The sequence below is a fragment of the Balaenoptera borealis genome (assembly GCF_965194805.1).
Source record: "Balaenoptera borealis genome assembly, chromosome: 16".
Taxonomy (NCBI): domain Eukaryota; kingdom Metazoa; phylum Chordata; class Mammalia; order Artiodactyla; family Balaenopteridae; genus Balaenoptera; species Balaenoptera borealis.
In genome coordinates this window covers 85,118,899-85,399,562 of record NC_138872.1, presented here as the reverse complement: position 1 = coordinate 85,399,562, position 280,664 = coordinate 85,118,899, and the positions used below count along the sequence as shown (strand labels likewise).

The 280,664-nt window shown below is 52.9% G+C and overlaps 7 protein-coding genes and 3 long non-coding RNA genes across 27 annotated transcripts in view; 4 read left to right on the top strand and 6 right to left on the bottom strand.

Moving 5' to 3' along the window:
* The window catches only part of LOC309613903, a 6,862-nt gene extending 4,215 nt beyond the window's left edge, over positions 1-2,647 (bottom strand). The window contains exon 1 of the long non-coding RNA XR_014235936.1: positions 825-2,647. This is a non-coding gene — a long non-coding RNA (uncharacterized lncRNA). The remainder of the gene's footprint in view (positions 1-824) is intronic.
* The window catches only part of FOXK1 (forkhead box K1), a gene marked incomplete at its 5' end in the record, with an annotated part of 60,344 nt that extends 181 nt beyond the window's left edge, over positions 1-60,163 (top strand). Inside the window, 9 exons of one of the 3 annotated variants that reach the window (XM_082361424.1) lie at positions 1-356; positions 44,432-44,617; positions 54,710-54,866; positions 55,319-55,465; positions 55,995-56,188; positions 57,446-57,612; positions 57,720-58,004; positions 58,846-59,070; positions 59,663-60,163. The exon at positions 1-356 is cut by the window's left edge and continues 180 nt beyond it. In XM_082361424.1, coding sequence (XP_082217550.1) covers positions 1-356; positions 44,432-44,617; positions 54,710-54,866; positions 55,319-55,465; positions 55,995-56,188; positions 57,446-57,612; positions 57,720-58,004; positions 58,846-59,070; positions 59,663-59,922 — 1,977 coding nt within the window. In that variant the 3' untranslated portion in view covers positions 59,923-60,163. Of the gene's footprint in view, positions 357-43,299; positions 43,440-44,431; positions 44,618-54,709; positions 54,867-55,318; positions 55,466-55,994; positions 56,189-57,445; positions 57,613-57,719; positions 58,005-58,845; positions 59,071-59,662 lie in introns of those variants that run through there. The other 2 variants (XM_082361426.1, XM_082361425.1) reach the window with 2 other exon arrangements.
* On the bottom strand, positions 36,369-43,369 carry LOC309613901. Its single transcript, XR_014235934.1, has 2 exons — positions 43,232-43,369; positions 36,369-37,060 (listed from the first exon to the last, which is right to left on the bottom strand). It is a non-coding gene; the product is annotated as an uncharacterized lncRNA (long non-coding RNA).
* Positions 45,249-47,636, bottom strand: LOC309613904. Its single transcript, XR_014235937.1, has 2 exons — positions 47,133-47,636; positions 45,249-46,471 (listed from the first exon to the last, which is right to left on the bottom strand). It is a non-coding gene; the product is annotated as an uncharacterized lncRNA (long non-coding RNA).
* Positions 60,164-69,793: 9,630 nt separating the features above from the next.
* On the top strand, positions 69,794-91,992 carry AP5Z1 (adaptor related protein complex 5 subunit zeta 1). Of its 9 annotated transcripts, XM_082361421.1 has the most exons (18): positions 69,805-71,612; positions 83,876-83,984; positions 84,689-84,826; positions 84,982-85,104; positions 85,394-85,535; positions 85,674-85,786; positions 86,177-86,345; positions 86,633-86,773; positions 86,962-86,999; positions 87,076-87,238; positions 87,705-87,883; positions 88,727-88,869; positions 89,227-89,367; positions 89,875-89,986; positions 90,247-90,344; positions 90,765-90,888; positions 90,968-91,182; positions 91,446-91,992. In XM_082361421.1, the coding sequence occupies exons 1-18, from the start codon at positions 71,419-71,421 to the stop codon at positions 91,714-91,716; spliced, it is 2,613 nt and encodes an 870-aa protein (XP_082217547.1). In that variant the 5' UTR covers positions 69,805-71,418; the 3' UTR covers positions 91,717-91,992. The 9 variants fall into 9 exon arrangements, with proteins under 9 accessions (XP_082217541.1, XP_082217543.1, XP_082217545.1 ...); XM_082361417.1 differs by having other exon boundaries at positions 69,799-71,612; positions 88,727-89,367; XM_082361419.1 differs by having other exon boundaries at positions 69,799-71,612; positions 86,962-87,238; positions 87,613-87,883; positions 89,203-89,367.
* Positions 91,993-92,172: 180 nt separating this feature from the next.
* Positions 92,173-95,031, top strand: LOC309613185 (uncharacterized protein; the record flags this gene model as incomplete). Its single annotated transcript, XM_082359729.1, has 5 exons — positions 92,173-92,219; positions 92,392-92,516; positions 92,821-92,958; positions 93,449-93,822; positions 94,104-95,031. The coding sequence occupies 5 exons, from the start codon at positions 92,173-92,175 to the stop codon at positions 94,926-94,928; spliced, it is 1,509 nt and encodes a 502-aa protein (XP_082215855.1). The 3' UTR covers positions 94,929-95,031.
* On the bottom strand, positions 94,904-152,198 carry RADIL (Rap associating with DIL domain; the record flags this gene model as incomplete). The annotated part of the gene is made up of 14 exons (XM_082361408.1): positions 94,904-95,244; positions 95,750-95,889; positions 96,281-96,420; positions 97,445-97,796; positions 97,939-98,111; positions 99,088-99,238; positions 103,994-104,166; positions 104,850-105,087; positions 105,747-105,859; positions 109,789-109,949; positions 115,780-115,817; positions 117,823-118,455; positions 119,485-119,732; positions 151,664-152,198. The coding sequence occupies 14 exons, from the start codon at positions 152,196-152,198 to the stop codon at positions 95,139-95,141; spliced, it is 3,201 nt and encodes a 1,066-aa protein (XP_082217534.1). The 3' UTR covers positions 94,904-95,138.
* PAPOLB (poly(A) polymerase beta) lies at positions 138,311-147,084 on the bottom strand. Its single transcript, XM_082360515.1, has one exon. The coding sequence runs from the start codon at positions 142,121-142,123 to the stop codon at positions 140,195-140,197; it is 1,929 nt and encodes a 642-aa protein (XP_082216641.1). The 5' UTR covers positions 142,124-147,084; the 3' UTR covers positions 138,311-140,194.
* On the bottom strand, positions 152,174-219,787 carry MMD2 (monocyte to macrophage differentiation associated 2). Of its 6 annotated transcripts, none has more exons than XM_082361430.1 (8): positions 219,630-219,787; positions 209,829-209,895; positions 186,706-186,787; positions 184,363-184,523; positions 180,636-180,710; positions 176,223-176,324; positions 175,334-175,403; positions 152,174-152,262 (listed from the first exon to the last, which is right to left on the bottom strand). In XM_082361430.1, the coding sequence occupies exons 1-8, from the start codon at positions 219,688-219,690 to the stop codon at positions 152,212-152,214; spliced, it is 669 nt and encodes a 222-aa protein (XP_082217556.1). In that variant the 5' UTR covers positions 219,691-219,787; the 3' UTR covers positions 152,174-152,211. The 6 variants fall into 6 exon arrangements, with proteins under 6 accessions (XP_082217556.1, XP_082217558.1, XP_082217553.1 ...); XM_082361432.1 differs by lacking the exon at positions 152,174-152,262 and adding an exon at positions 162,801-165,743; XM_082361427.1 differs by lacking the exon at positions 152,174-152,262 and adding an exon at positions 171,392-171,672.
* A 24,210-nt stretch (positions 219,788-243,997) lies between these two features.
* On the top strand, positions 243,998-274,165 carry WIPI2 (WD repeat domain, phosphoinositide interacting 2). Of its 3 annotated transcripts, XM_082360342.1 has the most exons (13): positions 243,998-244,261; positions 246,514-246,567; positions 250,428-250,510; positions 262,449-262,618; positions 263,995-264,091; positions 264,487-264,584; positions 264,985-265,077; positions 267,711-267,781; positions 269,846-269,953; positions 270,749-270,913; positions 271,746-271,853; positions 272,652-272,782; positions 273,540-274,165. In XM_082360342.1, exons 1-13 carry the CDS (start codon positions 244,188-244,190, stop codon positions 273,647-273,649), a joined length of 1,362 nt encoding a protein of 453 aa, XP_082216468.1. In that variant the 5' UTR covers positions 243,998-244,187; the 3' UTR covers positions 273,650-274,165. The 3 variants fall into 3 exon arrangements, with proteins under 3 accessions (XP_082216468.1, XP_082216469.1, XP_082216470.1); XM_082360343.1 differs by lacking the exon at positions 246,514-246,567 and having other exon boundaries at positions 243,999-244,261; XM_082360344.1 differs by lacking the exons at positions 243,998-244,261; positions 246,514-246,567; positions 250,428-250,510 and having other exon boundaries at positions 262,475-262,614.
* Positions 274,166-280,664: the final 6,499 nt, after the last annotated feature.

Sequence of the window (280,664 nt, the reverse complement as noted above, 5' to 3'; positions counted from 1 at the left end):
CCCCCTCCGCCGCCGCCGCCGGGCTCGATCGCCGGGGGCGCGGGGGGCGCGGCGGGCGAGGCCCTGGTGGCCGCGGCGGCCGCCTCGGTGCGCCGGAGCCCCGGGCCCGCGCTGGCGCGCCTGGAGGGCCGCGAGTTCGAGTTTCTCATGCGGCAGCCCAGCGTCACCATCGGCCGCAACTCGTCGCAGGGCTCGGTGGACCTGAGCATGGGCCTGTCTAGCTTCATCTCGCGGCGCCACCTGCAGCTCAGCTTCCAGGAGCCGCACTTCTACCTGCGCTGCCTCGGCAAGAACGGCGTCTTCGTGGACGGGGCCTTCCAGCGTCGCGGCGCGCCCGCCCTGCAGCTGCCCAAACAGTGAGTGCCGCGGCCCCCGCCCGGCCCGGGCCCCGGGTCACCCCCGCCCCCGCCCCGACCCCCGCCGGGCCTGGGCCCGAGATCAACCCGACTCCCGGGGACGGCCCCGGGAGCCCCGAGGACCGGGCCCCGAGGGTCGCCCTTGCCCCTCCCCCCACCTGGGCTTGGGGTGGCCCCCATCCCCGCCCGGCCAGGTTACAGAGTCGCCTCCTGACCCCTGCCCGCCTTGGGCCAGGAGCCACCCCAATCCCCGCCCGGCCTGGGCCCCGAGGGTCGCCCTTGCCCCTCCCCGCAGCAGCAGGGCTTGGGGTGGCCCCCATGCCCGACGGACCTGGACATGGGTCACTCCTGCCCCCTGCCCCCGCCCGGCCTGGGCCCCGAGGGTCGCCCTTGCCCCTCCCCGAGCTGGACTCTAGGGTCGCCCTCCCCCCGCCACCCTGTTTGGACCCGGGTCGCCGCCAAACGCACTCCGGAGAAGGGTTGGCGTCAGGCGGTGTCGCTCCGGGAGGTGCGGGGTCCCCGGGGGCAACGCCAGTGCCCCCGGCGGGCCCGAGCCCCCGGCCATAGGGGCCAGCTGTGAACTTGGGCCGGGAGGGGACGGCCGGAGAGTGGGCTGGGGTCGAGACAGGAAGTGCCCTCTCCTCAGTGACCTGAGGACGCAGGTCAGGGGTCGCCAGCGCTGGGGGCGTTCACCGAACAGCTGGGGCTCCTGGGCAGGAGGGGAAGAGGCCGGGCGGGGAGGCAGGGCAAGGAGAGGGGGACCCGGCGCACTTGGGGACAGGCCGCGGATGCCCCACGGTGCTTTAGCAACATCCTCGTGTTCCCTGGCTCTTCCGGTTCCCGGGGCAGCTGCTCTGCCCCAGGAGATCCTTGCTTTCCGGAGATCTTTTGATCAGGAGAAAGCCTGTTTGGTTACTCATGAGGTCTTTAGGCACTTTCTTTTTCTGTGTAGTAGTTGCTTCTAGCTCCTCGGCAGTGTTTATATTTCTCCAGCGTGCTTGTGTTCCAGAGTTGTCTCTGACTAATTACTCTCGCTTTTATAAGCACCCTGGGTCCAGGGAGTTTTTGCCGGGGTGATTGCCTGTTTCTGTAACCATCTCCCCTTTCGAGAGCATTTGGCACGTTTGGTTGTAAGTATTGTACTGAAATCAACGATGACTCACTGGTGCTCGGGGCGTGAGGGGGGGCCGTATACAGACTTTGTTTTCCGATCGTGGAAGGTGTGTGTGTGTTGCTGTAAAGTCAGGACTTGGTGAATGACAGAGTTGTTTTATCCCATGGCTACTGTTACTCTGTTCTGCCTTTTCTGTGACCTACACACTCTCTCCATTTCTGGGCCCTTAAATGCATTCTGGGGCCAGTCCCTCACGGTGAGAAAGTGACAGGTAAACAGCGCCTTCCCCTCCCTGCCCGGTGGCTCTTAGAGGCCCGTTCTGCTCAGGCCTCTTTTTATAATTCAGGTTTTGTAAGGGCGTCCATCCAGCAACCTTGTTTTCAGAGTTCCCTGCGTAGCTGTTGAGTGGGTGCAGCCCCGAAGAGGCCCCAGCTTACCGAGTCTCGAATGCACTAGTCTTTTCTCTAACTCAAGGGTAGGACATTTCAGCCCGAGGAGTCCTCAGATCACGTGCGAGTACCGAGTCCGTTGTTTATGAAACGTGGGTGGTGTTCATGCTGCCTTCCTAGCCCATGTAGCCAGCAGCCCAGATTGTCCCCTGCCCTCTGGCTGGGGCTTTGCCCACGGTGCGCGTCTGGCTGGGTTCAAGTTCAGCGGTGCTCTGACCAGCAGCCGCGCAGGCGGTGATGGAGAATTTACAGGAACAGGACAGACGTGCTGGCAGAGAAACAGCACGTGGATGTCCGTGTCTGCCCTCCCGGCAGAGGGCAGTTTGCTTCTGAAACCAACCACGGGTCAAAGCCCGTGGACAAACACGTTAGCAGTCTGAGTGGTTTTATGTTCTTTTTGTTTGAGAAAACTTAACCTGTAGGTGGTAGCATCTGTAGGACAGGCTGTTGGAAGCTGCTTTTTAGAATTAGATCAGGGTGCTTTGGCCCACCACGTGGAGAGTAATCAAGAAATGCTAATGAATTTAGAGGAAGGAAGTTGGATGTGTACGTTCTTGTCACCTCAAAATGGGAAATTCAGTGCTGACTTTCAAAGAACGGCAGCAGTTATTGTCTGTTTCCTCTCAGGCGTTGGTGCACAGTTTTGCCAGGAGTGTTTGAAGTTGTGAATTTCTCCACCATAAATTCAGACTTCTTATCCGCGTTGGAATTTTGTTGTCTGCATTTTGTGGCTACAGCTGCCTGAGACTTGGAGCTCTTCCTTGTGTTGTGGCGTCTCACCCTTTCCTGCCCTGTGATGCCGCATCCCCCCCTCCAACGCCCCCAGGGCACAGCTCCCTGGGCCATCCCTCCCTTTCCAGCCCCCACTCAGGGAAGCACGAGGTAGAGAGGAGCCCCAGAGTCCACTGACACTTGTGACTACAAGTAAGTTTTTCCAAAACTAAAATGAAATAATATTGAAATTACTGGTAGAGAAAAAATTCCGCGTGACACAACTTAGAGCTGACCTTGATCCATGAGCATGGGTGCACGCTGAGGGAGGTGCAGCGGGTCCTGGTGTAGCCCCTCCTGTGCGATTCTCTGGCCCTCGTTCCCCAGGGCTGGGCTGGGCTGGGCACATTTTATCTTTAAGTGGAGACAGCACAGGAGCTGGCTGGCAGTAGGTGTGCACAGAGGAGTTAGGTTTGTTGAATGAAAAATCCATGAGTGAATATGCAGCTTCCCCGGGGGAGAAGCAGTGTCACCAACTTAGTGGGTTTCCGAGGTGGGCGGTCAGCAGGCCTTTCTGGGTCTGTGGGGGGGACATGGTTCGTGTGTGTGACTGTAGGTCTTGATACCAGCAGATTTGGAGTTTGAATTAGATGTAATCTGTGAACTACAGGAAAAAGGCCCATGCACAGCCTTGTACCTGCTCTTCCTTTCTTTCTTCCGACTTTCTTTCCTGATACTGTTATAAAATAAGCATGGACTATATGAATAATTACAGTAAAAACTAGACTTCTGTTTGTGGTGGTTTCTGTGAGTGGTAAGATGTATGGGATTCTTTTCTTCTTTTTACTTTTCTTTGTGTCCCAAATTTTCTGGGAAGAGCATGGCTCTTTTTTTTCTTTTCAACACTTCTTATTACAGAAAGTTTCAAGCATAAAAACAGAGGAGTGAGTTCCACGTGCCCATCACCCAGCCTCTACAGCTACCATGTTGTGGCCAAGCTTGTTTCATCTTCGTCCCCCCGCCCTCTCTCCCCGAACCCCAGGTATTTGGAAGAAAATCACAAATGTCCTATCACTCCATCTGTAAATATTTCAGTAAAAGGTAAAGATTCCCTTTTTAAAACCTAACCACAATGTCCTTATCACACCTAGAAAATTAATAACAATTTCTTACTATCATCAAACTTCCAATGAGTGTGGATTTCCCTTACCATCTCATGAATTTTTTTTTTTTCTTTTCTTGCAGTGTGTTTGTTTAATCAGGAACCAAATCAGGTCCAGACACTATGATTGGTTGGCGTATCTCTTACATCTCTTTCAATCTATAGGCTTCATCTCACTCTTTTTTTTTCTTTTCTCAATGAAGAAACAGGGTCATTTGTCCCGTACACTTTCCCACGGTCTCTTTTTAAAGATTGGATTCCCGTGGTGTCCATTTACTGCATCCTCTCCCCTGTCGTTCCTGTAAATTGGTTGTCGGACGTGGAGGTTTGATCAGACTCGGGTTCGATGTGTTTTGCTGGAACTGCCGCACAGGCAGTGGTGTGTCGGTCTGTCAGGAAGCAGGCCCGTCTGTTTGTCCCCGTGGCAGCTTCTGATGGGCACTGCCTGCGTCTGTAAATCTATTATCACCTGCGCTCTTGTCACTCATTTTGGCTGCCAGCACACGTACCTCACCATGCTGACGCATTCTGCCCCCTGAAAGACATGTTTTGAGCGGCAGACGTTACGGATCACGGCCTCCGCACGCGCACTGTGATAAAAGGTAATTAACTGTAACCACCAAGGCGTTTTACTATATAAATAATTGTTTAGGCCCCATGAAAACATACAGGACGTAGTTTCTCGTTGCTGTTCCAACTGGTCACGTGAAGAACATCGAATTTGTAACTAACCATCTGACAGTAGTTCTCAGATGGAGATTATATTGAAATTCACTGGAAAACGCCCCAGACTTAGTGAGGACAGCAGGTGTCTGCCGGATGCCTCAGGGCCCAGCGTCCCCAGAAACAGCAACAGCGTGCCTTCTCTCCCCCACCCTCCTCACTGTGCCTCCCCAGTCTGCTGGGAGCTACGGGGTCCTTCCGTGACCCGATGCCTCCTTCCTGGGTGGTTGGTCCAGGAGTGGATCCGCGTGCTGAGCCGGGGGTGCACTTGGGGCAAGAGAGGGCATCAGATCAGTCTGTTGCCAGTGGCTGAAGATGTAGAGACTGAGATTGTGCCAGCTGTGTTTCCACGTGGAGAGGAGAGCGGAGATCAGGGGGCAGTGACGTGTGTGGGCGTGCTCGGAGCTGGGAGGGCCACAGAGCCAGCCGGTCATTCAGGCCTGACCCGGCAGGACCTGCGGGAGGGTGGTCCAGGGACTGGCGAGGAAGAGACTCAGCTGAAAGATCTTCTGATGGAAGAACGTTCTGATCTGGTGACGGGGTAGAAGAGACGGTTTGCGTCTGGAAGCTGGAGGGATGAAAACCACGCAGAATGAAGCTGGGGGGTCGGGGGTGCGGGGAACGCGCCGTGGAGGGAACGGAGCGTTCGACTTAGGCCGCCTCCGGATGGTGTGGTCAAAATACGAAATGCGGCATTTTCTCTAAATAAAAGCTGTCTTCTGCTTTTCTTGCTAGTTGGCGGTTATTGTGTGTCATGTGTATTTGTTCAAAGTTAGACTGTGTCTTGTTAAAGACTTCCTTTAAAAAGGTTTATATTTCACCAAGGAAGACATACAGATGGCCAGGGGGCACATGAAAATGTGCTCAACATCACTAATTATTAGAGGAATGCAAGTCAAAACTACAGTGAGGTATATCACCTCACGACAGTCAGAATGGTCATTATCAAAAAATCTACAAACAATAAATGCTGGAAAGGGTGTGGTGAAAAGGGAACCCTCCTGCATTGCTGGTGGGAATGTAAATTGATACAGCCACTATGGAGAACAGTATGGAGGTTCCTTAAAAAACTAAAAATAGAACTACCATAGGACCCAGCAATCCCTCTACTGGGCATATATATACCCTGAGAAAACCATAATTCAAAAAGAGTCATGTACCACAGTGTTCGTTGCAGCACTATTTACAACAGCCAGGACATGGAAGCAACCTAAGTGTCCATCGACAGATGAATGGGTAAAGAAGATGTGGCGCATATATACAATGGAATATTACTCAGCCATAAAAAGAAATGAAATTGAGTTATTTGTAGTCAGGTGGATGGACCTCGAGTCTGTCATACACAGAGAAGTAAGTCAGAAGGAGAAAAACAAATACTGTATGCTAACTCATATATATGGAATCTAAAAAAAAAAAAAAAAATGGTACTGATGAACCTAGTTGCAGGGCAGGAATAAAGAGGTCGCTATAGAGAATGGACTTGAGGACACTGAGTGGGAGGGCGAAGCTGGGGTGAAGTGAGAATAGCGTCGACATACATACACTACTGAATGTAAAATAGTTGGCTGGTGGGAAGCAGCCGCATAGCACAGGGAGATCAGCTCGGTGCTTTGTGATGACCTAGGGGGGTGGGATAGGGAGGATGGGAGGGAGGCTCGAGAGGGAGGGGGTATGGGGACATATGTATGCATATGGCTGATTCGCTTTGCTGTACAACAGAAACTAACACAGTATTGTGAAGCAATTATACTCCAATAAAGATCTATTAAATAAAAAAGAATTTTTTTAATTAAAAAAGTTTATAGGAGTGTGGCAAATTGGGAGCTAGTACATTGAGTCTATGTTCTAGTATTGAGTTCACATTGAGTTTTTTTGGCTTATCACCCATATAAGAAAGTTTCTGTAGTATTTAAAAAATCAGTCTGTGAGAAGGATGGTATTTATCGTGTAGTATGTGTTGAGTTTATAATAAGCTTATTAAAGCCTTTGTCATTGATGAAGGAATGGAATTGGTAGGTGCTAAAAGGGTATTGAGTAGAGTTTTAATGGTGTTCGTAGTACTTTGGAAAAAGACACAGCTATGTTTAAAATTATGTGCTGAAATGAAAGGAAAGCATTTGATTTGGAGATACAGTAATTTACTATTTGCTGTTTTTGCATCTTGTGAATGTCAGGAGATAAACTTGCTAAATTAATGACAACTCGAATTACAGTGATGCCTCATTTCCATAATTACCGTACATTTCAAGGATTTCATATTAAAATGAGAGGATTTTATAAAATGCTTTTACTTTGATTTCCTGGAAAATAGGCCCTTGCATTGTGACTTGTTAGGAGATTTTGTAGTTAACTTTCGTTGCTGCTATCGCTTTTCACGAGTTTCTGGTTTTCTGGTAAGGTGTTGCCAGTTGATCTAGAAAGAAAGAAAAATGTAATCTGCCTGTGTGCACGTGTTTCGTGACCGTGTGAAGGGAAGCCAGGGAGGCGTGCTGGGTGTTGTCCTGGGCTCTGCAGAGCGGCTGCGCGCTGGGCGTCCCGGCTGGTTTGGTGGTGACGGGCCGTGGCTGCACCCCTGAGGTGGACATCACAGGCTTTCTTTCCCTGGGTGCGATGGGGGTGAGCCAGTGCGGGGCTTGCCTCCCTGAGACCTGACGGTTCCAGCGCTAAATCCTGAGCTGCTTGCCAATATGCGGCTTCTCTCTCCTAAGAACGATTTTCGGTCTGGATATTTTGTCCATGACTTGGCTAAGAAGGAACTTTTGCCCTTAGTCACCCGTGATGTGTTTAACCATTTGTTTCCCCCGGTGTGTGTGTGTAGAGCTGAGCTCTGACCACCCTGCTGCCCACGGCTGCTGGCGCCCATCCCTTAGCAGAGGTCCCAGCGTTTCTGCAGGCCTTCCCTTCACCTGCCACCTGCGTTTCAAGGTGCGCGGCTGCCTCTGGGCAAAGGTGCCTCTGGACATCCCATTCCTCTGTTTAGTCCATCAACTCTCAGGGTCTGGGGCCCTCACACATTACGGGGGACCCCAGAGAGCTTTTGTTTATGTGGGATTTGTCTGTTACACTTACCGTATTCGAAATTAGAACTGAGAAATTAAAATCTATATATTTATTAATCTATTCAAAAATAGCAATAATAAGCCTCTCTCAAAAATAAGTTTTTATGAAAAAATAGCTCAGTCTATTTTTGTATTTCAAACAAAAGAAATTAGGATAAGGGGTATTCATTTTTTGGTAAAAGTCTTTCATGTCTGCCTTGATAGAAGACAGCTGAATTTTATAGCTGCCTCTGCTTTTAGTCTGTTGTGATACATTGTTTCAGTTAAGTACATGAAGAAAATCCAGCCTTACAGAAATATGTCGCTGGGAAAGGGAGGAGTGTTTTAGTAGCCGTTCAGGAAATTGTGGATGTTCTTTGACGCCTCTCGGGAACTGGACAGTAGTTTCTTAAACGTTACTCGCAGGATGGAATCTGAAACCTCATCAGTGGAGTTTTGGTGAAACTCTGTGAAATCCGTTGCTTTCTCATGCATTTTGAATAAATCTTTTACCCATGTGTGAATTTGTAACCTCTTGCGTTGGTCATTGAGAAAAATATTGATTGAATTGTGTAGATCTAATGTCCATATATACAAATGTTTTATCTTTGTTCGATTGGTAGTTAAATTGATCCCCTTGAGCCCAACAACTCATTTTTTTTTAATGTATTTATTTATTTGTTTATTTTTGGCTGTGTTGGGTCTTCATTGCTGTGTGCAGGCTTTCTCTAGTTTTGGCGAGCGGGGGCTACTCTTCGTTGTGGTGTGTGGGCTTCTCATTGCGGTGGCTTCTCTTGTTGCAGAGCATGGGCTCTAAGTGCGTGGGCTCAGTAGTTGTGGCTCGCAGGCTCTAGAGCACAGGCTCAGTAGTTTTGGCACCCGGGCTTAGCTGCTCCGTGGCATGTGAGATCTTCCCAGACCAGGGCTCGAACCCGTGTCCCCTGCACTGGCAGGCGGATTCTTAACCACTGCGCCACCAGGGAAGTCCCACAACTCATGTTTTCGAAAATAGAAATCTATGAAAGGATCAGGCTTTTGATATAATTTGATTTTTAAATTTGCTTTAAAAGTTGAGTGACAGTACATTTTGTAGAAATAAAGAAGTCATAATTTTGTCATTGGCCTTTATTAGCATCTGGTGGCATAATTTGGCTTAAATTTAGTATTTTTTGTATGTACAATCAATTCTTGATTATTTCAGGTGGAACCATCCAGCTTGTCAGTTATTTCTGTTATTTTCCCACAACCAAGTAGGGTGCTCTGGGGTTCCTGGGTGACACCCCTGCTTTTTCCCTTCAGCCGTGGGTGTGGACCCACCAGGAAACAGCGGAGTGAAGCGGGTGGACATGGAGTGACTCAGCCCTCAAGGGATGTCAGTGACAAAACGGGTTTTTGTGGACATTATTCCTTTTTTGGGGTTTTTCGTGTAACCTTTCTGAGCACGCTTGTGAAAAACTGGGCCCCCCTTTTGATGAACATAAACCTCATTCTGTCCCTTCCCAATCCGGTCTTTTTCTCTCTCTTTCTTCCTTCCTCCCAGTAACTCAGTATCACACATAGGATAAAACCCATTTCTCGTCTATGCTGAAAAAGCTTTGCCTTTTGTGACTTGTATCATGAAAACCAACGGGACTTGCTGTTTTCCAGGTGGACGGTTGTAACACCAAATGTGCTGAGATGCCTCCCTTGCCGCCCCCCACTTGCATTGCTCTGTTTCACAGATTGTGTTTGGTCAGGGAGCAGCATATAGGATTCAAAAAGTGATTGTATATCTTTCAGTTGGGATTTTGTGCCCATCGTCATGTAAGGTGGGTGGTGCTGATCTGATGTGGCGGGTGTACCTTTGCTGGGGAACCCGCAGCGCTGGGTTTCGGGGTGAGCTGCCGGGAGACCAGCCTCGGGAGCCGGGCATGAGTCACCGCAGACAAACGCATGTTCCCAGGGCCAGGCTGTTGTCTGTAGAAAGCCTGCCCAGAAATCCTCCCTCCCGAGTGTGGTTTGGATACAGCTTACTGAGGAAATTAAGGAGCCTCCTATGTGTTACCAGGAGGTCTTGGCTGGAACTTTCCTCAGTGAAAAATAATTTGTAAATTTAGTAACTTTTTGGAGCTGATTCTGAAAGGATGTTGGAATGAAATCCGATGATACTGATGGCAAAGCAGATGACAGAGCAGACAGGCTGGAGCCGTCGGGGCGGCACGAAAAGGAAGATCGCGCAGCAGAAGTCTGCGCTCCTCCACCTCCACCCGTGGGGACCTAAATATCTGGTCTGCTTGGCAGTTACGTCCCCGACGCAGGGAACAGTGACTCATCGCAGCCGGAGGGAAAGCACCTTCCCTCCAGAGTGCCCAGCTCCTTGATTGATTCCGTGTTGACCAGGAGCGCTTGCTGCCCTGTTAGCTCCTGGCCTGCAGCATGACTCGACTGATTGTTCCACTTTCTTAGCAATTCTGGTTTTCTCTGGCGTTGCGGCGTGAGCAGATTTTCCAGGCCTGCCCACCCTTGGTTGGCCGGGCAGGGATCTCCTGGAGTCTGGAACGGCCCGCAATGATAGAAGCGTCCAGCAGGGCAGCCCGGGTCCTGCGTGGCTGTTGACACTTGAAATGTGGCGAATGTGACCAAAGAACTGAATTTTTATTTTTATTTATTTATTTTTTTGGCTGCATCGCGCGGCATATGGGATCTTAGTTCCCTGACCAGGGATCAAACTGTGCCCCCGCTACAGTGGAAGCGCCAAGTCTTAACCGCTGGACCACCTGGGAAGTCCCTGAATTTTAATTTTTATTTCATTTTTCAGTTAATTTAAGTTAAACTGACTGCATGTGCCACAGCCCCCCGGTGTCCTTGGGGACGTGGTAGGTCCGTGGGTGCCCAGGCCCAGGGGTGCGGCTGCTGCCTCAGTTTACCCGCTCGGCTCCGAGGCACAAGTCTTGCTTTCTGCCGTGCGCTTCGAGGTGCAGGGATGGGAAGGCCTGGTCCAGGCCATGGGGTCAGGTTGTGTGCGGGGCAAGCGGCCCTTCCACAGAGGGGTCCCCTTCGCTGTCTGCACCCAGTCCGGATGGACGGGTTCTGTTTTTCCCTTCGTTGCCCTTGTTCTTGATGCCAGAGGAAGAAAGTGAGAGGGTTTGAGACACGACCGCTGTGAATGGCAGGTAAAGATGGAGACAGATTTGCAGTTTTGAGGGAAATTAAAAAAAAACCCTGGGCTTCCCTGGTGGCGCAGTGGTTGAGAATCTGCCTGCCAATGCAGGGGACACGGGTTCGAGCCCTGATCTGGGAAGATCCCACATGCCGCGGAGCAACTGGGCCCGTGAGCCACAATTACTGAGCCTGCGCGTCTGGAGCCTGTGCTCCGCAACAAGAGAGGCCGCCATAGTGAGAGGCCCGCGCACTGCGATGAAGAGTGGCCCCCGCTCGTCACAACTAGAGAGAGCCCTCGCACAGAAACGAAGACCCAACACAGCCATAAATAAATAAATTTAAAGTGGTGGAGGAGAAGATTAAACACATGTAACAAATTAAAAAAAAAAAATTAAAAAAAAAAAATCCTCTCCCTGGCCCTTCATAGCCCTGGGTTTACCGTGCGTGTTGGTTACGGATGGATCCCCTGTGAGTCCAACTCCCCAACGCTAGTGTTTACGTTTCTGTCCTTGCAGACTTTTAATTCCTTCACAGGCGGACGTGTGCCTGTCGCGTGTCCGCATGGACGCCTGCTCGCACCGGGTGGTGCTGCTCCGTGTGCCCACGCGGCGCCCGCGCGTCGAGCCCTCGGGACTTCCCGGGGTAGCCACCATCCTGCGAGAGCGCTGGTCCGCGTCTGTCCCCCTCGGGGAGCTGGAGTTTCCGTAGGGGTGGCGCTGCGTCCCCAGGGCCAGCACACACCTGGCCCTTGGGAGACACTAAACGTCGGCTGAGCGTTTACCCATGTACCTGACCTTGTGTGGCCTGCAGGCGGCTGGAAGGGTCCATTCCAACAGCTTGCTCACGGAAAGTCCAAAATAGGGGTTTCTGATCAGCGGTGGCGATGCCGGGAGCCGGGCCGGCACTGTCCAGTGTCATGTCCCCTCGTCCCCGCCCCCGGTCAGCTCAGCCTCTGGCGGCAGTGGTGTCCACACCAGGCTTGCCGGGAGGTTGTGCGGGGGCGTGTGATGGACTTGGGCCGCCCGGAGGAGACTGGAGCCGCTCCGTTGTAGCCAAACCCCCCAGGCTCCTGTTGGTCAGGTCTTCTCGGTGCACGGCCACACCCGCTCGTTGACCGGCTTCCGCGGCTCGATCCAGACTGGGACCGCAGGGCACAAAAGCCTAAGACGGTTTGCACAGCGAGCTCCACGTCCTGCACGGCCACCAGCGTCACAGCCAGCACCTTTGTGTGCCTGGTTCCCTTTACACGGAGCCCCCATGTTTCTTGTTACGCTGTATCCTGGGCGTTTTATGTATTTCTTTAGGGCATGGTTAATACGATGGGATCTTTTTTCCCTCTTTATTTTCTAAAGGGTCAGTGCTCACGGGCAGGAAAGAGGGGCCTCTTTTGCCTTCGTACCACAGAATGTATTTCCTCAGAACAAGGATGCTTCCATAACCACGGTCCTGGCAGTGAGTTCAGGAAACGTCACAGTAACTGTGACGCTTTATCACACCCTCAGCCCAGATGCCACTTCTGCCGGTTGTCTGGCGGCCTCCTGCGTGGTTTCCCGCGCCGTCCAGGCCGGGTCCAGGCTGGAGGCTGCGCTCAGGTGCCCATCACCTCAGCCCTGCTCGTGTCCACAGGAGTTATCTTATCGGATGCCTTTCAGTTTACCTTTCAGTTTAGGTTTGCCTAATTTGACAACATCCTGATCAGGTTCTGGTGAAGCATCTTTGGCTGAGATGCTGGGACGGGGCCGTGTGTCCTTTTGGGGGTGTCACCCAGGCACATGGGGCCTTCTCGATGGGGTCGTGTGGGCACATGCTTTAGGTGTTGTCAGGCTCCTCCACCAAACAGTTACGGTTTTTCCCCTTGTAATTTATAAGTAATTTTTGTGGTACTGGAATAAAATGTTAATTTCATATCCAGCCACACTCACCATTTCTAGTAACAGTTTTTAAATTCACTTTTCAGATGTGTTTTTCTAGGTCATAATCTTCATCTGCACATAATGATTATTTTGTCTCTTTCTTCCACTATTTCGTATCTCCTTCGCTTTTGTTGTCTTGTTCAGTTGGCTATAGCCTCCAAGTGTTGCTAAATAAATACCATGATGATGGGCTTCTTTCTCATTTCTAGCCTGACAAGGAGAGCTTACAAGCTGGTTCAGAGCAAATGGAGCTTTGCTGCTGAAATCCACTTTCTCTTTTTCCCCAGATTTCATTAGTTTTTTTTTTTTAATTGAAGTATAGTTGATTTACAATGTTCTGTTAGTTTCAGGTGTACAGTAAAGTGATTCAGTTATATATATATATATATATATATATATATACACACACACACACACACACATACATATACACACGTATATATATATATATATATTTTTTTTTCTTCAGAATCTTTCCCATTATTGGTTATTACAAGATACCAAATACAGTCCCCTGTGCTGTACAATAGGAGCTTGAAATCCGCTTTCTCAAGGCAGCCTTCCCGACGCTTCTCTGAGTGGGGTCCCACGGCAGCGCCCCCCCCCCCCCCAGCGCCCCAGGGTGGCGCCGTCTCATTGTTGTTGCTGGAGGGTTTGTAGTTAATGATCGTCTGGCACAGTCTGAGTGTCAGGGGAGCAGGACTGCTTTTCTGGTTCATTACTGTAACCCCGGTACCTACCAGTGTGTTTGCCACATAGTTGGCGGTTCATAAATTCTTGGCAAAATTAATAAACAAACAGTAGAAGTCTGAATGCAAAACTGAGCCGGCCAAAGAAAGTGGCCGAAGGTTATATAGTAGCTTAGCTTTTAAAAGACCTGACTGCCTACCTCCCAGCTGGGTGCCCTTGAACAGGTGACCTAACTCAAGCTCCCGTTTCCTCATCTGTACGATGGGCACGCTGCCCACTCCCTGGGTCCTGAGAACTGGAAGCAGCATGTTCACAGCCCTCGCCGCAGTGCCTGGCGCTAGACACACCCGGTGCAAGCCCCCACCGTTGTCATCGTCCCTGCTGTCCCTGTGACCAAGTAGGAGAGGGACTGTGTTTGCTTGGTGAGGCGTCTGGCGTCGGCAGTGAGATCTGGCTTGTTGCTGGGGAAGCCGTTGCCGTGCCTCAAGCTGGTCGTGCTGCGACGGACCGGCCCTGTGCTCTCTCACCAAGGCGCCAGTCACTAGCGGGGCTCTGTAGAGGGCGGCCTTCGTGCATGGGCTGTGGGACGGGCTCGGCTCCACCAGGATGCCTCCCGCCTGCTAAGGTTGTACGATCAGAGTGAATTAGGAGGGTGTGTGTTCTTGTGTTTCTCTGAGCTGCTTGTCCGGAGGATGGGATCTCAGAGCACAGGGGATTTTACCTTGAATCGGCTTGAGTAGCCTCTGCAGGGTGCGGGGACTGGCTCACACTTGGGCAGGACGCTGAGAGACAAGCAGGGCCGGGGCCTTGATCTCAAGCCAGCCTCGGATTCGCTGTCCGTCACCACGGTGTTTTGTCCACCGCCAGCTGGGATGCAGGGCATCTGGCAAAGGAAAAGCTGTGACTTGGAGATGGACGTCCAGAGCTGATGAAACAACTCACAGGTACTGCAAGGCAGTTAAAAAATACAGAAAAGTGTAGACGATAATGGAACGTGTCCTCCTTCACGTCCTGTCATATTTTTTTTAAATAAGAAAAAGGACACGTTACAGTTGACATTGGGGTCCTCTGAGTTCCCGAGACCCGTAGGAGTTTGATTCTAGGCCTTTCTCGTACCTTCCACACCCAGAGACGTCTGCGAGTGATGCTTCGTTCAGTTGTGTGTGTGGCCGGGGGGGTAATTTACACAAGTCGTGTCATACAGTCTACTTCGTTATACTGTGTGTTTTCCACGGCTCCAGAAAGACTGCTTCGTGGGTGAGACTGTCAGACACATAACTGACTGTGTCTTCGCAGCCCCACCGTCTGCCCACAGCCCTTCCCGGCCCTGTGGCCTCCTTCCCGGCCCTGTGGCCTCCTTCCCGGCCCGTGGCCTCCTTCCCGGCCCTGTGGCCTCCTTCCCGGCCCTGTGGCCTCCTTCCCGGCCCGTGGCCTCCTTCCCGGCCCGTGGCCTCCTTCCCGGCCCTGTGGCCTCCTTCCCGGCCCGTGGCCTCCTTCCCGGCCCGTGGCCTCCTTCCCGGCCCCGTGGCCTCCTTCCCGGCCCGTGGCCTCCTTCCCGGCCCCGTGGCCTCCTTCCCGGCCCGTGGCCTCCTTCCCGGCCCCGTGGCCTCCTTCCCGGCCCGTGGCCTCCTTCCCGGCCCCGTGGCCTCCTTCCCGGCCCCGTGGCCTCCTTCCCGGCCCCGTGGCCTCCTTCCCGGCCCCGTGGCCTCCTTCCCGGCATCCCTTCCCCTGTTCTCGCCGCTCTAGCGTCTCAGCCCCCGAGCGCCTGTGCACTCCCGGGCCTCCGACGGAGCATGCCTGCCCGCCCTTCGACCCGTTGGCTCCGGCTCCTGTCCCATCCCGGGGGCCCCGGGCTCACCCGCAGCCGCCTCCCCTGAGCTCCCGGCCGGATCTGGGGGCCCCTGGGCGTCTCCATGCTGGACCTGGACGGAACCCCTGCCCACACCCCAGCGGCCTTTAGGTTCCTGAGGTCTCTGGTTTCCTTTCCTCGTGAGCGCTCTGTGTAAGGCGCTGCGGGGATGGGTGTGCAGGGCGAGCGGGACACATTGCCTCCCCGCTCCCGGGAAGCAGGAGGGCGACACTGTGACCACGCAGAGCGAGTGACGGTGAGACTTTGGGGGATGCGGGCGCAGTGGGGAAGGCCCTGCAGAGGCGGGGGAGACGGTGGGTGGCAGGCCTTCCTGGGAAGCGACATCTTAACGGAGGTCTGAGTTACGAGCTGGTGACGGGAAGAGTCAGGGCAGAGGCTCGGGGGCCAGGGTCGGGGTGCTCTGATGGGGAAGCCAGAGATGGAGCGGACAGCCTCGGGGTCCCCCTGCAGGTTCAAAGGAGAGAAGTGATGTGGGCACCGCCAGGGCCACCCCGTGGGACGGACTGTGGGGGCCACGCTCAGGCACGGGGACCGGGGTGCTGGCTGCGGCCGTGGCAAAGGCTCATAACCCTGAAGGCCATTCGGGACATGGCCCGCGGGCTGGGTGACGGGCTGCCTCTGTGCGTGGGGGAGGATGGCCCCCGGAGCCCCCAGGGGCGGCCGGCGGCCTCCAGCTCAGGTCCTCAGCCTACACAGGTTTGTCCCACGTTGCCTGACCTTGTCGTGGGGTGGGAAGGAAGTGTACACACAATGTACGGAGCCCAGGAGACGGGTGGATTTTATTCATCTGAGCGTCAGTGCCAGAACATTGTTAGGAAGGGTTGTTTTATTCTGTGTGGTAAAGCTAAAAGCATCAGTAATAAACCACAGGATTTGGGGGAAGCCCCGGCCCGGGGACTGGGGCTCCATGAAATTCAGAGTGGTACCTGCTCTGCGGGAAGTCCCTCCAGGACTCTGGAAGTGTTTCCAGCTCATCTTTCGCGATGCAGCGCCTGTAGAATAGTCTGTGAAAACGAGGGAAACTACCGGACCCATGCCTCCACTTGCAGAAGGAAGTTTGTGAGAGCCACGTAAGATTAAGGTTACAGAGGCTGAAAACGCTGCCAGCCGCTGATACAGAAAGCCAGACATCGTAGAGAAATTGTGTGTTTTTTTGTTTAAGAGTAGCTGTCTGAATATTTGGAAAATCGGCTACTACTCACTTAATAAAATAACCTGGGAGGGAAGTACTCAGACAGTGGACGGTGCGGCTTCAGATCCTGCCCTTGCAGCCTTTCTGATGGCAGCAGCGCTGAGAGCGTCTCGCTCACAGGATTATGAGTAAACGTTCTCCCTGTTTCAGAGCCCGCGGGCTGAGATCCAGCCCACAGTGGGCTTGTCCAGATGTCACAGCAAAGGCTGGGGCGGTGGCTGGAAGCTTTGGTCGTCCCTCAGCCCGGGTTCTAGGCGCCCTTCCTTCTACGAGCCGGGCTGTGAGATGCGCGGCTCCCGGGCCGGTCATGGGAGGCGCGTGTGCGCCGTGGCCCAGCCACGGCCCCGGCAGCACGGGGGAGCCCGTCCCACCCTGGCCAGCTCCTCCCCGACTCCCCAGCCCCACGGAGACCTGGGCTCTGCCCACCGTTTCTGAGTGAAACCCGGAGGATTTGTCTCTAGCTGCTGAGCACCTTCTGTGTGCCGGGGTCTGTCCTCGGCCCCGGTCACCGTCTAAGAGGGACAGACACAGGGCCGGCCGCGTCCACCCGCAGGGGCGCTTCTTCCCGGGCCCTGAGATGGCGTGTCTCTCCAGCTCGCTGTCACACTGGGTTCCAGGAGCCCCTGGCCTGGTGCAGCGTCCTGGGGTGGGCAGGAAGGGCCGCGAGGAGCCGTGAGGATGGACCGTGAGACAGAACAGCTTCTCCCTCCTGTTTTATATGTTGTGCTAACTTGTAAGACTTTCCCTGATAGTATTTTGATTTATGAGCTTGTATCCGTGCAGCGAATTTAGTTTTTCTAAAGTAGATGGTTTTTGCTTTGTTTTTTAAATGCCCGTGAGATTTGCAGTGGTCATCGCTGGCGGTTATAAGCAGAGGGAGGGGCCTAGGTGTGACACTGAGGCCAGCGAGGAGGTTTCTTGGTGATGCAGCGAGAGATGGTCAGCCCGGCTCCGGACGGCGGGGGGGCGCGTCGCGGCAGCAAAGTCCCCGGCCTCCTCTGGGCCTCCTTCTCCTCAGCGGGCGTCCCGAGCTCTGCCTGCCCCTGAGACTTCGTGAGGCCCCCACCTCTCCCACGTCCCCGCCGCCGCGGGCCGGGCCACCCCGGGCCACTCGTCTCCCATGTCAGCCACTCTTCTAATCGTGGTAAAACATGCGTGGCATCAAATTGACCGTCTCCACCATTTCTACGTGTAAGTTCAGGGACATCCGGTACATTCACATTGTTGTGCAGCCGTCACCACCGTCCATCTGCAGAATTCCTCATCTCCCCAAACTGCAGCTCGGTCCCCACTGACCGCCGACGCCCCAGCCCGCTCCCCCAGCCCCTGGCACCCGCCCTCTGTGGGCCTGACCCCTCTCGCATCCCTGTTCGCCCTTCGCTTTCACGCTGCTGTCGGTCCGGGCGGATACAGCCGTTTAACTTAAGTGATTCTCACACATCCATCCCTGCTCAGTGCCCCCAGCGCCCCGTGCCTTCCCTGCCTGGAGCGCGTCCACCTTCTTCCGTGGGGTCACCCAGTGTCACTGCCTCGGGGCCGGGTTGGGGCACTCACTGTCTGCCGGCTGTGTTTCCCCAGGTGTTCCTGTAGTTTACAATTGTTTATTTCCTATATGATGTATTTGTGTGTCCTCCCCTCCCCACTTCCTGCCCCATTAACCTAGAAGGCCCTGAGGGTGAGGCCCTGCGTGGAAGTGTTTCTGCTGCGTTTCCTAAGGGCTTATCTGGGCCTTTTCCCTGCTGAACACGTGGCCCTCCCGTCAGCTCACCCGGAGGGGCGATGGGTGGGGAGGGTCTCAGGACTCGGGAACCACCCTTGGAATAGTCCTTGTCAGACAGGCCGCCCACCCAGATGCTGGCCGCCCCCCCAGATGCTGGCCGCCCCGGGAGTGCCCTGCCCTACCCCCCTCCCGTCCCCGTCCCCGTCCCCGTCCCCGTCCCGGGCTGGCGTCTCCCGTGCTCTCTGCTCCTGCATTGCTCATTGTTTATCATCTGCGAGTACTGGACCCCGCCCGATGAGACGTTCAGCCCATATTTGGGGATAATTAATTCTTCAAGTTTCTTACCTTCTGATACACCTCTAACGCGTAAGGGGTTGACCCACAGTTCTGACATTTGGGGGTTTGACGCCTGCGGTCATGCTTACCTTTCCTGAGCAGTTCTACCAGTTCCGTCAGTTAACTCCTTGTACTCTGCATCTTTTCACACTTCACCTTTTGTAACTTTCAGAATCGTAATTTCATTTTGTTCACTGTTATTTAAGCAGCCAAGGAAGTTTGAGGTATTTTTAACATGATAACTAAAAAAAAAGGGGTGGGAGGGGTAAAGATTTTAAAGTCAGTAACTTTTTAAAGGAGCAGACGAGGGTCTCTTTGGAGAACTCTTCTATCCACAGTGACTTTTTTTCCAGAGGATTCCATATGACTAACGTGGTAGTTAACAGAAAGTTAAAAGTCTTGAATTCTCAAGCTTTTTGGAGAGTTTACTTTATCAGCCCGCATTCTCTAATTTTCCTAAAAGTCAAAATTGTTCAGTGTTATTTCTTTCTGGAGGATTCAGTCTTTAAAAGAAAGCAAAAAAAAAAAAAAAAAAAGAAGAGTGCACTTTAGCTTTGATGTTACATATCTACGCGACCTTTATTTTTTCAAACTTTCTGGTGTCACATACACGCTTACAGAAAGTTTGGAAAATACAGAAATGTGGGACGGAGAAAAGCCGTGTACAGCTGCTCTTCACCGAGATGACCGCCGTGGCATTCAGCATGTTTTCCTCATGCCTGTTTCCTTTTAAAAGACCAGAGCAGGCGCTTTGCTGAAACTGCATATTTGCAATCCCTACTGCTGGGGGATCGGAATGCAATTAGCCAGGGGCTTTAAAGCACCTTTTTTATGTTAATGTCTGTGTAGCTGAGTAGGTTAGGATCCTGCCCTGAGTTGGGAGTCCCGGCAGGGTCTCGAATGCGGGCGGGCGGTGTGGCCACTGGACACTGACAGCTGTGGCCAGGCCGAGTCAGGGCAGGACCTGGCTTCTGTGATTCCCTCCCCACCCAGCTCCATCATCGTGGGCCCCAGTTTCTACCAACTGGATCAGATAATGCTCATGGTGACCAAAACCAATATGTGATTTCTAGTTTTTTCTGGATTGTCTTCAGCGTGGAGAAATGTGGAAGATAAAAGATGCATCTAGTTAGGGACTTATCACGGGGTGGCGTGGTGTTTGGAAGCGTGAGGGATTATTTCCCTTGCTGTAAGTGCCCTTGAGTCCTGTTTGACCCCGAGGTCAGGGTTGGTCCTTCCTTCGCCTGCCTGGGTACCACACCCCATACATCCTCTCCTTCCGTATGTGGCTCCCTCTCGAGGGGCCCACAGAGACGTCCCACTGTTCTGAGCACTTTTTGCAGGGTCTACAAAGAATTTTATTGAAACTGAACAAGTAACACAAGAGCTCGTTACTTGTTATAAGGTATAACTTAGCTGGTTTGTACCTTAACTGAACTCCATTGCATTTTCTTTGTAAAAGTGAACATTAAAACCTAAGGGTTTCCTGCCTTTGTCCCTGTGGAGAAGCGATGCTGCCTTCGTCCCCGATCCCAGGGCGATGATACTGGGCGGAGCGTCGGCCTCCAGCCTCGGGGACAGAAGACTGTGTGCCTGGTTTCCATCCAGTGCCCTGGCCCTGTGGAGGCGGGCGCTGCTCAGACACTAAGCGCCACTGGAGATCCGGGCCGGGGGCGGGCTGCGTCGCGAGGGTAGGCGTGTACCCCGGAACAGTGTCTGGCTCTGTTTTTATTCCAGAGAAAACCATTCTGACGAATGGGCCGTCAGGGATAAATTGATGGGTTTGAGGCTGCAGTTTACATAACAATTAAACCGGTTTGGTTTATCCCCACGCTGCTGAAAGCAGGCTTCTCCCTGCACAGTTATTCAGTGTTATCGATCTGTTTGATGACCCACTTCCCCCAAATGGATCGTTTCTTCTCCACGGTGCTAAAACACGTGCAGAGATGTGGGGATCTGCGGTAGCGAGCCGGTGGCTTTAAGAGCCCCCGTGGAGGGCCAGCTGTTTGCTGGGCGGGGGGGGGCGGGGTTGGTCCCTCCGCCTCCCCCGTCTGCTGCTTCACGCATGTGGAAGCATATTGTCCACAGCACTGTTTCCAGGTCTCCTCCCAGTTCTGAGCTGAGTTCAGGGAGAGCCAGGCCTCACCGCTTGGGCGGATACTGGGGATTAGCTGGGAGATGGGGCGGCCTTTTCTCCCGGCCCCCAGGATGGTAGGAATGCGCTCCGGGGAGGGCCCGAGTCCTCAGCCAGATACAGGCCTTTTCACATTCTGCCTGTGCTGGTAGCTGCTCGCTGGGCTCTGTCGTGTGCTTTCTCCAGGACAAACCCGGGGGTCTCTAAACAAGCCCCACTGCTTCGTAAACCGCAGCTGGTTACCGGAGAGGACCCTGTCTCCCTGAGGAAGCCCGGGCTAGCTTCCTGACTCCCTGATCCAGCCTCTGTGTTATCAGTGGCCTGCGGTCAGTCAGAGGGGGTCAAAGAGAAACACCACTCCCTTGGAAAAGGTTGAAAGGGTTAAAGTCTAACTTGACCTTAAATGATGGAAAGTAATTTTCTTGGTTTAGTGTGGAATACCGTGTGACAGAACGAGAACCGAGGTAGCGAAAGTATAGCAAATTGGTGTAGTAAAAACACGGACGTTTGCTCCAAGTGGTGTAAACTTCAACCTTCGTGTGATCTGGGAAGGAATTTTCTCCCGGATATTTGGTGAAGCCCTGGCTGCTGGGGGTGGCCCCCGGCCCCCGGCTTCCCCCCTCTTGGGGAGTTCGGGGAGGTGAGGGTGGCAGTGAAGCGCTGCTCCTGGCTGGTGACATGTGGCCTCCGGGTGAGCGCCGGGTGTCACCTGGAGCCTCGTCTGCGCTGTCGGGCCCCCGTGCAGCCCCCGGCCAGCCGCCCTCCGCCTCCGCCCCGCAGGGGTTGCCGGCTCAGGGGGCCCTTTGCTGGGCCCGTCGTCCTCTTTATTCTCTTGCGCAGCGTCCACCGCCTTGCTGCCGTGTCACAGGCCTCCTTGCCCAGGTCGCAGGCCCTGTCTCCTCGGAGGGTCCATCACTTTCATTCTCGGGGCCCATGCGGGGCCAGCACTGGTTTGTCAACAAGCGCTCGGTACCTGCGTTGGTGAGTGAAAGGCTGAGCGGACGCCCGGTGGACCAGACGGCCCTGCCCGGGCCTGGGGACCCGGCCACCGGGCAGGCCTCACCCGCGTCCTCCCCACCTGGAATACTTCTTGCTTTTGTGACAGCACGTGTGGCCTGCGAGGCATGAGAGGGCAAAGTTTCAGAATTGATCTTTGGTTAATTTTGCCACCATAGAGTTCAAGTTGCCCGTTAAACGGCCGTTGGCCCGAACGCTTGAGCAGTGAGACGACTCAGTGCGATGACAGCCCCTTGCCCGTGGGTGGGGACAGGGGACAGCAGGGGCGAGGGCCGGTGCTCCGGTCAGCGCTGCTCTGAAGCCCGGTGGCAGCACGGAAACGACTTTTTAAAATAAATTTCGTGGTGGTAGGTTGATTCAGCAGGAGTTTTTTATGGTTTTATTGTCAACTTTGTTTCACAAAATCCGGTTTCTTTGTTTCATCCTCTGAGGAGTTAGGAGGTCAGAGCTTGCACAGGAGCTGCCCTTTGCTCTCTGGGTGACTTGGTGACTTTGGAGGAGTGGCCTGTACCTCTTAGCCACGGTGTCCTGTCTGCAGAGCAGTGCAGATGCCGGCTTCCCTCTGAGATCACGGCCGCCTCAGTGAAGGTTCTGTTTAAAGGAAGTTTCCTGCCAGGACCCACACGTTGGCTTCAGGGACAGTGCATCCATCCGGGTTTTAATCGGTATTTGGATTAGGGGCGGAGTGCTGGGAATCTGTGTCGACAACTGTCTGATGCTTCCAGTGAAAACATCGCCGTGGCCCTCGTTTCTGGCACCGCAGGCTGCCTGGTGCTGGGCGTGGAGGGGGGCAGCACGCGGGGTCCAGGCCGGCTGCCCCGCGGCGAGAGGGGCCTGATCGGTCTGCGCGGCCGAGGCTGCTTTTAATAGAAGCTGAACTCGGAGCCTCTTCTCTCCCCCACATGGAGTTACACGTCTCAAGTTTCTCCCCCTTTGTGGTCTTCCATCTGTCACTGTAGTTACTTATTGCTGTCCTGTTCTCACTTCTCCTGTTCTGTGTCTGTCGTTCCTCCTTGGTGGTGATGTGTGTGTGCATCAGTGGATGTGACCGATGGGCGCTGGTTGGCCACTGCCCTCGCCCTTGGGGTGTATGGAGAGCAGGTCGTGATTCCTGGACCTCAGGGAGTTTCAGAGCTCAGAAGGGCCCTGGAGAACACAGAGCAGAGGCACCAAGACCCTGACCCATGAGTCGGTTACAGGTGGCAAAGCTGGGACTGGACCCCGCGTCTCCTGACCCTTAGTCACCATTGCTTTTTCTACTAAAACAGCCTGTTTCTTTGGGATGTTATGCTTAAGACAGTTTATTCTAGTTCAGTGTAAGAATCAGTGTGCTGGCATTTGTCCTGCAGGTACCACCAGAAACATGAGGACAGTGAGTTCCCACCCCTCTGCATAGGGCAGCTCTGGTAAAGCAGAGGTGAGGGCTGCTTGTGGTCTGTATTGTGATGTATCAGTCAGGGAGGCGAGGCTGTCGTAACAAATGTACCAGCGGCTCAAACACGGAGGAAGTAAGTCGCCAGCCCCTTCCAGGTGGTACAGGGAGGAGAGCGCCTTCCCAGGGGGCCGGAACAGGAGCGGGCACACTGCCCTCCTTGAAGCCTTGGCCCAGAGATGGTTTGTATCCCCCGCTGACATTTCCTTGGTGAGAACGAATGTTAGGGATGCACAGAACCACACGGGATGCTGGGAAATGTTTAGCTCTGTGCCCCGAGCAGCTCGCGGTCACTGTAGCGAGAGAGTGATGTGGATGTTGTGGGCGGGGGCCTTGGGTGAAGGGAGATGGGGCGCTCCCCGTGGACCTCAGGCAGCCTGGCACGTGGGAGGGTGGAAACGCATGCTCAATCCCAGGGCCAGTGGGGGACCCTTGGAGGTTTCGTAGTAAGCGAGTGATGCGATTAGCCCGTGTTTCAGGAACCCAAGTCAGCACCAGCCTGCAGACGGAGTGTAGTGAGGCGGGCACTTTGTGAGGAAAGACCCAAACACCAAACCCGTAGGAGAACCATGAGGGCGACGGTAACTGCGTGTATTTCCTGGCCCTTGGCTCGCGCCCTGTGCGCGTCACGCGCGCTGTCTCACCGTTATCGCCATGGCCCCACGAGGTAGGTGTGGTGTGTGTTCCCACGCTTGACGGAGGAAGGACCTTCCCGAGGCCACACAGCTCTGGATCACCAGGAAGCAAACGTTCAGATGTGCAGACCAGGAGTGCTGTGGCCGCAGGGAACAGGGGCCAGGCATCAGGGCTCAGGGCTGGAGGCTCGAGCTGGGCCTCAACGAGCTGATTTTGGTTAAGGTGGACTCAGGGTGTGCATGGGGCAGGGACCCAGGTGACAGGCCCACCGACCCCAGACATCGGGAATCAAGGTGTGCTTTTGGAGGGAGGTCAAGGTGGGCGGGACTAGAGCCGGAGGGCTGGTGCACAGAGGGGGGACAGTGGCAATGGGGGGGCTCTGGAATTCTTTCCCAGCGAGGCCGAAGCCAGGCACGTGGTTCTTAGATATTTGAGGTGGATTGTTTGTGCTTATTTGTTACTTGCCCTCATGCGTGAGACAGGCCAGGAGAGTGGGGACGAGGTCCGAGCCGGTGTTTGGCGTCTCGTGCGTGGTCCTGCGGGCTGCGGTGCCCGCTCGGGTCACTCCAGCATTTGGTGCCTGCTCATCAGTGTGGTTAGTTTATTTATTTGTTTATTTATTTTTGGCTGCGTTGGGTCTTCGTTGCTGCGCGCAGGCTTTCTCTAGTTGTGGTGAGTGGGGGCTACTCTTCGTGGTGGTGCATGGGCTTCTCATTGAGGTGGCTTCTCTTGTTGCAGAGCACAGGCTCTAGGCGTGCAGGCTTCGGTTGTTGTGGCACACAGGCTTAGTTGCTCCGTGGCATGTGGGATCTTCCCGGACCAGGGCTTGAACCCGTGTCCCCTGCATCGGCAGGCGGATTTTTTTTTTTTTTAATTTATTTTTGGCTGCGTTGGGTCTTTGTTGCTGTGTGCGGGCTTTCTCTAGTTGCGGTGAGCGGGGGCTACTCTTCGTTGCGATGTGCAGGCTTCTCATTGCGGTGGCTTCTCTTGTTGCGGAGCACAGGCTCTAGGGGCGCATGGGCTTCAGTAGCTGTGGCACACAGGCTCAGTAGTTGTGGCTCGCGGGCTCTAGAGCGCAGGCTCAGTAGTTGTAGCGCGTGGGCTTAGTTGCTCCGTGGCATGTGGGATCTTCCTGGACCAGGGCTCGAACCTGTGTCCCCTGCATTGGCAGGCAGATTCTTAACCACTGCGCCACCAGGGAAGTCCCAAGTGCGGTTACTTTAGACGGAAACGTGCGGGGTGCTGTGAGTTGTGTCTGCTTTGTGTGTAGTTTTGATCGCGCTGGTTTTGAATAATCCAGACTGAGGACTGAGCCGCCCTCTGGAGAGTGGGGCTGGCCTTCGCTAGGGCTTCCCAGCGCCACTCGCCCTGTGTGTACAGAGCAGCACCGCCCACAGCAGACGGGACAAGTTAAGGTCAGTCTGATCATTCACCGTCAAGGGATAAGCATTTCTAAGACACAGTGAAACCCATTTGTTCTGCCTTTCATACGTCCTTGGGAAAGAATACTGATAGTTGACAATCAAACTACCACTCTCTGTGAATTCTGGATTTATTCTTGTCATCTTGAAAATGGTCCTGTCTGCATTGGACTTAAATGTGCCAGCTCCCTGGCTTCTCATTTTACAGCTGGGGTTTTCTGTCCTCTCACCTTGCTAACCTGCTGCTCTCCTGGACGGCTGACAGATACTTAGTTCTGTTTATGCTTCTGAGTGCGTTCGAATCCATTTATGATTAAACACTGTTCAAACATTCAGGGTGAGATTTATTGACGCAGAGTAGGGCTGATGAGGATGGGGGGCGGAGGCTGTGCATCATTTCTCTCTGTTTATTTCCAGTTGACAAGAGATGGCATTTATTTTTAAATTGTGCTCATAGCTCTGTGACTTCTGCAGAACTACAAACAAGATTTCATTTTAAAATTATGGTAAAAAAAAAACAGACAATGGTCAGTACTTCTGAGGGGCAGGCCAACTCCCTGGCCCCCTTTGGCTGATAAACTTCACATCCAGGTTCATAATCAGATGACCAGGTAATTTATCCAAGTAAATTTGTGCCTTAATAAAAAAATTGGGGGGGCTTCCCTGGTGGCGCTGTGGTTAAGAATCCGCCTGCCAATGCAGGGGACATGGATTCGATCCCTGGTCCGGGAAGATCCCACATGCCGCGGAGCAACTAAGCCTGTGCGCCACAACTACTGAGCCCGCGCTCTAGAGCCTGAGAACCACAACTACTGAGCCAGCGCTCTAGAGCCTGAGAGCCACAACTACTGAAGCCCACATGCCACAACTACTGAGCCTGCGCTCTAGAGCCCATGAGCCACAGCTACTGAAGCCCACACGCCTAGAGCCCGTGTGCTCCACAACAAGAGGAGCCACTGCAGTGAGAAGCCCGCGCACCGCAACGAAGAGTAGCCCCCGCTCGCCGCAACTAGAGGAAGCCCGCGTGCAGCAACTAAGACCCAACGCAGCCAAAAATAAATTAAAAAAAAAAAAGCTTATAAAAAAATTCTTTTCCTACCCAATTAATTTGATAGTTGCTTACATTTTTAAATAGTCAACAGAGAAAGTTCATAACTGTTCATAACCTTTAACTGTGTAAACTTTAAATAGTGGGAAATGTTTTATATAATTAGTTCAGCACTGTTGCGTGCAGGGCCCTGAGCTGGCCCGGGGTCAGGGCTCCTGGAAAAGCCAAGGCGGGAGAAGAATCAGGAGACGTGCAGCCCACGCAGCTGCTCGTCCTAGGAAAGCCCACGAGAGGTCGGCTTCCTAAACAGGGTGCTGGGGGCCCTGTGCTCTGATGTCTCAGGCGTCGCTGAGATGGTGTTTTTGAGTGACTCCCGGACCTCATCCCAGGGACGGGACGGGGGGCGGTGGGGAGTCGTCTCTGCAGATTAATGGTATCCTCTACCCTCTTGCTCTTCTCACGTTCTGTTCTAATAAAAGTCGGGGTGCTGTTTGGTTTGTTTCGTCTCTAATGCACATCTTAAGTTCTGATGTAAGTACTTTTTGAGGAGGTGATTCACGGCCGCAGCTCAAGAGCTGCAGGTGTGCGGTCAGCGGGCTTCCTCGTCTTCTCACCGCAGCCTCCGTCCCACAGACCCGCCCAGGCGTCTCACCCGGCAGGGGCTCCGTTTCCCCGGAGAGAGCCGTGGGGAGCGTGTGTTCTCACCTGCCCTGCGGGAAGTCTGTGTGCCGCGGGGGCGCGCGCCGAAGTGCACGGGAAGCGCATGCGGGGGCGCGCACGCGGGGGGCGCATGCGGAAGTGCGCGCACGCGGGGGGCGCATGCGGAAGTGCAGGTGGAAGCGAGCGCACGCGGAAGCAGAACGCAGTCAGAAGCGCGGCAGGCAGCGATCATCAGGCTTCCCCCCGGCAGGGAGGGCAGCTTCTCTGGTCAGCTGAGTCTCCTGGCGGAAAATCCTCAGAGGGAGCTTAGCTGGGACTGTGCTGTGTGTCTGGGTGTTTCATCTCGAGGAGGGATCACAACTCACGGCTTCCGTCCGCTGGCAAAGTGTGTCTCAGGGCGAAGCCATGAGTGTCAGGCCCACGTGTGCCACGGGCCCGGCTCCCGGCTCCGGGGACGTCTGTGTGCCCTACCGGCCCCGCTCTGCCCGCGCACTGGCTGGGACGCGGGCCTCCTCCGGCCGGGGGCACGGGCTACGAAGCCTGACCTACGAGAAGCCGTCTGTTTACCAGCTTTTGACTTGAGCAGAGCCAAGTTCAGAATGAATGGACGGGATGATGTGAAATACTCTGGTGTTGTGAAACAGGAAACTGCCAGTTCTTTGTTTCTCGCTGTAACTGACCGATGGGATCCAGGTCGTGCCAAGTGGCTGAGCAGGGCATGTTATCAAGTTGGGAGTCTGGGGCGGCTCACAGATTCCACCAGCAAGAACGCTCACATCCACAGCCAGTTCCTCGAAGACGAGAAATGTAGGGAAAACAAGATGAGCGAAAGCAGTGCCTCCTCTAGCGGCTGGTCCCAGGGTGGGATTGCCAGACTTCAACCTAGACTCCACCGTCTGGAAGCTGTAATTAAGGGGCCAGAAATGAGGGCCGCAGGATAGGGTGTCTCTGCAGAGCTCCTGGGCCGCCGTGGTCCGTGTGCTAGCAGACTTCCCACATCCCGGTGGGCTGGGGGGCACTGGGCATGCGCTCAGTCAGAACGCACGGCCCAGTCTGTCCAGTTCCCGGGGGGAGGGAGAGGAAGGGAGCCCGCCGCGTCCTTGGAACGGGCACTCCAAGGGCAGGCAGGCCGGCTGTCCCTCCTCGTCCTGGACCCACGGGCTCCCATCAGGCGTGTGTGCACCTTCCGCAGCCCGTGAGCGGGAGCATGGGCATCTCCGTCTCAGAGGTTCGCAGCTGGCTGACAAAGGTGAGGAGGAAGGACACCTACGGGGTTTAATTTTATGTATTATTTGAAGCTGATTGCTTGATTTTTCTTTTTCTTTTTTAAAGTAAAAGTTAAAGCCCATAATTGGTTTACGTCTGATTTTCTTAGTGAAGCCCCTCTACAGCCAGAGGGGAGGTTTGCAGCGCATGGGACCCGCGTGCTGTGACCAGGCACCCTGGCCCAGAGGCGAGGCCCTGTGCCCACCCCTGACCCCTGTTGCCAGCTGGGCCTGGGCGGCCCCTTCCTCTCTCCTGGAATGCAGTTCCTCATCTATAAAAGCAAGTGCTTGGGGCTTCCCTGGTGGCGCAGTGGTTGAGAATCTGCCTGCCAGTGCAGGGGACACGGGTTCGAGCCCTGGTCCGGGAAGATCCCACATGCCGCGGAGCAACTAGGCCCGTGAGCCACAATTACTGAGCCTGCGCGTCTGGAGCCTGTTCTCCGCAACAAGAGAGGCCGCGATAATGAGAGGCCCACACACCGCGATGAAGAGTGGCCCCCACTTGCCGCAGCTAGAGAAAGCCCTCGCACAGAAACGAAGACCCAACACAGCCATAAATAAATAAATAAATAATTTTTTTAAAAAAAAGTGCTTGAGCCACGTGGCTAAGTACTGTTGATTCTAAAACGTTATTATGCCAATGCATTTGTAGTTATAGGATGTTAGTCCACGTTCCCTTGTAGAATAATTAAAATTCCTACAGGATATGAAGACCACAGCCCTTGAGTTGATCATGTGTTTTGTTCAGGTGTGTCAGGTTTTGTTTTGTTTTTTCTGTCGCAAACGCAATGGATTATTAAGCATCTTTACCTTCACCTTCTCTTCATGAATGTCTGCAGACACTGTTTTATGTGGGTGAACCAGCTGTAAGGTTTTTTATTCCTTCTACGTGATAACTCAGTTTTGAGATAAAGGGGAGTGAATGCCCCCCGCACGTGTTATATAGTCCAGGGTGGAGTGTGGGTTGCTGCCCAAGTGAGACCCCGTCGTTACGTGGCTTTCCACAGTGGGCTCCAGCTCCACAGGTGCACTTGTCACTTTGATAGGTTCACAGGAAGTTGTCAACACGTTCCGAGAGGTCCCCTTTATACCTCACCCGCTTCCCCCTACTAGTTAGAGCTTACGTGATTGTAGGACAGTATCAAAGCCAGGAAACTGACATTGGTACGAGGTGTGTGTGGTTCTGTGTCGTGTTACCGCACCTGTAGATCTGTGTGATCACCACCTCCCCCAAGACACATGGCTCTCACTCCACCACCCAGTTCTCCCTTGCGCTCGTCACACCTAACCGCCCCCCGCCCCGAAACCCCTGGCAGCCACGAATCTGTTCTCTGTCTCTGTGACTTTGTCATTTTGAGATGTGACATAAATGGGAGTTTGGCTTTTCCAAGCTCGGCATCATGCCTTCCATCCAGGCCGTGTGGGGCAGTAGTTCGTTCCTTTTTATTGCTGAGTAATCAGCATCCCACTGTGTGCGGTTCCACCTGTGTTTCCTGAGGGACACCGTGGCTGATCCCAGTGTCTGGCTCCTACAGATAAAGCTGCTTTGAACAGTCACGGGCAGGTTTAGAGTAGACGTAATTCTTCCTTTCTCTGGGATAAATGCCCAGGAGTGCAGTCGATCAGTTGCATCATCAGGGTATGTTTAGCTTAAGAAGCTGCTAACTCATCTCCCGCAGGGGCTGTGCCGTTTCCATTCCCAGCACCAGGGTAGGGGAGGCCCGGCTTCTCCGCATCCTCGCGGCATCCGGTGGTGTGGCTGCTTTCTATTTTAGCTACTCTTCTAGGTGCGTCGCCATCACTTTGCACTTCCCAACTGGCTGGTGGTGCTGCACGTCTGCCCGTGTGCTTATTTGCCATCTGGGTGTCCTCTGCAGTGAAGTGTCCCTTCGTATCTTTTGTCCACTTTCTAACTGAATTGTTTGTTTTTTCCTGTTGGGTTTTGAGAGTTCTTTACGCATTCTGGATGGTCCTTTGTGCAACGTGTGGTTTGACATTCCTTCTCCCAGCCGGAAGCTTGTCGTCATCCTCTGATGGGCTCTTTGTACAGCAAGAGTTTTAAGTGTTGACAAAGTCCAGTTTGATTTTTTTTTTCTTCTTTTATAGATCATGCTTTTGGTGTCACGTCTTCATCAAGCCCTAGGTGCCAATTTTTTTTTTTTTTGAAGTTTGAATTGTTTTCCTCCCATAGATAATATATCATTTCTCTCTGGCTGCTTTTAAGACATTTTCTTTGTCTTCAATTTTCAAAAGGTTGGTGTGGATTTCTTTGAGTTTATCCTGTTTGGGGTTCAATCATCTTCTTGAATCTGTAAGTTTACTTTATTGCCAAATTTGGGGAATTTTCAGCTATTTTTTTACCCCACCCAGTTTCTGTTCTCCTTCTGGGACTTGGATAACCTGAAGCTAGACCTTTTGTTGTAGGTCCCATGGGCCCCTGAGACACCAGTCATTTATTTCAGTCTCTTTTCTCTTTGTGGTTCAGGTTGGGTCATTTTTATTGTTCGAGCTTTGAGTTCACTGATTACTTTCTCTGTTTCTTTTCATCCTGTTTGAGTCTAGTCACTGAGTATTTGTTTCAGGTATTATATTTTTTTTAGTTCTGAAATTCCCTTTGGTTCCTCCTTATATCTTTTCTTTACTGAGATTTTCTATTTCTTATAATTGCTCATTGGAGTTTTTATAATGGCTGCTCTAAAGTCCTGGAAAGATAATTCTGACACCGGTATCATCCTGTGTTGCTGTCTGTTGACGCCTTTTCTCATTTTGTTTGAGATTTTCCTCATAATTGAAATCCGGACATTTGGGGTATAATCTTTGAAGACTTTGGACCTTATTTAAATCCAGTATGTTATTAGCACTCCTCTGACCCGGCCCTGGGAGAAGGGGGGACACCCCGTTATTTCCCACGTGGCTTCCCCTGACGCTGAGGGCGAGCGCAGGCGCACGTGTGTCGCCCCCACCCCTGCTGCCTGCTCTCTGCACTGGCCTGTGTGTCCCCGAGTCCTCAGTGGGAATGACACGTCTCCTAGCCCCTCCGTGGGCACAGCCTGTGTCCCCTGTCCTTGGTGTGGCTGGCATGTGTTCTCTGGTCCTCAGTGGGGGTGGTGTGAGCCCCCTGTCCTCGGTGGGGACATACTGTGTCCCCACCCGGGATGGGGAGGATGTGTGTCCCCGCCCTCCAGGGGGGATGGTGTGATTGGCAGGGGCTGGTCTCCACCGTGGGTTGGTGGCTGAGCCAGACCTCGTGAATCACCAGCCTCACTCGCCGTGGTGCCCTCTCATCCTGCCACCCATTTCAGTGCCCTTCCTCCCCGCCAACAGGATTAGACAAACCTACTGTAAACTGTTATAAGCTGTGTGACCTGTCTTCCCATTCAGGTAGGTCTTTTTTTGTCCTTTAATTAAGTTTTATAATTTTTCTCCATAAAGGTGCTGCGTATCTGAGACTTCCTTTTTACTCTGTTGTTATCATTGTTGCTTTCAGAGTTTTCCATTTAATGAACAGCTTTCTGCTGTGAAACTCCGGGTGCTGTTATTGCTGCCTTGAAGTAGGTCTCTGTCGAAATCTAGCTGTGCCTTATTATGAAGCCGCCCCAGATTAACACGGGGTCCTGGGCTCTGTGGAGGCCTTGCATTGTGTGTGCTGTCGAAGTGGATGGAAAATCCCACCAGAATTTCCCAGGAGGCGCCTGCAGCTTCATGGCCTCTGACAAGGGTGTAACCCTCTCCAGCAGCCTTGGTGAGACGGTGGCCTTACCTGGGACAACAGGCCTGTTTCCTTTGGGCAGGCGGTGGGCCTGCAGAGCGGCAGTCATTCATCTAAATCACATAAAGAAGGGACTTCCCTGCTGGCATAGTGGTTTAGAATCTGCCTGCTGGGCTTCCCTGATGGCGCAGTGGTTAAGAATCCACTGCCAGTGCAGAGGACACAGGTTTGAGCCCTGTTCTGGGAAGATCCCACATGCCGTGGAGCAACTGAGCCCGTGCACCACAACTACTGAGCCTGCGCTCTAGAGCCCGTGAGCCACAACTACTGAAGCCCACGCGCCTAGAGCCTGTGCTCCGCAACAAGAGAAGCCACCGCAATGAGAAGCCCGCGCACCACAACGAAGAGCAGCCCCCGCTTGCCACAGCTAGAGAAAGCCTGCGCGCAGCAACGAAGACCCAGCGCAGCCATAAATCAATAAATCAATAAATAAATCACATAAAGAATTTTCTTAAACTTTGAGAGTGAGAATAATGCCAGCCCCTGACCTGCGAGTCTCCACAGCTGGGGGCTCAGAGGCAGTTTTCCTGTCTCTCCGTCTCGCCTCTCCTGGCATATGACAGCCAGCAGGAGGCCTGGGCCCCGTCCTGGGAGGGAGCCGCCTGCGCGCCCCGAGGGAGGACGGAGGCCTGCTGTGCGTCGAGGTCGGAGGCGACCTCTCTGATCGAGGCCGCTAATGCCAGGAGGCCTGGTGAGGCACGGGAGGGAGCAGGGGGCATCGGAGAGGCTGGCGGGGCCCGAAGTCTGCATTGTCTCCCAAGAGCTGTGGGCGGTTTCTAAGCTGAGCAAGGACCCGGTTTGTTGTGGGGTTTCACCCAGTCTGTCCCGCTGGCCTGTGGAGAGTGGCGGGAGGGGTGGGAAGTGGCAGAAAGCCCTCGGGGCTGGCCTGTCACCCGGGAGCAGAGTCCACGGGGTGCGGGAGGGGACGTCAGAACTTTTGTTTGGTTATTGTTAATCTTCTCCTTGTAAAGTGTATGTGTCACGTTTCTTTTCATCAAGTGTATATTAGCGGACGGCACCATGAATATAGTTCATAAAGAAGTAAGCAAGTATGTGTAATTAGGTGGTGATGCCAAGACATTGTCCTGATGGGCGACGCGGGTAGAAAAGTTCAGTGATGAGAAGTCCTGACCCACGAGTGGGCTCGCGTGCTCTAGCCCAGCATCTGATGAACGTATGGGTTTTTGCACGGAATTTAATAGTATTTTAATTTTTAATTGTAGAAAAGCCACTGAATATTTAAATCTTCCCTGAGTTGGCCCTTAGAAAAAAGAAAAAAACTTGCTCCCCACCCGTAGACTACCACGGAGTCCTTGCCGGATGACTCTCCTTGGCTGGTGCATCCACGGCAAACGTAGGATCAGGTCTCTGCGTTGCGTGGTCTGTTTCCTCTTCCTCTGAGTAGTGACCCACGTTCAGCGTCATGAAAGGAATTGACTTTAAAAGGTGCGAGTACCGCAGCTCACCTTGGACTTTGCAGAGGAGATGGGTTGGATGCGCCCCTAGATTTCCACCGAAGGAGCACAGGAAAACTGGGGAACAACCGAAAAATAAGGAAGATGGTGAGAGCTGTCCCTTCCGTTTTCATTTCAGAATTAGACTTCTTAAACAGCAACGCAGCCCTTTCTCCTGCGGGAGCTGGGACCTGCGCGGACCCTCCCCAGGGGAACCGAGCTTAGCTGTGAGTGGCGTGGCCGCCCTGCCGCCTGCGCCCCCGTCCTGGCTGGCAGGGACCTCGTGGGAGAGGTGCCCTGGCTTAGGCCCTGGGCCTGGGGCTTGGTTGTGTCAGGGAGGTGTGCGTCCGAGTGAACATTTGATGTCGCCTCCGTTGCTGCCCGAAGACAAACCCCACGAGGTGGGGCTATGGTCTGTGTCCTCCATCCTTCCCAGTGTCCCTGCTGCAGGGACTGTCCAAGGTGTGTGGTTCTAGAAACCCTCGGAAGCTGTGCCCGGGTTCTCACTGTAGCCTCTGACGTTCGTTGGCGGTACTTCCGTAGTGAAGGGAGTGCTCTGTGAGTAGGTTTTCCCTGAAATCTTGGCCAGAGGACGTCTGGCGCCCCCAGTGGTGACCGTGCTGAGAGCAGGGCCACGGTGCTGGCCGTGGGCAGACTCAGTGGCGTGTGGGCAGCTGACGGCCTGGGGTTCGCTCATTACGGCACAGGAGGTTTTCAGGGGCCTCCCTCACAGACCTGATTTACAAGGAAGTTACGGAAACTTGACTGGCCTGCTTTGGGGGCTCCTGTCCCTCCTTGGCCACAGGCCCCTGACCCCAGCGCTCCGCTCTGGCACACCTCCGCTTCTCCTTTCTCCCTTTGGTTTGGGTCCAGAAGCCCCTTGTGCAGAGCTCTCTGTCGGGGTCTCTGCACGGCAGTCTCTGCGTGAAGAACCCCCCAGACGGTGCCATCCGGACGAGAGGTTCAGGTCCCAGCACCCCATTTGTCAGCGTCGTGATCCTGAATATAAAGCGTCCTCTTTCTACGCCCTGGTTCCCTCATAGTGGGCGGGGAGGGGTCTGTCTAAGGACAGAGCCGGGGCAGGACGTTGGGCTGCCCCACCCCAAAGTGACCGGTACCACACTGGCCTTCGGGCCCACATGCCGCCCGGTGCCCATACATCCTGCTCCTTGTCGCGGGGCAGGATCACCGCGGGGCAGCGCAAACAGCAAGGAATTCAGCTTCCAAGCAGATGCTGTTCAAAATCGTTGTCATTAGTTTTTAAGAAACTTAAGTGCCCTTGCACCTTCTGCTTCTCCATGTGTCGAGGCCCTTGGTGTGCTGGGTTCTCAGTCTGTGTGGGTGAGGGGGATGGTGCTGTAGCAGCCCCGCCCGGTGCCCAGCTGGGCAGAGGACGGCCCGTGGTTGGTTTATCCTTCAGTGGAGAGCTCTGGCTTATTTTCCTTTCTTAAGCCATACAGTTTTGTTTCATCCAAAACGTGTAAAGGACAGAGGAATCACGCGGCCGTGTGTTGAACACAGACTGCAGGTGGGCCGGGCTCTGGGCCCAGCTCACATCAAGGCTGCCTCCATTTCTCTGTCCCGCCGTTCCTGGCCCGGGGCTTCCATTTCAAGGCCATCTCCTTGCCCACGGTGGTTGCTGGCATGCCGGTCGTCACATTTCCACTCCAGGTGAGGAGTGGGGGGAAGGGACGATGGGCAGTAATACCCCCTCAGGCGGTGTCTGTCTGCTCTCCAAGGGCTTTCTGCGACTGTGTCACTTTCTATGAGTCACCCCCCGGCAGGGGACGCTGGGGATGTGGGCACCCAGGAAAAGGTGGGGGGGGTGGAAGTGGGTTTGGGGTGGTGCCTGCCCTCATGCACCCCTTCACCCCGCACCTGCCCCCCGCGGAACTCCGCTCACCAGCCTTCCCCTGGAGGCCCTGTGATCGGCTCCCCCCATGAAGCCCGGGTTCCTTTGGGTGTGGGAGCTGCCCTGGGGGAGCACCCCCAGCTCCCCGGCAGGGAGGCCCTTGGACCCCCGCCCCCGTTCTCCCCTCGCTGGAGCCCGTTGGGGAGGACAGAGGGAAGCTGTGTGTTGACATCAGCAGGGGCGGTGGGAGGAGGTCACTTCTCGCTGCTGGGCCGGAGGTGAGAGCCGGGGGGGCCGCCCTGGGAACGAGGGCGGGGCGGTGCGCTTCCATCCCACCCGGCCTCGACAGGCGGCAAGGTTTTCTCCACCTCTGTCTGACTGTGATACCTCCCTGGGCGCTTCGGCAGCTTTCACGGTTTCGGTTCTTCGGGGAAACGGGCTGGACGCCTCGTGCGGTGCTTGGGGGTGGGGGGTGGGGGGCAGGGGAGCCGCCCGCCCGCCCATGAGCCAGCCCTCCCTCCCCAGCCTCTGTGCAGGGCCACTCCGTCCGGTTTCCGAGTGTGCCTGTCGGATTTTCCAAATTAGGAAGGGGAGCCGAGCCGGGCTGGAAGCAGTCACACACGGTTCCTGTTGTGTTCCGACAAGTGGAACTTTTTTCTCTTCTTTTTCCTTAACAGCAAAGGCTGTTTGCTCTCTTTGGAGGTGGAGCTGCGGTTTTTGTTTGGGGTTCCCTCTCGAGCTTTGCTGCTGTCTCCGAGGCTGGTATTGAAAGGAAGGTCTTGGTTTGGGCGGTAATGCCTGGGTAGGAGGCTCATGGGTTTGCCTGCAACCGTCCACTCAGGAAGGACGCGCTCCCCCCGGCCCTCATGGTGGGCGGTGGCAGTGGTGGTGACCACACCTTTCTGGCAGTGCCTCCTGGGCTCTGCCTTCAGTTTCTGAAGCGTTTCCTTGGCCAAGTTCAACAGAATTGAACTCGGGCCTTGCCAGGACCCGGAAAATAAACGTGCAGAGCAGATTTCTGCTGTCTTCTTGTTTCTCCCCCCCATCCCCCAGTGCAACAGCCGCCCTGTCCTGGAGCCTTTTCTTTCTGCCCCTCAAATTTATAGGCGCTGTGATAGCACAGAGCCCTTTTCGTAATGTCCTTAAAATACACGTATTTAAATATATCTCAAGTGTCCAGAGAAAGGGAATATTCTGGTTAGTCGATATACTCAACCTGCTCAGTGCATGGTTTGCTGAGACATGTAATAAGTAATAGCCAGTGCTACTTTTAAATTATTATTATCATTACATTGTGTTGTATTATGTTATATGATTGAATTTCACGTTGATTAAGGTTTAGGCAGCAGACTCTCGATTTTGCAGATTGGGTAACTGGAAGTGTTAAGGCCCCAGCGGCTGACAGCCCCTGACCAGTCTCAGGTTCCTAATGTCACATCCGCATCTCTCACAGGAGGGGGCGGTCCCTGACCTGAGGAAGCCCGTCACTGCTGCTCTCTGGGTGGAATTTTTAAGTGTAAATGCGGTTATTATTTCGTGCTAGTCCTTGTTGCGTCACACCTGGCTCTTTCCTGGGTCTTCATGTTCGTGCTTAGACACCCCGTCCTCGGGAGGGAGAAGCTGCGTGTTATGTGGAGATAATCTGGGCATCTGACTTCAGATCAGGTTAGTGTTGGAATGGGCCAGTGTTGATCACTGCACAGACCACTGTAGTACCCCCCCCCAGCCCTCTTCAGTGGCACTTGACCTGGTGGCAGCCCGGCCGGCCGGGCTCTGCACGTGGAGTGTCTGCAGCCTGCAGGCGGTGGTCGGGCTGCCAGCAGACGCTCCCATTTGCACACGAGTCTCTCTCCGTAAAAACTGTGGACGTGGATTTGAGCGCTGAAATCAGCGGCCCCTGCCCTCCATGTGTGATGGAGGGATGCCAGCTGTCCTGTGATTCTCCGGCTGAGTGATTCTACGAAACACAGAGAAGGCATGTTGTCAGTGTCCTTGCAAGGTTAACCCAGGGTCAGAAAAGTCTGATCGTTTCCCTGTGGTCTGGCCTCTGGGTTTCGGCCGACACCCTCCGGGGTGCCTCCTCACCCATGTGGAAGGAATCGCTCTCCTGCCTCACACCCGCCTTTACCTCCCGATAGACTCTAAGTTACACAGAGACGCGGAGCGTGGTGAGCTCCCGGCCGTGTGCACCGGCATGTGTGTGCGCGGCATGGAGGGGACAGGCAGCGGCCGAGGGGACACTTCCCTCCGGGAGCCCGCGGTCTGGGAAGCCCGGCGGGGATGCGCAGGGGCCCTTGAGGCGGGCTCCGTACGGGGGGTGGCCTCTGGGGACAGAATCTTGAAGAAGGTGAGTCTGCTGGTACGCGGCCAGGCCCTGTGCTTGGTGGCAGCCCGTCGCCGTGTGCATCCCAGCGGCGGTGCCGTGTCTGGAGCTCCGTCCCTGGAGAGCCCGGCCCTGTGCCCACACTTGAGTCACCCAGTGCAGGGTGCCGCGCTCCAGCGCCCGCGCAGTCGGCAGTGACCCTTAAGGAGCCAGGACATTTGAAGTGGAATTCTGCTCTTTGTAGTTCCTCCATTCACCCAACTGGATCACCTTTGGTGTTTCTCAGGCAAATCTGGAAGGTATTTGCTTTTTCAGATATATTGGACTTTCTGCCCCATTTGATTTTCCAAACTGTAAAGCTTGGGAGCTCTACTTACACAGTCATTTTTTGTTTGCTTGTCTTAAACCTCCTGATGCTTCCCCACTGAGGGATAAGAGTGTCCCTGGGCAGATGGCTTGGGTTCTTCCCCAGGGTGCCTGACCCTGCGTGTGGCTCTGCTGGGACCCTCTGTGTCTGAGGTCCAGGCTGCGGGTAGCCTTGGTTCGAGGAGGAGGGACGAGGGCCTCGCAATACAGCAGCACTCGTCAGGTTTTTTGGAGTAGGATGACTTGAGGTTTTGCTGGTGTGTCTGGGACCCTGCGGAGCTGCTGCCTGGTCAGGGCGGTCTCGCCCCGCCTTCCCGGGGCCTGGGCTGTTTGCTTGTTCCCTCTTCCTGGCTGGAGCTTGTGTTTGGATCACGTGCTCACCCCTCGCCGGTCCGCACGGCTTCCCAGCACAGCAGTGAACTATGGCCTCTGCAGCCTCCAGCCTCCTCTGCTCGGTTCTGTTTTTGGGTTTTGTTTTTTAAAGATGTTCTAGCAAAATGTATTACGTTTTTAATAGAAATAGATATTTTAGGTTAAAAACACTTAAGATGATCAGAAACCTTTGATTTGGGGATTGTATATGTAAAAGCTTTTTCAAAACCATTTCCTGAACTGTCTTATTGTTCTTTGGAGTTCTTAACAAAACTCAGAGCCTCTGGTGTGCCAGCTGCAGACCTTCTGTAAACGAGGGTTGCTTGTTGGCCGGGGCCCACCCGGAAAAGCCGCCTGCTGGCCTAGAACATGCCGGCGGGGGAGGGCGGGGCCGCTGGCTGTCCGCTGGCCCCCACGCCTGACCATTTTTCCACTACTAGGCTGTGGTTATTTTCAAAATTTGAACGTACTGGTCATCAAATGTGTAACAGCTTTTCCCCCCTATTCTTGAGTCTTTCACTTCTTAAAGGGCACGGTTACAACATTTAAAAAACATTGTGAAAGACTCGAGGTCCCCGGGGATGTTTTCACTCCTCCTTCTGTCCTTGTCCTGCGAGAATGACCGAAGCCGGTGTCATCGGCCGCTTGCTGTGCTGGCCTCGCCTGCCCCAGGGCTCCTGCTGCACCAGGCCTGCCTGCCTGTCTGTCTCTGGTTTACCAGAGAGGGGCCTTAGATTCAGCCACTCGCCCCAGGTCCCCCACAGCGGCCCAGCGGCCCATTCTCAAACCAGGTCTGTCTGATTTCAAATCCCACGCCTTTAGCCGCAATGCTGGACCGTTTAGTCTCTGCGGTTTTCACTTGTCATTGTGTCATCAGCATTTTTAATGTTTCTCCATGGGCCCGTTTTAGTGAGTGCTTATTACCTGTTAGGTACCGTGTGAGCGTCTAACTACTTTGCTTATTTCATTTGATACTCACACGCGACCCCTACACAGTACACACCATAAATACCCCAGTTTTCCTGATGAGGAGAACAGATCAGATGCATTAAGAGACTTGCCCAGAGACAAACAGTCCTGGAAGGCATCCTTTCAAATGATACTCCTCCATGAATGTGGTTCATTCAGCTGTTCCTCACAGGGAGCTCTTTAGCTGCTTAGAATTAGAACGGAGGTTTGGTTTTTGTAACGAAGGTCAGGATAGCAAGGGAGGTGGATTTCTTTTGCGTATAACAGTCCCAATGTAATCTGATATGGCAGCTCCAGGCTCTTTCTGTTCTGTTGCTCTGTTACCCAGTGTCCGTTTTATGGCCCACCATGGCTGCTCCAGCTACTGCCATCGCACCCACGTTCTGGCCATAGGAAGGGAAGAAGTGAAGAAGACACTCTCTTCCTCTTAAGGGCACAAACCATCGCATCCCGCTAACCAGCACAGTCTCATGGTTGCCCAAGAGGCAGAGAAGCGTTGTCCTTAGTCGGGCAGCCGTGTGTCCAGCTGAAACGAGTTCAGTGTCGAAGCAGAAGAGGGTGCACGTCCAGGGGACTAGCCATCTCTATCATAGTCTGCCCTTTTCGGCCCCCCACGTGTTTGTGACCCTTCTTCTGACATAAAAACCACTCATCCCCGTCGTCAAGGGAGGCGGCCCAAGTCCCACCCGGTGACCGCATCGCGGAGGTCCAGGGTCTCTGTTACATGTGCGTGCCCGCATCGGGGCGCCCCGAGTGGTGGATCTGTGACACGCTGTGCCGAGGAGAAGCAGAGGAAGGCGGTCCCTGCTCCGTCTGGAAAAGGGAGGAGCGGGACGCACACTCACTGGTCAAGCCGCTCTGCTCTCAGAGGCCCTCTCCAGGGGGGCAGGTTCCGGGGGGCCTGCCCGGCTGCCCCCGTGTCTGCACGTGGAGGGCTCTGTGCCCGCCCGCCTCCCCGGCCTCCTCCGAGGTGCTCCGGAGACGACGCTGCCGTTCTTCCTGGCGGCGCCCCGGGCCGGGCAGGTTGGGGAGGGACGGTCATGCCTCCTCGCAGGCCAGGTTGGGGCTGCTCCGGCTCCGGCGTTGGCGCCGTCACATCTGCAGGTCAGATGCACAGCAAGGGTCTCTGGGGGCGGGTTTCACTCTTGAAAACTCTGCTCTGGTCTTTTCTGCCGTTGGGCTGGGGCCTCTCTGCCTGTCTCACCCGAGTCATGGCTCCTTTGAGGCCACTGAGGCTGCAGGCTCGGTGGCATCGTTCCCTGCCCCAGGCGCTGGTCCCCGTGGACCCCTGCAGCTTGTGGCATCCTGGGCACACAGGCTCCGCTCTCGGGTATCTCGGGGGACCGCTGGACCCGGCACAGGGAAGGTGACCAGATTTCTAGCCTGCAGCACTCGCGTCCTTGCCCTCTGACGAGGCAGCACCCTGTACTTCAAACCGTGTGACCGCCCTGGCGACTCCTGGCCAGCGGCAGTTCTGCGCCGGCCACGAAGCAGGGTCCCGGGCCGCCCTCCCCGTCACTGCCTGAGGAGGGGCGTCCTTTGCAGAGTGACTCTCATTCAGGTGTTAAACCTCCTGGCCTGAGCCCCCAAAGTTTTCTTGTATTTTCTTCGTCTTTTCCGGGAGATGTTTTCAAGCCTGTCACCCAGCCTTCCTTGTGAAGTTTTCTTTTGTGTCACATTTACTTGTCCGCGGTCCTTGTTTTTCCCTGGAGGTGCCTTTTGGGGCTGCAGTCCGTGGGTGGCCAAGGTGGTGCCCTCTCCCGTCCCAGAGATACAGGTGGTCCGTGTCCTCTCCGTGAGGACTGAATGATGACAGAGAAATTACTTTTCTTTTCTGACAACTTCCTGTTGGTAGGGCCAGTGGTGGGCTTCCTCCCTAAAGACGAGATGGGAGTGAAGGTGGGTGACAGCCCGAGTCCCTGAGGCTCATTAGTGGCCGAGCGGGGCCAGACCAGCCTTCACGCAGGGATCTCTGACCTGATGCTGAACAGGGCAGCTTCACGGGGAACCGAGGCAATACCAGTTTGGCCCAACATCCAGGAGGAACAGGTGGAACAGCTTGATTCCACCGCAGTGAGAAGCCCGTGCGCCGCAACGGAGACCCAGCGCAGCCAAAAATAAATAAGTTTATATGAAAAAATAAAAACAGCTCGATTGGGTGTGCCTCATACACTGCAGGAAGAACCCACTTGGATCGTCCAGGCCAGTGGTTTTCAGGAGACCCGGGGAATCGTGCAGCTGCTGCCACAGCCGACGGTTGGGCGTTTGCATCGCCTCCGAAGGAAGCCCCGTGCCCGTCTGCAGGACCCCCACCCCCGCCCCCCGCTGTGGCAGCCACCAGACCACTGTCGCCTCTGCAAAGCAGGGCGAGAGTTCTGTGCAGAACTCGCGGGCTTGCACGGAGCCTCCCTTGGGCTGGTGGGCGGTGGTTTCCAGCGCGCATGCCCACCTTCGGCAGGAACCCCGACGCACGGGCAGAGCGCGCTTGGGTCCAGCCTGAGCGCGGAGCGCCTTCGGGAGAGGAGCTCTGACTGCAGAACGCGCTCATTAAAGCTCCAGCTGGGGCCCTAAACCAGAACGAAAGTGTTCCAGGGAGAGAAGCAACAGTTGGCAGACTCGGCGGGCACCCTGGGAGGCATCTGGTTAAAATTAAGCAGCTTCCTGGTATTTTCTCCTCCTCCTCCCGGGTGGGAGATCAGCTGCCTCGGGATAATTTTTGGAAGAGTGAGTCAGGAGATGCTTTTGAAATAGCTCTTGCAGTAACTAATGTGAAAATGTTTATGGTTAAACCTTAATTGGAAAATCACCGTTCCAGTAGGAAACTGTCGTGGTGCTGTCAGTTATGGATGGCAGCAGATTTTGCCGTTGATGACATGCCCAAATCCCTGACCTGTAAAACGCTGTGCTTTGTTTCACTGAAACCCCAGTCCGTGTGCATGTACTGTCTGTCCAGCGTCTTGGAGTTGAACTGGAAAGCGTCTTGGAGGTGGTGTCTCCTGCTCAGAGCATCCAGGGCTGCAGAGGGGTTACGGCAGGTGGTCCCGCAGCAGAAGTCAGGCTGGGAAGCAGAGGGAAGGGGGCCTGACGATGCCCCCCTGGCATTTTGCCTCCTCAGCCCAGGGCCAGGCAGGCACTGGCCCCCGCCCAGAGCTCTTCTCTCCGGATCTCGTGCCTTTTCTCATCGTCACCCTAAACCCCATTTTCTAAGATTCCCCGCCTGTCTTGTGACCTCTGTCAGAGGCCAGAAGCCACAACCTCTTTCTAGTTGGTATTGACAGTTGTAGTTGTAACATGATCTCGAGGTTGTAGTCTGATCTCACGTTAACACAGGGACTTGCGCTATGCAGGAAGTCAGAACTCCACGCGCCTCGGGCGGGGAGTAACACGTAGCTTGTTTTGTTAATTTGCAGCAGTTGAAGGAAGAGACAAATGGTAAAGGGCCGTAGAAACTCTTTTTTAACTGTTTGTCAGCATTACTGCCTTCCTACCTAGCACTGGTGGAACAGGTGTGTGTGCCTGTGTGTGTGCGTGCGTGCATGTGTGTGTGTACACAGACACCCCTGCTGTTCATCCAGTCCTGTCCTTCACAGGTGGAGCTCACCTCAGTCGCTCTCTGCTCACCTGTGTGGAGCCCTCAGCCAGTTCCCAGGCTCGGGGACACCGGGCCCATCTCGGACTTGGTGGGGATGCATGTTGACTCTGACTTACAAAAGCTAACCAGCCTCTGGGTCTGGAGAGACCCTCGGCCTCAGAAGGCATCTTAGGCAAATGTGTGATGTCACTTTCTAGCCGAAATACTGACGGAGGAAATTTCCATTGGGTGGTGGGGAAACTAAAGAAAGTGGAAAGGACAGCAAACGTTTCTTTAACTGGCTTACAAGACGGAGATGGCAGGCGATTTTTAAGTAGCCTGGGGCGGCCCTGTAAGCAGAACCCTAGGGGTGATGTCGCCATTCCAGACCTCCCCACCCTCATCCCTAACGTTCTGGTGTTCAGGCTGAATTGCCCAGAGTCAAAACAGCATCAAACAGGAAAACAGCTTCTGTTGGAACAGTATCAAGATCGCTTTGTTCTGCTTTTAGATTGGGAAATACAAACCTGGTAGCCGTGGGTCCCAGTGTCCTAGTGCCTCACTGCCTGCCGCGGGGCTCTGCCTGGACAGCCACATGCCGCCGCTCTCTGCTTGGTGTCTCCGGAAGAATCTGTGCTGGCCAGTGAGGCCAGCTGGAGTTGCTGATTTTCTCTGTGAGATGCAGGCAGGGGCTCTCAGAGTAGACGCGTGTACTGCTGAGTCATTTCCTGAGAGGTGGGTCTCCCCGGCGGGAGGCTCGCGAGCACCCCTGTTGGATGCTGGGGTCCAGGTCACCACCTGCCATGTCCCAGCGCCTGTTCTTCAGTCTTGTTTCTTCAAAGTTGTTTTACTAAGAGAAAAGGGAATTGGATTGCAGCAGTGCTTGCTGTGTGGGTGGGAGGTGGGAGGTAATTGGCTACTTAGACAGTGAATTGAATTGAATTGAATTGACTGGACCAAATCTCAGGGACTTTTCGGTGTGCACCCTGTGTCTGCTAACCACGGTTAGCAACTTGCGGGTAACTGGTCAGTTTAGACATTAGAAGGTGTGCCTGACAAGTAACGCCCCGCTTTACAGGTCAGAGTGTGTGGGAGGGAGATGAGCTCTGGGCTCCTGTGCGCACACAGGGAGGGACTGGAGTCTGCAGTGGCCTGGGGCGGGCGGTCCCCTGCCAGTAGAGGAGGCGAGGCTCGGGGCTCGTGAGGCCAGAACGGACGGTGAAGGCAGCCGGTTCCCGGTTCCCTCGGGTTCCAGGCGCTTCCTCCGAGACCCCCGCCGGCGCCTCTGCAGGTGGCGCTGCCGCTTTTCCCAGGCAGCGCTCGCTTTCCATCTTCTGGGTGACGGGCATCTGTCGTTAAAACGCTGCCCTGGAGGTGACCGTGGCGTTTCGGTTTCCCAAGGAGCGTTCTCTGCGCGGTGCTAGATCCACGCGGCGAGCGTGGCAGACAGGAAGCCGGCAGGCCGGCTGGAGCCCGTGTGGGAGGGGACGCCAGGGGGCTTGTCCGGGCCGGAGGTCTTGCTGTCACACGCGTGGTGGGGGGAGCCCGGTGCCCTCGCCGGCCTGTCCCGAGGGAAGCGGAGGCGGCGCCGTTTGGGCGCAGGTTTGGGCACGTGTGCGCATGCGGCGTGGTCGGAGCGCGCACTGGCTGGTGACGGCGGGCGGCGTAGACGCGCCGGGACACCTGTCCCCCGCTGGACCTAACGTCGCGCTCCCCTCCCGTTACAGGTGCACCTTCCGCTTCCCCAGCACGGCCATAAAGATCCAGTTCACGTCGCTGTACCATCAGGAGGAGGCCCCGGCGTCCCCCCTCCGGCCGCTCTACCCGCAGATCTCCCCACTGAAGATCCACATCCCGGAGCCGGACCTCCGGAGCCTGGTCAGCCCCGTCCCCTCCCCGACTGGCACCATCAGGTGAGTGGCCTGGCCCCCCTCACGCGGTTGCCTCTGCAGAAGCCGGGGCCCTGTGCTTTAGAACGCGGCCGAGGAGGAGGAAAGTGATAGGGGTGTTCTGTGTTTCATACAACATCAAGTATGTTTCTGGAAAATTGCACATGGATGGAAATTTTGAAACTATTTTAAGTGCATCAAGGGACCTGAGGACTTAAATAAACTCTCTGGAGAATTCTTTTATAAAGTGAAGAATCACTACTTAGTCACTTTTCCAGTTTGAAATTTTATATACTAGGGTCTTTTAAAACAAGCTTAGGTATCAGTTTTTAAAGACAGTGAAACTGTTTAAAAGGAATATTTGTATACCAGGATTTGGTGGACCAGGTTTTTCTAAACTGTATTTGTAGGAATCCTGTGCGAAATTTTAGAAATTAATCTAGAGTTTGAAGAAAGGGAAGTCCTCGAACTTTCTCATCCTTGGTGTGTTATACAGAGAGGGTCCCTGGGGGAAGGTCTGAGGGTGAAGTGTGTAACCAGAGACTGGGAGGTGGCTGGTGAGCTGTCCCCTCTCAGGGGCACAAGTACTTTTGTGACAACAGGGGTCCTGTGCCTTCTTCCCCTTGTGTCATAAAACATGTTGACAGACATGGACTTGAGGATCAAGATTTAATAAACTTTAAAATAGTTTACCGCTTCATTAAGGACATTCTAAAACAAAGCTGCCCTTTTCCTTATTGGTATGTGCGGCCCTGGCGATGCCATGAGCACCAGTGCCTTCGGTGCCGGTGCCTCGGTTCCTGTCACGCACTGCGCTTGCCACCGCGGACTGGGCAGCGTCAAACGTCAGCCCGTGGAAGAGGCAGGGCGTGTCTCGGTGTCGCCACGAAGCCAGTTTCGGCCTCACACGCCCCCTGAAATGGTCTCGGGGCCCCGGGGTGCCTCTGGGAGCCACACTCCGAGAAGCGCTTCCCAGCAGAGCTCGAGCTCTGCGTCCCTGAGTCTTACCAGGTCTCTCCTCTGGCTGACCAGCCAGGCTCGTGGTCCCTGGTCTGGCACCTTTAAGGGTTACACTTAGAAGCCCAGATGGGTTAATCATGGCATCACCACTGGTTTCACTTGTGCCTTTTGTTTTCCTCCCATGATGTGTCGAGTCATCTGCACTGAGTTGCTTGGAGTCAATTTCCTCCCGAGCCAGTGAGCGGGCGGGCGCGTTTCTCTTATGGAGAGAAAGCTCAGGGACGGCTTTGAAATGTCACGGACCTGAATTCTGGTTCTGGCCGCATCTCCAGTTGGTGGGAGAACTGGGGGCAGGTCTCTGCAGCCTCCTCGGGCTTCGTTTTCTCCCTCAGTGAATCCCTCCAACATCGCAGACGTCTGGGACGCCAAGGGGAGCAGTGAGTGATGGAGACCCGCTGTATGCCAGGCCCTGCGCTCAGCCGCTGGACGTGTGTTATTTAGTCCTTAGGGATTTACGAGAGAGATTTTTTTCTTTAGTTCTTTTCAGGTTTCCAGCAATAGCTCTGTTCTCAAACCCGAAATTTAGCACGTCATCTCACTGTTCTTTGAGACATGTACCTTGAAAATAATCTAAAACATGAGGGCTCCACTGGAGTTAACGATGAAGTTGTGCTATGAAAATGCTCTTGCACTTACTTACATGTGTATAATTTATGCATAGATAAAAAATTTTGTGTAGTAAACTGAAGCAGGCACTTTGGAATACAGTCTGGCAGGTCCTCAAAATGTTAAAGGGTTACCTTAACCGCCCAGCAGCTCCCTGGATCGTGAGGTCTCCGTGGAAACTCATCCACAAGGGTTCATGGCAGTGTTATTCATAGCAGCCCCCAAAGTGGAAACAGCTCACGTGTCCATCAGCTGCTGAGTGGAGAGAAAATGTGTTACAGCCACGGGGTGGAGGGTTATTCCGGCATAAAAAGGGATGAAGTGCTGACACCTGGTACAACATGGATGGCCCTTGAAAACATGATGCAAAGTGAAAGCAACCAGTCCCCAGAGACCACACATTGTGTGATTCTGTTGATAGGAAATGTCCAGAATAGGCAAATCCTTAGAGAAAGAAAATAGGCTGCCAGGGGCTGGGGGGTTCAAGGGAGTGGGGCTGCTCGCTGTCAAGGAGTTTCTTTCTGGGGTGACGACAATATTGTGCAATGAGGTGATGGTCACACAACTCTGGATGCACTAAAAACCACTGAATTGTACGCTTGAAACGGGTGAATTGTGTAGTGTGTGAATTATAGCTCAGTGAAGCTGATAAAAAAGCTTGTATGCACTGACACCTTTATCCAGGAGCACCTCAGAGCAGCTGCAGGAGCAGTGGCCAAGTGTGGTTTACGTGCCGTTGGGAGCCAGACAGGCGTGTGGGCCTCGGAGCCCTTCCACGCCTGGTGAAACCAGAGCCCGCGGTCAGCCTTAGACTGGCGTGGGGCTGCTAATAATCAGTTCATAATCCAGCCACGTCGACGCTTTTTTTTTTTTTGCGACGCTTTTTAAGAAAGAAAAATGTTTTGGTTTGTACCTGGAGGTCTTCATAAAATAAATATAATTCCCAGTAACATTTTGAATAAAAACAGCGGCCAGCAGGTTGAGCTAGTGCAGCAGCTCCACGTGCTGCGGCCGCCTGTGTGTTAGGAGGCGCCGGCGGTTCTAAAGGGGCGTACATGGCGTCACCGAGCAGAATGAGGCGGGTGTCCCTGCGCAGTTCTGGGAAGTCGCAGCCATGTGACTGTGGAGACCCCGGGCCCGAGTGGGGCTTGGGGCGCCGGGCCGCCGGGGGCACCCGCCTCTGGTCTTCATCCGGTAGAACAGCTTTGCGGGGAAAGTAGTTAACTTTGAGACTGGCTCTTTCACTCTGGGCCTTTAAGTGTCACAGAAAAGGATTTCTGTTTACATCCGTTTATCTTGGCGCCGCGGAATCCGATTGCCCGCTGGAAACCTCAGAGGCCCTTGAGGTTTTGCTGCCCAGATCCTTTTCCGGCGCGCCCGGCGCAGGCGCGGGACCGGCGTGTTTACAAACAGCTGCCTCCCCCCACCCCGCCCGGGCACCCTCCCTGCGCCTGTCCGTCCCCCTACGCCCGCCCCCCCCCCGTGGCCCCCTCCACAATCCCCTCCGCAATCCCCGCCCCCGCGGTCCCCGCCCCGCCCCCGCGCCCCCCCCCCCCCGTAATCCCCGCCCCGCCCCCGCGACCCTCCCGCGGCCCCCACCGCCTCCGCCCCGCCCCTCCCCGCCGCGGTCCCCATTTGGAGCGTCTGAGCGCGCTGCCCGGTTGGCCCGCTCGCCTGGCGGCTCAGCTGCAGAGGCTCGCAGGCCTCGGCCTGGGTCGGCCTCCTCCGGCTCTGGGCCCGTCCTCTCGAGGTGTGGGGAGCGAGCGGCTGCACCTGTAGGAGCGGCCCCGCCCTGCTCTGCTGACCCGCCCCCCCTCCTTCCCCTGGTGGCCGGGCGGGGGCGGGGGCGGGTTCTGCGGGGGTTTTTTCCCTGCGCTGAAGTCCTCCACCCAGAAAATGAATGATCTCTCTTGTTAAGAAAAATGCTGAAATTCAACCAGAGGAAGGGAGCAGCACAGAAAGAGAGCAGCTAATTTATACTAAGAGTAAGCTTTCAGCAGCTATTTCTTGAGGAAGGCGTTTCTTAATTTTTGTAGTACAGAGATCAAAACCAAAAGTAATTTGTGTTGTGGAATTTGGCCAAGGTTAGCGGAACCCTGTAGGAAATAAAAATTAAGCAACCAGCCTCAGAACCTAAACCACTTTTAACCATGACCTTCCAGCCCACTCCTGCTTCACCGCTGCGCGAGATTCAGTCCTAACTCACTTCGCAGTGTTAAGTGTCTTTTGAGTTGGGAGGTTGTCGAGTTGGCTGTTGGAAGGTCTTTGTGTTTCTGGCAAACTTTGGATCCTTCCTTGAGAGTGATTTATTCTGTTGCGAAGTTTCCAGCTGCAGCGTTTCCTCAGTTCCCCCGAGTGACCCAGAGAGGAAGGTGCCTGCGCAGTGGGGAGCCCTGCCTGGCTGGTCTGGGAGACCCACCGTCAGTGGGCACCTGTGGCCCTCGCACCCCCCAGCCCCACTCACACCCACCTGGTCCCTTTCCCCATCTGAAAACTTGGGAGAAATAAAAATTGGTTCATCTGCACAGAAAGGTGCGGCCCTCCGTGTTCTTTATAGTTTTCCTTCTGCCTACATCCGTGCCAGGGTGTTTTTTGGCTTTAAATTGTTGAGAGGAGGTTGACTGGACTTGTGCTTTAGTCTCGTGTCCATTGGGGCGGCTGTTTCCCTGCTCTCGGGCACATCTTCGGGGGATGGGTGCCATGTAACGTGTTCTTGGGTGTGCCTTCTGGGCGAGGCCCAGCCTGGTGCCCTGCCGCCGAGAGCCCTTCCTGTCCAGATTGCGGCTCTGGGTTTCCGGAAGCAGGCAGAGCCTGGAGGAGGACTTGAGGGAAGCATGGGCCCCCCGCCCGGATCTGCCCTCTGCTCAGAGGGAGATGCACCTGGTACTTCTGGGTTCAGGCCGGTTCGCTCATTGTTCTCCCTGGGACAAGGTGTGTTTCATAAATGAGTTAACCTTTTAAAATAGTGCCCCAGGATTTCACAGCACTGAGTTTCTCTTAGCGAGCACAGGTGTTCTTAAGAGACTGGCCTCTCTTTCCCTTTATTTTCCCCGGGATTACAGAAATATTACAATATATGTGCACTCTACAAAACTGAAATGTTTCAGAAAATAAAAATCGTGCAGTGACATTCTTGGAGAGGAGTCCATGTTTGCAGGTGCGTCTTCTCTGAACATGCCCGAGAGCTTGTCTGATGGGTGTGAGTACTTGTGACCCCTCCCCAGAAAGGTCCTTTGAAGCTCAGAGTGTCCTGCAGCTTGTTTTTTCTCCTGTCCCTCTGTGTCTCGGGCTCCTTTCTGTGTCACTGCATCGCTCGTGGCTGCACAGTGGACTGTTTGACGTGTCCTGTACTTGGTTGACCAGTTCCCCACCGAGGGCCAGAGAGCTGTTTCCAGTTTCTTAGTCTCCTGGGTCTGAAATCGCCTCTCTGAAGTGTCTAAACGGTCTGTGCTGAGGCCATGGAACCCTCAGGTTTGATTATTTTGGTTAAAATACACTTGTTAGGGTCATGAGCCACAAGATTTTAAGAACAGTGATAAAAATAGAACTGTCTCTGACATACACGCCGGACCTGCGCGGTGGGCTGGGAGCTCAGTACGTCCGTTCACCTCCACAGTGGTCCTGTGCAGTGTTGCTGTGTGGTGTTGCCGTGTGGTGTCACAGCCTTGCCGTCCCCACTTTGCAGATGGGAGACTGAGGTGGTTCTCCAGCAGAGCGGGTAGAACGGCTGGGCTGCACGTTCAGCAGGTGCCCACAGGGAGAGAGGCGGTACTGATGTCATTCGTGTTTTTTAAAGGTTTATTCATATCAAAGTAATATGTGCACGTGATCTAAGAAAGCAGAAGATTCTGCAGGGCTGGTGATGATGAAACAGCCCCTGGCCATGCCCAGCCTGTCCTCACGCCCCTCGGCACCTACTCACCCTCTGGTGTCTCAGTTTCAGATCATCATACACTGACTTCCTGTGGGATAAAGGACTTGGCTTTTCCTCCCACCCCATCGGCCCAACGAGATTGCATCAGAAGTGTTGGTTAGTGGCCTCAGTGTGGCTGTGTGATGGCCGCACTGCTCAGCCTCTCCCCGGCCTGTGCTCCCAGCAGTTACAGCGGCCCCTTCTCTGTTTGGTTAGATCTCCTGGTACCTGGGAAGACTGGCACATCCTTCCCATTTACGTCATCACCTGGAACCCAGGCCTCCTCCCGCCTGGCCCCGAGGTGCGGGGGGCGCCTCTGACCCTGGGATCGTCTTCCACACCATCCTGGGTATCCCCTCTCTCCCAGCTCCCCAGTCTTCCCTTTCCTGATCTGCTCCTTCCTTTTATTGGACAACATCTTCTAGTCCTGGGGAAGGGGACAGGAAAGGTAAATTTTTTAATAAAAACTTCCACACCTGAAAATTATCATTATTCTCCATTCACACTAGGTAGATGGTTATCCTGGGTAGAGAGTTCTAGGTTGGAAACGTTTTTGCTCAGAATTGATGTCGCTTTCTACCTTCGAGTGTGTCTGTTAAGAAGTCTGATGCTCCTGTGATCCTGGCCCTTTTGTACACAGTGTGTCCCCCTGGGGGCGGAGGGTGGACTTGGGTCTCCGGCATCCGCAGCACCGGCCCCGTCTCAGCGGGGTGCCTAGGAGGGGGCTGGACATTTAATGGGACCCTTTGGATCTGAAGACTCAGTTCCTACATTTCTAGGAAGTTACCTTCTTATTTCTGTGACGTTCTCTCCCCCTGCGTACTCTTCTTCTTTTCCCACCTTGCTCTTCCTCTGTCCGTCCCTTTCTCTTTTCTGCGTTCTGCTTTTCTCAAGTTTCTCCTTCCACCCTTTATTGAACTTTTATTTCTCCTCTTTTTAAAAATTGTAAGAGCATTTCCTTGTTCTCCAGATGTCCTCTTAATTGTGTCCTACTGTTGTGAATACAGCCTCTTCACCTCTTTGGGGCTGTGATCCTGCTTTGTTTTGCTTTCTCCCCGGCAACCCCCCTCCCCGCTGTCTGGCGTCCTCCGCGAGCCCCTCCTCTGTGTGTTCCCCGTGTCCTGTCTGGCCCAGCTGCCCTCCATCCAGGCAAACGAGGCACAGGGCCAGGGTGGAGGGGCCACGCTGCCCCCGCACCTGGGCGGCCCACGTTCCCACCTCCATTTCAGATCCATTCCCACTTCCTTTTTTTTTTTAATTATAATTTTTTTCTGTTGAAAAGTCCTTCTACAGCTTGGAATCGATTTGAGGCAAATTGTGCCATAAGCAGATTTTCTTTAAGTGGCTGAAGCGCTTTATAAACAAGTAACACTGAAAGAAAATGTTTCTGGTGCGGGACCAGCAGGACTTCCTTCCCAGGAGGCTGGCTCGGGAGGGGCAGGACCCAGAGCCTCCCGCCTGCGCGCTTTGCTGAGGCCCAGGCGGAGCCGGACCGCCAGGCGTCTGAGCGGGGCAGCAAGGGCCACGCCGTGGGGACGGCAGGAGCCCGGACGAGGCTCAGCACGTCTCTGGGGACAGTGGCCTCTGGTCAGATCTGCTTTTCTCAGCTCAGGCTCTCACCCTCGTAGTGGGCCTGGGCGCTCTCTCTCCGTCAGGCTGCTGTGAATACAGGGTGCGGTGTGGTTCCAGGTGTGTCTTGAGCGATCACAGGAGTCATGTTCTGGGCCTGGACTGTCCCAGGGCCTGGCACGTTTGTCCTGGTGAGACGGTGGCCCAGATGCAGGGCAGCTGCTGGCGGGACCGGCCAGCCATGAGCCATCTCCACTCCTGACCCGAAGCCCTTCTTGCCTGAACGGAAATGTGACTTAGGAATTGTTTTTCCGTAAAAGGGGGGTTGGGGGGGGGGTCAGTGACTGATGTCCTAAAGTGCGTCTTCCACGTCGTTCCCACTTGCAACCTCAAGGTGGGAAGAACGGTGTTTATCACGTGAGGTCGGGTAGTTCCAGGCTGCTTGGCCTCTGCTGCTTTACCCCGTCCGCAAATCAGACTTCCCCCACCCCGGGCACTTGGGGGGCCCTGCAGCGGGCAGCTCTTTGCTGAAGCCTGGCGTCCCAGGGGGCCCGGCATTTCCTCTCCCCCGCCCCTCTAGAGAGGACGTGTGTGTTTATACTGTAGGAATCTTTCCTATTTTGCTGATCGTCAGGGACTTTGCAGAGGACTAGGAAACTCCCTCGGGGGACACTCAGTGTCTTGGTCGGTTTCCCCAGGGTGGGACACGCCCCCCAGACGCCCAGACCCCCCCGCCCCACACACACCCCCACGAGGCCCGCCTTTGACTTGCGTGTTCTCAGCCCAGAGACGTCCTGCTCACCTCCTTCCTCCTCTGCTCCTGCCCTCCGGACGTGTGACGCCAGGGCGGCGGGGTACCAGGCACAGCCCTCTGGGCCGAGGCCGGCCTGCAGTGACAGCTGAATGGGGTTTATTGAGGTCTGTGCGGCGGTGTGCACGAACGCACGTTCTCCAGGCCGGGCCTGCTGGGCCCTCGGCATCAGCGGTGCCCTGTCCCCGCGGACGCTTCCCCAGGAAGGGTTTGTCAGCACAAGCCTGCCACGTCGTAGAAAGTGGCGTGGAGGCTGCCCGGCCTCTCCTCCCGTTTGCGAGCCGGCCTTGCCAGCCCGCTGTTCATTATTTCCACTAGAAATCATTCTGTGGGGGATGACAGACTTTTCTCTGGGTTTTGCTTTTTGAGAGTTAGATATAAATTTCCTATGATCTTTTACAAAATATGGACTTGGGACAGACAGTGGATCCCCGGTGCCCAAGCCCAGAAGTCGCTGTCTGTCGTCTGCACTGGTCAGGGTGCCCCGTGGGTCACAGAGGTCAGATGTCAGCGAGGTTTTCCCAGATAAGCCCTGCACTGTCTGTTTCCACCAACCTGGACGTTTCCTGATCTGTCCTGAGGCCAGTGTGTTTCCGGGGGACGGTTCTCGCCCCCTGTGGTCAGAGCATGGGCCAGGCGTGGTGTTTCGGTTCACCTGTGTGCAAGTCCAGAAGGGGCGCTGAACGTGTCTGGGACTGGAGCTGGCGCACCGGCGCTTCCGTGCTGGCGCGTCCTGCAGCACCACGTCGTTGGAGGAAGCAGGGCAGAGAGGCTTCAGGAAGCCCCTCCCCCCAGCCCCCATCAGGGTTGCACCTTCATTGAGCCACTGTGTGCCATGGCATTTGGTTCCCGGATGGATGCATTTGGAAGACCTGACGCTGAGTGTGTGAGCATGTCACTAGTAAGACGCCTTCTCTCCCCTCCTGCCTTACTTTATAAGCTTGGGTTTTGTATGTTTCGTTCAAAATGAAATTCAGAAAGAGCTGCTTTTATTACTGCATCCTACCTTAACGGTTGTTGGTTAAAATTTCTATACTCACAGGACTTACTGTCTCCATGTTTGGGGAATCTAGTGGGGAGGAGAACAAGAATTCTCAAAAAAAAAAAAAAAAAAAAAGATTCCTTATAATTTCTACATAGATTGCAGATTCCTGACCAAAAAGGGGTAATTACCGACTGTAGCGGAATTCACCATTCATATCAACTGCCAGGTTCTTCCCAGTCTCAGTGTTTTATTTTTTCGTTCTTCCCTTCCCGTGTTTAGTAACTATCTCCTGAGCCCCTCCTTCAAAGCCACAGACGGCTGCCCCTTCGGAGGAGCTGGGCAGGGAAGCCAGTGATGGCAGCTCAGCCGGAGAGGAGGCGCTGCGTGTGCGTCCGGGAAAGTGGCACAAAGAGCTTTCACATGAGCTTGACTTGTGGGGATTTGGGGGGCGTCTTGTCATTTGGACAATGGCGGGACCGCCTGGGCGCGTTGGGAGAATGGAGGGCGACTTCCGGGGGTGCTGGTGGGTGCGGGCAGGCTGGCCTCAGCACTTACGGGGATAAGCGGAAGGAGGCCGGCAACCCCGGGCTCTCGGTCAGCTCTCAGCAGGGACACTTTTTACCTGGGTTTGGGACCCACTTTCAGAGCTTGTGTGGATTTTCTCGGAATACTTGTAACTTACGAGATCAAAATTGCGACATGGTTTGAAGACCGCAGCCCACCTTGTTAGCAGCGGGAACTGGGCCTCGCCCGTGGCTGGCGGGCCCCGCTGTGCCAGCTGCAGGGCAGCGGGGACAGACCGCAGACAGCTCGGGCCGTGCGGGCTGAGACCCGGAGTGGGAGCTCCGATGTTTCCCGCCCACGGATTGGCTTGCAGTTTCCAACCGGAGAGGAGCCCCCCCCCCCCCCCCCCGCCCCGGAACCCGTGGGCTGAGGCGGCGACCTTGACGGTGGGCGCCACAGGCCTGGGAACTGGTCTGGGAGGCGGGCACTGTGCTTCCCCGCGTCCTGGCCTCTCCTCGGGCGCCATCGTGTGGCCGTCACCCGCCCAAGTCCCCTGGCCGCCCTCGGTGCGGTGTCAGGACAGTGGGTGTGGGGCAGTGCCATGAGCTCCGGCCCCCCGCGCCGTCCGGGGGTCCGGACATCCTGTAGCACCGGGCCCGCCTCCTCGGCTCAGGGTCAGAACTCAGGACGTGTCCTTTCTCTCCGCAGTGTCCCCAACTCCTGCCCGGCCAGCCCCCGAGGGGCCGGGTCCTCCGGCTACCGCTTCGTCCAGAACGTGACCTCGGACCTGCAGCTGGCGGCGGAGTTCGCCGCGAAGGCCGCCTCGGAGCAGCAGGCCGACGCGTCCGGAGGCGACAGCCCCAAGGTCTCAGCCCTCGGCGCGTTGGCCGGTGCCCGGGCGTGGGGTGCCGGCGTCCCTGCCCCTCCCTCCCTCGCCCTCCCCTCGTCCCGTCCACGGGGGCGGGATGGCTCCGAGCATAATTACAGTCTCTGAGAAGAATGTCAGACTTCTGCCTTACAGCTTTGTCTTAGTTCGTTCCCATCTGACAACTGTTTTTAAATCAATTTGCAGAGGAGGTGAGAAATTTCAGAATTAAACTATGAATAAACCTAATTTTTACCCCCATGAGGGAGACACAGCTCTTCCTAGCTTAAACCACGTGGATTAAACAAGAGGAGGTCGTGGGGATTGGTTTTAGCGGAGACCCTGCAAATCCGCGCCCTCGTTGGAGGGTTTTCTCCATGAGCAGGTGGCCTGGCAGGGGGTCGGACCGGAAGCGTCTTTCCGGGCTAACCCCACACTGGCTGTGTCCTCAGGACGAGTCGAAGCCGCCGTACTCCTACGCACAACTGATCGTGCAGGCCATCTCCTCGGCGCAGGACCGGCAGCTGACGCTGAGCGGCATCTATGCGCACATCACGAAGCATTACCCGTACTACCGGACAGCCGACAAGGGCTGGCAGGTGCGGCGCGCCTGGGCCCCGACTTTACGAGCCCCGGGGGCTGGGGGCTCGTTCCCCGGACGGCCGCGCCGTGTCCAGAGTGAGCACCCCCTGGGGTCCGGAAACGTTCCCACGCTCGGTGCGCCGGCGTCTCCTGCGCCAACACGCTGTCCCTGCTCTTTCCAGACGGTTTCTTGTGTGGGTTCACAAGACCGTCGCCGGCCTTGGCCACAGCCAGCACGTCACAGCCGCTCAGGTCTCCTCCGTGGCCACTCTGTCCCGTTGGCTAGTTGGTTCAGTACGAGCTCTGAGCTGGGCGTCTCCCAGGCCAGGGCTTGTCCTTCTGTTTCGCTTCCTGTATAAGGGGTGGTCGTGAGCCTGTGCTGAGTTTTCACAAGAAAAACCACGGTGAAACCCCTGTCCTTCCCGAGTGAGCCACCCCCCGCCCCCGAGGAGACTTCTCCGGCCCAGACCCGGGGCCGTGGTCTCCCAGCTGCTGTGCTCAGGTCTGACCCACCGTGACCAGTGACTCTCTCTGCTTTGCCCACAGAATTCCATCCGCCACAACCTCTCTCTGAACCGCTACTTCATTAAGGTCCCTCGCTCCCAGGAGGAGCCCGGGAAGGGGTCCTTTTGGCGGATAGACCCCGCCTCCGAGGCCAAGCTCGTGGAGCAGGCGTTCCGGAAACGGAGGCAGCGGGGCGTCTCCTGCTTCCGCACCCCCTTCGGGCCGCTGTCGTCCAGGTAAGTCCCCGCCCCACCGCCCCCGGGGGCCGTGGCCACTCAAACCTCCTCACTGGTTTTTGGAGAGACCGGCTCAGGCCTGGCCAGCCCTGCGGTAGGCAGTGAGCAGGCACGGCAGCTGGTCCTCCACGTCGGTTCTCAGACGCTGGGCTGACGTGCAGTGGGAATGGGGGGAAATGGAGGAACAGAGGCGGACGAGGGCCCCCTCCTGCTCATCTGACTCGACCACCTCTTACAGGCCCTGTCTCCAAGGAAGGCCCCCTTCTGAGGCCCTGGAGGGTAGGACCCCAGCATGTCTTTGGGGGACACGGTTCAACCCCGTGACCAACACTGCTTGTCACGTGTAGACAAGCCTGCCGGCCAGCTGGGAATAGTGACTGGGCCTGCGCTGTGTGTCCAGCGCTGCCCAGGGAACCCCCGTAAAGAGTGTCCGTAAGGGGGCCCGTCCTCAAGGTCACACTGGTCGTTGGGAACCTGTTCTTGTGCTGGTAGAACTTGCATTGGGGCGGGTGGGGCTCGGGAAGGGAGCCCCCAGGCCAGGAGGAGAGCTCAGCCAAAGCTTGGTATGCGCCACGTCTCAGGGAGAGAAGGCAGGGGTGCCTGTGCTGGGGATGGAGGAGCAAAGCCGGATTAGACAGGCCCCGATGGGAGTTCGGACCCTCACGGTGAGAGTCAGGGCCGTCACAGACGCGAGGACTGGAGAGTGACCCGGTGGCTGCCAGGTTGAGCGTCAGACCAGTCAGATGAGGCGGCTAGGCCTGGGTCGGGGACGGTCTTGCTGTCCAGCCCATCCCGGCAATGCTCTGGGCAGGAGCTGGGCAAGGTGCTTGATTTTAGAGCCAGGCGAAGTGTTCTGTGGATTATTATCTGTGCGAGACAAAACGGCTGGGTTCCCAACATGTGCTTTGCTCTCCGGGTGTCAATTTGTCCAGGGGGAGGTTGGTGCCCATCCCAGCAAAGCTGCTGTTTATCACCCAGAAGCCCGAGCTGCTTTCCTGGGAGGCTGGCCCGGGCCTTCAGGAGGTAAACGCTCTGGATCGTGGCCTTCGCTGGGCCTTTAAATGCTGGGTGATGTTACGTGTACCAGGTGGAGTGCCAGGGTCGGAAGTCCCTCGCGAGGACAGAGAAGCATCAGGAAAAGTTGGGCAAAGGCAGCGTGTAGGGCACGGGTGTTGAGACGTCTCCCGTTCTGATAAGTGCCGTCTTCGTTTCTTGTCGTACGTACTCACTGCTGTGGTCCTGTCTCCCCCCTCCTAGGAGCGCCCCAGCTTCACCCACCCACCCCGGGCTCATGTCCCCGCGTTCCAGTGGCCTGCAGACTCCAGAGTGCCTGTCCCGGGAGGGCTCACCCATTCCGCATGACCCTGACTTTGGGGCAAAGTTAGCTTCTGTTCCCGAGTATCGGTATTCCCAAAGCGCACCCGGTAAGAAGGGTCTTGTCCTCTGGTCTGATGTGGCGGAACTCGGAGCCGCGCCCCACCCAGGAAGGGAGCACGCGGGGGTCTCCGCTGACCCGCGTCCTCCTCCGCAGGCTCTCCTGTCAGCGCCCAGCCGGTGATCATGGCCGTGCCGCCCCGACCGCCCAATCTGGTGGCCAAGCCCGTGGCCTACATGCCGGCTTCCCTAGTGACGGCCCAGCAGCCCTCGGGCCACGCCATCCACGTGGTGCAGCAGGCGCCCCCTGTCACCATGCTCAGGGTGGTCACCACCTCCGCCAGCTCTGCCAACGGATACATCCTCGCCAGCCAGGCCTCGGCGGGGGGCGCCCACGAAGCGGCGGGCACGGCCGTGCTGGACCTGGGCAGCGAGGCGAGAGGTAACGTCGCCAAGCGGTCCCTCGGCGGGGACGTGGGTCTCCAGAAGGTGGAGCCGTCAGCTTGGGCCAGGGGGGCTGCAGAGCCCAGGCGTGGGGCACAGGCTATTCTGGGCGACAGTGGCTCCCGGGCTGCGGCTGCTCCTCCCCACTCCTGTTCTTGGGGAAGCGCGTCCTATGAAGCAGCACTGATTATCCTCTGCAACGCTGTTCCCTGTGTGCAGCACCTCACATGCCCAGCGCCCCCAGCTGCCCCTGAACTAGGTACGGGGACTCAGATTGGAGTTGGAGGAAGAGTCCTGTAGAACCCCCAGCAGGGGTCCTTAGAAGGCATTCAAAGTAAAAAAACAAAGTCCTGAGTTAGAAATCTGGGTCCCGGAGAATTAATGAGGTAAATGTTGAAAATGCAACCAGTGCTGTCAGAGACCCTCGAGGGAACGCTTTTGCATGAAGCAGCCTCCTACTGAACGCTGATGGCTGATCTCAGCGGCTACGTCTTCTGTAATACCGTCCCAACGACACATGCGCTTTGGGAAAAGAAAACTAAGTTATGGCTGCTCCAAGTGCAAGTCCTTTCATTCCAAATAATACACTTTTTCTCTTAGATTAAACTTGCTTTGGTTAAAGTGCAAGGTATTTAAATTTTTTCCTAAAGCCCTATTGCTTGTTTTTCTCTTGTTTCAAAACATTCCATCACTGGAAGTTTTCTGTTGAGAACCAGGGTCTTTTCCCAGTGTCCCTGCTTCAGTGCCCCCCTCCCCACGTGGACAGGCTCAGGCTGAGACGCCTGTGAGTGCCACCGCGGGTGCCATGAATGTGGCTCTGACGCACCCTGTCCCCGCAGGCTTGGAAGAGAAGCCCACCATCGCGTTTGCCGCCATCCCTGCCGCCAGCCGAGTGATCCAGACGGTGGCCAGCCAGATGGCCCCAGGGGTCCCCGGACACACGGTCACCATCCTGCAGCCGGCCACACCAGTGACCATCGGGCAGCACCACCTTCCGGTCCGGGCCGTCACTCAGAACGGCAAGCACACCGTCCCCACGAGTAGTCTAGCCGGCAGCGCTTACGGTGAGGCCCTGCCCGGCGTCCACTTCCTGGCCTTAAGCTCTGGGGTCTGACCAGGGTCAGTGCAGCAAGAACATTTTCCCAGTTAATGCGGTCATCCATTCGGGGTATCGAGCACCTGCTATGTGCCAGGCACTGGGGTGCGATGCCAGGGTAGCCCCGAGGGAGCAGGCAAAATCCCCAGGTCACGGAGCTCATGCCCTGCTAGGGGGACAGAGGTCGGAGAGGGAAGTGAAACGGCACTGGCGCCCTGAGCGCCACGCAGGAGGGTGTGGGGAGGTCTCGGGGGAGAGAGCTCCATGGTGCGGGCAGGCCCTGCCGGAGGGGAGGCGGGAGCCAGCGGGCTGTCTAGAGGGACCCACAGCACACAAGCAGCGGCATGAGGAGGAGACAGGGACGGAGGCCCCTGGGGCGGGGAGTGGGCCGGGGTCCGGGAGGGGCTGGCGGCCAAGTGCTGCCGCTGGCTTTACCCAGAGGCGCCCGGCGTGCCAGGGAGCTGGGCCCCTACGTCCCTTGGCCCTCGTGTGGCCACGCAGGACAGACGAGCGCTGCTCCCAGCCGGCCTCCCAACGTGACTCTTTCTCCTCCGCCCTAGCCCTCGCCAGCCCCCTGCAGCTCCTCGCGGCTCAGGCTAGCTCGTCCACCCCGGTGGTGGTCACGCGTGTGCGCGAGGTGGGGCCTGAGGAGCCGGCAGCAGCGGCGGCCCCCAGCACCGCCGCCACCGCCCCCTCCGCTTCGCCCCCCGGGGAACCCGAGGTCAAGAGGTCCCGAGTGGAGGAGCCCCTGGGGACCGTGACCACGCAGGCCGGGGCGATTGCGGCTGCCGGCCCACAGGGCCCCGGGACCGGGGAGTGACGTCGCCCGCGTGGAGGTGGAGCGGGACACACGCCAGAAGGAGTTCCGGAGCTGGGCCGAGGCGGCCGACACCACCGCCGCTCGGGACCGAGATGAGGGGGCTCCACGCGGACCGCGCTCGGTGCCACACGGGCAGGACTTCTCCGTCCACGTGCACCCGGACACACGCATCCTCCCGGCATCTTGTCTCCTGCCCCCGCTCTGGTTTAAGACAAAAACCCATAAACATGTTCAGACAGCTGATTGTACGGTTCTGGGAATTCTTTGTTTTCGTTTCCTTCTCCCCCGGCAGCACCTTTTCTCCCCGTGCCTTTCGTCAAGGGCGTGGGGAGAAGGTTGTAGCTCAGCGTCTCCGGGAACACGTCCCGGCGGCCCCGACCCCGCACAGGAGCCAGGCTCCCAGAGCAGCCTTCGCCCCGAGGGCGAGACAGAGACGCAGCCTGGTGCGGACGGGCCTCCGAAGGAGAGCACGGGCCTGGGGATCCAGCCCTGTTTGCAAGAGATTGGAAAGAGGCGAGAGAAAGGCAGCACCGCCGGATTTCAGACTGTCCTATGGTTTCTTCTTCTAAAAGCGACATAGAAAGTATTGGCATTAATGGGACGGAGGGGAGGCGCCTGGTTTGGCTTTGGGCCCCAGGTGTTTCTGGTTTTGCTGAAACACAGAATTCAGGCTTCATCGTCAACCTGAGACAGACACAGAAGGGATCATCTGTTTTTGCGGTTTTCATCTGTAGACAGTTTAGCAGCTGTAGGTCTGGGCTTCTTACTGGCATTAATCCCACGGAGAGTAAACTTGCCGCCCTGTCTGTTAACTTCAAGAAAGACTGACGGCCTCCCGGACTGGTGTTCAAGGCAGAAAGCTGTTCACACGAAAGACCCACCTGAGCCAGCGGCCGCAGCGTCTGGCCTGCGTCCCGGCCACACGGGGGACACGCGGCCACTGGTCCTCGGGGGAAGGAGGTGGCCGCTCGACAGGAGGACTGTCACGTCGAGTGGCCCCCGTTTCCCTGTGGCTCTGATGGCCGGCTGCCACGCGGCCGCTCACCAGGCTTTATCACCAGGTTCCAGTGTCTTCACCGCCCGACAGCCTGCCTGGCATTTCCCATCGGAACCGTGTGTGCTGCCCGCAGCGCCAGAGGCCCTGGGCTCGGCCCGCAGCTCTCGCCGGCTCGGTGGGACCCCCTGCGCCCCCCGGAGACGTGAGCAGAGCAGGGGGAGCCTGCAGTCCTTCAGCTTCTCTGGGAGAACGTTCTCAGGAAATGTTAAGCACGTCTCTGTGAAAAGTGGCTTTAAACTTGGCCTGGCGCCCCGCGTCGGCCCTTCCGCACGAGCTCCGGGGGCCCCGGCGGAAACGGCTCCTCCCTTACGACGCGCCGTCCGCATCAGTGCCCCGACGGCAGCGCCGCCGCAGGGCCAGGCGTGGCCAGGTGCTCTCGCTGTCGCGGTTGTCCCCGCACGCCCGGCCCGGGAAACGCCTGGTCCGGCATCCGCGGCACTGAACCCCACGTGGGAAGGATTTCTCCTGTGACGCGGCCAAGACGGGGAGGGGGTGGCGCCTCGGCCCTGTTCCCGCCCGGTGGTGAGAGGCGCTCACGCCCCGCTGACGTTCTGTGTTGTGTCACGTGGACTGTCTTTGGCCTCGTCTGGTGTGTGTGGTCGAGTGTGAGAGCGGGTGAGGCCGAGGCGGTCGCCCCGACACCGGTGGCCTGGCCCCTGTGGGTCCTCGGCCAGGGCTCCGGGGCGGCCATCGCTTCCTTCCCCTTCGTTGCTGCTCGGTCCCGGGGCCGCGCAGGCCTCCCGCAGGGGCTTTTTGCTCACGGGCTGTCCTCGATGCCACAGGCTCGCCTCCTCGGGAGAGCTGGCGCCACCCACGGAGGACAGGTGCCCAGGACAGCTGAGGCCACAGGACGCCCTCAGCTCCGGGCCTCGCTGCCTGGTCTGGCCAGTCTGGCCCTGACCCTGCGCTTTCCTGACTCCTGAGGTTCTTTGGTTTCTGTCTGTTATCAGCGGCGACCCCACTGTTTATTCTGGCCGTGGTTCAGGGAGAAGGGAGTGGAGGGGGGTGACTGGAACCGGAAGGGAGACAGGACAGGGTGTCCTTCGGTGACATTCTGCCACGTGGAGAGCTTGTGCCTTTTTAGCTCCTTCTGGGAAGGAGAAGAAGGGACCCTGTGGAGCCCGTCCTCGGGGGACCTGCCACTCCAGGTTCACGGTATGCTTCCGGCTGGGCCTTTGGTCACCTGACCAGATGGCATGCGTGGCTCCCGCCAGCACTTGCCCTGGGGCTGGTAGCCAGGAGGCCCAGGAGTGGCCAGCTCCCCAAGGAAGACGCACGTGGCGGCCAGCAGGATCGCCGATGTCCTCAGATGGTTCCACACCCCCTCCCCCCGCCAAGCCCGCCCACGGGAGCAAGAGCGCCAGGCCAGAGTGACCAGGAGAACCCCCGCCCTCGGGGCCTGGCAGCCATGACCCGCTGCCGCCCGCAAGCATGGGTGTGGCACGCGGGCTGACCCAGCCGAGGCTGGGAAAATGAGCGCAAGTAAGTCGACCTGGCCTGATGCTCGCGTCACTGCAGCCTCAGGGCACCCAGGGGCTGGAATTCGCGCCAGGCGGGTGCGGCTCGGGGCAGGGCACTTGGGCCCCTGTTGTCACAGTGGCTCCCTCTCTATCCGGGTACCTGGGTCCACCTGTCCGGCTGTGCTGGACGAGTCATCGCCTTTACCAGTGCCAGATACAGGAAAACACGCTCTCTGCACAGGAAGGAAGTCACGAAAATCACTGCTCTTAAGCAGTTGAGCATCTCCCCCAAGACAGTTGGGTCCAGCGTCGGAAGTGGGAAGGGCTGCACCTAGGAGTTCATCAGCTGCCCCGGAGTGGACACCGAGGGTCCCTCGTCCACCATCTGCAGCTTTCTCTGCACGCGAAGCTCCCAGTCACACAGCGCTGTCGAGGGCAGAACCTGTGATCAGTGGTCAGTCTATCCAGCTTCACTTCTTAGGTCCGTAAAGGGTACACAGCCTGCATTTCCCGTGAGATCAGAGTCGTGCTTGTTGTGGGGGGGGGGGTCCTTAGGCCGGACGCCGTCGTCTCTGACTCGCTCGCTGCAGGGGGGCCCTCGGTCTCCCTCCCGGGGCCTGGTTGGTTCATGTTTGGGGCTTGCTGTTTGTGGGAGTTTGGTGAAAGTGGATTCCTGAGTTGCTAAACGCTCATCGGTGATTCTCAAGCTGGAAGGGAATGGGTTTGTGGGGGGCCCCCGGGCTGCCTGGCCCCTTTTCTGGACCTCACTGGCCCTGGCGAAGGACTAGTTCAAGGTCGCAGACATCGTTCAGCTAATGCGCTTACTTCCTCTAAAGGTAGCTCTGCGTGGACCATTCAGAGTGAGTTGTGCATCTCCTCGGGCGTGTTGTGAGATCTCTGTAGGCAGAAACCCCTTTCTTTGGCCGCTTGGAGTTCAGAAGGAGGAGAAAGACTGTTGTTTTTGGCTTTTTACTTTGGTCAGTTTCTTCCTTTATGCAGACAAAGAACAGACCAAATGTGAGAGCATGTTAGAGAAGAGAGGTTTGTTCGCGGGGCTTTTAGGGGTTAGACTTACGTACAGTTGATGCAGGGGAATGAGCTGTTTTTCTCCAGAAGCCTCAGGTTCTGCTCTGCCCTGGGATGGCTTCATCTGGGATGAGGGACTGTCGTGCCCCCGGGAACGGGCTTCGGGCGCCACGGACCATGCGGCCGCCCCTTGCTTCAGTGCCGAGTAAACAGTGCGTGGCTTGTTCTAGAATAAGTTACCCAAAATGATCATGAGGCTCTGCAAGTAGAAATGGCCAGAGTTGCTAAACCGAGGCCCCGTCCCCGCGTGGCTGACGGTGAAAGTGGCTTCTCCACGGCTGCTCGAAGCTGCCCTCGTGATACCTCTGCCGGAGACGATGGTGTTTAATAAAAGCACCATTTAAACTGTTCACACGTGCTGCTGTAAAGGTGGGAGGGCCCGAGAGGGAGGGAGGGAGGCCCGGGGCTGGGGTGCGGTGGGCACAGCAGTGGTTTCTCTGCGTGGTCCTCAGGTTGCTTCCCCGTGTTTTAGAAACTACTCTCATCTCACAGGTTCCTTTCTCGAGGCCTTGTTTCCCACGTTAGGGTTCAAAATGCTCAGGACACAGCTCTCGCCATTGCGTGTGTACCCGCCCTTCCTGCCGGGGCCCCGCTTCTCGCATTTTCTTTTACTACCAGAAGCTGCTCCCTCTGGGTCCAAGGGCGGCAGGTCTGGGCCCAACGCCTGCAGGTGTCCTCGGCCATCGGTAACCACGCGGCCCCTCGGGTGACCTTGTCCGACTGTGAGGGTCTCTGCGGAGAGCGGCCGCCCACTCTGTCCAGCCCCGGAGTCACAGCCGCTCTGCAGTGCGGGGTGTGTGACACACCACCAGCATTTCCTCCAAACGGAAATAGAAAACGGGCCGTCTGCCAAGTGTGTTTAGGGAAAGTAGTTTTGCTCTTACGCTGCAAAGAAAGGACGGTCACTTGCCGAGTTGTCAAAGGACGGTCACTTGCCGAGTTGTCGTGCCCCCAGCACCGCCGGGCTGTCGGGGGCGTCTCTGCGGAAGGCCTCCCAGCCGGGCTCAGGCCGCAGCTCAGCCCTGCCTCCACAGGGACGGTCCCCTCCTGCCATCAGACCGCGTCCTGCTGCACCACCGTCGCCCCCCCTCCCCCGCCTGCCCCGGGGACACAGGGCGACTCAGCAGAGGACAGAGGTTGGAAAGGTTCGTGCCTCTAGGTGTGCCGAGACCCCCGTGTCCCCATCACATCCGAGTGGGTGTCTGAGCAGCCGCTGTGGGAGGTCCGATCTGTCGGGGAAACTGTCCCTGTTCCCGCCCTGAGCAGCACGGTGACCCGGCCGCCCGCTGACGGGAGGCCTCCTGCGGACTGACCGCGGACCAGGAGCAGGGCGCTTGTGCTGTGTTTTCACGCGGGGCTGGAATGAAGAACTCTCCTTCGGGCGAGCGGGCCTCAGGATCCTCGGTGTCTTTTCCTTTCCCTAACGGTTTTCGCTGCTCAGTGTTTTAGAAGAGTGAAGGCAGCAGTCACTTTGTTTCTAGGCTTCTTTCTTTCTCTCCAGGGAGGAGCCCCACTCAGAGGATTTCATTCATTCCTTGTACCTGCTTATCATGCTGGTAGCGATTGGGAAGAGGTCGAGAGAAGACAAAGCAGACACGCTTCTCTACCTGGGCTGACGTGACAAAAGCTGGCTGTACGGGGCCCGCACCCCCGGCCGGATGAGCCAGGGTGTCTTCAGTTTATGCCTCCGGGTTTTAGTCTCCCTTGCGCTTCCAAGGGAGACGTGAGAGGTCTCCAAACTACTCTCGCCTTTTTGCCCAAACCCAGTTATTTTAAGAGTCAGGATAGAATTGGAAGAATTCTAGTTCATTATTCTTTATTTGAGAATCTTTTCCGGAATCGTTGGCTCATTTGATTCGTCCAGATATTTATTGGTGGTTTACTCTGTGTCAGAAACAGTAAAAAGTGCAGGGGAGGCCAGACCCGAGAGGGACATGGCCATTTAGACCTGCAACCCCCCCGGGGTTAACGTTCCAGTGGTCTGACACTTTAAAAAAGATTCTGTGCTTCCTGTGTAAAGGTTTTCTTACCCGCAGTAATAGGACTTGTTCCTCTGAGCTGTTGCCCAGAGCCACGAGGAGCGCTGTGACCTGTCCCCAAATTCTGAACGTATTGGCTGAGCTGGAAGGAGGCCTGTGACTCTGAAATGGATTTTTTGTGCATGAAGTTAACTGACCTAAAGGGGATTGAACTACACCTGTGGCCTCTTAGGATCTTAGCCTCTAAATTTCTGGGTTAACTGGTCCAAAAAATTTTTTTTAATAAGTAAAAAATAGGATTTAAAACGCCAACACTTTAAGTTTGGCCCTTACCTCCTCCCCTCCCAGCTTCCTTTCAGGAAGGGCTTTCTGAATACCTGGTAGCCCAGAACTGACCTGGCTCGATTTCTAGCTCAGGACGGGGATCCGGGAGGAAAGAAGAAAGTGTGTCCCTGCTCGTGGCTTACACTCAGACCCTGACCTTGGGCAGCTTGGCGCACGTGGGGGAGGGTTAAACCCAGCACGGATTGTTCCTTCTTATCTGACTGAGAATTCTCCTGTAAAGATCATTTGGGGGGGGCGGGTGCTGTTAGGGGCGTGTCTGTGTGTGAGTGGTTTTTTTGTTTTTTTAATGGTGGCTGTCTAGAGTATTTTTCACAATATGTTTAATCATCAGTGCTTTAAAAAGTGGTGGTATCCTGTAGAGTGAATTAGGTCCCAGAGCGCTGGATGGGAAGCTGAGGTCACGTCACGTGGCCGTGTTTCACCACCTGTGAGTGTGATGGGGCCTGTGGGACACCCAGGAGGGTCGGCACAAACCCCGTCACGGGGACGAGAGGACGGGGCGGGGCCCACCGCAGCTGGGCCGGCCTGCGTTTTCATTTCAAATGGGATACAGTATTTTTTTAATAAGGAGCCATACTTTTTTTTTTTTTTTAAAGTTTGAGATCTGAATGTGATTTCTAATTGTACCAGACGTTAATGTTTTAAAGCTATAACAAAGTTTAAAATTTCTACTTTTTGTTTCTCATTTATTTTAACTGTTCTTTTATCTATTAAATTGTTGTATGTGGATGGGGAAGTTTTGTTTCTCCTCTTAGCATTTGTTTCTATAACCAGAAATAAAATTATATATTAAAGAAACGACACCGGGCTCTGTGTGGTCTTGGGAGCGGCAGCTCCGCCCCCTTAGCTGCGGGGAAATCGCCGCCTGCTCTCTTCGTGGTGCTGCTGGATTGACAGTCACCGGAAGGGGGCGCTTGGGCGTTTGTGCCGCAGACTGGCTCTGACCCGGGGTTTGTCACAAATCCATCATCTTCAAGGTTCCCTCTGTTTGTGCGTGGGACTCATCCCCTCGTTCAGCTGATAACGTGCCTTTTTCAGATTTCACAGTGGTCCACGGTGCTAAGGTTTGAGCACTTCTCTTCCTCCCTCTGGTGCTCCATCACCGCTCCAGCTGAAGCCTTCATACAACAGTAACAGATTAATCACAGGTTAGGATTTTAGCTAGAGAGCAAGCAAGAGTGAGAATAATGAGTTTTAGGAGCTACATTGGCTAATTAGCATCTTTTTTTTTTTTTTTTTTTACAATTTCCTCATTTATTTATTTATTTATTTTTGGCTGCGTTGGGTCTTCGTTGCTGCACGCGGGCTTTCTCTAGTTGCGGCAAGCGGGGGGATACTCTTCGTTGCGGTGTGCAGGCTTCTCATTGTGGTGGCTTCTCGTTGTGGAGCACGGGCTCTAGGCGTGTGGGTTTCAGTAGTTGTGGCTTGTGGGCTCAGTATTTGTGGCTCACGGGCTCTAGAGCGCAGGTTCAGTAGTTGTGGCTCGCAGGCTTAGTTGCTCCGTGGCATGTGGGATCTTCCCGGACCAGGGCTCGAACCTGTGTCCCCTGCATTGGCAGGCGGATTCTTAACCACTGTGCTACCAGGGAAGTCCCTAATTAGCAGTTTTTTAACTAAGTTTTTTTTTTTAATTTATTTATTTATTTTATTTACGGCTGTGTTGGGTCTTTGTTTCTCTACGAGGGCTTTCTCTAGTTGTGGCAAGCGGGGGCCACTCTTCATCGCGGTGCGCGGGCCTCTCACTATCGCGGCCTCTCTTGTTGTGGAGCACAGGCTCCAGACGCGCAGGCTCAGTAGTTGTGGCTCACGGGCCCAGTTGCTCCGCGGCATGTGGGATCCTCCCAGACCAGGGCTCGAACCCGTGTCCCCTGCATTGGCAGGCAGATTCTCAACCACTGCGCCACCAGGGAAGCCCCGTTTAAGTTTTCTAAGTTTGTTTTTGATTAAGACAATCATTTCTCACTAGTAAGACCTTAAAATAGCATTTTACACAAATGTACATTTTGTAAGAAATAGTCAAGTATTACCCTTGGTAATATCACTTGGGGTGTGTGTGTGTGAGTGTGTGAGAGCACATAGTTCTCAATGAAAGCTAAGCTGCCCTATGAACCTGGGTGAGTACCAAAGACAAGTGAGTGCATATCCCCACCAAAAGCCAGCTTGTGCATCGCAGCTGAAATTTGGAAACAAAACAAATATTCCTCAAGAGTAGAATGGAGAAGTTGTGGTAAACTCATACAGTCACACACTGATTAGTACACGGCAGTAAGAGCTGCTGTCATCCTACAACACAGATGAGCCTCACGGCATCACTGTGAAGGCAAAATGCAGTACTGTGGGTTCCATTTGTATGAAGTGTAAAAGGAGGCAAACCTGATCTCTGGTGATGAGAGCGAGGCTAGCGGCTGCCTCTGGGGAGGGGAGTGGGTGTGGACTGTCGGGTACGGGGAGCCAGCGGGGAGGGGGAGGCGTCCTGAATCCTGAATCCTGGCCGTGGCCGCTCAGGTTTACAGCAGCGTGTGCTGGCGCCAGCTTGCGAGAGCTGCATGTCCAATTTTCAGGAATTCTGAGAGCTGTTCACCAAAGCCATTTTTTAAATTTTAGTTACATAAACTTAATAACGTGAAAAATTACATTAAGACCCAAGGTAATAAATACTCAATTCACAGCTTACTATTATTTTACTATTACCGAAGCTCTGGAGGTTGTTCGCGTGGATTGGGCCTGCGTGGTGAACAGACTGTCCAATGGGGCGCTGCTTGCCGTGTATCTGCTCCCAAGTGTCCAGTGACAGCACGTCGGCAGCTTGAAATCCGCCACTGTGGGAGTGTTCACACCACGGAAATGATCAAACACTACAAATCAGCCTCCCCACACCCGCAGCAGAGCCAGTTAGAGGTTTACCAGCATACCACTGAGTTTTAGAAATGTAAGACATCACTGAGTTCATTTAAGATTTGTGTGCTTTATATGTTTTACTTTAATAAACTTTTTGTGTGTGTGTGGCTGTGAAACTGGTATTTGAACTCCCTTCCAAGTCTCACATTTTGTAGGTCCAAAGGCAGTTACGTTCGGATTTGATTTGTAGGCCACGCTCAAGTAAACCAGCAAATTCCCACCAAAACCACGTGTCGTTATTACGCTACTGTCTGTCTGGTAGCTTCAGACCCAACTTTCTGTGCCGTTTCATGATTCCAGGGCTGGGCCTCTGCAAGCCCATCTCCGCTCTGCCGGCTCCTCCCAGCCCGGCGGCCTGACGCGGGGCCTGGGCGGGGCCCGGAAGGCCGGAGGCTGCTTCCCGTTCTCCGCGGCTTTCTTCAGCTCCAGGAAACGTCCTGGCAACAGCAGCTGACCGCGGTGGGTTGTCCCAGCCCATGGGGGCCTCCTCCCAGGTCAGTTTCAGCTCTGCGGGACCCCTCGTCCCGGCCCTAGGCTCTCACCACTCCACCCTCTTCCCCTTGTTCCCCGGGCATTAGGAGCAGCTGCCGCTCCGTGTGCCCCTTCCGTTCTTCCCCACCTGGTTGCAATTCTTTGTGTTGAATCTCCTAATGAGATACCTGCTTTCCATCTCCAGACGGGCCTCCGACGGACGCCAGGTGCACGGAGTCCGCGCTGCCCTCGCTCAGGCCTCCCTGCAGCACCTGGGACTCCCGCCTCGCCGGCCACTGCTCAGCAGGCAGCGGGCAGAGCGGCTGCCGGCGTTGACCTGGGGTCCAGGTGCTGGTTCCGAGCCCTCCTCCGCCTACACGTACGAGGGCCCTTAGCCAGTCCTTTAGCTTCAGCCAGCTCATCCTTCACATGGTAACAATAACGCTCCCTCAGGGTGAGACGGCCACGTTAGGTGAGATGGCCGAGGTACGGTGCTCAGCAGGCTTCCCAGGAGGACGGCCTGTAACCAGGCCAGTTCCCTTCCTCTTCACCCTGGGGCTCTTCGGGGCTCTCGGGGCGGGGGCGGTGGGGCGCCCGCCTCGCTCCATGCGCTCTCGGGGCAGATGCGTTCTCACCGCCTCACCCGCTCCCACTGGCTCCCGGCTCTTCACCCTCAGCACCAGTCACCCGCAACATCTCCACCTGGGCGCTGTAAGGGCATCTCACCGTCCGGAGGCCGGAATTCCAGCAGAAGAGTGCAGAGCCCGCCCCCGCTCCCACCCCTCCATTCTGGGTCTTCCCCACTGCTCATCCCTCCCAGGCCTCCCTGACCCTCCCTATCCAAAGAACATCCAACTTTCCCTCAACCCTCTTCTCTTACTCTGCTTTATGACCCTTTCAGAGCATTTCACTACTAGGCTTACGTGTGTGATTGTATATTTGATAATGATCGTTTTTGTTGGCTGTAAATTCCATGAGGGCAGGGACTTGGCCTCTCGCGGTCCCCATTCCCCAGAACCTAAAACACTACGCATACAGCACAGGGACTCAGGCAGTGCTTGTTCCTTGAATGAATGACTCCACAAACCTCCTCATCCTCTCCTGCCCCCAGGTCGAGTGAATGGCACCACCCCATAAGCAGAAACCTGCTGTTGCCCTTGTTTTTTCCCCGTTCTTCCTCTCACCCAAATCCATGTTACCAGGTGCTACAAATCCCCCCTGAACGGTTAGTGAATCAGCCTACGTCTCCATTCACGTGGCCCTTACCTAGCTCAGGGAACCTCCCTCCCTCTCCTGGACCAGCCCCTTCTCTCCACCCACCCACCCCACGGCCCCCCAGTCCATTCTCTACTCTCCTGCCAAACAGCAGGTTTCCCCTGAGGTGCACGTAAGCCACAGGAAGCAGGCCTTCGTGCTGCCTTCAGGACCCTCGCCTAGTCCTTCCCCTCCCACCCCTTGGTCTGACACCCTCTGGGCTCATCTTAGGCACCTGTCCCTCCCGAAGTATTCCTCCTGTTTTACGCTGTGACAGCATTTATCACGCTGGACTGTCACTGCCCAGAGGACCGCCCTGTGTCCCCGCGCAGTCTGCAGGCTGGAAATACCGTGGCCAACACACCTCTCAGAATTACTAGAAATTGACCTTCCCTCTCTGAGCATGTTGCCTTATCTGTAAAACGAGATACCGATAGTCTGTGATTATGGTGGGGATTGAATAAGATTTTTTAAAACAGCAGGTACAGCCTACGCTGAGTGCAAAATGAAATGGGAGCTTTAAAAAAGAACTTCTGAGAGCTGCAGCTGTTCCTTGCAAACTGCAGGACACAGACCCAGCCCACGACCGCAGTCTGTGTAGTATTTTTCAGGCCGCACTGAACACGGGACCTGCAGGCGGCGGAGCGGACTGTGTTCACGGAACAGAACCTAGAACTGGGGCGACGGGCTGAGGCCCAGCGGTGACAGGCCGCTCCTAGCGGCTCCCGGGCGCCCAGCGCCCGGAGCTGCACCGGGGTGCCGGGTACCATGGTTCCGGGGTGCGGAGGTTCCGGGGTCTCCAGGTCCCGGAATCCCGCGGTCCAAAGTGCCGGAACGCGACCCAAAGCCAGCCCTGACCGGCGGCCCTCGCGCTGCCGGTCCCGCCCCCGGCTGAGACGCTCCGTCAAAGCCCATTGGTCGGCGGCCTGTGCGCCCTGCTCACGTGATGCGCCACGGGACGCTGCACGTGACGCGACCCGGAAGCCGGCGTTGCTGCGGGTTTTTCTCCCGGAGTCGCCAGCGTGCGGAGTGTGAGGGCTGCTCTCCGGACTGCGGCGGCGGCGGCGGCGGCGGCGGCGGCGGCGGCGGCGGCGGCAGGATGTTCACGACGGGGGCGGAGAGTCTGCTCCTCCAGGCCAGGTGCGCCCGAGCTTTTCCCTTCGGTCACTTGGTGGTGGGTCTCAGAACCGGGCCCGCGCGCGGCGACTCGAAGGAGCCCCCTTTGAACCCACTTTAGAGACTGAGCTTGGGGAGGCCACGCGGGCCAGGCACGGGGTGAGGAGGTCCGAGGAGGGTCGAGCTGGTCCCCGGAGGAGGTGGCTCCTGAGAGCGCTCTGAAGGATGAGTGGAAATGAAGTGGGGTGGGACCCCGCTGATTGGCCAAAGGCTTGGCGGGTGCGGACCCCACGTCTGGCAGGAAGTGGGGTCCAGAGCTGTTAGTTGCTTCAGGGTCAAGAAAGCTACAAATACGCCTGAGAGCCTGTTTGAGCCATGGCGAGCCCTGTGCAAAGCCCATGAGTTCGATACCTTGCGAGGGCTTTGGGGAGGCATGGAGGATTTTGTTATATAGAAAGATCCGCTCTCTTGTGGATGCATTGGATGTATTGAGAAATTACCCAGCGTCTTAGGACCCCGAGCTGGCTCTGGACTCTCACTAAGTCGGTAGCCCTTTCCTCACCAACTAGCCACTCATGGGAGAAAGCAGATGTAAGCTCGGACTCAAACCCCATAGTCTATCAGACAGTGTAAGACTTGATGCTACTTTAAGAGAAGAAAATGCAGCCAGAACCATGGTTTAAAAAAAAAAAAAAACTGGATTCGGAGCTGGACCAGTTGGTGGGAAAGATTAGGCTGGTTGAGGCTCCTCTGATCTTAGGGAAGCAAGATCTTGAATGCATATTAGTTTCTGAAGGCTGTAAACAGGGTAAACGTTTGATATGGTTAGAGTAACCCTTGAAAGTCTGTAAAGCAAGTGTTTTGAGGATTTGTAGCACCGTCTCTCCACCAAGTCCAAAAAAGTCTGTATTTCTTTTAATCTTGGACGGATATTCCAATATTCAAGTTCCAGTATTCCAATTCAAGTTCACTTGAATTTACGAGAACTGTATTAAAGAAAAATAGATATCTTTTTTCAAAAATTGAAGTATAGTTGATTTATAATATTAGTTTCAGGTGTACAACATAGTGATTCAATATTTTTATATATTACACTCCACTTAAAATTATTCTAAAATATTGGCTATATTCCCTGTGCTATACAATATATCTGTAGCTTGTTTAATACATAGTTTGTACCTTTTAAACCCCTACGCCTATCTTGCCCCTCCCCAATTCCCACTCTCCACTGATAACCACTAGTATGTGCTCTATATCTATAAGTCTGTTTCTGTTTTGTTGTATTCATTAATTCCATTTTTTAGATTCTGCATTATAAATGATAACATACAGTATTTGTCTTTCTCTGTCTGACTCATTTCACTACACATAATATTGTCCAGGTTCATCCATGCTGTTGCAAATGGCAGAATTTCACTTTTTTTTTAATGGCTGAGTAATATTTCATTGTGTGTGTATATCTATATATAATCACGTCTTCTTTATCCATTCATCTGTTGATGGACACTTAGGTTGCTTCCATATCTTGGCTATTGTAAATAATGCTGTGAATATTGGGGTGCATGTACCTTTTCAAATTAGTGTTTTTGTTTTTCTTAGGTTATGTACCTGGGATTGGAGTTGCTGGATGGCATGGTAGTTTAATTTTTAGTGTTCTGAGGAACTTCACAGTTTTCCATAGTGACTGCACCAATTTACGTTCCCACCAGCAGTGAACTAGGGTTGTCTTTTCTCCACATTCTCACTGACATTTGTTATTGTGGTCTTTTTGATGATAGCCATTCTGACAGGTGTGAGGTGTTATCTCACTGTGGCTTTGATTTGTATTTCTCTGACAGTTAGCTTTGTTGAGCATCTCTTAATGTGCCTATTGGCCATCTGTATGTCTTCTCTGGAAAAATGTCTATTCAGGTCTTATGCCCATTTTTTAATTGAGTTTTTTTTTATATTGAGTTGTATGAGCTGTTTATATATTTTGGATATTAATCCCTTATCAGTCATATCACTTGAAAAAATTTTCTCCCATTCGGTAGGGTTCCTTTGCTATGCAAAAGCTTTTAAGTTTAATTAGGTCCTATTTGTTTATTTTTGCTTTTGCTTCCTTTGCCTTAGGAGACAGATCCAAAAAAAAATATTGCCGTGATTTATGTCAAAGACTGTTCTGCCTGTGTTTTCTTCTAGGAGTTTTATGGTTTCCCATCTTACATCTAGGTCTTTAATCCATTTTGAGTTTACTTTTATATGATGTTAGAGAATGTTCCAATTTCTTTCTTTTACATGTAGCTGTCCAGTTTTACCAGCACCACTTATTGAAGAGACTGTCTTTTCCTCATTGCGTGTGTGTATGTATGTATTCTTGCCTCCTTTGTCATAGATGAATTGACTGTAAGTGTGTGGGTTTATTTCTGGGCTCTCTTTTCTGTCCCATTGATCTATGTGTGTGTTTTTGTGCCAGTATCATACTGTTTTGATTACTGTAGTTTTGTAGTAGAGTATAGTCTGAAATCAGGGAACATGATACCTCTCTCCAGCTTTGTCCTTTTTTTTCAAGATTGCTTTGGCTATTCATGGTCTTTTGTAGTTCCATATAAATTTTAGGATTATTTGTTCTAGTTCTGTGAAAAATGTCATGGGTATTTTGATAGGGATTGCATTAAATCTGTAGATTGCTTTGGGTAGTATGGAGATTTTAACAATATTAATTCTTCCAATTCATGGACATAGGATATCTTTCCATTTCTTTGTATCATCTTCAGTTTCCTCTATCAGTGATTTATAGTTTTCAGAGTATAGGTCTTTCACCTCTTATGTTAAGCTTATTCCTAGGTATATTTTATTCTTTTTGACATGATTTTAACAGGATTGTTTTCTTGCTTTCTCTTTCTGATAGTTCTTTACTAACATATAGAAAAACAACAGGTTTCTGAATATTTATCTTGTATCCTGCAATTTTACCGAATTTATTTATTCTAATAGTTTTCTGGTGGAAACTTTAGGGTTTTCTATATATGGTATCATGTCATCTGCAAATAGTGACAGTTTTACTTCCCTTCCAAGGTTTATGCCTTTTATTTTTCTAGTCTGATTGCTGTGGCTAGGACTTGCAATAGTGTGTTAAATAGAAGTGGTGAGAGTGGGCATCCTTGTCTTGTTCCTGATATTAGAGGAAAAGCTTTTAGCTTTTCACTGTTGAGTATGATGTTAGCTGTGGGTTTGTCATAAATGGCCTTTATTATGTTGAGGGATGTTCCCTCTATACCAACTTTGATGAGAATTTTTATCATGAATGGATGTTGAACTTTGTCAAATTCTTTTTCTGCATATGTTGAGATGATCATGTGAATTTTATCCTTTCTTTTGTTAATGTGGTGTATTACACTGATTGATTCGCAGATATTGAACCATCCTTGTGACCCTGGAATAAATCCCACTTGATCATGGTGTATGATTTTTTTTTTTTTTTTTTGACTGTGCTGAACGGCTTGCAGGATCTTAGTTCCCTGACCAGGGATTAAGCCCTCGCCCTCAGCAGTGAAAGTGCAAAGTCCTAACAACTGGACCTCCAGGGAATTACCTATGATCTTTTTTTTTTAATTGTTGAATTTGGTTTGCTAATGTTCTGTTGAGGATTTTTGCGTCTATATTCATCAAATATATTGGCCTGTAATTTTCTTTTTTTTGTAGTGTCTTTGTCTTGTTTTGGTATCAAGGTAATTGTGGCCTCATAGAATGAATTTGGGAGTGTTCTGTCCTCTTCAATTATTTGGAATAGTTTGAAAAGGATGGGTATTATCTCTTCTTTATATGTCTGGTAGAATTCCCTCGTGAAGCTGTCCAGTCCTGGACTTTTGTTCACTGGGAGTTTTGTTTTTTGGTTTTTTTATAAATTTATTTATTTATTTTTGGCTGAGTTGGGTCTTCATCACTGTGCGCGGGCTCTCTCTAGTTGCGGTGAGCGGGGGCTACTCTTCGTTGTGGTGTGCGGGCTTCTCATTGTGGTGGCTTCTCTTGCTGCAGAGCACGGGCTCTAGGCGCGCGGGCTTCAGTAGTTGTGGCTCTCAGGCTCCAGAGTGCAGGCTCAGCAGTTGTGACACATGGGCTTAGTTGCTCCGCGGCATGTGGGATCTTCCCGGACCAGGGCTTGAACCTGTGTCCCCTGCATTGTCAGGCAGATTCTTAACCACTGTGCCACCAGGGAAGCCCAGGGAGATTTTTTAATTACTAATTTAATTTCACTACTAGTGATAGGTCTGTTCAGATTGTCTATTTCTTCTTGATTCAGTCTTGGACTTGTATGTCTCTAGAAATGTAGCAGTTTCTTCTGGATTGTCAAATTTGTTGGCATATAACTGTTGGTAGTATTTTCTTATGGTTTTTTGTATCTCTGTGATATCAGTTTTAATTTCTCCTCTTTCGTATCTTATTTTATTTGGATCCTCTTTTTTTTTTTATTGATCAGCCTGACTAAAGGCTTACCAATTTTATATTTTTAAAAAACAGCTCTCGGGGACTTCCCTGGTGGCGCAGTGGTTAAGAGTCCTCCTGCCAATGCAGGGGACACAGGTTCGAGCCCTGGTCCGGGAAGATCCCATATGCCACGGAGCAACTAAGCCCGTGTGCCACTACTGAGCCTGCGCTCTAGAGCCCACAAGCCACAACTACTGAGCCCGCATGCCACAACTACTGAAGCCCGTGCACCTAGAGCCTGTGCTCCGCAACAAGAGAAGCCACCGCAATGAGAAGCCCGCACACCACCACGAAGAGTAGCCATGGCTCACAGCAACTGGAGAAAGCCCGCATGCAGCAGTGAAGACCCAACACAGCCAAAAATAAATAAATAAAAATTTAAACAAACAAACAAACAAACCAGCTCTTGGTTTCATTGGTCCTTTCTATTGTTTTTTTTTTTTTTTGGTCTCTATTTTGTTTCTTCTCTGATCTTTATTATTTCCTTCCTTCTGCTGACTTTGGGCTTTGTTTCTTCTTCTTTTTCTAATTCCTTTAGATGGTAGGTAGTTAGGATGTTTGAGATTTTTCTTGTTTCTTGAGGTACGCCTGTATTGCTATAAACTTCCCTCTTAGAATTTTTTTTGCTGCATCCCATAGATTTGGGGATGTGGTGGTTTTTTTTTAATAACTTTTTATTTATTTATTTTTATTTATTTATTTTTGGCTGTGTTGGGTCTTCGTTTCTGTGCGAGGGCTTTCTCTAGTTGCGGCAAGTGGGGGCCACTCTTCATTGTGGTGCGCGGGCCTCTCACTATCGCGGCCTCTCTTGTTGCAGAGCACAGGCTCCAGACGTGCAGGCTCAGTAGTTGTGGCTCACGGGCCCAGTTGCTCCGTGGCATGTGGGATCTTCCCAGACCAGGGCTCAAACCCGTGTCCCCTGCATTGGCAGGCAGATTCTCAACCACTGCGCCACCAGGGAAGCCCGGGAATGTGTTTTTATTTTCATTTGTCTTGAGGTATTTTTATTTCCTCTTTGATTTCTTTTATTGACCCATTGGTTTTTAGTACCATGTTGTTGAGTCTCTACATGTTTGTGTTTACCCCATTTTTCTTCCTGTAATTGATTTCTAGTTTCGTATAGTTGTGGTCAGAAAAAATGCTGGATATAATTTCTATTCTCTTAAATTTGTTGAGACTTGTTTTGTGGTCTAGCATGTGATCTATCCTGGAGAACATTCCATGTGCACTTAAAAAGAATGTGTATTCTGCTGTTTTTGGATGGAATGTCCTGTAGATATTGATGCCCAGTTGAATTAAGTCCAACTGGTCTAATGTGTCATTTAAGACTACTGTTTCCTTACTGACTTTATGTCTGGGTGATCTGTCCATTGATGTAAGTGGGGTGTTAAAGTCCCCTATTATCTTTATCATTACATAATGCCCTTCTTTGGCTTTTGTTACAGACTTTGTTTTAAAGTCTACTTTGTCTAATATGAGTATTGCTGCCCCAGCTTTCTTGTTTCTATTTACATGAAATATCTTTTCCCATCCCCTTGCTTTCAGTCTGTGTGTGTCTTTAGTTCTGAAGTGATTCTCTTTTAAGCAGCATATAGATAGGTCTTGTTTTATTATCCAATCAGTCACCTTATGTCTTTTTTATTTTTTTATTTTTTTTGAGAGAACTGGGTGGGATTTTTATTTTTTAATTTTTTTTTACATGGATCATCATAGCATCTTTATTTATTTATTTTTTTTAACATCTTTATTGGAGTATAATTGCTTTACAATGGTGTGTTAGTTTCTGCTTTATAACAAAGTGAATCAGTTATACATGTACATATGTTCCCATATCTCTTCCCTCTTACCTTATGTCTTTTGATTGGAGTGTTTAGTCCATTGATATTTAAGGTGACTATTGATGGGTATGTACTTATTGCCATGTTGTTGCTTGTTTTCTAGTCGGTTTTTATAGTTCTTCTCCGTTCTTTTTCTTTCTTACCTTGAGGGTTTGTTTTTTTTCACATCTTTATTGGAGTATAATTGCTTCACAGTGTTGTGTCTGTGTACAACAAAGTGAATCAACCATGTGTATACATATATCCCCATATCCCTTCCCTCTTGAGCCTCCCTCCCACCCTCCCTATCCCACCCCTCTAGGTGGTCACAAAGCATCGAGTTGATCTCCCTGTTCTATTCAGCAGCTTCCCACTAGCCATTCATTTTACATTTGGTACTGTATATATGTCAGTGTTACTCTCTCACTTCATCCCAGTTTCCCCTTCCCCACAATGTCCTCAAGTCCGTTCCCTACATCTGCGTTTTTATTCCTGCCCTGCCACTAGGTTCATCATTAGTGCTTTTTTAGTTTCCATATATATGCGTTAGCATATGGTATTTGTTTTTCTCTTTCTGACTTACTTCACTCTGTATGACAGACTCTAGGTCCATCCACCTCACTACAAATAACTCAATTTCGTTTCTTTTTATGGCTGAGTAATATTCCATTGTATGTATGTGCCACATCTTCTTTATCCATTCATCTGTCGAGGGACACCTAGGTTGCTTCCATGTCCTGGCTATTGTAAACAGAGCTGCAATGAACATTTTGGTACATGACTCTTTGAATTATGGTTTTCTCAGGGTATATGCCCAGTAGTGGGATTGCTGGGTCGTATGGTAGTTCTATTTTTAGTTTTTTAAGGAACCTCCATACTGTTCTCCATAGTGGCTGTATCAATTTACATTCCCACCAACTGTGCAGGAGGAGGGTTCCCTTTTCTCCACACCCTCTCCAGGATTTATTGTTTCTAGATTTTTGATCATGGCCATTCTGACCAGTGTGAGGTGATACCTCATTGTGGTTTTGATTTGCATTTCTCTAATGATTAGTGATGTTGAGCATTCTTTTATGTATTTGTTGGCCATCTGTATGTCTTCTTTGGAAAAATGTCTTATTTAGGTCTTCTGCCCATTTTTGGATTGGGTTTGTTTTTTTTATATTGAGCTGCATGAGCTGCTTGTATATTTTGGAGATTAATCCTTTGTCAGTTGCTTCATTTGCAAATATTTTCTCCTATTCTGAGGGTTGCCTTTTTGTCTTGTTTATGGTTTCCTTTGCTGTGCAAAAGCTTTTATGTTTCATTAGGTTCCATTTGTTTATTTTTGTTTTTATTTCCATTATTCTAGGAGGTGGGTGAGAAAGGATATTGCTGTGATTTATGTCATAGGGTGTCCTGCCTATGTTTTCCTCTGAGAGTTTTATAGTGTCTGGCCTTACGTTTAGGTCTTTAATCCATTTTGAGTTTATTTTTGTTTATGGTGTTAGGGAGTGTTCTAATTTCATTCTTTTATATGTAGCTGTCCAGTTTTCCCAGCACCACTTATTGAAGAGGCTGTTTTTTCTCCTCTGTATATTCTTGCCTCCCTTGTCAAAGATAAGGTGACCATATGTGTGTGGGTTTATCTCTGGGCTTTCTGTCCTGTTCTACTGATCCGTATTTCTGTTTTTGTGCCAGTACCATACTGTCTTGATTACTGTAGCTTTGTAGTATAGTCTGAAGTCAGCGAGTCTGATTCCTCCAGCTCCGTTTTTCTTTCTCAAGATTGCTTTGGCTATTTGGGGTCTTTTGTGTTTCCATACAAATTGTAAAATTTCTTGTTCTAGTTCTGTGAAAAATCCCATTGGTAACTTGATAGGGATTGAGTTGAACCTGTAGATTGCTTTGGGTAGTATAGTCATTTTCACAATATCGATTTTGATTTGTGGTTACCATGGGGTTCATATATGGTGACCTTTGTACTAGTTTATTTAATTAGTTGACCCACAGCCTTTACTATATATTTGCCTTTACTGGTGGGACTTTTTCTTTTTCTGTAAATTCTTGTTCTAGCCTTTTCCACATAAAGGAGATCCTTTAACTCTTAGGGTCAGTGTAGTATTGATGAACTCTTTTAGTTTTTGCTTGTCTGAGAAGTTCTTTCTCTCTCCTTTAATTCTGAATGATAACATTGCTGGGTAGAGTATCCTAGATTGTAGGTTTTTCCTTTCAGCCCTTTAAATATATCTCACGACACTCCCTTCTGCTCTGAAAAGTTTCTGCAGAAAAATCCACTGATAGCCTTATCGGGGTTCCCTTGTATGTGATTGTTTTTCTCTTGCTGCCTTTAGAATTCCCTTTTTAACTTTTGCCATTTTTAAATTATGGTATGTCTTGGCATGGGTCTCTTTGGGTTCATCTTGTTTGGGGCTCTCTTTGCTTCCTGTACCTGGATATCTGTTTCCTTCTTTAGGCACAGGAAGTTTTCAGTCATAATTTCATCAGATACATTTTTGACTCTTTTCTTCTCCTGCTGGGACCCTTATATGTGAATGTTAGTACACTTGACGATGCCCTAGAGATGTCTTAAACTGTCCTCATTTTTTTTAATGTGTTTTTTCTTTTTTTTTAGTTTATTTTTTATTTATTTATTTTTGGTTGTGTTGGGTCTTTGTTGCTGCACACGGGCTTTCTCTAGTTGCGGCGAGCGGGGTCTACTCTTCGTTGTGGTGCGCGGGCTTCTCATTGCGGTGGCTTCTCTTGTTGCGGAGCACTGGTTCTAGGGGCGCGGGCTTCAGTGGTTGTAGCACGCAGGCTCAGTAGTTGTGGCTCGCGGGCTCTAGAGCGCAGGCTCAGTAATTGTGGCGCACAGGCTTAGTTGCTCTGTGGCATGTGGGATCTTCCCGGACCAGGGCTCGAACCCATGTCCACTGCATTGGCAGGCGGATTCTTAACCACTGCACCACCAGGAAAGCCCTAATGTGTTTTTCTTTTTGCTGTCCTGATTGGATGATTTCCATTATTCTGTCTTCCAGATCACTTGTGTGTTCTTCTGTATCACCTAGTCTGCTATTAATTCCTTCCAGTATGTTTTTCATTTCAATCATTGTATTCTTCTGCTCCAATTATTTTTTTATATGTTCTAGTTCTGTGTTAAAATTCTCACTGTTTATCTATTCTTTTTTTTGTTTTTAATATCAAAGGTGAGAAATTGTAGGTAAGCATGGATTTAGTCTCATTGCTCTTTTAAAAAAAAAGTTTTATTTATTTTGGCTGCGTTGTGTCTTTGTTGCTGTGTGCAGGCTTTCTCTAGTTGCGGCGAGTGGGGGCTACTCATCTTTGCGGCGCGTGGGCTTCTCATTGCAGTGGTTTCTCTTGTTGTGGAGCACAGGCTCTAGGCACGCGAACTTCAGTAGTTGTGGCAGGTGGGCTCAGTAGTTAATGGTTCGTGGGCTCTAGAGCACAGGCTCAGTAGCTGTGGCACACAGGCTTAGTTGCTCCATGGCATGTGGGATCTTCCCGGACCAGGGCTCGAACCTGTGTCCCCTGCATTGGCAGGTGGACCCATTTATTTGTTTGTTTATTTAATTTTTATTTATTTATCTATGGCTGCATTGGGTCTTCGTTGCTGCGCACAGGCTCTCTAGTTGCAGCAAGGGGAGCTACTCTTCGTTGCGGTGCACAGGCTTCTCTTTGCGGCGGCTTCTCTTGTGCAGCATGGGCTCTAGGCGCGTGGGCTTCAGTAGTTGTGGCACGCGGGCTCTAGAGCGCAGGCTCAGTAGTTGTGGCACACGGGCTTAGTTGCTCTGCTGCATGTGGGATCTTCCTGGACCAGGGCTCGAACCCGTGTCCCCTGCACTGGCAGGCGGATTCTTAACCACTGCGCCACCAGGGAAGTCCCATGTTTATCTATTCTTTTCCCTAGTTCAAGTAGCATTCTTATTACTAATGCTTTCAACTGTTTATCTGGTAAATTATTTCTCTCTGTTCCATTGGTTGTTTTTTTCCGTTTTTTTTTTTTTTTTTTTCTTGATCTTTCATTTGAAACAAATTCCTCTGTCTTCTCATTTTGCTTGGCTTTTTCTGTCTCTGTGAAATTAGGTGAGTCACCTGTCGTGGTCTCGAAGGGGTGTCCTCGTGTGGGAGCGTCCCTGTACAGTATGCATGTGCCCACCGGCTTTGCTGGGGGAGCAGGAGCTGCAGTGAGCAGGGGTCACATCCTCTTCCAGGGTGTGTTGGCAGCTGTCGCCTCGGTAGGAGGTGTGGCTGGAGACGTAAAGGGGCTGGAGCCAGAGCCAGGTGCGAGCTGGAGCTCCTCGTCTGTTCAGTGGCCATCACTGCCCTATCAGGGTGGGTCCCGATTTGCTGGAGCAGCTGTCCTGAGGGTCGAGTCCAAGCTGGTTCTGTTCCAAGTGTGCGCTCTCCCCGCTCCCAGCAGCGGCGTCTTTGCCCCCAAAGGGGAAGCAGTGCTGGAGCAAGAGGGGCTGGAGCAGGTGCTCAGCTCGGGCTGGGGCTGGGGCGCGTGCTGGGGTGATCGCGGGAAACCAGCCAGAGCCCCGGGCAGTTTCAGTCTGCTTCCTCTGCCTTATTTCAGGAGTAAGCAAGCCTGCGCCCATGCTTCACGAATGGAGTCGAGGTTTCTTACAGCCCTGCTGTTAGTCCCACTGGTTTTCAAACCAGCCAAGGGAACTCATCTTCCTGGTGTCGGACCCTGAGGCTGGGACCCCCAGTATGTGGTTCGAACCCCTTACCTCCCCAGTAAGGTCTCTGAGCCCGAGTACTCCCCTCCTCTTCTGTGTCCCCTACTAGGGGCGCAAGTCCCAACCGAGCGCTCCTCCTCCCCAAGTCCGTACGCATCTTTCTCACAGCCTTGGTTGCACGGGAGTGTTTCTGCCAGTCTCCAGTTTGTTTTCAGTGTGGACGTATTTTTTATGTGTTTGTGGTGGGAGGTGAGCTCTGCGTCCTACTCTGCCATCTTGATCTCCTCTCCCTGAAAACAGATTATCTTTAAGTGCTAGCATCTCACTCAGCATGCGACATGCTTAGCCTAGAGTTCTTGCCAGGGGACACGTAAGAACTGAGACCCACTCAGAACACCCAGCTCATCTTCTATTCAAGGTCATAAATGTATAGGCTGAAAGGCAGGAGGAATAGCCCTCACTATTTAATTCCTATTTCTCTGTCTTTCTGTCTCTGGTGGGTGGGAATTCCTCTCTGTTGGGATTTGAGGAAAGTTAATAACTATCAGTTGAGTCTTACTAGTTTTCACTATTTTTCTTTAATTAAGCCGGTGATTTTTGGTGGCACTTTAAAACAAATTACTAAAGTTTGGGAGTTAGGATTTGGAGTAAATTTTAGTTTCTCTCTGTATTTTTCAGAGATGGAAAGCAAGGCTGGGGAAGGTTATCAGAAGCATGACTTGTGAACTGCAGAATAGGTGAAGAAAGTGGGACTTGGGTAAGGGGTGGGGGAGCAGCAAGGCCAGGGGGGGGTTTCCTGAAGGACAAGACAGCTAAACAGAAGCTCAGAGTGTGTGACGCGTCAGCCAGCGAGGGAAGCAGTCAAGAGCGTTTCAGGCAGAGGGTCCGTGCCAGGGGCGGAAGCAGGAGAAACAGGACGAGACGGCCTTGTGAGCGTTGATAGCACCTGGGAGTTCGGGTCTGAAAGCAGTGGGGAGCTACTGAAGGGTGTAGGCAGACTGCCTTTTAGAAAGAATCCTGCGATTTGGAGAATACTTTGGAAGGGACTAATCTGGGGTACAGGTGAGGGGCACCACCGTTCTGGGAAAGAGTTTCAGTTATAATTGCGAGACGGGCTGGCAGCTTCTCTGTTAGTTGTCGCCCCGGTGAGAAGCAGACCTGGACCCGGCCTCTCAACTCTGTCTCCTCCTCCTCGTCCTACATGCGCCTTTGCTTGTGTTTGTAGGTGGCTGAATCCCACTCTGGCTGGATTAAGTGAAAAAATGGAAACGGGGGTGGGAGGCGAGGCGTGGTGGGGAAGCCATTGGGATTTGTCTGCCAGCCTTCAGGTAAGAACAGGAAACCCAAGCCGCCGCCCGGGACCCCCAGCCCACGTGGTTCTCGGACCTTCTCCTCAGCCCCACAGCCTGGGGACGTGCCGTCTCTCTCAGGTCAGAATTTCAGACCCCGAGCTCGAGCAGAGTGGACTTAGTGGTCTTCAGTCATGGCTTTTGGGGGCAGGGACACGCGGCGGGGGCCCACCTGTGTAGGAAGCCCTGCCAAGAGCCCCCCAGAAGCTCCCAGAGCGGTGACTTGTGGCCATGTTGCTTTTTCTTGCCTTTTGGGCTGGAGTAAGCCCAGAACCAGGCTTCCGTTCTGAGACTTGGTTCAGTATCTTACCTGTTATAAATGCTCAATAGATAAATTTTTAAATTAAGTATTAGAGTAATGTGTCATAATATTTGACCTTTCATTTTTAATTGTTGTTCCCAGAAGTTAAAGGTTCACTGAAGGAATCTTTTGAAAAGCAACTGGTTTCAGACTAAATCCCCCTTACTTTTGACTCCTAAACCAATCGGTTTGTGTTTCTGGTCCTGGAATAACAATCCGAATGCATGGAGGTTTGCTGTAGTAACTGCTGGAGTGAGGGTCCCCCGCCTGGCCGGTGGGGGGGCCAAGGACCCAGGTCAGGTACCCGGTCAGCGGGTTCGTCACAAGAGGCCTGGTGCTGCTGGAACCGCCTTCCTCCACGACACCTGGGTTGTCCTCTGCTCAGCAGGGACGGTCCCCAGCCCGAGAGCCGTCCTGTCACAGCTCAGGGCGGCATTTCCGGGTCCCTCGTCGCCGGGTTGCCGACGCTGTCGTCTTTGTTTAGGGAGATCAGGGACGAGGAGCTGGGGAAGCTCTGTACCCGGGTCTGTGCGCTGCTGCGGAAGGAGGACTGGGGTCCCGACGCCCTGGACGCCCTGCGGAGGCTCTTCCTCATCGTCTCGGCCACAAAATACAGCAGGAGGTGCGCGCACGTGTCCCTGGGGCATGGCGGGGCAGGGGGGCGCTGCCTGCCCCGGCCCATCCCCGAGGGGTGACGCGCCCCCTCCCCCCAGGCTGGAGAAGCCTTGCGTGGCGCTGCTGCAGACCACCCTCTGCTCGCCCACCTGCCCCGAGCAGCTCCAGCTCCTCTGCGCCGCTGTCCTGAGAGAGATGGCACCCTCCGACAGCCTGAGCCTCTCCTGCGACCACATCCAGAACACGCGGCAGCTGGGCCTCGTGGCCTCTGTGCTCTTGGCCCAGGTAACGTGACTGCCGCCACCCTGCCCTTGGTGGCCCTGGGGCCTCAGTGAACCAGCGGGCCACATGCTCCCCGTGGGGCGGGCGGGCTCGGCTGGGCCCCTGTCACCCAGCAGCCCTCGGCGCTGCCTGGGCGCCTCCCCCCTCCGCCCCCATCCCACGTGGGGGGATGAGCCAGGGCTGTGAGGCTGATTCAGGCCGCAGGGCCGGGGCTGCCCTTGTGACGTTCCGGACGCCTGACCCGGGTGGCGTTCGTGACGCGCAGGAACATGTTCTGCTGTGGGGTTTGCAGGGTGACCAGCAGCAGGTCAGGAGCTTGGGCCAGCGCGTCCTCAAGGTCCTGGAGAGCCGGCAGCCCGAGGGGCCCAGCCTGAGGCACCTCCTCCCTGTCGTGTCCAAGGTCACCAGCCTGGCCCCGGACGCCCTCCACGAAGGTCTGCACACACCCCGCCACCGGGGGCGAGGGGCCGCTGGGGCTGCTGCCGGTTCCTAGGAAGACCTGCGGCAGCCCAGGCAGCCCGAGCCTGCGGGACTTAACTCGGTTCCTACGGTGTCGCCCCCGCCCTGCACAGAGCAGACCAGGGCGCTCAGCAAGCGGCTGGGGGACTGGCTCCGCTACGCCAGCGTCCAGCAGGGGGTCGCCCACTCCTCCGGGGGCTTCTTCTCCACGCCCAGAGCCCGGCAGGTGAGGCTGGGGGACTCGGGGCTCCCTGTCCCCGGGCCGCCTCAGCCGGCCTGGCCTTCAGGCTGCCGCCCATGCCTCCTCCCGGTTCCAGAACGAGCGCTCTCTCCTCGCCCACTCGGGCGTGCGGGGGCGCTTTGGGTCACAGCCCCGAGCCTGTGACGCGCTCCGTGGGTTGAGGCCCGGAATACGCGGGCAGGGATCGTATTTGACCGAGGGCCGTGTTTTCAGCTCAAGTGCCTGCATTCACGCACCCGGGGGGGGGGGGGGGGCAGGGTGCCCGTGGTCCCGGAGGAGCGTGGACGGCCAGGGCAGTGGCTCGCGCCCCAGGCCGCGTGTTCTCGGCCCTTCCCGGGCCCTGCAGCGCCGGCTGACCTTCCTTGCCTCCTGCAGCTGGGCCCTGTCACCGAGGTGGACGGGGCAGTGGCCACGGACTTCTTCACCGTGCTGTCCACGGGCCAGCGCTTCACGGAGGACCAGTGGCTGAACGTGCAGGCCTTCTCCATGCTGCGGGCCTGGCTGCTGGACAGCGAGCCTGGGGCCTCCGGCGCCCCGGATGCAGGTAGGACGCAGGCAGGACGTGGTGGGCCCCTGGGCGACATTGGCTGAGCCCCGTGGTCTCCAGAAGGCCTTTCCCAGACGTGCTGAGAAGCCAGGTGTCAACAGGACCGTTCAGACAGCTTCTCCCAACTCCTCCTCTACAAGCCCACTAGCCATTAGACAGTCCGGGCTCATCCACACCACCGTGTCCCGTTGGGGTGGCAGCAGGCGGGACAGGGCGCAGCAGCCCTCCTCGCGCCCTGTGGATGGCCCTGCTCTGTCCTGCTGAGCCCTCGTTCTCCCTTCCAGACGACAAGTCGGAGCTGGAAGGCTCCACCCGGTCCGTGCTCTCGGCCACGTCCACCGCCAGCCACCTGCTGCCGCCCCAGGAGTGGCTGCGGGAGAAGGCCTTCGAGTACTGCCAGCGCCTGCTTGAGCAGAGTAACCGGCGTGAGTCCCGGGGCCACCCTGCCCGTCCGCGGCCCACGGCGCTCGGTCCCCACCTCGCGTCTGCGCTGGGGTCGCTCCCAGCTCTGGGCTGCCCGGCCTCTCCTCGAGCTTCCAGAACACAGGGCACCTTCTTGTTCGGCTGTTCTGATGGGGACGCAGAGACCAGGTGGCTTTCTTCCCTCCCCCAGGAGCCCTGAGGAAGGCAGACTCAGACCTGCAGAAAGCAGTGAGTGCCCGGCGGGCGGGCGCGCGCTCGTTCGCTCGCTCAGCTCCATCTGAGCTGCCTCCTCGGGTCCCCGCAGTGTCTGGTGGAGGCCGTGCTGGTGCTGGACGTGCTCTGCCGGCAGGACCCCTCCTTCCTCTACCGCACCCTCTCCTGCCTGAAGGCCCTGCACACGCGCCTGCGTGGGGACCCGGCCTGGGTGCGGGCGCTGCTGCCCGTGGCCCAGTTCTTCCTGCACCACGGTGAGCCTCCGTCCTCCCGTGGGAGCGGGCCCGCGCGCGGGGCGGGCGGCTTTCTCCTGCACGCTGCTCCCCTCCCTTCGTCCGTAGAGCAGCACTGCTCTGGTGAGCGGTGAGCACTTCGATGGTGGGAACTTTTAAATGGATTTAAGTAGCAAATGAAAACGTTACCAACTCTGTGTTGATCGTGAACACTCTTTGCCACGAGAGTTTCCTGGAAGGTGCCGTGAAACCAGCCCCTTCCAAGGAACGATCCCCGTCAGCGTAACCAGAGGGTGGCTCTGTGGCCAGAGACACCTGGGAAGAGCCGGATCCGGCTCAGCTGCCTCTTCCCGTGCTTGTGAAGGGCGGACACGTCTGCCTTTGGTGTCCCGCAGACACGTGTGGCCCTGGAGCCTTGGCCCGAGGCTCGGGGGGCCCCCGCCAGCACCCGAGGCGTTCTGCCCTGACGGAGCCCGCTGCCTTTCAGGGGAGGCGGCCGCAGTGGACGCAGAAGCCGTCTACCAGCACCTCTTCACCAGGATCCCCGCTGAACATTTCCACAGCCCGATGCTGGCCTTCGAGTTCGTCCAGTTCTGCAGGGACAGCCTGCCTCTGTTCGGCAGAAACCTTGGCGTTCTCAGGACAAGCTTCCCCAACCTCTTCAAGGCACGCTCGGTCATCCGTGAGCCAGAGCAGGGGCTTGGGGGCCTGGGGTGTGCAGGGCCCCTGGGGCAGTGTCCTGGCATGGGCTGGGGCGGGGCGCCCGTGCCTGTGCCCTCGGGAAGGCGAGGTCGGGCCTGGCTTGGTGGTTGAGCTCGCAGGATTGGTTCAGGTGAGCATCTCTTCACTGGGGGGCGTTGCCGGGTGTGTTCAGCCATTTGGCACCTTTGTCTTTGATGGGTTTTGGTTCTTTTTTATATATATTTGGCTGCGTTGGGTCTTCGTTGCTGTGCGCGGACTTTCTCTAGTTGCGGCGAGCAGGGGCTATTCTTTGTTGGGGTGCGCGGGCTTCTCATTGCGGTGGCTTCTCGTTGCGGAGCACAGCTCTAGGCATGTGGGCTTCAGTAGTTGTGGCACGCGGGCTCAGTAGTTGTGGTTCACAGGCTCTAAGTGCTGGCTCAGTAGTTGTGGCGCACGGGCTTAGTTGCTCCACGGCATGTGGGATCTTCCCAGACCAGGGCTCGAACCTGTGTCCCCTGCACTGGCAGGCGGATTCTCAACCACTGCGCCACCAGGGAAGCCCTGATGTGTCTTTTGTGATTGGCGTGTCACTGCGTGGCCTTTCTAAAATCAGAGACTTAGTTCTTTAATCAGGAAAATAAACGATGATAAATAGAAAGTGATTTGATGGTTGGTACAAAAGTGAGTGCAGAAGCAAAAAGAATAGGGGGGAAGAAAGTTGAAGGGCATATTTTCCAACTCGTGGGTCACAATGAAACAGGAGGAGGTGGCAGGGCTGGCGTCACGCCCTCTGGGCTCCCACTTGAGCTGCCCTGCTTGTCCCCGCAGTTCCTGGCTTGGAACAGCCCGCCCCTCACCTCCGACTTTGTGGCGCTCCTCCCGTCCCTGGTCGACGCAGGGACGGCCGTGGAGATGCTCCACCTGCTGCTGGACCTGCCTTGTCTGACCGCAGCCTTGGACCTGCAGCTCAGGTGGGCCCCTGTTCTGACCGTGTCTGCCCTGTCCCCGCCCCTCCTTGCCCCCGGCCGCTCCTGCTCTCTCCCAAGCAGAGCGTCTCTCTGCACCTCTTCGCCGCCCCCTGACGGCAGCCCCGGAGCCCAGCCTGTCTTTCACTCAGCCGTGCAGCCTCCCAGGCGCCCGGCCCCCAGGCCCTTTCGGGTCATCCTGCAGCTCCTGGCTGTGTCAGGGCACCGTGATGTTACGGTGACGTCCACTCTAGTCTCTCCCTGGCCAGTGGGTACCGCGAGGGCAGGGGCCGAGTCCAGCTTCGGCTGGCCTGGGCCAGAGCCCACATCCGAGCCCAGCCTCGGGAGTCTCTCTGCTCACAGGTCGCTGCAGGCCGCATCCGAGAGGCCGCCCTGGGACATCTCCATCAGGGCCCCCGGCTGCCTGGAGGCCCTCCGGGACTCGCAGGCCCAGGGTCTTTTCCAGCACCTGCTGCGTGCCCAGGCCAGCGGGACCGTGGAGAGGTAGGGCTCGCTGCCGGGCGTCCCCAGGCCCCACGCGGGACACGAGAGCTCCCTGAGGCCTTGAGGCTGGGCCCTGGCATCCGCCCCAGGCCTGGTGCCTTCTGACCTGGAGAGACAGCTCTGGTGACCCCCACCCAACAGGCGCTGGCCACGTGGCCAAGCGCTTCCTGGGCACCTGGCTTGCGGTCTGCTTGTTCAGTTTCCCGATCCCGTCCTTGTCTCCTTGTTGGGTAGGCGCTGTGCTGACTCCTTTCCACAGGTGGGGAAAGGGAGGCTTAGCACATCCTAGGGGCGGGAGGGCCAGGACTGGACCACGGCCTCCTGCCCCCAGCCGCACTCCCGTCCTCCGTGCGCCACGGGAGCAGGGCTGGCCGCGGAGGGAGCAGGCTGTGGATTAGGAGATGCGCAGGGTGGCCTCTGATGAGGGCAGAGCAGGCGCTCCCAGAGCCGGGTCCCTGGGCGGACGGGGACCAGGCGTGTGCTCAGGGCCGGGCCGTGTGTCCCCAGGTTGACGCCGCTCTACCGGCTGCTGCAGCCCCTGGCCGGCTGTGCCCGGGTGGTCCAGTGCGCCGAGGCCGTGCCCACCCTGCTCCGGGCGTTCTTCTCGGCGGTGACACAGGTGAGCCCGCTTCCTGGGGCCTCTGTCCCTGCAGCAGAGGGCCGGCCGGAGCCAGGACCCACAGGGCCCCAGCTTCCTCGGTGGCCCAGGGGCCGGTCCGTCACAGCAGACAGGGCTGCTCACACCAGCCCCGGCCCGGCTCCTGTGCCTCCCAGAACTGGGGCCGAGAGAAGCCCCCAGGGCAGCAGCCAGCCGGGTCCGGAGCAGAGGTGTTCCCTGGAGGTGGGACGCAGTCTCTCTCTCTCTCTCTCTTCCCCCAGATTGCTGACGGGGCCCTGGCCAGCCAGCTGGCACTGCTGCTCCTGGAGCGAAGTGACTCGCTTTACCAGGTTCCGGGGTACGAAGCCGGTGTGCACAGGTGGGTCCCTCGTGGCAGGCTTTGCCCCTCCTGTGGCTCCACGGCCCAGCCCTGGACGGGTTCGCTGACCCTGTGCTCTCCACCCCTCACGGCTACGGTTCCGCAGCTGCCACAGACCCCGCCGCAGCCTCGGCACTTCCTAGGCCACTGCACGGACCCCTCCCTGCCCACCCAAGCCCCTCTTCCATGGAGCCTTCCAGAGCATCTGTCCCCCTTGCTGAAGGCCCAGTTCACGCGGGCTCACCCTGCTCCAGCCCAGCCTCCTCCCCGGCGCGGCAAGAGGTTCCTGGCGGGGCCGGGACTGCCTTTACCTCCACCTGGTGCTTGGGGGCTTCCCGCCACCGCCCAGGTCTTCTCGGGATGGGCCGTGGGGCTCGGGTCGGTGCGGGGCGAGCACAGCCCGCGTGTCCTCTCTGGCAGGGTGCTGAGCTCCCAGTTCCCGGCCTTGTGCAAGCTGCATCCCCCGCTGGTGGTCGAGCATGCGAAGGAGCTGCTGGAGTTTGTGGGCGGCCCCCGTGGTGGCGGGCACGTGCTCACGTCCGTGGTAAGGCAGCCGCTGCCCCGCCCCGGCCCACGCCTGACGTGCGGCCTGTCACAGGGCTGAAGCGCTGTCCCCCACCCAGGTGTGGGCCATCGGCGAGTACCTGTCGGTGTCCTGGGACCGGCGGTGCACCGTGGAGCAGATCAACAACTTTTTCGAAGCCCTGGAGGCCCTGCTCTTTGAGGTCACCCAGTCGCGGCCCTCCACCACCCTTCCCAAGTGTCCTCCACAGGTCATCACCGTGCTCATGACCACACTGACCAAGCTGGCCTCCCGGAGCCAAGACCTGATTCCCAGGTACCAGTTCCCAGTGGGTAGAGGGAAAGCTACAGGCTTCCCGTTGGGAAGGGGAACGGCTTTGGAGGTTGTTCCGTCCCCCAGAGCCACACAGGCCTTCTGGTTGGATGCAGGTGGCGGGGGCTGTGTCAGCACCGCCGCCTCACCTCTCCCAGCTAAAACCGCGCTAGCTGGGTGCTCCTGGCAGCTGGTCCCTCCACGACGCCCCTGCCCTCGTGAGGGGTGCGCCTGCAGCTGACGGGCTGGGACTCCCTCGTCCCCAGGGTCTCCCTGCTCCTGTCAAAGATGAGGAGCCTGGCCCAGAGCCCAGCCACGGGCTCCATGCCCGGTGAGGAGGACGCGGGAGCCGTCCGCACGCGGGCCACCGAGCTGCTGAACCTGCTCAAGATGCCCAGCGTGGCCCAGTTCGTGTTCACGCCCAGCGTGGAGGTGTCCGAGCCCCGCTATCACCGTGACACCAACACGGCCCTGCCCCTGGTCCTGCGCACGGTCAGCCGGCTGGTGGAGAGGGAGGTGGGCCTCCTGCCAGGGTGAAGGGACCAGGTAGACGCCGGGCCGGGCTGCGGGTTGGGAGCCTGGTATTACCAGCCGTGGCTTCAGTGGTCAGGGAGGCTGTCAGTCTCAGCCTTTGGCCTCTGTCTTTATCTTAACCCCTTTCTCTCGTGACCACAGTGAGCTGTGTGGTGACACAGCACTGATTCTCGGCTTCAGCCCATCTTGGGACGGGGTGGAAGCTGCTTGGTTTGTGTCTTGCTGGTCCTTGTTTGGGGGCAAGAAGAGAGACGGCGAAAATAAATCTCCTTTGCAAAATGCCTGTGTGAACAAGGCGGGGTCTGTTCTGTTTCCCTCCACCCAGGAAGCAGGGAGCCCCGCAGCTGCTGCGGCGTCCGGGGGATGCAGTGCTGCTGGGCGGGGGGGGGGGGGGCCTTCCCCTGGGGCTGTTCCTTCCCACCTAGTCCCCACGTGTCAGGGCCGGGCCCCGTTCAGCCCATGTCCCAGATGGTCCAGAAACCACAGATCACTAACAAACACATGCAGTCAGAAAGGAAGCAGTGTCAACCTCCCCGAGGTGGCAGCTGCCACCGGGGAAAATGGGTTTGGTCAGTGACATTTTTTAGACCTTTTCCCGCTCCTGAGTAAGTTGAAGACGATAAGGCTGGGGCTCTGGGGCCCCTGCTGGGTGGGCTGGAGGTGCTGTCACCTTTGCAGACCTGCAGCCTCCTACGAGCAGGAGGAAGGGCAGGGCACCCAGCAGAGTGCTCCCAGTGACCACGATACCTGCCGCCAGAAGCCTTACTGGGAGCAAGTCCGGGTGCGCTTTGCTCTTACACTAAGTGGGGGAGACACATACCCCCTCCTGTCGAGCGCTTTCTACCGCTGTCCCGTTCAAGTCAGGCCCCGCCCCGCTTGTAAACCAGCCCCCAAGGCTGTGCCCCAGTTCCCCGGGCACCTGGCGGGGCTCGGCCACCAGGTGGTGCTGCTGCTCCGAAAGTCCCAGCCCGCCCGCTCCGCCGCGCCCCACGTCCAGGCCTGCTCCTAGCCACGCCCCCAGGCTCCGCCACGCCCCAACTCCGGCCCCGCTCCTGCCGTCCAGTGCCTCCGCCCCCGGCCGGTTTTGCCCCCCCCGGACGCCCTAAGAAACGCCCGCCGCCGCCGAGGAGGCTGATGGGGGCCGGGTGGGCGCCGCAGGGACGGACGCCTCTGGCCGGCGTCCCGGCCCCAGGATGCTTTCCGAGAAGCGACAGGTGGTGCGCGGAGCAGAGCCGTGGGGCACCGGTGCGGGGCGTGCCAAAGGACACCTGACCCTCCCGGGATGGGACCAACCCAGCCCTGCGAGCCCCTGCGACGCCCTTCGCCCGCACGCGCTGCTGGCCCGGCCCACCCGGCCCTCCGGACTTGGGTCCAGGGAGGCCAGGGTTGAGGATGTGACACCTAGAGAAAATGCTTTTTTTTCAATTTGCCAAGATGCCAATTAATGCTCAGCTTTCAGTTTTTTCACGTCGTTCGTTCAGATTTTGCAAGTTTGACTCTCAAACGTGCCTACGAACCAGTTTGAGAATACGGATTTTGAGGGGACTTTTTTACCCTGCTTCACACAGAGCCAAGGCCGCTCTAGAAACGTTCCCTTACCATTGTCTTTGCAGGGTAGACTTCTGTGGTGGCTGAAAGTCCAGTCCAACGACCCGAGTTCAAATCCGGCGGGGCCGGGCTGTCCCAGGCGTGTCAGCCGCAGCGGCAGAGCCGCCGGGGCCTCGGAGGCCGTGAGGACACGGGCAGGGCTGCGGCCCGGAGGATGGCGCGCGAGCAGGGCGCACTCACCTGGGCCGGGCGCCCACTGCAGCCGCGCCGAGGGCGGACGAGGGTGGCTGCTTCCAGAGGTGGGGTCAGGTCGGGTTGTCCTCACCGCATTCATGGCGCTGGCCGACTGATGTAGACAATGACAGTCCCCTTGTGCTCCACTTTCCTCGTCTGCAAAATGGGGATAATCACAGTGCCGACCTCAAAGGACGTCCCGGGAATGGTGTGTCCTTCCCTGCAGAGTGCTCAGAGGGCCCTCAGCACCCGCTCCCGCCAGCGAGAAGCGGAGCTCGGAGGTCCCCCCTCCCCGGGGCCCCAGCCCTTCCCTGCGCGGACTCTGCGGTACGCGGCGTCCCCCATCGCCATGCAACTCCGCGGGGGGCGGGGGTGGGGTGGTGCTCGGCAGGCCTCGGGTCAGCGGCCAGCCTCCCTGAACCTGTGCCCTCATTTCAGTTTAGGGCTTTCGGAATTTGGGGGGGTTCAACTGCACATTTTAACTGACTTTTTAAAGTATATTTCATCCAGCGTTTTGGGAACTGCTTCAGGGCAGGTGGAATCCGGACACCTGGTACCAAGCGCCCGCAGGGCCGGGCCCCCACCTGCACTCTCTTCTGCGCCCACAGCTGCCCGAGGCCCAGTGCCTGGGACACACCTTCCGGCCGCTGGTCCCTCCACGAGACCCCTTTCCACGTAAGGGGTGTATCTGCAGCTGCCTGGCCGGGACCCTCTCGTCCCCAGAGTCTCTGTTCCTGTCAAAGAGGAGGACCCCAGCCCAGAGCCCAGGGAGGCGGACACGACCGAACCTGCCGAAGTCACCCAGCCGGGAGGTGCCCGCGCCCGCTGCCACTGTGACACCAACACGGCCCTGCGCACGGTCAGCGGCTGGTGCAGGAGGCGCCTCCCACCAGGGTGAAGCAACGGCCACCAGGTGGACACCAGCCGGGCCGCAGACTGAGAGCCTGGGACCGGCCAGCCTGGTATTAGGGCCCAGCCGTGGCTTTAGCGACCAAAGAGGACATCAGGAGGGGTGTGAGTCCGGGGAAGGAAGCCTGGATACCCACAGTGGGTCAAGACTCTCACTTTATAACCTTCTGGGGGGTTCTAGACCCCTTCTTTGGGACCGTGCTGAGCATGGCATCACCGAGGGCGCAGCCCCCTCTGATGGGGGGCGGCTCTGGCCCTTTCCCTCGGCGGCTGGGGGCTGTCCGCGTCTCCCTCGCTGCTCCTTGTTTGCGGGCAGGGTGGAGGGCAGGCGAGGAGCGAGTCAAAGCCATCCCGGCACCCCAGCGCGCCCCGTGTCCCCCCCGGGCTCTCCCGCACTGTCAGGGAGGGAGCTGTTCCTCGGAGGGCGCCGCCCCACCTCCAGCATCCCCTCTAGGGGGCCAGCACGGTGCCCACCCAGACTCCACGCCCCGCCACCCTCTACAATACGAAAGATAGTTTATTGAATCTATACTTTAACATTCAAATTTTCAAACATAAAGGCTCTGTAACAAGCATCACAACTTAGTATTCTCTGTCATATCAATAAAATAAAGTGTACACTAGGGACTGCGGCTAGTGTCCTGTGGGTGACGCACCACACCGAACAGCCTGGCAGAAGGGGCCGTAACCTGGGAGCCGCAGGTGTAGGTGCCCGGGCCGCCCCTGCACGGCGCCTAGGGCGGGGGCGTGCGGAAGCGGATCTTCTTGGCCGTTTCCACGTCTGACTTGGCAACCAGAAACCGCACCTTCTTTCCCCCGTGTCGGATCAGATCCACGGCTCTGAAAGCAGAGAAGGGATGGGGACGGTGCAGAAGAGCCCTCCGGGTGAGAATTCACTGCCGGTCCGGCGGGCAGAGCCTCCTGGAGGTGCCGGGGGGGGGGGGGGGCGACCCCACCCCCCACCCCCCAGCCGTCACCCCAAGTGGACAGCTACAGTCAGTAACCCTGAGCCCCCCGAGCTGGGACGGAGCTCCGGGATCACGGAGCCTGCGCTCTCGCGGCCTGGTCCAGAGCCCGCCCCACCCCAAGGTGCCTGAGCCCCTGCGGGGACTGGCGTGTCATCGGAGGGCCAATGGGGGGAAGGGCGGGAGGTGGCCGTGGGGAGCCAGGCTGTGCCTCTGTTTACTCAGCTCCAACGTCCCAAGGGTGGACGTGGCCTCCCACAGGCTGAGGGGTGGGGGCCAGGGCGCGTGGGGGGCAGGGCACGGGGGGCAGGGCGCGTGGGGGGCAGGGCACGGGGGGCAGGGTGCGTGGGGGCAGGGCACGTGGGGGCAGGGCGCGGTACCTCAGGTAGTTGACGCCCACCAGGCTGCTGCCGTTCACCTCCAGGATGCGGTCTCCCAGCGACAGCCGCCCGTCGGACGCCGCGGGGCTCCCCGGGAGCAGGGTCTGGATGTAGAGCCCTGGGGCGCCCAGGGGTGTGTGCTGGGGGAGAAGCGGAAGCCTCAGGGCTCCGTGGGCCCCTCACACACAGGGGTCTCCAGGCGGGGCCACCTCCGCCCCTCCCCCGGCCTGGCCTGGTGGGGCTCACTGCGTGGTCATCAGTGTGTCTTCAAGGACAGCGCTGGACACCATCAGAGTCCCCGCAGGCCCAGGACAGACGCCCCGAGGCCTGAGGGTGCAGGCGGTGGAAGCAGCTGCTGCTCAGGCCCTTTCCCTTCCCACAAATCCCAGGAGACACCCCCACCAGCCCCTGGTCCCCAGGGCCGTGGGCCTCCGCCCGCCGCCTGCCTGTGACCACCCCAGCTGTGGGCCCGTCTCTGGGAAAGAGGAGGAGCCTGGGGGCCTGCAGGAAGCGGTGGGGCTGATCACTCACCATGCCATCGATCAGGCCCATGCCCAGCCCAGAGGGGCCTCGCTCTAGCTCCACCGCGAACACGTAGCAGAAGTCGTCCGTGCTGGAGCTGTGGCTGGAGGCGGCCAGAGGGGGCTCGGCCGCCGGGGCCGCACAGTCTCCTTGGCAGGCGAGAAAGGTGCAGCAGGGTAAGGTAAGGGGCCGGCGGCTCAGTCCTCTGTCCAGACTCTGCCCCGAGGGCCTGCGCCTGCCCAGGAGTCCGGACCCAGGGACATCCTGGCTTGGCTGCTCCAAAGGGACACGTGCTCACAAAGGTCCAGTAAGATGCCCGTCTGGGCAGAAGGGGAACAGCCAGACCCGGACCACCATCAGGGCGATGGGGGTCAGGGCACCCTGTGCTGCCCCGGGACATCGGCCCCTCTCAGAAGCCGGTTGCTTCCAGAAGGTTGAGAAGGAAGCTCTGCTTTCCCTCCCCCTGCCCTCTCCCACCACACTTCTCAGTGGTGACCCCACGTCTGTCCCTCCGAGTGTCGGCCCCTGCTCCCAGGGCCCCCTCCGGAGCTGGGGCTCTTTTCAGCTGGGCCCTGCTGCTCCCCACCCTGAGGGTCCTGCGCCCTCTCTGTCCGCACGAGGTCAGTCGTGGTGCCCTCCCAGGGCGCCACCCAGGTCGCTGAGAGGTGTCCTGCCTCAGGCCCAGCTCGGTCCCAGTGACCCCTGCCCTCAGGGCACCCTCTAAGCTCGGCAAGGGCACTGAGGACTCGCGGGGGCCGGGCGGGGCTGGAGGATGCTTGCCGTTCGTTGCCCTCCAGCCCGGCCAGCCCAGTGCCCACACTGCCCACAGGACGCCCAGGGCTCCGGCTCCCCCCTCCCCACGCCCCCCGCCCCGATCCCGCTGGCCTCGCATCGGCTCTGGGGCTCAACACACGTCATGGAGACATCCTTCCTCTCCCCCGGGCGGAGTGACTCTCCGGGTCCCCAGCTGCCCGGGCCTGAGCCACGCGGTGCCCTCCCCAGCTGCCCCAGGAGCCTGTCCTGTGTCCAGGGCGACAGGCGTTCGTGGGCAACTCTGACAGCCCGGGCTAGACGCGACACCAGGACCCCACAGGGGAAGGACCCCGAGGCAGCTGCCCAGGCGCCAGCAGGGCCAGGACTGGGGTGCGGGCGCGGGCCTGGCTCGGGGCTCACCTTCCAGGGCTGCGCACCTCGGGCCGCTCGGCCCGTTCCTCCTCCCTTCCGGAAGCGCTTCCCCGCAGGCACTGCTGGCTTCTGGCCAGTCGGGGACAGCGGGCTCCAGGTTGAGCGGGGTGCCGGGGGGCGTGAGCAGGCATGAGGGGTCCCCATGTGGGTCCCCGGCCTGGGGCCCCCCGCGGCTCACGCGGCCTGGCGGCCTTCCCAGAGGGCCCTGTGCCTGGGGGTCCCCCGCGGAAGGAGGAGGGTGCTCCGGGCCGGCCTCATGGGCTCCCCTGCTGGGGTCCCTGGAAGCCAGGGTGCAGCTCTGGTCCTCAGGGTGGCCCTCGGGGCTGGTGTGGTGCGGGCCCTGGGGGAGGGGGGACAGAACTCAGCACGGAGCAGCCCAACGTGCTGGGAGGACAGAGGGGGCCCCCAAGCCTCCGCGGCCTCGGGAGCACCGCCAACTCCCAGGGCCACGGGAGCCCCCGCTGCCGCGCCCACCCGGGTACCTGGAGACACTCTGGCCGGGCGGGCCTGCCCCGCAGGCTCCACAGGAAGTGGCGGATGTAGAGGAGGTGCCGGTGGAGGCCGTCGTCCAGGCAGTCGGCCTCCAGATCCACCTGGAAGCCCTCGCTCGGCAAAACGATGGGTGGGGGGTTTTCGTAGGACTCCAGGACCTCCTCTGCGGGGGCGAGGGCGGCGTGACCCCCGGCCTGGAGGCAGCTGCCCAGTCACCCTCCCCCCCGGCCTGATGCCGTGGGACCCCGGGGACACGGGAGGGGCCGCACAAGCCCGTACGGCGCTCTCACGCCTCCGGAGTCCCAGCGAGCACCCGGGATGAAGCCCCGGCGCCACCATACGGCACTTGGGCTCCACGCCCGCCCCGCCTGCGGCCCCCGGCTCCCCCGGGCCCACCGCACACCCACGCCTGGAGCCCAGCTCACTCGGCCCGGAGGCCGGCACCCCAGGCCGCCACCTGCTCCTGGCGGCCACGCTGCCTGCACCGCGCACGTGTCACCGGGCTGGGCACAGCCTGCCTACGTGCTGGCCTCCGCACGAGGACACACGCGCCTTCCAGACGGAGGGAAGACAGCAGCCCCCACCTCGCTCCCGGCGCCCAGCACAGAGCCCCCTCCCTCCGCGGAAGGCCTTGGACGTGAGCCAGTAAACGGGGCGGGGGACAGCGCCCAGGGTCCAAGCCCCAGGTGACCAGGCGTCGAAGCCCTACTTCTATCTGGATCTTCCCCCGTCCTTTACTTTCCGTTTTTGCTTGCGGTATAATGTACACACTGCTAATGAGGAGATACACGACTAACTCATAAAAAACCACACACACACGTACGTACGTCTGTCTCCACACGTGATACACACAGGGCGAGCGTCCTCAGCACCGTTTCCCGACGGGCTGTGCCATGGCGCCCGGTGTGGAGACCCTGCTCTCTTCCTGGTGGCCGTGCGCCCGGCGAGGCCCCGTGAGGGGCAGTGGGGACCTCTGACCTGAACCAAGAGCCTGGGGGCAAAGGGGAGCCTCCACCCTGGGCCGTCTTCCTCCTCGGGTGTCCTGCCCTGTCCCCCACCTGGGGACCCAGGGACCTGGGGGTCAAGGAGCCCACGAGCCACGCCCAAGTTCCGAGCTCCACCCGGAGGAGAGGCCTCACCTGACTTGAAGGCCGCGGGGCTGTCCTGGGCACCCGGCTCCCAGGCGCTCATGGGGCCCATGGCTGAGGCCAGCTGGTACTGGGTCAGCAGGCAGTGCAGCTGCGCGGGGCTCAGGGCAGGGAACGCGGCCCGCAGGTTCGCCCAGCTCATCTGCTGACAAGGAGGAGCTCCTGGTCAAAGGCCGGGGGCCCAGACCGCCCCCCCCCGGGAGGGCCTGCCTTCTGGGAGCTCCGGTGGGGGGCAGGGGCCCAGGGCTCCCCACGCCAGCACACGCTCCGCCCTGGGGCGTCCGAGCGGGACAGCGAGGTCAGCGAGGCCAAGGTCAAGGCCGGTGCAGAGGGCAGCTCACCCCATGCCTGTGGGCGTCCAGGCTGAGAGCCGGGTCAGGTGGCGGGGGGGCGTTCCCAGGAGAGGCCAGCAGGCACCGCGCCAGGTGCCCTGCCCACCGAGCAAGCCCGGGCACAGCACCTCGAGGGGCTGAGAAACGGGGGAAGACTACTGGGAGGTTAGGGGGCCGTGAAATAGGACCCCTGCCTCGTACCGTGTGCAAGAAATCAAGCAGGTCAAAGACCTGCACGAAGGCACAACTGTAGCATTAGGTGGCACACGAGACTGGCTTGGGAGCCGGGTGCAGGGACGGCGCCCTGGAAGAAGACAAACGGCAGCCGTAGGAGAAGGTGCACTCACGTCACTGAGTGAACCGTCTCCGTCCGTCTTGCTTCCTGGAACCCTTTCCTTCTGCTCTGGAGGAGCTCCCCAGGGAGGCCTGTGCCAGGGGGACGCTGGGGGCCTGGCGTGGGAGAGCGTCCTCAGGCCACTGTCCCCGCCATCAGGACCCCAGGCTGCAGTCAGCCTCGTAGGGAATTTGGGAGGCAGCTCCCGCATTCGCTCCTGAGAAGTCGGAAACCATCCTGACCGCTGACCTCCAGGACCCGAGCTGCTCTCCTTCTCTGGAAGCTCAGCGGCGTCTCTGCAATCCTGCGAGCGGGTCTCGGTGCAGGTCTGTTTCAGCCACTGTGCTTTTCACCCACCGGCTGCACCTGCAGTCTGGACACTCGGGTCGAGCGGGCTGGGAACTGTCTTGGTTTATCTTTACTCCCTGTTTGCTCTGCCCTCTCCGACCTCATGCTGCTCGGATGTGGAGCCTCACTTGACCGGTCCCTTAATTTCCTTCTTTCTTCCTTCCTCTCTGTTTCTCCCACGTTTGATTTTACTGCCCACATCAAGAGGCCTGGGCGGTGGTTATCGAGTATCTACACTGAAGGGACAGACAGCATCCTAAGCTACGTGGGGGAGGGGGGAGGAGCGGCCTCTTCCTGACACCGCCACCCCGAGCACATGCCAGCGCGGGACAGCCTCGTCTGCCCGGAGGTGGTTTTGACTTTCCTCCTAGAAGCCACGCTTCGCCACGTCTGTGCTCCTCCGAGGCTGCTGTCGGCGGGTTCCCCGACGGCGCTGAGCAGTCACCCAGCAAGAGCGAACACCCGTTCTTCCGTCTTGCTGGCTCTGCTTTCTGGGTGATTTCCCGGACTTTATCGTCCAACCCTGCTATTGAACTTTTCATCTCTGCTGTCGTAGTTTTAACTTCCAAGAATTCTCTTTGTTCTCTTATTTATAGCATCCTGTTATTATGTTATGGATACCATATCTTCCCTTATCTTTGAGGATACAAATGGTTTTTCAAGTAAGTTCCTTCTCCCTGAATGGTCCGTTTTGAGGGAGGCGAACTACGGCCTGAGGTCTCTTTGCCTCACTCCCTCCCTGCCTCCCTCCCCCTCTCCTGGCTGGGTGGCTGTGGAGGCCCAGTGTCAGCACCCTCCGTCCTGCCCTGGGCTGTCGCTGACCGCCAGCCCTGCCAAGCTGGCCGCCCTCTGCTTGGAGGGCACAGGCCCGGGCCTGGTGGGCGAGAGCGTGGGGCTCCAGCACGCGATGGGCGCTCTGCCGCCGGGATGCCCCCTCCTTCAGGATGAGATCCCGTGTCCCAGCCTGGAGACCCTCAGTCTTAAATGCTCTAGGAATAGACCCCAGTCTCCTGCCAGAGGAAGAAGTGGGCAGCCCCGAGCTGTGCAGGGAGAGGCGCAGCCGAGCGGCCAGTGCCACGCCGCTCCTTCCTTGCTGTGCGTTTTGTACTGAAGTACAAACACCACGGAAAACCACAGAAAACCAAGCAAACTCAAAGCACCCAGCTTGGTAACTTAGCGGTCCCCAACCTCTCTGGCACCAGGGACCGGTTTCGTGGAAGACAATTTTTCCACGGACTGGGCGTGGGGGGGGGGATGGTTTTGGGATGATTCAAGCGCATTACATTTATTGTGCACTTTATTTCTACTATTATTTCATGGTGATATATAAGGAAATACTTACACAACTCACCATAATGCAGAATCAGTGGGAGCCCTGAGCTTACTTTCACGTGCCACTCACTGATAGGGTTTTGATAGGAGTCTGCAAGCGGTTGATTTATGATGGTCTCTGTGCAGTCAAACCTCTCTGCTGACGATGATCTGCATCTGCAGCCGCTCCCCAGCGCTAGCAGCGCCACCTCAGATCATCAGGCGTCAGATTCTCGTAAGGAGCGCGAACCGAGATCCCTCGCACGCGCAGTTCACAGTAGGGTTCGCGCTCCTATGAGAATCTGATGCCGCCGCTGGTCTGACAGGAGGCGGAGCTCAGGTGGTAACGCGAGCAATGGGGAGCGGCTGTAAATACAGATGGAGCTTCACTCGCTCACCCACCGCTCACCTCCTGCTGTGCGGCCCGGGTGCTGTCAGGCCACAGACTGGTACTGGTCCGTGGCCTGGGGGTTGGGGACCCCTGTGGTAACTGTTCACCAGGGCGCACGCCTGTGCGCCAGGCCCAGGGCAAAAGCAGCGCGCACAGCAGCGCCCCAGGGGCGACCCCATCTCATCTTCCCCTCCGCAGGCGGACGCCCTGCCCAAGTCTGAGCTCCACGCAGTGGCTCGCGGCTGCCCGTGGTGGCCGTGGCTGCGGACGCCGTCACTGCCGTGTGGGGCTTCCTGGCTGCGCTCACGTCGGCTGGGACCTCACCTGGAGGCGGACAGGGCAGCCGGTCCCCTACGCGGTTCAAACACGGAGCAGCTCCCCAGGGCGTGGGAAGCAGAGTCCATGGGGCCACCCTGCAAACACGCTGGCCATCACCTGGGCGGGTTCCGTGTCGCTGCCAGGCAGGAAAGGGCCTGGGTTGCTTGGTCTCACTGATTACCTGTGACAACCATGTCACACAGCAGGTGAGGGAGGCGGGTGAGCTGGTGTCTTTGTTTCCTGCTGCTGTTCTAACAAATGACCATGAAGGTGGCAGTGAGATCAACATGAGCGCAGTCTTACAGTTCTGGGGGTCGGACGTCCAGCACAGGTCGTACGGGCTAAAATCAAGAGTTGCAGGGCTGTGTTCCTTCTGGCGGCTCCAGGGCAGGATCCGCTTCCCTGGGGTTGTAGGACTGAGGTCCCGTTCCTGTGCTGGCCTCCAGCCACGGGCCATTCCCAACTCCTGGAGGCCGCTGTACCCCTTGCCCTGTGGCCCCGTCCTCCACCTTCAGAGCCAACCCTCTGCTTCGTTCTTTCCTGTCTCTCTGACCCACTCTTCTGCTTCCCTCTTTTTTCTTTTATTGAAGTATAGTTGATTTACAACGTTCTGTTAGTTACTGGTATAAAGTGATTTTATATATATATGATCCTCCTTCAGATTCTTTTCCATTATGTTTTATCATGGGATATTGAATATAGTTCCCTGTGCTGTACAATAGGACCTTGTTGTTTACCTGTTTTATGTATAGTAGTTTGTATCTGTTAATCCCAAATTCCTAATTTATCTCTTCCCCACCCTTTCCCCTCTGGTAACCATAAGTTTGTTTTCTATGCCTGTGAGTCTGTTTCTGTTTTGTAAATAAATTCATTTGCTTCATACTTTTAGATTTCACACAGAAGTCATATCATATGGTATTTGTCTTTCTCTTTCTGACTTACTTCACTTAGTGTGACAATCTCTAGATCCATCCATATTGCTGCAAATGGCATTATTTCATTCTTTTTTATGGCTGAGTAATATTCCATTGCATATATGTACCACATCTTTCTTATCCATTCCTCTGTCGATGGACATTTAGGTTGCTTCCATGTCTTGGCTATTGAAAATAGTGCTGCTGTGAACACTGGGGTGCATATGTCTTTTTGAATTAGAGTTTTCTCTGGGTATGTGCCCAGGAGTGGGATTGCTGGATCATATGGTAGCTCTAGCTTTAGTTTTTTGAGGAATCTCCATACTCTTCTCCAGAGTGGCTGTACAGTTTACATCCCCACCAACAGTGTAGGAGGGTTCCCTTCTGTCCACGCCATCTCCAGCATTTCTTATTTGTAGGCTTTTTAATGATGGCCATTCCAACCAGTGTGAGGTGATACCTCACTGTAGTTTCAATTTGCATTTCTCTGATAATCAGCAATGTTGAGCATCTTTTCATGTGCCTTATGGCCATCTGTACGTCTTCTTTGGAGAAATGTCTGTTTAGGTCTTTTGCCCATTTTTTTATTGTGATATCGAGCTGTATGAGTTGTTTGTAGATTTTGGAAATTAAACTCTTGTTGGTCTCATCATTTGTAAATATCGTCCCAGTTTTAAGGACTCATGTGCTTAAATGGGGCCACCAGGTGCCCGGGGGTGACCTCCCCACATCAGCAGGGCCCCCTGTGGCCACAGCCGCAGGTCAGAGACTAGACACAGACATCCTGGGGCCGTTATCCTGCCTGCAGGTGGGAACAGCTGTGGACTAAGCCACTGCAAGCCCACTGAGCCCCTCCTGGTCTGCAAGCTGCTGACCCCAGGGTGACCACCCAGGGCGCCGCCCCATCCTAGCTGCGCCCACTGCCCCCCACCCTCTGCACCCCTCCCACCTGGACGAGCTGGGCACTGGGCGTGGCCAGCAGGTTGAGCGTGCAGGAAAGCTTCCGGAAGAAGCGCTCTCCAGCCTCGCCAAAGCCGGCACTCCTTGTCCACTCCAGGAGCTGCTGCAGGCGGGCGCAGGCCTGGACGCCTCTGGGCCAGTGGAAGCAACTCAGAGAGGGCCCTGGGAATGGAGGGAGGGAAGGAGGGTGATGTCGGGCAGCCCTCGCGGGGCAGGTATGCTGCCCGCCCGCCCGCCCCCCCCCGAGGGAGCCAGGCCCGGCTGGGCCCCAGCCCTGTCCTCCTCCCGCCCCCCCCCGGCCTCTGGACAGACGGAAGACCTTGCGTCAGTTTCTAAGACAACTACCTGCTTCCAGACCCCTCTCTGGGCACGGGTGGGTGGGTATGGAGGTGGGAGGTGAAGGTGGCGGGGCAGGGAGGGGCGGTGACGGCCACGCGACCCCAAGTGCAGAGGGCCGTGGTCCAGGCTTCGCACGTGCTGTGGGCTGGCCCCGCTCTCCCTGCCCCGCGCCCCAGCACTGCCTCGGCCCTGAGCGCTGGGCAGGGCGATGGAGGAGATCTGGGTGGCAGTGAGGCGGGGTCAAAGGCCACGGCACTTCCCTGAGCCTGCTGCCTCCTCGCTCACGGGGGCCCTAGGCCACGTGCGGATGAAATGAACCAGGAGAGGCCGGAGGGGCCCTGTGTAGACGCGGACGGGTGGCTCCCGCTCCCACGGGGACAGGCTCTGCCCCACGTCCTCCCCCCGCGGCACCCGCCCAGACCCCACGGAGCAGGACGGCTCAGCCCGCCGGCCTCCGGGAGGACATGCTCAGCGGCCCTGCGGGCTGTCCGCCCCCTGACCCTCACCCTTGTCCAGGAGCTGGTTGAAGAGCAGCGTGCCGGAGAAGAAGAAGAGGTAGGCCAGCACCTGGGCGGCGATCTCGGGGTGCACCTGCAGCGGCCGCAGGAGGTCCAGGGTGGCCTGGTAGACGGACACGACGCGGTGCAGCTCCTCGGGCAGCCGAGGGGCCGAGCACCAGCTCTCGCGGCACTCCAACTGGAAGGGGGGGCATTCCAGCAGGGCCGGGAGGCACACGTACAGGGACTGGGGCGAGAGGAAAACACCGGCTGCTGTGGGCAGGGGCCCCGGGCCTGACCCGTCCAGCTCTTGCCTCGGCCGGACCACGTGTGTCAGCGACCCACGTGTGAGCGCCGGGCTCCCCACCGGGAGCCGCGGGGGGGACGGGGGGCCAGTAAAGCTCCCAGCGAAGGCGCAGATGACACGGGCTGCAGGGGCTCCGGCAAAGGGGCCGGACGGCACCCAGAGGGCCCTGAGGGCAGGGGCTTCACCCTCTTCTTATTTTATCAGAAGGGTTTTACTGGACGGAGGGGAGCGGGTGAGCCGCCAAACAACGGCCCGCTGACCCAAGGACATGGCAGCACCCCGTGGTGCCCTGCTCGGCTCTGAGTCCCAAGACGTGGCCGCATGGCTGCCCCCACCAGCGTGCGGGACGGTGCGGGCAGGGGGGCCAGGGGCCACGGCAGCCGGCACCACCGCACAGCTGTCCCGCCGTCCGAGTCGCCTCCCCAGAGCAGCCGGCCCCGTCTCTCTCGCTCGCTGGCCCCGCGCTGGGGCAGAGGACTCGCTCGACGAGAGCAACAGCGGGTGAGGGGGGACAGGGCTCTAGGCCGGGGTCCGGGCGGGCAGAGGCGGCCGGGCCGGCACTCAGGTCCCCCGGGAGAACGCGCACGCAGAGGCCGTACCTTGGAGACGTAGTACACGCACTGCTGGAAGGCGTACAGGACAACCTCCTCCAGCACTGCCATGGCCTCCTCACTGGCCGTGAGGGTGCAGGAGAACAGGGACTCCTTCGAGCCTGCGGGGGGACGTGACGCCGTCACTGCAGGGCCGGGGGAGGCGGGACTCGGGCAGGAACCTTCTGGAACCACCGCGACTTCAAACCCCCACCTGACGCCTCCTGAGGGCTCCGCCCAGCACCCTCCTCTTGGGTTTGGAAAATGTGACAAACCAAAGCCATGGGGCCCCCGGGCCCAGAGGTCCCGGGGTGCTGGCTTAGGTGGCCAGGACCCCTGGCCCCGAGCTTCCAAACCCATGGACACGGACTCAATACCAAGCACAGCAGACACTCGCGTGCTAGCAGCTTGCGGATACGGTCAGGACCAAGTGCCCAGCGATGGCAGATCCTGGCCCACAGGTCACTTCTCACTTGGGACACAGGTCAAGGGACACCTGGCCAGAGGTCCTAAGGAGACCGTCACGACACTTTCCCAAGAAGCCCAGATGGCCCTCGTGCCCCGTTCCCCCCCACTAGCGCCCCCCAGGGAAGACGCTGCCGTGTCTCAGGCACAGAGCGGAGACCCCGGGCGCTCAGCACCTCGGGGGACGGGCACTCAGGACAACAGGCCGGGGGATGGGCCTCCCAGGCTGGGCAGCGGCCAGGGGGCTGCGGCTGCGGCTGGGACTGGGGGGTGTGAGCGACGCCAGGTGACTCCCTCCCCCTGGGTGGGGCTCATGTACGGCCAAGAGGCCAGGCTGGCCATGGGGTCCCCAAGACCAGAGGCCCAACAGGGAGGGGCCATCCTGAGGGGCCTTCCCGAACTCGGGAGGCATGAGGTGCCTGGTGCCAGCGGCCCCAGTGGTACTTGGGGAGGGACCAGACGGGACGCCCGCCTCCGTCCTTCGCTCGCTCAGCCCCTCGCTTCTCTTGACGAGGACGGAAGGCCGGCAGCAGGGCTTTCCTGCACTGCCCGTCCCGTGCGGCCTTTTGCTTAACGCACAGAGTGGGCCCCACGTCTGGGAACCTCCTTTCAGGGAGGGAGGGAGGCCGGGAATCGCCCTGAGCGCTAAGCTGGGCCTCCCAGGAGCACAGGGACGGGGCCGCCCGGCTACTGGGCCAACGGAAACGGCGTGCACGTCTGTCAGAGACCCGCCCTGCAGGCGCCAGGATGCCCCATCAAGGGCTCGGGGCTCACACCCCAGAACCCTCCCGACCAGGAAGCCAGAGGCCTGCGGGGCCTCCCCAGGGTCCTTCCCAGAGCCTGGCCTGCAGGGTCTCATTTGGGAGCCCGGCAGGGTCTGGCCGCTCCCTGTATCCTCCCTGGGCTTTGGGGGAGAAGCCAGTCGGGTGACTGGAGGGGCCGCAGGCTCTGACGGCACCAGCTTGTCTGAGAAGGCAGACCTACACCCCTCATGTGGGCCCGGGGGCTCGGGAGAGAGGGAGGAGGGGACGGACAGAGGGAGGAGGCTGGGGACCCACAGAACACAACCACGGGGCGGCTCCCAGCGGACGCTGCAGAAACCCCCTGAAACCCTCCTAGCCGCGGCGCAGGCTCTGCTGGGGTTCCCGACTCAGCTGACGCCCACACGCGCCTGTCAGAGGACCCGGGCCTCGTCCCCCCTCCCTCCCTCCCTCCCGAGGCCCCGGGACTGAGGACCGCCCCCTGGGACCCCACGTCTGCAGGCGCTGAGGCAGAGCCTCAAAGCCTTACGGGAGAATTTAAAATGAATAAAATAAACAGCCCCCCCTGATGGACTAATCTTTTATCTTCCCATGTGAATGGGCTTCCTGGCTAAGAGCTTCAGACAGAAAAGGTTGTTTGGGGAAGAAAAAGCTCCTTTTCCAGTTTTCAGGACATGACATCTCTGTTTTTAGAATTCTTCCCACAGATATTTCCTGCTGAAGGTCAGGAGGCCAAACACGCCAGCTCTGACCTTTCCTTCGCCCCCTGGTTGATGGTTTTTTCCTCTGAGCTCAACAGAGCCTGCACCGCCCCGGACATTGTTTCTGGGACGCTCAGGCCCTGCTGTGGCTTCCCCAGCCCTTGAGGTCCCCGGGGCGGGCAGAGGAGGGACTCCAGCCGTCCACATGCTCAGTCTCCCAACGTCGACTGGGCCACACGACATCTGGGCCTTGGACCAAGAATATCTTCCTAAGAGCAGAGCCCCCCAGCAGCTTTTTTCATGAAAATCAGCCTGACTCAGGGTCCCTGTGAAGGACACGCTAACCCCAGGCCTGCAGCCTCTCAACACAGCGTCTGAAATACGTCCAGACAAGGAGGGGCACCGGCGGGACTCGCCTGTGAGCACCGTGCCCGAAGTCGGGGTGACGGGGTGCCGTCTCCCGACCTGTGCCGGCCTCCTGGCTTCCGCAAGGAAGGACCAGCCGGAGGCCGGGTGCTCGCCAGCCGACGCCGCGTGCACAAGAGTCCCCTCCACTCAGAGCCCGCTGAGCGCTGCGGCCTCGGTCCTGGGCGGCTGGAGGCCCACCCCCCGAAAGGAGCTCAGCAGGGTCTGGGGAGGGAGGTGACAGGAAGCCTCGCAGGGAGAGGCAGCAGCTCTGCAGGCGCTGGGTTCCGGCAGCACCAAGCGCGGGGTGGGCCCGGGCTGCTGGGGCAGAGCGAGGCGGGCTGACGACCGAGACTCGGGAGGTGTAGTCCTCGCGTCCCGTTCGGGGGACAGGTGGGTGACCATCTGCCTCCAACCCAGGCTCGGTGACAGAGAGCAGCTGCCCCACCTTGGGCGTCTACTGGACGGTGTTCACAATGTCCGCCCCAGGGGGACAAGGGATGGAGCGACAGGCCAGCGGGCCTGCAACGAATGACCACTGGGACACGGAGGAGCCACTGCTTCTGCCACGTGTCCACGGAGGCCCAGACTCTCCGGCCCTGGGAGCCCAAGACAGTCCCCACCGCCCCTTCCCTGGGAAGTCGGGGGGAGAAAAGACTCAGAAACCACAACTGACGAGAGGAAGGTAGGCAGACCCCGTCTCCCCAGGTCTGGCCGGGACGTCCCAGGGCCTCGGCCCCACCAACCCGTCTCCGCAGCCGGCTCCCCGGTGGCCAACTGAGCGCAGAGTGGGACAGCCGGCCCCGGGCAGACCAGCCCCCTCGCCGGCGGCCACCACGAGCCCCTCCCCTAGGAACCTAGCCAGTCGGCATCAGGGGGACCAGGGCCTCAGGCTGACTGTGAGCCCGTGTCCCAGGAGACACGGCCGTGCCCGTCCTGCCGCCCGGCTTCCCCACGGCTCCCCGAGGCAGCCAGGCCCCCGGGGCGGGACCGCACACCCACTCGGGAACCCCTCAGCTCCGGCAAGGCCTGGACAGGATGGAGTGAAGCGGGCGGCTCTGTCCTCGCAGGGCAGAGCGAGGTCGCGCGGGGCGAAACGGAGCCCCTGGTCCCAGGCCGCCACACCTGGTCCTGCTGCACGCAGTGCCTTTGCTCCGTCCCACCTCAGTGCCAGGACCCGCCACGGCCCCATCAGACACACACCAGCTGACATCTCACACCCCCTCAGGGCCTGGCCGAACGCCACCTTCTCCATGAAGCCCTCCTAGACCGCCCCAGTCAGAGTCACTCTCTCACTGAGCGTTTTTCAGCGCTTTACGCTGCGTTGTATCAGCTCTACGAGGCACGTTTAGTGCCACTACGTTTTAGTCTCTGAAGTCAACACGCGTCACAAAGTCTTGTAACTCTCACAAGCAACGCGCCTCCTTTCTGCGATTGTGGTGCGTTCTGGAGGGGCTGGCGGCCAAGGGCTGACAGAATGCAGTGAGTGGCCTGTGTCTCCCGGGCCTCCCCAGGCGGAACACAGTGGGGCCGCGTGACATGACGGGGACGGAGAGCGCCGACGCGTCACGGACGAGAGGCACCGGGTTAGCCCGACCAGCAGGTCACCTCCCTCTCGGGGGACGCCCCCGACACACACCCACCTCTGCTCTGGGGGCCACCTCTCCCCTGGGACGGCCCGGGGACGCTCACCACCTGGGAGCAGCGGCACGGCCATACCTGTGGCGTCCAGCTCCTCCTCCAGGCTCTGCATGTAGAGTGGGCACTTCTGCTGGATAAAGTACAGAAGCTCGACCGAGTTGGACATCCAGAAGAGGATGTGCTGCAGGTCCGGAACCAGGCCCTCCATGGTGAAGCTGGCTGTGGAGAGGGGCTCCTGGCTGCCAAGACAGAGACCACGAGTCACGCCGAACCGCCGCTCTCCGTGCGTGAGAGCAGTGCACGCTCCAAAAAACCACCACGATTTGTCAGCCTGCCGGCGTCAGGCTGGGAACTGGATTCAGATCCATAACCTGTGAGAGGCACATCGCCTACGAACCCTCACGGGAAGGACCGCCAGAGGCCACGCTGGAAAAGGACTCTGGTAAATGGCTTCTTTTCACATCTTCTCTTTGAGAATCAGAGAACAGAGCGGTTATGACCGTTCGGACAAGCAACAGGAATTGCCCCTCGTACTCAAGAGTAAGAGAGACGGGGGGCGGGGGGGGGGGCGTCTTACGTTAGGAATGTAACTAACAGAGAAAACAAGCAGAGGCGCAACTGCTTGGGGTGGCGATCGGACAAGGGCAGTTAAGTGCTACCTCATCACGGCAGGAGGCGGAAGACGAGGGCGGAGGCAGGGATCGCGGGCGTTACTGGAAGACTCAGAGATACCTTAGAAAACCCACAGACGGCCCCACTCACGGAGGCTGCCTGGCCGTGTCTGAGGCAGGGGCCGGGCGGCGGGCAGAGGCGCTCGTGTCCCCCGGGGAGCGAGGCAGGAGGAGCTCCCAGGCGCCGGCACGGAGCTAGGCCCTTCCCGGCCCTCCAATCCCATCCCACCCTGGGGGACGGCCGCCTGGGGTAGAGGGCCCGTGGCACTCCCTTTCCAGGGGACATAGGGGCCGCCTGCCTCCGTCGATGGCAGCCTGCGAGGTCAGCTCCGCCCATCTCAATCCCCTCCTCCCGCGTCTCCTGGGCCCCAGCCGCCAGCATCCAGGATCTGGTGTCCAAGTCGCCCGCAATGTGACAGAAGCCACCGCGCCATCCTCACCAGCCTCCTGGGGAGGCCGAGGGGCGGGTGCGGCGAGCAGAGCTCCGGGCGATTCCTCCATCTGAAGGCCAGTCCGTGTCTCTCCGGCACGGTCCCTCATCCCGGCAGCAAGCCCGTCGGTGGGCTGTGCATTCTGAGAGCATCCTCGCACCGGAGGGTCCCTGACCACACCTGCCAGGCGCTCTGACAGGTGAGCAGAGATCCACTGACAAGCAAATCAAACCACCCAGAGGTAACTCGGTCTGTCTGGGGGTGACGCTGGGCTGTGCCTCTTACTGGTGGATTCCGGGGGGCAAGGCAGGTGTCTGCGGGCATCGTGCGAGGACGGTGCTGTCCCTAGGCGCTTCATCCTGCCTGGAGGGCTTGCCGGCGCCCGGAGCAGCTCAGGGACTCCGGCTGTCGCAGTGACCGTCGTGCCGGGGGTCCTGGCGATCAGGCCCACGGGAAAAGCCGAGGGGCATATCAGTGGCAGGGCTGGTGAGGAAGCGTCGGGAGGGCTGCAGCCTCAGCCTCCTCCGTGCCCCACGGGCCTCGGGCTCCCTTTCCCACGTTCTCCTTGCGCCTGAAGTTTGTTGTTCTCTCTGACGTAACTTCACTTTTGTCCACAGACAACATGACCTCCCTCTGTCCTGCTCCTGGGGAGGGAAGGGCTTCAGACGCATCTCCTTGTTTTCACTGCGTATCTTGTTCCTCTCGTCCGTTCTCCTCGCTGGTTGAATTACACACACACATGCACGCACGAAGAGCTTTATGTCGTCAAAAAAGGATGAATCTGCTCGTCCCAGCCTAGCTCCATTTTGTTTTCAACATTTATTGTCCTTCTCAATTCCGCCCAGAACTCAACGGGACAGACAGGCCTCCACGGAAAAACAATCCACCAGCTACTGCCAAGTGGAGCTTTGGTGTTGGGTCCCAGCGAGGTCAGCGCTGAGGACGCGCCACCGGCCAGCCCTGCCATACCGTGGGGCACAAACAAGGCGCAGCGGCCTGGCCCACCCATCCAGGCAAGCACCGAGTAGGGACGACGATTTCAGGGACATGACACCAAAGGCACAGGCAATAAAAACACAAGTAGACAAGTGGGGTCACATCAAACGGAAAGGCTTTGTGCAGCAAAGGAAACCATTAACAGAATAAGAAGGCAACCTATGGAATGGGAGAAAACACTTGCAAACCACATGTCAGATAAGGGGTGAATTTCCCAATACATATAAGGAACTCCTACAACTCAAAAGCCAAAAAAAAAAAAAAAAACCCAAAAAATACCAGACAAACCACTAATAACCCTATTAAAAATGCACTGAAGACTGGAATAGATATGTCTCCAAAGTAGACAGCCAGCCAGAGGAGCATGAAAAGGTCCTCAACATACCTAATCATCAGGGAAATGCAAGTCAAAATCACAAGGAGCTACCACCCCACACCTGTCAGAATGGCTTCATGAAAAAGACCAGAGTCAACAAGTATTGGTGAGGATGTGGAAGAATCAGAACCCGTATGCACTGCTGGTAGGAATGCAAACTGGTGCAGCCACTGTGTAAAACAGCATGGAGGTTCCTTAAAAAACTAAAAATAGAACTACCTTATGATCTGGCAATTCCACTTCTTGGTGTTTATCCAGAAGAATTGCAATCAGGATCTCCGGGAAATAGTAGCGCCCCAGTGTTCACTGCAGCACTAGTCATGATACCCAAGATGCAGACTCAAACTAAAGGTCTACTGACGGATGAACGAATAAAGAAAATCTGGTTTGCAACACAATGGAACATTATCCAGCATTAAATAAAGAAGGAAATCCTGCAAAATGCAACAACACGGATGAACCCTGAAGACATGACGCTCAGTGAAATAAGCCAATCACAGAAGGACACATACTGCGTGATTCCACTTACACGAGAGACCCAAAATAGTCAAACTCACAGAATCAGCGAGGAGAGTGGTGGTTACCAGGGGGCGGGGGCAGGAGGGCAGAAAAGAGAAGCTGCTCATCAATGAGCTTGAAGTCTCAATTATGCAGGGTGAGCAAGTACTAGAGACCTGCTGTACGACAGGGTACCTACAGGTAACGATACTGTACTGCACGCTTAAAAGTTTAAGAGCATAGCTTTCGTGTTAAGTGTTCTCACCACAGTAAAATAAATAAAAATAAACCAAATCAAGTCAATGACGTTCTGATATAAATTTTTAAAAAAATCATCTGGGGGACTTCCCTGGTGGTCCAGCGGTTAAAAGACTCTGCGCTTCCACGGCAGGGGGCGCAGATTCGATCCCTGGTCGGGGAACTGATCCCTCATGACGCGTGGTGCGGCCAAAATATTTTTAAAAATAAAAATAAAAATCATCTGGGACACCTGTACAAGAGAAATTATTGCTCTTCTATATTATGATTATTAATATATTATTATATGATTACTGAAAATAAAATTAAACACATTTTTGTTAGTAAATATAAAAATGAAAAACTTTCAAAAAACTTTCAAAACAATTCATGAGCCAAAGAAGAAATTAAGATAGAAATTATGCAAGGATAAGGAAATAATAAAGAGGTAAATGGAATAGAAATCAAAGAAAAAGTAAACAGAAACAACAAAATTGGTTCTTTTAAACAGATGATAACAGACAAATGCCTGGGAAGATAAATTAAAGGGGGTGGGGAGAGAAAAAATAGGAACACAACAGGAATTAAATAAGGCGATATCACTACAAATATATTAGAGACGAAAGAAGTCCTACGAGAATATAACGAACAATTTTATTCCAATAACTTTGAAAACACAGGCAACAGATAATTTCCTAGGAAAGCAAAACTTACCAAAATCAACACAAGAAGAAACAGAAAACTAAATAAGCCATAAACATGAAAGAAATGGAATCAGCAAACACAGGCACTGCGCAGACGCTTTTCTGGGCTGCTTCCAGGAAACCTCCGCGGCCCAGAGTCCTCACCTCAGACAAATCGACTCAGAGAACTGAAAGCAGAGAAGGCTGCCCAATTCATCTCTGTGAACCTTGCCATTAAAATCAGACAAGGACAATACAAAACAATAAGTGAATTCACAGGCCAATTTTACTCATGAATTCAGATGGGAAAATCCTAAAGTATCAACAAACCGCATCTTGCCTTGCTAATAACAAAATCAATAGGAGAGGTTCGATCCCGGGAATCCGATCACGGTTCAGAAAACCTCCTGATGTAGGACCCACACTCACATTCAAGGGGAAAATGTGTGACGATCACAGACGCGGAAAAAGCGTTCAGGAAGAGTTAACGGCCACCTACAATTTTAAAAGCAGCACACAAGACAGACCTGAAGCAAATGGGGCAAAATGTGAATCATGTTAAATTCAGGTGTGGGTTCAGGGGTAACTGATACATTCTGTACTCTTCTGTATTTTGAAAGTGATTCATAATTTAAAAAACGAAAGCATTCGCTGGGATGGACCCAGGGCTGTTTTCAGGCCCTAATGACACAAGGAGCTGCTGAAGGAGGGCCTGGTCCCTCCCATCTAAGGGCCAAGGCCCCAGCAGACAGGCGCCGGTGGGAGGATGCGCTCCGGAGGGCGAGGGCCGGCTGCTCCTGAGGGCTCCTCACCTCCAGGCCCGCCTCACCCTGGGGACGGGGCTGTCCCATCCGGGAGCAAAGCCGCAGGTGAGGCCAGCTCCCTCCCGCGGACTTCCCCTCCCGCGCGGAACCTGAAGGATGCAGGGCTCCTTCGAGCCGCCTAGGCCTCAGCTGGTCCCTCCGTGCCGGGCCAGCTGTAGGTTGTCTTCCGTGGGCCCCCCACCCCAGGGCCTGGCCTGTAACAGCGCCCCGCTACCCACTACCCTCGAGCAGGGTGGCAGCCAGCAGAGCACATCCGTGAGCCACGGGGACTCTGCTCAGCTCAGCCCGGCAGGAACTTCGCTGCTCAGACCCTGGCTCCCGTCTCCCGACTTCGGAAGGAGGGGATAATGATGCTTCCTCCCGACTCCCTCACAGCAGGGGTCCCCAATCCCCCCCCCCCGCCCCCCCGGGCCGCACAGCAGGAGGTGAGCGGCGGGCGGGCGAGCGAGCGAAGCTTCACCTGCCGCTTCCCATCGCGCTCATCACCACCTGAACCATTTCCCACTCCCCGCCCCGTCCGTGGAGAAACTGTCTTCCACGAAACCAGTCCCTGGTGCCGAAAAGGCTGGGGACCGCTGGCTTCCAGGACCACGGGCGGACGATACCCCACAGGCACGGACAGCACACACGTGCTTTATAAACGGAGTATCTTCTCCACGTGTCATCCTCACATAAACAGAAATGAGGCAAACCCCGTGGACCGCAGCATGACTTAAGGCCCCGCGAGCCCTTCGTCCACGACGGGCAGGGACCACAGGCAACCTCTGCTTGGGCTGTCACCACATGTGCGTGTTCCTTCAAGGGGACGGACAGCCGTGGCCTTCACGCCTTCACTGTGGCTAGGGGTCCGCAGCACAAACACAGGTGCCGCCGCCACCTTCTGCGAAGGCGGTTCTCCGTGGTGTCCGCTCAAGGGCGGGCGGGGGGTGTCCCAGGACACGCACGTCTTTACCGTTAATGCCAAATGGTTTCCTCAAGTCCCCCCAGCGGCGCGTAAGAGTAGAACCCGTACTTTCTATGAAAACCGACGTTGGACAGCGGAGACCCGCTGCCCCACCTCTACACCGGGAGGCGTCCATTTCCCCAAAGCAGCAGGTTCGCGTTAACACAGCAACTACGGGAGGGCAAGGAGAAGGCTTCCCGGAGGGTCGTGCCCACTCGTCTCACAGATGCTCTGGCGAGACCTCCCGACACAGAGCTGCCCGGGGTGGTGACTACAGATGTGGGAACAGCCACCCTGAGACAGAAAGACACAGAGCTGACCCCAGAGGCTGCAGGGTGAGGGGTGCTGGGTCTTGGCTCCTGGGGAACCAGTGGCCTGCTGGGCGGGTACAAAGATGGGGCCGTACTTACAGGTGTGCCTGTTTCTCGGCGAGTTCTTTGGTTTTCTCCTACAATCATAAAGGGAAAAAAAGCAAAGATGAGACAAGCAGGACAGCACGGGCAACGTGCAGCGAGGACGCCACTGACACAGGCTCTCGTCTACACGAAACATGGCGTCACTGCTCCGGGCGTCCCGTACTGGGCGATCCGCTCCAAGCTACACTGGGAAGACTGTTTTCCATTCGATCTGACCTCCTGGCATTCCGTTACCGCGTACCATCCACGCATTTCCTACAAGAGCACTACTTCACAGCCATCTCTCTCACGTAACAGCCGGCCATTTAGGGAGCAGTAAAGATGGGTCAAACGTGTGACAAATGTCAGAATGAACGTTCTAGCAACACTCTTATGGTTAAGCTTCATAGATGCACTTTTAAAAGTCAGCCCCAGTAACGCGGAGCAGATGCACGTGGGCTTGAGTGCGTACAAGTATGTTTAAACGTCCCCATAGGGACTCAGGTCTAGCCAACATTTTCTGTCCCTTTTAATCAAGAACTCATTCTTGCTTTAGTGACATTATCCGGCTAAGCCTGGTCCTAACTGCGACTCCCTCACGTGTTCTCTTAGAGGCTCACACTGGCCTGAGTTGACGAGACACGTGAACACAGGGGGATGGAGAGGAAGCTGCTGATGCCCAAGAAACAGACAGACAAATGAACCTCAAGGCTCTAGACAGACCAGAGCCGAGGCTTCTCACACCCCAGAGGGGAAGCCGTACGGGGGACACCCGGGCCCAGGACCTGGGGTGAGGGGGTCCCACCTCCACGAGCCTGTTTCCAAGCCTGCACGGGGGCGGGGGAGGGGGTCCGCAGGGCTGATCCCACGTGCATGGCGGGGGAGCCAGGGACGACGTTCGGGCTCGGGGGGATCCGGTTCTCTGCCCGGAGTCACCAGCACCCTCCTTGCCCCGGTGTTCTCAGCTGTGACGTGGGACACCACACCTACGTCGTCAGGGTGGTTGTGAGAATTAAGTCCAACAGCATCTGATTACTAGTAAGTGGCACAGAGCAGACTCGGAAAAGGACGGTGATTCGTGTGAAATTCAGAGCTTCTAAGCGTCAGGCCACTCGGCCCACACTGCACGGACTTCAGCTGCACAGAGGGGAAGCGACCACACACTCCAAATGCCACTCGGGACGCTGGGGGACGCGGCTCAGATACCCGCGATGCACACAGGTCGCTGGCACAAACGCTTGGATGTGGCAGGCCAGGACGGCTTTTGCTTTTAAAAAGTTTCAAACGTTTTAAGTGCGGACTTTAATCTGAGGAACCTATCCAGTGTCTCCACGGCCAACTGGTTTCCCTTTCCCACGTCTGCCTCAGGGTGAGCATGGCCGAGACTAAGGGGGTCTCTCTGAAGGACTGCGTGTAACTACCAGCCATCCTTTGGGTCCCCAGGGAGTCCAGCCCCTGGAGGGGCAGGAGAGGAAGGGGGGCTGCCCGCCGGGTGCTCTGGCCCCAGGGGACATCTGGCAGTGCCTGAAGCCGCTTCCGTGAGGGGTGAGGGGAGGGGTGCTGCCAGCCGGAAGGGGGAGGGGGGGGCCAGGGACGCTGCCCAACGTCCTGGGGTGCAGGGGTCGGCCCCCCAGCAAGGAATTCTGCCCGGACGTGCGTGGTGCCGCGGTCCAGAGACCGTCCTGGGGGAAGTTTCAATGTACAGCATCGACCGGTCCTGTGCCCCCCCTCTCCCTCCCACCCAACAAGGGCTCTGCAGTGGGGTGTCGGCAGGGGCTCGACCTGCTCCCAGCAGAAAGCGCGGGGCTCCCAGGACGCCTGGGTGCCGGCAGGGCTGCGCCGTGGGGAGGGACACAGGACCAGAGCTCACGAAGCCGAACCCTCAGCGGATACCCCAGCTCCCTCGGTGGCCCTGCCTATCCTGCCCGCCCGACGGCGACAAAGCCTGGTCTCGGTCACGGGGGAGCTCGCGCCCTCCACCCAGGCGGCCGCAGCTCCCACCCGCTCCTCTCCCGGCCGAGGCCACCGGCAGCAAACCGCCCCCGCCCCGCCACTGACCCAGACCGTCTCTCGGATCATCCTGGCCATCTTGAGCAGGAGCTGCCCGAAGGAGCCCGGCTCGAGGCGGGTGGCCGAGTGTTGAATGCAGAGGCAGAGGAGGAAGGCGGGGGTCAGCTTGTGGTCGTCGCCGCCCGGCTCGACCAGCGTCATGATCCGCTGCAGCAGCGCGTCCTCCGCGTCGGGCTCGAACTCCAGGCGCAGCGGCCGCGGCCGGGGGTGGACGGGCCTCGCGGAGACCGAGGCGCCCCGGGCCCGGAGCGGGGCGCCGCACATCCTACAGCTCTCCGGCACGGCCCGGAGGCGGGCCAGGGCCTGGGCGGGCAGGGGCTGGGCCTGCGCTGGGTCCTTCAGCAGCAGCAGGTAGTACAGGCCCAGGGAGAGCAGGTCCCCGTGGCGCAGCACCACGGCGCGGCCCCCCACCTCCGAGAAGTTGACCGAGACGGGCGCCCCGGGGATGGGCTCCAGGACCAGCTGTGCCCCTGCCTGCGCCCGGCCCGACGGCTGGCGCCTGCGGATGGTACAGTGCAGAGGCAGGATGTCGGGCGCCGAGAGGCTGATGCTGGGCTTGCTGGAGGGGGTCCTCTGGCCCACCGTGTGCCGCTCCCGGTTGAGCACGTAGACCAGGCTGTCCTGAAAGGCAGATGCCAGACCTCAGGGGCAGGACACCACTCGGGCAGCTCCATCCCTGGTACCTAAGCCGCCCTGGGCAGCACGCCCCCCCGTCCCCCCGGAGCTCTTCCTGACCCGCTGCCTGCCCCCAGCCTGCCCACGTTGGGCGCCCATCCCATCTCCCAGAGCAGCCTCGGTGGCACGCCAGATACCCGGGGGTGGGGGGGGCTCCAGCTTCAAGACGTGAGAGGCCAGACAAGGGCAGACCTGGACGTGGACACTGGTCTACAGACACGCCAGGCCCGCCGCTCCACCAGGTGCCAGTGACAAGCTGGGGAAGCGCCCCCCCCTCTGCGGCGCCGGCTCCGGGAGGCAAGATGCCTCCCAGGACCTGAGCCCAGAGCCCTGACGAGGTCACACAGTGTGCGGGGAAGGTGGAGCAGGAAGGGAGCGGGGGGGAGGGGGGGGGCACGCGGGTGCGCGAGAGGCCGGGAGGAACAGCAGACTTGCCCGGGGCGGCAGCATGGGCGGGGGCGGCGGGGTCGCCAAGGGCGAGACCCTTCAGGCCAAGAGGCCTCCGACAAAAGTGGTATCAAATGCTGGCGCGGGGCGGGGCCTGGGGGACTCCTCAGAGAAAGCCGCCCTGCACATGCTCGAGGCCGCGGGAGGCCTGCGCCCCAGCCCACGGGGGCCGTTCCCCAGAGGCCGGCCAGGCCGGGCAGGAAGGGGGTCCAGTACCAGGGAAGACCCACGCTGGGATCAGTCAGTGAGGAGCCGGGGGGACCCCCTCCCAAGGCCCTGCTGCCGCCCACTGCAGCCTGGACGAAAGAATGTTCTGGAAGCAGAGGACGGGGAAGCCGCCACCCTCCTCCAGCGTCTAGGGCGGACCCAGTGGGGTGCTCCCCCTCCAGACCATTTCTCCAGCCCCCGAGCCCCCCGCTGGCGTGTCAGTAAGGACCAGAGGGGCGGGCGCGTCTAGCCGAGAGCCTCCTGCACGCCCTGCACGCCGCCGTCCCCCCCGTGCCTCGGGCCCAGCAGGGCGGCGCTCACGTGCTGCTGGCTGTAGCCCTGCAGGAGCAGCAGGTGGGGCGACTCGTAGACGGAGCAGCGCATGGCGTCCTGGCCGGGCTCCTCGGGGCCCCGGGCAGCGGGTGGCGGGGCGGTGGCCGAGCTCAGGCTGGTCTCGCTGACCGTGCGGCGCAGCCGGGGCGGAGGCGGGCTCCAGGCTCCCCCCGCGGCCGGGGCTGGGGTTCCCTTGGCGCGGCTCCGCTGCAGTCTCCGGGCTTGGGCGTTTATCCCTGCGGCAGAAGCAGCGAGGGGTGAACAGATGGCTCGAGGCCGCTCCTAACACGGGTCGCGGCTCCGTCAAGCAGGCCTGCAGGCGGCCGCGGGACTCTGCCCACGGCCCGCATCCTCGGAAGGCCATGGCTCCTCCGGGGCTCGTCCCCGGGGCCGTCCGAGGCCCCAGACGCCCCACAGGAGCCCGTGGTACATCCCAGCCCCGAGACCAGCCAGCACCACGGCCTCCCCGCGGGATGCCAAGCCCACCGCAGCCTCAACCCCCGCAGAGTCAGCGTGCTGGGGGCTTCGTGGGTACCACGCCGACCCGAAAACCTGCCCATCCCCTGCCCCGTCCTGGCAGCCCGCGTGTGCGTGCGTGTGCGTGCGTGGGCTGATTAGATGAGAACCGTTCATCATCCCCCCCGTTTTACAAGGAGGAAGCAGTCAACTCGCCACGTCACTCCAGCCCACAGGGCCGGCTGGTCTCCATCCAGAACACGGCTGCTCCTTCCCGGGGCACCTCCAACACGGCCAGGCACACGCATGCACACAAGCACACATGCACACGTGCACACACGTGCACACCCCACGAAAGCCTTACCCTTCTACACGTAGGAAGCGCTCTTTTAAACTAATGCCGCGTGAAAGCTGAGAAGCCACATGGAACTCAAGAGGGCCAGTCTCCTGTCACCGTCTCGGTTCCCCGGCTGACCCAGGCCTTCCTCTCTGAGCCCCCTGCCGAGCGCCCTCCGCACAGCCTCTGTCTGCAGCATCCCTTCCTATGACCGTTCCAAACAAAACCAGACAAAGCCAGAGGAGGTGAGGTGGGCAAGCGGGGGCCGGGGGCGCCCGGGAAGACCGACCTGCCTTCCAGAAGGAGAAGGGAGCCCGGTCCCCGGCAGCCCACAGGGAGCCGGGGCTGCAGGAGGGAGGCCGCTCAGCCGCAGTGCGAGCCGTTTGCCGGGCGCCCGCGGCTCCCCGCCTGCTGCAGAGCCGGGCCAGCGACCGACCGTCAGGCAGGGCAGCGGGGCGGGGGGAAGGGGTGGGGGGAAGAGGGACGGGTCAGGGGAAGGAGGAGGGCGAGGGCAGGAGGCAGGGATGGAGGACAGAGGTGGGGGCAGGCGGGGAGGCAGCCCCCAGCCTCACCTGTCCCACACCCTGCTCTCATGGCTGGGGCACCACGGCACAAGCGGGGGCCCTGCCTGAAAGAAGACGTTTAAAAACCAGTCCAAAACGACGCTCTAGGCCAGGCTTTTCCTCCCTCTAGTTCGGGGCTGCAGGAGAGGCCGCACCTCAGAGCCCCCTTCCACAAGTGCTGGGGCTCTCAGGCGGCAGCAGCGCCCAGAAGGCCACCCTTTCCTCTTCGATTCCCGGGGGCCCCGAGGGCCTGGACGAGGCCCGAGCGACCAGGGCCAGCAGCAGACGGGCGTGGGCGCGCGCTCTCGGCCGACTGGACACCGCTCCTCCAGCTGGGGTCCCGCGTCCCCGGCAGGTGACCCCTCCCAGGCTAGAGCAGGGGCTCTCACCCCGCCCTCGCTCAGGGCCGCCTGGGGAGTTTGGAACAGCGCCCAGGGCTCATCCACGGGCCCTCAGGGTTGAAGGGCCAGGGCTGTCGGGAGGGAGGTGGCGGCAGCTCAAGGCCGGGGCCGCTGGACCGCCAACGCCAGCACGGCCAGCGTGTAGAGCAACCCACAAGGTCCAGCCGACAGATCCGTGCACACCCTGCGGGCAGCACAGCCAGGAGGACCCTCACACGTGTGGACGCCTGAGCAAGGAAGGCCCCTGAACCCCACGTAACCCTGCACGGGGACGATGCTCGCCCAGGGCAGAGATGCTGCAGGGAAAGCGGGGCCCAGCCTGCACCCAGTGGCGGGTGGAGAGGCAGATGGGGAGCGGTGGGTGGGGTGTGAGACCTCTGTGTACAGGCTGAAAGGAGCACATGAAACCCATAAACAAAAAACAAAAAACCCATAAACGCTCTGAGGTCCTCCCACGTGTGTAGGACTCTGCGGCTGCCCCGAGGTGGGCTGGGGGCCTGGGAGGGGGGCCTGATGAGGCCGCTGGAGACCGTTCGGCCAGTTGCCTGAGGAGGGTCGTGGCTTCCGGTGCTGATGAGGGTGCCGCCCCGCGTCTGATCCCACTTCAGCTTCGCCCCCACAATCCACGCAGCCCAACGCCGCGCAAACCCAGGGCGCGTCTGCCCGGCTCTGAGCCTGGGATGGAGGCTGGGCGGCGAGCGGAGGGACGTGTGGGCAGCGTCACCCACAAGCCGGCGGTCTGCGGGGCGCGGCCTGGGGTTCTCAGCCTGGTCGGTCCAGGCAGACCCGCAGCCTCGTGGTCCAGGCTCTGCGCACTGGATCTGGGCGTCACGGTGGAGCCCGCGTCCAGAGCACGGTCGTCCCCGCGGCCCCTCCATCGCCACCATGATGGAGATTCGGCAACAGACACAGCACGGAGACGCCCTGGCCCACGGGGGAGCGGCGCTGACGGAATAAAGTGACGAGAGCGGCCAGGCCTTGTACGGCGGTGATTTCACACGCCAAGTTACTCATCTTAGAGGAAAACGCCCAACCTTGCCACTGGGTGAAGAAGACGCGCTCCATTTCTGGATCACGCCTCCCCGTGAGCTGGGCTGGACGGCCCAGCCCTGGACATTTCCCGCTACGCTGGGGGTGACCGAGTCAACGAGGTCAGAGGTTTATCTGGTCCTGCAGGTCTGAGGGACACCTGGGAATCTGTATTTTGTAAAAGCTCCCCAGAAGGTTCTGGAACTCAGCTAGGATAGGAACCACTGCCAGGGCACTCCCCTCCCCCAGTGCCTTGTCTACAGAAAACCCACAGGGGGAGAAAGGGAAACCCACGGGGCGCTCGGAAAACATACTCGAGCACCTACCGTTTTTATTTGCGTTTTGGATTTCTAACTCTTTTCTCTAGATAAAACGTTTGTCGGTTCCCAGGAAGGTGGCAGACATGAGGCTCCCCTCTTCCCTCTTATATAAGGCACACCTCGTCTTACTGCGCTTCACGGATACGGTGTGCTACAAACTGAAGGTCTGCGGCAACCCTGGCTGAGCAAGTCTATTGGCACATTTCTTCCAACGGCGTGTGCTCACTTTGTGTCTCTGCGTCACACTCTGGTAATTCTCGCAATATTTCAAACTTTGCCGTTACTATTATATTTGTTATGGTGATCTGTGATCAATGATCTTTGATGTTACTATTGTAATTCTGACTTTTTTTTAGTAATAAAGTATTTTATTTTTATTTATTTATTTATTTTTTAAACATCTTTATTGGAAAAATATGGAACGCTTCACGAATTTGCGTGTCATCCTTGCGCAGGGGCCATGCTAATCTTCTCTGTATCGTTCCAATTTTAGTATATGTGCTGCCGAAGCGAGCACAGTAATAAAGTAGTTTAAAATTAAGGTACGTACATTGTTTTTCTAGACATAATGCTATCGCACCCTTCATAGACCTCAGTAGAGCGTAAACATCACGTTTCTAGGCACTGGGAAACCAAAAAGTTCCTGGGACTCTCTTTACCGACGTGCCGGCTTCATTGCAGTGGTCTGGGCCTGAACCCGCCACATCTCAGAGCTGGGCCTGTGTCTGTTCCCTGGTGAAAAGGCAGAAGCACACCCAGCAGAGGAATAAAAGGAGGGGTCTCGGTAACCAGAACCTGGAGAGGCCTCTGTGTGTCCCCCACCACCACCCAGGACACACATGGGACCACCTTACCGCCCAACACTGGGTCCCAGACCCAGAAGCACAAAGACCACTTTCCCACATCTTAGGAGGATAACACAACCAGGAGAGATTCTGAAACAACCCTTGCTGCCCCTTAACAGGCTCACAGTTAAGTCACAGGCCCTGACTTGGACGTTCAGGGCCCATCCTGCCCGCTCCTGGACTGTGTGTCTCTCCCACGGGAACTGGGGAAGGGGCCCTAACCTGCAGGAGGTGTAACCGTGACACAGACGATGGCGGTGTCCTTCACAACGGACGCGGTTAAAGAAAGGAGCGCGGAGCTTCCCTCTCCCAGCAGCTGCCCCAGCTCCCGCCACCGCAATCAAGCCTGCGAGCAGCTAGCTCTGCAGGGCAGGGATCTGCGGTCCCTCATCCCCTCCATCAGACGCTCCTGGGCCAGGCAGCCGTCGGGCAGGGGCGGAGAGGTGGAGGGATGACACCCCAGGCCACACGGTGTTTTATGAGTTGGTGCAGGCGTCCCCTCTGCGGGGAGAGAGGAAAGGACCCTGGATACCGGGGGCGGGGGGGTGGGGGTGGCGGGTGGACGTTAATTCTGAAAGCAGCTGGCAGTTGTCATCAGAGCTCCCGTCATGGGCTCCAGAAGAGCACTGGAAAGAACAGCACAGCTCTTTTCCTGAACGTCAGTAAGTTCAGGACAATAAATTCAAGCTGTAGGTTTTACCTCCGGGCCCTATTTGCTCTTCTCTCCCAGGATCAGAGGGTTTGAAACAGTGTCTACAACTCGGAGAAGCCCCTGTTGCTCACACCCACTACCACGGCTGCAGGAGAACTCAGAGATGTGGTTTTCTTCGGGGACGGATGAGGCAAATGTTCCCGCATTAGGGAATTTTGCTAAAATTGGGGGAACTGAGACTATCTTAGTGATCCCTAATAACAGCTGGAGAGGCGCTGCTAACATAAACTCTGCAAAACTCGGAGGTCAGACCTGCCTTAAACAAGTCCTTTTAAACTAGAATGCCCTTTTCCGGGTTAGCAAAAGATGTAGAACGAAGCCCTAAGTTAATCAAGCAATCCTTGACGTTAATTTGAAGTTTTTTGTATTTGAAATGTACAACGACAATGACAAACTACCGAAGGATCATTTGGTGAGCATCTATCTGCTACATGGCCAGCTTTATTCTGAGTATTTTGCCTTCAATTCCATTTCATTCTCGCCATAAACCCTTCAAAGGGACTGCAGTGACATGGGAATATGTTACCTAGCTTTTTAGGATCGATCCTACCATTGGCAAATAAAATTCTAAAAAAAAAATGTATATTGTACCCCCCCTCCCCAGCTAGGGACACGACACGGATGCCCGCTGACCACTTCTGTTCAACATCGTACTGGAGGTCCTGGAGGTCCTAGCCAGTACAATAAGGTAAGAAAAACAAATGAAAGGTAGAAGGATTGAAAAGAAAGAAAGAAATTCGTGATGATTTTCAAGACGATGTGACTGTGTATACAGAAAATGCAAAAGAATCTATGGACAAATTATTAGAATTAACAAATGAGTTTAGCAAGGGGACTAGATATGGTGAGTATGCAAATTCAATACTATTTTAAAATACTAAAAACAGAGAAAAGGGTATGTTTAAAAAAAAAAGATACCATTTATAATAATGTCAAGAAACATGAAACTAAGGAATAAATCTTCCAAAAGATGTGCAAGACCATGTCACTGAAAACTACACAGCACCACTGACAGAAAGCAAGGAAGCTTAAGTGAAAAAGACAGACAGGCCAAGTGTGAGAGAGGAAGTGGGACAGTTAGAGCCCTTGCACACTGCTGGGGGAGGGGGGTGTCAACCGGCACGAGCGGCCTGGAAAGCGCCGTGTGCTGGTGTCTCCTACCATTGGACCATCAAGCCCACTCCTCAGCGTACACACGATAGGAACACACGTGGGGCCACGGGACGCGCACAGGAACACGCCCACGGTAGCATCACTCCTACTGGGCCCAAACTGGCAACACCAAGTGTCTACCAACAACAGGACGACCAAATCAACTGTGGTCCGCTCACATCATGGAATCCTGCACGGAAATAGTAATGAATGGACTCTTCTAAAAGCAAGAATAAGCAAAAAAAAAAAAAAAAAAAAAAACCAAAAAGCCAGACACAAAAAGGTACAAATAATATGATTCCATTTATAGGAAATTTACTTAGAGCCAAAACTGAACTATGGTTTTAGAAGTCAGAGAGGTTGGCTCAGTGGCCAAGGACCAGAAGGGGGTGTGAGGGAGGCTGCAGGTATCCTGATAATGTTCTAGTTCTTGCCACACAGGTGCACCCATCTTCTGAAAGCTCGTTGAGCTGTACCCTCACAATGTGTGCATGCTTCTGTCTGTAGGCTATTTTTCAATGAAAATTTTCCTTTTAAAGAAGAGGACATCAGCTGTTAAGATTACCATACACAAATTATAAGATCATGCTTACACTGTTTAAAGAGATAAAACATGCCTTGAAATATATGTAGAGAACAGGAAATTATAAACAATAGCATCAGCTTTGACAAAATAACCAATTAGAACTTCTAGAAATGAAACAATACAGTAATGGAAACTATGCAGCATATCAGACACAACGGAAAAGAGAATCAGAGAACTAAAAGACGAGTCTAAAATGTCTAGGATGTGGTACAAAGTGACCAAAAAAAGAAGAAAAAAGAAGATATGAAAGACATTAGGAGACAGAAAAGAGAGAGTGAGAGGCCTCACACATGTTTAAAGACAGCTCTGGGGGAATTCCCTGGCAGTCCAATGGTTAGGACTCAGCGCTTTTACTGCTGAGGGCCCGGGTTCAATCCCTGGTTGGGGACTTAAGATCCCACAAGCCGCGCAGCGCGGCCAGAAGGAAAAAAAAAAAGACGGCTCTCGGAGGAGAGCAGTAAGAAGAGGGCAAAGGCAATATCTGAAAAGAAAATAAGTGAGAATTTTCCAGAACTGACTGAAGAAACCAATTCGCAGTTTCATGAAGTCCAATAAAAAAAAGAAGAGAGACATCACAAGAAAACTACCGACCAATATCCCTTATGTATAGAGATGTAAAAGTCTCCAAGATAGTAGCAAACCATGTTCAAGTGGAATTTATCCCAGGAATGCAAGAGTGATCTAACATACAACAGTCAATCACTGTAATATACCGTATTGATACAATAAAAGACCAAAATGACACGGCCAGGTACTAAGTGCCACTGGATTATACACTTTAAAATTGTTAATTTTGTGTTATGTGAATTTTATTTCCATTTTAAAAGTCAGGCTTTAAAGACCCTAATGTGAAAGGTAAAACTATAAAGCTTTCGTAAGAGAATGCAGGGACTATCTCTACAACCTCAGAGGCAGGGAAGGGTCTCTTATACGAGACAAAACCAAAACAGAATCAAAAGCATTAACCATAGAGAAGAGAATCGACAAATTCAACTATATTAACAATTTTATTCATCAAAAGACACGATAAGTAGAGTTTAGAAAATCAACTCACAGACTGGGAGGAAACACGTATTACTGATAGAAGACTAGAATCTAGGGACTTCCCTGGTGGTCCAGCGGTTAAGACTCCACGCTCCCAATGCAGGGGGCCCAGGTTCGATCCCTGGTAGGGGAACAAGATCCCGCATGCATGCCGCAACTAAGAGTTTGCATGCCGCAACTAAGAAGCCCGAATGCCGCAACTAAGAAGCCCGAATGCCGCAACTAAGAAGCCCGAATGCCACAACTGAGACCGGCACGGCCAAAATAAATAAATAAATAAATAATTTAAAAAATATGTTAAAAAAAAAAGACTAGAATCTAGAATAAAGAATGCCCACAAATCAATAAGAAAAAGACCAAACGATAGAAAATGCAAAAGAGCAGACCAGGCACTTGACGTTTCCAGTGGAATGGTAAACTAGGAGACTGTTTGACCCCACCAGGTAAAGTAGAAATATGCACACTCAGTGTCCAGCAATATCCCTACCAGGTGTGCAGCCCCGAGGGACTTGCGCGCTTAGGGACCAGGATGCTCTGCGCAGCACGATCCCCGGACCCACCTGCAGAGCCGCTCAGCATCACCGCACCACGTGGCGGGACACGGCTCCAAGCAGCACGGGCGTCAGCCCCACAAGCACAGCACGAAGGAGACGTGAATCCACCGCATAACTCAGAACAGGCAAAGCCAAACTCTCGTAGGCAAAAATGCACCGGTGATAACACTAAAAGGAAACTGAGAAAACAGTCATTACCAAGTCAGGCTGGTGGTTCCTTCCGAGGCGGAGGGAGAGGGTGGCGCTCAGGGTGACCCCAGGGGGACAGCGCGCCGGAGTCCATGTGCCCGCAGCGAGGCTCCGGTCGGCGGCTTGCTTGGTAATGACCTACCGACCCAAGCAGGCGGGTCTTCTGCCCTTTCCTGCACACAGTCCCTTCTACAGTTACATACCCGTCCACAGCCTCACGACCCACTGCCATACCTGCCCAGGTGGAGGGCACCCTGAGGACACGCCGGGCGGGGACCGGAGCCCCCTGCCCACCCCGCTGAGGGCTCTCCCGCCTGGAAGTGGCCACAGGCTGCTGTGGCCCCTGAGTTCCAACCAGCAATAAGGACACTGCTTACACCAGCCGCTCCGAAAGTTGGATGCTGCCGGGAGGAGGTGCCCCCAGTGGCCACTGCCCGCTGCCAGCTCTGCAGCTCCATTTCCACCCAGCCCTGTCCCCCCAGCACAAATCCCTGTCCCCCACCCACAGAGCTGCCCGACGTCCGCCTTCCCGCCAGTGGCCCAGGGGTTCAAGTCCCGGGCAAAATGCAGATGTCCTAAGCTTCCCAAGCCTCCTCTCCACGGGCCTGGCGGAGAGCCAGGAACACCTCCAAGGGGACTGCGTCCCCTCCCCACCCCCCGTACTCCACCCGTGACATATTATTTCTTAAGCTGGGTCACGGGTGCGCCAACAGTTCATTACACTACGCTGTATCTATTTCTTGTGTGCCTGAAGCATTTCAAAATAAAGATTAGGAAAGCAATGAGAAGCAGGGACAGATGACAAACAGAGATGTTTGTGAACATTCCAAAATCTGCTCCACCTCGCAAATACCAAAGGAAATGCAAGCTAAATAATGAGGTACGCTTTCCCTTCAAATCAGCAAAGATTCTTTAATGATGGAATCACATGACAGCGAGGATAAGGAGAGACGGACACACTCAGAAACTGCCCGTGGGAACGTTAACTGGCACTGGTCCACCCCAAATTTAAAAATAGCCAGCGGGATAGTGCCAACTACATCATATTAGACCTGGACACATCTATATTTAAAAAGTCTCCATCTCTCCACAAATGAATTCCACTTTTAAGTTGCTATCCTACAGAAATAATCAGAAAGGAATCAAACACTTCTGTACAAAGATGTTTATATAAGCATTACTCATAAATAGAAAAAAAAAAAAGGGAAACATTCTAAAATTCCAATAAAGACATGGTTAGGCACACCACCCATTCACTGGCATTAAATATGATGTTTGCAATATGAGTAAATAAGTATATTAAGTTAAAAAAAGAATATATAACTATGTACATAGGTTGATTTAAATTATGTAAGAAAAATAATGCAATAGTAAGAAAAGAATGAAAGGCACCAAAATGTTAAAAGCAATTCTCTCTAGGTGGTGACTTTACAGGTGATTTTTACTCTCTGCCTAATACTTTCTCTTATTTTCCAAATTTTCAATAACGAATATGTCTTATTTTCTTAAGTGGGGGGAAGTCACATTTTCAAGTACTGAGGAGCATTATTTCCGTGGTAAAACTTGGACCTTCTCCTGCCAATTAGGGCCTTAATCAGGGAAGAGCAGCCCTCTCTAGAAGGAACTAATAACCTAATTAAGATAATGGGTAACTGAGGAGATAAAATGCTTAGGCCATTTGTTAGCCAGTCGCAGATGGAAATAGAGCCTTCCAGAACCATGCCAACGAGAGAGCAGTGTGGCAGAAGCAGGAATTTTCTTTAGCTGAAACCAAAGGCCCCGTCTGACTCCCCAGAGACGCCTCGAGCCCTCCCTTGGAGAGGATCCTGGTAAACTGAGGAACACCAGCCCAGCCGGCGCCCCTGCTCACACGCCTCAAGGACCCACACAGGAGGGGCCGCCGACGCTCCTTCCCGGCTCCACCTGGAGAACCAGCCTTGTCGCGAAGGTCAGCACCTCCTCTCTCTCGTCCAGAGTGAGGAGCCTCCCTGCCCCGGAGGCTGCATCCCGAGGCTGCCCGACGCCCGCACGGCTGCCCGACGCCCCGCTGCCCTGCAGCGAACCCCCTACGCTCGTGCAGGCTGGAAGACAGAGCCATGGAAACCGCTTTGAAAACCGGGCAAGAAGACAAGAGAAACTAGGAGAGAAAAGATCCGGAAAACACGTCAGTCCAGGAGACGCAGAACCTGGATAACAGACGAACCAGAAGGAATGATCCAAGGAGGGATGTGATTTTTCAGAACTGAAGAACATGCGTTTTTAGGTTAAAAGTCTGACACACAGTAGAGGTTAAAAACGCATAAGGGGGGACTTCCCTGGTGGCACAGTGGTTAAGAATCTGCCTGCCAATGCAGGGGACACGGGTTCGACCCTGGTCCGGGAAGATCCCACATGCCGCGGAGCAACTAAGCCCGTGTGCCACAACTACTGAGCCTGTGCTATAGAGACCGTGAGCCACAACTACTGAAGCCCGTGTGCCACAACTACTGAGCCCACGTGCCACAACTACTGAAGCCTGCGTGCCTAGAGCCCACGCTCCGCAACAAGAAGCCAAACCGCAATGAGAAGCCCCGCGCACTGCAACAAAGACCCAACACGGCCAAAAATTAAAAAACGCATAAGGGGTCAAAATATGCAAACAGCAAATTTTAATAACCTTAATATGATAAGAGAATATGGACGTTATAAACAAATACGGTAACATATACAACCATAATTTACATAAAAAAACAAAAGTCTAGCAGAAAGGGTGCAAACACACCCCAACCAGGACACACACTGAGAGTCTGCAGAATGAGGCAGTGTGAAGAAATTACCTGTGTCTCCAGAGGGAGGAGAGAGAGATTACGTCCAAAGGAGTGAGCGTCCCAACACGCCCCAGCCTCTCCCGGAGGCACTGGGAGCTGAAAGGAATGGACTGAGGCCTCCAAAATTCTAGGAGAGAAAAGGATTTTCATCTAAAGCTCTATGCCCAGCTAAGCTATTAATCGAGCATTAAGGTGGAGCAAAGATCTTTTAAGCAACTTCACCTCTCATGGACACTTTCCCAGGAGGCCACGGGAGGAGTTGGTCCACCTCAACCAGTTGTAAAGCGAGAACCAGGGAAAAGGGAGCGGAGGCAAGGGTCTCCTCTGCAGAGACACCAGGGCGAGGACGGCTGAGAGCGGGCTCGAGAGCAGCCGGCCCGACCTGAGCAGGCGGAAGGCGCCCAAACTGGATAAAACCAGCCACACACCTGAGCATCTGGAAGAGAGATACTGGCAGAGGATGGAGAAATGCTGAATTAGTGAAAAGTATCAAGAAAAAGGGCAAAAAATAATACCAATAATTAATTTCCAAGAAACTGGAAGCTGGACTTGAAGGAAAGGTGATCTTTGTGTACGCCAGGCCTCAGCTGTAAAAAGCCGTCTCTGGTCCTAAAAATGTAAACACTGATTACTAATATAAACAAATTTACAACTGTCCTGAGAGGACAGGGCGAGGGAAGCTGATATTTTAAAAGAGGGGAGGCGAACAGAGCTGAATTCTCATCTTCATGGAAGAAGTCACTAGATCACCCTCAGAAAGTAAAAACCAAGCAGTAGTGGGATAAATGTGTTACTTTAAGTTGTGGAATTAAATGCCAAATAAGGAACAGTTCACAACTGAAACTGGTTCCCTCCGGGCAGGGCAAATTGGGAAGAGGGAAGGCTAGTGCAGGGACCTGCTGCTTCAGCTTTTTTGCTTTGTTTTGTTATTTCTAATCAGCAATGAGAAAGTATCGCTTTAACTGTGCACGTATATATAACTGGTGAAAGTAATTTTTAAACGTACATACTTTTCAACCTTCTAAGCAAACAAATGAATGAATGCACGCACTTATGGTATGTATTTCATCAATTCCTAGACACACTTTTTTGCACTTTTTAACATCTTTGAACGCATCCTGCGTTCTTGTGGAGCGTCCCAGGCAGCAGCTGTCATGTGAGAACTTGGCTATTGTTCCTGGGGGGCGAGATTCTGCAACATTTCAGTCATTTAAGGGCCATTTGAAGAATGAATGAGTTCTGGTTGTCATGTGCAAACTTGCAGAATTTTGGGCCAAGAGCTTGAGAGAAAATCCCAGGGATAACAGTGGAGCACTTTCAAGAAATGCGGCATCAGCAATATTCTTGAGGGCACAAAAAAGGGCGCTGTGTGGAAATGTGCAGTGACAGCTCGAGTCGAAAAGAAGACTTTGAATTTATTTCGCTATTTATCTTTTTGTGTGTGCATGTGCACAGAACCAATACAGATTAAAGTCTGTGTTTAAGTAAATCTTCAGGTTTATTAGAGCTCTTTAGGTAAGTACAAAACTAAGAATTCCAAGTAATAATAATAAGGCATTGTGTCCTAGTTTAACTTGTAGTATTTTTTATGTTAGTGTTAAGTAGGTATGGTGATCTTACAATAACATCAATAACATCTTTTATGTGGTGAAATACGGTATATACAGGAATATGTATTGCAAAATTGTTCTTAATGACCCCCAAATATACATAGTGCTCTGACCACACCATGGAATATTCCATAGGCCCTAGAATGAATGAATTAGAATGATAACAGATGATGTGGGGAGATTTTCAAAAGGAGTTTGTTAAGAAAAGATACAGAAAACTAAGTATGTGATCCCATTTTAAAATAATAATAACTGGGACTTCCCTGGTGGCGCAGTGGTTAAGAATCCGCCTGCCAATGCAGGGGACGCGGGTTCAATCCCTGGTGCGGGAAGATCCCACATGTCACGGGGCAACTAAGCCCGTGGGCCACAACCACTGAGCCTGCGCTCTAGAGCCTCCCCACTGCAACTACTGAGCCCGTACACCACAACTACTGAAGCCCCCGCGCCTAGAGCCCGTGCTCCGCAGCAAGAGAAGCCACCACAATGGGAAGCCCGCGCACCGCAACGAAGGCCCAAAGCAGCCAAAGACAAAATGAAATTTTCAAAAAATAAGTTTAAAAAAAACTGACTAAAAGTCTGCATGTGTACATGTTTACATAGATCTGTACAGGAGCATCTGAGCACAGAAAAACTACGGAAGGTCATGGTGGGAGCAGAATTCTAAGGTGACCCCATGATCTCTGCCCCTGGGGTTACTCCCGTGATTAAGTACATGGGCAAGAGAGATTTTGTCAGTATAATTAAGGTAACTGTGCAGTTTATCTTAAGATACAGAGATTATCCAGTGGGCCCAACCTCATCATGTGAGTGACTCCAAAGCAGAGAGTGTTCTCCAGCTGGTCACAGAAGAAAAGGGTCTGAACAAGGGGTTCCCCCTGCTCAGATGGGAGGGGCTACAGGAAAAGGAGCTGAGAGTGGGCTCTGGTCCACAGCTAGCAAGACAAAGAAAGGAAACAAAACATGGAGATTTCAGTCCTACAACCCCAAAGAACTGAATCCTGCTTTGTCGGCCAAACTTTGTGGGAAAGTTGTCTACACACAGGCTTCCTCTCTTTTCTCCTATTCACCCTTTTGTATAAGTAGGAAACATTTCAGGCATCCAAAAGGGTATGAAGAACAAAATAATGCACCCATTGCAGCCTAAGAAATAAAGCACATTCTAGATATGGCTGAGCTTTCTCTCTCCTATCCAGAAATAACAGCTATGCCAATTTGGGGTCATAATTCCCATGTGTATATTTATATTTTTTTCCATGTATTAAGTATGGCCAAGATATTATATACATACATAGTAAATATCTCTGAAAAATATATTTAATTTGCAATTTTTTAAAAAACTGATGTAACGGTATCATACGATATGAACACACCCACTTGCTATGTGTATCTCCAGCTCATTCGTTTTCAGTGCTGTATGGTATTCCATTGTAATATATTAAAATGGACCCATTTTTTCCAGTTGATCAATGAGGAAGTCAGTCTCCAAGATGGTCCCTAGTGATATCCTGTTTTTCAAGCCCTTTTGTAGTCTCCTGCCACCATGAATAGAGCCCGTTTAATCACAAGGACATGGCGGAAGTGGCGGTGTGACTTCCATGGTCAGGTCATGAAAGACACTGCGGCTTGTGCCTGGCTCTCTCAGATCACGTGTTGGGGTTAAGTCAGCCGCCATGCTTTGAGGACACTCGGTCAGCCCTTCAGAGAGCTGAGGCCTCCTGCCAACAGCCAGCATCAACATGCCAGCCGACATCTCATATGTTAAATCATCTTGGCATTCCAGAGATTCATCAAACTTGATCATGATGGTTTTTTTTTTTTTTTTTTTTTTTTTTTTTTTTTTAAATTATTATTTATTTATTTATTTTTGGCTGTGTTGGGTCTTCGTTTCTGTGCCAGGGCTTCCATGTAGTTGCGGCAAGTGGGGGCCACTCTTCATCGCGGTGCGCAGGCCTCTCACTATCGCGGCCTCTCTTGTTGCGGAGCACAGGCTCCAGACGCGCAGGCTCAGTATTTGTGGCTCACGGGCTTAGCTGCTCCGCGGCATGCGGGATCCTCCCAGACCAGGGCTCGAACCCGTGTCCCCTGCATTGGCAGGCAGATTCTCAACCACTGCGCCACCAGGGAAGCCCCCATGATGGTTTTTATATACATTTCTGGTTTGGTTTTAGTTTTCATAATCAACATTCATAAGTGAATTTGGCTGATAACTTTTATCATGTTCCCTTTCTCTGGTTTTGATATGAAGGTGAGATTTGTTGTAAAAAATGTTTCTTCCTTTTCTGTTTTCTGGAATAGTCTGATGTAAAATATTGGAATCATCTTGTCACTGAATATCAGTAAGATTGGCCTGTACAACCTTCTAGGTCTTATGTTTTTGTGATTTTACTTTGGTTTTGGTGGGGACATTTTCAAACTACTCATGCCATTTCTTTTCAAGGTTATAAGTCCATTCAGGTTTTCTATCCTTCAGTGAGTCTGGGTAGGTTATCTTTTTCTAGGAGATTGTCCATTTCGTGTAAGTTTTCAAATTTACTGCCATAAAGCTATCTATAAGATCCTTTAAATGAAAATTTAAAAAAAAAAAGCTACTGTATTTGTAGCTATAACCCCTTTTAAATTCCTAAGATTGCTTGTGCACCATCTTTAGTTTTCCTCGACAATCTTCCCAGTTTGACTATTTCATTAGTCTTTTCAAAGAACCTACTCTTCACTTTGTTGATCCTCTGCACTGCATGTTTATTTTCTGTCTCTACTTTCTGCTCTGTATTATTTCCTTTCTTCTCTCACTGAATTTATATCCTTTTTAACCTAGTTCTGTAGGCACACAGCTCATCAGCTGCCAGCCTTTATTCTTTTCTAGGGTAAGCATTTAAAGCCATGACCTTCCTCTTCTAAATACCACATTGGCTGCATCCCACAAGTTGCATTTTCATTACTGTTCAGTTCTAATTCACATTGAAGCGTCTTTTTTGATCCTGACTTATTTGGGAGCATTTGAATGTGTAAACGTATAAGTTCTGTGTAATTCGCTCTACCATTGCCTTCCAACACCCATCCTCTCCTTCTCCCATCGCATAATGGTGGGGAATGGTGGTCATGTAACCAGCTGATAGAAACTACAACTTCCGGTCTCCCTCACAGGTAGGCAGGGCCTTGTGACTAAGTTCCAGTCAGTGAAAGACGAGGGAATGTCTTCTTCTAGGGACTTCCAGGAAAGCTCCATAGGAGGAGGACACAGTCTGCAGGGACACCTTCGGCCTTCCCCCCTTCCTTCTTTCTTCCTGCCTTAAATGAAGACATGATGGCTATGCTGGCAGCGGCCCCGCCATCATCCTGCACCTTGAGGTGATCTTGAGGATGGAAGGCATGGACTACAATGGTGGGGCTGAAAGTGCAGAAGCCTGGGTCCCTGGGGACCAGGAAAGCTCCCCCATCAGCCCTGAACTTACTCCCTCTGTAATGTGAAAGAAAATCACCCTGTATCAGGTTCAGTAATTGTTACCTGGCCAAATGCAATTTCTAACCGATAAAGAAGTCTTTAAGATATCACTTTGATGTTGGTTTCTTGATTACAAAATACTTCACACACACACGAAAGCATTTACAACTGAGACTAATAATAAAATGAACACCATTTCCTCCACCACCCAACCTGCAAAAAGTAGAACATTTCCAGTCTGCATTCTTGCAGCTGCACCTCCCCTGCTTCTCCCCACCTCTCGCCCTTGCTATTCTGAATTTTATTTCACATTCCCTTGTTTTTCCTTTATATTTATACCTCACATTTTTGCCACCCTAAATTATACTGCCCTATTTTGCTTTTTTTAAAACCTTATGTAGACTGTGCCACACTGTGTATTTTTCTGTGATTGTCTCTTTCCCCTCAACATTATGAGACACACCTACCTCGATGCATGAAGCTTTGGTCCATTTAATCTCACAGCTTTACGTTGTTTGCTGCATGAATACACACTCTCTCTCCACTCCCCGTTTAGGGGTATGTGGGTCATTTCGAGCTTCAGGCTATTACAAAATGCTGCCACAAACACTCCCCTACTCGTCTCCTGGTGACCCGTGGGACGGTCTTTCTAGGAAAGTGCTTCCTGACTTTTCTGATACCATGGCATATGCGGGAAACGATGACATCCCCGTGGCACGCTGGAGGTAAACTAGAGGGTGTGCAGGGCTCTGGACACGGCTGCAGCGGTGGCCCACAAACTCTGGCCACCTCAAGGGATAAAGAGACTGGTAAGGTTAAACCCACCAGTGCCCCCCAGTGTGGGAGTGGAGCCTCCAGGGCAGAAGGAATGGAGCACAGGGTGGGGGCACGTGGGCCACACTAGACAACACCCACCTTCTCCTGAAGGGACCAGACAGCGTGTACTCCCCCTCCTCCTCGCCAAACCTGAATATTGTTAGGGTTCATTTTTGTAAAAGAAAAATAGCTCTGTGGTCTTAATTCCTATTTTCCTCACTAACAAGATTGAGCATCTTTCCATGTCTATTGTCCATTCTTAGTTCCTCTTCTGTGAAATACCTACGCATCTCTTTTGCCAGTTTATTGGGTTGTTTCATCTTTTCAAATAGACTTTTTCTTCTTCCCAATATAGCCTGGATAGTAATCATTTGTTTTATGTATTATGAAATCTCCCTGCTTACAGCCTGTTTTTCAATTTTCACTGTTCATTACTCGATACAATTAAGAGATTCTGTTCATCAGTCTCTTCATGGTGTGAGCTTTTTTGTGTCTTCTTTAGGAAATTCCTCTCTATGCTGTTTGTCATTGTTCCTAACTTACTGTTCTGCAGTCAGAGAACATGTTCTATGAATCAGATAACTTGAACTATGTTGAGTCTTACTTTCTGGATCTAGCATGAGGTTATTATTCTTTTTTACATGTCCAAGTGCTTGAAAATAACATGCATTTTCTAATGTTTGAGTGGAAGGTTCTATAACAAATGCCCAATAGATCAGGGACGACAAATGCCAGCTGGGGGGAATGGGTGACAAATCCAGCCCTGGCCATCTGTTTACATATTGTCCAGGGCTGCTTTCACTCTACAAAGGCAGAGTTTGTATAGCCTCACAAAGCTGAAAACATTTCCTATCCGGCCCTTTACAGGAAAAGTCTGCCAAGCACTGTTGTTGTGTTCAAAACTGTTTCCCCTCTACTTTTTTGTCTGCTTAGTATCAATTAATGAAAAGAGTTGTTTAAAAATCTTCTGTGACAATGACACTTTTGGCAATTTCTGTTAATCTTTGCTTTATTTTATGTTGAGGTTATCGTACTAGGTGCAAAAAAAATTAAATTGGTCCCTTTTCCTGCTGCATTATTTCTTCTCTCATTAATGCAGTGGTCCCTTTTGTCCTTGGTAATTATTTTTGCTTTGAAATGTTTGGATAACATTGTTACTGTAACAGCTTTTCATTGGCCTTTTTTCCACTCTTTATGTCTCACATTTTGGGTGTGTCTCTCGTAAATAAAATAGCGTACAGCTGGACTTAGTTTTTCCATGGACTCTTGACAATCTCCACATTTTACTCAGGAAGTTTAGTCCATTTATTATGTATATAGTGACAGATATATTTCGTTTCATTTCCACCACCTTAGATTGTATTTTCTTTCTACACCATTTTCTCTATGCTTCCCACCTCCCCCCCACCACCTCTTTCCTGCCTTCTTTTGGATTAAGATTTTTTAACTCCATTTTTTTTGTACCATCATTGATATGAAGTTTTAACCTTTTCACGTTTTTTCCCTATTATAACATGAATTCTAGACTTCAAGTCGAAAAGTTCATCGGTGACTTTACCCACCAGAACAACAGTAAGAACATCTGAACTGTTGTCAGATTTAAACCCCTCTGCTTGCTTCTTTCTTGCTTATTTTTATTGTGTTTTTTAATGAAGAAATACATCATCTGTTTTCAAAATAGTGCTTGAAAAATACAAGGAGTACAGATACTATAAAACAAAGCAAACTCCAGTCATGAGATACTATGCACACCATATGAAAAAAATAGTCTGATATTCAGGTAACGAAAACTAGAATTAAAAAGCTCCAACTTTCCAGCTCGGTAAAACAAGTACAGTTACACGAAACATTTAATAAACTAATTTTTCCCCAATGTGTGAACAAAATGACAAGACTAACTGTGTGCCTGGCAATTTCAATGACACAATAGCTATTCAAAATACACAGGTACTGTACACACTTCACCTGATTTTATTGTGGTGGAAGGGGACTGCACAGGTAGTGGGAACGCTGTGTATTAGGCGTCAGAAAGTCATGGTGAACAGAAAGTCTCAATTACTGCACAGCCCACAACGGAAATGACTATATTCCAACTTTGGGGGAAATTATTTAAAAGGATAGGGAAAGGGTTTAAGAAGCTGCAGTTTAACATGAAAAACGCACATGTGGTAGAAAGGAACACTGCTGGGAGAAAGGAAGAATCAGAATCAGGCTATTTGGAAAACCTGTTAGGTTTGCTGTGTCCAGATTAGGAAAGACTAAGTTTTCATTCACCTACAACTGTTGAGAAACATGAATGTTCTGCTGCTTAATTATGAGCTCTCTTTTTTTTTTTTTAAAGAAAGGTTATTATTCCGAATCTTTTGCAGGATAAAACAAAAGAGTAGAAAGCTAACTAGATGTCAAGTGCTTGCTAGAAATTTCTGATGTTTCTACATGTAAATTTTACTGATGAATTTTAGGAAGTCATTTACAAATAAAAATTGGTTTAAAATTCTGGAGAAAATGCTTTTTTGCTTACACATTTAAATTAGAAATTAACTTTACTATAAGCAGGTATTCTGTGGAGTATACAAATCTTCTCTTATGCGGAGACCAAATGGCCATCCAAGATGGATAACATGCTTCACAGGAATTAGTTTTAGTAAAGCTTTACTAAAATATTAGCCATGTGGCCACAGGACTGTTGGTTTCAAATCATGGTTAAGAAAATACTAGCATACTGAGTTTTCTGTGAAACGATATACAAGCATACCTTGTGCACACAAGCAAGGAGAAGGCGGCGGGGGCAGGGGACACAAAAAGCTTTTTTTCTTTTAGGGCAAATGATTAAGGACAAGAGAATATGGAGCTTTGTTAGCTCAAGACAGTATCTGCTGTTTGATGGCTGATTGTATGCACTCTGAAACAGTTCTTCAGATAAAACCAATCATTTCTTGATCCTGTCCCATCAAAACCAAACACTTACTAATTACTGTTTCAATGCCAAATATATACCCTAAGAGTTGACATTTCTATTTTAAAGGGTTACAGCTATCTCACAGGGACTGAGCTAGATGTACTTTATGCTTTTTCTGAAGTACAGTCACCACTGCACAATGGTAACCAATCTGAAGATTAATAATGAAGAACACCCTTCAGGAAAAAACTGAAATTCATCAAGCTGAAAAATCTAAAATTTGTTCTACTGTCTAATAAAAATGTAAAGTGCATCAACAGCATAAGGAATTCTGATACCAGTTTGTACTGCAAACTCTCCCCAACAATGCATCAAACATCAATCCAGTCCCGATGTCAGTCATGGGTACAAACATAGCTGGAGGGTTTTTTTTTCTCTTTTTCCTCTTTAAGGGCAGGAGTCCTTTGAAATAGTTAGCGTTTAACTGTGGCTGACACATAAATAATCTGACACATTAATTAACAGTACTTCTGGCTTCACATTACTAACCTGGACCTCTGATCAAGATTAGCCCAATAAAGGAAGTCATCAAATAAGCCTAACAAAGCTATTTTGAACCATATCTAGTTTGGTACCCTTCATTCTTCTCCTTTAGCATTTGAAGACAGCAGACTGAGTTGGCAGATACTGTTTATGGACCCTTGAGGTTGTTTTTCTCAGTTCAATCTGTTTTACTGAATTCTTGATAATAGGAATAAGATTTGCAGGGAGAGCAGGGATACTGGGAAGGTCTTCACTGGATGTTCCCCATGAGGCCAACAGAGAAGCTGCTGTCTGAAGAGTTTCCAATTGAGTCGCACCTGTCTCTTAATGAGACCGTTCCTCTTCTGTTCTGCTTTCCTTGGTCCTTCCTTCTTTGTGACGTGACAATGTCCTCTAGACTCCTATGATAGGATTAGCTATGTTTGCTGCTGCGCTCCCTGAAGGCCTGGGTGGATGGTTGACCAGACGTGTTGAGGAAACAACTCTGGTGACCATGGGCTTCAGTGGTGGAGAAATAGTTGGTTGTGGGGCAGTCTGAGGGATGCTTTCGCTGGACGTGCCCCCTGGGCTGTCACTGGGATTTGCTTGTTGCAAGGAAACTTCAGGAACCTGTACGCTGGTCACAGATGCTGCCATCATAGCCGGGGCAGAAATGCTTCTGCCCTGAGAGCTGCCAGTCACTGGGCCAGTCTTCATAGAGCCAGGAAGTGAAGAGACAGACGTGCTGTCTTCACTGTCTACAGACAAGTCGAGGCTGCCGTCATCCAAAGCTGTCAATCTGACACCTTCCATCGAGTGTGTTTTCTTTTTCTGAAGCACGTGATTAGGTAGTAGTTGATGGAGTTCCTTTCTTCTCAAATGCATTGCAGCAATTTTCATATCCATCTCAAACATCTTACTATTTATCGCTTGCCTATAAACTGTATCTGTGAAAGACTGGATATCATAGGTGAGATCAATACTGAGAACGTCAGAGTTTTCTGGCTTTTTTAACACTAACCCAATCACCCACATTGTACGGAATTCTTCCCTGTCAGGATTTTCCTTGGGTGCTGGAAACGACTGAGGATTCACATGTGCCAGTGTAATAAATTCATTCTTCTCCAAGTTTCCAACCAGGATTCGGATTTTTGATTCCACCAAGCCCACCCATTCTAGATGTTGTTTTTCTGTTGGCGCGCTTGCTAGAAGTACAATATAATGCTTGTACTTTTGAAAGAAGCTGGGAGCTTCAAAAAGTTTGGACCACTCTGCCTTACTCAGCAAAATCTCATGTGTGATAGCAAGCCCTTGCTTAAACTCCTCAATCATGACCATCCTTGTTGAAACAGACACGTTGTACGTGGAGTTCTGCTGTGGGTACGCTGGTGTAATTATAGGCATGAGATGGTACCTATCGCTGGGATTTACTCTTGGGTCCCAGACAGGCAAATTAAGATTCCGTTCTTCAGGCTCTTTCAGTAGCACTGGATTTGGCCATTCCCATTCAGAAAACACCAAGAAAAATTTACGTACAAGAGTTGATGCTATCGCATTTGGATAAAGCTGGCAAGTTCTTGCTACTAGCATCGCCCAGGAAACACCTCCTAAGAAACCTAATATATTGGAATAGATGTTGTGGCATTTGGCCCACAACTTGATGGCTCTCAGAGTTAATCTGAAGTTGTCAATGTTTGGTACTAGATGTAAAATCTCATCAGTTACCCGGCAACCATTAAGACTTCTTATGCACCTAATATCTAAATTTTTAAGCAGACTGTCATCTCTTAGGTCCAAATCTTCCGGAATAGTCTGCAGTGCTAATCTTGCAAACAAAATATCAATCTCTATCCCATCAAAACACAGTTTGATAACTGGTACAAATGCCTCTTCAACAGCCCTTAAATCCTTTACTTCTTCATGTAGTTTCAGTTTACCATAGAAGGAGGTGAAAAAATCGCTTCGATCCACATGTCTCGGTGCCACGCACAACGCGTCGATATCTGCACCTTTCGTGTGCACCCCTAATCTGTAAGAACCGAACGTAAAGATTTTCCCTCCAACGTTTTCTACTACAGCTTGTGGAAGACTCTTGCTTTCACTGATTTCTCGTATCCATTCCTTTACCAGGTTATTTAATTTCTCCAAAATTAAAATCCTGCGCTGTAGTTCCTCTTCCTCTTCAAAAACCCCAAAGGGCTTCAGGGTTTCAATTAATTTCTGGGTAAGTATGCAGTCAGTCTCCCTGGGGGGTGCTAAACTGATGGGGGAGGAGATGCCATAGTGCTTGGGCGGCGGCGGGGTCTGTTGTGATCCCGGGGTGGTCACCGGAAACGGCATCATCTCTAGCGCTGGCCCCGCCACGCCGCGTCCCCCGCCACCGCGACCTCCGCGGCCGCCGCCCGGGTCATGATCCGCTGAGGCGGGAGGGGCGGGGCTCCTACCAGCCCAGGTCCGACCCGCACCCGCTCCGCTCCCGCCGCTTCAAGCGCCTCTCCGCCGTTCCCTCAGCCCCAACATGGCGCCGGGGCCCTAGCTGCTGCGTTCTAAAACGCCCACGCACGCCACGCCGCGCGCCACGCACGCCACGCGCCGCGCGTGCCACGTATGCCACGGCGCATGCGCGCACGCAGAGCCTCATGGGGGCTGTAGTTTCCAGGTCTCCGCCGCGGCTTCTGCCCGGTGGGGGCGGGCACGGCCGCGCCCCGGGGTTCGGCCCTGTTATAACTGCTTTAGACGTTTGCCCAGACCTACCGTCCAACTCCTTGCTCGCCATCCTCTACACCTCGGGTCTCCTTCCTCTCCAGTGGCATCTTCAGGTGGCCTTTGCCCTCTGGCCCATCCTTCAGAATCCCTCTATGGCAGGGTCCGTTGGTGGGAAGCAGCTCTGTGGCATCCTCCGTGGCCCGGCGCCTGGGTGGTGGGGCAGCCAGGACCGCAACTCTGGGTTCTCGGTCCTGTTCTCTCCAGCTCTGAAGGTCCCATCGGCTGACCTCTGGTTTCTGCGGTTCCGGGTGGGGAGGCTGCTGCTCGCCTGTCTTTTCTTCTCGGCGACTGTAAAAATCTCTGAAGTGTCCTGCAGCATCACCACTAGGCAGCAAGGGGTAAACTTTTCGTTTATCTTACAGAGGAAGCACTGTGATTCCTGATTCGGAAGACTGGTGCTTCTCATCCCATGCTCCCGGATGACTCTCAGGCATGTCCGTGGAGTATGCCCTCACCCCATTCTCTTGATCCTCTTCACGTGGACATGGGACAGACCTTCTCATCCTGTTCCCCGTGTCTCTCAACCCATGTTTCTGTCTGCGTGATGCCAGGTCTACCTCGTTCTCTAATTCTCTTCAGTTATATTTAGTCTGCTGTTTAAGCCATCGTTGAAGTAATAACCATTTACAAACTTGCATTTTTATTACTAAAAACATTATCTTGTTCTTTTCCAAATCTTCCTTGCCTTTTGGGATGACATTCTGTTCTTTCCTGTTTTCTTTCTACCTTTTATTTCATTAAACATTTTAAAAATACTTACTCAATATTTTATATCTAATGGTTCCAATTCCTAAGTTCTTGAGAATCTGATTCTACAGTTTGTTTTCTACTGACTCTTTTCAAGAAGCATCACTTCAAGTGTCTCGTAATTTTGGATTGTTAGCTCGTCTCTGGCCAGGCTTGGGATGCCTGTGTAGATGTCCTTCCAAAGAGGATTTACTTTGTTTCTATCTGATGTCCTTGTACACTATCAAATTATGTACACAGTAATTGAATTTCTTATCCAGATCACTTAAGTAGTGCAATTTTGAACCCCAAACACCTGAGAGGAAAGGTGATTTTCAATTCTAGGAAAGAGTAGTTTTTCCCACCCAGAGCCCAGGTCAAGAGAGATAATAACTCTTTGTCATCTCCTTTTACCAGGTAGCAGATTCTTCCTATTCTGTCTTCTCATTCAGTGTGTCACCCTTTACAGTTTCCCAATATATGTGAGGGTCTCAGTCCCAACTTTCTACTTCCTAAGGTCCCAAGGCTCTGTGTCTCTTTCTCGGACAGCTATTAAACTTAAATTTCTTGGTTATAAAGACTGGCAAGAGCCTGTGGGGCAATTGTAGCTTCATAATCAGCTAAGATTCTAACGTTTCAAGGTCCTCATTTTGTTTTGTTTTGTTTTTTCATCCTTAGGGATTACTTTACTTTGGGGGGATACTCAGCTGTGCATCTAAAAGGAGAATTGTTATAGTTCAGCCAGCACTTCCAGGTACTTTATATAGAAAGATCTTCTAGGATAATTAACCTCACATATTGCCAGTACCAATTTCTCAACCTATTTCAACATGGTTTGCATGCTTAACATTCCAGCAGCACAGCTATCAGTAAGGTATTTGGTGACCTCCATTTTGCTCAATCCAATGATCTGCACCTTTTCTGACCTACAGTAGCCTCACATTGGCCTCCACGGCACCACACTCTTTTGTTGTCTTGTACATCTCTGGCCTCCCCTTGGTCTCATTTGCTCCTCCATTGCTTTGCCTCTACAGTTAGAGTTCTTCCAGTTTCCATATTAAGCCTTCAACTCTTCTCATTGTATATATATTTACTACCGGGTCAATCTATCAATTTTCACAGCTTAAAATATCACCTATTAACAGCTTAATGTAAGTTTACTCTTCTGAGCTCCAGATCCATATCATCTGACATCTCATCTACCACCTCTGTTTGGATGTCTCAAACTTAACACAGTCTAAAGAGAACTCTTACTCTTCCCTCGATAACTTGTTTCTCTCTTGGGAGTCACCACTTTGGTAAATGGCATCTCCATCTACCCAACTGCTCATATCAGAAACCTGGGAGTCATTCTTGACACACACACACCCCCCCCGCCTCTTTCTCATCTTCAACATCTAGTTCATTTACAAATATTGATGATTCTACCTCCAGAATACATTTGGGATTCATCAACTTCTCTCTACCTGCTTCCTCATAACTCTAATCCAAGCTACCATCAATTTTCACCTAGACTCCTAAAATAAATTAATCTTTTACTGACTTTTCGAAGTATTTTTTACCCAGTAGCCACAGTGGTCTTTTAACCCCTTCAGTGGCCTCTCATTTAACCCCTTCAGTGGCCTCTCATTAGTCTAAAGTCCAAAATACCTAACAACCCCTGACCATCTCTCCAGCTTCACCTCCCACAATTTCACCCACCCTCCAGCCACATCGCCTTTCGGTGCCCTGCATTTATTTCATTCTCTCTCATCTCTGGGTCTTTGCACAATGCTGTTCCCTCTGCCCAGAAAGCTCTTCCTGCCCCACTTACTGTCTACTACTCTTCACCTGCTTAGTTTTGTCAACTTTGAGATTGGCTTAAATTTCATCTCACAGAGAATTTCCCTAACCTCCCTGCTAAATTAGCACCTGTACTTTTCTTTCATAGAACATGTCACAATTTGTAAGTCTCCGTTTTTCGAGTGATTGTTTCTTTGTCTTTATTTGCCACTGTAGACCCTTAGTGCCATGAGAACAAGATCTATTTGTTTTGTCAACTGCTATATACTTGATCAGTACCTGATCAAGTACCTACCATAGTAACACTCAACAAATATTTGCTGACAAATAAATAAATGAATAAGCACAACAAAGAAAATTCTTTCACCTTCAAATCACTGGCTAATCAATATCCAAAAGACCCATCTCTTGAGTTTTAGTTTAGGTAGAGGGACAGTTTCAAAGCCACACACTGTGACTCTGGGGAAATCATTTCATGACTCGGTTCACGCTGCTCGCGTCAGTCGGCTGCAGGGAGTTTCTCTGGCTGCGTGACTCCAGCACCTCACTATCCTGCAGCTCCTTTTGATTTTTAACATATTCCCAGGGGAGATTTTCGAGGGTCGGGGGCTCATACCCAATGCTTAAGGATGTGGAAGGGCCACACAAGAAAGCATGCCAGTGTCGTGGCAGCTTTTCTGGAGAAGCTGCTGTCCCGCGGTGCTTACTAAGAAATGAAACAGACATATCTATAATCCAGAAACTCCATTCCCTGGAGATGACCCCCAGAGAACTCTGCACAGGCCCTCGAGAGGGTCATCATGCCTTTGTCTGTAGTACGAAGGAGCTGGATGCAACCTGAGAGCCCATGATTAGGAGAATGGATAATGGGGTATACGCAAGTGATGGGAAACTATGTCTCAAGAAAAAGCAAGGAGCTGGATTTACATACAGCACCATGGGTAGAGCTAAATCTTAGCTACAGAATGTTCTTAGTTAAAAACAAAGCTTAAACTTTGATACAGTCGAATTCATCTACCTTTCCCCCTACGGTTTACACCTTTGAAGCCTTATTTATGAAATCTTTCTTTTGGCTGTATAACTTTACCTCTGACTTGTAGGTTTTTAATGCATTTGGAATAAGGATCCCACTTGACTTTTCCTTCCCTGCAATGTCCACCCTGGCCATACTTTGGCCAATTCCTATTATGTTTTGTGTCTTTCAAACATTTTACGCCAGTTCTGATCTCCCCCTGTGTTCAGCACCGAGCCTCCGGAGGTTCCTTGGCCAGAAGTCTCCCGAGGGAGGACGGGGTGCTGCCAGCCAGGTCCCAGGTGGGCAACACCAGGCTCGGGAGAACGGGGCTGCTAGGCCTCCTTCCGACACCGCGCTCCTACGTGAAACTGAAAACTAGGAATTTTTTTTTTTTTTTTTTTTTTATGAAACTGGCTATTAGCAGCTAACCATTCAACTTTATGTTCTCTTTGAATTGAAAGTCCTCAAAAATGTCTTTTAAGTTCAATTAGTTTTCTAGTTTTAGACTGAAGGAAAAAGTTGGGCATTGTTTTGTTTCTCCCAAACTACATAAAATAAACATTCCCCTCAACGACGGTATCACTGAGAATATGCTCAGAGGACGTCTCACTCAACAGGCAGCTGCTCTTCAATAAAAGGAGAAAAGAATCCAGATCGCCTCGTTCATCCTGAGGTAAGTGTTATTAAAAATCAGATTCGTGGCGGGAGGAGAAAAACATCCAAAGAAAACAGCACAGAGAGGTTGGGGGACTCAAGGAGACAGAATTCACGGCGCACAACCAGCAGATGGAGACAGCGGAGGCTTCGCGAGGCGCCTGAACATCCCTGTGTAAGTCGGGGCTCGGGGCCCATCTGCCCGTCTGCGGATGACGGCAAACGCCCCCAAACTCAGGCACTCAGACGCCACACCTGCCGCCACCACTCCAGCCGGCCCTGGAAGAGAAGGGAGGCTGGCGGGTCACACCGTCGGCGCCAGAGCAGCGCTCCTGCTCACTCAAGCCCCCACCGGCACTAGTGGGCAGCCATGCCGTCTGCACGCCGCTCCCACCTGCCCTCCCCCATCCCCCCCACCTGCCCTCCCCCATCCCCCCACCCCCGCAAAGAAAACCAATTCCAACCCTGGAGTCTTGGACGCACCCGGAAGCAGCCGAGACTCACAGAGGAGCTTGCTCTTCTAATTTGCATCCACCCTTAAACAGGCATTTAACAAGCACCTACTGTATGCCAGACCACACAGACACTGAAGGGCAATTTGTGACAAGCCCAGTGCTGATGCAGAAATGTCCCTGCAGAGAGAACCTCAAGCCTCGGCGGCTTTTATAAACCCTCTAAGCTCGTCTCCTCGGAAGAGGGCACCCAGAGCCAAGGAGGCCCTGCCTTCCAGCATGGGAAAAAGGCCGGCCTCTGAGTGCCAGGGTAGGCCACCCAGGAACGCATCCACCGGCACAGAAAGAAGCTCGCACTTCCCCTCCTCAAGGCACCCAAGTCCCTCAGACGGCGCCCCCATGAGAGCCAGCCTGGGCTGACGGTCCCGGGGCACAAGGCCACCGGCCCCTACGGGAGGCGCAGGGCGTGGCCAACAGACTGAGTTCCTCCAAAGAGTCCAGCCCACCGGGTCCAAATCGGTGGTTCCCACCCGAGGGCGAGCTTGCCCCCAGGACACTCAGCAAGGCCCAGAGGCGGCTGTGGTTGTCACGACTGGTAGGGGTGCCGCATGCATCTAGCGGGCCGGGCCTGGGACACGGCTAAACACCCTACAAGGCACAGGGTGGTCCCCTACAGCGAGGAACTGCTGGCCCAAAGTGCCGACGGGGCTGAGGCTGAGAATCCAGTTTACAAGCTCTCTTCCATCCTGGGAACACAAATAAACCCTGCCCTCTCGCCCTTCCCCAGGCGCTGACAAAAACCACATGGCCCGCCCTCCCTCCCCAGAGGGAGCAGAAGCGATTACTGTCGTTATCTCGGGCACCGGCCCAGAGCCCGCTCTTCGCTCTTCGGGGCACGGGCCCCACAAGCCAGCCCTCTGGGAACATGCGCGAGGGCTCTGCAGCCCCGCCCACGCCAGCCGCCAGCTCCCGGGGGCTCACTCACTCACGACATTCTGATCCTCTGGAGATCACTGAGAAGCTGGCAGCCGGGAAAGGCAATATTTATGGTAAACAAACGCCAAAATGCCTGAGCGCATTACCTCGGGCGCAAAACCATGGCCCAAACCGTTCAGGGGAACCGGGTGGATTCTTCCTTCAGTGCCCTCGGGAAGTGCCTGGTACAGCCGCTTCTGCCACCTGTCCTGCTGGGGCATGTCCCAGTTCACCCAAGGGGGCCTGCGGTGGGCTCCCAGCCCCAAGAGCCTAGAGGACGCTCGCAGTGGGCTTTTAACGTGAAATGAGCGAGCCCCAGCTCACTGGCACGGGGTGGGTCTTCTGCCGTGGGAACGATCCGGGAACGAAGAAGATCACTGTGACTGTTCAGTAACCTGAAGCCTGGGGAGGCCGGCATTCGTTCCCGTGCGCATGCGTGCCCGCACATGCACGCGTGCTCGCACACGCACACGTGTGCACGCACACACACACGTGCCCGCACAGGCGGTCCCTTCCTTTTGCACGCTTTGCCAGGGGAACGGGGACAACATCACGTGTCCTCGGGGAAAGAAGAAGGGAATCAGGGTGCCTGGAGCCTGCTCCGCGCTGGGTCCCCATCCTCCGCAACAGTAAACCCCCCACCCCGTGGACCCCGAGCTCCCCGCAGCCGGTGCCACCTCACAGCGACACTCAGGCCGCCCGGGGCGCCAGCAGCATTTGGGGCTCATAGCAGACAGGCCGCCCAGGAGGTGAGGAGCCCCCTTCCCTGGACACAAGACCACAGGTGTCAGGAACGTGGGCAGAAGCCGCCGGGGGGAAAAGCGGCCAGAGGGGCTGGAGATTCCGTCTCATCATCAACGTAAGGCAGCTGGCACCCACCCGATACCAGCACCCTTCACTCCTCCTCCTTCAAATCTCTCTGTGGTTCCCACCGTCGTGAGGAGGCAGGGGGTCTGGGACCTTGGGGGTGTGCTAGGAGATGAGGGGGCATCTGCAGAGCAGGAGGGGCCGCGTCGGACTCTTTACACAGGGGAACAAGGCAGAGCGTGAGTGTGTGTTCACGTGCGTGAGTGGGACAGCATGTGTGTGCATCCTTGTATCATCAGGATCCCCAGACAGACCCTGATGCAAAGGTCCCGGGCTCTGGAGAAGCTCCGCCCGCAACCTGTGGAGCAGGGCTGGACGGGACGAGCCCCACTGCAGGGTCCTCAGCACCGGGCTCTGCGCCTCGGTAGCTGGCGAAGGGGACAGCACGGCCAGGAGGCACAGAGCACCCAGGCCACGCCCAAGTCAGAGGCTGGCCAGGAAGGCCGACTCCCTGGGGCCCGGGAAGCCTGCTCCAGGCAGGTGACACAACCCACTTCCAGCCCAGAGAATTGTGTCAGTGAGACCTGTCCGGTTCAATAGACTCTTTCTTTGAAAGGTTTCGCAAAGCCACCACCAAGTTGAATACGCTGCAGGCCTTCTCCTGCCTGGACGAACGTAAAAGGAACAGGTCTAAAAGGGGTCTATGAACAGGAGCACAAAGCCCTGCTCCCCGCAGATGGCGGCCAGCCTCGTGGTCACCCTGCTCCCCCCCACCCCCCGGCCGGAGCGATCACCCATGTGACACAGAGCAGGCCTTCCAGGGCCCACCCGGGACCCGAGGCACAGCGACCCGCAGGACAGGCAGGGCTGGCCTGGCCCACGTGCTCTTTGCTCCCCGTTCAGCAGAGAAAACACGGGGCAGGACAGTGACCGAGAGCTGAACACTCGCCCTCTCCACCCACGTGACGCAGCCCCTTACAGGGCTCCGAGAGCGAGGAGGCGAAGGGACCCGGCCTCCGGAGCACGGCGAGGCGGGGTCAGGACAAAATCCAAACCCGTGCAGCCGGGCCTGTGGGCGGGGCGTTCAGGCGCGTGTCCAAGGAGAGTTAAAAACAATAACACAGGGCTTCCCTGGCAGTGCAGTGGTTGAGAATCCGCCTGCCAATGCAGGGGACACAGGTTCAATCCCTGGTCCGGGAAGATCCCACATGCCGCAGAGCAACTGGGCCCGTGAACCACAACTACTGAGCCTGCGCGTCTGGAGCCTGTGCTCCGCAACAAGAGAGGCCACGATAGTGAGAGGCCCGCGCACCGCGATGAAGAGTGGCCCCCGCTTGCCGCAACTAGAGAAAGCCCTCGCACAGAAACAAAGACCCAACACAGCCAAAAATAAAAATAAATAAATAAATTTTAAAAAAACCCACAGTAACACAACATTGTAAGTCAACTATCTTGAAAAAGATTAATTTTTTTTAAATAGTTAAAAAAAAAACCCCAAACAAAAAACAACCCAGTAACATCAGCTACTCATTGGTCAGTTTTTCCTTCACCCCCATGCCTGCAACTCTGCACGACGTCGGTGATAAAACACTCCACCCCCCCATCAGAGGGACCCCAACCCCGTCCTTGGCCCACCCCTGCCTGTGAGCGCACAGAACAACCGCGCGCAGGAGGCGGTCAGGACGCACGGCCGAGCAGAGAGCTCTGCCCACACCACTGCACCAGCCCTGGGATCACTGGATCCCCCAGATCACGAGACTGAGGCCAGAAGGGCCGCCGAGAGCCCACCACCAACCGCAGTGGCCCCGTCAGGCCCCAGCGTGCCACACCTCGTCTTCACACCCTAAAGGCACAACGTGGGTTTCGCACCAGAGGAGAACCAGAGAACGTGAGCATTCACGACACCTGGGGACACACACAAAACGTCAGCGAGGGCTCAAGTCCCTCGACCCCGCAGCACCACGAGACCGAGTGACAAGTCTCCTGAGGCCACCGAACGTCCTCTGCTCTGAGCCACACATAAGACCAGTGCACTTGCTCATGTAAAGCCACCATTTTCTCTAGGAAACTAAGAAAAAGTCAAGTATGACCTGAGATACACTTAAGGGTCTTTGGGCATTTGGAAAAAAACCCATTTTTTATGGCGCTTCCCTATTAAGATAATGAGTGTCTTTCCACCAAGTGAATAAAAGCCAGATGCAGAGCAGTGGCCCGCAGGGCCTGGAGCACCCCGGCCCAGGGCAGGGACTCAGCGCTGCCCCCAGCACGACCTCCACTGCCCCGGTGCGCCCCCCAACGCACCGCACCTCCAGAGACCCGCTTCCCCCAACGGCTTCGCATCCGCTTGCCCCTGAGATTGCCCCGGCGCCTCGGGCACTGAGGGGCTTTCTGTACCGCATGTGCCGCCTGCAGGGGACAAGGTCCTCTCTGCGGCCAATGACACGCTTGCCAGACCCCTGGACGGTCATTTTCAACCGAAAGGAGAAATCGCCCCACGGCACTGCAAGACGCCATGAGGAGTACGGAAGGACCACCAGCAGGCGCCCTGCAGTGTACACAAACCGCACGGCCAAGACAGCCCCGCGGGGGGGGCAGCAGAGCCAGTCCCCAAACGCCGCCGCGGCAGAGGCCGACTGTCCTCCGACAAACATGCCTTCCCGGCGCTTCCCGGAACGGCGCCCGCGCCGTCTCGTCGCCCCTCCTCACCTGCCGTCACGGTGTCCACGTCCCTGGCTGCCAGCTCCTCCATCTCCGACCTCTTTCTCAGCTCAAACCTCCGGGACAAGCCTTCTCGGGGTTTCCACAGCTCCTGGATCAGGAGGGGCTTCTCGTTGTCGCCGAACACCCGGAAGCCCTCGGCCTGCCACTGCCGCCCGGAGTCGCCGGCCTGGCCCACCACGTCGCACAGCACGTACTGGCCGGCGCGCTCGGGGCTCAGGGCGTAGCGCTCCAGGGCCTCCTTCACCAGCTCCCGGGCGCTGGACGTGCCGGTGGCCAGGACGCTCTTGTAGTGGGTGCCCGTGCACACGCTGTCCCCGAACACCTTCAGGACCCCAGGGGCCGAGAGCTGGGTGGAGAGCTCGGCCGGGTCGTCGCCGGTGCCCAGGCTGGAGCAGGTGGCGTCCAGGTCACGGTACTTGTAGCTCAGCGTCCGGGACAGCACGCTGGACAGCAGCTGGCCCTGCCGCTTCAGCTTGCTCTTGGCGGGTGGGGACATGATGAAGTGGGTCCCATAGAACATGGTGGGCCCGTCTTCACGGACGAGCACCGAGGGCTCTGGCCAACGGCAGGGAAGAGGCCGCGTCCTGGGAGAAAACGAAAGGCGGGTTACCATCGACCAGCAGGGCAGCGGGAGCCCACGAGGCTCAGGGGAACATCAACAGCCTGGACCGGCCGTCTAGGGCCCGGCGCCCCAGCAGAAGCCGCGGACGCAGCACCTCGGCCGGGTGCAACAGTGAGGATACAGCCGAAGCCGGCGGGACCGCGGGGGACAAAGCAGGTTTGAAGGGGCTGAAACGCCCTTCAAGGAAAGCCATTACTAGGAAGCACAGTGAGGTCACCCAAAGGCAAGACACGAGAAGCCTGGGCACCACGCACTCCGCGCAGCAAGCTGCCAAGAAACAGGGCCGGCCAGGGTGGGGCTGGGTGGTGCTTGCAGGGCAGAGTCCCGGCGGAGTTGCCCGGCCTCATCTGAGTCCGCCCCCACCTATCCCATCGCACCCAGAGAAAAGTTATCAACAACTCAGAGCGCACAAAGCCCCGTCTTCCTAAACTCCACCTCCCCCGCACCACAGCCTATGCTACAGAAAATCCATCACAAACGGCAGTGGAACTAGGCAATCAGGCCAAGTCGCAGCCACACGAGCAGGGCAGTAAGCGACCAGGCATTCAAAACACAAACCCCCCAGGACGCTGCTCCCGGATGATTGGTCCTGGCTTGGAGGAGCCACTTCCCTGGGACGGCAGCACTAGAAGGGACACATGACCACAATGCCCACAAAAGGGCCCTTCCAGAAGCAGTGGAGGCATGGCTGGAATGCATGTGCCCACCCACGGCGCCCAGCCTGGCTGTAGGGCGCTGGCCAGGCCAGAGAGGCAGCAGCCTTGCCGGGGAACTTAGAAAACGGCTCTGGGACAACAAGGTGTGTCATAAAGTCATGACTCTCGTGCACTCAGTGCCCCAAAGGCGCAGGGTTCCAGAGAGATAGTTCATCAGATCCCCCCCACCCAAAGCTCTGGGGGAGCAGGCGGGCAGAGCAAAAGGAAGATGTCCTGCTTCACAAAAACTAAGGCTTCACAACGAGCTGGTGGAGGCTGAACACCGCCCATCTCCCGACTCTGTGCCCCACTTCCAGGCAGACAGACCAATGAAGAAAGGTCCATTCTCTAGAAGGCTCTGGAAAGAGTGGCCCAGGACCTGGTGAGAGTAGCTCTGGGCACCTGCCATGGACGAACGTCAGCACTGAACTCCGCTATGGTCCTCTCTTCAGCTCTGACTCACTCGTGGTCACAGGCACTGGGAGAGGCTTTCGGGAAGGGGAGGGGACTGCCCAGGGCGGGAAAAATGTCTAGGGAGCCCCCCAAAGAAAAGGACCGACCCGACCCCGAGGGACCCAACAGGGCAAGTGGCCCAGCCTCGACACGGACACTGAACTGGGTGCCTCCCGGCTGGCCCCTGGGCCTCGGTCACATCTGCGACGTCATCACTCCCACCAGGGCTGTCGGAACGAGCGGCGGACCCGCCCTTCAGTTCCTCTGGAACCAGCCACCAGACATCCTCGGCGAACCCTGCACTCTTCAAAATGCTCTGACAACTTCACGCACCAAAGACTCGGTTCCAAACACTAAGGTCTGCCCCACGGTGGGGGGAGGGTGGGCGGCACTCCTCCTGTGCCTGCAGCCGGCAGCTCACCGTTTACCACGCAGAGCCTTTTACTGTGGACCAGCCTTCGGAAGCCTGAGCCTGATGAGAGCAGCCAAGTGTCCTAAGCAGAGGAGCATACGAGGGCCTCCGGGCTCGGGGAGTCAAGCTACAAAGGAGTATCCAGCCGGAGGCCGTTTCCCCTCCCCCGAGGAAAGTGCACACGCCTCCCCGTCAGACGCTGCGGAGCCCAGAGCTGCTTGTGCCTTCCCCCCCTTGGACCCGTCCAAGGCCCCGGCCGAACTCACAACAGAAGCGTTTCCAGTAGTCCTCACGTGACAAGCACACGGCTTGGGTTCACACACCGCATCGGCAGCTTCAAACCACGGTGCCGTCTGAAAGTCACACAACCCGCCTCAGAAATTTCCAGCACGTGCCTCTGGCCACCACCCATTCTCGGCGGACCTGACCCCTCCACGGACACCTGGCTCACGTCAGGCACAGCCCCGGCGGTCCCGAGCCAAACCCACAGGGGCCCCCAGGGCAGCCCCTGCCACCAGGCAGCGTCTGGCTGGGAAACCTCTGCCTTTGGAGATAATGCCGAGTGTAAATTTAAATACAATGCGGAAAACGGCGGAAACAGTAGAAAACCAGGTCTCAGCAGAAGCCCGACACCCAGAAAAGTCACGAAGTAAACATGGGGATTTAAAAGGCCCTCAGATACAACGGAGAAGTAAAATGCTGTTTTGCACCCAGGGGTGAACCTTACAGGTTCTGTAAGGTCTGAAGCTTATTCAATTCTGCTTTAATTAACAAAGAAATAGAAAATTACAAATACACAGCTGCTAGGTCCCCTCCCAGGGCCTTGGAAGAGAGCCCACTCCCTCCTTTTCTAGGGCAAAGTTAGCGGCATCACGAAAAGGGGGTAGAAAATGTAGGACAGACTGTGACTCACTCCCTTCCAGTAACTGCTTCATAAGCCCAAAGAAGTCCCAGTAAACACAGACCCTGATCTACTTGATCAGTTTTATCAGGAGGCTCTCTTCTCACGGTCACTCCCTCCGTGGCCATCTTCAGAGAGTAACCACAGAGCGTGGCCACTTGCTCACGTGTGCTCTTCCTCCACAATCACAAAATGCAGAGTACGGCCTCTCCGTCAAAATGGGCCAGATGCGTTTGTGCAAAGGGCAAGAGGAGTGCAGGAGTTTCCTACAGAGCGGAGCACACCCGGGGTCACCAGATCTGTTTTTTCGGAAGCATGACCTGCCTTTTCCTTTTCTGCTCAGTTCTCTCCTCTTTCACACAAATACTCGGAGAAACAGGGGCCCAAGGCTGTAGGTCGCTTGCTGTTGCTTCTCCTGGAGAATGTTTTTCTCGTGTTCTCAAGGAAGAGTCCGATTTCTGATGAAAACAAGCTCAAGTCACAGCAGCGAGTGAGGTCAGTGTGGGGCTGACCAAATGGGTGGAGGGACATGGCCATTCCAACACAGCAATCTGGGATCCATTAGAATTTCCACCAGGGCAGGAAGGGAAGAGGGTAGATTCACAGGCTCTGCTTTATCCCCACCGGCCATAAATCCTATGTTGACAACTCCAGTCAGAGCAACGCTTTTAAATACAAAAATAATTTAATCAGACTTAAATCTGACATGCTAGCCTCTTGAGAGAGGACAGACTTTTTCTGCCAGCGGGATTAAGGGCTGGCTCCTCTCTGGAATGAAGGAGAGGTGGCCCGTGCTAACGGGAGACACCTGTAACTAACCAGAGACACCTGTAATCACTGGTGGGCGGGGACTCGGAAAATTCTTTTCAGCAATTCAGATTAATCAAACACTTGACCAGGTGCTGGGAGCCCGAGTGTCTGGGTCTGCAGCCCCTCCCGAGCCCCAGCGACTGGGTCCCTAATGGGAAAGAATCCAGTTTCTTCTGCAGGGGTCCCCAGGAGCCTCAGCTCTGCGTGTTTCCTTAGATGCACTATTTGTCGAGCGGCTGGAAGTGGTACAGAAATAGCTGGGAGACAATGCTTTCAGCTGGCACACGAGTGGGGAACGCGCTGCTGTGTGAACAGGAAAACCGGGACAGGCTGTGGACCGGGGGATATCCCCCCAACCCTGGAGGGAACGTACGGACTCCGGCGCCTTGTGCCCACCTGCAGACCTCTCTCCAAGGGGGCCAGAGAGACTGAGGCCCGGGGGACCCCGCCGTTGAGGTGCCAGGCTCCAGGGGTCGCAGGGGGGGTGGCCGCAGCTGACCCCCTGGAACCCGCAGGCTGGGCCGCCCTCGCCCATATAGCCAGCCTGTGGGACCCGCCCCCCGAGGCCGCACCCGGGTCCCCCCACCAGGAGAGCCGCCTGTTTCCATGGCAGCCGGACAAGCGGAGACTGGGTGGCCAGAGAAATGCCCCGTGCGGGCCCAGCTGCCCCAGCGCGCGCCCGCGGCCTCCCCGCCCGGCTAGCCTCTGCGCCCCGGAGCCCCGTACGCCACGGAGCGACCCCCGCCTCCGCCGCCACTCCTCTCGCACCCCGCACTCACCTCCAACACAGCCCACCGCCGCCGCCGCCGCGTTCCCGAGCGGCTCCCACACCCGCCGTCAGCTGGAGCCCCTGCTCCGGACCGGCGAATGGCGCGGCGCCTCCTGCCGGCAGCCCAAAAGACCAGGCGTGCCCTCGGGAGGGCGGGGCCTATGTGGGCGGTGCCTCGTGCTGGGCGGAGCCGGCGGCTGGAAGAGGAGAGCGTGGGCTCCTCCTGCGGCCACCCAATAGATGGAGCGGGGCCTTGGGGAGGGGCGGGGCCTCCGAGGGACGAGCTACAGGCCCAATGGACGTGGACGAGACCTCGAGGGGGCGGGGCCTCCGGGGGTGGGCGGGGCGATAAGAAAAGGGCTGGGCCCTGGCTCCTCCTGCGGCCACCCAACGGACGTACACAAGGCCTGGAAGGGGCGGGGCCTAGAGGGGGCGGAGCTGATGAGGGGTAGGGCTGAGCGCCTGCACCACCGGCCAACCAATTAATGGGTGTGAGCGTGGCCTTGAAGGCAGGGAAGGGCGGGGTTGGCTGCGGAGAGGCGGGGCTGTGCGGCGCACCCCTAAGCTTCAGCTCAAGGGGCGGGGCCTATGCAGTGGGCGGGGCCAGTGCTAAGCTCCGGGGCCACGTGCCAGCCTCAGGCTGGGGGCGGGGACTGGCAAATTGTTTTGTCGCCACCTTCTAGTCCCTAGGCGGACAAGGCCAAGGAAAAGAGGAAGCAGGGTAAGGCAATCGCTGATGAGAAGGGGGCGGTACAGAGCTGTGACATATATGAACATCCAAAACACAGAAAGAGGACAAGGGTGGCAGGTTCCATCTCCCTTACAATCTGTCCCCCACCCAGCAGCCAGCGTTTTAAATGACAAATCAGATCATGGCACTCTTCTGCTTAAAACGATGCAAAACGGGGCCAGGTCAGCTCCGGGGCTCTGGCCCAACGGCCCTCCTCGGGTAACTTGTTTTAAAAGAAGTTTGTGTCCTTAGAGCTCACTTTGGCACCGGTCGTCGGGCTGGGGTTTCGCCTTGGAGAAAGGCTTCTCACAGACAGCTCCCTTTGTCTGCTCATGGTCTAGACCTGGGGGATTCACGTGGCCTCGGATAAAAAGATGAATTCTTGAATTCTGACCCTGAGAGTGAATCTTTTTTTTGACAGCGATTGGGGTATAAAGTTATATGGTAATGACGCCAAATGTGCAAAGGGGAAAGTGGGGAGGAGGGAACAGACATTTATTGACCACCTACTGTATGCCAGACTCTATGCCAGGGGCTTTACATTGGTCATCTCATCTAAAGCTCACATCAACTCTTGTGAAGCAGATGTTGTTACACCCAGAGAGGTCAAACAGCTAGAGGTAGAGCCAAGAATTGAGCCTTGGACTGTGTGATTTAAAAAAATCCTTTCAGGACTCCCCATAAACATGTACAACCTACCCCACTCTGACCCCAAACAGGCAAATATCAGAGCTGGAAGGAGAGCCTCGGTTTAAACCTGTGTTTTCCTCCTAAGGCATTCCTCACCATGATCCCGTCCCAAAGCCCACCCCTCCCAGCATCCCTCTTCAGCATGGGTTGGCAAACTCCCACCTGTGGGCCAAATCTGAGCTGCTGTTTCTGTAAATAAAGTTTTATTGGAACACAGCCACACCCTTTTGTTTGCGTATTGTCTAAACTGCTTTCATGCAACAGAGACTTTACAGCCCCCAAAGCCTAAAATATTTACTATCTGGCCCTTTACAGAAAAATTCATGGGCCCCTGCTCTTCAGGATCTAGTGATGCCAACTATTTGCTTTTACTATGCTGTTTCACACGTCTCTATCTTTGCTCAGGCCACCCCCTCTGCCTTTTCCAAGGCTGCCGTAACAAAATAACACAGACTGGGGGCTTAAACGGTGGAAATTTATTTTCTCACGGTTCTGGAGGCTAGAAGTCCGAGATCAAGATGCCGGCAGGGTTGATTTCTTCTGAGGCCTGTCTCCTTGGCTTGTAGACGGTCAGCTTCTCCCTGCGTCCTCACACAGCCTTTCCTATGTGTGTGTCTGTGTCCTAATCTCCTCTTATAAGGACACCAGTCAGACTGGATTAGGGCCCACCCTAATGACCTCATTTTAACTTAATCACTTCTTTAAAGGCCCCATCTCCAAATACAGTCACATTCGGAGGTACTGGGGGTTAGAGCTTCAACATACGGACTTTAAGGAAACACAGTTCAGCCCCTAACACCAATCTTCATCACCTGGCTAATTTCTACTCATCCTTTAAGACTCAGATTAGGTGTTACTTATGTAGTTGCTCCCCTCCAAAGTGGCCCACAGTGATTCACACCTTCTAGTTTTCACACCCGGGTGTAGTCCCCTCCCAGGTTGAACAGGGCTAACCTGTGTAAACAGTAAGATGTTGTCAAAATGACAGTGTCATTATAAATTATAAAAGACTTGGCTGGGCTTCCCTGATGGCGTAATGGTTAAGAATCCGCCTGCCAAGGCAGGGGACATGGGTTCGATCCCGTGTTCGAAGATCCCACATGCCGCGGAGCCACTAAGCCCGTGCACCACAACTACTGAGCCTGCGCTCTAGAGCCCGCGAGCCACAACTACTGAGCCCACGTGTCACAACTACTGAAGCCCGCGCACCTAGAGCCCGTGCTCCACAACAAGAGAAGCCACCGCAGTGAGAAGCCCCTGCACCGCAACGAAGAGTAGCCCCCGCTTGCTGTGACTAGAGAAAGCCCGCGCACATCAACGAAGACCCAACGCAGCCAAAAATAAAAATTAATTAATTAATTAATTGATAAATTAAAAAAAAAAAAAAAAGACTTGGTTTCTGCCCTTGCTCTCTCTTGGACCATTCCCTCTAGAGGGAGCCAGCCGTCATGTTGGGAGGACACTCAAGCAGCCCTAGAGAAGTCCACGTGGTGAGAAAACCAATGCCTCCTGCAAACAGACATCACCAACTTGCCATCGGCGTGAGCCATCCTGGATGCAGGTCCCCCAGCCCCAGCAAAACCTTCAGAGGGCTGCAACCCTGACCAACATCCTGACTGCATCTAATGAGGGACCCTCAGCCAGGACCACCCAGCAAAGCTGCTTCCACATTCCCAACCCTCAGAAACTATGTGAGATGATAAATGTTTATTACTGATTTGCACCACTAAGTTTTGGGGCAATTTGTTATGCAGCAATAGACAAACGAACACCCCTTATCCAGAAAGGCCTACCTGACCCCCAGACTTGGCTACATGCCCCTCCTCTGTGCTCCCACAGACTTTTATTTTTTACCTTTTTATTAACCAAGTCCACACTATATCGAACCATGTTCCTTAAATGCAGATCAGATGTTGCTCTTCCTTGGGCTGTAGTCCTCTAATCGCTACCCTTACTCCAGCTGGCCCCTGCGGACCACTCCACCTGCTCTCTCCCTCCACCACGGAGCCCCAGCACGACAAACTTCTGTTTTCGAACACTCTAAGCTCGTTCCCTCCTCTGAAAACTTTCCCCTTGCTGTGTCCTCTTCCCCAAATGCTTGTCCCATTGTGTTGGCATGGTGCCATTTTCCTCTCATGAAAACCCATCTCCGCTATCGTCTCCTGACCATTCTCATGGTGGTCACCCCTGTGGCCATCCTCTGTCTCATAACCTGTCTCGTTTAATTCACAGGCCTTTATCACTATTTGTCTGTGTATTTAACACAGGCTAGGATTTGAGTTCTGTAAAGGCAGGCGCCTCATCTGTCTACTGCTACACTTGGCACCAAATAGGGGCTCCATAAATATTTGTTATAAGAATAAACAAAGGAATGAATAGATTTCCACCCATCTCAACCTCTCACCGCCTCCCTCAACTGGAAGCTTCTCAAGGGCAAGTACTGAATTTTATTCATCTTTGTATTCATGCACCTGCCCCACTGGCAGGTGAGCAAAACAAGTTTTTGAACTGTGGGGTTAAATATCTTTGGAAATCCATGGGACAAAAATGGAGTGTTGAGCCGCCCTCTGTGGCCACCAGAGGGCGGCAGAGTCCTGGGACTCAATCTAGGAAAAAACCAAAGGAGCCCAAAGGAAAAGCATCTGGTTAAGGTCAAAGGGCAGGTTCCCACGGGATGGCCGGTCCAGGGGCAGAGAGACTGGGCTCTCGGAGGCCAGGAGAGAGGAAGGGAAGGAGGCAGCAGGCACAGGGAGGACGTTAGATCCCAGCCTTTCTTTCAGAGACTGTTACATCCCCATCCCTAGAAGGGGCTGGAAACAAGTGGTTTAAAGCTCAGGTTTCATTCTCAGTGATGTCGGCACCACTACCCATAATAGCAGTGCTTCGGGCCTGGTCATTCCCCATAGGCTCATCAGCCAAAAGCTCTGCAAGTGTTATTTTTCGTCCCACATCCTCTGCTGAACAACTTCCAGTTGACAGTGAGTACCTCCCGGCACTGGTAACGTATGGGATGCCAGGACTTCAGAGTTGTATTGTTACCCACCCGGGTCCTTGGGCTCTTTCATCAACAGAAATTGATAAGAGGCCAGACGAGGAGTTCAGGCCAGGCTGCAGCACAAGGGAGTGAAAGCAAGTAATGGTTGGGGGAGGGGCAGAGGAGCGGCCGAAGGGGCGGCTTAGGGGGTCTGCCCACCCCCTTGGTGGTGCCGTGTGCAGGGATCATGCCCTGATTTTGCTCCAGGCACCTCAGAAGTGGCAGGTGGTTTGTGGCCTTTTTGTATCTCATTGTTCCTAATTTGCCCCATTTGCGCATGCCTGCAGTTATTTTTAGTCCCTTTTAGTTTCTTTGTATTCTGTTGCTTGAGGAGACCTTTGTCCAGGTGCCAGCCCTGCAGCAGAGGGTCCCAGCCTAGCTCAGGATGGGGTGCCAGAGCTACAGAGTAACGTGTAGGTTGCCAGGACCACACCATTAAAATAGATCACGTCAAGTTACTTTACCTTTTAATTCCAGGTCTGTTGTAAAGAACCTTGAGTCACATTTAATTAACTGTTAAAAATTTTAGGCTGGGTGGGATTTAAGAAATCATCTACCCCAGTGATTATGAAACTATTCAGTTCTAGTTTCTCGTGCTCTTGGGACTGGAGTATGTTGAAAAGTTATATTTCAAGCCATGTAGGAATCAGGATTAATTTCATTAGCCAAAAACATGACCATGTGATAAACACAAAATCACAAATATGGCCTCAAGAAAACATATTGTTGAAGAACCAAATGTCAGACCCTTGGTTGGGTCTGACATTTCCATGAAAATTAATTTTTTTATTGTTTACTTGATTTGTTACCTGGAAGCATGTTTTAGAAGGTACCATTTGGCTTATGATGTATGTCTGCAAAAAATAATTAAGATGGAGAAAATACTACATATTAACTTCTATTTTTAACTGAGAATTGAGAACAAGTGGCCATTTTTCAAATTTGGGGTGAAAGAGCTTGGTCCAGCTGGAGATCTTTTTCTAGTACTCAAGGAAAGAAATGTGTGAGAGCCCCTAATTTAATCCACCGTCTGCACTGACGTGGAACAGGAGCCAAGAGAGGCTAAGGGACTTGTCCAAGATCACAAAATTTCATTAACAACAGATTATTCCTCCCTTGTAATATCACATTCAAAAACGTGGGCAAGCAGGATAGTAGGAAATATTCACAGTGATTATTTCTGGGCGATGGAGCTTGTGGCTGATTGCAATTTCCAAAGATAGCCACGTCAACACACCCACAGCAGTACACACCCCATCCCACACAGTCTTCTTACTCAGGACTCTCCTGAACCAGGTGGTGGGCAGGAGGTCTGCCTTCCCTCCCCTCGGTCTTGGCAGGATCTTTTTGGCTGTGTCCAACAACAGGACATGGCAGCATGGACGATGCAAACTTCCAAAGCAAGGTCATAAAAGACATTATGTCTCCCGCCTGCCTCGTTCTTGGGACCCAGCCACAACGTTGTAAGGAAGCCCAGGCCACGTGAGGAAGACGCTTGTGGGTGTGTATTAAGTATGTCTTTTCTTCTGATGTTTTGACATCTGGGGCCTTTTGGACCATGGGGAGACTGCCCCTTGCAGAGCGGAGATGGTAAACCATCCCTAGAGCTAGTAAGCAATTCACCTGTGAGCACACCTTTCATATGCAAATCAACCCACCTGGAGACCACACCTCCCCACCTTCTCTATTGGACTTTTATTCCCTAGGCTAGCATGCCCTGTCCTCATCACCCCAGTAAAAGTACCACACGACTAGGGACAGCCCCTATGCCCCAGAGCCCACTGAAATGATTCAAACTAGCCAATACCAAGACTACTTATACTGCCTCTCCCATTCCTTCCCAGGAAAACCACAATAAAGGCTCTGGCCCACATTTTCCCCCCTCCCTCTGCCTCCTGTTTTTACTTTATACTTTTCTAAATATTCCAAGTTTTCTACATGAACAGTGGCTGCTTTTATAAAAAGATTCGACCAATGTTACTTTTAAGAAGACAACTGGGCAAGCGTGAGGCATCTTGAATTTTTATTTATTTAAGTTCTTTCTACTCCACTGGAGACAATCACATTCACCAGCAGGATTATTCTTCTTAATACAAATGTTTATCAAATATCTTGTTAATACAAAAACGGCAATCTCACAACCACAGAAAGGGTCCAATACCAGCAGGACAGTTTTTAAAAGTCATGCCACAAATGCCAATCTCAACACTGTAGACACGATAGGTATATAAAAGTCAGTAGGAAAGACAATCAGAGCTCCTGTTTCCCCCTCAAGAAAGGCCTTCACAAGCAGCAGGATCTACACCTGCACAGAAGTAGGCAGATTCCTCTTGAAACCTGGTGGCAACGAGGCCCCAGAAGGACATTAAGAGGATGCCTTCACCTGCTGCCCCAGAGCTCAGCCCTCGGGAGCAAAACAGCCCAGCACCATGGGAGGAAGAAGATGCAATACCCAAGGACCACGACCTGGATCCCAGGCCCTGCCCCGCTGGACCGCCCTGGGCAAATTACTTAACCTCTCTGAGCAGTCTCAGTCTCCCCGTGTAATATGCAAACAGTAATTTCATCTTGCCAGGTTTTACGGGGAGAAATATACGAGAACACGGATGAGAATGAGCACATGTTGGTAACTGTGTGTATCCGACCTGTTAATTATGAAGAGGGGACGGAACACAGAAAAGCGTACATGGGGTGAAGGCTGCAGCCCGCTGGTAAACCAGCTTCCAAAAACGTCAAGCTCTGATGTGCAGCCTTTGCCGATTTCCACGGTGTAAATATTCCCACCCTGGCCAGTCTCACACTAGCCATGGTTTAAGGACTTTCCAAGTTCCTGAATACCTAACATTCGGTCTCCAGGGCACCGCACGCATGTAAAGCACACCGGTGCCCTCAATGACGTCTCACCTCCCACCAGCGGTTGACAGTGTCAAACAGGGTGGCGTCTGCATCCCGCAGCATCCCCTCCACAACCCGCACGCATCTCCCTCTGGTGCCACCAACCAGAGCACCTGTAGGACAGACACACGCCCCCTCCCTCCTCCACACCTCACACCTCACGCCAGGGTTGACTTTTCCTAACCTCCCAGATAATCCAGCTCTCTGGCAGCACCCAGGCAGGAGGTTCCTGGATGCCCAGATTCCCTGGGGGACAGGGACAGTGGCCAATTGTAGGAAATGATCAGCCCAATGACAGCAGGAAGGTGGCGGCCAGGGTGGCCCGAGAGCAGGAAGCAAATTTCACCTATCGTCTTCGTGTGGCCTAAAGAAAACACGCTCAATATGAGGGAAAACTTCATGTCGAAAGATCCTCATCACAGAGCTATGTTTATCACCTGAATTAAAAGCATGATTAAAGAAATTGTGGTACACCCGCTCAATGTAGACTTTTAAAATAATGTTTATAAAGGGCTTGAAATAATAAGAAAAAATACTCAGAAAGTTAAAAAAAAAAAGGTAGGGTGTAAAGGTGTCTATAGCAAGAGAAGAAAACACCAAAGTTTAAAAGTACGCATTGAGTGGAGAGAACAGAAAGAAAAAGGTGAGGAGTGGTTGGTTACCTGAGGCGGACACTGCCAAATATTTTCTACCTGTCTAGCATTTTCTGAAATTTTTATAGTAAGCATATATTTTTTCCAAAGCTTTTATTGATACTTTAGTTTTAATGTATTTATTTTTGTCTGCGTTGGGTCTTTGTTGCTGCGCACGGGCTTTCTCTAGTTGCGGTGCGCAGGGGCTACTCTTCGTTGCAGGCTTCTTATTTCAGTGGCTTCGCTTTGTTGTGGAGCACGGGCTCTAGGCGCATGGGCTTCAGTAGTTGTGGCACGTGGGCTCAGTAGTTGTGGCTCACGGGCTTAGCTGCTCCGCATCATGTGGGATCTTCCCGGACCAGGGATTAAACCTGTGTCCCCTGCATTGGCAGGCGGATTCTTAACCACTGCACCACCAGGGAAGTCCAGTAAGCATCTATTTTTATAATGAAAACATCTTTAAGGAAACAACCCCCTTCCAAGTCACTTGGATACGCACTCCCGCAAATGAGTCTCAGGGTCCCTCCTCAAGGCCACCCTGACATGTGAAGACCTTGTCTGTTTCACTGGGGTCCTGTCTCCTTCACCCTGGGGGCTGCAGACCCACTAAGGGCAGAGGCAAAGCTTGCTACAAACTTGAGTTGGGAAAACTAGCCCGAGAGCCTCCTGGGAGCGCTCCAAGGTATCTTCCGATGTGCAGAGACACCAAGAGTAAAGGCCAGGGCGGTCAGTGTCCCCGCAGACCCTGGTAGTGAACTTGCCTCTTCCGGCCCCAGAGGTAAAGGGACCAAGACTCACAGGAGGCTCCCTCGCCAAGCCTTCCCAGCCTCAGAGAGGAGGAGGAGGCGGACACCAAGCCAGACCAAGCTCAAAGTTGCCCGTTCCTTCCAAACGTGTGTCTGAGCACCTACTAAGCACTGGGTGCTCTGCTGGGCACTGGGCATTGCCAACAATCGACAGCCATGGGGCCTGCCCTCAACATCGAGAGGGTACCCCAGACCACTGCTCACACCTCTCCTGCCTCTCTGTCCTGCCCACGTCTCCAGGTTCAGCTAAAATGGGCTAAAATTAGATAGCATTGGTCTATGATAACTACCGCTGACAGAGCGTCTCCAGATGTAAAACAAAGGGGACAACTCTGGATTCAGCCCTGGTTCTTAACAACGTTTAGTCTGGGCCCACGGGCCCCCCAAGACCCTTCCAGGGGGTTCCCAAAGTCAACCTGTTTTCATCATGATCCTACGACATTATTTGCCTCTTTCCTGCTCATGCTTTCATGCAAAGCTCTCCAGAGGCTACAGGATGGGTGATGTCAGAAGCCAAATGCAAAAGCAGACGGGAGACTCCGGTGCCCTCCGTTAAGCCAGACATTCAAGAGATTTGCAAAAACATAAAATGATGCCACTCTGCCCCCTAAATCTTCTTGTGTTTGGAAACAATACCGTTATCTTTAATAGAAAAATGTCACTTATGTTAACGTGTAATGAGTTTATGAATTAATAGGCATTTTAGAACACTGTCAGGTTTAATTTCTCATCCCGTATGATGAATGTTCACAGATAGAGACCATAAACAAAAGTTCTCTGGTGTCCTCAATGGTTTTTAAGAGTTCAAAGGGGTTCCAAGACCAAACAGTTTGAGAACCACTGATCTACCAGCACCATCCAATAGAACTTTCTGCCATGATGGAAATGATCTATGGCTAGGCTGTCCAAAAAGGTAGCCACTGGCCCCGTAGGGCTATTGAGTACTTATGATGCGGGTAGTGTGACTGAGGCACTGAATTCTTTGTTTTATTTCATTTTAATTGACTTAAATTTAAAGAGCCACCTGCATTTAACAGCTACCATACCAGACAGCGTTGCTGTTGACGATGTCTCATTATTTCTCTGTCCATTCGGGATTCTTTATTTTTACTTTCCCTTCACGAGTTACTTAACCTCTCTGAGCCACAGTCTCCAAATCAGTAAAATGGGCTCATACCTACCTCTCAGAGTGACGGTAAAGACCACGGAAATCACACAGGACTTGGGACTGAGCTTAGGAAAAATCAGTGACAGGGCCCTATTTAAGGAATGACCTTGTGTAAAAACGCAGGCTGCTGGAGGGGGGTTAATGTGAAACCACATGAAAAAGAGACAGCAAAAAGCAAGAGCAGTGGTTAGGTCCCCAGCCCCTGGACATGAGTTCTGTCCCCTGGAGAACCTCACCACTAACAAGCAGGGCCCGGCCTCAGAGAAGATGAGCTCCAGAGCAGGGCTTCTGGAACCAGTGTCCAAACCACCCGGGAGTTTGCTGGAGGTTCAGACTCCAGAGTTCCAACTACCCTTCCACCATGACCCGCTGGTTCAGCATTCCGGGGAGGGGGTGGGGATCTGGGACCTGCAGTTTAGCATCGCCCTGGGTGGTTTTCTGGCCAGACTCTAGGGCTGAGAACAGCTGCTCTGACTTCTTCCAGCAAAGACGTGGCCTTGGCCCTGCAGTGAACAGGACAGAGGGGTTCCGTACACCGATCGCAGGCTCCATTTTACAGATGAGGAAACTGAGGCACAGAGAGAATGAGGACTGGCCGGGGGCCTTGCACGCAGGCCAGTGTAGGGCTGGACTGGCTCCAGATTCCTGAGACAAAATTTCTGTGTGTCTCGGTGACAGGCCTGACCCCAGGATCCTCCAGAGCTGCATCCCTGGCCAGCCTCCGAGAGGGGCACCATTGGGAAGCAGGGGGCAGTGGTGTGCTGGGCCTGGATTGTACGCATTTCTTCCCGATGCATCTTCAGGAATGTCACTCTGGTAGGGTGAAACTGGCCATTGTGGGGGAAGGGGGGTTGGTATTTACACCATGGAAATTGGCTGCAGGCCAGGGTGTGGGGTTTTTTGTTTGTTTTTAACTATTGTTAAAAATTTTGAGTGTGGCTTTCCTCCCTGGAGGAAAGACTTGGGGGTAGTGGGTTTCCTTGGAAGCAGGAGATCTGGTCAAGGGACATGACGGTTGGGGGTTAGAGAGTCCTGGCTTCAAAGCTTCACTCTGCCGGTTCGAAGCTGGGTGCCCTTGGGAAAGTCGCCAAACTTCCCTGTGCTTTGGTTTCCTGCTTTGTAAGACCAGCCAGTAATCCTCGCCTCACGGGGTGGGAGTGAGGGTGCATGTCCGTCAGTGGAGAGAGCACCTCTAAAGCCACTGGCACAGAGACCGGTCCCCGGGAGGAGCGCCCTGCAGGTAAGCCCCGCCTCCCTCAGCTTCCTGCTCCTTCCCCCGCACCTGTGAGTACACCTGAGCAGGTGTGCACATGTGGAAGTGGCTGCTGGGGTTTCCACGAGCACCTTCCGGACCCCACAGACCCCACAACGCTATTCCTAGAGCCCACGTCTCAGCATCTGATTACGCAGTACGTGGCAGCAAATTTGACAGGTGCCTTTCTGACCAGGTCACTAGACCCATCTCCCAGCCTCTGAGCTCCACCTGCCCCTCTGAGCACCCGTGGTGCCTGAAGCCAGGGCGGGGTCTGTGGGCTGCCTGAGCAGCCCCTCCCCGTGTTCCCCATGGAGGCCTGGGCCCCAATGCCGGGGCTCAGGCAGAGCTGCAGGAAAACATTCAGAGCACTTCAGCTTTGGCAGACAGGTATGGAAAAGAGCTGGGTGAGCTGAAGCCCAGGACTGCCACCTTCTAAATCACCGCACTGTGCGGAGCACGTAGAGCTTCAGATCCAGGCCCACCTGCAAGTCCCATCTCTGTCCCCCTCCCCGCCAGTGCTTTCCTAGGATTCTTCCCCAGCCTGAGCCCAAGGCTGATGGAAGGAAGGCTGCCCAGCCCTGTTCCCACCATACGTTCAATTTCCAATCAAGACAGAAAGGCAGCTCTGGTCTATGGTGCTGACTTAAATCCCTCCCTGGCCTGAGGGGCTGATGGCCCCAGGGACAGCCCTGCGTAAGTTCTGCTCTGGAACTTTCAGGGAAACCCTGCCAGCTGGGGACCAGGCCTCCACCAGCAAGCGTGCCTGCTCTGGTTTGTCCCGACGATGGCCAACGGACTAACTAAGCAGGTGGTCAACTGCAGGCCTGTCCGCCAGCACCGGGTGCCATGGGAGGTGCGCTGTTGAAATGTGAGCCTCTGCCCCACCCGCTCCATCTCCAGCCTCCGCATCAGCTCCCACCCCTCACCGCGCCCCGGCAGTGCCCAACTCAGGAGCACTCGCTAAAGTGCCCGGAGTGTCAAACAGGCCAGTCTGCTGCCAACTGCTCCCCTGGCTCCTTGGGGCAAACCAGCCGCCATGCTGGGTCATCCTGGCACATGACAGCTTCAAGGAAGAGGGAGCTGGCGGGCATCTGAATTTCCAGTGTCATGCCCTCTCCACTCCACATGCCCAGGGCACAGCCTAGAATGCTCCTGGGACAGGACCTTACCTAAGAAGAGACTGGCCTACGGAACATCTTTTCCTTTCCTGCAATGTTCGTGATATATTTGGAGGAGGTCCAGGGTCTAGGCTTGGATTAAATGGAATCCTGGGAAATTCACTCTCAGAATGATGCTGGGGAAGAGAGACAGTTCACGGGAAGCAGGTCCTGAATAGGAATGGGGGTGGGGGAGTGTGGTCAAGGCTGCACAGAATACCCAGAATACCCTCCAGTGTCCTCACCGGCCTGTCCACAGTCAGAAATTCCACCATTAGTGATTCATTCCTTTGGGCAGCACAGGCTCTGTCCCCTCATTATCATTATCAGGGGTTGCTTTCCAACCAAGGGAGCTAATTAGGATACCAAGCCTGATGTTTTACAGTCATTATTTTGCTGAATCTTCAAGCAACCCTGCAAGGTGTAGCCTAATCACATCCATCTTACAGCAGAGGACACTGAGGCCCAGAGAGGTTAAGGAATTGGCCCAAGCCCTCAGAAAGGGGGGGATGCCGCAATTGGTCCCAAGTCTAGCAAGACGCGGTCCCTCCCTCCAGGAGCTCCTGGGTTGGGTGGCAGGTGCAAGTACCAGGGTGACAAAGGACAGGGCTCCGAGTGTGGGCAGGTGAGCACAGGGGGTTTTGGTAAGCAGAGGGGGGAGCCCCTAGGTCAGAGGAAGGTCGGAAGTTCTTCAGTGCTAATGCCCGAGTAGGGCTTTGAAGGATGTGTAGGAGTGAGTTGGGTGAATGAGGGGTAAACAGAGTCCCCATCAGAGGAACCGGCACCTCAAAAGGTGTGGGAGATAACAGGGCAGGCTGTCTAGGGGAAAATGTCAGACCCAACACCCAGGAGGAGCACGAGGAGACGCAGGTATCAGAGGATTTCAGCAGGGGCTGGGGGACCAGTAAAGAAAGCCCCGGGTCAGTGTCCCAAGCACCCAGCATTGGCCCTGTCACAGGGCTTTGGTCCCCATCAACCCCTTGATGACGGGACTGTCATCTCGGCCTGCCATAGTGCCATGCTTTGGGAGCTTTCCTAAACAGCATCCCAGAACCCACGTGACCCCTCCCCACCTCGGGCTCAGGCAGAGGTCAGGTCACAGTGTCCCTGCCCCCAACCAGGGGCAAGCCTTGCCCTCCAGCCTGCCCTTCCCCCGCAAAGCTTCCCCTCCCCCCCAACTCCAACCCTGACCCCAACTGATGGGAGATACTTGGTGGGCTCCACAGGGCAGGTGTGCAGAACAGAGGGTCTGGGAGTGTCAGTATAGACACACACACACACACACACACACACACACACACACACACACACACACGGGCAAGAGGACAAAACATCCCCAAGGCATCTCCTAGCTCAGAACCTGCCTGCCTGAGGAATGTGTCGGATGATTTAATACCGGCTTGGATATGGGATTCCAGATGCTGGAGTCCCGAAATACCCTGGAATGGACGAGAACTAAGCATAAGGCATCTTGTCTTTGCCCACTTGACTCTGGTTGGGAGTCGTAGAATGAAGCCTGTAGAATGAGACAGATCTTGACCCAGAGAGTCTGAGATTCCAGGTCAGACCCTGGATCTAGGCCTGGATCCCTCCCGGTAAATGTCCGTGTGCCGGGTGCAGATCGCTGGCCCAGCCCTGGAGGGGGCGGAGGATAGGCCCTTGGAAGCCTTTTCTTTGGGCTCCTGGGGGCTTCAGAGGTTGGGGTATCCCAGCCACTCTGCCCAGATCCCTATCAGATTAGCCGAGGGCTTCTCTCTAGGGCTCATCGCAGGAGCCTCCAAGGGCCGCTGATTGGCACCCAGTAAGAATCTGAATCACAACCCCTAAATCAGGAGCAAGCAGACAAGTTCCTGGGATCTGCTTGCCCCTCCCCATCCCCACCCCACCCCCAATGAATGGCTCTCATAATTTCTCTGGATTTTTCGGCATGAGAAGAAATGGCCAAGTGACAGCTGTCCCATCCCCAACCACTCATTCCTCTGCACTGAGAACCAGCTACGGTGCAGTAGAACGACAGGGGCTGCTCTAGGTACGCTTGGTCTCCCCCCACAGCCCCAAACTGCCCCCTCTAGGGGATAAGCCTGCGACATGGAAACACTGAACTGGTCTGGGCATGACCCCAGTGCAGAGCACACGGGGCAAGCAAGGCAAAGAGGTGCCATCATGAGTGCCAAGTCGATTGGTAGTGGCTGCCCAGAGCAGTCTCGGGAAGGATCCTGATACCACACCACGCTGCAGTTGATTGGTGATGTCTGCCACGGTCGTGGATATTCACCATCCCTGATCTACAAGCTGGGTGACTTTCCCTGAGCGGGGGACAATTCCCCAGCCAGGACTTTGGTAGCAGAGAAGGAGGCCCTGGCCACCCAGGTATAAATAACCCACTAGACTCCCTGATAGATTTCTCAGGACCTTAGGAAGCTCACATTGGCCCATCATTCCTCAATTGGCCAGGACCACGTCTGCCCCCTTTTCTGACTATGTTAACGTTGGTTGTATTAGGAAACATTTGTCTAGAATAGAAACACATTACAGGGTTAATTTCTCCTCTGTAAAAATGACTAAATGCTTTCTTTCTCACCTAGGACCCAAGGGGTGGTCTGGCTGTCACCAGAAGTAACCTTGGACCCATCAAAAAGCTCTACCCATAAGAGGGAAGACGGGGGGCCTGGGCGCTGGGCTCTGGGCTCAAGTTCGCAGAAACACTCCCCTGTGATGCTCTGCTCCAAAAGCCTAAATGTCCTGTGCAGGCTGAGCCACCTCATTTGGACACCTTGGCCTGCAGGGTGCTGGGCAGATACAGGTACCTCCAGATGGCATAGTAGTGGGTACCAGCACCAAATGCCACAAAGAGATGCCAGATGGCGTGGGCAAAGGGGATCCTCCCGTCACTCTTGAAGAACACCATGCCCAAGCAGTAGAAGACCCCTCCGGTCACCAGCTCCCAGATGCCCTCGGTGTTGGGCTGTCGGCAAGGACAAGGGTGAGCACAGGTCAGATGAGCAGCCAGCAAGACCAGGATCACCCAGCCATTCCCCCCCACCCAGGGCGAGAAGACATGTGGATGGTGAGGCAGCCCAGAGTCCCAGGCGGGGCGTCTCTACACAGTGACGCCATCAGTTCTCCCCAGATTCATTCTCCAGTGTAACACGTTTCCATCAAAATCTCAAAGAATATCTTATAGCTTTGTTATCTTTTCTAAAAAGCAATATATCTGGGTGTATCCCAAAAGAAGTGAAAGCAGAGGCTCAGACAGGTACTTGTACATCCAAGTTCACAACAGCATTATTCACAGTAGCCAAAAGGTGGAAGTAACCCAAGTGTCCATCAAGAGAAGAATGGATAAACAAAGTGTTATTCATGTTACTTTATACAATGGAATATTATTCAGCCTTAAAAAGGAAGGACACTCTGACACACGATGATACAACATGGAGGAACCTCAAGGATGTTATGCAAAGTGCACTAAGCCAGTCACAAAAGGACAGATCCTGTAGGATTCCATGTATGTGAGGTCCCTGGAGGAGTCAAAATCATAGTCAAAAAGTGGAAGGGTGGCTCCTGGGGGCTGAGGGTGGGGGAGGGGAGTTAGTGTGTAACGAGGACAGAGTTTCAGTTTGGGAAGATGAGGAAGTTCTGTGGACGGATGGTGGTGACGGATGCACAACAAGGTGAATGTACTTCGTGCCCCTGAATTGTACACTTAAAAATGGTTAAAATCATAAATTCTATGCATATTTTATCACAATTTTTTAAAGTAATACATACTCATGGCGAAAAATTTTAGAGAAAAATGAAGAACAGCAAGAAAAAGCAGCAGTCCCAGCCCCCCGAGGTGAGCATTATTAACACCTGGGTTTTTGTTGGTTATGGGGGCTCAAAGAACAGGAGGGACAGAGGGAACAGCGAGTAAGAAGAACCTACTGCCCCCTCTCCCTGAGCCCACTTCCCACAGGTATCACTGCTTACCACCAATAACGGTGCCTGACAGTATCCTTCCAGAATTGTCTAGACACACGTGATATACGGTCTGCACTTCATATACATGTACGTGTGCAGAGGAACTAATCACTTTAGAAAAGGGGGCTCACACCATCCCTGCCGTCCTGAGACATCAGTTCCACGACACAGTCTTATGGAGATCAGACTACATCCCCACGTGGAGATCCACGCCAGTCTTTGGAACAGCTGGGTAGTATTTCATTGAACATACGTATAGTCACGCATCCAGTTCTCAAGAGGTGATACCTGAGTATTAAGGACATATTACCGTAACACTTCCCAGCGCTTACTATGTGCCAGGCCTTGTACACAGCACAGGGGGCCTTACGTGAGGTATCTAATGCCACCTTCACAGCAATCTCACGAGGCAGGGTGACTATGTGACAGGCATGGACACACGCCCACGACAACATGCCAAGTGAGAAAAGCATGTTGTTTAACAGTGTGATCCCATTTTTGTAAAAGAAGAACAAACAAGTCAATATGTCCGCATAGCCACACTTGCCTATAAATAAAGCCACAGACTTGCCTATAAATAAAAAATGGAGGGAATTCTCTGACGGTCCAGTGGTTAGGACTTGGCGCTTTCACTGCCGGGGTTCAGTCCCTGGTCAGGGAACTAACATCCCGCAAGCCAAGTGGTGCAGCCAAAAAAAAAAAAATGTAAAAGATACACAATGAACCATTAATGGTGGTTGCAGCTAGGGCATCACATTGGGGAGGGGGTGAGAGGGGGATTTCAGCTCTTTTATACATTTTCAGACAGGACTTATTTTTTGCAGTGAGTATGTATTTAAATATACACTTACAATATATGTATATATGTATTTAAATTATGTAATACATAATTTGATGGATATTATATAATTAATAGATATAACTTAAACATACATATTTAAACAAGTAAACATGGCTGGGGGAAGGTAATCTGTAAAAATAAATACAAATCACAGGGAAAATGTTGAGTAGGAAAACTAATGGGGAGAGATTTCCCTGCCAAGTATTAAGATGCAACAAAAGCTAAAGTAAGTAACACGGTTTGGTACTAGTATAAGAATAGGCCAATTTGTGAAACAGACCCACATATATGTATATGAAGCTAACATATGATAAAAGGAACATTTTTAAATGGTAGATAAATAACTGCCTAATCATTTGGGGAGGAATCACCATATACATAAGAAACGGCGGTGGGAATACAGAGTTTAAAATTAAAAGTTAAACCGTAAAAGAAACAGGAGAAAATATAGGTAAATACTTATATAAACTCGGGAAAGGGAAGATCTTCCTAACCATAATACTTAAGGTAAAGCCATAAAATTTTTTAAAAAACCAAAAACCTGCTAGATTTGACTACATAAATTTTCTTTAAGAGCTATGGATGGATACTAACACTTTTCACTTCAAAATATTTTCAACTTTAAAATAAACCGCTACTCATAGATAAGAGATTAATTTAGACAAAGATCAATGCCTCAAATATACATAATGTAATGTCATTTAAATTTATAGGATAAGTTATTTATTGGTCATTTCAAACAGATAACAGTCAATTTTAATTTTTGGGAAAAAAAAGAAATATCTATTTAAACACAAATTCCTCCAGCAAGATCTATAGGACATACGTCCTTTCTTCTTTTGAAATAATTTTATTAGCTATAATTGACACACCATAAAATTCACCCTTTTCAAGTTCACAATCTAGTGGCTTCTCGACTACATAAATTTTTAACATCTGCCAACAATAATCATTTAAAAGTAAGAAACTGTTACCTGGCCTAGGGAGGTACCAGCAGGCTGAGTTGACCGTGCCCATTTGACAGAAGGGACAACTGAGGCTCAGAGAGGAAAGGGGATCCACCCACGGCCACACAAGCTGCTGCTCTTCCATGGCTGGGGCCCTGAGGCCTCTCCCTGCAAGGCTCTCCCACTCACAGGGCAAGGTGGTGCAGCCCAAAGAGCCCAATACTCGGGTTGGAGGTTACGGGGCCACATCCCAGCTCAGCCCCTCGAGGGCTGCATGTCCTTGGGCCAGTCACCTTCTCTCTCAGAACCTGAGCATCCTTGTTCATAAAACGGAGGTGGTCACATCCATCTCCAAGGACGCCTGGGGCGGGGAAGTAAGGTCCTGTAAGTAAGCTTCCTGCACGTCACAAGGGCTCAGGACGCACAGTAAAGAGGTCAACCTTCATGTGCCAAGAAGCAGTTTAGGGTGTGGAAGCATCAGAGTGGGTGTCAGAAGTCTGAGACTCGGCTCTGCCTCCATGGCCACCTATGTTATTATTATAGATTTAATTTAGCGATCGGGTACTTACTCTGTTCCAGGCACCATTCTAAGCACTGTCCATGGGTTTTTCTTACTTGATCCCTAAATAGGCGGGAACTGGAGCCCCGAGGGACTAACGAACTCATTGGACGTGAAGCAGAGAGAGGAGGTGCCGAACCGGGGAGCCGAGCCCTGGGGTGACCTGCACGTTCTCCTGCCTCAGCCCGCAAGTCACGCTGACCCCGGGCCTCAGTTCCCTTGTCTGCCAGAGGAGGAGGTTCAACCTGACAATCTCCAGAGTCACTGTGGGTCCCCTCCAGCCAGACGGGAGGCCCCACGCCGGGTGGGGGCGACTTACCATGGAAAGGATGACCAGGGCGGGGAAGAAGCCCATGACGACGTAGCAGAGCAGCTCCACGAGCTTGTACCTGCCAGGAAGACAAGCCATCTTGGCCTCAGGACAGCCTCCCCACGAGGGATAGCTCCCTGCTCAGGTTAGGAGGGGACACCCTGGCCAGAAACGTAAGAGAAAGGGACTCTGCCCTCTGCCCAGCACTCCTGGGCCCAGATTTCATCCAGCTACACCCAGCAGGTGCTGGCAGAGTTGGGTGGCCATGGGAGGGTCTCTTTCCCTCTCTGAGACTTGGTTTCCACATCCATGAAATGACATTTGAGGATTGCAAATGCTGGGTGTAGCATGCCTATGGGTGCTTCCCATGCTCAACCCAGGGCAGACATTACTATTCGATCCCAGCACCTTTCCACACAAGGCCCAAGCAGCCACTCTCCATCCATCTGAGTGGCTGCACCAACTGACACCTGTTTGCTGTCCCTGGAGATTCCAGGAGTCTGTTATTCCCTGTGGCTTCTCTAGCTCTGTTTCTTTCCCACACTTAATCATTCGCAGCCTGTCACTCAGCAGGATGGAAGGGAGTGGGCAGCCCTGAGAGCCTCTCCCCCTTATCTGCTAACACAGCTTCGGGAAGGCAGGTAATACCTGACATCATTCAGTGGGTCTAGGAACCTACAATGCCCTTTTTTTTTTTTTTTTTTTTAACTCTTCAGATTGATCCTGTGGGCTGTGGACCTGGTGGCCATCAATGGACCCGAACCCAGGGATGCCAGGCACAGCGGTGCCCTCATGCTTCTGGGGTTATCCTGGGGTCTCGTCTCACTGGGGGCAGGGAGGAGGCCCTGATGGAGGCACCCCCCCCCACCTGAGGCCGCTCCCCCAAGCCCTGGCTTACCGCTCATGGAAGAAGAAGACATAGATGGTGCCAACAGAGGCCATGATCCAGACCAGCCACCGCATGTGGGAGGCCCAGGGGCCCAGCTCGCGAAGGTTCAGCCTGGGAGGGAGAGCCACGGGCACAGCCTGAGCGGGGCACTGGGATCTAGCCCTCCACAGCCAGCCCGTCACAGGAACACCGACCCCAGAGAACCCCCGTCCCCGTGGCTCCATGTGTGGGATGTGGCCTCTCACGGGAGGACACGTGGAGAGACAGAGAAACTGAAACAATAGGCAATTATTAGGGCAAAATTAGCACAACTGATAATGTCCAAGCGTTGAAAGAAAAGGGCATCTCAAGCCAGTGGGCATATAAACAAGTAAAGCCTGTTTGCAGAATGTATCAGACTCTGAAGGGCACGTATCCCGTGGCCCGGGCACTCCAAGTTCAGGGGCTGGCCAGAGGAACGCTGTTTTGCGAGCACACAGAGGCACAGTAAAGGACATTCATCCCAGCATCAGTCCCTGTAGGAAACGCCTGAAAACCCCTCAAACTGGCCACCAAAAGGGAATGGGAATATAAGGTGAGTATCCCTCCAGGCTGGTTACTAATGTATTGACTCTCCGCTCTACATTCACCCTTTTTGCCGGCTGGGTTTTCAACAGAGCTGGGCCTCGTGAATTTCTTCCTTTGCAGCTGGCACAGCGTCAAGTCTGTCAGTAGAGGGTGGTGGAGACTTTGCAGAAGGAATTCCTTCCTTCCTTCCGGATTCCTGTGACTCTCTCCCCAGGCTCCTGGAAAGTGGGCTTTCCTCTCCACAGGTGGTGTCTCCAGGGCCAGGCGTCTGTGGGTCCCAGCCTTCTCCAGCCTTTGGCCTCTGTGTGTTTCCTCCAGCTGTTGGCTTAGGGACACAGTCGGGGGCCCCGGACAGTGCAGGCCTGTGCCCCAGGCCAGGGAGCTCTCCCGCACCCTTGCTGCAGCCCCACACACATGCGTTCCTGTCCAGCACGCGGACTGTCTTCAGCCTGTGCAGCCGTCTGCACAACGAAACTGCACGGAAACGCTCCAGATTCCTGCAGAGAGGGACTCTGGTTCCAGAAGATGGTGATTTTTCTTTTGCCCACCTCGATGTTTATAACTCTATCGTGTTTGTTTTCTGAAGCACTGGGGAAGGAAGATTCTGTGTCACACTTGATCCTGCCAGGTTTTTCCATCCTTCGTGACATGGTCCTGCCGGCCTCGTGAATCACGTGAATGACGTCTGTGTCCTCTGATTCTCTCTCTCTCAACCCCACATCCAAGCAACCGCCAAGTTCTGCCGACTCTTCCTCCTACAAAGCCCACAAGCCAGGGCACATCTCCCCACCTCGGCACCTGTACCCCTCCTTCACGGCACAGTTGTGGTTCATTCCTTGTGTCAGTATCCTTGGGACAGTCAACGTCTGCATCCTCCGTGAGACTGTAAGTCCCGTAAGGAGAGAGAGTCTGTGTCTTTGCTCACAGCCATATCCTCAGACACCAGCACGGGATGGGCACAGAGCCGGTGCCCAAGTGGTCACAGCCAGGGATAAAGAGTAGAAATCCAGGCACTGAATCAGCCAAGCGGGGGAGAGTCAGAGGGCTATTCTAGAAATCTACATCAAGGATAGTTATGGCAGCTGAGCACAAAACCTAGCTTTACTCTAATTGGCAACATCCAAAAAGAAACCTGAGATCACCTGGCTCCCAACAACTACAGGTGGTGCCTGGGGGTGACATGGGGCCATCAGGAGGCGGCCTTGTGGACTGAGTGCCCAGCCACGGCTTCTGGCTTCTCCCTCCTGCTCTCAGCTTCTCCCGTGGCTCCCACCTACCCACTCCAGCAGCAGCCCCTCACCCAGGACCAACACTTCTTCTCGGAGCCTCCATACGCCTGCCCACCTGGCATCCGACAACCAGAAGCATCCTGGTTGGCAGGACAGAAGCACGTCCCCTCCTCCCACAAAGCCCAGCTGGGCATAGGGCTGCCTCTGACAATGTCTCCAGGCTGACGGCAGCAGGGCTGATTTCCTAACACTCCTGAGAGTCGCTGATTTCCTGGGGAAAGCTGATGCTGGAAACCCTGGCATCCCCTGCTCTACATCCCCTCTCCCCCACCTTCAGTCACTCAGTCCACTCAGTTTCCTGTAAATATCTTTTCCATCCATCCATCCATCCATCCACCCATCCATCTATCCATCCTCTCGACTCCAAGGCTACTACCAGGGCCCCAGCCATCACAATCTCTCTCCCAGGTCCTTGCACCAGCCTCCTCACACCTCTCTGCTCCCAAGGCATCACCTTTCAGTCCAAAAAATAAAACTACATCAATATCCTGTTTCAAACACCCAACCACTCCTCAGTGTAGACCAGCAGCCCCCGTCTGTACCCTGTTCACCACCACACCCGCACTACAATGACCAGAGGACCGTGGAGCAATAATCACCCTCAAACACCGGTTACAGGAGGTGGAGACCTGTGGTTTATTTGCCCAGAACGCTGTCCAGCAAGCAGACTGGACGGTGACCCCTGCAATCATGACTCCACGACTCTCACCACATATTGTTGCCCGAAAGAAGCAAGATCCGAAAGAACGATGATCCCATTAACATGAAGTAAGAAATCAGGCAAAACTACCCTATGATGGCAGACGTCAGGACTCTGGTTACCCCTGGGGGGCAGCAGACTGGGGAGGGGCTGGAGATGTTTTGTTTCTCCACCTGGGTGCTGGCTGCAGCGTGTGGGAACTCACTGTGCGTATCCCCCGGGCACGTCTCAATAAAATGTGTTTCAAAAGCAGTCGTCTTTGTGCGCACCGACAAAACCCACTGATTAGTTGAGATGATGAAAAAGAACGCTCCGTTTACGACAGCCAAAAATGGGAATTCCCCAGGCAAAAATGGAACAAACCTCTGTGGCTCCCACTCCTCAGAGGCCAACGTGCAGATTCTCAGAGAGGCACACCTCCTCCAGGAAGCCCTCCTGAGGCCACCTCTGCAGGGTGGTGCCTCCTCTGAGCTCCACGGCTGCATGCGCACAGGCCCGTGTCACCGTGCTGTCACTGTCCTGTCACAGAGCCCCTCTGCCAGCCAGAACCTTAGCGTCCTGACCCCCAGCACCGCCCGGCCACCCAGACACATTCAACAAGTGTGACTGGAACGGCCCTTCTCCCCTCACAGGGGCTCTGCAGGCTTCCCGGCTTTTCGCGTGTGACCTGAGTGTTTCTTTATTCCAGAACTTTTGAAAACCCTGAGGCACTTGCCGGGGGAGTTTATTTTTTGTTTGTTTTTTAATTAATTAATTTATTTATTTATTTTTGGCTGCGTTGGGTCTTTGCTGCTGTGCGCGGGCTTTCTCTAGTTGTGGTGAGCTGGGGCTACTCCTCGTTGCAGTGCACGGGCTTCTCACTGCGGTGGCTTCTCTTTGTTGCGGAGCACGGGCTCTAGGTGAGGAGGCTTCAGTAGTTGTGGCACGTGGGCTCAGTAGTTGTGGCTCGCAGGCTCTAGAGCACAGGCTCAGTAGTTGTGGCTCACAGGCGGCATGTGGGATCTTCCCGGACCAGGGCTGGAACCCGTGTCCCCTGCACTGGCAGGCGGATTCTTAACCACTGCGCCACCAGGGAAGTCCCTTGCTGGGGGAGTTTAAACTGGTACAATCTGTGCAGGGTGACTTGGCAACAATGAGTAAGGCCCACTCCTGCCCCCAAGCCGTCCAAGCCTCGAATTTACCCCGCAAAGATCAGGCTTGGCCATATGAACCTGCTGTTTCTGTAGATCAGAAAAGGTTGCCTCAAAAATTTCACCTGATTCGAGCCAACAGAACCAAGCGCCTATGCCGAGAGGTACAACAGCAAGGACTTTCACTGCAGCCCTGTTTGTTATAGCAAAGGGAGGGGGAGTGCCAACGTCATAAATATTCATAAATAGGGGTGGCCGGGGAACATTATACTGCTGTAAAAAAAAAAGAAAGAAAGAAAAAGGAGTGGGGAAATCTTCAAGGTACTAATATGGAAAGATGTCCCCAAGTCCATGACTAAGAGAATGAAAGCAAACTGCCGAGTTTGTACAGTATCCTTCCTTTTGTATTAAAATAGGAAAGTATAAGTATAAATATAAACATATAAAATATAGGTATGTCTGTGCATGTATTTGCATATATACATATGCATATATGCAAATGTGTGTCTGTACATATACTCATACATACACGTTTGCTCTTTCCTACACAAAAGCACTCCGGAAGGATACACAGGAAACTGGTACTAAGTAGTTGCTTCTAGGAAGGAGAATGGGTGGTGGGCGTCTTTTTACTTACACGCTTTTGTGCCACCATATCACCCAGCCAAACACGAAGAAATTCAAACAAAGGAAAGAGAGAACGCCAGCCCTCCCGGGGACCCGCAGAGACACTCACCAGGGCGCGTAGGAGGCCGCGATGAAGAAATAGATGACCATGCGGTCGGACATGTGCAGACAGTGCTCCACCGTCCTGTGGCAGAGAAGGCGGGTTACGGGCCCTGCCCTGGACCAACGGGCTTTGGGGGAGCCTGGGCTCGGGGCTGACGCACCTCCATCCACCATGACCCCTCGGGCCTTGGTGTCCCCATCTGTGAGTGACCAGAGCAGTGGTTTTCCAACCAGGCTCCCTGTCACCCTAGGAGTTGAATGGAGACACCTCGGGGGTACCACCGAGGACCCTCCTCCCCCGACAGCCTCCTGCCATACTTTAATCAGAGGAAGTCGGCATTCTGTTTTATATGCTGGGCTTTTTGAAAGATTTCAAATGATAAAGAATTCAGTAGCTTAAAAAAAAAGTGTGAGACACAGACTCACAGATACAGAGGACAAACTAGTGGTTACCAGTGGGGAGAGGGAAAGGGGGAGGGGCAACATGGGGGAGGGGATGAAGAGGCACAAACCATTACGTATAAAATAGGCTACAAGGGGGATTCCCTGGTGGTCCAGTGGTTAGGACTCGGCGCTTTCATTGCGGTGGCCTGGGTTCGATCCCTGGTCGGGGAACTAAGATTCCACAAGCCGTGCAGCACGTTCAAAAAAATAAATGAATAAATAATAAAATAAAATAAGCTACAAGGATGTATCGTACAATCCAGGGAATATAGCCAGTATTTTGTAGTAACTATAAATGGAATATAACCTTTAAAAAAATTGTGAATCACCACGTTGTATACCTGTAACTTATATAATACTGTACATCAACTATACTTCAATTAAACAATGAAAGAAATTCAAGGACCTACTGTATAGCACAGGGAACTATACTCAATATTTTGTGATAACCTATATTGGAAAAGAATCTGAAAAAGAATATATATATATACAAATACACATACATATACATATATATGTATGTATGTATAACTGAATTACTTTGCTGTGTACCTGTTAACTAACACAACATTGTAAATCAACTATACTTCAATTAAGAAAATAAAAATAAAAATGGAAAAAATGAACTTAAAAATGCATACTCAAGAGAAGTCTAGCAAGCAGAAGAAAATATGGAAAATTAAATGTTTATTAATTCTATTCTATTCTCCTTTCATTAAAAAAAAAATAAGTGCAAAACTAAAAAACCTAGGTGCCCCCTGAAGACCCTCTGGGTTCTGGCATTCTGGTTCAGGTCCAGGCTCTGAAGCCATAAGACCTGGGTTCGAATCCCAACCCTACCACAGAGAGACTAGGACCTTGAGCAAGTTACTTACCCTCCCTGGTCTCAGCTCCCTCAGCTGTAAAACAGGGAGGATACTGGCCACCTATCGGGGTCGCTGTGAGGACTAAGAGGGTCAGGACTCAGCACAACGCGTAACAGGAAGTGTTCATAAACGTTACTGTTTCCGTTATGACCTCCCCTTGAAGAGCAAATCACAGTCATCAATACACCTGACCAGCGTGGTAGCCAGCCTCCAAAATGGTACCCAAGGAGCCCCACTTTCTGGTCCTCACACCTGTGTGCGGCCCCTCCCACAACAAATATGGCAAACATATGGAACCAATAGGAGGTTGCAGAAATGATGGTGTGTGGTTTCTAAGGCTAGATCATAAAAGATATCACAGCCTCTGCCTTGTTCTCTTGAATCACTAACTTTGGGGGAGGGATGAGCCATGTGGCCGAGGGGAGGTCCACGTGGGAAGGACTGAGCACCCCCAAGCATCCAGCACCGACATGCCAGGCCTGGGAGGGAGACACCTTGGAAGTGGCTTCTCCAGCCCAGGTCCAGCCTTCAGGTGACGGCAGCCCTGGGCAGCATCGTGACTACATCAGCAACCTTGAACCAGAAACACACATCTAAGCTCCCAAATTCCTGCCTCTCTGAAGCTTTGAGAAAGAATCAGGGTTTACTGTTATTTGAAGCCTCTATGATTCAGGGTTATTTGTTACGCAGCAGTGGATAACTAGTACAAACTGTGATTCTATCTAGCGACTGCAGCCTTCATTAAATTTGGCCGTGTTTCTCTCTGATGCTGGGCTAACTGCAAGTCTTCCTAGAAATGAAAGGAATAACAACAGCTGATACATACAGAGCACATTCTATAATCAGAGCACCGTTCTAAGCTCTTTACGAGCATTAACTCTTTAATCCCACCTAGGAGGGAGGGACCATACTTTTCATCCACCGCGTCACAGATGAGGACACGAAAGGGCAGCAGTGTCACACCACTGGTAAGTGGGCCCCAAACCCAATGACTGCTGTCTTTAGAAGAAAAAGGAGAGGGAGATTTGGACACAGAGACACACGGGGAGGAAGGCCTGTGAAGACAGAGGCAGAGATTGGAGTGATGCTGCCACAAGCCAAGGAACCATGGGAACCACCAGAAGCTGGAAGAGGCAGGGAAGGGTCCTCCTGTAGAGACATGGCCCTCCTGATACCCTGATCTCGGGCTTCTGGCCTCCTAAACTATGAGAGACTAAGTTCCTGTGGTTTCAAGCCCCCCAGTGTGTTGTAATTCATTACAGCAACCAGGAGCCACAGAGAGGAAAGAATGGGGACAGGAGGGGGTGGGATACAGCAGAGTCACAGGGCTTCTGGGGGCAAGAGGGGCATTGGACATGGGGACCAGTGGTCACTGCAGCTGCTACAATGGACCAGAGCGTCCCCTCACTTTATGGGGGCCCTGGAAACCTAGAATCAACACTGGCTTGGACACAACTATGTGACCTTGAGCAAGTCACGTTCCAGGTTCAGTGTCATCAGGCACAAAACAGGGATTCTACAAGCTACAACCTGGATGAGCCTGGGACATCACGGTCAGTGAAAGAAGCCAGTCACAAAAGGCAGATGGGTCCATCAACAGATGAAGCGATAAACAACGTGTGGTCCATCCATACAATGGAATATGATTCAGCCTTGAAAAGGAAGGCGATTCTGACACCTGCTACAACATGGATGAACCCTGAGGACATTGTGCTCATGAAAGGATAAATATTATACGATTCCACTTACATGGGGTACACAGAGCAGTCAAATTCATAGAGACAGAAAGTAGAAGGGTGGGTGCCGGGGGCTGGGGAAGGGGGAATGGGGAGTTAGTGTTTAATGGGGACAGAGTTTCAATTTGGGAAGATGAAGAAGTTCTGGAGATGATGGTGGTGATAGCTGCACAACAGTGTGAATGTAGTTAGCACTACTGAACTGTATACTTAAAATGGTCAAGATGGTAAATTTTATGTCATGTGTATTTATCACAATTTAAAAAAAATTAAAAACAAAACAAATCAAAATTAAAATCCAGGGTTCTAATGCCTACATTGCAGAATTATTGGAAAGATGCAGAGGGACATCTGCAGAATGCCCGGAACCTAGGGGGTGCCCAGAAGGGGGCGATTGTTATGACGATTATGAGGGTCCCTCACAATGACCCTGGGGGCGAGGGGCTTGTTCTTCCGGACTCGTAGAAGTGAGCAAACGAGGCAAATGAGGGTGAGGTGGTCCGCCCACGTGGGACTCAACCCCGCCAGCCCGAGGCGAAGACGGCACAAGGCCTTCCGTCCAGGGCCCCTCCTGGCTCAGCCAAGCATGGCCCGAGGCATCCTGCCTCACCCCTCCGCCCACCGTGGGCCCCAGCCCTGGTCACCCCGCCAGGCACTCGCCCCCTCCCATGGGCTAGGCAGCAGGTACCTGAGGTGGCTCTTCTTCCAGGAGATCGTGTGGAACACGGTGGACACCACAAAGAGCCCACAGAGGCCGAGGCCGTAGATCCAGGCAGAGATGGTCTCCCAGTCATCGTCCGACAGGAAGTAGAGGTTGGAGCTGCCGAGGATGCTGGGAATGATCCAGAGCTGGAAGCAGGGTGGGGAGAGGTGCTGCAGGGCCAGCCTTTGGAGTGGGGCCCAGGCAAATACAGAGCCCCTGAGCAACCCGAGCCTTTTCTCCAGACCTGCACTGTCCAAAAGAACTTCCCGTGATGGAGGAAAGGTTCTAGACCTGCACCATCCAGGAGAACTTCCTGGGATGGTGGGAAGGTTCTAGGCCTGTATTGTCCAACAGAACTTCTTGTGATGGTGGGAAGGTTCTAGACCTGCACCATCCAGGAGAACTTCCTGTGATGGTGGGAAGGTTCTAGGCCTGTACTGTCCAACAGAACTTCCCGTGATGGAGGGAAGGTTCTAGACCTGCACCATCCAGGAGAACTTCCTGTGATGGTGGGAAGGTTCTAGGCCTGTACTGTCCAACAGAACTTCCCGTGATGGAGGGAAGGTTCTAGACCTGCACCATCCAGGAGAACTTCCTGGGATGGTGGGAAGGTTCTAGGCCTGTACTGTCCAACAGAACTTCCTGTGATGGTGGGAAGGTTCTAGACCTGCACCATCCAGGAGAACTTCCTGTGATGGTGGGAAGGTTCTAGGCCTGTATTGTCCAACAGAACTTCCTGTGATGGTGGGAAGGTTCTAGACCTGCACCATCCAGGAGAACTTCCTGTGATGGTGGGAAGGTTCTAGGCCTGTACTGTCCAATAGAACTTCCCATGATGGAGGGAAGGTTCTAGACCTGCACCATCCAGGAGAACTTCCTGTGATGGTGGGAAGGTTCTAGACCTTCACTGTCCAACAGAAATTCTATGATGGAGGGAAGCCTCTAGACCCTGGACTGCCCAGCAGAACTTCCTACAATGGTGGAAACATTCTAGATTTGCACTGTCCAGTATGGGAGCCACTAGGCACACGCAGCTACTGAGCACTTGAAATGTGACTTGTACCACTGAGGACTTGAAGTTTTCATTTTAATTGGTTTCAATTTCAATTCCAACAGCTACAGGAGGCCAGAGGCTACCATACTGGACAGCATAACTCTAGAGAATATCGTGGTAAAACAGGAAGCCAAGATCTCCTGTCTTCAAGAAGCATCTCTGGCCACTGCCCCCCACCCCCTGGGTCCACTGATACCCCAGCCTCCCAGTCAGGGCACACCGCTTCATGCCTCTGTGCTGTTGCACCTGTGGGTCTCTCTGAAGAAGGCATCCCTCCCTACCATGTCTACCTGGAAAACTCCTCACTCTTCGAATCTTGGTTTATCCATCGTTCCCTCTGAGAAGTCTCAGAACTCTCCAAAGCACTGGGGGTACAGGGTCCCTGCAAGGGTTTGCCCAATTTCGTGTGTTAGGAGCACTTTATCTGGAGAGAGATTCTACAGCAGCCCCGGCCAACAGAACTATAACGTGGGTGGCGCAGGTAATTTTAGATTTTGTAGTCACCACATTTTGAAAAGGAAATTATTTATAGGTGAAATTAATTTTAATATTTTGCTTAGTCCAATATATCCAAAATATCATTTCAACGTGTAATTAATATGAAAAGTATTAAGAAGATACCTTACATTCTTTTCTTTCCATGCTAAGTCTTTAAAAGCTGGTGTGTATTTTATACTCGCAGCACATGTCAATTCAGACAAGCTGCATTTCAGTTGTATGAGGCCAGTGGCTACCAAGCTGGACAGCGTAGGTCTAGAGCTTCATTAAATCCTCAAAGGGGTCCATGCGCCAAAGGGTTAAGGACCACTGCCCAGAGAAGGATTTCTTAGACAAGGCCAGGGTGGGGGGAGACGGCAAGTATTCCAGGCAGAGGGAACAGCATGTGCAAAGGCACGGGGTCATGCCTTCTATTTCGGAAACAGCAGGTGGCTCAGGGCGCTGGAGCCTGGGGGCAAGATCATGGCAGTGGAAGGTGGGCCAACATAACACAAAGGCTAAGACCTATCTGGGAGCTTGCTACCGAGCCTGGATGCTGTTGTACAAGGTACTAGGGAGCCACTGAAGGTTCTTAAAGTAAAAGGGAGGCACGCTCAGCGCCTCCAATTTCCCCAAATGACCTTCCCTCGAGATCCCACACGCTCTTCCGAGGGCCATGGAAGACTTGAGAACAGGCCACTCGGGACATTGCCATGGAACGGACACACGATCTCTCCAAGGGCAAAGAGGCTGCGTCCCCAGCCCCCCTCTTTAGCTCTCAGCCCCCCAAGACTCACAGCATGGGTGGCGCAGTTGGCGGCATGCTCGTACTCCGTGGGCTGGTACCTCCGGTGGGCAGGGACTCGGTGGTTCATGAACCTGGAGGGAGACACACAATTCCCGGAAGCTTGGCTGGGAAGCCGGGAGCGGCCCGGGCCACAGAATTCCCAGGAGGCCTGAGGACGTCGGCCCCTGCTGGTGGGAAGAGGGTCCCCTCCCCTCCCCCCTCCCCTCCCCTCCCCCCTCCCCTCCCCCCTCCCCTCCCGTCCCCTTTCCCTCCTCCTCTCCCCTCCTCCTCACCTGCCCCTCCCTCCCTCCCTCCCTCTTTCTATTACACTTTTTTTGGACTATCCAACATTTTGTGCTTAATCCCCAAAGTGGTGTTTGCTAAATATCGGGTTGCAGGGAATTCCCTGGCGGCCCAGCGGTTAAGACTCGGTGCTTTCACTGCTGTGGTCTGGGTTCGATCCCTGGTCGGGGAACTAAGATCCCACAAGCTGCGCGGCACGGCCAAAATAAATAAATAAATATTGGGTTGCAGCATCCTCTTCATTTCTTACTTTTAATTTTCTTTAAGCATAACAGACCTACAATATAGCTCCCCAAGGTACAGCTGGGTGGACTTCGACGTAGACACACGCCCACGTGACCACCACCAGACGAGCCAGAGCCTCTTTCCCACACCCTAGAAAGCGCCTTTGTTACCGAACCCAGGTCCGGCTGCTCGCCGCTCGAAAGCCAGTTCTCGAGAGACAAGTGTTGGTAGGAAAGGAAACGTTGCTTTATTTTGGAGGCCGGCAATCAGCGGGGAGGGCGGACGCCTGCCCAAAGGCCGACTCCACCCCCCCGACAATCAGGGGGCAAGAGCTTTTACAGACAGAGGGAGGGGACTGCATGCAGGAACAGCGCAGTCAGCTCTGACAGTCATCCTGAAATTGGCCATCAGTGGTCTGACCAGCGTCATCTCGATTATTCTAGGTACAGTTAATCTTCAGTTCCAGGGTCGGTTTGTTTCCATTTCTTTGGAGCCAGTTCTTGGAATTGTGGCAGCTTATGTCATGGCTACAGCCTGGTCATCATGTAGTTAACTTCTTCCACCTGGTGGGGTTTCAGTATCTGTAAGACAGCTCATAGGATACGGCTCAGAATATTACCTATAGCCCCTAAGGAAGAACTAAAGGTCCTTGACGTTGCTTAATGACTAAACTATTATTATTTGGTCTCCTTTGACTGTTTTCCTCTGTTTCTGCATTTTCTCACTTCTCTGATTAAACTTATTCTTTGGCTAAATTTTTTCCACAGACAAAAGGCAGGCGGAGGACATGGGGGGGGGTGGGCAAGGACCATAGTGTCCTGCTCCATTTCACCTTTATACACCTTCCCAGGGGTACTGCCCCCCAAGGACACCCCCCTCTGACACTGTCGCCGTAGACTATTTTTGCCTATTCTTGAACTTCCCATCAGTGGGATCACACAGCACACACCCTCTGGGTCTGGCTCCTTGGGCTCAGCATGACTTTTGCCGGCCTCAGTAATTGGCTGTTTTCGTTGCAATAGAGTATTGCACAGGGTGAGTGAACCACAAGTTATTTATCCCGTCTACTGGACGCGGACGTTCCAGCTTGGAGCTGTTATGGTAACTCTGCTCTAAGAATTCATTGTAGTGAACATATGCATTCATTTCCTCTGGGCGTGGATCCACTCGTGGAATGGCCAGGTGACTTTATCTTGACAATGAACATTCCTTTTTTTTTCTTTTTTTTGGCTGCACTGTGCAGCCTGAGGGATCTTTGTTCCCGGACCAGGGATCGAACCCATGCCCCCTGCAGTGGAAGCATGGAGTCCTAACCACTGGACCACCAGGGAAGTCCCAACAATAAGCATTCCTGATGCTCTGGTGTCTTGGAATCTTCCAAGCCCCATCCATTGCCTCCGCCCCGTTCTCTCACCTGATCCTCACGGGAGCTCCACCGCCCACAGAGCCACCACCATGCCGGGTTTACGGAGGGGAAGCTCCAGTGCAGAGTTAGGAAGTGACATCGCCCAGGTGGGATGGGACATGGCCACACCTGGCTGACCGGACTCTCTGCAGGGGTCTTCAGGTCAGGCTGGCGGTGGGGGAGGTGAGATCTGCAAACACCTGGCTCTCGGGCGGCAGGCAGGACCACACTGGCTCAGAGTCAGGTAAATGGACAGTTCCCCTTGGACTTTGCCAAGAACCATCCACCAGGTGGGGTTAAACTTCACTGAAACACCAAAAACCTTCCCCCACACCCCAGGAACCCGATTATTACTATAAAGACCCACACAAATGAGAAATGGGTGTATGGTTCAGAACAAAGGGCACAATGCAGTACAGTGCACAAAGCATTTATTAAGTGCCCACTGTATGCTGTGTCCGTGCTAGGGGCCGTCCACTTAGCATTTCTTGAGTACCTTCTGTATGCTGGATCTATGCCAATAAAGCAAATACAATAACAACAAAAATAGGGTTATGGGTTGAATTGTGTCCTCCCAAAATTCCTATGCTGAAGTCCTAGCCCTGAGGACCTGAGAATGTGGGACTTATTTGAAAAGAGTCGTTGCAGATGTAATTAGTTAAGATGAGGTCATACTGGAGGGGGGGCGGTGAGCCCCTAATCCAGTATGACAGGTGTCCCTTATAAGAAGAGGAGAGACACAGAATGAAGACAAAGGCAGAGGTTGGAGTGATGCACCTTCATGCCAAGGATGCTGGCAGCCACCAGAAGCCGGGAGGGAGGCCTGGAGCAGACTCTCCCTCAAGCCTCCAGAAGGAACCAACCCTGCAGACATCTTGACTTTGGACTTCCGGCCTCCAGAATGGAGAGAGACCAGATTTCCATTATTTTAAGCCGCTAAGTGTGTGTTCGTTTGTGACCACAACCCTGGAGACACTAACACAGGTACACACAGTGTTAGCTCTGACAGATTCTGCCCAAAAGCCCCCCAAAGAGGCGGTGCTAATTTACGCTCCCTCCACTAGGGCTGGGGGGCGGGGGTCTGAGGCCAACCGTGAAGGGGTGCAATGGACGCCTTTCTCCCCAGCGGGAAACCAAGTCTCCTCCACCTGTTACCGGGCTGCCCTCTCCCCTGCTCCTTTAACAAACACCAACAAGCCACCCGTGGTGCCAGCCCTCGGGTCTGAGGGTGATGTCATGGTTGCCATGGTGACCTGGATGGGCAGTTATTTATTTATTTCTGGGTTCCACAAAACTTTCCTTGTCTCTCACCCAGTGCTGCAGCTATTGAATGAGAGAGAGAGAGAGAGACAGGGGTCGGGGGCCAGGGCCCCAGGGCCAGGGGCAAATGCCCAAGAAATAGAGTTCCCACAGCCCTCAAGAACGGAGAACTTTTTCTTTAACTCCTCGTAGCCCAATTTCTTTCTTCATAAACCTCGAGGCAGGCGTTTGAAGAGGACAATGAATTCACTGTTTATGTTTTTAATTTTCCTTTTAATTTATATTCAGTAAAATTTCCCTTTTTGCTACACATTTTTATGAGTTTTGACAAGTGGAGAGAGTTGTATAACTGCCACCCTAATCAAGATAAATAAAAGGTCCATCACCCCCCCAGTTGCCCTCCTGCCCCCTGGTACCCTAACCCTCCCGCAGCCCAGTAACCACTGCTCTGTTCTCTGTCCCCATAGCTTTGCCTTTTCCAGAACATCATATAAACGGGATCATATAGAAGCTCTACAGACCTTTTTTTTAATGTCTAAAGAGAATTGATTGCACAAAGTCAAGTGTATTCTTAGGTGAAAAGAAACTGTGCTTTGAATGCCAAACAGGGACTTCCTTATTATCTCTTGTTTTCTATGAGAAGAAAACGATGAACCCTCCTAACATTACTATTCTTGGCTGTCATCTCAACCCTTCCAGGCTTCCGCCGCCCCCCCACCCCCCCCCCCCGCCCCGGCACAGCCTTTTGAGTTTGGCTTTTTTCACTCAGCTTAATGCAGGTGAGATTCATCCATGCTGCTGCCTGGGTCAATGGTTCCTTCCTTTTTATCGTTGAGAACTGTTCCATCATAAGGATGTGTAATGACTTGTTTATCCATTCCCCAGCAGAGGGACAAGGGAGTCATTCTGAACAGCTGAGATGCAGAGAGAAAGTTTAGACTGTCTGGAACAGGGCTGGCAGTGAGCTAGGCAGCCTTCAAGATTGTGGGAAATTTCAAAGAGTCGACATTTCTAGCAAGCTGCCGCTGGTTCAACTAAAGGAGGGAAATGGGTCTTTGGCCTGCTTTCTGGAGAACAGAATCCCCATTCTGTGGCCAACCCTTGCCACTTAGATAACCATGTGGCCACTGCATCTGATGGGGGTGGGTAGGGCAACTCCACGTGGAGGGCTCCCAAACTGAGCTGGCAGGGAGACAAGGACAGAAGGTCGCCTTCCACCCTGAACTGGAGGGGCCAGGGCTTTGGAGCCAGGCACAGCTGGGTAGAAAGTCCTTGTATGATCATTTAGCTGCTGTGTGACATAGGGGAAATGTCTTAACGTCTCTGGGCTGCAACTTCCTTGTGTGTTAAAGGAGATAATATTACCTAGCCTGCAGGTACCATGAAATGATACGGTTCAAGAGCCCATACGGGGATGCCTGACATACAGCGGTGCTCGGAGAATAAATGTTCTTTCCCCCTCTCCCTGGGGAGCTCCCCTAAGGAGCCCAGGCACCGTTTTCTTACTGGACCCATCCTGGTACTTCACAAAGAGCGCCCCATTAAAGCCCACAACATCCTTGCAAAGTAGTTACTATTATTCCAATCTGAAGAGAAGAGAAGAGGTCAGACCAGCGTTTCTCAATCTTGGCCACACATTAAGAATCATCCGGGAAATGGATGGGTGGATAAACAAAACGCAGTCCAGCCATACAATAGAATATTATTCAGCCATCATACCTGCTACAACGAGGATAAACCTCAAACACATGACGCTAAGTGGAAGAAGCCAGACACAGAAGGTTCCACATTGCATGGCCCCATTTATATGAAATATCCAGTCAGGCAAATCCATAGAGACAGACAGCAGATCAGTGGTTACCAAGGGCTGGGGGCAGGGGGAGAAACTGTTTAATGGGTACAGGGGTTCCTTTTGGGGTGATGGAGATGTTGGTTGTACAGCACTGTGAATGTACTACATGCCACTGAATTGTTCACTTTTAAACGGTTCATTTTATGTCGTGTCAATTTTACCTCGATGTTTTTAAAAGCTAAGAAAACGAATCACCTGGGAAGCTTTTAAATATGCCAATGCCCAGGCTACACCCCAGACCAAAGAGACTGCAATCTCTGGGGCTGGAACCCAGGCATGGATATTTCTAAAGTTCCCAGGGTGGGACTTCCCTGGTCATCCAGTGGCTAAGGCTCCGAGCTCCCAATGCAGGGGGCCCAGGTTCCATCCCTGGTCAGGGAACTAGATCCCGCATGCGGCAGCTGACAGTCCGCATGCCACAACAAAGATCCCGTGTGCCGAAAACTAAGACCCGGAGCAGCCAAATAAATAAATAAATATTTTAAAATAAATAAAATTCCCAGGCTGAGAAGCACTGAGGTAGGTTCATTAAAAACCCAAGATGCTAAACTGGCCTGTGACTAAACGTTACACAGATCTGGAAAAAAACTAGTAACAGGAATTAACCCAAATGTTTAACAACAGGTGAGAGGTAAATGCAGAAAAAGAGGCCTGAAAAAAAAAAAGGAGAGATGGGTGGATTTGGGGGTGCTGGTCACAGACGACTTCCCTCATATTTTAATTTTCAGGATGAAGTAGAAGATAATTTGAAGATAATTGTTTGACTTTTTATGAGATTATATTCAAATTTTCCTTGCATAACTGAAAATAAGTCTTTAAAACTGTAGAATGAAGAAAAAAGGGGAAAAAAAGAAAACTGAAAGAAAAAAGAAAAAAAACTGTATAATGACATGGGAAATGTTTGCCATATAATATGAAGTGAGAAAGAGAGAATCTGTAATTCATTATGATTATAATAAGGTCAAATTATGTTGTGGATGGAAGAAAACACACATAAATGAAATACAGATTTGTGGTGAGGCAGTAGGATTCTTTTTTTTTTTTTTTTTAAGTAGAATTCATTTTTGATGACATACTTCTTCTTAAAAATTCTTTTAAGGGAGTTGAGGGGAGATAAAGGTGGACTGCCTATCAGATCACAGTACCGTATCAAGGGCTGAATTTCTGGGAGAAGTAAGCATACTGCGGTTACACGGGAGAACGTCTTTGCTTTAGGAAATACACGCTGCCGTGTTTAAGGATGAAGTGTCCAGATGTCTGCAACTTATGCTCAAAAGGTTCAAAAAGAAGAGAAAGCAGCAAAGCCAACATTGCAAAATGTTAACATCTGGTGACTAAGTGAATGATTGGCACCTGGGTGTTCACTGAACTTTTCTCGCAACCTTTCTATGTTAGTTTGAAATTTTTCAAAATAAAAAGTTGGGGGTGGAATTCTTTTCCTGTCATTATGCTAATGCTTTTACAATATAAAGATTTAATCGCACATGACTGTTGCCAGAAAAGGCAAGAAGGAAGGCGGGGGGGCGACCCAGAGACATGATGATCAGAGGCACTGAAGACCAGAGAGGAAATTTCTGGAAGCCAGAAGGGCATCAGGAAAAGCTTGGTGGCTGGAAGGAGGAGGCATGTTTCGAGGCTGGGAGGGAACCCACGAGGCTGGAGTGGGAGCTGGGGAGGGGCAGGGGGTCATGAGGCAACACCAGTTCCTATATCCCAAGGTTCCAGCTTTCCAGAAGGGGCAGGGGGTCACGAGGCAACACCAGTTCTTATATCCCAAGGTTCCAGCTTTCCAGAAGGGGCAGGGGGACAGTCATGTCCCAGCACCCATTCTCCCCTCCTTCCCTGGGAACGCTGACCTTTAACTTGACACACGGATGCCCAGAATAAAGGAAGTCGCCGGAGGAAAACATCTGGAGGTAGGCTGTCTTCCTACCATCACCCAAGTACAGTAGGACCATCGAGCTTTCTGGCAGCAGGGGAACTTCAAGCTTATGCCCATAACTCCCTGAAGACATCATTGATGTACCTCGGTTTTACAGATCCCACAATTTGAAATTTCTTAACTGATCATGAAAAGCAGAAAATAATATGACTTTATTTTCTACTTTTCATGATCAATTAAGCTTTTTCATCGACTCTCCCATTGCCCACAGGACAACAGCCATACTTTCCAATATGCTTCCAATTTATTGATGGTGCCACTAGATGGATGGGTAGGTGGGGTAGGTAAGTAGAGAGAAGGCAGGCAAATAGCTTTCTAGACAAATAAGTGGATAGTTGGATAGATGTCTGGATGTCTGGATGGATGGATGGAAGGAAGGAAGCAAGGAAGGATGGATGGATGGATGGATGGATGGATGGATGGATGGAAGGAAGGAAGCAAGGAAGGATGGATGGATGGATGGATGGATGGATGGATGGATGGATGGATGGATGGATCAGGGATGAGGGAGGTTGGGATGGATGGAAGCATGGGTGGAGGATGCAGATTGGTGAGATGAGTGGAGGTGTCAGTCATTTGGGGTGCTATAACAAAATACCATAGATTGAGTGGCTTAAACAAGATACATTTATTTCTAAGAGTTCTGGAGGCTCAGAAGTCCAAGATCAAGGTGCCAGCAGATTTGATGTCTGGTGCAGATGGCCGCCTTGTTGCTGTATCCTCACAAAGTGGAAAGATAGCTCTGATGTCTCTTCCTCTTCCTGTAAGGGCACTAATCCCATCATGAGGGATTAGTGCCTCATGACCTGATCTAACCCTAATTACTTCCCAAAGGCCCCACTTCCAAATACCACCACATTGGGGGTTGGGACTTCAACATATGGATTTTAGGGAAACACATTCTGTCCATAGCATGCCACCACTGGTCCCTCAAATTTATGTACTTCTTGAATGTAAAATGCATTCATTCCATCCCAACAAGCCCAAAAGTCTCAACTCAATCCAGCATTACCTCTAAAGTCCAAAATTCAAAGTCTCATCTAAACATCATCTAAATCAGACATGAGTGAGACTCAAGGTACAATTTATTCTGAGGCAAAATTCCTCTCCAGCTGTGAGCCTGGGAAACCAAATTAATTATGTGCTTCCAAAATACAATGGTGGGACAGGCACAGGACAGACATATAGACATTCCCATTCCAAAAAAAAAGAAAATATACCAAAAAGAAGGAAGGGGTGATGGGTCCCAATGAAGTCCAAAACGTAGCAAGGCAAGTTCCTTGAGATCTTAAGGCTCAAGAATAGTCCTCTTTGGTCCGATGCCCTGCCCTCCAGGCCCCCTGGGGCGACAGCATAACCTCCACAGCTCGGCAGGTCACCCCACCTCTGAGACACTGGGCAGGGCCCCACCCTTTGAAACAGGAGCAGCCAGCCCCGCCCTGAGATCTAGAAACTGCCTTCATCATCATCCTTCCCTTTTGCAGGGAAATAGCACATGTGTGCAGCCCTCCTCCATTCCTCTGGTCCCGGCTGGGATTATCCCATTTCTGCTCCTGGCTTCAGAGGGAGGCTGATTTGGTCCATGGTCCGCATCAGCACTAATCTCCTTATGAATGGTCTGTGGGCCACACCCGTGATGTTCCCTTCTGAACACGTGCTCGTTTTTACACTATGGGTAGGCTGAGAATTCTCCAAATCTTTACATTCCAGTTCCTTTCTGCTTAACAATTCCTTCTTCGATTCATTTCTCTCCTCCCGCATCTCACTATAAGCAGCTGGGAGGACCAAGCCGCTCCATCAACACCGGGCTTAGGGAATCTTCTCAACGCATCATCCAATCCCACCACGTGCAAGTCCTACCTTCCCCAGAACATGAACACAACTCGGGCAAGTTCTCGGCTGCTCTATACCAAGGATAGTCTCTCCATTGTCCAATAACATGCTCTTCATTTCCACCTGAGACCACACCACACTGGCCTTTACGGTCCCTATTTCTGCCAACATTCTGTTACCGATTGTTACAAATTCTCCAAGAAGATGGAAGCTTTCTCTACCACTCTCCTCTTGTTGAGTCCACACCAGAATCACCTTTAAAAGTCCCTTCTCAGCTTTTTCTGGCACGAACTTCAAGACCCTCCCGGTCTACACTCCTTCAATCCCAGCTCCACTCCTTACCAGCCGCGTGTCCAGGGACAAGTTACTCAAGCTTTTTGGGCTTCAGTTTTCTTATCTGAGCAATGGGGATGTTATCAGCCTCCACCCAGGGGGATTCTAAAAGGATGAAATGGGTTAATCTGTGCACAGCACTCAGCACATGTTGATACATGACCGAAACTGATGCTTCTATTACTATAAATCCTCCATCCTATTACTGAACCCATTTTACAGCTGAAAAAACTGAGGTCCTGAAAAGTCAAATCACCTGCCTAACACATGACAGCTAGGAAAGGATGGAGCCAGGATTTCAGCCCGGGATTGTCCAACCTTGAGACCTGGGCTCCAGGGAGGTAATAACACCTGCCTCGCAGAGGAGAAGACATGATGTGCAAAGTGCCCCACGCGCAGTAGGCACTTGTACATGTTGATCCCTCTCTGCCTCCTCCATCACCTCTGGAAGAGATGCTATGGCATGTCTAAGTAAGGAAAGAAGACGCTTTGCTTTAAAAATCAGGCCTCATCACTTCACACCCATTAGGGTGGCTATTATTTAAAGAGAAACAAACAGAAAACACATGTTGGTGAGGATGTAGAGAAGTGGGAACCCCTGTGCACTGCTGATAGGAATGTAAAATGGTGCAGCTGCTGTGGAAAACAGTATGGAGGTTCCTCAAAAAACTGAACATAGAATGTCCAGCAATTCCACTCCTGGCTCTACACCCAAAAAAGAACTGAAAGCAGAGATTTGAAGAGATACTTGCACACCCATTTTCAGAGCAGCCTTACTCACAGCAGCCAAAAGGTGGAAGTCACCCAAGTGTCCATTGACAGCTGAGCAGATAAACAGAATGTGGTTCATCCACACAATGGAATATGACTCAGCCTTAAAAAGAAATGCAATTCTGACACGTACTGTGACATGGATGAACCTTGAGGACATGATGCTGAGTGAAATAAGCCAGTCACAAAAAGACAAACACTGTAGGATTCCACTTGTACGAGGTACTTGAAGGAGTTAGATTCATAGAGACAGGAAGTAGCATGGCAGGTGCCAGGGGCTGGGGGAGGGGGAGGGGGGTGTTCATGTTTAATGGGGACAGAGCTTTAGTTTGGGAAAAAGAAAAAGTTCTGGAGATGATAGTGGTGATGGTTGCACAACAATGTGAATGTGCTTAATCCCACTGATTTGTACACTTAAAAATGGTTGAAAGAGTAAGTTTTATGTTATGTATAGTTTACCAAAAAAAAAAAAAATCAGGCCACAGGCAAAGCTACGTGCGTACGAAGACCCTCTGTTAACATGCCAGCAAAAAAGTGACACGAGCTGAGTCTCGGGTTGTGCCATCGTTACCCTCTCCCCAGAATCCTGCGCTGCCCAGGACAACAGCGACATCGGCACCTAGCAGGTTGGAGAAAGGGGCCAGAGCAAACGTTATTGCACATAATCACCGGGGAGGGACTTCCCCGGTGACGCAGTGGTTAACAGTCCGCCTGCCAATGCAGGGGACACGGGTTCGAGCCCTGGTCGGGGAAGATTCCACATGCCGCGGAGCAACTAAGCCCGTGTGCCACAACTATGCAGCCTGAGCTCTAGAGCCCACGAGCCACAACTACTGAAGCCCACGCACCTAGAGCCCATGCTCCGCAACAAGAGAAGCCACCGCAATGAGAAGCCCGTGCACTGCAACGAAGAGTAGCCCCCGCTCACTGCAACTAGAGAAAACCCGCGCACAGCAACGAAGACCCAATGCAGCCAAAAATGAATAAATAAATAAATAAATTTATAAAAAAAAAAAAGAAAAAGAATCACCGGGGAGATCTGAAAAATCCCAATGCCCAGACCACATCCCTGACAATTAAAACAGAATCACGGTGTGGGGAGTGGTGTCCAGGAATTGGTATTTTTTAAACTTCCCACGCGATTCCAGTGCACAGGCAAGCCTGAGAAGCAGTGGGCTGGGGGGAAGAGCCCAGCAGGGAGGGGATGATGGGCCCCCCCAGATGGTGCCAGGTGCTACACAACGGGAATGTCCCTGGACCCCGGGACCACAAAATGAACACCGGGCTCAGCAGGGGCAGCAAACGGGCTTCAACTCACACGGCAATTCTGGTCCACTGATAAGAGGCTGCCTGGAGTGCTAAAAGGATTGTGCGAACGAATCTAGATGATGAATTAGCAACGTCTGCCACGGGCACCAGGCAGGCGAGAGGCAGCCATCCCTGGTGTAAGAGCTACCCAAATGCTTTCACTCCCTCCTCCTCTCGGAGCCTCACGAGGACGCTGTAAACTGAGCAGAGCCGAGATGACGCTTGTCGTTTTATACAGGGATTCAGAGAAGCGAAGCCACGAGTTAGAAGTGGTGCATCTAAGATGGCAACCCAGACCTTCTGACTCCTGGTGAGACGTGCGCTCACGGCCCCTTTCAGCCCTGTCCATGGTTCTGATGGGAAAGGTTCTGCCATCAGTCTCTCACATTAGAGTGTAAAGTATCTGACCATCCTCTCCAGGATGGAGGACTGGCTGTGGAGCTGGAGGCGAAGGAAGAGAAGGATCAGAGCCCTTTCCCAGCTCCTGAAACCCGCACCTCATTGGCCAGTGGTCAGAGCAGCCCTGGCCACAAGTTATCCGTGACCCCCAGTCCCCCTGAACCCTGGCTTTGTCAATCCCTCCCATGCTGGACAGTCCACACCAAGACTCCCAGATCCCAATGACCAAGGCAAAGCCCTGGCAGACCCAGAGCATAAACGCCTGTGCCAAGGCCAAGAACAGAAATGCCAGGCAGCTTCTGCATGGGCTCAAAGACCCTGTGTTCCAGGGGGATCTGCTTCCTTTGTTTCCTATCCCTGACGCACTCCCTTCAGTTTCTCCTCACCCCAGGAAAGTTCTCCCTGTGGCCCACAGTCATCACACCTCTGGGCCTTCCACACATTGTTCCTTCTGCTTAAAAGTCCCTTTCCCTCTTCTCCAGGTGGCAAACTCCTATTCAGCCTTCAGAGCCCAGGTCAAAAGGCCCTTCTCCTGAAAATTCTTCCTTGATCCCTACCTTCACACCCCATCCAGACTGGGTTGTAAACTGCCTTCTCTCACCTCAACGCCACTGCTTAAGTTGCCTGTTTGGAATCTCCTTCCCTCTTTTCTCTTCCTGGAGCATTCCTAGGCAGAGAGAGTGGCTCTCCCCTTTGGACTCCCACAGCTGCCTGTGCGACCGCTACTGTAGCACAATTATACATATTTGGGCGCTCTGGGTCTGCCTCGGCCCCGAGACTGCAAACCAGGGGACTGGCCCTGATTCCCCTTCATCTTCCTGGACCCAATGCAGAGCCTGCACGCAACAGGTGATGCTCAGCAAACAACCTTATAATCAATCACCTCCGAGCATTTACTAAGTTGTTTAGACTCGAGGTAACAAGTTGGGAACAGTTCCAGTCTTTTAAAACCTTCAGAATTTTTGGAATAGACAGACTCCAGAGACATGGGTTAATCCAGCCAGGACCTTGGCCGCCCAAGGTCACACGATTCCAGGGGCAGGGCCAGTTTGCTGCTTTAGAAAAGCAGGAGGTATGAATGGAAACCCCACTGGAGAGCCTGGGGAGAAGGGGGGAAATATTATTTCTTTTCTTTCTATTTCTGTGCTGCTTGACTGGCTACAATGTTCACTTACTACTTCAATGATTTTGTTAAAATCTAATAAAACATAATGTTTTAAATATGCAGGTCTATGTCTGAAATCAATATTCGAGACCAGACGCTCTCCAACCTACAGCATTCGAGTTGGGAGAGGGGAGAGGCTGGTCCCAAAGAGAGTTCTGGAAACCACCCAACTGCCCGTCCAGGGTAGGATGGAAACACACTGCGGAGGGTCCCACACGGAACCAGACTGCAGAGAGAAGCAGCGAACGCCCTGCACTCAGAGACAAGGGCGCGTCGCAGTCATGATGCCAAACAGGACAGGCTCTCTGATTCCATTTATGTAAACTTCAAGAACCGGCACCAGGAGTCTTTGAGGATAAAAGCCAGGACAGTGGCTACCCTTGGAAGCGGGGAGGCAGTGACCAGGGGGTGTGACGGGGTTCCTGGCAACTGGCGACACTGAGTGATTTGCTGTGGGTGCTGGTGCCAGGGGTGTGTTCAGTTTTCCAGCCGTAATGGAAAGGCGCACACTTTCCTGTAATTACACTTCGATAAAAGGTTAAAAGATGGAGTAGCCCCAGGCCCCTACCAGCCAGGTCTGGGAGGGGTGTGTAAAAGGTGTGCTTCCTACACCACCCCCTGGAGCCTCTATGGGCAGCCCCGGGCAGGGCCTAAGCTTGCTGACCACCTGCCCTGTCCCCACCACCTGGGCCTCCCTCCAAGCCGGGCGCGCCCCAGATGCTCCTCTCCCCTCCTGCTCCCCGGCTTGTGGTCTGGAGCAGCCAGGCCCAGGCTCAGAGCTTCTGCAATTTCTCCCTCCCCCTCTGGCCTGGGCCAGGCTGGGGTGCAGAGCCCCTAGAGAGAAGCAAGCCGGCTCTCCCAAATGAGCCCAGGCTTAGGAAAACTGCTGCGGCCGCCCCTTCCGGGCTGGGCCAGTGCCTGGCAGTGACAGCCCTGAATCCCCAGGACAGAGGACTAAAGAGATTTGTCCAGGAGACAAAGGGGGGGTCTGTCCCACAGAAGCAAGGGCAGCCCAGGGCAGAGCTGGCCCCGGGCCCTCTGAGCCTCTCCCTTTCTCCAGCTTGGTCCCGGGCTACGTCTTTGTGTCCATTCACGAATTCACAACTCCTCCTGGACGGCAGACAGCATCTTGGCTCCGTCTTTGGGAAACAGAGTCGGGGAGAAACAGTCCATGGGCTGGGGCCAGCTCAGGATTGTTGTGAGATCAAAATCCCAGGGGAGAGACAGGAGGGGAACAGGAGGGGAAGCCGAGGAAGGAGGGGAAAGGGTCAGGGTCTCTGGCAGGTCGGGAGCAGAGAACACGCGGCATTCCACGTGAACGGCGCCCCCTGGAGGTGCGTGCCTGGTGGTACTCACACAACACAGCTGGGGCCAGACACCCCTAGCCCTGCACCCTCTCCAGGGCTCCCTGGGGAATCACTTCCCCTCTGGCATAATGAGGGTCCACCCCTCTGAAGCAGGGACCACCCCATCCTCCCTGCCTCACCGGAAGCAGCTCCCAGAAGATAACAAGATGAGGAGATGCCATGGGAACCCAGACCTTCTGAACCAGAAGCCCGGGGTGGGCCTCCATCTCCACAATCTTTGTAACCAGGGGCTGATGCAAGCCTGGTGGTCGACCCACTGCCTCAATGCTGTGAATGTCCATCCCCCTCCCCAGCGTGCAGACCCCAAGCCCAAGAGCTCTGACCTGGGGGATTTGCGCTGCAGCTGCAGGAGCCTGGGAGCTAGTGCTCCGAGAAATCAGCCTCCACCAGTGACTCAGGGGGGAGCTGACGGACGCCCCCGCTCCTCTGCCCCCAGCGGAGATGACCCCGAGCCATGTCCCCCACTGTCCCCCAAGCAGAATTAATTAAGCTCCGCGTGCCTAAAGTGCAAGCCACTTCTTACAAACCCCTTAGCGGCTGCACGCCCTTCCCTGTTCTCACTCCCGCACTCTCCTATTGCTGTGTCTTGGGCTCAGCTCCCAGATACACCCCTTGTCCTTGCATCCTTGTCCCCGGGTCTGACTCTGGGGAAACCCACATGAGGGCAGATTCTCGGCAGCTGAGAGTAAAACCCCGAAGAGACCAGCCACAAGTGCTCTGGGCAAGAAACAACATTGTTTCTGAATGACCCCAGTCCCAGCTGAGGTCCCTGCTGATCCCAGAAGGCTTATCTGCACAGCACTTCACAGTTTGCAAGGCTCACTCACACCCCCTGGCTTCCACCGCCTCTGAAAGGGACAGGCCGCTGCCCCGTCCACCCACGATCCCCTAAACCAGGGGCGCCGTGGCCACCCCGCCACATCTCATGTCTGCAGCTTTCCCCTCCCCGATGCCAGGATGGGGTTACAACCACCTCCCTCATCCTGCAGGGGCCACACCCGGAACATGCCTTCTAGGAGACACGCCCCGAACCCAAATCCACCAGGAGGAACTTTAAGAAACTCAGCAAATACCTCCCCCTACCCACCCCCACCACTCCCAAGGGACCTCCAGCCCTTGGCTCACCGTAAGGAGCCCAAAGCAGCTCTAACTCCAGAGACGAGGGGGACCACCTACCAACAGATGAGCCATTCCATCAGCCCGCCGGCACGGCAGGGCACACTGGAATGGCGGATCCTCTCCCAGGAAATCATTTTCTCCACGCTAGTACTATCCCCCGTGAAAGCAGGGGCCGCTCGAGGGCTCGTGGAACGTGCAAGAGACCTGGGAATGTCCCATCCCCGCCGACACAGTGCCACACACAGCCCGGCATAGCCCAGCCCTGCCCATGGCCAAGCATCCAGGGTGCCATCACGGGGCAGGTTTGAGCCAAATTCCAAAGCAGAGGGCCCTGGGATCCCCCAAAGCTGGTTCCCAGCCCAACTCCATCTCCCGTGACCAGGATTCAGGGATCAACTCCTGAGCAAGGCAGCTGCCTTCAGGGAGAAACAGATTCCCCCAGAGACCTACACCTTTCTGGAGCAAAATGTGTACACATGTGCACGCACACGCACCCACACGCACATACACTGTGCACACAACCCTGAAATACCATCTGCACATCCTAAGAATATCTCCACTACGAACAGGGACTGATCCATTCCTTCCCCCAAGGCCTTTCTTTGTAAGAAATGAACCCCTTGGTTTTGTCTTAGATAATAATGAAGATCCCCCCACTTAGGTACACCAAGTGCAGACGTGCTTGGGGTGAGGATCTTTTTCCTTAAGAGCGGCTCCTGAAAATCACAAAACTGTAACCACTAATGAAATCACTGATTCAGACAAGGGTGACCAAGGGATGCGGAGAAGGCTGGTGAGAGGCTGCTGAGCAACGGGGTGGTCAAATCCGGGGAACCCAGCGTGGCTTTCTTGGCCCCAAGATCAACCGCAGCACCACCAGAAACGGGACAGTCAGATGTCTCCTGCCTCCTGGGGAGATGCAATGTGAAGCTTCTCGCCTCTCTTGCCAAGATCGCCGATCCCGAGCGTGATAAGGCTCTGCAGCTGTGCAGGGTACTCCGGCAGCCACGGGCCGTATGTGGCCACGTCAACGGAAACTCGCTAAAACTAAATAAGATGTACGATTCAGTTCCTCAGCCACGCTAGCCACACATCAAGTGCCCGACAGCGCTAGGAAGTTTTGCCCATGTCGTCAGGCGTGATGGGGTCTGGTGGTTACGGAAGAATTAATCCTCACCAGTTAGAGACGTGGACCGACGCATCATCTGGGATTTGTCTTCAACTATCGGCAGAGAAAAAGCAAAGAGATGAAGCAAGTGTGGCAGAACGGTCGTAACTGTTAATTAGAAATTGTCGGTCACTGTTAGGCTATGGGGTACATTATACTAGTCTCTCTACTTTTTGAACGGAAGTTTTCATAACAGGAGGAACGCAATATTTGCATGATCTCAAAACACTCCCCTCCCCGCAATGCTCTTCATCACCAAAAGAAATGGTAACTTTACAGAGAGCAACGTGGTGGGTGCCGACTGAACCAAGGGTCAAGGTTCAAACACCACAGTGACAGGACGGTCATCCTGCTGCCGGCAAGCGGCCATTGAACAGTGATACGGCAACTGGTAAAGTCTGCGGGACACTTATTAAATAAGACTGCATCAATGCTAATGTTCCTTTATATTTTTCTGTTTCCTCTTACACTTAATAAATGACCTGCTTATGTCACCATTTTCTTTTTCTAAAATTAATTAATTAATTTATTTATTTATTTATTTCTGGCTGCTTGGGTCTTCGTTGCTGCGCGCGGGCTTTCTCTCGTTGCGGAAAGCAGGGGTTACTCTTCATTGCGGTGCACAGGCTTCTCATTGCGGTGGCTTCTCTTGTTGTGGAGCACAGGCTCTAGGCGCTCGGGCTTCAGTAGTTGTGGCACGCGGGCTCAGTAGTTGTGGCACACGGGCTTAGTTGCTCCGTGGCATGTGGGATCTTCCCGGACCAGGGCTCGAACCCGTGTCTCCTGCATTGGCAGGCGGATTCTTAACCACTGCGGCACCAGGGAAGTCCCAAGCCCACCATTTTCAACTAGCTTTTATTTTTCACAAATTTTCTAATTGTGGTAAAATACTCATAACATAAAATTTACCATTTTAACCATTTTTAAGGGTGTCTTTTTGCGGCATTAAGCACATTCACACTGCTGTGCAAACATCACCACATTCCACCTCCAGAACCTTTCCATCTTCCCCAACTGAGGCTCTGTCCCCATTAAACTCTGACTCCCCAGCCCCCTCCCCCAGCCCCTGACACCCAGCCTTCTACTTTCCGTCTCCATAAAACTGACTCCAGGGACCTCATGTAAATGGAATCACACAAGATTTGTCCTTTTGTTTGTTAGCGTATTAGCAGAAGGCAGTAATAGCATTTTGTTTATTATGCTCACTAGCATAATGTCCTCAAGGTTCATTCATGTTACAGCCTGTATCAGAATGCCCTTCCTGGGACCTCCCTGGTGGCGCAGTGGTTAAGAATCCGCCTGCCCATGCAGGGGACACGGGTTCGAGCCCTGGTCCGGGAAGATCCCACATGCCGCGGAGCAACTAAGCCTGTGCACCACAGCTACTGAGCCCGCGCCCCACAACTACTGAAGCCTGCGCGCCTAGAGCCCGTGCTCTGCAACAAGAGAAGCCACCGCAGTGAGAAGCCCGCGCACCGCAACGAAGAATAGCCCACGCTCGCCACACTAGAGGAAGCCCGTGCGCAGCAACAGAGACCCAATGCAGCCAAAAATAAAATAAATAAATAATTTTTTTAAAAAAAGAATGCCCTTCCTTTTCAAGGTTAGATTTCATTTTTTAACCTCATTCCATAAGAGAGTACCCTGGGACTGAGGAAATACGCACTCAAGGCTTTGGGGTAAAGGGGCATATGGGCGAGTAACCCGCCTGTAGCCAGGAAATGAGATGAGCAGCCCTCCCCAGTGAGCTCCGGCAGCCCGGTCCCTTGGGAATCCCAGGAAGCTCCCCACTTTTATCGCCACGGCAGTCTCTGAAGTAGCCTCCCTCCTTTGAGTTCTTCCCCTTCTGGAACCCAAGTCATGACATTCTCAGCATAAATCAGCCTCAACGGTGCCATGGAGCCCACTGGAGAAAGGCCAGCTGCTGGGCGCACCCCAGGGCCCTTGGGGACCAGAGCTGGCATCCTCCCCACCACATGGCCTGAGGGCCAGCCTCACCAACCTTCCCTGGTGTCCCTGAACCTCCCCCTCTATGCTCTGCCCTCTTCCAGGAATGGCCTCCCCCTTCCTCACCTCCTCTGCCTCCCTGGAGAACTCCTATTCATTCTGAAGGGCCCACCCAAATGCCCCAACCTCTCTGCAGCCTCTCCTCTCCTGGTGGGTACGGGTGGCTTCTGCCTGTCTAGCGTCTATCCCTCACGCAGTCAATGGCCCCACTTTCGTTTGGGGCCATCCCTTCCCTGCTCTCACTCCATCAGGTTCAGGTGGAGCTGCACCCCACCTCAACCCCAAGTCATGCCTGACTCCTCATCTCCAAGCTCCAAAAGAGGGGTTGTGACCTAGATCTGGCATAGTCTTTCCCCTGACCTCAGCAACAGGTCCGAGAATGGGCATGAAATCCAAGCCAGGACAAGAAGACTCAATTCCAGGGCTATGGTGACCCCGAAGGATTCCGCAGGAAACTCTCCATTCATAAGCACTGTGGGCAGTCCAGAGAATGGAGCCACCAGAGGAAACAGAGCCCAGAGATGGAGAGAGACAGCTTGGTCGTCTTTGAGACCCTGGATCCAGCTGTACCTGAACCCACATACCTTTCATTTCTGAGTACTGACCTTTTTTCCCTTCTTTTCACTCCCCCACTGCCCCTTCCTCCTCTTTCTCCTTCTCTCACTCTTTGCTTTAAGCCAGTTCAAACTGAGGCTTCTGTTACTTACAACTGAAAGTCCCAAAGTCACCCTCAAACCCTTTCTTACCCAGGCATTCAAGCAGAAACCATACTTACATTTCCAGCATATTTATCAATATCTCAATTATGCACTTGTTCACATATTATTAGCAGACTGAGTCCTCCCCTAAACTATGAGCTTCTGGAAGGGAGGGGGCAAGCTTTGCATAGGATTCATTTTGGTGCCCCAGCCCTGGCTCTCAACAAGGTTGTTGTTGTTTTTTAAATTTATTTATTTATTTATTTACTCATTTTTGGCTGCATTGGGTCTTCGTTGCTGCACGCAGGCTTCCTCTAGTTGCGGTGAGCGGGGGCTACTCTTCGTTGCGGTGCGCGGGCTTCTCATTGCGGTGGCTTCTCCTGTTGCAGAGCATGGGCTGTAGGCGCACGGGCTTCAGTAGTTGTGGCTTGTGGGCTCAGTAGTTGTGGCTCACGGGCTCTAGAGCGCAGGCTCAGTATTTGTGTCACACAGGCTTAGTTGCTCCACAGCAAGTGGGATATTCCCAGACCAGGGATCGAACCTGTGTCCCCTGCATTTGCAGGTGTATTCTTAACCACTGCACCACCAGGGAAGTCCCTCAACAAGGTTTCTGAATGAATCAATGAACCACCTAACCAACTGTGGGTGCCCAACCAGTGGACAAGTCAGGCATGCCCACCACATGCCAGACCACACTGGCCCCTCAGGGGACACAGGAGGTCTGAACAGCCCCCAGCCCACGCCTGCTCCAAGCAGCTTGCGGTCTGGCTGGGGAAGGGCGATCAATGACACGGGGCCTGCCAGACTCTCCCCTGCTTGGGATGGGGACTTAAGACAAACCTGGAGGGGTGGGCTGCGTCTGGATGAATCTGAAGGTGCGTGTCTGCACTGCTGCTGGAGTGGGGTTTCTGGACAATTGTCACTTCCTAAGTCTCCCTGCACATCTGTCAGCTTAGGTTTGCAGCCCAGGCAGAGGGCAATAAGCTGAGACCTGCGGGTGCTGAAAGGACAGCTCCCCTGGGAGCCCAGCACAGCTGCTAGCACCCCAATCCCGCTGTACCAACCTGTCATTTAATCGGCACCCACTGTGTGCCAGTTTACATGCATTTCCTCCAAACAATCCTATGAGGGAAGCATCACTATCCCTGTGTCACCCGACCCTGCCCCTCACACCCTCGCCTGGCCACGTCACCACCTGAAATTCTATCATACAGTTATCCGTCTGCTGTCTCTCACACCAGAATGTGAGCTCCACGAGGACAGGGTCAGCCCTGTGTCCCCAGCACCCAGGACAGCGCCCGGCACACCACAGCACGCGGCAGTTACTGCTTCATCAACGAACAAATGAAACAGATTTCTATGTGGTGCAGCCAGGTGTCCACGGCAAGGGCGGGGAACGTGTTCCTGGCTGTCCTCGCTGTGGCCCAACACCACACTACAGACCCAACCTCCCTCCCCTCCCTCTCCTGCCCCACCTCCAACTCCAGACTTCCACCCAAGCGGTAATTATTAAGATCAGAGCCACACAACCCCCAGGGCTCCCGATCCCTTCGAGTCCCCTCTTGGCCTCCAGTGCTCCCGCCTTCTGGTTGGTGAGATCCGCCCACATGGCAGAGTCGCAGCGACTTCCAGACAACCCCAGCCCAGATGCCCTTATGCCCTTGGTGACTCCTTCAGTTGGACATTTGGGGAGGAGGGGGAACTTCATCATCAGGTGGAAGAAGGGAGCTCAAGGGCAGACCACACCCCGCAGGTCTGACCTTCACCATCTTGCAGCTCCAGCTTCCCAGAAAAGCAGGACTGAAGGTGCAGGGACCTGGTCCCAAGACGAGTCACTCTCTTAGTGTAACCCTAATGACTCTGCTTCATTCAGAGTTATTCACTGCCCACTCTGTGGCCAGAGGGACACACCCCACACCCTGATATGTGTAGGCACCTGGGCCACCCCTCCTGCAGCGATGGAGGACCTGAGTCCCAGGGAAGCTAAGTGACCAGCCCAAGGGTGCCCGGTGGGTGAGCGATGGGACCAAGACGAACGATACACCGTCAGAACACTCAGTCCACGCTGGGCTCTGGGCCAAGCACTTGCCATGCTCGGCATTTAGTTCTGCAACAACTCTCTGACGAGGGTCAATTATTTTGTCCATTTTACAGATGAGGAAACGGAAGCTCAGAGACTCAATCAACCCTGTGAGATTAGTACTACTATTATCTCCCGTCTTTCAGAAGAGGAAGCCAAGGCACAGAGAGGCCATGTAACATGCCCGAGATCACACAGCCATTAAGGGGAGGGGCCCCGAGGCAGACCCAGGTGGTCCGACAACAGAAGTCACCCGTGGTGAAATTCTACTTTCCAGTTCTCAAGTACAGTAAGTCCCCTACATACGAACCTTCAAGTTGCGAACTTCCGAAGATGAGAATGTGCTACTACCCAGACATCACTGGATCATTTTTTCAAGGGGGTAGACAGAACTGAATCCAGCAAGGAACCAGAACCTGTGCCATCAACGTCAGGCGTGAGTGAAATTGCAGCTCGCCCTCCGTCTCCTACTGCTGACGATCCTTCAGCTCTACCATCTCCCACCTCCTCTCCCTCCTCCAGTCAGTAACTCTTCCTGCCTGTTCACTCGATGCCAGCCCCTGGATGCCCGCTGTTGTGCTGTACTACTGTACTTTTCAAGGTACTATACTGTAAGATTTAAAATGTTCTCTTGGGACTTTCCTGGTAGTGCAGTGGATAAGACTCCGTGCTCCCAATGCAGGGGGCCCGGGTTCGATCCCTGCTCAGGAAACTAGATCCCACATGCATGCCGCAACTAAGAGTCTGCATGCCACAACTAAGGAGCCCGCCTGCTGCAACTAAGACCCGGCACAACCAAATAAATAAATATTTTCAAAAGTTTTCTTTATTTTTTGTGTTTGTTTTTTATGTACTATTTGTGTGAAAAGTATTATAAACCTATTACAGTACGGTACCATGCAGCTGATTGCTAGTTGGGTACCTAGGCTAACTTTGTTGGACTTATGAACAAATTGGACTTACAAACACACTCTTGGAACGGGACTTATTCTTACGTAAGGGACTTACTGTATTTACTATGTGCCATCCACTCCCAGGTAACGTGGAGAGGACACACCTGCTCTCTCCACTGCCCCAGGTTCGTGGGGAGACAGCCAAGGGAGCAATTCAAATGTGGGGCAGGATGGAGACAGCAAGCAACAGAGGTGAAGGAACTGAGGTTATGAGAAAGCAGAAACTGTGAGGCAAAGAAAACCAACAGAGACAAGGGTGAGGAAGGGAGATGGTGAACGCAGAGAATGGGGTAAACACCCAGAGAGTCACTGAGGCATCTATGGGGGCACCTGGCCTCCGGCTCCGGCTCCCTTGGAGCCCTAAACGCACTAAACTCTGTAACAAGCTCAGGTGCCCTGCTGTTTAAGAAACGACTTCACTTAGTCACGGTGAGCACCGTCCACACTCACACTTTCTGTGAGCTAAGCCAGCACTCTGTGGTCAACTCCAGTGGCCCTTCCACTCATCTGGCTACGGATCCCCGGGCCTGCCAGGGAGGGGGCTGAAGAGGTCTGGACCTCAGCCTGGGAGCTCTGGCAGCATGGGGATCCTTGCAGGGAGGGCTGGGTTTCCTGCAGGGAGGAATAGGCAAAAGCTCAGACTGGAGGTCAGAGAGATCTGAGTTTAGAGCCGGCTGTCCCTCTCACCTGCCATCAGACCAGCCTCCCTGTCAGCCTCATCTGTACCATGGGGCCAATAACACTTATCTGGCAGGGTCCAGAATGGATTAGAATCAATGCACACGGTATCTAGAGCAAAACTTGCAACATACAAAATGCTCAGGAAATGGTGGATGTCGTTATTGTGGTGGCAATTAACAGGAAAAAATTAGTGGCAGAGAGGCAGTCTGGGACACTGAGAATTAGTCCACCCAAATCTCGATCCACAGTTCTTATTGCACCTACCTGGCCGTGTTCTTGATTTGCTTCTCTGTTGGCCAGGAGTCCCGGGTTGAGTCATCAGAGGCTCCCTCTGCTCAATGGGAAGAATGATTTTGAATCCCATGATCGATTAGTGATGTCTGCCCTGGGCACAAGGGAAGGATGACAGTAGGTGTGCTATGTATCCTACCCTAATAATCCTATTAGAGTAATGTTCAGGCAGTACTACCCTTAAACAGGAGGGACTCTGTCCCTGAGCCTGTCCCTTTAGATCCATTACTTCTCCAACTTTCATGCACACATGAATCACTGAAGGATCTTATGAAAATAAAGATTCTGATTCCATAGGTCTGGGGTGGAGCCCAAGATTCTGCATTTCTAACAAGCGCTAGCTGATGCCAATGCTGTGGATCTGTGGAGTATGTGTGGATCAGGGTTTAGAGGTCCTGCTCTCACAAACGCAGACTAATTTGTTAAGGAGACTTTGAGCACCTTGGTCACGGGGGATCCAGCACTCATCGCTGGCAGTGTGAGCTGTCGCTCTGGACGTTCACTTTGTGAATAACACGGGCAGGACCAGGCAAGTACTGCTTCACATCTCCTGTCCTGTGTCCTTGGAACAAAAGGTGGGTGCAAATCCATACAACGGAACATCATTCAGCCTTAAAAAGGAAGGTACTACAATGAGGTATCACCTCACACCGGTCAGAACGGCCACCATTAAAAAGTCTACAAATAACAAACGCTGGAGAGGACAAGGAAAAAAGAGAACCCTCCTACACTGTGGGTGGGAATTTAAGTTGGTGTGGCCACCGTGGAAAACAGTATGGAGGTTCCTCAAAAAAGTAAAAACAGAGTTACCATATGATCCAGCAGTCCCACTCCTTGGCATATCTGGACAAAACTATAATTCAAAGAGATACATGCACCCCTATGTCCACAGCAGCACTATTTACAATAGCCAAGACATGGAAACAACCTAAATGTCCATCGAGAGATGAATGGATAAAGATATGGCACATATATACAATGGAATATTATTCAGCCATTAAAAAGAATGAAATAACGCCATTTGCAGCAACATGGATGGACCTAGAGATTATCATACTAAGTGAAGTAAGAGAAAAGAAAGAGAAAGATCCTACCGTTTACCATATGATATCACTCATATGTGGAATCTAAAATATGACACAAGTGAACGTATCTACAAAACAGAAACAGACTCACAGATGTAGAGAACAGACTTGTGGTTGCCAAGGGGGAGAGTGGGTGGGGGAGGGATGGAGTGGGAGTTTGAGATTAGCAGATGCAAACTATTACATATAGAATGGATAAACAACAAGGTCCTACTGTATAGCACATGGAACTATATTCAATGTCCTGTGATAAACTATAACGGAAAAGAATATGAAAAAGAATGTGTATATATATATGTATAACTGAATCACTGTGCTGTACGGCAGAAATTAACACAACGTTGTAAATCAACAATACTTCAATAAAATTCATTTTTTTTAAAGAGGAAGGAAATTCTGACACTTGCTCCAACATGGATGAACCTTGAAGACATTATGCTGAGTGAAAGGAGCCAGACATAAAAAGGACAAGTGTTGTAGGATTCCACTCATACAAGGGCCCTAGAGTAATCATATCCATAGGGACAGAAAGTAGAAGCGTGTGTGTCAAGGGCTGGAGGAGGGGGATGGGGGAGTTAGTGTTTAACAGGGGCAGAGTCTCGGTTTGTGAAGATGAAAAACTCCTGGAGATGGATGGTGGTGATGGCTGCACAAGGTGAATGTACTTAATGCCACCGAAGTGTACACTGAAAAATGGTCAAAATAGTAAATTTTACATTATGCATATTTTACCATAATTTTTAAAAAACTGACTGCATCCAAATGCTGTGAAGGTTTGTGGGTGATGCCACTGCTGGCACCGGCAACCAGAAAGATGCGAGCAGCAGGCAGTCTTGGGTAAGAGAAAAGACAAACTACAGTCACTCTCCCCATCCGTGGGTTACACATCCCAGGGATTCGACCAACCTGGGATGGAAACTACTACGCGATCCGCTGCTGATTGAATCCGAGGATGGTTGAATCCACGGATGCAGAACCCGCGAATACGGAGGAACACCTGCAAGAGATGTGAGCATCCGCGGACATCCCAGCATTCGCGGGAGTCCTGGAACTAAATCGGCTCCCTGATCCCTGATCCCCGCTCCCCGCTCCCCGCTCCCCGCCCCCGCCGGTACAGAGGGACGACTGTCATTCATCCGCGAAAGCCTTGCTCTGAAGACAGCATGAACGCCATAGGCTGATGCCCGAGAAAGAGTCACAGCCCAGTAACCTCAAGCATCAATTTGTTTCTCTTCCTGTTTCATTTCCAGGTTTCAAAGACACTCATTAATTGCCTTGGAATTCCCAGTACGTGCACATGGCAGCTGAGGAACATGTGAAATATTAATGAATTCATATCACTCCTGAACTTGTATATGTGCAGGACCAACCAGAGGTAACTTGCATAAGACATAATTCGTATTCTTTTCTTTTTAATTGAAGTACAGTATAGTTGATTTACAATGTGTACCAGTCTCTGATGTACAGCAAAGTGACTCAGTTTTACACATATAGACATTCTTTCTTTAATATCCTTTTCCATTATGGTTTATCCCAGGACACTGGATATAGCTCCCTGTGCTATACAGTAGGACCTTCCTGTTCACCCATTCTAAATGTTGATAGTTTGCATCTACCAACCCCAAATTCTCAGTCCATCCCTCTCCCTCCCCCCAACCCCTTGGCAATCATCAGCCTGCTCTCTACCTATTCTTTATGTTGGCAACGAGGTGGACATTGAACTCCAGATGTGAGCAGTTTCATTTTCATATGATAGATTTCAATTACATTTTCCAAAAAAATCAAATAAAATATTTCAGCTTTACTTAAATACTGTTCGACTTTAAAATGTTATACTTATTCATCTTAATTTGTATTTTGCCTTTTCAATTTAATAGAAGTTTCTGAATATTTTAGAATTAAGAATCATTTAACTTTTTTCAGTTTCTGACATTTGCTTTAATTTACATTTGTGGGGTTTTTCAAATTACATTTTTCATTTGAATCCTTTAGACTAGGGCTCTTCCAGAGAAATTTCTGCAATGATGGAAATGTTAAATGTCTGTGTTGTCCCATACAGCGGCGCTGGCCACATGTGACTATAGAGAACTTGAAATGTGGCTGGTGCGACTGAGGAACTAGCTTTTTAATTTTATTTTAATAAATTTAGATTTACCTTTTTTTTCTTTTCTTTTTTTTGCCGCATGGCATATAGGCTTTTAGTTCCCTGACCAGGGATCAAACCATGCCCCCTGCATTGGGAGCACAGAGTCTTAACCACTGGACCACCAAGGAAGGTCCAAGATTTACTTTTAAATAGCCACAGGTGGCAAGGGCTACAGTCCCAGACAGAACACCTTTAGATTATTACTGTTAACAGAACCCAAATATAAGTGAAAATCTTGACTATAAATAATGATTTTGCTGCAATGAAGTCAATCAAATAAATCATATGACATACATAATAATTAATAAACTATGTATGTCTTCATTACTCATCCAAGCAAGGTTGCCCAGCAACGAATGCCAAAGACGCGTGTAAAAATTAACGACACTCAGCTGCCTTTCTTTTTTTTTTTTTTTTGGCCTTGCCACTCGGCATGTGGGATCTTAGTTCCCCGACCAGGAATCGAACCCGTGCCCCCTGCAGCAGAAGCGTGGAGTCTTAACCACTGGACCGCCGGGGAAGCCCCCTCAGCTGTCTTTGACGCTAGCCAGTCTTCAATCAGATGACGGCCACCGTTTTACAGGGTGTTCAGTGTTGTCAGTATAGAAGTATAGTTGTCGGAAGGAGGACAGAACCCATTTTGTTGAGAAGCTTGTTAGCTTGATTTTTTACTTGAAATAAGCAGACATACGGCAGGTGGGCTTCCGCGGGGACATTGCTCTGGCCGGACTGCGTTTGGGGCGGGGCCGTCAGTGAATGAACGAAAGAGGCCGGCGCACAGACGATGTGTTCTCGGCAAGGGCGCAGGCAGCAGGGAGGACTCGGAACTCTAATCCCCGCGTCCTGTGGGGAGTAGAGACTCGGCGTGTGAGACACGTATCGTGCAGCTGCGGGTGATGACGATGATTATTCCCCAGGGTCGTGGTGGGGCGGCAGACAAACAGGGTCCAGACAAACCCAGGTGTGAATCCTACCAACTGCTCTACGGCCTCGGGCAAACCAAACAGGACTAGAAACTGCAGCTACTCCCAGGACGGCCAAGGATCAGAGGAGACGATGTACAGGAAGTGTGGGTCATCGATCTCCCCCTCCTCCATGAAGCCCTGGGCCGGACGTGTCCCAGGTAGCCCAGCAAGGTAGAAGCGCCCATGAGCCCCATCTCCCCTCCCACCCCTTCTCCAGCCAGGCAGACACCTGCTGACGTCAGAGAAAGCTCTGCCAAGATGGAAGGGTTTCTCCGACAGCCCCACGGATCTTGAGAAACTTGCTTGTTACAAACTGCCTCGAATCCTCTCTGGAAAGAGACAGACTGGATAACTATAACTATGACATAAATAGCCACCGCTCTGGAGCACCAGCTGTAGACCAGGTACCTCGCCAGATGCTTCACATACCTTATCTTAATCACCTTAAGAACCACAAACGTTTACGAAACCGGTGACCTTCAGAATTTCAGAGTCCTGGCTGGAGCAGGACTGGTCCTAAGTGGCTGTGAAGGGACCTCAGATAGCAGGACGGGGACTAAACCTACAGAAGGCCTCCCAGGGCCACTGCCACCACCCCCATCTGTTGACCTCACTTACAAGGAGGAAAGCAAGGCTCAGGGAAAAAGTCCCCTGCACAAGAGAAGCCAACAAAGAGGAGGGCGGAATCACAGCACAGGCTCCTGGCTCCTTCTATATTTCCCAAGGACCCCACCATGGAAGGAGTGGGACCCGATCTTTGGCCTTAGGAGCAACTCCAAACACCATGGCAGGAACTGCGCTGGTGGGGGGCGGGTCCCCAACCAAGTCATTGTAGTCTGGGCCGTCGGTGAGCCTCACATGGACCTGGTGACCCACGGCACCAGGCCAACACCCAGAACTGACAATGGATCAGGTATGTGCTGCAGAGATGCTCCTGCAGCGTTGTGCACAGAAGCAGAATCCAGAAAACAACCTGAGTGTCCAGAAGTGGGAAATAGTAAAATAAAGCAGGCTGTGATGACGAGATGGAATATTAAGCAAAAGCCCCCTTTAAGGTGAGGCTGCAAGCAATTATGAAAGACAAAGGAGACGGGATTATGGCAGGTCAATTTTTAAAAATTAGAATACAACGCTAGCTATAGAGTAGCCACAGAAAAAGACCGGAAGAAAAGTCAACACATTTAACAGTGATGATCTCCAGACCATGGGATTAAAGGTCTGCTGTTTTCATCTTTATACCTACTTCCTATGATTTAAAAACTTTTCTCCAAGGAGCATGTGCTACATTTATAACCATAATGTTATTTTACAATGGCCCGTGTTTAAGGTCACATTGCATTAAGCAAAAGAGGGCACCTACGTCTTCAGAGGTTAATTCGCTCATCCAAAGTCACACAGCCAGTATTATGCAACGGATTTTGATGGGTAACTGCTCAGGTGCCAGGTGCTGTTCTGGACATGGAAGCAGTAGGGGGCACAGACAGACAGGAGGACTACACTTCCCAGCTTCCTTGCAGTGAGGCGGCGCCATGTGGGGCTCGCCCAGGAAATGTGAGACCTCGCTGCCTTCCAGGACGTGTAGAACCCAGTTTATTTTTCTTCTCAAGTTAAGAATTACAAGGACCCACAAGCACCCTGTGTATCTTTCCCTCCCTCCCTTAACGGGTAGCCACTAACCTGATTTTGGAATCATCATTGTCTCATTTTTCACGTACTTTTCTCTGCATTCCTTAACAACACAGTTTACTGGGATTTGAGTGTTAACATGATTGGAGTCATGCTTTCTTCTGTGTTTTGCTACTGTTCAACACGTCTGTGAGATTCATCCATACATTGCCTGGGACTGGACTTGTTTTCCTTGCAGGATTAATACTCCATTGCATGGATACATACTGTTCCATCAACGTGGACCTCTGGGCTGATTCCAGCTCTTGCTTACCTTGAACAGTGCTGCTGAGAAGATTCTGGGCCATCTCCCCCAGCACACATGTGCAGAGTTTCTCTAGGGTAGACACCCAGAAGAGAGTGGCCGTGTCCAAGTTTACACGACAATTTCTGGTTTCCAAAGTAGTTATAATAACATTGTCAGACTTCTTCTTATATATTGAATACAAGAATGGCGTCCCATGGACTCTTATTTTGCATTTCCTTGATCACCAACGCAAGTGAGCAGCTTTTCACATGCTTATTGCTCATCTGTGTCCTCCTTCCTGAAATGACTCTCTTTTTACATTTTCTATTGGGTTGTCTTTTCCTTATTGTAGTGCTTTATAGATTCTGGATATTATTATTTATTTGATTTTTTTTGGCCGTGCCATGCAGCTTTTGGGATCTTAGTCCCCTGACTAGGGATTGAACCCGTGCCCCCTGCAGTGAGAGTGCTGAGTCCTAACCACTGGACCTCCAGGGAATTCCCGATTCTGAATAGTAATTACTTGTTGGTTAAATATGTTGCAGATATGTCCTTCAAGTTCGTGGCTTGTCTTCTCTTGTCTTCCTGGCATTTTTTGGTAAATAAAAATTCATAATTTTTAATGTAGTTGAGTTTATCAATCTTTTATGGTTTGAACCTTTTGTGCCTTCAGAAATCTTTACCTAGCATGATATCCAAAAGATATTGTTTCAAATTTTCAAAAAGTTTTCAATTTTTTTAAAAAATTTCACTTGCAAATCTTTAATCCATCTAGAAATGCTTTTTCTGTATGGTGTGAGGTAGGGCTCCAGTTTCGTTGTTTCCATCTGGATTATTGTCTCAGTACCATTTATTCAGTAGACCATCCTTAACTGGGTTGATCAGCAAGGCCACCTCTGTCAAAAGTCAAATGCCTTTATATTCATGAATCTGTTTCTGGCCTCTCTGTTCTGTTCCACTGGTCAATTTGCCTAGCCCTGAACCAACACTACAGTCTTTAATACCTATAGCTTGATGATAAGTATGTTTCTGGATGTAGATAAACCATTCAAGGACTTGAGGTTAGAACCTTAAAGATCAGCTGGTCCAACCACCCACTGAGAAACAGAGGCTCAGAGACGGAAAGCATCTTTTGCAATGTCACACAGCATTTAACCAGGAGTAGTGTTAAGAGCGGAATGTTTGTGTCCCTCCTCCAAAAAAAATTCATATGTTGAAATCTAACCCTCAGTGTGATGGCATTTGGAGGTAGAACCCTCGGGGCATAATTAGGTCATAAGGGTGGAGCCCTCGTGATGGAATTACTGCCCTTATATGAAGAAGCCAAAGAGCTAGCTCTGCCTCTTTCTGACCTATAAGGATACAAGAAGTCGGCAGTCTGTAACCTGGAAGAGAGCCCTCACCAGAACCCGACCATGCTGGCACCCTGATCTCAGACCTCCAGCCTCTAGAACTGTGAGAAATAATTTTCTGCTGTCTATAAGGCACCCAGTCTATGGTACTTTGTTATGGCAGCCTGAATGGACTAAGACAAACACCCATCTCTCACCCTGGAGGACATTCTTGTCCTGTTCAATACGACAATCACTGACCACATGTGTATATCGAGCACTTGAAATATAGCTAGTTCAAATTGGGATGGGCTGTAAGTATAAAACACACCAGATTTTGAAGACTTGTGGTTGAAAAAAAACTGTAAAATATCTTATGAATAATTTGTTTATATTGATTACATATTGAATATCCTTTGGCTATAAAGTGTTAACTAAAATATATTCTCATAATTAATTTCACCTGTTTCTTTTCACCTTCTTATGACAGTGAGATGGGAAATTAGCCACACATTAACCTGAATGGCTACGAGAAAATTTAAAACTACCTCTGTGGCTTGTATGCTATCTCTATTGGACAGATCTGGGTCATACTGTTAAATTCACTCAATCACAAAGCCTTGATTAAGGACCTAATATGTGGGCTGGACGGTAGTGAGGGCCGCACAAGGAGGAAGGGAACAGAAATAGTTCTAATCAATGCATTCCATTTCCTCACTGGACTCATCACCCGTAGAAGCGTCATCAGCCCAAGCATGAAAGAAAGGGTTCGTGGTCCAGCCCTCAGCCCAGCTGGAGAGCTCTATTCCAGTTACAGCGGGAGCAGCACCAGTGTCTAAATCTAGAGATCATTTAGACCAACCCTCCTGTCTAACGGATTAACCAGTAGAGGTCCAGAGAGGTTGAGACGCCTACCCAAGGTCACACAGCAGGTGTGGGACACAGCTCCTTCCCCGCATCTGAAGTCTCCAGCCCCGGGCTTCTCCCTTCCCTTCGAGTGAACACTCCACCAACTTACATCTCACACCAGCACACAGGACCCTCGAGAACAAGCCTCTGAAAGTCCAAGTGCCCACACCAGACGAGACCTCGCAGATTTGTGCAGCCAGCCCCTCCCACCTTCCCGCCAAGAGAAACACCACAGGAACTCCTCCGGGCCTTCCCACCAGCAACCCCTTTCCAGCAGGGCTCCCCAACTTCATGAAGGAGACACAATGCCCCCCCCCACAGAGGAAACAGAGATGAGACTGAGAGGGAAAGGACCCAGTCCTGCCTCCCCACTTTCCCGCCCTGAAGCCGAGCTCAGCCCGGCCTCTGCGGTCAAGCTGTGCTCCACCTGACAGCAACTTGCGGAGACTTCATGGGACCAGGGACCCTCAACAATTGCCAGGAGACAATGAGCTGTGTAGGTGTGACAGCAAAAAGGATGCCAACCCAGCTCAATGCCAACCTGCCCACTCCACCCACGGAGGCAGGAGGCCTGGCGGGAGGGTAAGAGCAGGTGAAGGCGGGCTCCCGCGGGCAGGAGGCCAACGCCTAGGGCTGCACACCCAGAGCAGTGGGTCCTCCCCCAAGACCCCTGGGGGCAAAGGGGCAATCCTAGAAAAGGGTTTTCATCCAGCTTTCAGGCAAGGCCACCCCGCCAAAATCTTAGAGAAACTTAATATTCCCTCCCCTCCCCCCAGCCCCTTAATTGGGAATCAAAGCGACAAGACCTTGGCTTCCACTCAGCAATCTGAAATCACTTTAGAAGAAACTGAGGTTCAGGTGGGACCACAGACTTCATACTATGAAAAGGCCAAGATGTATAGGTCCTGGTCCTGTGCCTCAGTTTCCTTACCCATTCCTCCTGCTTGCTATGAGGGCGGTCAGGGGTGGTGCGGGGGACAGGGGTGGTCGGGGGGACATGGTTGGTGCGGGGGTTCGCTGGGGCGGTGCGGGCCAACGCCTTTTATCATTAACAAAAGCGCCGAATAGCGATTGAGCCCGTGCAAAGTGCTTTCAAGGGATCATCTCACTTAATCCTCGCGGGGACCCCAGGGGTGGGGACTCTCATTATCCCCGCCTTAGAGACCTGGAAATTGAGGTTCAGAGAGGTGAAGCGACTCGCCCCAGGGCACCACGCTAAGTCTGAGGCGCGGGGAACCCGCGCTCCTCCCGGGTCCAGGGCGCAGAGCCGCGCGCGGAGACTCACAAAGACCACGACGTCTCATGTCCGGTTTCTTCCGGCCGGGGACAGGGTCCGTTTATCACCCTAATTCTCGGGGCGGCGGGGGGAGCGCGCCGGCGGCGCAGGGAGCCGGACCCGCCGCCCGCGCTCCCCACCCCCGCTCACCTCGCGTACTTCGTCTTCTGGAAATCCAGGAGCCGCGGAGCGAACATCGCGGCGGTTCCATCAGCCTCCAGCCCGGGGCTCCGACCGCGGCAACTTGCAGAGGCCGCGGGGCCGGAGCAGCAGGTCGGCGGCCGCGGGGCGGGGGCGGCCGGGGGCGCGCGGAGCCGAGCTGGAGCGGAGCCCGGAGCCGCAGACGCCAAATCCCGAGCAGCTGGTGGCGGGCGGGGCGGGGGGGCTCCGGGCCAATCGCCTGAGTCCCCGCAGCCCCGGCCCCCTCCCCGCGCGGGGCGGACCCCTCCCAGCCTCGCTTCGGGAAAGGAACCCTGGGGGAGGGATGGAGGCCTGGGCGGGGGGGGGGGGGTCTTCCGAAAGCAGCCCCTTCTTCCTTGCTCCCTGGGCCCCCTCCTCCCGTAGTTTTTCCAGCGAGAAGACGGCCTGTTAGACGGAGCCCCGCTGTCCCCCGCGGCGGGGGCTGGGACGCAAGGGGGGGTGGACCCTGCCCGCGCGCCCGCCCTGCGGCCCCTCGCGTGGCCAGCCCCAGAGTGTACCTGTGGCTCACGCTACCCCCTCCGCCCTCGCCTTGCGTCCCTGCGAGGTGCGACGGCACCAAGAGGATGGTGCAGTCTCTGGGGAACCCCCTAATTCCCAGAGGCTGTGACTCTGGGGACCCTCGCGACCCTGAGACAGGGGCACACGCATTTGGGCGTTCGGTCTCCAGGTACCCAGGATGTGCCCACCACCACCCCAGCCCCCAACCCCTGCCCCGCATCTTTACAAAATTCAGCTTTCTCCATTAGGGGGCCTTGGCCTGGGTGATGGGCTATGCGAAACCACCTACTGGAAGAGGTGACACCCTGGGGGCTGCTGGAAGGCAGGACAGCCTTTGATGTGGAAAGACAGGTCCCCAAATAGAAGGGCAGGTCCCTCCTTCCCACGCACACACCTCCCTCTCCTTCCCTCTCCTCCCTTCCCTTCCCAAGCCCCAGCTCCCTGCTACTTTTTATAACAAGCTTTATTTGAGATCCTACTACACAGTCAGAAAATAATCCCACCCACGTCCTCTGCCCCAGGGTAGCTAGAACAAGATGAAGGAGAAAGACAAAAGGACTCCATCAAATTCATTTCTGCACTCCAGATGCTGGGCACACGGTGGGCACACACACCTGGAATTGGTGAGGACCAGAAGGGTTGCAGGTAGATGTGTTCAGAGGCCACTGCAGGGCCGGGGATGGGATGGTCAAGAGAAGCGATCCAGGGACGCTTAGGAGGTAAAAATCCACCAGACCCTGTTGATGGAGGACTAGAAGTGGGGGGGTGACCCCTGGGTTTCTGGCTGGCCCTGCTGGGTGGGTACTGGTGCCACTTAGGGAGGGGGGCAGTGACAGGAGTAGGCGGACCAGGGGAGATCACGAGTCGGGTTTTGGCCAGGTGAGCTTGAGGTCAAGGTTGGCGTGAGTGGAAGGCCAAGGGATGGACATGTGGGCCAGAGGGTCTGGCAAGGTCCCAGCGCAGCCGGTGAGGAGGGGCTGGGAGGGTCAGACTGGAAAGATCCCTTAGCGCCATGGGTTTCGAATTGCTCTCTGGACTTGCTAGGGCTGTGCCTTCCAATACAATAACCACCAGCCTCGTGCAACTACTTACATCTGCGTTGAGTTAATTGAAATAAAATTGAAAATTCAGTGCCCTGGTTACTAGCCGTATTTCAAGGGGCTACCTTATCGGACCATTGCTAACATCATGGAAAGTTCCATGGGACAGCACGACACCAGAAGATCGCGGAGTCAACCTAGGGGATGGTAAGCAGCATTTAAAAAGAAAGTGAAGTCGAAAAGATGCAGTGAGAACAAGTCATGTTCAACAAACTTTTGTTTGTATGCATCTGGGTCCTGGTTGGGATGGAAGATCCATTTCTTACTGGGAGTCATGGTTAAGAAGGACGAAGAAAAAAAAAAAAAGAAGGGCGAGGCTCACAACTGTGGTGGCTAGCGCCTCCTGTCCCCTCATACAGAGGAGGGAAAGTGGGGCTGAGAGGGACCAGGGCACCCTCGCAAGGTCGCACAGCCTGAGGAGCAGGGCCTGCCCCAGAACCCAGCTCTGCAGGCTCTGAGCTCGTTGCCCACCACAAAACCCCTGTTCTAATGAGTTCTTAGAGCTCCAGGAGCCCAAAGTCCAACTGAGTCAGGTAAGGCCGAGCCCTGCATATCATGGCTTCTTTCCTGACCTTGACCTCCATCGCCATTGCTCTGACCCCCAAACTCTGCCCCCAGCCGCACTGTCAGCCGCACCAGGACACACCTGTCCCCAGGCACAAGCCAGACCTCCTCCAAAGCCCTCAACCCCAACTTCCAAAAACAGGGCCCTGCTGGCTTTTCAAAGGTGAGAGCCCCCCACTTTCTGGGGTGGCCAGGCCGGGCTCGGGGGGGGTCCGCCGATAACCACAGCTCCCCAGAGGCCGAGCAGAGACACACAGAGTGGTGGCCGGGGCCGCCCCCAGCTCCTGGGCCTCCCCCGCTCCTGGGCCTCCCCCGGCTCCTGGGCCTCCCCCGGCTCCTGGGCCTCCCTCGGCTCCTGGACCTCCCTCGGCTCCTGGGCCTCCCTCGGCTCCTGGGCCTCCCCCGGCTCCTGGGCCTCCCCCCGCTCCTGGGCCTCCCCCGGGCTCCTGGGCCTCCCCCGGCTCCTGGGCCTCCCCGGGCTCCTGGGCCTCCCCAGCTCCTGGGCCTCCCCCGCTCCTGGGCCTCCCCCATTCCTGGGCCTCCCCGGGCTCCTGGGCCTCCCCCGGCTCCTGGGCCTCCCCCCGCTCCTGGGCCTCCCCCGGGCTCCTGGGCCTCCCCCGGCTCCTGGGCCTCCCCGGGCTCCTGGGCCTCCCCAGCTCCTGGGCCTCCCCCGCTCCTGGGCCTCCCCCATTCCTGGGCCTCCCCGGGCTCCTGGGCCTCCCCCGGCTCCTGGGCCTCCCCCCGCTCCTGGGCCTCCCCCGGCTCCTGGTCCACTGGCGTCCTCCCGGCGCACACCTGCCGTTGACCTTCAAGCAGGTCTTGGCTGTGGGCTCAGCAGGGCCCCGGAGGAGACCCCCGAAAGGAAACACAAGCCTAGAAATGGATTTTCTTTTCCTCCAAGAGCAATAGAAGTTGAATAAAAAATAAGTTACTATTTTTACGGCTGGGATCCAGTTGTTATAGCAACCGAGGGCCTGACTCCTGCACGGGAGTCGGGGTTGGACTGCGTGTGAGAGAGAAGACAGGTGGGCTCCGGGGGCAGCAGGGGCTGGGGGACAAGCCTCAGGCCCCCGACCTTGGGGCCTGCCTGGGGTCCAGGTCTGCCCCACCCGACCCCCCGATCGGAAGTCCAGCCCCGCTCACCGCTGACCCACCTCACCATGGCAGGTGGTTCTAACATCTTCTCCCTTTGGTGCAAGCCCACCTCCTACTAGCGCTGTGGTCCCAGACTCGGCCCAGCCTTGTCCCCAGAGCCTGACTTCACCAATCCTGGGACTGGGTGACATGCCTCATCTCCACCTGCGGCCCCGCCACAGTGACAACTCTCGGGCAGAGAAGATCAGATCCTCGACCTCACCCGGCCAAGACCCCACTCGCGATTCCCCCCTCCCTCTCTGCTGCTTCTCCCCTGGTCCCCTATCTCCCCGAGGTGGTACCAGCATCACCCCACTGGGCCAAGTTGGACAGGGGTTGGGAAGCTCTGAAGTGGCCTCCCTGGGACTCAAGGCGAGGGGCTAGCACTCAAGCCTCCGTCCCGTCACTTGTAAAATCGGGGTAACAGCGCCCACCTTGCAAGATCGCCAAGGAGCAAAGGTGGCCTGGGCCTGACATGATTATGGAAAGTTTGCTTCCCCTTTAATCCTCTCTGTAACTCTGCGTGGCAGGCGTTGGCATTGCTAATATGCAGGGGAGGAAACGGGCTCAGCCAGGCTAAGCCACGCAGCAAGCCTCACGGCTAGATTGAAAATCAAACCCGGGTCTGTCTAAGCCTGAAGCCCCTGCACTATTGAACAGACGTTAATTATGCACTTACCGCATTCCCGGCTCTTTGGAGGTGCAGAGCGGGAAGTAGGTGGGCGACACAAAGGCTGCCCAACCACCCATGCTTCTGTCCCCTTCCCTGGAGCCCTGGCCACATCACCAGGCTCTCCCTGCCCCACAGGGCCATCTCTCCCTGGGACCCCACAGCAAGCCCTGACCGGATCCTCCTCCTCCTCCCTCTTGCTGGCATTGATCTCCAACAGTAGGGATGAAATGGGCACCTACTATGCGCCTAGCAGGGTGTGGGAGCCAGAAGGAGCCACAGGCCTGGCCGCCTAGAGCTTGGGGTCTGGTGTGACAGAAGGGACGTGGGACAATTGCAAACCACGATCTGTTCATTCGCTCAGTCGGTGAATTTGAGTAAATGGCACGTGCCTGATTCTTCACATACATCACCTCACGAATCCTTTCAACAGCCAGACGAGGATTCCCATTCAGCTGACCGACTAAGGCTTGAAGGGGCGGCTGGTGACAGGTAGGAAGGGTGGAGCCGGGTTTCAAACCCAGGCTGACCTCACAGCAAACCCCCTACTTGTTTCCAGAATTTCTCTTTCAGTATCCCAGCCTCCCTGCTTGGGACACACAGGTGAATGGGGTCAGGCCTGGTGAAAGCAACAACCCAGGGGCAGATGAAGTCTTGGGGGGTTGGGGACCAAGAAGGGGGAGCAACTTTGCCTGGGGGCTCAGGGCTGGGAGGAAGTGGGGGAGGCTTTCTCAGCTGAGGCTGTACGATGGCTGGAAGGTAGCCGGGAGGACGAGGGGCAGCCAGCGGAGGAAGCGTCTTCCAGGCAGAGGGAACAGCATCTGCAAAGGCTCAGTGGCATGGAACAGCTTGAGTGAGGGGTCTGGACTCTACCTTCTAGGCATTGGAGAAGCACAGGGTTTTAAGCAAGGGGGTAGGCGAGCGGCACTCTCCTCGCTACAGAAGCTCTGATGCTCGTGGAAGATGGGCTGCCATTTAGGGCAGGAGCAGAGACGCCCAGCTGAGCTGAGGGAGCAGAGACTAGAGATGCTGGGAGACAGAATCTACGTGTCTTCAAGTGGAAATGGGGGGAAGGAAGGCATTGGAGGTGGACCCCCAATTCCCAGCTGAGGCCCAGCTTCTCAATGGCAATACCACATTTCATCAAATCTAAGACGCCATCCATGTAAGGTGCACTTTTGTGTACCACTCAGAAAGATAAATCGCTGGCAGTTAAGTCTGCCGACATGGTATTGTGAACTTTTTCAAGCACACAGAGAGGTTCAGAGAATTGTACGGTGAACACGCATATAAACACCACCCGGAATCTACTGCTAACATTTGGTCCTATCGCGAATCTATGCCTTGATCCATCCATCATTCCACCTTCTTTTTTTTTGAGTGCATTTCAAAGTAGCTTGGAGACATCATAATAAAACTAGCATATCTATCTATCTTTTTTTTAGGAGGAAGTCTACAAAGAGTGAAATACAAGTCTTGAGCAAATATTCACTGATATTTCATACTAAGTGAAGTAACTCAAAAGAGAAAGAAAAATACCGTATGATATCACTTACATGTGGAATCTAAAATATGACACAAATGAACCTATCTGCCAAACAGAAACAGACTCACAGACATAGAGAACGGGCTTGTGGTTGCCAAGGGGGAGAGGGTTGGGAGAGGGATGGCGTGAGGGGCTGGGGTTAGCAGATGTAAGCTTTTATATACAGAATGGATAAACAACAAGGCCCTACTGTATAGCACAGGAAACTTATTCAATATCCCGGGATAAACCATAAGGGAAAAGAATTCTTTTTTAACTTATTTTTTGGCCACGCTACACGGCATGCGGGATCTTAGTTCCCCAGCCGGGTATTAGACCCATGCCTCATGCAGTGGAAATGTGGAGTCTTAACCACGTGACCAGCAGGGACGTTCCCTGGAAAAGAATATTAAAAAGAATGTATATATGTGTATAACTTGAGTCACTGCTGTACAGCAAAAATTAACACAACATTAGGGGCTTCCCTGGTGGCGCAGTGGTTGAGAATCCGCCTGCCAATGCAGGGGACACAGGTTCGAGCCCTGGTCTGGGAAGATCCCACATGCCGCGGAGCAACTGGGCCCGTGAGCCACAACTACTGAGCCTGCGCGTCTGGAGCCTGTGCTCCGCAACAAGAGAGGCCACTATAGTGAGAGGCCCGCGCACAGCAATGAAGAGTGGCCCCCACTTGCCACAACTAGAGAAAGCCCTCGCACAGAAACGAAGACCCAACACAGCCATAAGTAAATAAATAAATAAATTAAAAAAAAAAAAAAAAATTAACACAACATTGTAAATCAACTATACTTCAGAAAAAAAAAACCACATTCACTGATATTTGACAAATGCATACACGTATGTAAGCAAAATCCTATAAAGATATAGAACCCCAGAAAGTCCCTTCATGCCCTGTGCCAGTCAACCCCCATCCCCACTCCCAGAGAATACCACTCTTCTGGTTAGTTTTGCCTGTTCTAGAACTTCCTGTAAATGGAATCATACAGTCTGTATTCAACATAATGGCTTTGATGTCTTTTGATGTCCTTTGATCCTCAGCATAATGGCTTTGAGATCCACCCAAGTTGTTTCGTGGACCAGTAATTCATTCCTTTTATCGCTGAGTCGCTCCCCAGCGTGGGGGCGTACCAGGGTTCGTGCAGCCATTACCACTGCTGATTGACACCTGGGCTGTTTCCAGTGTTCGGCTGTTATTGCCACTAAGAGGTCATCAAATGTTAAGACACATCCTGATTTCGGGGCTAAGATGGGACCTACAGTTCAAGCCACGGTGAATTGAGCATTTATTACCTGCAAGGTGTGTGCTTTGCACATATTCGCCCATTTCATCCTTCCAGCATCCCTTGGTAGGTTTCTCCCCCTGTTTTACAAAGGGGGAAACTGAGGCAGAAAGAGGTTAAATCACATGCCTGAAGTCAAACAGCAAACAGAGTTGGAGTCAGGAGTCAAATCCGGGGAGGATGGGTCCAGGGCTTAACTTCTGTGCCAGCCGCCCTGGAGGCGAGAGTGGGGCTGCCTAGTGGGCCTGGGTCCCACCCCAAGAGGGCACCACTGCGACCACTTGTCTCCTCAGGGCCCTGCAAAGATCCAGGCCTGGTGAGAGCTGCTATAGACCCCAGGTGGGCCAGGCGGGCCCTAGAGTGGAGGGAAGACTCGGAAGCCTCCTGGGGCAGAATTCACAGGCCCATCCCAGCGCCCCAGGAGCAGAGACGGGGGAAGAACAGGGGGCCCGGGACCTGTCCCTCCCCCACCAGGGCTTCAAGGGCCCAGCAAAGTCCCTGCCTCCCGTCCACCCCCTCCCTACCAGAGCAGTCCCTCTAAAATGCAAACCTGATCAAGACACTCTCCCCATTGCCCTCAGGGTGGAATCAGGATAAGAGGGCCTCACCACCATCACAACGGGTAGATGACTCTAAACTCCCCCAAACACTCGTGCTTTCTGCCGCTCTGTGACTACGCAGATGCTGTTCCCCTGCCTGCAATGACTTTCCACCTTAGCCTGCCTGGCCGGCCTCTATTTGCTTTTCCAGATTTACACTGAGAGCAAAGGGCTCTGCCAGAGCTTTTGGGAAAATGGCTTCTTCTTCCTTTTGTGCCACCTTTGAGCCACGCATATCTTATCTATATATATGTATGTGTGTATATGTGTATATACATGTACGTGTGTGCATGTGTGTATACATGTGTATGTATACATGTATGTGTATATGTGAGTGTGTGTACGTGTGTGTATGCGTATACACATGTGTGTGTGTATACACGTGTGTATGTATATACATGCATATGGATGAAACTATATAAAAATGGTTTATATATACATATATCTCTCAGATTTTATAACGTATTGCAGATTTTACCACGTACATGTTCCAGATTTTATTTTATACGCGTGTATGTAACCACTGGCCAGGCTCCTCCGTCCTCTGTCATCGCCCACAGCTGGGACCCCGACCACTCATTCCTTGTTCACGCTACCACGTGCCAGGGCCCCGAGCCTGATGGAACTGCTGGGCCAGGGAAGCCAGGGTCCAGGGGCGAGGGGAAGCGGGTGAGTCTTCCTCCTTTACACCCTTGACTCCCCTCCCTCACCAGCCAGCTTCAGATCTTCCCAGAAAGGAAAAGAGCAGCTCCCAGGAGCCAGCCAGCTCTGCGCTGGTTGGGTTCCGCGGAAGCAGGCTCTGAGATGAGATTAGCCTGAGGGGATTTATTAAGGGACTATTTTTGGGGTGGGCAGCAGGGGCGGGGGAAGAGGCCGGAAGGGGCAGAGTGAGCGGTTGGGCTGCAGGGCTCTTTTTTTTTTTTTTTTTGCATCTCAGTCTATTTTATTTTTAACATCTTTATTGGAGTATAATTGCTTTACAGTGGTGTGTTAGTTTCTGCTGTATAACAAAGTGAATCAGCTGTACGTATACATATATCCCCATATCCCCTCCCTCTTGCGTCTCCCTCCCACTCTCCCTATCCCACCCCTCTGGGTGGTCACAAAGCACGGAGCTGATCTCCCTGTGCTGTGCAGCTGCTTCCCACCAGCTATCTATTTTATTATATTTGGTAGTGTATATGTGTCCGTGCCACTCCCTCACTTTCTTGCAGGGCACTCTTGACAGTGGCTTCCGCAGATCTCAGGCGAGTTCTGGAGCTGGGGAGGCCCTCCAGGAGTGAGGGAGTTGGGCCTTTACACCCTATCCGTCAGTCATCGGGTGCAGCTGCGGGAAGGGGCAGGGGTGGGCGAGGCAACCTCGGAGGGCCGACAGCCTGGAGGGAAACTCCCCTCGTTCCTGCCGAGAGCTTCCTCTGATTGGGAACCTTACTGCTCCAAGCTGTCTGGCTCTTCCTGAGTCCCCTTGACTCTCTTCCCAGCCTCCCACCTCCTCTAAACACATCTGCTCCACTCCTGACTTACTGGGAATCCAAACCCCAAACTTCCCAAGCAGCAGAGACCAGGACAGGAGGAGGAGCGTGGGTCTGGATCCCATCATGGGTCTGGTCTTTGTCCTCCAGACACCTGTTGTCTCTGCACAGTGTACCTGTGCCCAGGAGTTACTGCCCAAATCCTGTAGGAGGAGAGACTCGGTAGTATTACATCTCAGTCTGCAAAGTGCGCAAGGGCACTAATTCAAGTGAAACCGGTCTCTTTTTCAAAGAGGGCACTAGGGCTGGAGAGACCTCCTGAGAGGATAAAGCCAAATTCAAACCTATGTTCTCCAATGACCTGGGGGCTTAGATGGAGGAGGAGGAGGAGGAGGGCGAGGGAGATGGGGAGGGGGAGCAGGGGGAGAAGGAGAAGGTATTCCAGCTCTAAAACTGTAAAATTAAAATATAGCAACAGCAAAAGAAGAACAAAATTGGAGTAATCAGACTATGTGATTTCCATTTACTGTAAAGCTACAGGAATCAAAACATTAAGAGGACTTCCCTGGTGGCACAGTGGTTAAGAATCCACCTGCCAATGCAGGGGACACGGGTTCGATCCCTGGTCCAGGAAGATCCCACATGCAGCGGAGCAACTAAGCCCGTGCGCCACAACTACTGAGCCTGCACTCTAGAGCCCACGAGCCCAACTACTGAAGCCCGTGTGCCTAGAGCCCGTGCTCCGCAACAAGAGAAGCCACCGCAGTGAGAAGCCCGCACACACCACAACGGAGAGTAGCCCCCGCTCGCTACAACTAGAGAAAGCCCACACACAGCAACGAAGACCCAACGCAGCCAAAAATAAATAAATAAATATTTTTAAAAAGACATTATGAATACGAGAAAAGAACATACATACAGATCAATGGGATAAAACAAACCCTTCGATTTTTAACAAAGATGTCAAGGCAATTTAATGGATACACAGGATAGTCTCTTCAACAAATGGTGCTGGGAAAAATTGGACATCCATATGCAAAAAAAATTGTTGCTTCCATATCTCACATCGTATACAGAAATTAACTCATAGGTGTCAGTGGTTTCCAGGGGCTGGGGGGCAAGGGTAGCCAAAGTTGATGACCAAGGGACACAAGGGAATTTTGGGGGGCGATGGAACTGTTCTGTATCTCACTTGTGAGGGTGGTTACACAACTGTATAAATCCGTCAAAACTCATAGAACTGAACACTTCATGCAAGTGAATTTTGCTGTATGTAAATTATACTGTAATTAGACTGAAAAGACTTTAAAATACATATAATGGTACAGGGGGAAAAAAACCACATCTTTGTACCTGCTGTGTGTGTGTGTGCGTGTGTGTGTGTGTGTGTGTGTGTGTGTGTGTGAAAGGTAGAGAGCAAATATGTGGTGCTCTTGTGCCCATTTGCTGCTGTAATTGATGGTTATGAACTTTAACTTACATGCGTTTTTAACCACGGAAATGTTCAGTGCTCAAATTCCCAGGAGCTGACCACTAGCCTTGATGGCCAGGTCAGCCCTTCTCTCATTCGGGCCTCTCTGACATGCTTAGCCCCTCATCCATACCTGCCCCATCCGCCCCACTTACCCACCTCCTGGTTACTGGACACCCCTGATCCCGGGCCCCTCAAGAGGATCCAAAGCCCAGGATCCAGACTTGGAGGGTGTCTTGGGTCCAAAATCTGGGCCTTGCTGGCCTCTTGTGGCCAGTAGAATTATCACACGTTAAAAAGTATGACAGTCTGGAAGTTGACTCTTATTGGGGTTGGGGTAGAGAGTGGGCGTGAGGGGGGCGCGGGGGGAGTGTAAATTGAGAAAACCTTCTCAGCAGTACACCTCGAAATTTGAAATGCGAAGACTCTTCGACCCATCGACCCCAGCTCTGGGAATCACCGATGATATTTTCTCGCCAAAACATACTTCCTCTGGCTCTCAGTAAAAAGTTAAGAGGAACATTCTCAATGTCGAGGTCAAAGAAACCACAGAACCCAGAACGTGGAGTGCCTGCAGGAAAAGTGATCCTGTCTCTTGAACAAACCCCTCGCATAAAAACGGGGAGGGGGAAGACTCTTTTGATTAAAATGAGACTTTCAGGCTCATCATGAATGTAATGCAGAGCCGTTGTTTGGATCCTGGTTCTAAGGAAACCACTGTAAAAAAGACTTTTGTGAGACAGTCAGGAGAGAGGGAGACTGGACAGCGTGCTTGATGATATTAAGGAATAAGCGTTCATTTTGTGAGGTGAGACAATGGCTTTATGGCCATGTTAAAGAAAAAAAGGGGTTTTCTGAGGTGTATACTGAGGCACCTGTGGGTGAAATGAAATCATGTCTGGGATTTACTTCTCAAGTATTTCTACCAGATGTCAGGGAGTGTAGCTGAAACAGGGGTGAAGTGGTGATCATCATCGAAGCTGGGTTAGGGGTGTGTGGAAATGCGTTGTGCTTTCCTCTCTGCTTTTGGTGTATGTGAAAATATCCATAATTTTTTTAAAAATTAAGCGCTTAAAGGGGAACAGAGGAATTCCCTGGTGGTCCAGTTAGGTTAGGACTCTGTGCTTTCACTGCCGAGGGCCCAGGTTCCATTCCTGGTCAGGGAACTAAGATCCCATAAGCTGCGTGGTGCAGCCAAAATAAATAAATAAATAAATGAGGAACAGAGAAGACAGCTGGACAGGGTCATGTTACGACACCAAACTTGGGTCTGCTCGCCCACACACAGTAAAGCCAATCTATTGACACTCGGTCAGGTGAAGGAAAGTGCAGCATTTATTGCAGGGTGCCAAGCAAGGAGTCCAGGTAGCTAAGTGCTCAAAGGCCTGAACTCCCCAGTGGCTTTCAGGGAAATGTTTTTGAAGACCAGCTGAGGGAGGTGGATTGTGGGGGGGTGTGATCAGCTCGTGGACATTCTTCTGATCGGTTGGTGGTGAGGTAATTTGAGGTCAACATCATCAACCTTCTGGTTCCAGCTGGTCTGGGGTCTACGTGCCTGTGGGCAGCATGTAGTTAATTTCTCCCACCTGGTGGGGGTTTTGGTATCTGCAAAACAGCTCCAAGGACGTGGCTCAGAATATTACCCGATGGCCCTTGAGGAGGAACTAAAGGTCCTTGACTTTGTTTAATGGCTAAACTAATATTATTTTGTCTTGTTTGACTGTTTTCCTTTCTTTCTGCATTTTCTCACTTCTCTGATTAGATTTACTCTTTGGAACTCAGGGAAGGCCTAGGAAGCTAAAGTTTTTCTACAGACAACAGGCAGGCGGAGGATGGGGTTGGGGGGATGGGAGGCCAGTCCTGTTCTGGAAGTCCTCATAGGGTTCTGCTCAGTTACAGTCAGGGAGGTTGGTTGGCCTTGGTCCCAAGGGGTTCCATTTAAGCCAAGACTTGAAAGATGGGGGTTGGGGTGGGGCAGATTCAAGGCAAAGGGAAAGTCTTCAAGGTGGGAAAGAGAGAAGAAAGGGTTTGGAAGAAGAATGATGGGGCTGGAGAGTGGTGGGGGAGGGCAAGTAGTCCCAGGCGAGATGGAAGAGGTGAGCAGAGGCTGTCCAGAACAGGCCCTTGTAGACCGTGGTGAGGAATTGGATTTTGTTGGGAGGTAGGGTGGGGAGAGTGTCTATGATCCCGTTGCCTTTTAGGATTCCTCTGAGTGATGCTTCCGATAGTTTGAAATGAGGTGAGGGTGGAAATGTGGAAACCAGATGGAAGCCTTTTCTCACCCTAAAGTGAGAGATGATGGTACCCAGGACATTGATGGGGGTGGAGAGGGAGAAGCGGTTAGTTTCTAACTGTACCTTGGAAGTAGAATCTGCCCTGTTTCCTGAGGGTGTGGCAGACTGGATACACAAACATACCATAGCCAGACCAGTAAGTCCAGGACCCCAAACAACCACCCCTGCAGCCATCAGCCCCAAACACTGGGACTTGATCAATAACTGACAACTGCCCTCAGTTGTGTCCCCACTTCCAACTTAGGACCAACCAGGGAAAACCAAATACGCTCCCCTAACCACTGACATGGGATGCCCCACTTCCAGTGAGCCCGCCTCCAGCCTTGCCAGGTGATGGCCTCCAGGCAGGACCCACCTGAAACCTTCTCTTTTTTCACCATGAAGCTTCCCTGCCTCTGCCTGCCTTTGAGTCTCTGCCAAACCCAAGTGATGGTGGGCAACTCTCTTGCTATAGCAAGTGCAGAATAAATAGCCTCTGCTTGTTCTCATTTGGGTGGTTTTTGTTCACTCCCACAGTTGTGAGAGAGAGACAGGCGCCACTGACTGAGGTGGTGAAGGCCTAGGGGAGGAATGGCTTCAGGGCAACCCAGAATGTGCTTTGAGTTTTTAAGTTGGAGATGCTCCATGTGGAGTCCCTGTCAAGGGGAGAGTTGGCCGCAACATTCTGGAGCCCGGGGGAGAGGTCAGGGCAGAAGGAATAAATCTGGGAGTCAAAAATAGGATGGTACGAGAGAAGGGATGACATATCCTTAAATAGTGAAAAACTGGAAACGTCCTAGACACCCATCAACTCGGCATTGCTGTGTTAAACGTGGTAGGAGAGCCGTAGAGTGGAATCCGGAGCAACTTGTAGAAAAGAATGGCTTCAATCTGAAGTGACCTGGAAATGTCCCCAGGGTACATGGTTAAGTGGAAAAGCAAGAGGTAGAGGTGGTACTTCCATAGTGATGGAGTAGGGAACTCAGCAGACCCCTTCTCCAGGAAAGCAACAATTTAACTGTGAAAATATTCCAGAACAGTCATTCAACATCTCTGGGAATGGTCCTCAGGGCATGCAGCAAATAGAGCAACATTCTTTCAAGAAAATCTACGAAATCTGCTATGGAAAAGCAGCAGTCTGCAGCTTTTGAGCCAGGAACCCCTATATCACCCACCCCCAGCGCCACGTTACAGAAGCTCTACCGAGGGCTGGTGGTGTCAAGAAAACCGGCTCCTTCTCCTGCCAGCTCAGTCTAGGGCTATGGTTTCACCCTGGGAGGGGGGGACTGCCAGCGTTTCTCATCACCCCATGCTGCAGAAGCTCTGGCCCCGGCCGATGGGACCAGCCCAGAGGACTCCATCTCCCTTCTCCACCCAGTCCTCACCAGGTGGGAGCTGTGTGCATGGCATCGCTGAGATCACTGAGGCCCCCGTTGCCCCCACCCCGGTCCACTCTCCACCCCTAGAGGCGCCTGTGGAGGAAACCAGAGGCTGCCACCGCGCCCCTCCTGTGCTCACTTGAAGAGCTTGGAGTGACATGCGTGTCACTCCAAGAAAGGCTGGTCCAGAGATCTGCACGGAGGAAGAGGCAAGACTTGAGGATGAGGAGCTCGGCTGCTGTGGCTGAGGGGACTGGCTCTACTGGGAACCCGGAGCTGAACATGCCCCACCTAAAGGGAGAGCTTGCACATCTTGGTGGAGATGTGCAGAACATCTCGAAGTTTAAGAGAGAGAGCCAGAGGGAAAGACATCCAAGAAGAGCCCTCCTGGGATCATAGACAACCCTGGGGGCAGGAAGACTGTTCCCACTCAGGAGCATTCAGAGCAACAGGCGAGGTCAACTTGAAAGCATTCCCCACGCGCATCCAGCCCCATCCAAACAGGTGGAAGCCTCCTTGGCCCAGGGGGCTCGCCAGAGCTCCTGACCTACAGCCACTGGAGAGCAAGCTGCTCCCACTCAGTGGCTGCTCTTGGAAGCCAGGCTTTAAGATGACAGCCCGGTCAGCCCTGGCCATCTGGAAGACAGATCCTGTGCCAGGGCCGCGCCCTCCCAGGAGAGATCGTAGAGAGAACCCCAAGCTACTAGTGTCTGGCTGAACAAAGGGCAGAAACAAGTAAACTCTCCAAGCTGTGGTGGCAGCTTCCACGCCACACACACAACAGTAAAGGGCAAAAATCTAACTGGCCAAGAGGGTTACGCACAACCTTTGACCTGTAAGTGGCTTATGCTGATCCAGGGGCGACCCTACGTAGCCAGGTTAAAAGGCAAAAATAAGAGGAAAAAATCTGAGCAGGGACATCAGAGGTTTCACGCTGTGGGATTGGGGGATGGGGGGGATGGAAGTGACTTCTCAGACTTAGTTCAGCCAAGTCACTGAACAAATAAGCAAACGACCAAGCAAACAACAATGACAATGACACAGGGGGTAGGGGTGGGGGTGTGGGGAGGATTAGTAGCCAAAATCGCTACAATATATTATATAAAATGTCCAGTTTTCCAGAGAACTTATGAGACGTGCAAAGAAACAGGATAGCATAACCCACACACAGGCTTCACTGGAAAATTCTACCAAACATTTAAAGAAGAATTAACACCAATTCTTCTCAAACTCTTCCAAAAAATAGAAAGCCAGGGAACATTTCTAATTCATTCTATGAGGCCAGCATTACCCTGATCCTAAAGCCAGAGAAAGACACCAAAAGGAAAAAAGACAAACAAAACTACAGACCAATATTTCTTACCAATAGAAAATCCTCAAACAAAACAAAACAAAACAAATACTTGCAAACTGAATCTGACAGCTTATTTAAAAAAATTATATTCCATTACCAAACAGAATTTATCCCAGGAATGCAACATAAGAAAATCAATCAATGTAATACACTACATTAATAAAATAAAGAACAAAATGCGTGATAGTCCAATAGATACAGAAACACTTATAACAAAATCCAACATCCTTTAATGACAAGACACTCAACAAACTAGGAACAGAAGGGAACTTCATCAACATGATAAAGGGCATCCACAATAAACCCACAACTAACCTCACACTTAACAGTGAGAAACTTAATGCTTTCTTTCCCTCTAAGATAAGGAATAAGACAAAGATGTCTGCTCTTGCCACTTTTATTTAACATTGTACTGAAGTTTTGTCTAGGGCAATTGATCAAGTAAAAAAATAAATAAAAGGCACCAAGATTAGAAAGGAAGAAGTAAAACTATCTTTATTTGCAGATAATGTGCTCTTGTATAAAGAAAATCATAAGGAATCTGTTAAAATAAAACTGTTGAAGTAATACACAAGTTTAGCAAGGTTGCACAATAAAAGATCAATATACAAAAATCAATTGTTTTTCTATGCACTAGCAATGAACAATTTGAAATGAAACTAAGAAAATTCCATTTACAGTAGCATCAAAAAGAATAAAATACTTAGTAATAAATTTAACAAAACAACTGCAAGACTTGCATACTGAAAACTACAAAACAACTGCAAGACTTGCGTACTGAAAACTAAAAAACACTGTCAAAAGAAATTTAAGACCTGTGCACAATTGTTGTCATACACATTACATCTTTTACATTATAAGCCTGTCTACACAGTTTTATAATTACCTTTTATGCAATTGTTTTCTAAATCAGATAGAAGAAAAGAGTTACCAAAAATACATTTATACTGTCTTTATATTTGCCTATGCAGTAGATTTTCTTGGGTTCTTTATTTTTTCATATGGATTCGAGTTACTGTCTTCTGTCATTTCATTTTAGCCTGATGGCCTTTAGAATTTTTTGAACAGGTCTGCTAGTGACAGATTCTCTCAGTTTGTGTTTCTTTGTCAATTCTTAATTTCTCCTTTTTTAAAAAAATATTTATTTATTTATTTATTTATTTAGGCTGTGCCAGGTCTTAGTTGCGGCACGTGGACTTCTTAGTTGCAGTAAGCATGCAGGATCTAGTTCCCCGACCAGGGATTGAAACTGGGCCCCCTGCATTGGGAGCGTGGAGTCTTACCCACTGGACCACCAGGGAAGTCCCTCTCCTTCTTTTTTTGAAGAATAATTTTGCTGGATATAGAAATCTTGATAGTCCTCCCCCCACCCCCCTAGCACTTTGAATATGTCATCCCACTGCCATCTGGTGACCATCTTTCCAATGAGAATTCAGTTGCTAATTTTATTGAAATCCCTTATTTGTGATGAGTCCCTTTTATTCTTGCAGCCCTCATGATTCCCTCTTTATCTTTGACTTTTAACAGTTTGACTATGAGATGTTTAGTTGCAGATCACTTTGAGTTTATTCTACTTGGCATTCATTGAACTTCTTGGATGTGCAGGTTAATGTCTCTCATCAAATTTGGGAAATTTACATGCTTTACTTCTTCAATTATTTTTTCCACACCATTTTCTCTGTCTTATCCTCCTGGGAATCTCATTATGCATAAGTTCAGGTTTTTTTATTTTTCTATTTAAAAAAATTTTTTTAATTAATTAATTAATTTATTTGGCTGCACTAGGTCTCAGTTGCCACGTGCGGGATCTTCGTTGCAGCATGCAGGATCTTTAGTTGCGACATGTGGGATCTAGTTCCCTGACCAGGGATCGAACCCAGACCCCCTGCATTGGGAGCACAGAGCCTTAGCCACTGGACCACGAGGGAAGTCCTCTAAGTTTGTTTGTTTGTTTTTTAATAAATTTATTTATTTATTTATTTGGCTGCGTTAGGTCCTTATTGCTGCGCACGGGCTTTCTCTAGTTGCAGCGAGTGGGGGCCACTCCTCATTGCGGCGCACAAGCTTCTCACTATGGTGGCCTCTCTCGTTGTGGAGCACGGGCTCTAGGTGCATGGGCTTCAGTAGTTGCAGCACACAGGCTCAGTAGTTGTGGTTCGCGGGCTCTAGAGTGCAGGCTCAGTAGTTGTGGTGCACGGGCTTAGTTGCTCTGCAGCATGTGGGATCTTCCCGGACCAGGGCTTGAACCCATGTCCCCTGCATTGGCAGGTGGATTCCAACCACTGCATTACCAGGGGAGTCCCTAAGTTCGTATTTTTGATGGCGTCCCACAGTTCTCTGAGGATCTGTTCATTTTTCTTCAATCTTTTTTCTTTCTGTTCCCCAAACTAGATTTTTCTCAGTTGATTCATCATTAAGTTTGCTGATTCTTTCTTCTACCAGCTCAAATCTGCTGTTGAGCCCCTCTAGTGAATTCTTCCTTTCGGTTATTGTAATTTTCAACTCCAGCTTTCTGTTAGGTTCTTTTCATGACTTCTACCTCTTTAATGAGGTTCTCTCCATGGCGAGGCATTGTCATCATACCCTTCCTTTAATTCTATAGTTATGGTTTCCTTTAGTTCTCTGAATGTATCCATAATAAATGCTTTTAAGTCCTTGTCCACTAAACACACCATGTGGGCCCCTTCATGGGCAATTGCTTTTCCCTGTTTTGGGGCCATATTTTCCTGTTTATTTGTGTGTCATAGTTTTTTTGTTGAAAATTAGACATTTAAAATAATACAGCAACTCTGGAAATCAGATCCCCTTTCCCAACCTAAGCTTTCAGGTTCTTGTTTTTGTTTGTTTGTTTAGTGACTTTTCTGTACTAATTCGGTAAAGTCTGTATTCTTTGTTGTGTGCAACCAGTGAAGTCTCTGCTCGTTTATCTTAGTGGTCAGATAACAATTGAATGGAGAGTTCTTTAAGTGCCTTGAATCAATATGTCTCCCAGCCTTTGCCAAGGGGCTCTGTGTGCATGTTGGGGTATGCCTTCAACACTGCTGCAGGCATTTTACAATTCTGCCTTAGCCTTCACTTCCTACTTGTGCAGGGCCTCAAGATCAGCCATAGGTGAGATTCTAGGACCTTCTCAGGTCTTTCTTGGGCATGTGCACAGTCCTGCACATACACATAACCCTCTAGATTCTCAGGAATATTCCAGGAGCCTTTCAAAGTCTCCTATGCACATCTCATTTCCCAGTTATTCCTTTAAGTTGTTGTTTTTCTTTTTTTGGGGGGAGGTGTCTCTTTTTAGCCCCAGTTTGTAACACTACCTCAGGCAATTGCAATTATTAAACAATTGCCACTGATCGTTATAGACAAATATCTTGCAGATCAAGCTATCCACACAGGTACTGGTAAACTCTTACTCAAATCAAACACAAGCTTTGAGAATTGAGTTTTTCAGCAAACTGCCAGACAGGTTAGATAGTGACCATTCTCTGGGGATGGGGATTTGGGGAAGCCCCAAGCCCATCCTGCCCCCTCCAGCAGCTGCTAGGCTGCTTGTTTTCACATCTATCACAAATGCATGGCTGATGGTTTTCAAGGCTACTGTGGATCTAAGAAAGACAGAGGAGGTTAGGGCAAATCACAATGCCACAAAGTTTACTGGTGTTTGTTTTCTTTGGTTTTTTGTGTGGTTTTTTTTTGTTTTTTTGGCTGTGTTGGGTCTTTGTTGCTGCGTGCGGGCTTTCTCTAGTTGCAGCGAGTGGGGGCTACTCCTTGTTGCGGTGCACGGGCTTCTCAATGTGGTAGCTTCTCTTGTTGCAGAGCATGGGCTCTAGGTGCGTGGGCTTCCGTAGTTGTGGCTCACAGGCTCAGTAGTTGTGGCATGCGGACCCTAGAGCGTAGGCTCAGGTAATTTTGGCACACGGGCTTAGCTGCTCCACGGCATGTGGGATCTTCCCGGACAAGGGCTCGAACCCATGTCCCCTGCATTGGCAGGCAGATTCTTAACCACTGCGCCACCAGGGAAGTCCCAGCTTACTGTTTTTTACTGACATTCAGTTGTGTTACTTGAATAAATGCTTCTTAGCTTGTTGCAAGCCTTTAGTTAATATCCAGAGTTCTGAAAAAGTTGATTTTTGACAATTTTTGTCAGTGTTCTCTTTGCTTTTATGGAGGAATGGTTTTCAGAGATTCTCGCTCCACTATTCTGGAAGTGCTTCTCCCATCCATTCACTCTTTCTTCATAGCATTCTCAGGAGGTGAGTTATTTTAGCCCTTGTGATTATTGAGGAAACTGATGCTCACAGAGGTTAGGTGACTTACCTAAGGGCATATACCTGGTAAGAATCTGAGCCATTGTCTGATTTCAGTGTTCCATACATCCTGACCTCTCTCCCACTGCCTCACCTCATGCAAGGTGCACTCCACCATCCTTTCTCTCCAGCCCTTTGTTCCCTCCTCCATGCCAGCTGTTCATCCTACGAGTTTGTTTAGGAACTTGCTTGTGGGAGGATTGCTGATCTCTCAATGTTGCACGTAAGAAGAATACTTGAGGAATGTTCTAAGCACTTGCAGATGACGGTTCTGTTCTATGGTTGATAAGAGGAAGGGAAGCTCCTCTCCCTGGGGTTGGCATCAGGCCAGTCACCTAGAGGAATGCTGAAGTGACGATAGAAACCCCTTAGCATCCTTCCTGCCCTACATGCCATCAGGAATGGCAGCCCATGCTGTCCCAAGTTGAGCTGGAACACGAGGGTGTATGACTGAGTCACACACGGGTCAAGCTCTCTGGCACAAATCCAGCCTGCTCTCCAGCAACATTTGTCAGCGTATCCCAATACCAAGCAGATAATAGAGCAGTGAAACAAAAACTGAGTGAGTGGGCAGCTGCCCTCAGCTCCGGCCCCTCCCAGTCATCAGGAATGGAGGCCTGGGGTGGGGGGAGGGGAGGGATAAATCGGGAGATTGGGATTGACGTACACACACTACTATATATACAATAGATAACTGATAAGGACCTACTGTATAGCACAGGGAACCCTACTCAGTACTCTATAATGACTTATATGCTAAAAGAATCGAAAAAAGAGCGGATAGGGGAGTTCCCTGGTGGTCCGGTGGTTAAGACTCCGAGCTTCCACTGCGTGGAGCACAGGTTCGATCCCTGGTCGGGGAACTAAGATCCTGCATGCTGTGCAGCGCAACCAAAATAAACAAATAAAATAAAATCTAACACCTAATTGTTAAAAAAAAAAAAAGTGTGGGTATATGTATATGTATAACTGATTCACTTTGCTGTACAGCAGAAACTAACACAACATTGTAAATCAACTACACTCCAATAAAAATTTTTTTAAAAAAGGAATGGGGGCCTAGAATTTAGTTCTCTGGGAACACAGAGTGAACAACACTGACAAAAATTCTGCCTTCATGGAGCTTATGTTCTAATTGGGAGGGGGCATTATATGACACATTGGATGTGATACGTGCTATAGAGAAATATAATGCAAGGAAAGAGACAAGGAATGTGTAGAAGGGTGGAGGTTACTGTTTTCAAGGATATTCAGGTGTCCATACCACATGTCTTCTGACCAAGTAATTTACATACAGGTGAAGGAAGCTTGACAGTGAGCTCTTGCCCTTGGAATTCACCACCCTTATCATGAGCCCTGTTACTCAGTAGAAGACGGAATGGCTTACTGCATGTTCAGTTGTGGTACCAGCTAAGAGACCACACCCTGTGAGGTCAGGGTGTCATTCTACAATATGCAGTACACGGCTGCAAACTAGGAGTGGAAGGGGTAGTGTTTTCTTGCATATTACATCTAATTATTCACTTAAGAAATTTTCGTTTCCATCCACACAACCCTATGTTCACTAGATTTTGAGATCCAGTCACCTATTACTCCAGGGAATAGAGTCACAGTTCTGGTAAATTGGAAACAGTCAAACCCCTGGCCATTCAGGGATCTTCACTTGCTGAACCAGTAGAGAGAGAAGGAGTTACTATCCTGAATGGACAGATAGATTCTGACAGACAAGGGGAAACTGGGTGGCATTTCAAAATGAAGTCAAGGACTGTGTCCAGAGCCCAGGGGATTCACTTGGGGACCCCTTTATGTGCCTTTGTTCAATAATAATGGTCCAAAGGAAACTGTGCCAACTAATACAGAACCACTTAAAGACATTGCTCCTGCCCTATATCTTGACAGGCATTCACATATACGTATATTTATACATTTACATATGTATATGCCCATAGAGCCAACCACTAAAGTATCTCCAGCCCCCTCATGTCCCCTCCCAAACAATTCCCCACCAGAAGTAACCACTATGCTGCCTGTTTTTGACTTCATATAAACGGACTCATATGGTCTATATCCTTTTGTGTCTAGCTTTTTTCACTCAATATTACATCTGTGAGATTATCCATGGGTGTATGTCTTTTTCATTGCTGCATAGTATTCTTTTATATGAATGTACCACAATTTACTTAATCATTCTGTTGTAGATGAATGTTTGGGTTATTTCCAGTTTGGGGTTATGAATAAAGCAGCTATGAATATTTTTACACCTGTCTTTTGGGGGTAATATGCACTCATTTCTTTGAGTATATACGTAGACATGAAATGGCTGAGTCATAGGGAATATGCATGTTTAACACTAGTAGATACTGTCAAACACTTTTACAAAGTGGTTTTAACAATTTAGACTTCTACTTACAGTGTATCAGTGTTCCAGTTGCTCCGCATTGTTGCCTGCACTTGGTACTGTCAGTCGTTTTAATTTTATCCAGCTTAGCAGATGCTTGGTAGTATCTTGTTTGCTCTTAATTTGCATTTCCTTGATGAGTATTGATGATGACCACTTTTGCAGGTGCTCATTCACCATTTTGATATCCTCTTCTGTGAAGTGTCTGTGCTCAAGTATTTTACCCACTAAAAAAATGAGTTGTCAGTATTTTCCTCATTGATTTGTACAAGTTCTTCAAATATTCTGGAAATAAGTCCTTTATCAAAAAATATGTATTGCAAATATATGTATCCCATTCCAACCTCTCTTAATGGTCTCTTTTGATGAGCAGATGTTCTTAATTTTGATGAAGACCAATCTTTTATTTTGTGGTTAGTACTTTAAAAAATTTTTTTTAATTTTATTTATTTTTGGCTGCGTTGGGTCTTCATTGCTGTGTGCAGGCTTTCTCTAGTTGAGGTGAGTGGGGGCTACTCTTCGTTGTGGTGCGAGGACTTCTCATTGCGGTGGCTTCTCTTGTTGTGGAGCACGGACTCTAGGTATGCGGGCTTCAGTAGTTGTGGCACATGGGCTCAGTAGTTGTGGCACATGGGTTCAGTAATTGTGGCTTGCGGGCTCTCGAGCGCAGGATCAGTTGTTGTGGTGCACGCACGTAGTTGCTCCGAGGCACGTGTGATCTTCCCGCACCAGGGTTCGAACACATGTCCCCTGCATTGGCAGGCAGATTCTTAACCACTGTGCCACCAAGGAAACCCTGTGTTTAGTACTTTTTAAAGTACCTGTTTAGACGACTTTGTTTACACCAGAGACATTAAGGCATTCTCCTGTGTTTTCTTCTAGCAGCTTTATTGTTTTACCTTTCAATATTTAGGTCTACAATCCATCTTAAATGAGTGCTTGAGTACGGTATGTGGTAGGAGGGTCTGCATATTCTATGGAAAAGACCATTCTTTCCTCAATGATTTTCTTTTCTTTCTTTTTTATTTTTTTTGGATTAAAAAAAATTTCTTTTCAGTCCAAAGTTTTTTTGTTTTGTTTTGTTTTAAATTGAAGTATAGTTGATCTACTTTCCTCAGTGACTTTCAATGCATTCTTGACTCCGTGGCTAGAATTAACAAACTTGATCACACCATTCTGTATTTTCAATGGTGGCATGTTGCTCTTGGTACAAAGATCAGTCTCTTGCCTAATGTACCTTTTTTTTTAAGATTGTTTTCTTGGGGGGGTTTTTTGACCATTTTTAAAGTCTTTATTGAATTTGTTACAATACTGCTTCTTTTTTTTTTTTTTTTTTTTTTGGTTTTTTGGTCAGGAGGCATGTGGGACCTTAGCTCCCCCGTCAGGGATGGAACCAGCACCCCCTTGCACTGGAAGGTGAAGCCTTAGTCATTGGACCACCAGGGAAGTCCCTTAAGACCCAGCCTAGTCCGGACACCTCCTGTTTCTCAAGCCAAATCTTGTGTCATGTGTACCGTCCCACTCCAAACTCAGACACACACCATAGAGTTCTTTGGCCAGGTCACACTGTCATCCGTGGACCTTGGACATACAGAACGCTTCCGTTCCTGAGGTCGGTTACCTGCTACTCAAACTTCAGGCCTCATCTCGTCCAGGAAGCCTTCCGGGCTGCACAGTCCCTGTCCCTTAAGTCTAGGTTAAGCGACCTCATTACGTGCTTTCATTGAACCCCGGCTTTGTAATTGTGTTTACCTTTCCCACTGTAACTTCGCTGAAGGAAAGGAGGAGGCCTGTTTAGCTCACATGGAAGGCACTCCCTAAATATTACTGAATGAATGAATACGTGTAAAATAGAATCCTCCCCAGAGACCCAAAACGCGTGGGCCTTGGAGAAACAACGGGGTTTCCAGTCTCAGATCTAACACTTAGCAAATAAGTTAATATTTCTGAGCCTCAGTTCTCAAATTCATAAAATAGGAATGCAACATTCCCTACAAAGCATTGCTACAAGCACTAAATAAGAACGCACGTATCTGGCACAATGATTGGCACGCGGCCGGCCCTTTTAATATTAATAAAAAGATGGGGGCGGGGGGCACGGAACGCCTACTCTTTACAACGCGCTTGCGCGGCCCCTGACCCGCCCGCAAGGCCAGCCCATCGCGCCCCCGCGCGTCCCCACGCGTGCGCGTGTTCGACCGGAACCCGGGGCCAGGCCGGAGGTGAAGGGGCGGACCTCCGCAGTACGCCTGCGCCATGGGAGGCCGTGCGCCGAGGAGGCGGGGCCGCGCAGGCGCGCCTGGCAGCCCGGCTCTGGAGCATAAACAAGAGCGGGGTCGGGATGAGGCGGCGGTTGATATCCGAGTGGCGAGTGGCGGCGAGCGGGGCCCGGCGCCGACCCTGAGCTCACCCCGACCTGCCCTCCCGCGCGCGAGCCCCGGGCCGGGCCCACCCGTCGCGCGCCCACCATGAACCTGGCGAGTCAGAGTGGCGAGGCTGGCGCCAGCCAGCTGCTCTTCGCCAACTTCAACCAGGACGTCACGTAAGGACGGGCGTGGGCCGGGGTCGGAGCCGGGGGCCGCGGGGCGGGGGCCGGAGCTTGGGGGCCTGGGGCCGGGGAGGGCGGAGGCATCCTCGGGGCGGGCCCGGCGCGTGCAGGGAGGGAGGGGCGCCCTCCCTGGGGACCCTCCAGGCTCTGCCCTGGAGCTGCGATCTCTGAGCCGGGAAAGCGATGGAGGTAGGGGAGGTATTTTACCCACCACGGGAAGGCTTTGTCTTTTCGGACCTCACTTCTCACAAAGTTGGGGCAGAACTTTGTGGCCTGACCTGTTGTCTCGGCCGCCTCTGGAGCGGTGGGGGTGGGTTTCTCCCCTATAACCCGCCTCCCTCCCGTTCCTCAGCTCTCTTGCTCCAGTCTTTTCTCTCTTCAGGCCCTTCTCCTCATCTCCTCGTCATCTTAGGGTCCCTTTGATTTCCTTTTCTTCCCGTCTCGCTGTTCTTTTTGACAGGTAACTTTGATGTCCTCCTCGAGCAAGAAACAAACTTAGCAGTAAACGTGGTCTCTGACCTGGGGAGAAACTGAGCCAAGGGGGATGTGACAGAGAAACCCCCCCGAGAGGTCTCGGTGCTTCGGGGGCATGGGCCATCCTTATAGGGGAGGAGAGGCCCATGATGCCAGCCCTTGGATTTGGAGCGCTGTGTGTCCCAACCCATATGGGTTTAGTGAACGTTTATATGAACCTTTATATGAACGTGTGGGGATAGTTACTAGATGAGGTTTCTGGAGAAGGAAGGATAAGTTGTGGGACTGGAAGGGAGGAAAGCCATCTTGGGAAGTGAGTAAGAGGAAGTGATGTAAGAGGGGTGGAGGAGTGGGTCATTGGCTTCGTACCAAGTAGTAGGTTGAGTTGTTCCTGGCTGAATGGAATCAGCAAAGTAGAACATGAGATCTTTTAAAAAGTTAAAAGTCAGTTGTAGAATGGCAAGCCACCAAGTCAGTGGCGTGCAGTGGGTGCTCGATAGCACCTTCCAAAGTTGGGGAAGTAGTGCAGACAGCCCCACAGTGGGCCTCTGCTGGGACTTGGAAGGGAGCAGATCACCTCCTCCAACTACAGGGAGAGGAAACCGAAGTTGAGGAAGGTTCAGAGCAGAGCCTGGATCTTAGCCTCAGTTGACAGTGGAGTGGGGGCAGCTCTCCTGAATTGTCTTCCAGTGTCCTTTCCAATCTGCCATGCTGTTGTTTCTACCTCCAGAGTAGGATCTGGAGGACAGTGAATGTAGAAAGCAGACCGTAGCAATCTTTAAAGGTGAAAACTACTGAATACTAGCGTTCTGTATGACCGAAAGCCAGTCCAACAAAAACAATTTGGACCACCTGTTGCAGGAGGTTATAACTGAGATGAACTATGTTTTACTAATCCAAGTAGGCAAGAGGACATTTGCAAACCAACTGTGATTCCGTTTTTAAGCCCTTAGTATTTTGAGACCAGTGAGAATGGTAGCTTTATGGCTTTTTATGTCTTGTATAAATTAGAGAATTTCTGAAACATTTTCTACCATTCTTTAAGTTTTTCATTGCTCATCATTTATATTGAAAGGAAATCAAATATGAGAAAGCATTCTCTTTTGCTCTTATTTTAAATGGCATTCAAATACCACTTTCCCTATATAATAGAAGAATGTCACTCTGGCCTGAAATAAGGTCTTTTTGTACTTGGAAATCGTGCTTTCCCACTCCTCCGTGAGTCCTGAAGTTATTAGTTCAAGACAAGATTTGTGTGTCATAATTTTGACTTGCTAAAGAGACCTTGATATAGTATGAGCATAAATTGTAAGGAATAGTAAGGATTATACTAAAAGTTTATTGATTAAAGTGACTAATTTGTTTTAAATCTACACCTGAAAGAAATACAGAAGTTCTGGGGAGAGGCTTGACAGTTCACTCCTTTCCCTCCCTTGTCCATCTCCAGCATTTACTTTGATAGAGGAACACAGTTTTTCACAAGGCAAAGAATATTGGATCCACATTCACAGTATTCAGTGAGAAAATCTGGAAGCCGTTTCACTTAATAGAATATATATTCTACGTTATACAGTAATGCTTGAACAACAGTGTTCCTTTCATAACAAACTATATCTGTCCTGTCTTTCTGTTTTTCCTGGTAAATATGGTTTCAAATACTGTAGTATTTTTTTTCTGTGATTCTTATTCTAAAAGTGTGAATGTTTTATTTGGGGTTTTTTTGTTTTGTTTTTACCGTTTGTTTTTGTTTGTTTGTTTTTTTTTTTAACTAGAATTGGGAAAAAGGCATCAAGAAAAGCTGGTCCCCGTCATCTCCTTCCTGGCTGGTTAGTTCCAATCCTGGTTTCTGAAAGTAACACTTTGGAAGGCTTATCTTGAGGAATTTTTGGTTTTTTGATATCGAAGTTAAGAAACTAATGGAAGTGCAGAGTATCACTTGGACCTTCAACGGAAATATCAGGGACTTAAGTACTTGCAGGGGACCCTACTCAGCTTGTGGAAATCATTGATTGGGCAATGTCTACATCGTATAGAAACTACATTTCTAAAAGAAGTAGAATAAGGTCAGGGACTTGACTTCTGAAGTCTTCTGTTTGTAACATTGATGTTGTTAGTGTCTAAAAGTTATGGGCATAGAGACAGTAAGGCATTGGTCTGAACTGATTGCTTTCTTGCACCGGGTTTCTTCTAAGGTTACAGCAACTGTCCTGGAAGGTCACTTCTCTCCTTTTCCCTCATCAGTAAATCGAGGGGCTTGGAAGTAAGGATTCTTCCACCTTAAAGTTCTAGGTTGTTCTGCCTGCCGTGTGGAGGATGTGTTTTGAGGAAGCAGGGCAGTCACTGGGGAGGGTATTGTCCAGCGGCAGTGGCCAGTAGAAAGGAGACTGGTGAGCCATCAGGATTTGGTGTGACCCATGGGACGTGCATGATGCACTTAAGGGAGAAGTTAAGGTTACTCCCAAGTCTCCAGCCTAGATTCTAGATGCGCAGTGACAGCACATTATGGGAGAAAGATCAGAGGGGGATTCAGTTTAGGGAGAAAGATGAACTCTGCTTTGGATATTACTGAGTTTGAAAGGCCTTAGGGATGTCCAGGTGGAGGTCTGGGATGGCCATGAGCTTACTGAGTAGGGCCCCAGGGCCGGCCAGGTCTCAGCAGCAGTTCAGGTGGCTTCCTTTTTATGGGTGCGACTGTTTCCACTTCACCCTATCCTCGAGTATGGCTCTTTGATGAAGATAATGAAAAGGGAGAACATTAATGGGCTGATCGTGGGTAAGAGGGTAAAAAAAAGGGAGGTAAGAAAATGATTTTTTTTCTGTTAAAATGTTTTTAACATTTATAAAATTTTCTTAAAATTTTTTTTTGTTTTTTAATGGAAATCACTGTCTTTTAGATACTGAGCACTCAAGTTTAAATTCAGTGACAGAGACTTGCAGTTAAAGATGGTGGATTAAACACAAGCATTTATTTTGGCTCCCTCTCAGAACCCTAATAAAATGTCAGTCAATGAAATATCAAAAAGATACTTAAAAAGGCTTAAACCCATAGAACGGGGAGACACTGGCAACAAAATTTTGGAAGCCAGCAAGTGGTAAAGGAAAGTGGATCCTCCATTGCTAGTGGGGAAAGCAGAGAACCAACCTACTTGAAACCACGAATCCCCCAAAGGCTCAGGATGGGCGGTCTCGGGAGCTCTACAGTGGAGCGAAGTCGCGTGTGGCGAAGATCAAGAGGACTGGCCCAGAGTATGTTTCAGAAGCAGTCACTGTTCCTACCTGGTGCAGGACTTGGGCCTTGTCTCCAGAGGGTACAGCAGGGTCTCTGGATTTTGATGCCACGCGCAGTTGAAGGCAGGGATATGGTAGTGAAGTGGGGGATTAAGTAAATATATGCTTTTTTCTGTTATTGCTGGGTTTTCCCTTTGTCAATAAAAGATCTCATTACCTTAAAAAACAAAAAAACAAACCTTACCATATAAACACTTAATGGGGAGTGAGATTATTTATTAGGGGAATCTCATGCTTGTGTGTTACTGTACTTCTCCCATTAATATATCATATGGTCAGGCAAGTAATGAGATGTTATTAAAAGCAGAATCTCCAAAGAGGGGTGTGTGAACCTGACCGTTGATATTTGAGATGTAAATATCAAACCTATTTGTATTTCATATCATCCTTCAAAAATGTTTGCCTTTATTGATAAAGTATATGCTCACACTATACCACATGTACATATCAAAAAATACTTGGTGTATTTTTGCTTACATTTCCTACTGATTGGGGTGCGCAAGTAGGAAGCCATGCGATTAAAACTCTAGCAAAGGTATTTAATATCCTAAGTCAGTTTCTGGATATCTGGAAGAATATCAGAGAGCTAATATTTGATCAGTTTTAACAAATTCTGCCCGTTTGGAGCACAGCCAAAATCCTGGGTGTATCAAAATCCAGGTCCTCATTAATTAATTCAACTCATTAATTTTGCCTGTAGAAAAAGCCCTCTCTAAGCTTATTTTATATATAAAACTAATAAGCTTGGTTTCCAAGTCAACAAATTTGAAAGCGGGAGGGGCTGCTAATGCTAGCAGGATGCTTGGGGAGCTGTGACAGCTGCCAGCAAAACAGAAGGTGGAGGGTGTTTTATAGCCCAGCACGGCAGACTGCTGCTTGACGTAGGCACACAGCACCCTCAGCTCCTTGTTAGGGTCTGAGAGCGCCGCTTGGTTATGATAGTAAAGTTGTTTCACGACGTGAGTCCAGTCACATGGTGAGGATTTGCCGTCCCATACGGAAAACTGTATGAGGGCGACTTTTATTTAAATCAGAAATGGTGGGATATAAGGTTTTGGTGCTTAAAATAGCAACCCTTAGTTATCTGGAAAACATTTTCCTGAACATCAATTTTCCAGAAGTTATGAATTGTTGAGATTTTGTTTTATTTTTAGCTTTCTTGGATATTCTTGTGTTTTTGTTGGCTCCTTATTGCTTTTCAAAAATTTACAGGTAACAATGCCTAATTATTTCACTGATGTGATTAATTCAATATAGTGAAGCATTTTTTTAGAGAAAAATTATATAAACTGGTAGGAGTTCCATTTCTGTTTATACTTCTAGGATGAACCAATTGCAATTTCAGTGTTTAGTAGTGCTTATAGCAGCTCTGTTCTTGGAATGTATTTCTTCTACGTAAGTGTGAAAGAGGTTGGAAAGCTCAAGCTTCTAATAGATGAAATGGTCATTAAAATAGCCCTAATTTTTTATCTTGGCGTACACGTACTCATCATATGAAATGTCAGTCTTCATTATTTCTAGGCTTCTGGTTTACCTTCTGTTTCCACTTGTTCTCCCAGACATTAAATACCAGAATGATCCCAGGATCTGATTCTTTGCACGTCCCAGCACTTCTTGCTTTATTATCTATCCTCTCTGTTTCTGAAAGCCGTGCTTGCTTCTTTTTACTCCCCTCCCCCTCGGTCAGTTACGTTCTGGACAGTAGTAATCTTCTATGAGGAAACACTTCATTTAGCGTCACAGCTGTCCTGCGCTAGGGATCTGGAGAGCTCAGAGTTCCCTCCAAGCCTCTTAGCAAAAGCAGCAGTGTTGGGTGATGAATATGGAATCTTACACACAAGGCCAACTATGTTATGTAGTCTTGCCATGAGTTAGCTCTTTAGTCTGTTTGATTTCCATCCTACTGCTGAGCCATAGCATAACGTAAGTGACTGAGCTGCATTTGTTACGGCCTTACTGCAGTGCAGAAAGACGCCATCATCCACCAAAGGTGTAAATATCTTTGTTTAATATTTACAATGTTATCCTAACTTTTGGACTCTCCCGTACACCAGGCATGTATATCAGATCACCTGAGAAACCGCACTGTGTTTTGAGGGGATCATTAATTTAGGGCTGATTACTTTTATTTGTATGTCAAACTTTAAAGTTTTTTCAATAAGAACATTGTCTATCTTTATTTTATTGACATTCACCTTTTCCTGGCTGTGAGGTGTGGCATCTTCCACGCCACTCTCTTTTCTGCTCTGCCACCACTCACCTGGTACAAACTACATGAACTTATTTGTGCTAATTATGGGTAGAGATGATGGTGACTGTTTGGTAACATGGAGCTAGTTTGTGCGTTATCACTGCCTACACGTATCAGCTCTTATTTCTGAATTTGGCTTTTTTGCAGGTCTCTAGCTGTTGGTAGTAAATCCGGTTATAAATTTTTCTCCCTTTCTTCTGTGGATAAACTGGAACAGATCTATGAATGCAGTAAGTGTTTGCTTTATTTTTCCCCCTTCTTAAAATAGACAAGTTATACTTGAATTAGGTTGCATTCTTAAATTCACACATTATGGTTAAAATCCAAATACCCCTTGACTAATAATCTTCTTTCACCTTAGTCTTACCGAGAGGTGATGGCTATGACTGAACGATTATGTGTTCTCCCAGGTCTTTTTCTGTGCATTTGCATACTTATAAATGTACATGTGGAAATACTTTATGGGTTGCCATTTCCAATACATGATACCATACTATACGCATTATTCTATAATTTCTCCCCTTTTTTAATGCCATTTAAACCACTTAGATTTCTGTCATAGAGGGCTTCCAGAATTTGAAAAGTTTACATCCCCCTAGGAGTGATTTATTTTCTCCATTTGGCATTTTATGGTGTTTGAGTGGCTGTGTGTCAGATACCTGTGGGGTTGCAGGAGGGCCGTGAGCTTCGATACTTTGCTAAGTCATCTACTGTGACTTTACATAGATCGCTTCATGGACCTCAGTTTCTTTGTTTTTCGTGTGTGTGTGTGTGTGTGTGTGTGTGTGTGTGTGTGTGTGAGCGAGCGAGCGAGCGAGAGTACTTGCTGAATAAATAGTAAGTAGTAGGTACAGACCCTCCCGCAGTGAGAATGGGATGGAAAGCTTTGACTCTCGGCACATACATCTTTTTTTTTCATTGCTGTAGTTGTAAGAAGCAGTACAGATCCCTGTACCTTTCTCCCAGTTCCCCCAGTGGTAACGTTTCGCGGAAGTGCAGTACAGTATCACAGCCGGGGAGGCTACATGGATGTAGGCCACCTGTGTGTGTGAAGTTCTGTACAGTCCGAACACCCATCTAGCTTCCCGCGTCCACCACAGTGAAGACGCTGGGCCGTCTGACACCGCAGGGTCCTTCCTGTTGCCCTTGTAACCACACCTGCCTCCCCTCCCCCACTGTCACCCCTCCCCCACTGCCACCCCACCGTCCCTAATCCCTGGCAGCCACTGATCTGTTCTCTGGTTCCAGAATATTGTCTTTTCACAAATGTTACATAAATAGAAGTATGTAACCTTTTGAGATTGGCTGTTTTCGCTCAGCATCTTTCCCTGGAAGTTCACCCAAGTTGCCGGGTGTCAGTAGCGCCGTCTTTTCTGTTGCTAAAGCTGGTTGCACGTGCGGATGCAGCCCAGCTGTTTGACCCTCACCCAGCGAAGCACATCTGGACTGATTCCAGATTTGGGCTGTTAAAAATATAGCTGCTGTGTATGGGGTTTTGTGTGGATGTAACTTTTCACTTCTGGGATTAATGTCTAAGTGTAGTTGCTGGGTTGTATGTGTGGTGTTCTGTCTTTGTCTTTTTTAAGTGCTGAACTGTTTTACAGGGTGGCTGTACCATTTTACATCCCCACCAGTAGTGTATGAGTGAGCCAGTTCCTCAGAATCCTTGCCAGCATTTGGTGTTACCAGTGTTTTTTCCTTTAGCCGTTCTTATGGATGTGTGCAGTGCTATCTCGTGGTTTTACTTTGTAATTCCCTAATGGCTAATGATGTTGAACATTTTTTCATGTGCTTATTTGCCATTCTCTTCAGTGAAATGTCTGTTCATGTTTTGGACCACTTTTTAATTGGATTACTTGGAGTTTTTTAATGTTGAGTTTTGAGAGTTCTTTATATATTCTAGATACTAGTCCTTTGTCATATACGTGGTTTGTAAATATTTTCTCTGTACATAATGATAACCCTGAAGCCTGCCTGTGGCGTGATCTAATTAAGAATTCTTGTTACGGAGGATTGAGGAGGTCAGTATTCTTGTAATTAGTCACACTGGGGTATGGATTCAAGGAGAGATTTAATATTTATCATTTTAATTATCTACATGAGCATGCAGTTTGGGGGGATTGAGTTTTCTCCTTATTAATGATGCCAGTATCTCCTTCCTGAATGTTCCACTCTTATGAACTTTGCTTTCACTGTGGTTTGGTGTTCCATTTTGGAATTCTCCTTTGCCTGTTAATATCTCTTAAGAAGGGAGAGTTTCAGTGAGTTGATATGAAGAGACATCTCATATATTCATTTCTGGTTCCATTCACTCCGTAAACATTTATTGAGGACCTGCTATGTGCCAGCCCTGTTCTGGCTGTGGAGACACAGTGGTGAGAAAGTTTCTGCTCTCATGACACTTATGTTTAAATGGAGGCAGACAAAGAACAAGGAAATACATTTGTGTCGGATGTTAGGCTGGGGACACAGTGTGGAGCGAACACAGATGTCAATACCGCCCCCCACCCTTCCTGCATTAACATGAGGTGAGGACCCAGGAGAAAAGTCCTTTCTTTGTGCCCAGTACTTGCGGTTGCAGAGTTCTTGTGGCCCACTGGGGCTCAGAGGCTCGCCAGGCTCCCTCCAGGCCTTGGCCTCCCCTCTCCAGGTCCGCCCTCTGGTGTCCCTCACCTCCATCAGCAGATGGTGTCTGACATTCCCCACCAAGCCCCCTGTTTGTCGCTGCCCCTGAAGGCCAGCACCCGGGCCCTTTACGGGGAGATGGCTGGAAGCGGGATTCTTAAAGTAAGTGTCTCTAACTCACGGCTCCTGCCTTAGAGTTTACTCCTTTTTTGTCCTCAGACTTGCCTCCTGATGCGTACTAAATCTTCTAAAAAAGCCTTTCTCCTAGCGTGTAGCTGGAAGGGGTGATCTGGGTGATAAAATCTCTCTGAACTACAGTGCTTGCTTATCTCAAGAGGGTGCTTCTGGAATCCCCAAATTGGCTGCCTTCACTTGATCGCACATAGGATTGTTTCCTGTAGGGAATTCCTTCAAAGAAGGGTCGCCTGATCTCTGGAAACAAGATTCCATTGGGCTTTTATGTATGACTGAAACATTTATTAAATCTACACGCCCATGAGCGCCTGAACCGTGCTGTTAAATTGTTGCTTTGGTGATTAGAGTCAACTGGTTTGACAACCACAGAATGGAGACCCAGTGCTTAGATAGGGTATCAGAATACCAAAACCTTGTCTTGACACCTTCTCAGTTTGAATCAGTTCAGTGACTAATTTGTTTCCTTGAAGTTTATCAAGTGGGTTTTGGTGCCTCATTTTTCAGAGGTTTTTGATGGAACAAAATGTGATGCCTTGATAGCATCATGAAAGAGTGGGTGTTTACTGACCAGCATGTTGAGGTGGTATATAGATTTCTTTGTTGTTGTTAGTGAGCTTCGGCCCTTAAAATAGGTGGGAATGGGCAGAGAGCTCTTTCAGGGTTAGCACGTGACACCGAAGCTGCGAAATTCTTTTGCCCCTAGAACAGCATTAAGTAGATAGAAGAACATCTCTTAGAAAACAGGTTAGCTTCTGAGTTAAGATCACTTTCCGGTATTTTCCTACATGTAGATTCTAGCAGAGTAGTACTTAATGCCTCCATATTCAGCCCGGCTCAGTTGGCTTGCCCCCTCGTGACTCTTGACTGTCCCTTGTAACGTCAGGTCTTTGCTGTCGGTCACTGCTGCTGGTACAGAAAGAATGAGCCAGAGCTGGTCTTGGGAGAAGCAAGATTGACAGCTATTTGTTCTGTCTCGTTTACTTAACAAACAAAAATCTTTGCTCAGCAGCACTGGAAGATTTTTGTTTTTCAACTCTCTGTATTATAGTTTCAAACGTAAGGAAAGTAGCAGGAACACCCACGTGTGCTTTGCCCCCTGTGTGTGCCCTGTTTGTTTTATCATTCTCTTTCCCTCTCTGTGTGTCCTTACAAGTGCAAATATGTGGTCTCTCTTCCCTGAAACATTACTGAAACGAAATCCTACCCTGTTAGGCAATATAAATAAAGGTTGTAGTTTTATTACTTATAAAATATCACAGAAGTTCAGAAGGAAAAGTTGGCCTTTTCAGATTCTACATCGTGTGTCATCTTTGCATTTTATGCTTCTGAGCTAGGAAATCATACCTCACAAAGCATTTAGTTCTGAAACTCAGCATAAGCAGGCTGGCCGGCTAGGTTCTGATTCGGCAGACCTTGCGCTGGCTGGAACATTCACCTCAGTGAGATTTACACGAATGGATCTTCCAGGGGAGAAATCCAGTAGCCTCTCTGCTTGAGTCTGTTGTGATGGAAGATCGGGTGGGCTGTACACTTGCGTCTCTTCAGAGCCCTGGGCGTCCGCAGACACGCCTGGTTGGGGAGTGTGCCGTGTTAGTTCATGGCTTTGTCCCTCCCCTCTTCCCACCATGGGAAGTTTTATCATCGCCAGCTCTGAACAGCACCAGCAGAAGCAAAACAACATTCTTTCTTTTTTCTTTTATTTTTGGCTGTGTTGGGTCTTCGTTGCTGCGCAGGGGCTTTCTCTAGTTGCGGCGAGCGGGGGCTACTCTTCATGATGGTGTGCGGGCTTCTCATTGTGGTGGCTTCTCTTGTTGCACAGCATGGGCTCTAGGCGCACGGGCTTCAGTAGTTGTGGCACGTGGGCTCAGTAGTTGTGGCGCACGGGCTCTAGAGCGCAGGCTCAGTAGTTGTGACGCACGGGCTTGCTTACTCCATGGCATGTGGGATCTTCCCAGACCAGGGCTGGAACCCGTGTGCCCTGCATTGGCAGGCGGATTCTTAACCACTGCGCCACCATGGAAGTCCCAACAACATTCTTTCTTAAATGAAGTAGTTTCTTAAATTTTGGATAGGCACTCTCTAGGAAGAAAGTGTGGCAGACACTGTGGCCGAGGCCACATCGAAGGGCCGTGGAAGCAAAGGCCTTAGACGCCGGAGGCCGCTGGGGTTTGCGCTCAGGCTTTCTCCGTGGTCGCCCTGCGTGCGACCGCCCTGCATCTTTTCACTTGGGCGCGCTGCTCCTCAGTTACCAGCCTGATTCCTGTGCGCTGGTGTTTCTCGGGAGCGCTGAGCTGTGCGCGCCTCAGTGCGGTGGAAAGGGACCGCTCTGGGTCTGTGGGCTCTGTGGATGCTTGTTTTTAAACGTTCTCTTGGGAGTGAGGTGTAACGTAAAAACGTTAAAGAGCTGGAAACAATGCAGCAGAAGAATAACAAACCTAAACCACTAGCAATGTGTAAAAGCAGGTTGCTTTATGAAGGTGTGTTCCTGAAGAGATCTAAGCACATTGCTTCCTCGGGCTTAAAGGGTCTCTGAGGTGAATCCTGTTGGTTGTTTTTTACTTAAGTAGTGACAAAAATGCGGTAACTCCTGGGTGACCGGCAGTTCATCTGCCTTTTGCAGGCAGCCTCAGCCGTTTTCTGGTTCCTATCTCCTTTGGACATCTGCTGGAAGTTGCAGGTATTTCCCAGAGAAAACCCAATATTTAGTGTATGATTTTGGCAGTTTGAGAGACCCCTGGAAGCCTCTGTGTGTTCCCAGGTCCAGGGCCGCGTGGTCTTGGAGGGGATCACGGTGAAGGGCCCTCTATCACTCACGTGCTCATAGGAGCACAGCTTGATGTTTCAGGGCCCTGCTGCCCTGTCCTTCATACATCAGATCTCAATATATTGGCCAGAATTCAAATCCATTCAGTTGTCTGCCCGTGTGGGTTTTTTTTTTTTTTAATAGCTTTTTTGAGATGTAATTTGGACGCCATAAAAATCACCTGTTTAAAGTGTGCAATTCAGTGGGTTCCAGTATATTTACTGAGTTGTGCAGCCTACCTTAAGCTAATTTTAAAACATTTGTATCACTCCCCAAAGAGCCCCTCAGTCCATTAGCAGGGCGACTGCATCCCACCCCCAACCCCTCAGCCCTTGGCCACCACTAACCTCCTTTCTCCCACTGTCCATTCGCTGCTCTGGACGTTTCAGATAAATGGAATCACGGGTGAGTGGCTTCCTTCACTTGGAATGTTCTCAGGGTTCACCCGTGTTGGAGCGTGGATGAGCACTTCTTTTCTTTTTGTTGCTCATTGCTGTTACAGCGTGTGGACATTCTGTGTTTTGTCAGTGGACACTTGGGTTGTTTCCCCTTTTTGGCTGTTGTAAATAGTGCTGCTGTGCATGTTTGTGTTATCGTGTGGACGTGTGTTTTCATCTCTCTTTGAGTAGATAGAGACTGTAGGAGTGGAATTGCTGGTAGTCATTTGCTTTTTTTTTTCTTGATTGCTTTTTTCCCCCCTTTGCCTGCTCTTCTGTTGGATTGTCTCTTACAGATTTAAAGCAAATTAGCCATTTGGTGTGGGTTGCTGATATTTCTTCTGGGTTGTTTGCTCTTTAACCTTGCTTATGGTCTCCTTGCCATTCTGATGTCTTGACTTTCTGTATATTCAGATGTATCCATCTCTTCTCGTAAGGCTTCTGAGTACTAGGAAGGCTCTCCCTCTTCCGGGGGTGCATGAATAGTCAGTCTCTCGTGTCATCGTCTGGTTCTTTGGGTTTGTGTTTTACGTTAAATACTTGTCTACTTGCAATTGATTTTGATGTAAGAAATTTTCCACTTTACTCATGAGCTGGAAAAGCCATTTTTTCTATGTCTTGATCTATTTAGAGGGGCTTACTGAAGTATTTAGGAGTGAAATGTCAAGATGACGCGCCTCTCTGAAACTTCAGCAAAGAAAAAGATAGCGGAAGCTAAATGGCAGAAAGATAATATTTGTGAAATCCAGGTGATGCAGGTCTGTGGAGGTTCATTATAATGTTCTCTTTTATGAATGTTTGCAGCTGAAAACAGCTTTGCTGCCTCCCCACCACACTTCCCCCGTTGTTAAAATTCTAAAAGGAGTCTCTTCTGCCTGTTTCCATTAAAGGTTAAACAAAGAAATTTCAAACTTATAGTTGGATGGCAACACCCTAAACCCATTTTCTTTACTTTCTCTACACCTGGTTTAAGCAAATGAACGATACATCCCTTTTCTTTTTCCACCATTTTATTAATGGAAATTTTCAAACACACAGAAAAGTTTAAAGTATTTTACAGCCAGTACCCATGTACCCAGCATTTAGAGTCTATTGTTAGCACTTTACCATACTTACCCATCTCTCCGTCCATCTGTCCATCTATCCATCCATCCATCCCTCCTATTTTTTGTGTCTGCATTTCTAAGTACCTTGCAGACATCAGTACACATTCCCTGAAATACCATACCATGAATATTAGTAACTAGCGTTGTTTTCATTTTTTCCTTTTGAGGTAATATTTACATACAGTGGAATGCACAGATCTTAAGTCAACATTCTGTGTTCTGACAAATGCACAGACATCTGTGTAACCTGAACTCCTATCAAGGTTTACCATCACTCCAGAAAGTTCTCTCATACCCCTTCCCCCATTACTCCCAGCTCCCTTCCACCTGCCAAGAGGCAAGCAGTTAGTTTCACCTGTTCTGCATCATATAAATGCAGCATATGCCCTCTTAGTAAGGTTTCTTTTGCTCAGAGGAATGTTTTTGAGGTTTGTCCATATTGTTGCATCTCCGTTGTCCAATATATGAATATACTACTGACTGTATATTCATTCTCCTATTGAGGGGAATCTGGGCTTTTTCCAGTTTTTAGCTATTACTTATTTACTACGAATAAAGCTGCTGTGAACATTCTTGTAGAAATCTTTTTGTGGACACATGTTTTCATTTGTCTTAGGTAAATAGGAGTGGAACCTGTGTTTCGTTTTACAGGAAGCTCTCAGGTCCTCCTAGTGGCTGTCCGTTGTGCATTTCCACCAGCGCTGTGTGATGGTCTGGTGGCTCTGCGTTCTCACCAGCACTTGGCGATATCGGGCTTTTTCATTTTGGGCGTTCTGATGTGTGTCTAATAATATCTCATTGTGGTTTTAGTTTAAATTCCCCCAATGGCTAATGATGTTGGACACATTGATGTCCTTGTTGGCCCTCTGTGTATCGTTTGTGAAATATCTGTTCAGATCTTTCGTCCCTTTTAAAATTTGATTGTTTTGTCTTTTTATTGTCGAGTTGTCAGAGTTCTTTAGATATTCTGGATACCAGACCTTTGTCACATACGTTCTGTAAATATTTTTTCCCAGTCTGTGGCTTGACTTGTCTTTTGAGCAAATATTTTGAATTTTGATGAAGTCTGATTTATTTTTTTCATTTACGATTTTTGCCTTTTCTGTCCTAAGAAACCTTTGCCTACTGTCAAGTCATGAAGATCTTTTCCTGTGTTTTCTTTGAAAGCTTCATAGTTTCAGCTTTTATGTTTAGCTCAGTGGTTCCTTCTCAGATTAATTCTGGTGTGTAGTATGAGCTATGAGTCACGTTAAGCTTCTCCTTAGGAATTCCTGCTCCACCATTTGTCGAAAAGATTGTTCTTCCCTCACTGAACTGCTCTGGTGCCTAAAAACAGTCCTGTAAGTGTGAGTCTGTCCCTGCTCTTCATTCTCTTCTGTTGGTCTGTTTGTTAGTCTTTATGTCGGAAACATACTGTCTTGTTTCCTGTCACTTTGTTTGTATACTGAGGTTTGAAGTCACGTGATGTGTAAGCCCTCCAACTTTGTTCTTTTTCAAGATAGCCTTGGATATTCTAGATCCTTTGCCTTTCTGACTTTAAAATCAGCTTGTCAGTGTCTACAAAAAAAGTCTGCTGGGATTGTGATTGGGGTTGCATTGGACCTAGATGTCAGTTGGGTGAGAATTGGTATCTTAACATATAATGTTGAGTATTCCAGTCTGTGAACGTGGTATATCTCTCCATTTATGAAGCTCTTCCTTAATTTCTCTTAGTAATATTCTGTGGGTTTTGGTATGGAGGTCTTACATCTTTTGTTAAATTTTGTCCTGATGTTTTGGTTTTTGAGAGTGTTGTAAATGGAATGTCTTCGTTTTACTTCCCGGTTGTTTGCTGAGAGTGTAGAAAAATACGGTTGATTCTTGTAGTCTAACCTTGTGTCCTGTGACTTTGCTAAATTCATTCATTACTTTTAATAGTTGCTTAGTAGGGTCCATGAGCTGGCAGAGTAGTAGTTTGCTGCCTTCCTTTCTGGTGCTTGTGCCTTTGGTGTCTTCCTGCCTGTGGCCATCTGCCAGCTTCCAGCCCGGAGTGAGGAGGGGGGCAGCCCTGCCCTGGTTCCAGTCTTAAAAGGAAGAGAGTTCAGTATTAAGTCCACCATGAAGTGTGGCGCTAGCTGTGACATTTTCCACAGAAGTCCTTTTTTGACTGAAGAAGTTTCTTCTGATCCTTAGGTTTCTGAGTTTTTACTGTGAATAGGCAGTGAACATTCTCGTGCTGCTTCTGCATCGCTTGCATTGATACGATTTTCCTCTGACTGGTTGAATTTTAATTGATTGCCGCAGCCGCAGCGGGAGACTGACGGAGCCTGCTGATGAGCCGACATTTTGCTGATGACTGTTTGCTTACCCTGTGAGGGGTTGTTCATACTGGCCTCCCTCATTAGACCTCCCGCCTCTGTGCCCCTCAGAGCTGATGACCGCTCGCATGCCTCAAGGAGAAACGGATGCTTTCAGCGTGGAACTCCCTAGTATTTCCTCCCTCAGATGACCGCCCCCCTCACCCCGATCTGTGCCATCTTCTCATCTCCCCCCTTTCAAATGCGGAAAAGGGGGGTGGGTGCCTGTCTGTTGGAACCAGTCCTGCTGGGCCTCACGCCTTCCAGTTGCTCAGACGTCACCCTGTCTCTACTGCGCTGTCTGTCTCTCCATCAGTGCCTCTAGTTGCTCATTGATCTCAAGACAGGCACTTTCTTTGGCCGTACATGTCCCACACGTGCCCATCCATCCCTCCCCCATCTCTGCATCTCCTCGTTACACGGCTCCTCCTGCCAGCTGCCAGAGTTCTTTGTCCACTTCCTCACTCACCTCCCTGTCACATTTTGTTCTGCCTTCCCATCAGAATCTGCCGGGGTCTCCGGACGGCGTCCGTGTTACCAGATTCAGTGTGCCAGCCAGCGTCAGACCCGATAGGGGGCAGTGTGCCCAGGCAGACACGCTCCTGTCCTTGGAAGCTGGGCCTGGGCGGGGGTGGGAGGGTCACCACTGCTGAGCCGGCGTCCGGGTTCCCAGGGATGACAGGACAGCGCTGCGTGAGAAGTGCAGGGTGCGATCCATCAGGGCCGTGTGCCTCCAAACCGTCGTCAGATCTTGAGAGAGTGAGGTGACTCGGAGGTGGGAGCCTGAAGGGTGAGACGCCGGGCAGGATGGGCCTGAGCCTCGTGGGAGCAAGCGTGGCTGTGGAGACGGCCCTCCCTGCCCCTCCCGCCCACGGGTCCTGCTCAGGTTGCGCTTAGGTCTCCCCGTCGGCTTCCTGCGGGAAAGGGGCTGACGGGAGAAGGTGAGGATCTGGGCCCGAGGGAGGTTATCTTCACTGCACATCGTTGCTGTTCTGGGTGGCGGTTGGTCTCTCCCGAGTCGGGTCGGCCTGATGTTGGAACACTGCCTGTGCAGGTGCTGGAGTCAAATCAGCTGATGAAAACAGGCCGAGGCCGCGTCCCCCTGTGCTGGAGGTCACGCATGGTTGTGCCCTTCAGTCCAGGGTCAGATCCTGGAAGGGGTAGGCAGCTCCCCCGAGACGCTGCCGGGCAGAGAAGCTTCCGGCTTGTGTGGTTCTTTTCGAAGGAAGGTTAGCTTGTAGCTGCAGGCAAGAGAAGTGATTCTCATTTGTGTAAAAGCAGCTATGATTAAACTACTGTAAAGAGCTGGGAATCATGCACTTGATTTTATTGCCTATTCCAGTCTATGTAATAGCGATATCTTAATTGTTTCCCACAAATGTGAGTCGCGTCACTTTGGCTATGGCTCTTGGCTGACACCCAGTAGTTGGGCCCTGTGCTGAGCACGTTGGGCTGTCAAACCCATATTGAGATGACTGGTACCACGCGTTTTCCTAGAACAGTTTGTGTCTTTCTTCGGGGACCTTTAGAGCTCACTTGCTCACTGTAGTAGTTTGGTTTCGAAACTAACCTACGTGTGTTTTTAAGTTACACCATTAAGGTCAGCGACAGCTGAGGGGAAGGGGCCCTCTCGAGTGGCCGTGCACCTGGTCTGGTGTGTGGACTTTCACGCGGGTGTTCCTGTTCACGGTGGAGCTGCTCTCGAGGCTCCGGCTAATCAGGCCTCCCAGGTCCCCTGGGCTGTGATCCATCTGTGTGGCGCTGTCCTTTGTGCTCCGCTCAGCTCCAGACAGAGTGTGGCCTCAGATCATTGTTAGGGTGGTGAACGGGTGTGTGCTGAACCCCGGCCCAGCGGTACTTCCCGTAGCTCAGGTCGAGACAGGCTGCCTGTGAAAATCATCTAGATTCTTGGCTCTGGGCTTTTCCTGCATTCCAGAATTCTCTTTGCTCCACCATCTGAACTTACCCCAGGCAATCACCAGTGAAACCAAGGGGGGAGTAAGGAGAGAGTGCGGGTGTGGGGGCCCCCCAGGGAGACGGGGGTGGAGTAACAGCCGCGCAGGGTCCACGTGTCTCTTCTTGTCTGTGGGGGCTGCTGTGCACTCAGTTCCCAGCCCCCCGTCTTCTGAGCGGGGCTGGGGAGCAGGGCGCGAAGGGGACCGAGGGCTGACTGCGTGCTGGAGTCTGTAAGTCCCTCCTCACACCAGGGTAGCCGTGAGCCCCCTTTACAGGCAGGAAAGCAAGCCCTCCAGAGATGCAGTCATTCAGGGAACGCTTGGGGGCCGTCCTGTGTCACGTTCAGTTGTAAGTGCCGGGGTTGCAGCTGTGAGCCCGGAAATGAGGCCTGCGTCTGGGCGGGGCTCACACCCCGGTGAGTTCAGGGAGCAGCCGGGAGCAGATGAGGCAGTTCCGGGTGACCCCCCGGGGGCAGTGACAGGGTGCCACGTGTGGAATGGGGGGGCCTCTGAGGAGTGGGTCCTCCTCGTGGGGTGCAGGGCGACCTGCCGGCGGCTCGTCCAGGCCTCACAAGCAGCGAACTTGACCCGCTCTGCTGGCCCCAGAGCTCGCAGTGGGGAGCCCGCCCGTAGACGCGTGTTTGCACGCATGAGCGCGTTGTGCCTCTTGACAGGGATACACACAGATGTGGGGTTTTTTCCTCCTTTCAGCTGACACTGAAGATGTGTGCATCGTGGAAAGATTGTTCTCAAGCAGCTTAGTGGCCATCGTTAGCCTCAAAGCCCCCAGGAAGCTGAAGGTTTGCCACTTTAAGAAGGGGACCGAGATCTGCAACTACAGCTACTCCAACACCATCCTGGCTGTGAAGCTGAACAGGCAGGTGGGCCGCGCTCTCACCCCGCTCAGCTGCCGGGGGCTCCGGCCGTGTCTCCGAGTTCAGTGGCGCCCCTCGGACACAGCGACCGTCCCCAGGCGGCGCTTCTGGTCCCTCCGGCCACGCTCCTGCTCACCTGAGCCCCCACCTGGACTCAACTCTGTTTTCTCGTCTCAACAGTTTTGCCCAAATAGCCCCATTTCTGACGATTCCCTGGCCTCTCCCGATTGCTTTACTCATCCCTCAAGACATGAACCTTCTTTTGCTCTTTATAAATGTTACTTTTAAAAAAAATCTGTGAGCATCTTTATCTTTTTTTATTTTTTTGCCACCCCTTGTGGCTTGCAGGGTCTTAGCTACCCTGACCAGGGACTGAAGCCGGGCTCTGGCAGTTGAAAGCACGGTGTCCTAACCTCTGGACGGCCAGGAAATTCTCTATCCCTTTAACTGTCAATTTAACTTTTAAGATGAAGGATTTATTACTTTTTTGTGTCTCTCCCAAAACCCACAAGAATGTCTGGCCCGGAGTGTAGACCTGGTGGCTGGCACTTGAGTTTATTCCACGCGATGGTCACATGGCTTTGGCTTACTCACAAAATACAGCCTTGTCCTTAAGGGCTGTCACCACGTTCTGTCAACAGCCAGTTGTTACGTGGCCTCAGGTGGCCCATGCGTGACTGCAGCTAGTGGGTTCTGAAACGTCCTGACTGGTAAAGTGGACACCACTGACGTGGTGGAAACTGGGTCTGTTGACAGAAAGGTTGGTTAAGGTGGTAAATTACAAAGCGTAACATGCTGAACTTTTTTTATACTTGTAACATGCAAGTGACCATTCACGTACCAGCTCCTGCAGAGCCGAGGGCGGCCGCTTGTCTCTGTTACATAAACCATCCCCTTGGTGCATCAGCTACACACCCATCGTCCTTAAAATGGAGTGAGAACTTCGACACCTGCAAGAGAGTCTGGGTGCAGAATTTTACACTTTTTTAAAAGCCTTGTTTTCACTTTCATCCTGCCGTGCCTCATTCAGCATCGGTTTTTGAAACCTTCACCAAACCTGTCCCAGGCTCTAGACCTGGTGTTCGTGGGGGGAGGGCCGAGAGCGCAACAAAAGCAAACCATGGTTTTCTTAGCTGGAGACCGGTTTCTATGAGGTTGAATTAAATCGTACAGTTAGAAGTCCTGGTAGAGCCGGCGGAAGCAGTCGTGGGTACAGACGCCACCCTGGGCGAGCGGGCACTGTGCCATGAGCACCCGGCGCAAGGGTTCCGGAAGGGACGCGGCGTCTTAGTGCGGGAGTCCGCTACCCGGAGGTCGGGAGCGAGCGTCGTACTGGCTCTGCCTTACGTTTGGTTTCCCGTGTTTTGCTGTGTCTTTTGCAGAGGCTGATCGTGTGCCTGGAGGAGTCCCTGTACATACACAACATCCGGGACATGAAGGTGCTGCACACCATCCGGGAGACGCCCCCAAACCCCGCAGGTGAGCGCGTGGGGACCGGACAGGTCTGCCTTTCTAGGAGCTGTCGGTGAGAGAGATTCTCTTCTCTTTTTAGGTTCCACAGATTTTAAAAGTATTGATCTTAAAGCAAGCTACCGTCCTTCTGACGCTGGTCTTGTGACCACATAAATTGTTGGTTGGGTCAGCCTCCAGTTTTGAGGTTTCTAACCAGTTCCAACCAAAGGGCTTTAGTGTGTTTTTACAGTCCTGCTGTCCCCTACGGTGGTGGTTTGGGGCGTGTGGAACTTAAAACCCAGTGATACGACGACCAAGGTCGCATCAGCGCTCCCCTTGCTTTCCGTGTTCTTGCGTAAGTGCCGAGTTCTGGTGACAGCTGGGGACCTGACCCGCGTTTCTTCCCCGTGTGTTGCTCGCAGGCCTGTGTGCGCTGTCAATCAGCAACGACAACTGTTATCTGGCATATCCGGGCAGCGCGACCATCGGGGAGGTGCAGGTCTTCGACACCATCAATCTGGTGAGGTTCTTTGGTCCTTGGAGAGCTCTTTACAACACCCCTTCTTCCTAAAAGGAGGGCCGAGGAGCCTCTGCCCTCCTCGTTTCCCGGGCGTGGTTTCCGCTGCCACCCTCTTCGTGGCCGAGCAGGTCCGAGTCATCCTGCCTCCGGACGTGTTCCTGTCCCCGCGGCGCTGCGCGCCTAGCGGCACAAGTGCTAGAAGCAGTGGAGAAAACCGTAGAACTCCATGGAGACATTGCTTTGCTTATTTTTAAAAGGTTTTGAGCAGCATTTCCTCGGACCCCTCACCCCTGGTTAATCGGGGATTTGGCGTCTGTGTTAACCGTGCTGGTGTTCTGGTAACAGCCGGTGGGCAGCGCAGGGCACGGCGGTCATGGTGTCACTTTACCCTTCCTTCCAGAGAGCTGCAAACATGATCCCGGCTCATGACAGCCCTTTAGCCGCACTGGCCTTCGACGCCAGCGGAACCAAGCTCGCCACTGCTTCCGAGAAGGTAAGGCTGCTGCGCCCTGTGGGAAACCAGGGCACCTCTGTTCACACGGTTAGCTTGCTAACCAGCCAAGCAGTCTTGTACCAGCTAGCTCACAGCCAGGCACGGCCCACGGCCTGGAGGGCGGGTGCGGGGAGAGACAGGGCAGGGCGCCACGGCCGCGCCCGCCTCAGTGGAGCCCGTGTCGTGCTGTGCGTGTTCAGCTGTCGTTTCTTTAGCCATCCTTCTGGGACGGTTTAGTGTTTCTAGTATTTCAGCTGTATTAATACATATTTATAGTAGTAATTTGAATATAGTTAGCGTATGTAAGTCTTACATATAAACTTATCACGGTCATCTCTAAACATTAACATGAGTTTCCAGTGAGAAGGATTTCGGGGTAAGGGGACGTGGCCCTGTTTAAGCTCCCTGCACGGGGGACAAAATGGTTTGGGCATCCCTTCCGTTTGCCCCCTTCTCTTGGCCCCGTGACCCTGGTGGGCCCTTGTCCTCTCCCAGCTCAGCTGCTGTGTCTCCTCCCTTCTCTGCTTGCTCGATGTTCTCCTGGCTCATTCCTCTCTTCTCAGTGCCCACTGCCTAATTTACTTTGATGCTTTCTCACTGAAAACCTAAAGGAGCCCCCTCCTAAGTCACCTCTCCCCTGGAACCAGCCGCCCAGATGAGGTACTTAAACGTGGGCTCACTTCTCTGCCTTTCCCGTGTGGGTCTCGACCCTCACGCCCACTTTCCGTGATAACAGTGCTACTGTTTATGGGTCACTCGCTAGACCCTTGATGGTCATTTACCGCGTTGACCCCCTCGGTAAGGTAAACCTTTCCCTACTTCATATTGAGGGCTCAGAGAGGTTAAGTCGTCGGTCCAGGGTCACCCAGCTGGGCAGCGACAGAGGAACTGGACTCCAAGCCTGACTGTTGTGAACACTGTGCTGGGTGATCACAGCGTCACCTTGTCCTTTTCTTCTCCCCTGGGAGGATCACGACTGCCACGAAACTCTGTTATCCCTCGATTAATCAGTCTTAATCTTTATGACCTTTTATTAGGTATTAAGAGGCCCTAAAGCACTTCATGGGATTTCAAGGCTAGTAAAAATAGAACATTTTTTTTTTGGACTTTAAAGAGCAAACGCTTAATTTCACAAATTTCAGTTTGTGACCTTAGACCACCAGTGGCCTTCTCAGCGCTGCTGTGTACTAGGTGCTGGGGCTTCGCCGAGGTGTGTGGCTTAATCCTGTTCTCGAGGAACTGCAGTCAAGCTGTGACCCACAGCTCTTAATTAATTAGTTTTACACAGTAGGTGTGCCGTTAAGAATATATCTAAATCTAAAAGTTTAGGCTGCAAAGGACAAAACCTTTGCCATGGTTATTTTTGGATAACCAAAATTACAAACTTGGCGTCCTTCTGTCCGGAGAATCATTGTCTTTATTAATATTTTCCAAAAGGGACCCATTTTATTTCCAGCTTGATTTCTACTGGCTGTGTAGTGTCCTGTTATACGAATTTATCACAATTTATTTAACAATTCCTGGTGCTGTACATTTGGGTTGTTTATAGGTTGGGGTTTTTGTTTTTGTTTTCCTATTTATAAACATGTCAGATAATCTCAGTGGTTCTTATATTTAACAGCTTGAACCTTCTAAAATTTGTACAGTATGAGATTAAATGTCTAATAACTCTGCTACCCCATAGATTCAAGATGCTGCCTGTTTTAAGGTGTTTCCGCTCTGCTCTGTCAGACTGTGTCTCTTTGTGTTAGTCTATTACTGTAGCTTGTAGTTTTCTTTTAACATTTAGATGTTGAAGTACCACTCGTCTTCACGTGCTTGGCTGTTCTGTCTCATCAGCGCTCCCAGATGCCCAGGTCCTGCCCCACATCCACACGCGCCCTGGGAGTTTGGGGGGAGGGGTGGGGAGCTCTGCATGTTAACAGCATTTCATTCCCCTGCCTGACGTGGTAGGCTGCAGCTCCCCGTTTAGTCACATTTTCTTTTGTCCTGGTTGTAGATCTCTTCTTGGTGTAGGTCTTCCATTTTGTAAGTTTGGCTTTATTCCTTTTTAGGCAATTAAGTAACATTTCCAGGTATTCAGTTGCTATAATCAGCCCTTGATCAGTGGCTCCGCTTAAAGTGGGAGGAAGGGGCGTCAGAGGGGCCTCCAAGTAATGCTTAAGGGTGTTTTTGGTCTTTTTGTTTTTGGGGGGGTTTTTTTGGCCACACCACGCAGCTTGTGGGATCTTAGTTCCCCGACCAGGGATCGAACTCAGGTCCACGGCAGTGAAAGCGCCGAGTCTTAACCGCTGGACTGCCAGGGAATTCCCAGGGTGGATTTTTAATAGTTTAAACCTCAGATGGCTTAGGGAAAATAGAACTATTGTATTCCAGCTTTGACTTCAAGGCCCGTAGTGTTTAGAAGAAGTAGTGAGTTAAAGTGGGTTGACGTCATATTATCGTGTGAACAGTGGAACAGGGCGTGTTCTGGTGAGTGCCTGTCAAGTGTGAAGGGGGTGCAGGGGCCCCTGAGGCCACCCGGCCCAGGGCAGCTGTCATCACTCCGTCCACTAAGGTCTGATGTGCAGGAAATACAAACCTGATTCTACCCAGCTAAAATTCCTTTTTCTTTCCTTCTTTCCCTATCACAGGGGACCGTGATTAGGGTATTTTCCATTCCAGAAGGACAAAAACTCTTCGAGTTCCGGAGAGGAGTGAAGAGGTAACGTACATAAATCTCCGAAATTGATTCTGGAGCTTCAGTTCAGATTTCAGTTTTATACTCTCTGTGACCAACAGTGGAAACTCAAACACTGGGGATCCCAGTTCAGTGACCAGCATCTTCAGCCCAGCCGAGTGGTCAGGTGGGGTTTGGAAGTCTTGTCGCGTGGGAGGTTAGAGGGACATTTTTATCAGAGCAAACTGGGTTTTGTTTGTCCGTGATTCCCCCGAACACGGCGGTGGCCGATGGCCCGGGGTTGTGGAAGGATGAGCTCGCCCAGGTGGGCGGGATGGGCGGGATGGGCGGGGCGGGCGCAGCCCGGGGCTCCTGACCTGGTCAGCAGCTCCTCCCTCAGGCTCGGCTCTGAAACCTGTAACCGGCCCCCAGCTCCCCAGCACTCCGGCAAATAGCTTTGGCCCTTAAAGTAGTTTCCTTTTTTCTAAAGAAACACCAAGCCACAGTCACCGTGCGGCGCTCCGTCCGGTTCCCCATCTGTAGTACCTGTCTCCTCGGACCAGGGACGACCCTTCTCCGGGGGCCTCGCGCCCTCTCCTCCGGGTCCCTCCCGCCGCTGATGCTCGGGCTTCAGTGCCGCACGCTGCAGCCCTCGCCGTTCACTGCTCGTGTCTCCCTCCTGTCGCCGCGTCTCCGCCCCGGGTCCGCTCCCACCCCGCTCTGTGCAGCCCGCGCTCTCCTTAGCCTAGACGCCTGTCTGCGTGCCAGCGGTGACCCTCCCGTGTTGCCCAGGCCGTCTGCCGAGGTTTCCCGCGTTTCTCCTGCCTGCGGGGTGCTGGGTGCTCCAGCCGCCGGCCAGGATGTGGCCCCGACTGCTCACCATCCCGAGCACACCTTGTCCTAGTGAACATCCCGGCCTTTGACCCGGTGCCCCGGCCAGAGGGGCTCAGGGGCCGGCGCACCGGTCAGGCAGCAGGGCCGGCCTCTCCCCCGTGCAGCCCCACCGGCGTCGCCATCCAGCCTCGCACTCACCTTGGGCTCTGCTCTTGTTCCCTGGGCTCCATCCTTCAGACCTGAGCCCCGTCTGTCGTTCTTTGAAGATGGGAGTATCATGGGAGCACAGCCCTGTTGGGAGCCTCTCAGGGTCGTCTTCTTGCCCCTGGGATTGGCTCCAGACCCCGAAAGGCCTTGGATTTCGAGGCCTCTCAGCATCCTTCCTTTCCAGCTGTGGTTTGTTTCCCTTCCCCGTCGCTCCCAGCTCCTCAGGAGAGGAACCTCTGTCTCCATGGAGGTCATGGCTGTGACCTGCCGACTCCTTAACCTCTGAGTCTGTTGAGTGTCCCTGGGGAGGCCTTTCCCGCCCTCCCGCGGAAATAGCGTTTCCCTCCGAGCTCCTGTAGCACCTTCCACTTAACTTCTTAGTCCCCTGCGTGCAGTGAATTTAGTTCCTGCTCACACCTCCCTCCAGGCTCCACTGAGGCGAAAATCATACGTGTCCTGAGCTTCAGCACAACGCTGGGTGCATCGTGAGCTCCCGTAAATATGTATTGAATTGAATAAAGCCCCTTAACTATTGACAGGGCCAAATACATCTTGTATTTCTAGGGTTACGAGGAAATGTAGGTTTGTTTGGTGGCTTTGGGATTTTAACAGTGATTTTTAAGGTAAACTGTAGAGTCTTAGTTTATCGAAAGTTTGCTTTTAAACATTATCAACGTTGCCAGTTTACCCTCTTCCGTGTTAAGAATTGCTATAGTCTCGATTATTGGGTTCTTTTACTAAGCTTAGTGCTATAAAGCCAGCCTCATTCAGCTAAAAATGGTTTAGTGAAGTCCTGATTCCCTTAGGTACGTGAAATCTCAGAGAGTTAACCGCGTAAGGATCTATTAAAGGGTGACTCGTACTTGGTGTCACCTTTCAGACATTCTCCTTCCTTGAGCACATGTTTTGAGGGGATGACTAGGAAGGAATAAGGAAGATACCAGTAGCCCCACCTGCGCCTGTCACGGGGCCCTTCCTTCGCTGTGACTTCGGTGAAGTCCCCGGGGCACAGCTGGCCGCCCTCTGTGCCCAGAAGGCAGTGTGACTCGGGCCTCCCCCTCACCCTAGGTGTGTGAGCATCTGCTCGCTGGCCTTCAGCACGGACGGCGTGTTCCTGTCCACCTCCAGCAACACGGAGACCGTGCACATCTTCAAGCTCGAGACCGTGAAAGAAAAGTGAGTCGCAGAGGTGCACCTGTTCAGGGCAGCACAGAGCAGTCTGTGCGCCGACCGGGTGGCTCTGGAGGGAGCAGCGCACGTCCGGGCTCCGCAGCGGGGCAGGTGGAGTGTGGGGTGCGCGGTGGGCGGGCCGGCGACGGTGAGGCCCCGAGGGCGGTCCCCTCGGCGCCTCTTCCCGCAGCCCTTCTGAGAGGCTGCCCTGGGAGGGGTGCTGGCCCCCTGCTGCACAGAGGCCGCTTCCATTGGTGAAGCGGTTGGTTTAAGTTATGTGTTGCTGCAGTGGGCGTGCACGGCACAGGGCGTGGTCCTTACCTTCTCTCTTACACTGGATGAGCGTCCACTAGGGTCAGTATTGCTTGTTTATAGTGGGTCTCACCCTCAGGGACGTCTAGGGTGACTTACACGCGTACATACAAGATGAGTAACAGCAAAGATGGGCTACGGGGAAGTAGCAGTTGGGGTTTGTGCTGCTGAGGCTTTGGGGACTTCCCGTCAGAAAGGTCGGGGCGGGGGCTGGACTGGTCCCTCGCGTCCTCACATAGGCTGCAGAGCAGGGAGTTATCGCTTGCCGTCATCTAAGGGGGCCCCTGGGGAGGGGCATCGGGGCCCCTCGGAGGGCACGCTCTGTAGTGTCCCCAGGGTCCCGAGAGGTCATCACTTCCTGTGCCCCCTCTTCCCTGAAGTCTGGGAAAATTTGAGTTTGGGGGCTGATCCTTGCCTCGGCGAGAGTGGGACGTGGTCGTTCCCGGTGAAGGGCCCAGCCTTGTGTGTGACAGCGTTTCCTCCTTCCAGGCCTCAGGAGGAGCCCACCACCTGGACCGGCTACTTCGGGAAGGTGCTCATGGCGTCCACCAGCTACCTGCCCTCCCAAGTGACGGAAATGTTCAACCAGGGCAGGGCCTTTGCCACAGTCCGCCTGCCTTTCTGTGGCCACAAGAACATCTGCGCGCTGGCCACGTGAGTAGAGTGGGCGCCGCCTCTGGGCCCACCGCCATCCCCCGCGCATCCAGCTGGGAGCCAGGTCGTGGGGCACCGGGGACTGTGGCGGTCTGGCGCCGGGATAACCTGCAAACTTAGACCTTGGGTTTAGGCAAGAGTCACAGGAGCGGAGGGAACCGTAGGTGGGCCTGTGCCGTTCGTGGACCCCGGTGCTGTCTCTGCGGTGTCTGATCCTCACATCTTCCTCTCTCTGTTCTTGTTGAGAATGTTTAGAAAAACATCATTAGGTCAAGACCACGTGAGAGTGCCCGTGTTTAAGCCTTGGGTCCTCCAACGCCAGCAGCCTGGCGAGGCTCAAAGCCCCGTGCAGCCGAGTCAGCCGCAGGCCGCACAGGGCCTCCCGGAGCCCCAGTGCGATAGTCCCAGTACAGCCATGCAAGGAAAGACGGCCCTGAAAGTTCAGTGAGGGCACATCTGCACGATTCCACGGATCTTAGAAACGTTCTTCTACATCCTTCTTATCCACTTAGCATCGTTGAAAAGTTGATGAAAATGTCTACCGTTAGTAATCACAGAAACCACAAAACTGATTTTGTTTCCACCTGTTCTCCTGTGGGCCTCAGTGTTTATTCACACCAAGTTCCCCTTGGCCTTGGTGTTACGGCCTCAGGAAGCACAGCAGAAGCGATCCTTATTCTCTTACGCATGGACAGTATGTCAAGTTCATGAAACTAAATCTGCTCGTTTTGGGCAGGGGGGTTCTTCCCTGGCCAGGCTAAAAGCTGCTAGTTTAATAAGAACTTTGTGAAAGTTTCAGTCTTAGAATTCGGTTGCTTTTTATTCTCACCAGAATCCAGAAGATTCCCCGATTGCTGGTGGGAGCCTCGGACGGGTACTTATACATGTACAATCTGGACCCCCAGGAGGGAGGCGAGTGCACCTTGATGAAACAGCACAAGTGAGTCGTCTACACCCCGGCCACACCTCCTCCAAGTGGTCAGGCCGCTGCTGGGCGCCTCTTGGGGGGAAGCCGGGGACGCAAAGGAACGTGTCCCAGTGCAGCCGCCTGCGCTGTGTGGGAGCTTCGCTCTGCCAGGCAGGATTCCTTGTGGGTACGGACCCCGCTCTCCACGCCTCTGCCCGTTTCCGGCTTAGTAGCCGGGCAGAGACAGGAGCGGCCGGTGGGCACTGTTCTCCCTGTGGAGGGGCCTGCGGGCCCTCTTCCTTGGAACCGGATCCGCTGAGGACGCAGCTCAGTGTTGCGCATGAAAGGGATGGCCCCAGGGTGCTGTCCACAACGTAGGGCACGTTCTCTGAGAGCCTGCTGTCTCACTGAGATGCAGCTTTTCTCTTTGAAAAGAAGGAATTAATATTAGTCAATTGGAAGGTAGTGCAGTTGGATTTTCTGTTTTTGCTTTTTTTCTTAAACAGCGATACCGTAATACTCTTACAGTTAGGGTGAACATGGGGGTGATTTTGTTTTTTGCATAGTGTATTCTGTTTATGTTCAGTCTTTAAAAATGCGATGAGATTGCCTTCCTGGGTACAACCTTTTTCATCAGACTCAGCGTGTAGAAATCCCCGTGAACAGACTGGCGGGGATCACTCCGCGGTCAGCGCAGCGTGACGAGCGCACGCGTGTCCCTCCCATGAGGGGCCTTTGCCCTGTGGCTGCAGGTCCATCCCAGCTGGCCCTCGGGCTGTGTTGTCCTTGTGCCCGACTGTCCCTGCTGTCATCGTTTCTCTCCCCTTCCAGGTTGGACGGCAGCATGGAGACGACCAACGAGATCCTAGACTCCACGTCCCACGACTGCCCCTTGGTGACGCAGACGTACAGCACGGCTGTGGCCAAGGGTCCTCATGTGCCTTCGTCCCCGACGGCACTGGGTAAGGGCTGTGGACGGGCCTGGAAGGCAGATCGCGCCAGGCCCGTGGGTCTCGTGCTTCCTGCTGTCACTCTCACCGGGGCTGCCCGCCTGCCTCTTGCCGCGGGGACAGGGCAGGGGCGGGGGCAGGGGCGCTGAGACAGGCCAGCTGTTGTAAACTGCGGTTTTCAAGGCCTCTGGAGGCTGAGTTCGTTTTCTTCATCTCTGAAGAAGCAGCAGTCCTCATGGTTTTGGGTGCATGTGGATTGTTCCCCGCTTGCCACCCCTCAGCTGAAAAGCTGCCCTCAACCCTCAGTCTTCACCCTCCCGGCTGTGGAATCATTCAGCAAGCCGGCCCTGCCGGGAGGGGGCAGGAGGAGTGGGGAGGCCCTCGGGCAAGACCGCGGGCGCCCTGTGAGCCGTCCCCACCCGGGCTCGCCGGGACCTCCCCCGGCTGGCGGTGCCCTTGCTCACTGCTCTGCTCTTGGAGAGGAAGGCCTCTTACAGCTCCGGGAGGCTGAGTGGCCCTGTCCTCAGCGTGCCCCCGCTCACCGGGGGTGGTCTGCAGCCTGCCCACCGGGGCCCTGTTACCGTGCCGGCTCCCTTCTGACCTTCGTGGGTCTTGGAAGGTCAGCGACTTCCTCTTGAGGTGCCTGAGGCTGCAGAGAGCTTGCTGGTCGGGGGAGAGGCGAAAATCCCCAGCCTTGTGGGCTCTGAGCTCCGCCTCGGGCGCGGCCTCGGGGTCTTCCTGCCCGCTGAAGCGCCCGCTCTCTCCGCAGCCTACACGGACGAGCTGGGCGCAGCGGGCGGCGCGGGCCTGGAGGACGAGGCCAGCGCCCTGCGGCTGGAGGACAGCGAGCACCCCCCCATGATTCTCCGGACGGACTGACCGCGGCCTGGGAGCTCTTCGGGCCCCGGGCTGAGCGCTGGCTGACAGAGGGCTCCGCGCCGTGCTGCTGTGAGCTTTGAGCCGAGCTGGGGGAGAGAGTGGCAGAGACTTCAAGAGGCGAAAAAAAGACTGTAGCTGTGGTCTCATTCCATACTGTCGAGAAATACATTGGTTTCACTTCAGTGGCTTTTAATCCTGCTTATGAATTTTAGCTTTTTGTTGGTTTTCTCATTTTGCCAAAATTAACTGTTTGGTGAAGCCCTTGAAACCGCCTTGCTTTGCATGTATTAATGTGCCGATCCAGCCTGGGAGAGCTAGAGCCACTTCCTAACAACCTGCAGGCGTTTGGGTTTTCAGTCTGTACAGAATGAGGAGCGGCCCCGAGAAGGCAGCAGCGAGCCGAGCGGGTCAGGCGGGGCCGGGTGGCGACCTGGAGGGGGGGTCCTCTCTCCCCAGAGCCCCTCCGGGACCATTTTCCCCGTTTTATTTTGTTAATTAAATTCTTTCCAAATTGGATTTTTCTGGGGTTTCTTCTGCAGTGGATTTTTGTTTCTGGTCTTGTTTTCCATGTGGGTGTTAGAAGAGAGAGGTTCTTCCCGACATTGAAAACCTTTTTCTCTGATAGCACGTGAGCTTGAAAGACGGCCGAGGAACAGCAGGGTGAGGGAAGGCCGTGTAGGTAAATCATCTGGTCTTCGCTGATTTTCCTGTTGAACAACTGTGTGTGTGTTTTTGTGTTTGTTTTTTTAAGGAATGGTTTGTAGCTGCTGCTTTGCCCATAAAGCACAGAATTCAAATGTGATAGGCACCTGAATTGTGCTCTTAGCTCGAGCTCCACTGTCTGGGGGCGGGGGGGGGGGGCGGTCCTTCTTACCTGTGTCAGGAGGAGGAGAGAGGAAGCTGGCTGGGGACACCTCGCTTACAGGGTGACCTGGGCCTGTCTGTTTTCATCTTGAGAATTGTTCAGCAAAAGTGATGAGAGATTGTGGTCACAAGCTCAGTGTTTGCCTGGCTTCCCTTCTCATTCTCATAGAATTTAAACAACCTCAAATACCTCGAACTCTGCATTCCAAACCAAGACACGTAGCAGTTAAAGTTTTGAGGGATTTTAAGAGGAGTTGGCGGCATGAAAGTTGGTTCTGGCTTCTTGGGGACGGTGACAGTTAAGGATGGAAGCGGAAAAGCAACAGTATCTGCCTTCCCTCTTCTTTAAACAGAGGAAGGGTCTGCGGTGTCTGTTGCGGGTTGTGTGTGTACCTGGGTTGTGGCGGTCGAGTGGCTCGTGACGGGGAAGCAGTTGTCAAACTGCCCCCCTCCAGTGCCCAGCTCCAAGGTCAGTCCCCGAGCCTCAGGCTGCTCGCCCAGTGGTTGCCCGGTGCAAGGGGTGCCCGGGGCACATGTGACCGCAGCAGAAATCTGCAGAAACGCTTGTTGTGGCAGCGATGTGGAGTGCTATGTTAGAGGAGAAGGTGGGAACATAGCTTTCCCCCAAAGCCTCCGTGCATCTGTCCTGGATCCCTGACTATACAGGAGCCCCGGCAATGGGTCTGGTACCCGGGCCCCTGCTGAGCCCTGAGCGAGGACAGAGGAGCTCGGCAGCCCCGTCCACCCGGCCGTGCGTGGAGCTCCCTCCCTCCGTGTCTCTGGAAGCGGGCTCGGGGTCCGTCTCCGTAGTGTCGGGAGCGTCCGTGGCCGCTGTGACGCCCAGGAAGAGAGCCACCTCCCTGTCGACTGGTCCCGGCCCCGCTGGTCGACTCCATGCTTGGGGTGATTGGGGGAGTCAGATCTGCTTCGCTGGGTTTCTCTTGTGAAAGGCACGTGGTTTCGTCGTTCTCTGGGGTCAGTCATCCCAGCAGACGGGGTCAGCGTCAGTTCCCCCCGCCGTGGGGCCCGGCCGGCCCAGGCGCTGTCTTCTCGGACGTGAGAGCCCTTTGCTCGCCCGGGTCACTGTAACCTGCGCGCCGCAGAGAGGGGGTCCGAGGACTCTTGGTTGAGGAGAACTGAAAGGACGGGTGGGTGTTTGCTGAGCAGCCTTTGGAGGCGTGAGCGCCCCTGCACTTCCCTTCGCCTGTTCCGTTGCCCGAGCGTCCCTCCCTCTGCTCCACGTGGGCCTGAGTCCCAACGTCACCGGCCTGAGGCCCCTGCAGGAGGCTCGGACAGGAGGGGCAGAGGCCGCTGAGTGGTCGACGGCAGGACTCTGCCAGGGCGAGAGGGGACTCAGCCAGACCCCGCAGAGTACATGTCCTGGTTGGCTGAACCCCCAAACTACACACCAGTGTTAATTTTTTATGTCATAGTTCTCCAAACTTAAGGTTACTTGTCACTGCCGGGAAACTTAATGGACTTGCGTGGATCGGGACCAGATCTTTTGTACTTTCTAAGTGATGGGGCCGAGTGTCAGCTTGAACCTGGAGTTAAGGACTGAATTCAGCCCCCGATTTCTACCACTGCTGGCGGTGGCGCCTGGAGCCTTGGGCTCTGGGCTGGACAGCAGGAGCCGTCCCTGCCTCACAGCTCTCGTGAAGTGTTAACTCGACGTGGGCACCCAGCCAGCATTGAAACAGAAACCCGTCTTACGGAACTGAACGCATCGTTTTCCTTCAGCTCTGGTTCCTGAGCACAAAGCCGGTGGGAATCGGTATAAACCACTTTCACACACCAGGTTCTGTGTGGTTCCCTTTCGTCCCCTGGACGCCCAGAGCAGTGGGTGGACGTGGGCATCGGTCTGGAGACTTGCTGAGTCTCGGACGCTGGCACCACCCATGTGGCTACAGTTCGCCACCAGACCCTGGGGCCTGCGCTCTCATCCCAGCACGAACCCCCTTCCGGCCCAGACAGGACATGAACTCCTGCCTTCCTGGTGTCGCCTGGAGCCTCCAACCCTGCCCTCTGTCAGGGCTCCCAGCCCAGGAGTGGGCGACCGAGCCCTGCCTGCTCACGGGTTCGTCTGGGGAGGAGAGAAGAGAGAGAATCTCGTCTCCCCCACGGCCAACAGTGACCACGTGCTGAAGAGACGAAGTGCCCAGGTCCCTGCTTAGCAAAGGAACACGGGACGGCCAGCAGTGGGGTCATCTTCCCGGCCTGTCGCCTGCCAGCAGCTGCTGTTCCAGTGATGCGCTGGCGCAGGGCTGCCCGCGAGCCATGCTCAGGGGTGGTGTTTGTCCCTCCCCCCAAAAAAATCTCTGTAGATCCTCTTTTGCATGCAGGGAATGACGGGATCTCTGGTTTTAAATGTACATGTGAAACCGTAGGTGACACAGCTGAAAATCCAAATACGTTATTTTACAAGTGTACTTAATCATTCTTAAACTCAAGGTGGGTGGGCTGAAAACTTGGGCTTGGGTTTGGGTGTCAGAAATGTGAAAACAAAGTGCACGCAAGCCATTGGCATTGGGTTTGGGGGGACGCTTTACACAGGATTCTCTTCGTGAGTAACTTATTTCTTACTGAAAATATGTAATGATCGCTCATAGCCAAGCAGACAGATTTCACTGCTGTATATTTTAGTTCTTACCCAGGTCAAAATCCTTGGCCCGTGTTGTACCTTTTTATTCTGTGGATTTTGTGAAGCACAAAAAAAATTGGATTTTGAGACGTGACCAGCCCTTAGCCTTCCCTAAGGTATCTGACCAGAAAAGTCTTTAATTTGGGAGAATTAAATCTTTTTGAAGCTCAGAGTTTAAAGAGACTGTTTTGATTCCTCAGCCCTGTATTTTCCTTCTTTCCTGAGATGTAATTTAATTATTCCTTCTTACATTTCCTGTATCAGTGAGCCTGTCGTATGCACTGCCAGTATGTATGGGGTGTGTGTGTGTGTGTGTGTGTGTGTGTGTGTGTGTGTTTATATGTGTGCGATTGTACGTGTCTAAGCCACGGTTGTGCTTACTGATAACATTCCATACCACATTGGACCAGAAAGCCCATTAATGCTGGTAGCACTTTATATATAACTGCATTAAGAAATTAAAACCTAGGACTCCCCTGGTGGCGCAGTGGTTAAGACCCCACGCTCCCAATGCAGGGGGACCGGGTTCAATCCCTGCTCAGGGAACTTTAGATCCCACATGCATGCCACAACTAAGAGTTCGCATGCCGCAACTAAGACCCAGTGCAACCAAATAAATAAAATTTTTTTTAAAAAGGCAAGAATGACTTGACTGTCATTCTTGGCTTTCAAAAAAAAAAAAAAAACCTGTGTTGTTTTTTTTCATCGATTCATTGCCTACTCACAGGCCGTACAGCTCATTTGTACCATATTTAAATGCACTGTCACTCTACCTAGAATATTATAGCAAAATAGCAGAATCCTGCAGCCCAACTGAAATCTTATAAAGCTATTCATCCAGAATTGATTTTTGTCCTCTGTGAAATAGGTTATAGGCTGCTTTCTACTGGAATTCTTGGCCTTGTCTGAAAGATGATAAAAAAAAAACCAACCCGAGTCTCACAGGATGGTGGGATTAAGCAGGTATGTGCTCCTGGTGTCCCTGAGGCAGCGTGACTTTGTTGGTGGAAATCATCAGCCTGTGAGTGATGGGGCGGAGACAAGATGAACCCGCTCTGCTCACGTCTGTGTTACGATTAAAAGGGCTGGTTTGGTGGCTTCCTTTAGGAGCATATCCTTTTTTTTTTTGTGGTTGTGCCGTGTGGCTTGCAGGATCTTAGTTCCCCGACCAGGGATTGAACCCAGGCCCTGGCAGTGGAAGCACCGAGTCCTGACCACTGGACCACCAGGGAAGTCCCTGGAGCAGATCCTTATGTCACGGAATTGCTCTGTCACAAATCTCCCTCCGGGTTGGAGAATCCATTCCTTTTATATCAAAACCAAGAAATGTCTGTGTGTCGTGTCCGTTACCGAATAAGGCATCAGTGACACCAGCCGGGGAGATTGACAGGCCAGCTGCTCGTAGCTGCTGGAGTTGCGTCCGTGCCTGAGATCTTCGAGGCTGGCCCCCTCGTGGCCGCCATCCTCTTGGAGGAGACACCGGGGGCAGCCTTTACTTCTTACGAGACCCCGTGAGTCTTTCCTGATTTCCTGTTGTGCTGATTTTGGTTCCTGTCGAAGGGAGAGCATTTGTGATTTTCCTCCTACTGTATTAAATTATTTTTTTTAGAGGCTTAACACAGAGAGGTACCCGAGTTCCTTTAGACCAGCCAGGTGTTTTCCTCAAGGGAGTGTGAAGGCGGATGATGGGGGGGGGGGGAGGGCGCCCTTCTCCCTGGAGGAGGTCCCGTTGCCCCCACTGTGCACCTTCCCCGATGGAGGTAGTGCCTCATCCCCCCACGGGCGCGGCCCGGTGGGGGTCACACTGCCATCTGCACACGGCTGGGAGCTGGGCCTGCGGGGAATAGAGCACCTGGCATAACAAGGCGAAGTGCGTCCTAAGCGGAGGGTGTTACAAACTCCAACCACCGTCTTTTGAGATGGTGCCCTTGGGATGCTCTGTTCAAACCAGCTTTTCAGAGACAGAGCTCTAGAACAAGCCCTTCAGTAAAATCAAGTGAGTTTTAAACCAGAAGCCCTTGGCAGGTCCCCTGCCCATGTCATCACCGAGGTCCCCGCAGTAATGGGAATAACAACAGGGCGGCTTTCAAGCAGCCGCGCTTCCGCCGACGTGCAGCCCCAGTGATGCTGGTCACCGTCTCTCCCAGCTCGTTCTCGCTCGTCGCGTGGCCTCCCGGGAGGCGGTGCCAGGACAGGTGGGCATTGTCACCAGCTGGGCCCGCGAGGGCGCGGGGATCTGGAGGCTGTGACCCCTCGGGGGGAACAGCCAGTGCGGGAAGCAGAAGGAGCGACGCTGCCGTGGGCAGGTCCCCGCCACCCGTGCTTTCCAAGGGAACCTGCTTCTGCCTCCCTCCCCTTCCGCCGGGCTGGGCCGCGTCACAGGAGGAGAAACGCGTGTCCTTACCCTGCGGGTTTGGGGCTCGGCTGCGCCCCCGTGTGTTTAGGGGTCCCGCAGCCTCGCAGTTCCCCCCTCGGCCCGCTCCGTTCACCTGCGAGGGCAGCGTGCAGAGTTCTCTAGTTCTGCGATTGCTGTGCTCTTTTCCAAATAAAAAGTGCGAATATATTTGAAACTATGAAAATCTCCTGGTTCACAGTTAAGCTACAGTTAAGGGCTCTTCCTTGGAATTCAGGGTAAGGTTTTTCCTTTGGGCAGCGGCTGCAACAGAAGCCACCGCCCCTGGCACCCCGTGGTGGACCCCCAGCCCCTCGGTGAGGCTGGGCCTGATGCGATCTCCCAGCCGCTCGCCCTTACGTCCTCCGCGGTGCAGATCCCAACACGAGAAGCGAGAAGCGCAGGGGGAGGCCACCTTCCTCCTCCTCTCGGCCCCCAGGCTGCAGGACACGGGGTGGCCCGTCTGTGGGGCTGCCTGGGGTGACGCACTGGGCGGGGTGCCCGTTTGGGAGAACTCACAGTGGGAGATACGGGAGGTGCCCGGCTTTCCAACGTGCAGGAGGAAACCCGGCTTTGTTCTCCTTGCCGCCTGCGCTTAACTGTGCTCCCGAAGGCGGCTCTCCCCTGCCCCGCGGGGCTGAGAGAGGGTCACTTCATTCCGCTGGCTGTTGCCCCGCCCCCGCCCTTGTCCCTGCAGCTGGCAGGGGCCACGTGGAAGCTTGTGGCGGCCCTCACGTCACCGTGATCTGTCTCCACTCCTGCCCTTCCCGAGAGAGGACCTGATCTGTTGCCACTTAAAAATGCAACGTGGTGCGTGGGTCCCAGCCCCTCAGATGAAGGAGGACACCTCCAATTGTCACCGTGGCTGGCTGCTGTGACCTCAGGCTGGAGAAAGACGGCGCGCCCCCTGCCCTGTGCAAACCCCCCAGGAAATGCTGTGTGAAGTGTCCCCAGCAGGGGGCCTCCCTCTGGGGCTCCGCTGCTGCTCCCCTGCTGCTGTTCTGGGGGGCCGGGCACCCTGGGAAAGTGGGGCGCGGTGTCTGGAGAAGGAGGCCAGAGCCTTAGTTGAGGCACCCTCCCCACTCCCCACCCACTCGGGCTTCCCTGAGCCCCTTACA

Excerpts from the sequence above, each read along its gene's own strand:
- PAPOLB (XM_082360515.1), bottom strand. The coding sequence starts at position 142,123 with ATGATGCCGTTTCCGGTGACCACCCCGGGATCACAACAGACCCCGCCG.
- MMD2 (XM_082361427.1), bottom strand. The coding sequence starts at position 219,690 with ATGGAACCGCCGCGATGTTCGCTCCGCGGCTCCTGGATTTCCAGAAGA. Across the intron at positions 184,524-186,705 it reads CCAACTGCGCCACCCATGCT|CTCTGGATCATTCCCAGCAT; the intron begins GTGAGTCTTGGG and ends CCCTGCTTCCAG. Across the intron at positions 175,404-176,222 it reads GTCTTCTTCTTCCATGAGCG|GTACAAGCTCGTGGAGCTGC; the intron begins GTAAGCCAGGGC and ends TCTTCCTGGCAG.
- WIPI2 (XM_082360342.1), top strand. The coding sequence starts at position 244,188 with ATGAACCTGGCGAGTCAGAGTGGCGAGGCTGGCGCCAGCCAGCTGCTC. Across the intron at positions 244,262-246,513 it reads AACTTCAACCAGGACGTCAC|AATTGGGAAAAAGGCATCAA; the intron begins GTAAGGACGGGC and ends TTTTTTAACTAG. Across the intron at positions 271,854-272,651 it reads ACCTTGATGAAACAGCACAA|GTTGGACGGCAGCATGGAGA; the intron begins GTGAGTCGTCTA and ends CTCCCCTTCCAG.
- AP5Z1 (XM_082361415.1), top strand. The coding sequence starts at position 71,419 with ATGCGCCACGGGACGCTGCACGTGACGCGACCCGGAAGCCGGCGTTGC. Across the intron at positions 71,613-83,875 it reads AGTCTGCTCCTCCAGGCCAG|CCTTCAGGTAAGAACAGGAA; the intron begins GTGCGCCCGAGC and ends TTTGTCTGCCAG. Across the intron at positions 90,345-90,764 it reads TACGAAGCCGGTGTGCACAG|GGTGCTGAGCTCCCAGTTCC; the intron begins GTGGGTCCCTCG and ends CCTCTCTGGCAG.